Below are 288,358 nucleotides of genomic sequence, written 5' to 3'. Positions count from 1 at the left end.
GAAAAATGGTTTATTGACAGCCGACCAGACTCGGAAGCTTTCTGTCTCAAACCCAAGTCCGAAACAAGAATTCTGAGTTCCTTTTATACAGAGGAAGGGCTAAATTGTTCTTTGTTTCAGTGCTCAATAAGTTTGAATTAGCATATATATCTTCCACATCCTAGGTAAGCTTTTAGCATGGACTTCATACATTCTAGATAAGCTTTTAGCACATTTGGTTTGCATTTTCCCTGAATATTTAAAGTTTATAGAGTTTGCATTGATAAACTGTTTTCCTGGGACTGGAGTCGTTGCCATGGTTACCAAGGGCAGGCCTGCAGCCTCTCACCATCCCACACCCACACGTCGGGACAGACAGCTTAGGTTACCGTTATCTCCAAAGAGACAAAGAGCCTCCAGAGCCCACCTCAAAACCTCCCCTATCTTTCCACACCCAGCCCATCCCTTGTAGTTTCCTAAACCAGTTTTAATAAGTAGCTGGAATTCAGTTAAGGCCAGGAGAAGACCCTCGGGGCACGATAGGCTATGGAAAGATTACAGAAGAATTCAGAAAAAACTTCTTAGTTTCTTTCCTTTATATAGTTTCTTCAGTCAGCTTTTATATGACTTTTTGTCCTGTTTGGCTTTTCTAATTTGGGCTCCAAGAGTATTCTTTTAGCAATATAAGCACTTATTTTTAGCAACTAGAAAAGAGCCCTTTTAAGAATTTTCATTTGTTAATTTAATGTTGCCACCTGAAAGTATGAAAATATACACTGAACAAACAAACACAAAAAGAGTTAAGACACACCAACGGAAACATAAAACTCACTAATTTGACTCATAATTCTCACTCCTTTTTCATGGCTGTGTCTAAGCTCTCCATCATTTCACCTATCTGATTTTTATAGCTTTTAACAAGGCCTCTGGAATCAGCACAAGCTCATTCCTGGAAACACTTTTCTTAGTAATCAGCAGGCAGTTAGGAATACTTGAGCAGTATAAATGCATTTAAGCACTAATTTAGCAGTTCAGACAGACAGACATTTAATACATATATTCTGGATTACTCTTCAGGAGTCCACTTAGACTCTAAGTTCAGGAGTAAGCTATTGATTTAAAACTGAAAGTTCTTTTTAACACCTTGATGAAAATTCTTATAAAAATGAAATACATTGTCAAAATAATATCCCATTAAATGCCCAGTTCACACAGTTTTTCAATATATTTTCCATTCTGACAAATATGAATATACTGATAATGTTAATTTATGTAAATGTGTATACTTTAACAGTTCCCTTTGCCCTTTGAAGCACAGGTTTTTTATCAATTTGGCCTTTAAGAAAAGCTGAGGGATTTTTCTTTAAAGAACCGTATTCCAGCTATTTTCCTCCTTCTTAATCACTAGTTAGTTTATCTTAGGACAAAGTTATCTTCTTCTTCCTTAATAAAGAAAAACATTCTGCATACCTTAAATACTTGAGTTTCCAAACTGATTTTCATAGCTGTCTCTAAGCAAACTTCTTAAAATATACAATTACCATCAAGATTAAACAAATTTATCAGAGTAATGACTCAATTTGGTTATATGCTGTAGCAGTTTGATATTGTTTATGAATTCCAAAAGGAGGTATTGGATTATGTTTGTGAATTGGTCAGTCCCTCTGGGCATATTAGGTTATATTGGATTCAGAGGTCTCACTTTTACTTGATTAAATAATGATTAAGTCTTTGATTGGGCCACTTCAGTAGGACATTGAGTCCCCGCCCCTTGGTGGGTGGGGACTCGCAGAGAAGTCACACTGTGGAGAAGGGAGGTTAGAGTTTTGAGCTGGAGCCTGCCTGGGAAGTAAACACACAGAGGAACAGACACAGCAGAGGCCCTAGGAAGAGAGACGAGCTGTTCACCTGATAGTTTACAGCTGGCCTTGTGGAGTAGCAAAGCAGCTGAACACAGAAAGGCAAGCCCTGGGAAGAAAGTAATCCAGTAACCATCCTGCTCCAACATGTGGCAATAGACTTGGGTGAGGGAGGTGAGAAAGATAACTTGAGGTTTATGCCCATGCTTCTCCGCATTCCTACCTCCCTGCTATAGTGATGTACATCTGCTCTAGCTCACAGAAGGACATTCGTGCATTTGTACTATTAACCACAATTCTCATCCACCTCTGGGTTCACTGTGTTAGCCAGTCCCTAGATTATTCTCTAATTTTCTTTCAGTTGACATTTACATCCCTAGACTACCCTTTTCAGCCACAATCCCATTAATAAACCAGCTGCTACTCACCATAATGTTTTACCATCAACTCTATCCATTTCCACACATTTACAGTCAAGTTAATTAAAATTTCTATATACATTAAGCGCCAGTACTTCTTCACAACCCTCCTTTTATCTCTTAATAGACTATACCCTAGTTTTTTATCTCCATGAATTTATTCTTTGTATTTAGTTCATATTAGTGAGACCATGCCGTATTTGCCCTTTTGTGTCTGGTTTATTTCACTTAGCATAATGTCTTCAAGATTCATCTATGTTATCCTGTGTGTCCCAATTTCATTTCTTCTTACAGCAGAATAGTATTCCATCGTATGTATATACCACATTTTGTTAATCCGTTCATCAGTTGATGGACACTTGGGTTGTTTACATCTTTTGGCAATTGGTGAATAATGCCTCATCAGTGTGCAAATATCTGCTCACATCACAGTTTTCAGTGTGCAAAAGTCTGTTTGCATCACAGTTTTCAGTTCTTCTGGATATATTCCTGGTAGGATCATATTTCTATATTTCTATATATATATTTCTATATAAATATAGTTCTATATTTAGTTTCCCAAAGACCCACCAAACTGTCTGCCATAGAGGCTGCACTGTTTTATAATCCCACCCATAGTGAAGGAGTCTTCCTATTTTTCCATATCCTCTCCAGCACTTATTGTTTTCTGTTTTTTTAATAATGGCCATTCTACGTGGTATGAGATGATATCTCGTTGTTTTGATTTGCATTTCCCTAAACATTAGTGATATTAAACATTTTTTTCATGTGCTTTTTAGCCATTTGCATTTCCTGCTTGGAGAAATGTCTATTTAAGTATTTTGCCCATTTTAAAATTGGATTGCTTGCTCTTTTATTGTTGAATTGTATGATCTCTATATATAGAATGGAAATCAAACTCTTGCTGAATATGTGGTTTCCAGATGTTTTCTCCTATGCATCTTCTTGATGAAGTCTTTTGAATAACAAAAGTGTTTAAGTTTGAGGAGGTCCCATTTATCCATGTTTTCTTTCATTGCTCATGCTTTTGGTGTAAGGTTTAAGAATGCAACACCTACCACCAGGTCTGGAAGATGTTTTCCTACTTTTTCTTTTAGGAGCTTTATGGTGCTAACTTTTTGTATTTAGGTCTTTGGTTAATTTTTGTACAGGATGTGAGATAGGGGTCCTCTTTCTTTCTTTTGGCTATGGATATCCAGGTATCCCAGCACCATTTGTTGAATAGAGTGTTTTTACCCAGCTGGGTGGGTTTGACAGGCTTGTCAAAAATCACTTGACCAGGAAGCGGATGTGGCTCAAGTGATAAGGCCTCTGCCTACCATATGGGAGGACCCAGGTTCGAACCCTGGGGCCACCTGGTGAAAAGAAGAAGAGAAAGCATGCCTGCACCATGAGCCAGTGCCCGCATGGTGAGCCAAGTGCCCACACGGTGAGCCAAGTGCCTACATGGGAAGCTGAATGCCCATGTGGGTGCCTGTGTGGTGAGCTGAGTGCTCATGTGGTGAGCCAAGTGCCCATGTGAGTGCCTGCATGGTGAGCCAGTGCCCACGTGGTAAGCCGAGTGCCTGCACGAGTGCCTGCGTGGTGAGCTGAGTACCTGCATGGAGAGCCGAGTACCCGCGCAAGTGCCTGTATGGTGAGCCAGTGCCTGCATGGTGAGCCAAGTGCCCACACAGCAAGCCAAGTGCCCATGCAGTGAGCCAGTGCCCTCACAAGTGAGTCACACAGAAAGACGATGATGCAACAAAAGAGAGAAGGGGAGAGTCAAGGTGAAGAGCAGCAGAGATCAGGAACTGAGATGACACAATTGACAGGGAACCTCTGTCCACATCAGAGGTCCCCAGTATCAATCCTGGGGAATCCTAGAGGAGAAAGATGAGAAGAGAAGACAAAAAGAGAAATAGATACAGAAGATCACATAACGAATGAACACAGACAGCAAAAACAGCAGGGCAGGGGAGGGAAGAGGAGGAGGGGAAGGGAAAAAAATCACTTGACTCTAGATGTGAGGGTCTGTTTCTGAACCATCAATTCTGTTCTATTGGTCTATGTGTCTATCTTTATGCCAATACCGTGCTGTTTTTACCACTGTAGCTTGGTAATATGATTTAAAGTCAGAGAGTCTTCCAACTTTGATTTTCCTTTTTAAGATATTTCTGGCTATTTGCCTTTGCTATATCCCATAGGTTCTGATATGTTGTGTTCTCATTTCATTTTTCACAAGATATTTATTGATTTCTCTCACAATTTCTTCTTTGACCCACTGATTATTTAAGAGTGTGTTTAATCTCCAAATATTTGTGAATTCTCCCATTTTTGCCTCTTGTTTATTTCCAGCTTTATTCCATTATAAGAGAAAGTACTTTGTATAATTTCAATTTTGTTAAATTTATTGAGATCTGCCTTGTGACCCAACATATGATCAGTCCTGTAGAAAAATCCATGAGCACTTGAAAAGAATGTATATCCTGCTCTTTTGGGGTGCAATGTTGTGTATGTCTGTTAGGTTTAATCCATCTATCATATTATTCAAACTGTCTCTTTATTGATCCTCTGCCCAGATGTTCTATCCAAGATGAGAGTGGTGTATTGAAGTCTCCAACTATTATTGTAGAGATATCTATTATTCCCTTCAGTTTTGTGAATGTTTACCTCATCTATCTTGGGGCATCCCTGTTAGGTGCATATATATTTATGATTGTTATTTCTTCCTGGTTAATTGACCCTTTTATTAGTATATAATGTCCTTCTTGTCTCTAATAACTGTGCTTTTTTTTTTTTTAAAGATTTATTTATTTATTTATTTATTTAATTCCCTCCCCTCCCCCGGTTGTCTGTTCTCTGTGTCTATTTGCTGCGTCTCATTGTCTTGTTTCTTTGTCCACTTCTGTTGTCGTCAGCGGCACGTCAAGTGTGGGCGGCGCCATTCCTGGGCAGGCTGCACTTCCTTTCGCGCTGGGCGGCTTTCCTTACGGGGCGCACTCCTTGCATGTGCGGCTCTGCTACGTGGGGGACACCCCTGTGTGGCACAGCACTCCTTGCTCGCATCAGCACTGCGCATGGGCCAGCTCCACATGGGTCAAGGAGGCCCGGGGTTTGAACTGCGGACCTCCCATGTGGTAGACAGACGCCCTAACCACTGGGCCAAGTCCGTTTCCCATAACTGTGTTTTAAAGTCTATTTCATTCAATATAAATATAGCTACTCTAGCTTTTTTGTTGCTGTTGTTGTTTTTTACTGCATGTGTGGAATATCTTTTTCCAGCCTTTCTCTTTCAATCTATTGGTATTTTTGGATCTAAATTGAGTCTCTTGTAGATAGCATATAGATGGTTCCTATTTTCTTATCCCTTCTGCCAATCTGTGTCTTTTGATTGGGGAGTTTAATCCATTAACATTCAATGTTATTTCTGTAAAGGGAGCTCTTGTTTCCCCTATTTTGACCTTTGAGTTTTATCTGTCATATTTTATTTTCATCACTCTTTTTATACTTTTACATTTATCGACATAATCTTCATTTCTACACACTCTTCCAAGCCTCTCTCTCCTGTCTTTTCTTTTCAGTCAGTAGCACTCCCTTTAGTATTTCCTACAAAGCCGGTCTCTTGATTACAAACTCTCTCAATTTCTGTTTATCTGTGAATATTCTAAACTCACCCTCATTTTTGAAAGACAGTATTTGCCAGATGTAAGATTCTTGGCTGACAATCTTTATTTTGCAGTATCTTAAATATATCACACTCTTGTCTTCTTCCCTCCATGGTTTATTTATTTATTTATTTACTTACTTATTTACTTACTTATTTATTTATTTATTTATTTATTTATTTATTTATTTATTTATTTATTTCTCTCCTCCAATTCCCTCTCTTGTCTGCTCTCTGTGTCTATTTGCTTTGTGTTCTTCTGTGTCTGCTTGTATTCTCATTAGGTAACTCCAGGAACAAATCCTGGGACCTTCTGGAGTGGAAGACAGGTGATTACTCTTTTGCATCACCTCAACTCCCTGTTCTGCTATGTCTTCTTATTTTCTCTCCTCTGTGTCTCTTGTTGTGTTATCTTGCTGTACCAGCTCTCTGTGTTGGCCAGCACTCCTCCACAGGGTAGCTTTCCCATTTTGGGTAGCATTTCCACACAAGGGGGCACTCCTGCATGGGGCAGCATTCCAGCATGGGCCAGCACACTGCATGGGCCAACTTGCCCTCACCAGGAAGCCCTGGGCATTGAACCCTGGACCTCCTATATGGAGATGGGAGTCCAATTGGTTGAGCCACATCCATTTCCCCCTCCATGGTTTCTGATAAGAAATCTGCACTTAATCTTATTGGGTATCCCTTATATGTTATGCATCACTTTTCTCTTTCTGCTCTCAGAATTCTTTTTTTGTCTTTGGCATTTGACATTCTGATTAACATGTATCTCAGGGTTGGTCTATTCAGATTTATTCAGATGGAGCACATTGTGCTTTTTGGACACAGATATCTATACCCTTCAACAGAGTTGGGAAATTTTCTACCATTACTTCTTCAAATATTCCTTCTGTCCATTTTCCCTTCTCTTCTCCTTCTGGGACACCCATGACATGTATGTTTGCACATCTCTTGCTGTTACTAATTTTCCTGAGACCCTGTTCAATTTTTTCCATTCTTTTCTTCCTCTATTCTTCTGTATTTTTGCTTTCAGAGGCCATGTCTTCAAGCAGGCACTCCACTACTTGAACCACATCTGGTCTCCTCTGGTGTATTTTAAGTTTCATTTATCATGCTTTTCATTCTCATAAGATCTGCTATTTTTCTATATATGCTTTCAAATTCTTCTTTGTTCTTATCCAATGTCATCTTAATATCCTTAATCACTTCAGCCATCTCACTAAATTTATTTAGGAGATTTGTTTAAATATCCATGATTAATTGCATCTACTCCTTTATGTCATCTGGAGGCTTATCTGTTCCTTTATTTTTTTTTTTGTTTTTTTTTTTTTAATTATTTATTTATTTTTTTAAATTACATTATGAAAAATATGAGGTCCCATTCAACCCCACCGCCCCCGCCCCCCACTCCCCCCACAGCAACACTCTCTCCCATCATCATGACACATCCATTGCACCTGGTAAGTTCATCTCTGAGCATCACTGCACCCCATAGTCAATGGTCCACATCATAGCCCAGACTCTCTCACGTTCCATCCAGTGGGCCCTGGGGGGATCTATAATGTCCCGTAATTGTCTGTGAAGCACTATCCAGGACAACTCCACGTCCCGAAAACGCCTCCACATCTCATCTCTTCCTCCCGTTCCCCACACCCAGCAGCCACCATGGCTACCGTTCCCACACCCATTCCACATTTTCTCTGTGGACATTGGATTGGTTGTGTCCATTGCACATCTATGTCAAGTGAGGGCTTAGATTCCATATGGGTACTGGATGCACTCCTCCCGCTTCCAGTTGTAGACACTCTAGGCTCCATGTTGTGGTGGTTGACCTTCTTCAACTCCATGTTAGCTGAGTGGAGTAAGTCCAATAAATCAAAGTGTAGGAGCTGAAGTCTGTTGAGGCTCTGGGCCTGGGTGTCATATTATCAGTCCAGAGAGTCAAATCCCCTACATATATCTTAAACCCAGCACCGACTACAATTCCAATAAAGTAGCATGCAAGTCTTGTGAAAAGAGATCCCCTCTGAGTCCAATTCCATCACGCAGAAACACCAGCTCCAAAGAAGGGCTATCTGTCATGGCAGTGAACCCCTTCTGCCATGACCATAGAACCCGTGGGTCTCTTTATCCCTCAAAAGAACCAATTCCTGGGGTTGTATCTACCTTATCTGTCTCTTAGACTCTGTTCAGTTGTACATAGGGGTATTATCTGTTCCTTTAACTGGGCCATACCTTCCTGTTTCTTGGTATGTATTGTAATTTTTTGTTGGTGTTTTGGCATCTTGTTTGCTAGATGTGTTTATTCTGCACACAGTTTCTCTCTTTAGTTTAGGGCCTTCTTGCCCTTTCTTCCTTGGTAGTTGTGTAGTAGGAGCTGAGGATGTAGTTGGTGCTGTAAGCTGTGGAGGCTGAAGATGTCTGCATTGCTCTAGGATCCAGTGAAGTTTCTCCCACCTTTCTCATCTTCCAGGAGTAAGGACAGAATTGCAGCTATATGGAAGAATCCAAGTTGTGAAGGCAAGACCATCTGTAGTTGCCTGGACAGACTGATGAAACCTCACAGCCCTTCCTCCCCACCTGGGGCAGGGATGGAGCTGCAGGTGTGGACAACAATCTATGCTATGTGGGTCTACAATGACCACAGTTGCCCCTGTAGACTGACATAGCACCAGTCCCCCTCCTCCCCTTCCAGGGGAACAGATGGACCCTCTGGTGTGCCCAACAATCTAATCCATGTGGGCTGAATGTGCCTGCAGTTGCCCTGAGAAGCTGAGGGAATACTGTCTCTCCTGCCTTTTAGGGGGTGGGGATGGAACCACAGGCACCCAGTAGTTCAGTCCCTGCTGGCTGAAAGTACCTGCTGTTGCTCAGAGAGGCTGAGAAAACATCAGCCCCCTCCTATCCTTTTAGGGGATGGGGGTTGATCCACAGGTACCCACCAGTCCAGTCTATGCAGGCTGAAGGTGTCTGCCATTGCCCAAAAAAGCTGAGGAAACACAGCTCCTCTTCTATCCTACTTGGGGGCAGGATGGAGCTATGGGTGTCTGACTGTTCAGTCTGTGTGGGCCACAAGCACCACCCCCTTCTTGTCCTGTTGGGGGTGGTGGAGACACGGGCACCCCAACAGTCAAGATTGTGCAGGCCAAAAGCACCTGCAGTTTCCCAGACAGTCCGAGGAAACACAGCTCCTCTCTTATCCTATTGGGCTGTGGGGAGGGAACCCCAAGTGTCTGACTGTTCAGTCTGGACCAGCTGGAAGCACCTGAAGTTATCCTTTCCTTCCTGCTGGATGTGGTGCTGGAGTCTAGACTGGCTGCAGTCTGCTCTTGGTGGAAAGAAGCCGGTCCCCACCAGCACTGTGATTCTCAGTCCGCCCCGCTTCCCCTTATGCCAGGGCTGGAGTTAAAAGGGTGGCTACTGGCCTCTTTCTGATGTGGACAGGTTCAAACTTTAGCTGTTCTGTTACTGGATTCTATTTAGGTTCTTGGCTATGCTGCAGAAATGAGTTTCAAAAGCACGCCAGGTGAGTTAGGCCAGTAATTTATTTAGGTATGGAGGGAAGAGAAATGGGAGAAATAACAGAAAATAACAGCAGGGATCCCAGGCAGAGAGAAAAGGGGTGAAAGGGAGGAAGAGGGCTGCTTTACTAGCTACAGTTCCCCATTAGAGATTATAAGTCCCCAGGGTTACTTGCATGGCCACATGGCAGAGGAAAAATGGTGAAAGTGGCGCAAAGAGGCAGGGAAGAGGTCCAGAGGCAGGAGGGCAGGGTGAAAAGCCCGCACTCCGGTTTGCGCCTGGCTTTTAAACTGTTAATTATTCCACCCTTTGCTAATGGCAGGGGAGGGGGTTCCAGCTGTTTGCTGTTTTGACTGATTACCCCACCATCAATCCCCTAGTGAGGATCCAATAATCAAGTTTCTAGGGAACATTTGGGGCTTTTCCTTGTTCTCAGGAAGGAGTCTTTGTTCTGGGGAGCAGAATCCTGGGGGTGGGGTTCCTCCAGCAGCCATCTTGGGGGTTCCTGTCACGTGGACTCCCTGTCAGGTTCCAGATCCATCTTTTTCCAATTTTACTAGCCTGCTTCAGTTCTTAGGATTGTACTTTAGCCAGAAGAATTTACGAATCAGTAGCTGAAGTCAGTGGCCAACTGTTTCTTCCTCCCTCATTTTTGGGAAATGGAGCTTCCAATTCCAGCCACGAACATCTCCTGAGGCAGCGCCAGCTGCCAGTGGAGGATGGGCACTGGCCTTGGTGGCATGGAGTGCTCTAATCATGAATCTTCTCTGCAGATGGGCAGTCTCCTTCTCTCATTCTTTCAAGGATGTTGCAGGATGCTCTTCTCATCTCCTGGAGCCCCCAAGCAGGTGCTTCAGCAGCTCCAGAGAGCTCTGGGTGTTTGCTAACTGCCCTGGAGCAGGAGCTGGCTCTTGGAACTCCTTACTCTGCCACCATCTTACCCCTTCCCCTGGTATCCCCTATATTTTTGATATAATATTTTTGTAATCTAAAGCTTCCTTGAAAATAAATAAAATTAATTAACTTTAAAAAAAAGAAAAAATTGCACTTGAATATATGTACATTTGTGTACAAAATATTCTTATGCACACTGACTGTGCCTCCATGGAGGCAGAAGGATTGGTGATTGTGGCTGGAACTGGGAGAGGGACTGAAATTTGGGGGTCTGGAGTGAAAGAAATGATATTTTTCAATATATGCCTTTATACTGGTTACATTTTTTTTGGCCATAAGCATATATTATTTTTTGAAGGAAAAAGAAAAATCTTTCATTAACTTTACTGTGACAAATAAAGTAATAAAATATATAAATTGAGATTGCAGAAAATACAAGGAAAAATGGATAGAAATATAATAGTCATGGGAAGGAGACCTTTAAACTTCTTTCAGGTTTTGTCAATTGAGCAGACAAAAAACAAACAAACACAAAAAAAGGCTATGAATAGCAGCTTTCAATCCAGGCTGTACTTGAAGAACAATTGGGAAACTTCTTTAAAAAACCTTTTTTATTATGGAAAATGTCAAACATTTGCAAAAAAAGAGAGACTAGTCTAATGAGCCAGATGACCCTCCATGCAGCTGCCGTAGCTACCAATTAATTCACAGCCACTGGTGCCCCACCCACTTTCTTCCTATCCAGATGATCTTGAAGTAAATCCCAGAAATCATACCATTTAATGCAAAAACTTTCCCTCCAGCGAGTCTGTCTAAAATATGAGTACTCTTTTTCACATAGGCACAATATCATTATCACTCTTTTTTAAAATTAAAATTCATAAACACCCCATCTTTATCACACCTAAAAATAACTCACCGTAACTTCATGAAGGATTCAGTCAATGCTAGAATTTCGAATTGTTTTGAACCACAGCAATTTGAACCCAGTCCCACCTCGGGTTCTGCGACGCTGGGGTCTTAAGGCAGTCCTGTTTTCCTTAACCTAGTGTTAAATAGATTTAGTTGCTTAGGAGAAGAACAAGAGGGCCCAGTTTATTTTTGTTAGAGAAAAATGGTGCTCACTGGGTCACAGAGATGGATAACTGCAGGCATACGGTTTATTGAGAAGCTCTCCCAGCAGAGGGATCTGAAGAGAGACCTCGGCCCACTCTCAGAGGCGGTGGTGAATTCACACGGCACGCCCACGGTGGGACACGCTTAGTCAGTGGGGGGGCTGGGGCTCGGGGGGACCCAAGGGCTACAGGGATGGCTGGGGGCGTGGGCTAGGGGCAGCTAACTCTGGGGGTGTGGGAGGGGTGGTAGTGTCACGTGGCTCCTCTGTCTATTCTTGTGAGGAAATGAGCTGTATCTGGACATGTAGGCTGGGAGTGGGGGCTGTTGTACATCAGGGGAGTGCAGGTCGCTGTTTGTGAACCATTGTAAACCTTGTGATCAGTTAATCATTATAAACCTCGTAAGGGAGAAACCTCTTACAGTTTTGAAGTTTTGAAGTGAGCATGAAGCCTGAAACTAATTGAGTTAAGAATTAACAAATAATTATGATTAAAAAATCATTATATAGTTGCCTTTATATTATTAAAAAATAGCCAAAGGTTTATAACTGAAATTGCTGAAACTGGCTGGATTTAGCCTAGACCTTTCATTGTGACGGTCATTCTAAACAGGTCTCACCCTTGTTTACGGTTACTTCACACTTAGTCTCTCGTATATCCTTACTATTGTGATGGTTATACTGGACTGAACTTCTGTTTATGGTTATTTCAAAACCCAGCCCACCCTTGTGCATACCTGCCGTTGTGATGGTGACCGCTCTACTCTCCCCTGTTTGAATCCATAAAAACTCCTGCTCCCCTTGGCTCAGGGAAGGCAGACTGAGACACTCCCATCTCCTGTCCTCCTGCTGGCCTTAATAAATCTGCTTTCCCTGAGACCATCTTGCTGTGGACTCCAAGTCATCTGCTCTGAGCAAGAACCCAGAAGGACCCCTGTGGGGTTTCCTTCAATGTATCTCATCGAAGCTTCTAGAAAATATGGTTGTTTAGGATCCATCCCCAGAAATTTTTACTTAATTCTTCTCCAGATGATTACAATATGCAATGATATTTAAGAACCATTGCTTAGAGGATAGGAGTAACAGAAATACTAGGATAGTTTAATACATATATCTGTGTGTTAGTTTGTGTTCCTCCCAAAAGTGGACTCTGAGACAAGGTGGTAAAAAGAAATAAAATAGAATTACTATGCTTAAGAGATTTAAAATGGAGTTCCTGCAGGAGGTGATCCCTAAGCAAATCTAAGCCAGACGTCACAAGTGCTGGAGTATGCATAGCCACAAGGAGCAGTGCTCCTCAAAGCCCTGGGGACATCCGGACAGAAGCAAACCACAGGATGAGGAGCTCAGTAAACCAGCTAACCTGCAGGATTTTGGAGTGCCCCAAGTATCCATCAATCACAAACAACTTTTATAATCCCTTTCTTTGAAAACCCTTGCCTGGAAGCACCAAGATGGGACACAATTAAGGTTGTTACCTGAATCTGTGATCCCCAATTTGCAATTCTAAGACCCCCAATATCTCTTTGCCTTACAGCTTAGTTTATGTCTCTTGGTCAACAAAGTCTCGTGCCAATTGTTAATCTTAGGAAGCACAAGAGAAAGAGCAAAGCTGTGAGACAGGAAGTAGGAAAGGGCGCATAAATGGGCAGATTTCCCATGGGGTGACTGAGGATTCACAATCTGTTGCAAGAAATGAGCTTGCTGCCTGATGTGCACAGAAGCCAATGCTGCGACACCAGGACTTTTGAGAAAAGAAAGAGTTTTAGGGTGAGGTCAGCCAGCAAGGAGACAGGAAGTAAGCTCAAATCTGTCATCCCAATTCAAGAACTACGGGATATTTATAGGATGGAAACACAGGGAGGTGGGGACACTAATGGAGTTCAGATTGGCCTCTTCTGATTGGTTGTTTATAGGACTTTCTATATATGGTAGAAATATGCCAGTCTTATATCCCTCTTGAGGGGCCCCTCACATTTGATTTGTTTCCGATGACTCTTCATCGCCTTCATCTTGGTTCTGAGGAAGGTGGTTTTGTTCCTGGTGTCTCAGAGGTCGTTCAGGGCATATGTGTTTCTACGCACACCCCACTCTCACACTATGGCTGAGCTTGGCCAGCCTGCCAAACAAGCACAGAAAGAACTTTAGGAATGGGAGAGGAAGACATCTGGGTAAGCAGGGTCTGTTCTGAATATCAATTTTTAAATTGGGTTGTTGTCTTTTTATTGTTGAGTTGTAATATCTCTTTATATATCAAGGATATTAAACCCGTATCAAATAAGTTATTTCCAAATATTTTCTCCCATGGAGTTAGGTGTCTTTTCATCCTCTTCACAAAGTCCTTTGAGGTGCAAAAGTGTTTAATTTTGAGGCCATCCCATTTATCTATTTTTTTCTTTTGTTGGTCATGCTTTGGATTTAAGGTGCAAGAAACTACCATCTACCACAAGACCTTGAAGATGTTTCACTACATTTTCTTCTAGTAGTTTTATGGTTCTGGCTTTTATATTAGGTCTTTGATCCATTTTTGAGTTGATTCTTGTATAAGGAGTGAGATAGGGGTCCTCTTTCATTCTTTTGGTTATGGATATTCAGTTCTCCCAACACCATTTGTTGAAGAGAGAGTTTTGTCCCATTAACATGGCTTTGGTAGGTTTATCGAAAATGAATTGGCTATATAGGTGAGGGTTTATTTCTGGACTCTCAGTTCTATTCAACTGATTGATGTTTATCTTTATGCCAATACCATGCTGTTTTGACTACTATAGTTTTGTAATATGTTTCAAGTTCAGGCAGTGAAATTCCTCCCATACAACTCTTCTCTTTTAGAATGCTTTTAGCTATTCAGGTGTACTTTCCCTCCCAAATGAATTTGGTAAATACCTTTTCTATTTCTGTAAAGTAGGCTTTTGGAATATTGATCAGTATTGCATTGAATCTACAAATCTGTTTGAGTAGGATTGACATCTTCATGATATTTAGCCTTCCAGTCCATGATTATAGAATATCCATTTGTTTAGGTCTTTCTTGATTTCTTTTAGCATTGTTTTGTAGTTTTCTGCATATAGATCATGTACTTCTTTGGTTAAATTTATTCCTAGGTATTTGAGTCTTTTTGTTACTATTGTAAATAGAAGTTTCCCCTAACTTCCTCGGATTGTTCAAAACTAGTGTACAGAAACATTACTGATTTTTCCTTCTTGATCTTGTATTCTGCCACATTGCTGAATTCATTCATTAGCTCAAGTAGCTATGTCATAGACATTTCAGAATTTTCTAAATATAGGATCATGTCATCTGCAAATTGTGAGAGTTTTACTTCCCTTTTTCCTATTGATGCCCTTTTTTCCCTTGTCTAATTGTTCTAGCTAGAACTTCTAACAAAATGTTGAATAACAATGGTGACAGTGGCATCCTTATCTTGTTCCTGATCTTTGAGGGAAAGCTTTTTTCCCCATTGAGCAATTTGTTGGCTGTGGGTTTTTCATATATACCTTTTATCATATTGAGGAATTTTCCTTCTATTCTTATTTTTTGAAGTTTTTTCTTAATGAAAAGATGCTGGATTTTGTCAAATGCCTTTTCTGCCTTGATTGAGATGATCATGTGAATTTTTTCCTTCAATTCCGATCGCACTTACTTGTATCCCCGGTTCGTTAATATGGTTTATTATGTTAATTGATTTTCTTATGTTGAAACAGCTTTGCATACCAGGACTAAATCCTACTTGGTTGTGATGTATAATTCTTTTGATGTGCTGTTGGATTCTATTTGCAAGTATTTGTTTAAATTTTTTCATTTATGTTCATTAGAGAGACTTGTCTGTAATTTTATTTTCTTGTAATGTCTTTATCTGGCTTTGGTATTAGGATGATGTCGGCTTCATAAAATGTGTTGGGTAATTTTCCCTCCTCTTCAATTTTTTTGGAAGAGTTTAAACAGGATTGGTGTTAATTCTTGAAATGTTTGGTAGAATTCACTTGTGAAGACATCCAGTCCTAGACTTTTCTTTGTTAGGAGATTTTTAATGCCCGATTCAATCTCTTTAAATGTGATTAGTTTGTTAAGTTCTTGTATTTTATTTTTTTAAGATTTATTTTTTATTTATTTCTCTCCCCTGCCCTCCCCTGCCCTCCCCACCCCACCCCCAGTTGTCTGCTCTCTGTGTCCATTCACTGTGTTTTCTTCTGTGACCACGTCTATCCTTATCAGTGGCACCAGGAATCTGTGTTTCTTTTTGTTGTGTCATCTTGTTGTGTCAGCTCTCCGTTTATGCAGTGCCATTCCTGGGCAGGCTGCACTTTCTTTCACGCTGGGCGGCTCTCCTAACAGGGTGCACTCCTTGCGCGTGGGGCTCCCGTATGCGGGGCTACCCCTGCGTGGCAGGGCACTCCTTGTGCGCATCAGCACTGTGCGTGGGCCAGCTCCACAGGGGTCAAGGAGGCCAGGGTTTGAACTGTGGACCTCCCATGTGGTAGGTAGACGCCCTATCCATTGGGCTGAGTCTGCTTCTGTAGTTCTTGTATTTCTTGTAGCATCAGCATAAGTTGTTTGTGCATTTCTAGGAATTTATCCGTTTCATCTAGCTTGTCTAGTTTGTAGACATACAGTTTCTCATAATATTCTTTTATAGTCCTTTCTTATTTCTGTGGGCCCAGTCGTAACTTTACCCCTTTCATGTCTGATTGTATTTATTTGCATCTTCTCTCTTTTTTCCTTTGTTAGTCTAGCTACAGATTTGTCAATTTTATTGATCTTCTCAAAGAACCAGCTTTTGGTTTTGTTGCTTTTCTCTACTGTTTTTATTGTTCTCAATTTCATTTATTTCTGCTCTAATCTTTATTGTTTCTTTCATTCTGCTTCCTTTGGGAGTGGTTTGCTGTTCTTTTTCTAGTTTCTCCAGTTGTTCAATTAGATCTTTAATTTTCGCTCTTTCCTCTTTTTTAATATAGGCATTTAGGGCTATAAATTTCCCTGTCAGGACTGTCTTTGCTGCATACCATAAGTTTTGGTAAGTTGTATTCTCATTTTAATTCATCTTAATATATTTACTAATTTCACTTACAGTTTATTTTTTGACCTAACGATTATTTAGGAGTGTCTTGTGCAGCCTCCACACATTTGTGAATTTACCTCTTTGCTGTCTATTATTAATTTCCAGTTTCATTCCATTATGATCTGAGAAGGTGCTTTGTATAATTTTAATCTTTTTACATTTATTGAGACTTGCATTTTGATCTAACAATGTGGTCTATCCTGGAGAAAGATCTATGAATACTTGTCTACAAGGTTTTGCACATGCCTGTTAGGTCTAACTTGTTTATCATTTTGTTCAAGTTCTCTGTTTCCTTGTTGATCTTCTGACTAGTTGTTCTATCTAGTGATGAGAGTGGTGTGTTGAAGTCTCCAACTATTACTGTAGAGATGTCTATTTCTCATTTCAGTTTTGCCAGAATTTTCCTCATGTATTTTGGGGCACCCTGGTTAGGTGCATAGATATTTACGACTGTTATTTCTCCTGGTGGATTTTTCTTTCTATTAATATATATGGCCTTCTGTATCTCTTATAACTTTCACATTTAAAGTCTATTTTTTTCTGATATTAGTATAGCTACCCTGCTCTTTTTTGGTTACTTTTTAGGTGGAGTAGCTTTTTCCAACCTTTCACTTTCAGCTGGTTTGTATCCCTAGGTCTAAGGTGAGTTTCTTGTCGGTATCATATTGTTGGCTCATGTTTTTTTATCCATCCTGTCAGCCTGTATCTTTTTTTCCCCCCATATCTTTTGATTGGGGAGTTTAATCCATTCACATTCAATGATATTACTGTAAATGCACTATTTACTTCCACCATTTTATTCTTTGGTTTTCATATGTCATATTATTTTCATCTGTCTTTTTACTCTTTTGGTTATCCTTTCTGCTCTTCTCTCTTCTATACTCTCCTCCAAGCCTCTCTCCTATCTTTTTCTTTCAGGCTCTGAGGCTTCTTTTACTATTTCCTGCAAGTATGGATTTTTAAAAAAATATAAACTTCTTCGTTTTTGTTTGTTTGTGAATATTTTAAATCACCTTCATATTTGAAGGACAATTTTGCTGGATAAAGAATTCTCAGCTGGTACTTTTTTTCTTTCGGTATCCTTATTGTATCATACCATTCTCTTCTTGCTTCCATGGTTTCTGATGAGAAATCTGCACTAAGTCTCACTGGGAATCCCTCGTATGTGCTGGCTTGCTTCTTCCCTGCTGCTCTCAGGTTTTTCTCTTTATCTTTGGCATTTGACATGCTGAAGAGTGGTAAGTCTATTTGGATTTCTTCTGATTGGGTTATACTATGCTTCTTGGACATGCAAGTTCATTTCTTTTGTGAGAGTTGGGAAATTTTCAGCTATTATTTCCTCAAATACTCTTTCGGCCCCATTTCCTTTCTCTTGTCCTTGCAACTCCCACGACATGTTTTTTTTGTTGCAACATATGCTGGCAGAACAGGTTGAGTGAGCACAAAGAACTGGAAAACCTGCATAGAAAAGAAACAGAGCTTTAGGAAAGAAAGGCTTTGTGCTTACTCAATATCTTCTTGATGTCCTTTATCTCTTTAGCCATATTGTCTTCCAACTCATTAATTTGATTTTGGAAATTTGTGTATGTTTCATTGGTTACTTGTCTCAAATTCTACTTTTCTGGCACTTTGATATATTCCTTTTCTTGGGTCATTTCTTCTATTTTCTAAGTATGGCTTGTAATTTTTTCCTGATGTTTAGGCACCTGATTAGGACAGTGAGTTACTCAGATGCTCACTTTCTCTTTCTTTTGCAGGGAGTTGGTGGTGGTAGGCTCTGTTACTGCTGTTCTTTGGTTCCTCGTTCAACCTGTTCTGGCTCTTTAGGATTGACCCTGTTAGCTGCTCAAATCTGGGCCCCGGGCCCAGTGTTGGTTTGCAGACCTGCTTCCTAGGCCCTTGGGGAGGAAGATATAAAGGACAGAAAAAGCCTCTCTTACTTCCAGTTTCTTCATGAGCACTTCTTGGTCCGCCAGCTTATGTTGCTGTTTGGCAGCCCTCTCAATCCCATGCCTGGACTAGCGTGTGTTTGCTGCAGCAAGGACTGGATAATGCAGCTGAGGTTCCTGCTTGGGGGCTAAGAGCCTATAAATCAGACTCTTTCTGAGGCTGTTCTCTAACCTTGGCTGGAGGCCCCCTCCCTTTTCCCAGGTAGGAAATAATTCCACTTCCCTCTGTGTTCCCAAGAACCAGTCCTGGTCAGGAGAGAGGGTGTTTGAGGGGTCAGGTCTCTTTATTTCCATGCTGGCTCCAAAGGCAAACAACGGTGTGGCCCCGCCTGGCCTGGAAGGGCTCCTGGGACACAGCAGACCCAATTTATGGGTCAAAAGCGGAGTCGGCCTTACACGTGTTCCTCTCTCCCCTTGCCCGGGAAGGTGGATCCTTGGGGTCCCCTTTGTCTGTAGCCACTGGCCCCAAGTCCTTCGAATTCAGTGTCTGCAGAGTGGAGGAGGGAGCCAGCAGTTGTAGCTGCTACTTTTAACTCAGTTTTGCTGTCATGATTCTTTTCCTTTGTCCCTTTCTCCCTAGTGTTCTAAACCCTAGGGAATTTTACCCAGACCATTTCTTTTTTTTTTTTTTTTTTTAAGATTTATTTTTATTTATTTAGGTTGTCTGTTTTCTGTGTCTTTTCGCTGCGTCTTGTTTCTTTGTCCGCTTCTGTTGTCGTCAGCGGCACGGGAAGTGTGGGCGGCGCCATTCCTCGGCAGGCTGCTCCCTCCTTCGCGCTTGGCGGCTCTCCTTATGGGTGCACTCCTTGCGCGTGGGGCTCCCCTACGCGGGGGACACCCCTGTGTAGCACGGCACTCCTTGCGCGCATCAGCACTGCGCATGGGCCAGCTCCACACGGGTCAAGGAGGCCCGGGGCTTGAACTGCGGACCTCCCATGTGGTAGACGGACGCCCTAACCACTGGGCCAAAGTCCGTTTCCCTACCCAGACCATTTCTACTTTTCCTCTAGTTATTTTTCTGGGAGAGAAGAGAGTCCTGTGTCTTTCTAGTCTGCCATCTCCCCAGAAGTTTGAGGTTAACCACTAGTTCACTGTCCATTGCAGCTTCAAGCAAACACAGAGGTGGGCCAAGGAAATATGGAAGTGGGAATCAACAGTCCTACAATATTAAATCTACAGAGAATATATTTTAAAAATTATTGCAAGCATCAAACAATTAAAAGTTGACACAAAGAAGCTTCTAGAAATTCTCCCAAATAGAAATTTTTACTAAGATTTGTTGAGGGAAGCGGTTGTGGCTCAACTGATAGAGCATCCGCCTACCATATGGAGGGTTCAGGGTTCAAACCCAGGGCCTCCTGACCTGTGTGGAGCTGGCCTAGGCTCAGTGCGGCTGCACACAAGGAGTGCTGTGTCATGTAAGGGTGTCGCCCGCATAGGGGTACCCCACGAGCAAGGAGTGCACCCCGCAAGGAGAGCTGTGAAAAAAAATGCAGCCCACCCAGGAGTGGCGCTGCACATGGAGATCTGATGCAGCAAGATGATACAACAAAAAAAGCAACACAGTTTCCCGGTGCTACCTGATAAGAATGCAAGCAGACACAGAAGAACACACAGCAAATGGTCACAGAGAACAGACAAGGGGGGAAAAGGGAGAGAAATAAATATAATAAATCTTAAAAAAAAAAGATTTGTTGAATGCTTACTCTGTGTTAAAGACTTTTGCATGTATTACCTTAATTTATTTCTCTTAGGGCAACCATATAAGATAATTATTATTATTATCTCAGTTTTGCAAATGAAGAAATTGCACTTTTAGAGAGGTTAATATTCTGCCCAAGGTCATATAGCCAGAAAAAGACAGAGCAAGGATTGATGCTTACCTCCTGACTCAAGAATTCACGCTGCTAATCACTATGGGTTATGTTTTCCCATTGCCTTTAATCACAACGTGGGAAAACTAGAAGTTACTAGTAAGAACGGTGTAGTCAATCAACCACAAATACCCCAACCCTGAAGGGGTTTGAAATTTTTCTCTAAGGAGAAAATGATAAGAAAACGCCTGTGTACAAAAATTTATGGCCTATGGCTAAAGCTGTGAAGAAAGAGAATGTTGTTATAAATAAAGAGTGGCACATGAATTAAAATTCTACTCAAAAGTTAGGAAAAGAACAACAAATTAAGCCTTGGAAAATGGAAGTGAGGAATTAATGACAATAACATCAAGAGGTACTTCTGTTTCAGGCCAAGATGGAATAATAGGAACTGGACTTACTCTCCTACTTGAAACAACCAAAAAACATACAAAATACATGAAACAACGGTTTTCAAGACACTCAACATCAGGCAATAAAGAATGGGAAACACAGGATCCGAGTCCTACACTGAGAGAATTTCCAGGCCTTGGGACAGGAAGGGGTGAGTTGAGGAAATGCAGCTGAGAGTCTGAAGGAGAGTAAGACAACTAGAGTTCTAAGGAAAAACTCCAAAGAAGAGAGAAATGCACACAGAGAGAAACCCAGAGATCTGTAGATGGTCACCTTTGAGTATTCAGCAAAATGCTGAGGAGTGCTTGTGCATGAGGAAACGATCTAAGGTCAGGGAAAGAAGGACCAAAGGGCCAGAGGTCACAGTGTCCAGGGCTCACACGGGGCCAGGAGTATCGCCTGTTCCCACCAGCCTGACTGGGAAACCTCAAGCTCCACAGGACATTGGGTAAAGTACACAGAAGAATCTTGCCTCAGTGTTGGGAAATAATTAGCTCTAACATGACTTCTGTTGATGTCCCACCAACAAATCTTAAAAGCAAGACCTGAAGGGATCAAACTGTTTCCAAGTAACTTGAAGGTGTCCCAGAACAAACTCAAGAATACTATAATATTATAGGGATATGAAAATATCTGCACCCAAAATTTAAAATGTTTGCTGTCCAGTAAAAAAAATTGTCAGGTGTGCAAAGAAGCAGGAAAATACTATCTAAATTGAGGCAATAAATCATTCAGTTTAGACATAACTATTAGAATTAGCCAACAGACATTAAAATTATTAAAACTATATACCTATATTCAAAAAGGTAAGTAGAGACATAGAAAGTATAAGAAAAAAAGATTCAAATTGAACTTTTAGAGAGGAAAACCATGATGTGAGTAAACTAAGATAGCTTCAAGCAGCCCAATATAAGTATAATTGGAGTACCCAAAAGAGGAGAGAGAGAGAGAGAGAGACAAAAACAATAACTGAAGAAATAATGGTGAAAATCTTTCCATCTTTGAAGGAAAATATAAACCTATATAATCAAGGCTCCCCACGAACTCTAAGCACAGGAACAATGAAGATATTAACAGTAAGGCATACATAATCAAATTGCTTAAAATCAGGTATGAAGAGAAAATCTTAAAGCAGCCAGAGGAAAAAAATTTATGCTATATAAAGAAGAACAAGTTACACTATATAAAGATTTCTCACTGGAAGCAATGTAAGTGAGAAGAGAGTGGAGTAACATCTTTAAAGTACTAAAAGAAAAAAAAAAACTGCCAACATAGAATCCTATACTCAGTAAAAAATATCTTTCAAAAACAAAGGCAAACTAAAGGTGTTTTCAGACATACAAAAGCTGGAAGAATTCATCACCAGTAAGCGTGCACCACAAGGAACGGTAAAGGAAGCCCTTCAGACAGAGGGAAAATGATGCCTGATGGAAACCTGGGTCTACAAAAAGGAGTAAAGACCATCAATAATGGGATCCTTTTTAATGGTTCAGTTTGTGTACACTTAGGTGTTTCCAGCAATGCCTCATGATTGCAGCTTTCTCAAGAGGATTATCTTCAGAAAATTGAAGTTGCCTTACCCAGGTATGCCTGGGAATCATACCACCTCCCCTGCCCTGGCAGCCATTGGCAGTGACTCACTGGGATGGGAGTACAAAACCCCTTTCCCTTGCCTCAAGGTGGGACAAATTCTGTAGTACAGTTTATACCCCAGAGGTCCCATGGGATCAGGTTGAAACTAGTTTCACCTGAAATTATGTCCTTGCACTGTTCCTTTCCTTTCCTTATCCTGCGTCCCTCACTCCCGTATCAGTTTCTCCTGGAGTGCTTTAAAAATAAATCACATGTATATGAACCCCTAACTCAGGCTCTACTTTTAAGATAAGCAGAGAGTGTAAAGATATTTGTACTCAGTGTAAATACTCACCCAAAGCATCTGCATTGGTGGAGCCTCACAACAATCAGCTGGACAAGATGACCTCTTAGGCTGGAAGCCAGCATCTCCTTCTAAGCACCCTGATGCTTACTCAGTATGTTGCAGAGGAAGTCCAGTTTCAGCCGAAAAACCCAAGCGTGCCCTCGGAGAGACGGAGGAACTCAGGTTTTATTACGCACACAGACCCAGAGGAGAGTTCCGTCTCCAAATTCTGGGCCCTGAGCTGCAGTTTTCAGGGGCTTATATAGGAAGTGGGAAGCAAGCGGGAGTACAGAAGCAAATTTTGCTGTTAACTGAGATAAATGGACACAGGCTGAGGCCAGGCTGTTCTCTTAGATTAGCCTGCTGACTCTCACAAGCAAGTTCTTACCGGTACATACCCTGCAGCCCTCAGCACACACACATACCCAAGAGCAAGAGCTGCATTATCAGGAAGCAGCTCGTTTCAGCATTGCACAACGGGGAAGAAGGAAGGGAAGAGGGGTTCCCTCCAGAAAGGGGAAGGGGATTCCTTCAACAAGTAGGCTTTTGCATGAAGGGGCCATGACATCAGGAATGCAAGTCAAACGTGAGCTCAGCGACGTGGGCTTTCCCACACCAAGACCAATTTGGTTCCTGCTCCACTGACTTCACAGTGTGCCAAAATCAAGGCCGATGTTGAACCCCTGGTACGGCACCTTCCCCTGGATGGCCAGGCAGCTGCCTGTCTTAGGTCAATTAAGCAGAGTCCTTCCATCATCAAGTGTGCAGCAGTTCGTCCTCAGTAGGTTTTTTGTCTAAATAGGGATTCTTTTCTCTGTCTCCCTTGCTTCTGCCGCACCACTGTTCATGGCTTTACGGCATTCCCGTTCACCATTGAAGTGTCCCACAGAACGTTGCTTCCAACCAAGGAACTCATTTTACCACAAAATAAATGTAGCAACAGATTCAACTGGTTATACCCAGAAGGCAGCGAGCCTGAAGAAAATCACGGCATGTTCTGCCGAAGGCTCAGTTATGGCACCGGCTGGGGAAGAACAGCTTACCAAATTGGGATGTTGTCTACCAGAGTATGTTTTGATCAAACAATATATGTTCCATTTTCTCTCATGGCAAGAGCACACAGGTTGGGAATTAAAGGGTGGAAATGGGAGAGGCTTCTTCTCACAGCTAGTAATCCATTTGCAAGAGTTTGTCCTCCTCTTTCTGTTGGTTCTGCTGGTCTAGAAATCTTAATTCCTGAGAGAGGAATGCTTTTGCCCAGGGATGCTATGATGGTTCCATTGAATTGGAAGCTTTTCTACACAATGGGGACAGAGAAGACTATGTCTGGAATCAGAGAATTCACTGGGCCATCTCTTAAAACTTGTAAGTTCCATAGCAAAGGTCCATAGGTTTGGGTAACAGCAATTAAAAAAGGCAGGATGATTAAGGACTGAAACCCATTAGGCATGAAGGTTTGGGTGACCGCACTAGGTAAAGAATCCCAGTCAGTCCAAGTTCTGGTTGAAGGCAAGGATGCTATGGAATGGTAGTGGAAATATGAATTATGGCCTTGTGAGCAGATACAAATTTGAGGATTGAGGCTGCTATGTTATGTGTATTTTAACCATGATTTTTTTCTCTCCTTTCCCTTTGGTTTTACATAAAAGTTTTGGTGGTGCTTAACTTCATAATTTAATTCAATGGCACCAGGTTATGAGGAAATACAACCAGACCTGGTGAGGTTACATATCCTGTGGAGGTCCTAGACTTGATATGGATAACATGTCAGGTGGGCTTTTGTGTTTCCCCTTGTTGGGGAGAAATGAGAGCATCTTTATTTGTAGACATATAGTCTGTATAATGTTTTAAGTTAGGTAGAATCATGAAGTTGTTTTCTGTGTGTAAAATATCTGTAGAAGGGTGAGAACGGAAGCTGAGCAGTGAAAGGGGTAGACTGTATCTGTGTGTGCCTTGCCCTGCCCTGCTCTAGAGGGCTTGGGGCTTGTCTCCTCCAGACCGCATCCTCCAGGCTCTCATGCCAGCTGGCTTCCAGTTGGGTTCTGCCAGTGGGAGGCACTCACGGGAGACTGGAGGTAAAAGGAAAGAAGAAGCCAGGAAACTTCTCCCTTTTCCTCTCTGCTCAGGCATCTTCTTGGTAGGAGTTGTTTCTCCTATGATAAAAGAAAAACTTTTCATACAGTTTAACATCTCACAAGCTTTATTGAATGGGCAACATTCCATTCAGAAAGTAGAGGGGACCTCCCCAAGTGCATGGAGAGGGGAAGCACACAGGGGGAATGCGAAGCAAGTGAGGACCATTCTGATTGGCTGATGTTAAGTCTCCATTTTACTTAGGGGAGCAGACGTGTATTGATTAGTATGGTGAGTTTGTTCATTCTGATAAGCTTGCTCCTCTGGTCAGAAACTAGTTTTCTTATCAGCAGGTGTTATTTATCAGTGAACTTGTAGTGTGTCTTTTCCTTTTTGGAAAACCTCTGCTGGTTGATTGTTTTGTCCTCTGGAAAATACCTTCTCAGAAAAGGGTATTCTCCCATCAGTGCCAAAAGCCGGAATCCTTCATTCTCTTTTACTTAACACCTCCATAGCTCCAGCTATGGCACGTATAAACTTTTTTGTACGGGAAAGTTTGCATGAGACAAGCCTTTGAAATGTATATTTGGACCACTGTGTTACATGTGCCAAGAAAAAAGTTTGGAAGACACTATTAATGATGAAATCTATTAATGGTGGTTATCTCTAGAGGTAGCTTTATGGATGGTTTGTAATTTCGTTATTTTTAGAAAAGAAAAATACATATGCCCCCTTTCACCTCTGTTAATGCTCTCTGATGAGTAGTACAGAGCTCCATCTGGTATGTATTTTTGTGAACTCCTAATTGCAGCTAATCAAGCTTTTATTTTTAAAATTCAACCTAGAAATTTTAATGACACAGAGTGGGATTTGAAACAGTTGCCAGTCTAGTCATCCAATGGGGAACTTGAAAATTCAGACAGGGATAGGTACTTTGGTTTCTTCTTCAACTCTTCTTGCTGCTGATGCAGTTATACTGTTAATTTGTTCTTGCTTGTCTTAGTTCATTCCATTTTTAAAATGGAGATAAAAGGGATAAACAATATGAAAGAATTTTTACTTGAAAGCTGCTTCTCTGTGGGAGAAAGAGATATATAATCGGTTTCAAAGGCCATCTCTGATTCCTGCAAGGTGCTCCATATTTCCTGGCTTGTTCTTGGAAGTCTAGCCTCTAGACTTCAGAACTCAAAAAACAAAGTTGTAGTAACAGACATCATTTCTCACATGACCATCTCATTAAGAATGAAAGCACATCTGGCCTATACGTACCAGAACGTGTTTTGGTCAGGTATAAAATGGAATAATTTCAAAGTTGGTATATTTACAAGTTGAAAAGTCTTGCGGGTTTTCAAAAGTCCCCTCTCGGGCCTAATTTCTGTAGTGGTCCATGTAAAGAAAACACAGGTGAGAATGGTCCTCCTGGGGTTGCTTTCATCGAACAGCAGGATTTCCTGACAGTGTGTTGTTGGCTAAACGTAATACCGGCAGAGGGTGGGCCTCTGTACTGAACACCCAATGGTCTAAGGGTGAAAGGTCATCACTGGAGAACAGCAAGTATAAATATATCTCTTTCGTCTAAAGACCAAGCATCTGGAGGAGGTTGCAGTGCTAGCTGTCATCTCAACATGAATGCTGGTGGTAATTTAAAGTTTCAGCAAGAAAGAAGCTCTGCTGAACATCATCAGGTGTAGGATTAGCTGAATATACATCCTTGACTCCAGAAAATCCGCTGCTGACTTGGCAATTCTTTTCAATAGCCAGTGCTGCTTCCCAGCCCCACTGTCTGTATCTTGAATCATGAGTGAATTGCCATAGGTACCAATCGGTTTCAATTACCTCTGGACAGAGAATGTAATACTTCTCAGCTTGCCGGACTGCCACAGCCTCTAATGTACCATCAAACTTGAATGACTCAGAACCTAACTTTAATGCAGTTCTGTCATATGACTCATGACATGTACATGCAATTTCTGCTCCAAGCTCTAAATAGGGACCAGCTTTATCTGTTCTGGAACCATCTGCTCCTAGTGCAAACATTCCCCCAGCAAAACAGGCCAAATGCCCCATCTTCTTTTCTAAGTGTCCATTTTTCCATTCTGCAATAAAGATAAGACTTAATGGGACTTCTTAATAAGATATTTTTCTATAGCTTCAATAGCATCATCATACATCTTTCTGGCCTCATGTCTGTTTTATCATAAAAGCTGTTTCCCAGCCCATCAACTGATGTATGATACTGACCCCAGCGCCCTGTTCTTGCGTTCAAATAATTTGGATAAAGACCATTTGGACGATCCATTTTCAGAAGTAGTTTCCAAATGTGCATGACCTTTTTATAGTAAACTGGGTCCCCTGTCAAATAACCGAGGTGTACAAACTCCATATGCAGGGTTCCAAATTCAGCAAGAATACTGCTGCCTGCAGATGCCCAGCCCCAGTTTCACCCTACTACTTTTCAGATTTACCATTGCCCAGTAGATGTATTGAAGGCTAGATGTATTTCTCAGCCAACTGCACTGCTTTGATCTTGAATACCTCCTGTCCTGAAAGACAGTATGCTGCAAGGAGACCTCCAAAAAATCAAATGTTGACTTCAAACACAGACACTTCTGAGTTCACACTGAAATCAAGGCTTTCTTCAATCCATTTTTGCCCATCTTGGAATTCTTCATGAAGTCCCACGATATAAAGGGTATCCACAGCACCTACTATAGTAGCACCCATTTGTGAGCTTTCAAATATGTTAGTGGAGTGCCCTTTCCTTGCAATAGGTCTGTGTTTGTGCCTTTGCAAATTGTAGTCATGGGTACATTTTTAGTCATCCTATCACAGTAGAAACCATAGAAATGCCCATAAGAAAAAGGAAGAGAGGAGTATCATTGCTTGTTACTTCAACATTCCTTTTTTCTCCCAGATGCATAGAGATCAGGAAGAGAAGGCAGCATCTTAAGTAGAATTTATGAAGGAGGGATGTTGTTGGCAAGGAGACCAAACAAAAACACCATGGTGTCTGCATGTAAAGAAACCATATTCAGTATGCCAATTCTTTTTCTTTTTTTAAAGCATAATTTTTTATTTCTCTCCTCTCCCTCCCCACTATTGTCTGCTCTCTGTGTGCGTTCACTGTTTGTTCTTCTGTGTCCGCTCACATTCTTGTCAGTGGCAACGGGAATCTGTGTCTCTTTTTGTTGCGTCATCTTGCTGCATCAGCTCTCCATGTGAGCAGCACCACTCCTGGGCAGGCTGTGCTTTATTCGCGTGGGGCAGCTCTCCTAGCGGGGCGCACTCCTTGATTGTGGGGCTCCCCTACGTGGGAACAGCCTTGTGTGGCACAGCACTCCTTGTGCACATCAGTTCTGCACGTGAGCCAGCTCACCACATGGGCCAGGAGGCCCTGGGTTTGAACCCTGCACCTCCCATGTGGTAGGCAGATGCTCTATCAATTGAGCCAAATCTGCTTCCCAGTATGCCAATTTTATTTACCTGATAAAAGAAAAAACAATTTAGTATCTCACAACTTTATGGAGTAACTGATGAATTACTTTATGGAGTAACTTTCATTCAGAAAGTAGAAGGGAGCTCCACTGAGGGGTGGCAAGGGGGAGCTCATACAGGGTAAATGCAGAAGCAAGTGAGAAATGTTCTCACGGGCTGGTGTTAAGTTTCCATTTTACTTGAAGGGGGGGCTCTTACAAAATGGGGACCAGGTGATTGCTTGGGAATGAGGAAGTTAGCTGGTGATAAGTGATTGGCTATATTTAAATTTGGTTTCCTGGGCAAGCTGGGCATTTACAGGAAATAGAAACTAGTTTAGGGTTTTGGTTTTGTGCTCACGTGGGACTTAGCGTGGGTGCCTCCATTTTGGGCCTACTAGATTTTATTTATCACAACAAATAGAACTCTATCATTTTATGATTATTTAATTTGTGAATTTCAAAGCCAAAAGCCAAAATAAAATATTATTTTATTTTCTAGGTGGGTAAAAATTTTATTTTTATTCTAAAAATAAAGGAGTTTTCTTACGTAGATTAGTCTCACCTCCCTTTGCTGTTCAGAAAATTACTGATTAAACAGACACTAATATGTAGACTTAATTGTAACCTTAGTGATTGTGGTGGTTTGAGGCTTTTATGGACCCCAGAAAGAACTTGTCCTTAGAACTGACCCATTTCTGCGGCTGTGGACCTGTCACAGGTGGGACCTTCCTTTGGATTAGATTACTTCAGTAGGGCATGGCCCGGGATGGATCCTAACCGCTTACTAGAGGCTTTTATAAACAGGATGAATATGGAGAGTGGCCACAGAGACACAGGAGCTCAGAGAGGAAGCCCCAGAAGCACAGAGAAAAAGCCACCGGAGCTGAGAGAAAGCTGGAGCAGCCTGAAGCAGAAAGCAGCAGAGCCCGGAGAAGGCAGAGCCTGGCAGGGAAGTCCAGGAGCTCCTGCAGCTGGTTTTTGGGGAGAGGGTGTCTCCTGATGGTACCTTAGAACTGTAAGCTTGCGACCTACTAAATCCCCATCGTCAAAGGCAGCCCGCTGCTGGTCGACTGCCTTGGCAGCGGTTAGCAAACTACAAGTGATCAAGCGGCGTGCTCTTACTCAACAGGAAATTGAGACCAAATGACTTGGTTAGGTGAGCAAGTGGCAGCCTTCCCTGTTTCCTCTACATTTTAGTGGTTCTTAACCCAATGGTAGGTTTTTTTCAAACCATACCCACCCCCTCAGCAATCCCACCCCTGTGTTTCTCTTATGTTTCCTGCCTACTGAGAATCAGTGTATCAGAATCTTCCATTTCTCGAATCAAAATTTAAAGCCCCAAGTTCACTATGCTGGTGTTCCTAAGTCACAAGATTTCACTATCTGTAATGAATTCATCAGTTTCAAACTCGATTCTTCTTCCACAGGAAAAGAACAGACATGCAAGATCTGGAAATCATGCTAATCCTAAACAGATGAGTTCATACCTATATGATAGAGGCTAACAATATTCAAGAGGCCTGTTCTTAAGAAGATCTGTTTTTGCTTCTACCTCTTCATTCATTCCTTGCCAACACAAAAGTTGCTCATGCGTATTTCATGCCCTAAGCACAGTGATAGGCCCCAGGGATACAGGTCCTTGCCCACTGTATTAGTCAGTCAGAGGGGTGCTGACGCAAAATATCAGAAATTGGTTGGTTTTTATAAAGAGTGTTTATTTGGGGTAGGAGCTTACAGATACCAGACCATACAGCATAAGTTAGTTCCCTCACCAAAGTCTATTTCCATGTGTTGGAGCAAGATGGCTGCTGACAGCTGTGAGGGTTCAGGCTTCCTGGGTTCCTCCCTTCCAGGTTCTCGCTTCTCCCTGGGCTCAGGGTTCCTCTCCTCCCGGGGCTAGCTTCTCTTTCCTCTGTGAGCTTACTTCCTGGTATTCCAGCTTAAGACTTCGCATCAAACTCCAACATCAAAACTCCGACATCAGAAACCCCCAACTCTGTCCTTTGCCATGCCTTTTATCTGTGAGTCCCTACCCACCAAGGGTGGGTACTCAGTGCCCTATTGACATGGCCCGAGCAAAGCCCTAATTATAACTTAATCACACCCAGGTACAGACCAGATTACAAACATAATCCAATATCTATTTTTGGAATTCATAACCATATCAAACTGTTACACCCATAAAGAACTTTCTGCTAATATAGAGGATTTCAAAGTTGAGCATGAGAAAAAAACACACTTGTATTTGCATCACCTTTTTTTAAATTTTCAGTTTTTGCTTTTAACAATATTATATATGGTTAGAGTTAAAGTCAAATAGCTCTGTAAGGCTCGTTGGGAAAACATCAACACCACTTTTTCCATTTCCCCCACCTTTTAGGCTACCACTTCTCCCCCTTTTAGCTGGATTTTTATGATTGTCATGCTTATGTTTCTACTTCTTTTTCAAAATTAGTTATTACCTAGATTTTCTAGTATGAGAGATGAGAATTTAGCTTTCATGTCAACCTCCCTTTAACTTCCTGGTCTTATCCCTCAGCCCTTAATGTAGTTACATTATTATGCTTTTCTTTTTTTATTTTAAACAAATCAATTTTATTGATACATATTAATAAACCACACAATTTATCCAAAGTATACAATCAATGGTATTTGGTATAATCACATAGTTGTGTGTTCATCACTTCAATCATTATTAAAGCATTTTCATTATTTCAATAATAATAATAAACAAAAAACAGACAAACAAACAAGAAAATTCCTCTCTTCTCAATCTCTGTTTCCCTTGTTGTACATAACTGCTATTTCTGGCTTTTCTTACTCAATTGTTTGTTGTTTATTAAGCAGTTTTATTGAGATATAGTCACATAACATATGACCTATCCAAAGTGTATAATCAGTGGCTTTTTTTCGGCTGTTAAAAAGTTCTTTATTGTAAAATTGTAAAAAAAGTAGAAAAATAGATTGAAAGAAATTACAAATTTTAAATGATAGTGCAAGGCTGGGTTAGATTTAATATAATCAATTATAAAAAATAGCATAGCAATGAACATTTATTAATATAAATAATTCAAATATAATAGAAATTAATTATAACATAATTCTAATTTTTGTATTACTGCTCTAACTATTGGACATAATAATCTCTAAGAATAAAATAAATTATTGATTTAGTTATTTAGTTTTCATTTAGGTTATAATTCTTTCTGGATAATCAAGTTCCTATTTGGGAATTCTTCACATCTTATTGGAATGAATTATAGTAGAAAACAATTTGCCAACTCATAATTTTATCTGGCAGAAAAACTCCAAATCTTGTTCAACAGTAGTCATGCTAAATCATTATTGATCCAGATAGATTATTTTAATTAAAGAGTATGAATAAGAAAAGGGTTAAAGAAAAATGAAGTATCCAAAAATTTATCTCTTCTCCAGCACTCCTCAATTAAAACCAAGTGTTTATTTTGTATGAAGAAAATTACAGAATATTGATCACAGAAACAATTTGCCAGTTGCACTGAGTAATTATTGTTCATATACTATACTGTTGTTATTTTGCTTTTATCTGGTCTACTCCATCTCTTTTTTGGTTACTATTTGCATGGAATACCTTTTTCCAACATTTCGCTTTTAACCTGGTTGTATCTTTACGTCTGAAGTGGGTCTCTTATAGACAATATATAGATGGCTCATATTTTTTAATCCATTCTATCAGTCTATGCCTTTTGATTGGGGAGTTCAATCCACTAACATTGTGTTATCACTGTAAAGGCATCATTTACTTGATCCATTTTGTCCTTCAGTTCTCTGTTGTCATATCATTTTATTGTGTCTTCTTATCCTTTAGTTCATCCTTCCTAATAATCTTCATTTCTTAACTCTTCTCCAAACATTTCACCCTTGTTTTGTCTTTCAGGCTGCAGTACTCCCTTTAGTGTCTCTTGCAAATCTGATCTTTTGGTAACATATTCTTATCAGTTTTTGTTTGTCTGTGAAGACTTTGAACTCATCCTCATTTTTGAAGGACAGTTTTTGCCGGATACAGAATTCTTGGCAAGCAGTTTTTCTCTTTCAGTACTTTAAATACATCATACCACTTTCTTCTCTCCTCTATGCTTCTTGTTTTTTCTAGCTGGTTGCATCATTTTCTTTTTGGTGTGTCGCTTCACCATGTGGGGGCCTGCACCTCTCCAAGCTGCGCAGGTCTGGCGCACCTTTTTTCTCTTTTTACTGGAGGTCCCAGGGATCGAACCTGGGTCCTCCATATGGTAAACGGAGCTCAATTGCTTGACCCACAGCCACTTCCTCCATGGTTTCTGATGAGAGGTCAGCACTTAATCTTATCAAGATTCCCTTGTATGTGATGCTCTGCTTTTCTCTTGCTGCTTTCAGGATTGTATTAGTCAGTCAAACAGGTGCTGATGCAAAATACCAGAAACTTGTTGGTTTTTTATAAAGAGTGTTTATTCGAGTAAGAGCTTATAGATACTAGGCCATAAAGCATAAATTACTTCCCTCATCAAAGTCTATCGTCACATGTTGGGGCAAGATGGCTGCTGATGTCTGCCAGGGTTCAGGCTTCCTGGGTTCCTATGTTCCTGGGGCTTGCTTTTCTCTCAGTTCAAGGTTCCTTTCTTCCTGGGGCTGGCTGCTCTTTCCTCTGTGAGGTTACTTCCTGGGGCTCCTGCTTAAGTCTTCAGCATCAAACTCCAACATCAAAACTCCAACATCAGAAACCTGCAACTCTGTCCTTTGCCATGCCTTTTATCTATGAATTCCCCACCCACCAAGGGGTGGAGACTCAATGCCCTAATGACGTGGCCCAATTAAAGCCCTAATCATAACTCAGTCATGCCAGGTACAGATCAGATTACAAACATAATCCAATATTTCTTTTTGGAATTCATCAATAATATCAAACTGATACAAGGATCCTCTCTTTATCTCTGATATTTGTTGTTCTGAATATAGATGTCTTGGGGTAGGTCTATTTGGATTTATTCTGTTTGAGGTGGGGTGTCCTTCTTGGATATTGATATTTATGTCCTTCATAAGGGTTGGGAAGTTTTTGGTCATTATTTCCTTAGATATTCTTTCTACCCTTTTTCCATTCTCTTCTCCTTCTGGGACACCAGTAATGTGAATGTTTGTGAGTTTTGCATTGTCATTCAATTCCTGTGACTCTGTTTGATTTTTTCCAATCTCTTTTTCTGTTCTCCTGTCTTTTAAAGTTCAGATGTTCTGTCTTCAAAGTCACTAATTTTGTCTTCAAGCAATTCAAATCTACTTTTATGTGCCTCTACTATATTTTTAATCCCATCCATCATGTCTTTCATTTCCATAAGATCTGCTACTTTTCTTTGCAGGCTTGAACATTGTTCTTTATGCTCTCCCAGTGTCTTCTTAATATCCTTTATTTCTTTAGACATTTTCTGTAAATTCTTTGAAGTGATTTAGGAGAGTTGTGTGATTATCACTGATAAATTATATTAAATCCTGTATCTCGTCAGGATATTTGGTTTGTTCTTTTAGCAGGACCATCTCTTCTTTTTTCCTTATATGGATTGTAATTTTTTTTCTGATGTCCAGGCATCAGAATATGTTTGAGAATTTATTCTGATGGCCAATTTTTCTCTCTTGCCTATTTTTATTTTCACAGCTATTCTTTGATATTTAGCTCAATTTATCATCAGTCGTCAAAACTGCCCAGCTTAAATTTTCAAAATCAAGCCAGGGACTCACTAGTAGGGTGCAGATTTTCTCCCAGGGGTTGGATACAGTGTGTGCGAACAGTTTTTAGTGCGTCTAGTTTTTATCCATGCAATTTCCAGACTGGCCAGCAGATGGCAACCACCAGCGCACCTTTCCACAAAGACTGCTTTCCTATGTTCCTGTGTTGAATGTCCAGATCGGAGATTAAAAGAGGGCTGGCTGAATTTACTGAAGAAAAGCAGCCCAACCGTTTCCCTTGAAACAGCTGACAGGGGGAAGGTGCCTGTTCCCGTCTCAGTCAGCTGCAGTGAACCAGGGATTTTACCCCAGCTTAAGGTCCTGGGGGTGGGGGAGGGAGCCCTGCCTGGCAGCCACAGGGGCTTGGTAGCTCACATTTGTCATTTCGACTTGTCTCTCCATCTGTCACCCTCCTGGGGGTTGTGTAGCACTGTCTGGTCTACTGACCCCCAAAGCAGGTCCCTCAGACAGCTTTTGGCTCTTTCTTCATTGTTCGGCTCTGCCGGTTAGTCCATCACCATCTCCCACAATCCTCCTATGTTATACTTTTGATTAGACAATATTCAGCCTACATTAATATGATTCTATAAATGCTCTTCTCAGCTGAGTCATGTAGTATGCTATGATTACTTTTCCTTTTCTACTCAACTTTCTATTTTCTCCAGAGTTTATCTTTGTCTTGTTTGTTTATTTGCTTGGGTCCACTGAACACTAATTTAATCCAAACTTTCCACTAATGTCTAAGTCAGCAGTTGTCAAAGTTTTGGTTTTAGAACCTTTTTCTACTCTTCATATTATGGAGAATCCCAATGAGTTTTTGCTTATGTGAGTTATATCTACTCTTTTTTTTTAGGTACTGGGTACTGGGGACTGAAACTGGGACCTCGTATGTGGGAAGTTGGTGCTCAACCGTGGAGCTGCACTGGCTTCCCTGAGCTGGCTTTTTCATTTGTTTGCTTGTTGTCCATTTTTCGTTTGTTCAGGAGGCATCAGGAACCAAACCTAGGACCTCCCGTGTGGGAGGTGGGCGCGCAACTGCTTGAGCCACATCTGTTCCCCTTCTATTTACCCAAGTTTACTACATTAGAAATTAAAACAAACCTTTTTTGTTTTGTTTTTCTTTGAGTTACTGGGGCCGGAGATTGAACCTGAGACCTCATATGTGGGAAGCTGGCACTCAAACACTAAGCCACATCAACTCCCCTGAGTTGGTTTACTGAGAAATTTTTAAAATAGAAAATTTTTAATTCTTTTAACCAACAATAAACCCCATTTCATGTTAACATAACATATATATTTTTAAAGATTTATTTTATTTATTTCTCCCCACCCCCTTGTTGTTTTTCACTTGCTGTGTCTTCATCTTCCTTGTCTCTTTAGGAGGCACTGAGAGCCAAACGCAGGACCTCTGATGTGGAAGGGAGGTGCCTAATCCCCTGAGCCACCTCCGCTCCCTGCTCTGTTGTGTTTCTCATTCTGTTTTTCCTCCCCACATCTCTTGTTACATCATCTTGTTGCATCAGCTTGCTGTGCCTTCCCATCTCATCAACTTGCTGTCTTCTTTAGAAGGTACCGGGAACGTTTGCACCCTGCTTTGTTGTGTTTCTCGTTATGTTTTTCTTCTTGTGTCTCTTGGTGTATCAGCTTGCCATGCCCATCATGCCAGCTTGCTGTCTTCTTTAGGAGGCACCGGGATCTGAACCAGGGACCTCCCATGTGGTAGGTGGGTGTCCAGTTGCCTGAGTCACATCTGCTTCCCAGAATAACATATTTTTAAGAAACATAATTATATTCTCCAAAACAAAACAAATGCAGTGAGAATAGTGGTATTGTTTTACATTTTTTCAAATGTCCTTAATGTTGGTCTTAACAGACGACAGCTGACTGTGCATATCTGCTGATGCATTCAATCTGCTGGGCTATCACATGTCCTGTGGCCTCTGGAAAATGCCCTGTACACTCATGAGACAATGAGAGTGAAAAAGGAAAATTATATCTTGGTATCATCATGGAAATAGTTTTGACCTTGCAATTTCCCTGACAGGACGTTAGGGACCCAGGGGCCCTTGGGCTGTACTTTGAGGATTACTGGCCTGAACATATTAGATGTCCTATCAGTTTTATCTTTTTTTTGAAGAAATTGTTTCTGGGTCCTCTGACTGTCCCAATCTGGACTGGTTTCCCTCTACATCTGGTGCTCAGCTCTCAATCTTGAGATTGCCCTTAACTAGCTTCTCTCTTGTCCTGCATCCTCTGCTTCCCATGTCCCAAGGATTCCTCTTTTATTTGGGGGGGGCGGAGGGGGGAGGTACTCTGCAATAGCTTTCTGTGAAATGGTCTATGATAAATGAATTTTCCAGACACTGCATGTCTGAAAACGGCTATTCTACTTTCATACTTGATTGAGGGTTTGGCTGGATTTATAATAATAACTTGGTAGTAATTTTCTACCATTATTTTGAACATACTTCTCCATTTTCTTTGAGTTTCCTCTATTACTGTTGTAAAATCAAAAGCCATTGGAATTACTGATCCTGTTATTTTTCTCTCAGGGAACTTCTAGTATTTCCTAGTGTTTTGAAATGTCACAGTGATGTAACTCTACCATGCCAGGCATTTCAAACTGGAAACTCCTATCTTTCTGTTTTGGGAAATTTTCTTGAATTTCTACTTTGATGATAGTCTTACATAAATTTTTTTCTCTTCTCTCTTTTTATTCTCTATTTCTGAAATTATTATTCAGATTATTTGGGAATGGTTCTCTGATTTTCTCCTTTTTTTCTATCTCTGACTTATTTTTGCTTGACTTTTATGAAACTTTCTTGATTTTATCTTCTTAGTCTACTGAATTTTAGAAATTTTCTTCTAATGTTATTAAATTCTTCTGGATGCTCCTTTTAAAGGGGCGCCTTTATCTCGTTCTGAAAGATCTTTTCCTGGTACTCTGAGGATACTGATGATACCGTTCTTTCCGTTTTCTTCTCCTTTCAGGCTCTCTGTTTCCTCCGGATTCCAGGTTGCCTCTATGGGCTGGTTTGTTTGTCACCCTCTTTCCTGTTAAAGCTTTCCTGAGGTGCCTGGTGACCCTTGGTTGGCTCCGTAGCTGTGGGGCAGTGTCTAGTTTTCCGGGGCTGCTGCAGCAAATGACCATAAACTGGGCAGTTTGACCATCAGAAGTTTATTCTTCCACAGTTCTGGAGGGGGTGCGTATGAAATTGAAGTGATGGCAGGGCCGCGCTTCCCCCGCTCTCCAGCCCCTGGTGGCCGCGGCAGGTTCTTGGTCCTGGCAGCCCACCCTCGACCCCTGCCCACGTCCTCACGGGGTGTCTCCCCTCTGCGTCTGCCCTTGGTCCCAATTTCCCCTTCTTATAGGGACGCCAGTCGTATTGATTGGGCTCCACTGTAACCCGCTAGGAATTCAGCACAGACCCTTTTTCCACATAAGGCCACATGCTGGGGTTCTGAGTGGACGTGAATGTTTTGGAGGATACCGTCCAATCCAGTCCATCACGGAATTCCTGATTGGGACGTCGGATGTGGGCTCCGCTGCAGGAGGCCCTGCCGGGCCATTGCTGAGGACACCCCAGTGTCAGTGTCGTCAGGTCTCTCCTCTTGGGCTGCCAGATTCCCCAGAAGAGGCTCTTTCAGTTTCCTGCCTGGAGAGACGTTGTCAGGCTACCTGTGTCCTGGGCGCTCAGGGCACGAGGGCTGGAAGCCCTGCCTTCAGCCAGTCGACCCTCAGGCCTCCTAACTCCTGGCCGGTGTTTCTCCCTGCAGGGCCCTCGTCGCCTCTCTTCCGTTGTTCGGCTCTCTTCTGGCTTCTTCGTGCTTTTGCTTCAACAGCTCTGCCTGCCACTCCTTGTGAACTGCCTGTGCCCCTGGAGACCTGTGCCCAGAGCGCAGAGCGGCCACGGTGCCAGGGCAGCTCCGTTTCCCGGGGGTTAGGGCTAGTGGCCGTGTCTGAGAGGCCCGGGTGAGGAAATCCAGCTTCCCTGCCCTTGTCAGGTCAACTCCCAGGGGTACCTCCCACGCCGCAGCGCAGACCAAAGCGGGCCCACCCTTGCCCGGATTTCCCCCTCCCCACGCCCTGCCAACTTCTACCCAGCTGTGCTGGGTAAGTGTTGCTCATGGAGGCAATTTCTTGAGAAATCACCTGCACACATGAATTCTCTTCTCAGGGTCTGCTTCTGGGAAACCTACCCTCAGTTAGTGTCCTTACCCATAACTATTTCTGGTATTCCTCAGTCCAAATCTAAAGTAAACACTGGATTCCCCCTCAGAATAAATTATTTTTCAGTTGTGGGCAAGGGGCACTGTTAGGTTGCAGGGAGTTGAGGAGAGGACTGGGGATTTTTTTTTCTTCTTTGGTAATCAGGTACACTGAATTAAATTAATAACAATTTTTGATTTATGAAATGGTCTCATCGTTGTTTCATACTTGGTTCACTTTTACATAGTAAATTAGTTAGTTAAACTTAATAACATAAAAGCACATAGAGACCCCCAACCAAAACAAAAGGTGGGACCCTGACAAAACCTCCTTCTAACCCTATGCCCCATTTCCTTCTCCTTTCCTCCCCTCACCCAAAGTAACCATCAGTATGAATGCACCCTTTACTCTCCTTTTCATATATTTCATTCCATTTTAATGTATTCCTTAAAAGAATAACTTTTATAAAAACTTTAGCTACTTTTAACTTTAATAAAAGGGTGCAATGTTTATACAATGTTTTGGAATTTTTAAAAACTTAGTAAAAGAGAGAGAAAGCCACAGAAGCCAGGAGCTGAAGCAATGAAACCTGGAAGAGAAGAGAGAGACCAGCGGCCGCTGCATGTGCAGTTCCCAGCAGCAGAGGCCCCTGGGAAGGCCGGCGGCTGGTCTTACGGAAGAGAGCATTGCCTGATGATGCCTCGATTCGGACATTTTCCTCAGCCTCAAACCGAGAGCTTGAAAGCTAATAAATTCCCATTGTTAAAGGCTAACCCATTTTATGGTATTTGCTTTGATCAGCTTGGCAAACTAAAACACCCACCATTGGATTAACAATAATTAATAATAATTTCTTAACATCAGTCCATGTCTAATTTCCTTAATTTTCTCAACTATGTCTTTTTGCATTCAAATTCAGATCCAAATAAAGTCAACATTTTGCATTTATTTTTCATGTCTCTTAAAATCCTTTAATTTTATAACAGTTCTCCTACTCCTTTTTACATGTCATTAATTTGTTTTGAAGATTTAACAATGAATGAGAATGTCATTACTTTGAGTAGAAAATATGGCTGTGAAAAAGCATTTCAAGAATGTGTATTTGAAGATCTTTCCATTTTACATGATTTGGTTACTGAAATTATCCTTGCTACCTCAGCACATCTGGGAAAAGTCAGCAAGCAATCTCTGGGAGAGCTGAGATGTGGGCTGGGAACTGACAGCATCTGCTGTAACTTTGAATTTCATTTTGTGCCTCAGGCACCAAAATTAAAAGGGAAACATGTTGAATATTCCAGATTACTTATGTCAAGATATGGTTAGTGTCAAAATCAAATATCAGTATTTTATTAAAGACTTCAAATTAATAAAAGGTGTCAAAACTATTTTCAGAATAGTGTTTTCAAAAACATGTCTGGAGAGCAGGAGTGGCTCAAGTGACTGAGTGCTTCCCACATGGGAGGTCCCAGGTTTGGTCTCTTGTGCCTCCTGAAAAAACAAACAAAAACAACAAACAAGCAAAATAAACAAAAATCCAGCTCAGGAAAGCCAGTGTGGCTCAGTGGTTGAGTGCCTGCTTCCCACATACGAGGTCCCGGGTTCAATCCCCAGCCTCAAAAAACAACCACAACAAACAAAACAAAAACAAACCCCAAAAACCTGTTGTGTATTATCTTTCTTTTCTTTTCATATTGCAAACATTGCAGCTCATCAGTCTTCACTGTGGAAAGGAAGAACACTGCTGGGTCTTCCCAGAAGACATTTACACGACGGCGTTTTTATGTTGTATTTAAAGACTTAAACCAAAACAAATATTTACTTCTAGTGTTGTTTAGTCTCTTCTGCCCCATCACCCTCAACCATTTTGCGAACTGACCTACCATATAAGACATGTGAGCACAGGGTAGATTGGTTTAAGAATATTGCTAAATAAGCAAACAGCAACTACAACAAGCAGCAAGAATAACCTTAAGGAGAGGGGAGCAGCTGATTTCCCGATTTGCCACAATGTAATATTGTTTTCAACAAATTATGAGACTTGCAAAGAAACAGGGAAGTATGGCTTATACACAGGAAGAAAACAACAACACGAGATTAATAGAAAGAAGAAAGCCCCAAGGAAAGCTCAGGCATTGGAGTTTTAGACAAAGATTTAAAATCTGCTATTTAAAATAAGCTCAATGAGCTAAAGGAAACCATGTACAAAGAACTAAAGTAAACCAAGAAAATGATGTCTTGTCAAATAGAGAATATCAACAAAGAGGAAGCAATTATAAAAAGTAACAAAATAGAAATTCTGGAGCTGAAAATTGCGATAACTAAAAGGAAATTTTCACTAGAAAGGTTCCACAGTAGATTGAAGCAGGTAGGAGAAAGAATCATAAAATTAGATGTCAATAACAGAAAGAAATCTAGAAAATTCACAATTTTGTGGAAATTAAACAATACCTTCTGTATTAGTCAGTCAAAGGGGTGCTGATGCAAAATACCAGAAATTGGTTGATTTTTATAAAGGGGATTTATTTGGGGTAGGAGCTTACAGATACTAGGCCATAAAGCATAAGTTACTTCCCTCACCAAAGTCTATTTGGAGCAAGATGGCTGCTGACGTCTGCCAGGGTTCAGGCTTCCTGGGTTCCTATGTTCCTGGGGCTTGCTTTTCTCTGGGTTCAAGGTTCCTTCCTTCCTGGTACTGGCTTCTCTTTCCTCTGTGAGATTACTTCCCGGGGCTCCTGCTTAAGTCTTCAGCATCAAACTCCAACAGCCAAACTCCAACATCAGAAACTTCAACTCTGTTCTTTGCCAAGTCTTTTATCTGTGAGTCCCCATCCCTTAGGTGGGGACATTCTAATCATAACTCAGTCATGCCCAGTACACATCAGATTACAAACATAATCCAATATCTATTTTTGGAATTCATAACCATATCAAACCGCTACACTCCATCCTCGGAATTCCAAAAAGACATTAAATATTCAAAAAACCTTAAATCAGTAACAATGTAAGTACTAAATCATATCACAATCAATTTAAAGAAATACAGTTTGTCTTGGGGCAAAGTCCTGTCTGCTATAGACCTCTGAAACTTACAAAACAACTCATCTGTTTCCAGTACGCAAATGGACAGACATAGGGCTGGAGAGTCGATACACCTCTGAGGCAGGACAGTGAAGATTTACTGCTGTCCTTGCCAGCTGAACGCAAACTGTGTCCAGTGGTCCTCACTCATAGCAATTGAGAAAAAAGCATTTGCCAAATCAACAGCTGCATACCAGGTACCAGGGGACATGTTGATTTGCTCAGACAATGATACCACATCTGGGACAGCAGCTGCAATTGGAGTCACCACCTGGTTAAGTTTACAATAATCTACTGTCATCCTCCAAGATCCATCTGTTTTCTGTACAGGCCAAACAGAAGAATTGAATGGGATGTGATGGGAATCACCACCCTGCATCCTTCGAATCTTTGATGGTGACACTAATTTCTTCAATCCCTCCAGGAATCTGATACTGCTTTTGGTGTACTATTTTGCTAGGTAGGGGCAGTTCTAGTGGCTTCCACGTGGCCTTTCCAACCATAATGGCCCTCACTTCACAAGTCAGGGGTCCAGTGTGGGGATTCTGCCAGTTACTGAGCATGTCTGTTCTAACTGTGCATTCTGGAACTGGGGCAATAACCACAGAATGGGTCTGGGGACTCACTGGACTAACTGTTAGATGGACCTGAGCTACAACTCCATTCATCACCTGACCTCCATAAGCCTCTACTCTGACTGGTGGACCACAGTGACACTTGGTCTCCTGGAATTAATGTCACTTCTGAGCCAGTGTCTAATAATCCCCAAAATATCTGATCATTTCCTTTTCCCCAGTGCACAGCTACTCTGATAAAAGGCCATAGATCTCCTTGGGGAAAAGTGGGAGGAAGATGAAGAGTACAAGTTTTTGGTAGTTTAACAGGATCCTTCCCCAGGGAGGCCTGGCCTCCTCATTCAAGGGCCTCTGGGTCTGTAAACCATCTCAAGTCTGGTAATTGATTAAAGGGCTATGATTCTCTGCATCAGTAATTTGAGTTAGGGTTTTGTTCACTAGACCCAGAACTCTTCTGTTTATACAGATCCTGAAGAAATTTAGTAGATTGCCAATCTGTTCCACTGCTAGGTACCCCATCGTGTATTAGCCAACAGTAATGAGCGTTCTTTTGAATCTGCCTTTCCTTGTGGTAGCCACACCAGCCTTGACTTTGGCGATTAACTGCTGATACTTGACTTTTACCAGACGACATACAATCATCCCCGTAATGTTAAGGGTTCTAATTCCATCACAGGCCTCCCTACAGTAATATCTGGACTACAGAGAAGAGCAACCACAGAGCTCTTCAGGGAAGATGGAGTTAGTCTTACAAATTTATTCCTCCCAGTCCTGGTTAAAGGTGTGTCCGCTGGACATTGCTGGGGTGGGTGGGCAGCTCTCAAATGGTAAATCCATTCTAACATTCCGATTTCCCTAAGCCTTTGAATTCCCTCTTCTACTGTGTACCAGGGCTAACCAGGCATCTCAACCTCAGACAAGCAAGGCCATCTTTTGGCCCATGTTTCAATCAGCCACCCAAACAAACTGTTAGAGCCCTTTCTCACCCCTCAAGCTACAGCGTTGAACCCAGAATTTCTGCTTAGTGGGCCCATATCAATAAATTCAGCCTGATCCAACTTTATATTTCTTCCAGCATTATTCCACACCCTTGGTATCCATTCCCACACATATTCCCCTGATTTCTGTCTATATAAGTTGGAAAACTCATGCAGTTCTTTCTGAGTATATCTTACTTCCTCATGGGTCACACTTTGTATTTCACCTTTGGGGCTTGTTGTGATTTTAGTCTAGTAATAGGTCTCCAAGACAAGAGAGGTGGTGGGTGTGAGTAAGGAGAAGGGTTAGAAATGCCTTGCAAGCTGCTGACCTCAGGGCATTCCCTTGCATTTTCTTCTGGTGAGAAGGGATTAATCTCTTCAGGCAGGGGTTGGAAGACAGTTTCCTCAGGGCAGCCTGGAGGCTTGGCAGTGCACGCTGGAGTTTGGCTGGTACATGCCTCAGGGCTGGGAGGGGGTCCAGGCTCCCTGGGGCAGGCTGGAGGCTGGGCACGGCAGGCTTCAGTCTGGCTGGTCCCCATCTCAGGGCTGGAGTTGTTTCAGGCTCCCTGGGGCAGGCTGGAGGCTGGATGATACATGGTGACAAGGTGTGGTCTCACAGGGCAGGCTTACCTGGTAAAGTCTCAGCAGAATTCAGGGTTCCAATGACTCCATCAAGATCATCATCATCCCATATGTCTCCATCCCAATTCCACTCTTTTCCAATCAATTCCTTCACTTTAACTGCAGAAACCCTGAGGGGTTGAGATTTTAGTTTCCTTTGTATCTCCACTACTCGAACAATGAGAGTCTCAGTTTGGTTCCCAGATATTTTGAGCCTGGGGTTACAGGAGACAAGGTTTTCTTTCAGAGCACACATGGAAACTTTCACATCATCCATTCAGTGTTTAAGTTTCAAAATCAAAGCCTTTAAATCATCTCTTTCTTTGGTAACAGTATCCAGAGTATCTAGGAGGAGCCAGCCAACATCATTATACTGTTTGACTCCACAAAACTCTGTTAAGGTGCTGAAAACACTCTCACCCAGATCCTTGCTTCTTACAAACATGGAAGCAGGGGGATCCAGTGATGCTATTTTGTGGATCTAAATTGCCAACTCGCACCATGGACTGTTAGCAGCCGCTTTGTTATTGGGAAGGGAGTAATCAATACCCTTGTGTCTAATTAGGGTAGAGAGACAATTGCCAAACTCCCAGAACCACCTCGGACACCCCATGTTTAAGACTCTGTTCCACAAGAACCACTCCTGGTACCAAGCTGTATTAGTCAGGGTTCGCTAGGGAAACAGAATCAACAAGGGGTATCTGTCGAGAGTAAGAGATTTATCAGAGTCTCTCACATAGCCGTGGGGATGTGCAAGTCCAGGTTCCACAGACAGGCTGCAATCAGGGGCTGCAAAGAAAGTCCAGTGCAGGTTCTTGATGAGTTCTGGGAGACATCAGCTGTCCAAAGACGAGCTGGGAAATTCTCTCTCAATGCTGGAATCACTTCCCTTTTTAAGGGATTCAACCGATTGGGTTAAGTGTCACTCACTGCTGATGGCACTCTCCCTGACTGATGTAATTATAACCAGCTATCTGTGATTTACCACTGCAGTAAAGTCCATGGTGACTAAAGTCCATAAATGCCCTTGTATTACATTAGCCCAGTGCTTGCCTGACCAAACAACTGGGCACAATTACCTGCCGAGTTGACACAATAGCCTAACCATCACACCCTCTTAAATAACCAATAGGTCAAAAAAGAAATAACAAAGGAACTTTGAAAATATTTTGAGATGAATGAAAAGAAAATCACAATGTGTCAAAACTTACAGGATGCAGTGAAAGCAGTGCTCAGAGTGAAACTGATAGGTGTAAATGCCTACACTAAAGAGGAAGAAAGATATCAAATTAATAACCTAACCATTCACCTTAAGGAACTAGAAAAAATTGAGCAAACTAAATCTACCTACAGAAGAAAGGAAATAATAATAATTAAAGCAGAGATAAAAAGTAATGAATAGGGAAGCAGATATGGTTCAACAGATAGAGCATCCACCTACCATATAAGAGGTCCAGGGTTTGATACCCAGGGACTCCTGGATATGTGGTGAGCTGGCCCATGCACAGTGCTGCTGCACACAAAGAGTGCTGGCCCACGCAAGGATACCCCCATGTAACGGTGTCCCTCATGTCACACAAGGAGTGGCCCCTGTGCAAGGAGAGCTGCTCCATGCAAAACTGCAGCCCACCTAGGAGTGGTGCCACACACAGAGAGAGCTGATGTAGCAAGATGATGCAACAAAAAGAGACACAGATTGCCACCTGATGAGAATACAAGTGGACACAGAAGAACACACAGTGAATGGACACAGAGAGCAGACAACCAGGGGTGGGGGAGAAATAAATACATAAATCTTAAAAAAAAAAGTAATGAATAGAGAGACTGATTAAAACCAAAGATTGGTTCTTTAAGAAGATCAACAAAATGGATAAAATTTAACCAGACTGACCAAGACAAAAAGATAGAAGACTCAAATTACTAAAATCAGCAATGAAAGTGGAGACATTAATACTGACCTTACAGAAATAAAAAGGATTACAAGAGAATATTAAAAACAATTTTATGTTAGCACATCAGATAACTGAGATGAAACTCATAGAGAGACAAATACCAAGAAAGTCACAAACTACCAAAACAGACTCAAAAAGAAATAGAAATATGAATACACCTTTAACAATTAAGAGATTGAATTAGTAATCAAAAACTTCTCACAAAGAAAATCACAGGGCAACATGTCTTCACTGGTGAATTCTACCAAATGTTTAGAGAATAATCAACACTAACCTGTCTCAACTTTTTCAAACAATTGAAGAAGAGGGAACACCTCACAGTCATCCTATCATTGCCCACATACCAAAACCAAACACAGACATCAGGAGAAAGGAAAATCACAGACCAATGTGCCTTATATAAAGAAGTAAAATACTAAGCACTGTGTCACTGAATCCAGTGACATAGTAACAAAATATACACCTTGCCTAAGTTGGATTTATCCAGGAACGCAATGGCGGTTCAACACAAGAAAATCAATGTTAATAGAATGAAGGAAAAAAATGTGATCATTTCAATAGATAGAAAATGCATTTGATAGAATCCAACACCCTTTCATTATAAAAACACTCAACACACTAGGAATAGAAGAGAATTTTCAACATCACAAAGGGCATCTATGAAAAGCCCACAGATAACATCAACTTAATGTTGAAAAACTGAAAGCTTCATCCTAAAATCTGGAGCAAGACAAGGTTGCTCTCACCGCTTCTATTCAGCAATGGACTGGAAATTGCAGTCAGATCAATTAGGCAGGAAAAAAATGAAAGGCATCCAAATTGGAAAGGGAGAAGTAAAACTATCTTTATTCACAGATATCATGAACCTACATGTAGAAAGTCCTAAAGAATCCACAGAAACTATTAGAGAGAATGCACAAATTCAGCAAGTTATGGGATAAAAGATCAACATACAAAAATGAGATGTATTTCTATACAATAGCAATGAACCATCAAAAATGAAATAAAGGGAAGTGGATTTGGCTCAACTGATAGAGCATCCACCTACCACATAGGAGGTCCAGGGTTCAAACCCAGGGCCTCCTGACCCATGTGGTAAGCTGGCCCACGCGCAGTGCTGATGCATTCCAGGAGTGCCGTGACAGGCAGGGGTGTTCCCCACATAGGGGAGCCCCATGCACAAGGAGCGCACCCCGTAAGGAGAGCTGCTCTGTGTGAAAAAAGTGCAGCCTGCCCAGGAGTGATGCTGCACACACAAGAGCTGATGCAGCAAGATGACGCAACAAATAAAGAGACACAGATTCCTGGTCCTGCTGACAAGAATGCAAGTGGGCACAGAAGAACACACAGTAAATGGACATAGAGAGCAGACAGCTGGCGGGGGGCGGGGGTGGGGAGAAAAAAATAAATCTTAAAAAAACAAATGACATTAAGAAAACAATTACATTTACAATAGCATTAAAAAGAGGATAAAATACTTAGGAATAAATTTAACCAAGGGGGTGCAAGACTTTCCTCTGAGCACTGCAAAACATTGTTGAAAAAAAATTTTTTAAAAACCTAAATAAATGGAAGATATTCCGTGTTCATGGGCTGAGAGACTTAATATTGTTCAGATGTCAATACTCGAAATTGATCTAGAGTCAATGCAATCCCTATGAAAAGTCCAACTGTATTTTTTGTAGAAATGGACAAGCTGATCCTAAAATTCAAATGGAGTTGCAAGAGATCCTGAAAAGCCAAAACAATCTTGAACAAACCAACAAAGCTGGGGTATTCTCACCCCTGTTATGGATTGAATCTAGGTGAGCAGGTCTTTGAAGAGCCCCTTAGTTAACGTGAGCCCAAGCGGCCCCGGGTGAGCTGTGGTCTAACAGGACTGGGTCCCCTCAGGCAGAGAGGAGGACATGGCCGTCGTGGGGGCAGCGGGGAAGATGGCGGAGGCAGCGCTCAAGATGGCAGAGGCAGCACTCGAGGTGTGATTGCTTGAGAACGGGGACTCTACCTACTGCCAAGAAACCAGTCCTAACAAAACCTTCATTTTGAAACTCCAGGCTCCAAAACCACAAGAAAATCAATTAAAATCAGCTCCTGCTGTTGAAGTCAAGTAGTCCATGGTCCTTTATCACAGCAGCCTGGCAAACTAAGACCCTTCCTGATTTCAAAACTTAACTATGAAGCTGTGGTGACAGGTGCATTGTTGACCTGGCATAGACAGACAACAAATTCCTGGATAGTGTATATGTTCACGGTCCCTTTTACCTGTTGCTTTTGCTTGTATCACTCACCTAGATGGTGAAATTCAGCTCTCTTTTTACATTTCAAACATATTCCATTCATGTAAAGCATCAGTGACTAAGGAGAATTTATTGAAGCACTGGTTTTGGTAATGTTATGGGCAAAATAAACTTACAAGTACACAATTTCACAGTTTGTATCTCATTTGGACTTCTTTGTATTCTATTGGTTAAGAATCATTGGGAAGATTTTAAAAACTTACTTAAAAAGTTGCATAGTGAAAGCAATGAGCTATTGGCATAAGGATAGGTTTATAGATTAATAAAATAGAATTGGGAGTCCAATAAAGCCACACACCTATGGTCATTGATTTTTTACAATGGTGCCAAGTTCATTCAATGGGGAAAGAACTGTCTTTTCAACAAATGGTGCTGAGACAACTGGATATCCACATTCAAAAGAATGATTTGGATTCCTACCTCACACCAATGCAAAAACGAATTCAAAGTGGATCAAAGGCCCAAATGTAACTACCAAATCTATAAACTCTTACAAGGAAACATAGGTATAAATCTTTGTGATCTTGGATTAGGCAATGGTTTCTTAAATATGATACCAAAAGCACAAGTAACAAAAGAAAAAATGGGTATATGTACTTCATCAAAGGATAGTATCAAAAGAGTGAAAAGACAAACCACAGAATAGAAGAAAATATTTTCAAATCATATATCTGATAAGAATCTATATTTAGAATATATAAAGAACTCTTACATGTCAACAAAACAAAGACTAACAGCCCAATTTAAAAATAGGCAAATTATTTGAATAAATATTTCTCCAAAGAAGATATACAAATGGGCAGTAAGCACATGAAAGCATACTGCACATATTCAATCATGAGGGAAATGCAAACTGAACCCTGCTAGAATGACTATATTCAGATTGAAATGCTCGTGTATTGCTGATGGGAAGGTGAAATTGATATAGCTGCTATGGAAAACAATTTTGCAGTTCCTCAAAGAGTTAAATGTAAAACTATCATATGATCCTGCAATTCCACAACTGGGTACATATCCAAGGAAAAGGAAAACATGTTCATACAAAAACTTGCACGCAGATGTTTGTAGCAGCATTATTCATAACAATCAAAATGTGGAAACAACCGAAATGCCCTGCAACGATGACTGGATAAGCCAAATGTGGCACATCCACATAGCGGACTATTAGTCAGCCGTGGGAAGGACACGCTACATTATTCCAAGCGGAAGGAGTCAGGCACAAAGGCCACATCCTGTATGCTTCCATTTGTGTGAAATCTCCAGAATGTGCAAACCCACAGGAACAGAAACAGATGGTGGTTGTAAGACGCGGTGGGCTGGGAGCGCGGGGAGGGGCTGCTTATATGTGCAGAGTTTCTTCCTGGGGTAATGAAAATGTTCTAGAATTAGATTGTGGTGATAGTTGCACAACCTTGTAAATGAACCAATAGCCACAGAATTGTACTTTTAAAACTGGTGAATTTAATGTATGCAGATTTTATCTCAATGAAAAATGAGTTCAGCAGGCTGCCAGAACCTTGGTGAAACCGAGGGCGGTTTGGCACAATCATGGTTTTCTATCATTGATTTAATAAATATTTAGAGAGTATTTTCAAAATGCTAGTAAAATTAAATCATGATAGTTGCACCCAAAAACCTTGAGTTTAGTGGGGGAGATGGACTAGTAAATAACTGAATTGCATGCGGTAAGTCCTGTACCTGAACAGAGTAAATGTTTATCCGAGAACACAGAAGAGAGAACAGCCTTGGGGTAGACGAGAACGAATTTCAAGAGGGTACATCTGAGTTTGATTTTGAAGCGCAGTTTTCAGAGTGGAGGAGTGGAAGAAGAGAGGCTGGCACTGTGAAGAACACGTGCCAAGCCGATATGAAAGAACGTCCTATTCCAAGCGTGAACTTCTCCACTCTGTGGCCTTGGAGAGCTGGATCCGGTCCAGAGCAGGTCCCACCACAGACCGCTTTGCCCGAGGGAGGGGCTCTAACCTTGGCAGCCCTCACGGAGCTGCTCCCACCTGTTTAAAACCAGGCCAACCCGCCCAGGCCGTGCTGCAGTTCACTGCCCCTACGTCGGTTTTAACCTCTACAACAGTAAAACAAGATGAGGCTTAATTTCAGTAGATGGCAGTAGCCACAAAGCAGAAATTTGTGTTACTTGCTCTTTCCAGCGTTCCGGCTTCTGGCGCCACGTCGTTAGGATTAGACTCCCAGGCTCTGGAAGCTTCAACGGCCTCACCGGGTCCTGCGTCTCGGGTGACAGCTGGGAGCCGTGCAGCCTCTCCCACGTCCTCTCTCACCTGGCCCTTGCTACGTCAGCTCCTGTTCTTAGTGCTTACTGCAGGAATATCCGTAATTCAAGTTGGGAAGTGAAGGCCATCCCAGCGTGAACATGTTTGCCAACAAACTGTCCATGTCTCTGCTGATCTTCTCCTTCCATGCCAGGTTCTCATTTCTTGCAGGCTTTCTAATAATTACGGAATCAGCCTCCGCCAGCACCTTCATCGTCTTAGTGAAATCCTGCATCTGTTGCAAAATTGGCCATCTCACTTTGCAGCTTGTTGGCATAGTAATTGCAGGACAACTTCTGACCTTCACAGGGAGGTGTTAGATATTGAATTAAAATATTAATACATCAACATGTTTCTTAAAGACATAGGCTGGTATTCATGAAAGATACTTACAGATATGTGACGATGAAGATAGGGGAAGAAAGCCCCATTTCCCCATCATCTGAAGCCTAAGCTCCTTTCTGGATCTTTAGGATGGGAACCTGGAGTAGATGTGGAGGCTCCATTATCCAAGCACTAACTCATTCATTCAACAAACATTTATGAAGTGCCTGCATGTGTGCCACATGATGTTCTAGGCACTTGGGATTATCAGCGAAAGAAACAGACAAAAATCCCTGCCCTTTTGGAGTTAGCAGTCTAGTGGGGAGAGGAAATAAACATTAAACCTAATAAATAAGTAAATTGTAAGAATGTTAGAAGAGTATAAGTGCTATGGAAATAAAAATAAATAAATAAAGCACAGTATGGGGAATCAGAATGTTTTTTGCAGGTCATAATTTTAAATTGGCTAATTAGAAAAGACATCCTGGAGAAGGTGGCAGCTGAGCAAGGCCTTGAAGGAGATGAGAGAGTTAGTCATGTTGGTATCTGGGGAAGAGTGTCCCAGTAGGGGACATGGCCAGTGCCAAGGTCCTGAGGTGAGCACATGCCTGGTTTGTCCTAGGGACAGCCAGGAGGCCTATTGTCTGGGTGAGAGTGGTAGGAAGTGAGGCCAATGATGATACGGAAGAGGGCAGGTCACTCAGGCTTTGTGGCTCACTGTGAGGACTTAGAGTGAAATAGAGTGCCATGGGAAGGCTTTGAGCAGAGCAGTGACATAAGACGACTTAACTTTATTAAAGTGCCACTGGGCTTCTGTATTGGAAATAGATGTAGGAGGCAAAGGTGGAAGCAGAGAGATTAATTGAGAGGCCATTGCAGTAGCCCAGGGATGAATCAATGATCATTTAAACCAAGGAAGAAGTGACGAAAGTGGTAAGAAGTGCTTTTGAAAGTGTAGTCAGCATTTACCCTGATGCATTGGATGTGTGCAGTGAAAGAGAGGAGACAAGGATGGCTCAGTGGAAATGGGGAGGATCAGTGGTTTTGGATATGTTACGTTTACAATTCTACTGGACATCACAGTGGAAATATCAAGTAGCCAGTTGAAAGTATGACTTTAGATACTAGGAGGGAGGTACAGGCTGGTGAGATAAACCAACTGTCAGAAGCGGATAGAGGATATTTAAAGCCATGTTGATGGATGAGGTCGCCAAGGGAGGGAGGAGATCGAGACCAGGCTCAGGCTGGTGGGGGCACAGGGCTCAGGGGTGAAGGCCAAGGAAGAGCTGTCAGAGAGGTGGAGGGAAACCAGGAGAAAGAGGCGCATGTAGGAGGAGAGAGCGACAAAGCTGTTGAATGCCGCCGAATGATTAAGGAGGATGAAGACTGAGAACTGGCCATTGGGTGTCACTGGTGACCCTGGCATGAGAAGTTCTGTAAGAACGGATGGGACTGGGTTTCAGAGAGAACAGGAGGAAAGGAATTCCAGAAGGCAACTTGTTAAAGGAGGTTTGTTGCAAAGGGGAGCAGAGAATTGGGGCAGAAACTGGTGGGGTAAGTGGAGTCAAAAGGAGTTTTCTTTTCTTAATATGAAGGAAATAGTAGCACATTCATAAGGTGATAGAAATATGTGGTAGGCTGCACAATGGTCCCAGAGCTGTCCACGTCCCGTCCTCTGGAACCTCTGGCTATATTACCTGACCTGGCAAAGAGATTTTGCAGATGTGATTTGGTTAAAGATCTTGAAATGGGAAGATGATCCTGGATTGCCTGAGTGGACCCAGCGTCACTGCGAGGGTTTTATAAGAGGGTTTCACTGCCACGCTGTGCCCTGTCCACACTGGATCACCTTCCTATCCGGGGTTAGGACTTGAACATGTCTCTGCAGGGACTTCGTTTAGTCTACCACAAAGTTTTAGGCTATCCCCTAGGCAAACCCTAGACGTCTTAAAGAAGTGGGAACATCTGTCCAAGTCCAGCACTTCACCTTAAATGCAGCACTATCATACTAGGTCCTTTATTCTTAACATCCAGTTACAGGTGTAATTAGGTAGGCATCTGGGGGCTTAGCTGGTTCCTCACTGGGCGAGGGCACTAAGGTCTCTGGTCAGGCAGGAAAGAAGCGAGGCATGCAGGTGCCTGAGGAACTGAGGAGACATGCGGTGGGACATAAACACCTGCCCCCATTGCAGTAGGCTGGCAGAAAGTGATGCATAGAAACAGTTGGGTTTCTCCTTCTTTGAACATGTAGATTTTCCCTTCGCAATCCTCTTTCTTCTGGATTTTCCATGTCCCCCCTGTAATTTTGTGAAATCTTGTTCAGTGGCTAGAAGGTTTTATTGGCCTGGCTTTATGATCAAATGCATGATTTGTTTCTTGTAGCAAAACTAATCACCCTCCCGTTTCGTAAGAACGTATTTGATTGGAAACTAATAATTTTTCAGTGAAAAGGGAGCCTCTAAATATGGCACGCCCTGGCTGAGGAGAGGCGAGACAGTTCTGGTTTGGGCATCTAAGTGGGCTATGAGATTTGTTTTTGGTAGGGCTCCTTTCCACAGATTCCAGTAGCCTGGATCCTGGATTCTGCCATGCCTGGGGTCTGTTGGCCGTAAAATGCCCTTCAGAATCGTTCATTCTCTTCTCATGGGCACCCCAGAGAAGTCCAGGTACAGTCCCAGATTCTTGGTGTGACAATTGTCCCAAAGGATCATAGTCAAGGGTGATTTGAGGTGGAGTGGCAGCTCGGGAGAAGCTAATTTTCCTTCCGTCTTCTCATGGCAGCAGGTTGGGGGGCCCATTCCTGGGCCTGAGGGGGACCAGTGCAGCATTAGCCGCTGCACCCGGGAGCCAGGCTGGAAGCCCGGTGCCTGGCCCTGATTTAGGTCTTGAACTGGCAAGGGTAGTGTGGACAGAGGAGCGGGGCGGTGTGGGGAACCCTCGGCCGGACGCTCGGTTGAAGGCGAGGTAGTGGTCCAGAACAAAAGACAAACTCAGAGCTATCAGTCAAATTTGACCTGTCCTTGAAGTATCGGGAGAAGACCCTGGATGAGACTCAGGTCCAGGGTGGGCTTGTGGTGCTTGACAAGTCGCTTAAGCCGTCTGTGCATTGCGTTCCTGAGCTGTAAGATGCTGACCACGCCATCCTCACGGGGTTGCTGCAAGGTTTAGGTGAGGGCAAAGGTGTGAAAAGCTTTAGCACGATACAGCTATAAGGGTATTTTATTATTTAAAACTGATCAGGTAGAAGGTGAAGGGATTCCTTCTTTGTCTGATACACGAGTCACTCAGAGACACGCATGACAGGAGTGAGATGTCACGGGAAGCTGAGAGTGGAGTGGAGGATCAGCCAGAGGCTGTGGGCTTTTGTAAAGCAGCCCACAGAAGCCAGCAGGTGCAGTCAGTCAAACGGCAGTCCCAGGGGGGAAGAGCGTGCCTTCTGTCTGTGTTCAGAGGCCTAAAAGCACAGAGCTCCCTGTGTGATATCCAGATCTTTACTCTGTAGCTCTGTAGCTCTGTAGCTCGATCATGATGATCAATTCATCAGGCCATCGAGGAAATGCTTCTCTGCTGGACGACGTGTGGGCTGTGTTCCTGCACTAAGTTGGAAATTATTTGCATTCTAACCAGAGACTGAAAATTCAGCTGCTTTATAGGACCCAGCGGGTGATGTAACTGAGTAAGCAAGGCAGAGGCGAGAAAATCAACACCCCAGGCACCATGCAAATGACATGTGACCTCAACTTGTGAGACCATAGGGAGTGGTGAAGACTGAAGCAAACCAAGGGCACATGTCCTGTCCAATTCCAAGTTGCCTTGTGGGAGGAAGGCAGGTGAGAATTGACGGTTCTTCTGTTTTTTTTTTTCTTTTTCCGGAAGAAGTCAGAAAATCAGATTTTTCTATTTCTCAATTTTCAGTAAGTTCTACACTAACGTAAAATATTGCTAAACGTCCTGGGGTTGAACAAACGGGTCTGCAGCGCTCTTTGTGGTCTCTGCAAATCCGTGGTTTTGCGCGGAAAGCTGGGTAAGCTCAGAGGAAGGTCAGGAGGGGACGTCAGGGTGGGAGCGAGCCGGGGCCAGTGCCTGGACGTGAGGATGGGCCCAGCTGCCTCTGGGAGGAAAGAACCGGAAAGCTCGTCTTTCTTCCTCATACTTGGAGCTCAGAGCTGTCCTTGTTTCCCTTAGGAAATGGTGGGGAAAGCGGAAGGAGAGGCTTTCCTTTTTAAATTTTTTTTTTAACAAAAAATGCTCGTGAATGGATGCAAGGCAAAATTTTCTCAGAGTTGGATAACAAAATAAAAACTGAGAGCTCCCCCCCCACCCCTCCCCTCCCGCCTTCCCCTCCCCCTCCCCTCCCACGGTCCCCTCCCCTCCGTTCCGCTTGCGAGGGCTAATCACTGACACCATTTTCTTGTAGATCATTACAGAGACTTCCTGAGCACAGAAAGTCATCTGTGAGCCACCTGCGCACTGGTCTCCTAATCCGTAAATAACGAGGCAGAGGAAGGCTGGCCAGCCCAGCCCTGCGCCTCTGTGCACAGCCTCCTGCTTGAAAGACCCTCTGTCCTGTCAGACGGGAAAAGACCCTGCAGTAGGACTTTCCGGCTCCTTCTTGCTCTGCCATTTACGAGCTCTGACCCTGGCCGGACGGCTCGGCCTCTCCACGCCACACGTTTCTCATCTATGAAATGGAGATGGACAGTAGCGTCAACCTCGAAGGGCTGTTGCGGGGAATGGATGTGTCAACGCGCGGAAAGGGCGTGGCGCGGCGGGGCAACACGCTGGCGGCCTCCACGTCCTCCTTTCTGCAGGAGCGTCCCCCAGGGCCTCCTCCTGCTCAGCCTCTCTCAGGGACGCTCGGGCCAGCCTGCTCTCGCCGCCCATCCCCGTGTGCGCTGCGTTGCTGACCTCTCCCGGGCGGGCACCACCCTGTTCCCTTCTCCCCCTCCGGCTCAGTCCCCTGCTCGGGGAGACTCGGCGGTGAGCCTGGGTCGCCACCCCCTGACCCCCAGCGCCTCCAGGGTGAGGGGCGCTGAGGGCTTCCCTGGGCGGGAGCTGCTCTTCATTATTCCCCAGAAGGTGCTCTACCAAAATTGAGAGCAAACAGAGTGAGAAGCTCTCCCCAGACCAGGGCCCTGGGGGCGGCAATGCCGGGCACTTCCCCTGCTCCCCAGGGAGCCTCTGAGCTCATCGCAGTAAAACTTTAATGCCTGGAAGTCAATTAGAGCAGAGAATTCTCCTGTCATCCAGAGGCGATGCTTTTATTGGAAAGGTGCAAACTGGGGGGAGGGTGGCAGCCGTGTGGGCTCTGTGCAGCCGCGGTGGTGGTGAAGCTATTCTGAGTCAGGCTCTGTCTGCCAGGGGCCAAGGCCAGGTGAGCGGGGCTGGGGTGGGCGGGATGAGCAGACTGGGGTGGCCTTAATTATCCACTCTCGTCCTGTGCTAAAAAGTTCCCAAAGCATGTTCACACTTGACTTTCCTGGAATCTCCCAAAAGTTCCATGAAGTGGGAATTATGCCTGCCACCCATTTTAATAGAAGAGGAACTGAGGCTCAGAGAGGTTAACTCTGCAGCTGGAGTCGACATCGCAGCCTGTTGACTTCTTTTCAGACAGCAGACCTGGCTGGAGTGGGAGTGGGAGTGAGGGGCGTTCCCTGCCTAATGCGTTCCTCAAAAGCGGCACCTTTTCATTGTCTGCTACGGTAACTCTGACAAGCTGCTAGAGAAAGTCATGTGAAGTTCATGACTTGTACATCAATGGACAGATGCACTGGCCTTTATGAGTCAGTTCAAGTTACTACTGCTGCGTAACAAATTACCCCGAAACTTATTGTCCTCAAACAGTGGCGTGACTACCCTCACAGGTTCTCAGGCGTGGCAGAGTGGGCATGGCCTGCCTGCACGCCACGTGCCGAGGACTCCCAGCAAAGGTCTCTGTGGCCCCTCAGCTGACAGGCGGGCTGTTGCCAGAGCACGCCCAGGTGGCCTCTGCCGAGAGGCAGCCCCAGGGCATTGGGTCTTGCGCGGAGTCTTTCCAGGGTGAGAATGGCCTCTTCTGACCTGATGCCACTGCTGTCCTACTCCCCGGCCAGAGAAGCACAAGCCTGCCCAGACTCAAGGGAAGGGGCCCAGATCCGGGCGGAGCGCCGAAGAACACGTTGCCCACGTTTTTAAAAACCGCCATGCTGTCTTGTTCCTTTATGACTCCATTAAATGTGGGAAAGTGTTTCCTCCTCACAAAGACACTTTGTGACGTGGAGCCTAAATTGGAGATGAAAGGTGTAGAGAAGAAGGCAAGGGGAGTTTTAATCGTCTTGAGACTTGGAGAGGGGTCAGCAGGGGCTGGAACCCGGGCTCGGCTCTGCCACTGACCAGTGGGGTCTCATTCATAAAACGGGAGTCGTGATCAATAAACCTCTACAAACCTTCCGCCACTTACAGCCTAAAGCTCTGGACGGGCCTGAAGAAGGCCCCGGAGCAGTCCCGGGCTGCGGCAGGGCTCTTGGGGTGCAGGAACCTGGTGGCAGCGGAGGTGGCCATGGGGAGAGGGCTCAAGGGTGGGACGGAGGTGAGCGGGGGTAAGGGTCCTGCAGACGGGAAGAAACGGGGCGTGAGCTGTGGAGACGCCGCTGCGGTCCAGGCCAGGAGGATGGTTGTGAGACAGGGACGGGACGGGTCTGGAATTTGGTGGCAACCGCAGGGCAGACACCGGGCCAGGGAGGCCGATGGGGAATGTAGGCTCAGGGAGGGAGGGACAGCCCGCGTGGAGGGAGGGATGAGCTTCTTCAGAGCCTGCTGCGGCTGCAGGGGTGCCTTGGGAAGAAGGCGAGGCTGGGCCTCAAGGGAGGGGTGCGCCACCTGCAGAGGCGCCCCTCGGCTTAGCGCCCTGCAGGCACTGTTTTGAATTTTGTACTTTATGAACGAGAGACCCTGCATTTTTGTCCTGCCCAGTCAGTGCCCCAGGAGGGACCAAGGAGCTGCTGGCGCTGGCCTCAGGCTTGATCCTGAGGCTCAGGGGCAGAGACTGTGCCAAATCCCTCAAGGGTGGTGGAATCGAGTCACGTGCCAACCCGGCACGGGGGCCTGGAGGCAGCGGGTGGCTGGGAATGTGGCCCGGGCATGCCAGTGTGGAGAGGGGCAGGAAGGAAGGCGCATGCCCGCGGCGCTGATCTCCCCACGCCTCCTTCCCATGGTACCCGCCTCTCGTTTTTTTTTTTTTTTTTTTAATATTTATTTATTATTATTATTTTTTTTAAATTACATTAAAAAAAATATATGAGGTCCCATTCAACCCCACCGCCCCCGCCCCCCACTCCCCCCACAGCAACACTCTCTCCCATCATCATGATACATCCATTGCACCTGGTAAGTTCATCTCTGAGCATCACTGCACCCCATAGTCAATGGTCCACATCATAGCCCAGACTCTCTCACGTTCCATCCAGTGGGCCCTGGGGGGATCTACAGTGTCCCGTAATTGTCCGTGAAGCACTATCCAGGACAACTCCACGTCCCGAAAACGCCTCCACATCTCATCTCTTCCTCCCGTTCCCCACACCCAGCAGCCCCCATGGCTACCGTTCCCACACCCATTCCACATTTTCTCTGTGGACATTGGATTGGTTGTGTCCATTGCACACCTATGTCAAGTGAGCCGCCTCTCGTTTTAACTGCGCTGTTTTGGGTAGTTTCATGTTAAAATGTGTGTGTCGCCAGAGCCCGGTGTCTCTTGATTAAACCTGCCTCCTTTCTAGTGGCCCTGTTGGATTTGTGCCGGGAGTGGGGGGCTGGGGGAGCACGGGAATGCGGGGCCTGCCCAGCACCTGACCTTGCAAGGGGGGCAGTGGCCACAGCTGGAGTTGCCGTGTGGCTCTGTGCATCCGCCTTCGAGAGTCGGTGCAAATCTTGAGCACGAGGCTGGTTCTGCACGTCCACATGGAAATACCCCTTGGAGCACGCGAGAATTCCATTCAGGTTTCCCCAGGATCGAACGGAATCTGTCGGTAGTTCGGTGTCTCCTCGTGCTGTGCTGGCTCCTCCGACACACTCGAACCCTGGCTCGGTGCCAAGCCCTCGGCCCTCCTGCTGTCCCCACCCCACCCGCGTAACGGCCCGGCTGGTTTCTCCTACACCTGCGCTCGGGCTCCCTCTTTCGCTGCCGCCTCCCTTCCATCACCCCACAGCCCTGGGGGCCCTCAGGAGGCACACGGGCTTTGACACAGAGGGCGGAACCCGCTGTCCAGCCAGTGCCCTGGCGGGGGCCGTCGGCCGCTGGGCTCTCTCCACACCTCCAGCACTGCCCTGCAGCTTTCCCCGCAGCCTCTGCCCCCGCGCCCGGCGCCGACCTGCGCCCCGAGCCTCTCTGCCAGCCTGTCCACGCTCCCGCGGCTCCTGTGCTGTGTGGTGAGCAGCCACCGAGCGGGGGCCCCCACGTCCTGCGTGCACTGGCTGGGCTGACCCGTGCAGCCAGCGGGCAGCGTGGACAGGGCGTGGTCATCCAGGGCACGGTCCTGCCTCGCTGACCAGGGCTGTGCGGACGCCCGAGCGTCTGTGGCGGGCTCAAGCCCCCACGGGCGCAGGCGGCTGCTGCCGGCACGGGAGCCCCTGTCCGCAGACCTCAGCCCCTCCGCAGGGCCGGGCAGCCCCGCAGCGGGCGCAGTCCCCAGAGCCAGAAGCCCCCGGCGCGGCCACGTCCGCACTCCTGATCCACAGAAACGCCGGGTAAGCGGTTATCGCTGCCTTAAGCCTCTGAGTTCCCGCGCCGTTTCCCACGGGCCACAGTGGATAAGCAGGCCGTTCTCTCTGCCGCCGTTTTCACCGTCCCAACAGAAGGCCACTCCGTTTACTCTGTAGCTCGGTCCAAAACCCAGGGGCCAGCCTGAGTCGCCGCTGCCCCTCACAATCCACGTCAGCCCATTTTGGCTGCCCTTCCTTAGATGTTGGCTGCAGGCCGCGCCCCTGGCCGGGCCTGTGGAACGGCTCCCCCCCCTCTGCTGCTGCTCTCCCCCCACAGCCCACTCTAAAGCCATCAGCCGCGAAACGACTTTTGAAGGTCAAAACACATCTCCCCTCCGTTCAAAGCTGCTACCATGTTCTGAAGCCCCCGCGGCCCAGCTCTGTGGCTCGGGACTCTGTCCTCCCGGCTCCCCGCCTCCCGCCTGCCCCAGGCCCACACGTCAGTGAAAACCCAGCACAGCGCCCCTCCGCAGCAGGCCCTTCCTGGACAGCCCAGGCACCCACGCCTCCCTGCCTCCCCCCAGGCCACGGTCTGAGCTGTGCTCCGGGGCGGCAGCAACGGAAACCAGGCCTGTCCTGTTTAAACCAAAATCGCCACGGGGGAGACAGGGGCTCATTCGATTTCACGCAGTGTGGAGGGAGGGAGAGGCAGGCCTGGCCTGACACTTGCCTGCTCCTGGGGACCCCAGCTTGGGGAGACGGCCCCGGGACCTCTGCCACGGCCGGTGGGTGTGGGGTGGCGGCTGGGCCTTGAGGAATGAGCTGGAAACTGTCACTAAACCGAATAAAAAGAGTCAGGCATGCTATCAGCGGGGCTTCATTTCACCCTGCTCTCCTGGGAACAAATCGATGAACTGATCATTATCTTCACCAGAGGCCCATTTAGAAACAGAACGTTTGAAAAAGTACACAGGACTGAAGGATTTGTAATTGGTAAGTTTATCTCTGAGGAATTTCTGTCCTAACTTCCTGGTGAGTGAAACCCAACTCACGCTCACCTAAGCAGGGAGGAAGGCGTTATGTCTCTAGAGATCGATAGTTCCTTCAGCAAACCAGAGGGCTGTCCTGACAGGCCTGGAACCAGACACTTGAGTGTCCTCAGCAGCCCGTGGCATTCTAACCCAGCTTTGGCATGGCCTCCCTTTGAGACAGGGGTTATTATTATTATATATAATTTTTTTTTAAGATTAAAAAATTTTTTAAAATTTCTTTCCCCTTCCCCTCCCTGCCCCCCCCCCAGTTGTCTGCTCTCTGTCCATTCGCTGTGTGTTCTTCTGTGACCCCTTCTATTCTTGTCTGTGGCACTGGAAATCTACATCTCTTTTTATTGTGTCATCTTGCTGCGTCAGCTCTCTGTGTGTGCGGCACCATTCCTGGGCAGGCTGTACTTTCTTTCGCGCTGGGCGGCTCTCCTTATGGGGTGCACTCCTTGTGCGTGGGGCTCCCCTATGCGGGGGACACCCCTGCGTGGCAGGGCACTCCTTGCGCGCATCAGCACTGCGCATGGGCCAGCTCCACACGGGTCAGGAGGCCCGGGGTTTGAACCGCCGACCTCCCCTGTGGTAGGCGGATGGGCGATCCATTGAGCCCAATCCTCTTCCAGGGATTAGGAGGCTTGTGTACGAGGTTAAGCTGCGTGCCTCAGGACCGCATCTTTTCTCGCTTCTTGTTGATCCTGGCACAGTCCTGGGAATCTCAGCATTTCTTTGTTCATTTTTCCATGATTTCCTTTCCCCGTTCAAGTGAGACTCAAGCTCCTGGCCGAGGGGAGGGCAGGCTACAGAGGCCCGGGGCCCCCGAAACGCCACTTCCCAGCACGGGAAGCGCTGCCCCAGCGGGAGTCCTTGACGGAGGCTACCCAAAGGTGCACGTTTGCCCGAGACCCGGCTCTGGAGGAATGGCCTGGCTGCTCTGGGAAGGGTGATGTGGGGCAAAGAACACCAGCTGTCGGCAGCGTGGTGCGACTCTCAGAAACCATCCACTCCAGGAACCACAGACCCACGTGCCTGCAGAAACCACTCAGATTCCATAAACAGACTGAGCAGGGCAGGAGGGGTGGTGAGGTCTGTGGTTAGCTGTCTCCTCTCAAACGCACTGGCCTCTACTCAACTCTGGCATACTCATTCCATGTTGAACTGTAGCCCAACATGTTGGATTTTCTGATTTTTCAAAAGAAGCCAGAAACTTGGAGTTTCCCCCCTACCTCATGAGATTGCTGTTGTGAATAAATGAGGTTACCCATATAAAATGCTTGGGATATGAAGTAAGCTCTCAATACGTGCTGGTGGCTATTAATAACACAAAACCCTCACTTCGCAGATGTGGAAACTGAGTCCACGATTCCACAATGGGCGGTAGATCCACACGACAGCCTGGCTCCTCCTTCCTGGTCTCCCTCTCCTGATCCCACTGCATTCGGGATTAACCTCCCCGCTGTGTAGACGGCACGTTTAGGGAACCATGTTGCTGCTTTGCCCCTTTATCCTTCATGGTGTCTCCACTGACTTCCTCCTGCCAGAGGGTTTTTCCTCTCCTACTGAACGAAATCTCCTCTAAGTGTGTTCCCGTAGAATAATCTGCAGGACTCTCTCCTCTCCCTGTAGGTTCCCGCAGGAGCAGTGGCTTCAGGGCAGCTCCCCCAGCTCATTAGCTCTGTGGGTTATAAAACTTCCAGTGAAGTCAGAGACTCACCTGCTATTTACCAAGGGCCATTAAAGCATTAGGAAAGAGGATCCTTGGTGGACCAGGATGACTTTGCACTTTGCTGGGAGTGAGGCTAATTTCCTCTCGCTTTATGGAAACAAGCACCCTCCACGCCCACTGAAAGCTCCGGGAATGCTGCATCCTGTGCTGGAGCAGGTGCGGCCCCTGGAGCAGCCACCTGGGCACGGAGTCGGCCTCCACACCCCACCTGCCTCTCGCCTTGCCCTCCAGGTTCCTGTGTTGACGCTTTCTCCCTCGCACCCTTGTCTGGTCCATTCTCCTCCCTGGACAGTCTGAGTTGGAATGGGCCACTCCTCGAGCGCTCCCTGTGGATTGCCCCCAGGCCAGCCCTCACACTTCGTCTTGGGTGGTCACGTAAGCATCTTGAGACATTTTGCCTCAAAAACTGGCTGTACATTGGTTGGCTCCCCGCTCCTCAGCTGAGCACAAGGACGTGCCAAAAGCCAAGCTGGAGACCTAGAAACCACCCACCCGCCCTCGGTTCTCAGCGAATACTTTTCCAGTTCTGATAAGCTGTTCCGGTTGGAGCCAACGCTTAGCCATTTTCTGAAATTCTTCTTGGAAATGTAATTAAGGGCACAGGGAGACAGTCCATCAGGAAGTGGTATTCCTGGATAATAAGAATTTCCATAACAGATGGGAAGTTCAACTCCGGAGAAGGCTTGTAAACATGTGGTTGATGAGATTAGGTTTTTACCAAATCAGGAAGATAAGGACGAAATCCGAGAGCTTTGTAAAATAAAGCGTAACTGTGGAAACCAGTGAAGAGCTGATGACAGATGCAGGCGGGAGGCAGGAGGTGTACTGAGCGGGCAGACACCGGGGCCTGGGGAAAGCCAGGTCCAGGGTGTCCTCGGCTGTGGCCAGCTGGGTGAGGGCTGTGTCCAGTGATCCTGTGTCTCTCACCCTGGTTTTTGGACAGACCAATTATCACTGCGGCAGGGATTCCGGGCTCTGTGTGGGTGTTGGTTAAAAAGAAGTGCCAGGGCATAGAAAAGAAAATAAAACAGAAGCGCCTGCGGCAGGGCTGCGCTCCTGGGCTCGGCGTCCACGTGTGGGAGGAAGCCCCCAGTGGGGACTTCGGTCTCCCTGGTGGGCCACACTGGGTGAGGCTTCCTGGGCAGAGGCCTGGCTGCTGGTGAGTGAGGCTCTGGGTCTGCCCAGTGGGCCCCGCCCTGCCCGAAGCACCCCCTGCTGGGACTCATGGCGCCCCGAATCTCCCTGCTGGGCTCAGACACACCTGAAGCCGCCTACAGGTGGCAACGCGCTCTCTCGTGGGTTATCCGACCCGGACCCCGGCCCTCTGATGGTGCTTGGCCTGCAGCCTGCAGGAGTTTAAGTGACCCGCCCAGGGTCCAGCAGGGAGAGGCCCGGTAGGGGCTCAAGGCCGGGCACCGCTGGCCCACGGTTGCCTTCGGCGGGCTGGGGCTTTTGCTGGCTGCTCACCCATGACTTTCCCTGCTGGAAAGAGACTTTAAACTCCGCTTTGCTTCATGCTTCCATTCTGCTCTGCAATTTACCATGTTTTTTCCAGGATCCGTGTAAAGTAAATTGCTCTGATCTCTCAGGGTGAATTTTAATTTCTCAGAGAAAGCCAAGGGGAGGCTTTCATTCACATCCACACAGCTGTGCTCCAAAGGGGGCCTTCCCCCGCCGGGTGTGCCTGGGCTGCTGCACCGCCGAGCATTCCTCGGGCGTGGGGGCTTGGGCCGCATTCCCCCCCTCTCCTCTGCCTGGTCGCCTCCTTCTTCCAGGGCCCAGGCCTGGCCTGGGTTGAATTTCAGGGAGGCCACAGAAAAGCAGGCTGTTTCCTCCCTTGTTGAAAAAGAGGTTTGATGTGATTTTGCAGGGAATTAGGGAGATTTGGCAGTTTTTTTTCAGCTAAGAGACAAGTTTCCCAGATATGGATTTTTGACTGTGTGGAAAGTGGAGGGGTTGAAGCATCTGTTAGAATGGTCCAGGAGCCAGAGGCCAAGACTTTGCGTTAGGTGGGCGGTGGAAACGGGGAAACAAAGTCAGGAGATGTCCTGGAGGCGCACGAGGCAGTCTTGGCAGAGGAGGGCCCGGGTTCTCGGTGTTTTCTGAGGCTGACGTTTAGAAGGTTCGTGAAAGTCCACGTTAAACTTGATTAGTTACGTGTTTATTTTACGCGTCGCTGTCCCTGCCTGTTGGTTCTGTGTTCCTTTCGTGTCTCGTGTGAACGTCGTAGCGCTGGTCTGCAGTTCCCATCCTGGGAAAGGCCGCATCTGGGAAGACAGCCCACCCCAGAAGCTCTGACTCCCAGAGCCGGTGGGCAGCAGGCCAGCTGTGCGCCGTGGCCCAGGAAGCAGCGCCGGCCCAGCCGGAGAAAGCTCGCGGCAGCCCCCGTGCCTCACAATCAAACTGGGAAGAAGCTGAGTGGAGAAGGGGAAGTTACACCCACAAGAAGCTGCAGGACTTCCTACTGTATGTCTCAAAAATCTGGGAAGGATTTCCTTCATTCCGTCATCATTCATTCGTTCAGCACATGCCTTTGTGCTTACAGTGCACATTAGGCACTGTGCCCCACTCTGGAAATTCAATGATGAGCAGAACCAGGGGTGGTCCCGGCCCAGGTGGAATCACATAACCCGGTGGGGGAGACAGAGGCAAATCCCGCAATCACATAAGCAAATGAAAAACGGCCAGCGGCTTGGTGGTGGCACGGGGTGACCCTCGTGGCTCTGAGGCCTGCGCGTGGGAGGATTTGCCCCACCTGGGAGGTCCTGAGCTAATGACTCTCAGGGTGAGAGCGGAACGGCTGCAGGGAGGCAAGCCAGCCAGGCCGCAGGCAGGAGGGCTCTGGACGCCGGCAGGTGCCCGTGGGCGAGGAGGACGGGCGCCAGCTGGCTGAAGTGCTGTGGTGGTGGTGGGGGGCAGAGTGGAAGGGGAGGGGCTGGGGGGCGCCTGGCCTTGCCAGGTCTGGGAGCCACGTGGGAGCTCGCCCTCACTGCCGTTCATTGTTTAAAATCTTATCACACCCTGTCATCGTCACTGAATTATCTTTAGGATTCCTTTTATGATGTGTGTAATTAGTTTCTAATGAATTAGTTTTTAATGAACAGTAGTGTTTTGGATAAGGTGTGGAAAGCAGATGCTGTGAAATGAGTTGGCTTTTATTATGGGAATTTATTAGCTGCCAAGTTTACAGTTCTGAAGCCATGAAAATGTCCAGTCCAGCCATCACCAAGGCGACGCACTCTCCCTGAGCACGGGCTGCCTGCGACCCTGGGCTCCTCGTCACATGGCCCACAGCGCGGCGTCTGCCAGGCTCTCCCTACTCTTCCCCGTTTCCTTGCTTTCAGCTTCCTGTTTCTGTGGCGATCTCTGTCTGAGTTTCTTTCTCTTACAAAGGACTCGGGTAAGAGCGTCAAGGCCGCCCTGCCTGCGCTGGCCACGCCTGCGCTGGCCACGCCTCAGCGAAGCTCTTCCTCACTGCGGCTCACACCCGCCTTGAGAACGTGCTTTCCTGGGGTCTACGTGGCTTCCAACTGCCACACGGAGCGACTCGCAGATTTGTTGGAGGAACATTTAAGATCAAATCCTGATTCGTTTTGAATAGGTTATGTAAGTGTTAGGCAGAACGGACAAGCTTTGCCACCTCACGGGCGCTCGGGGGAGCAGGTCTGGCTCCAAGCCCAGGCTGCTCCACCCCAGTGCAGTGACCTTGGCACTGAGTGTCAGGGGTTTTGTCTGCAAAATGGGGGTAACGCTTGGTTTATATGGGTATATGGGTAATGAAATAATGTTCTTCTAATAGTGGTTGGCCCATCATAGGCACTCAGTGATTGTTTGCTTTTCCTGAGAGGAAAGCAACTTTCTGGAGATACTGAGGATGCCTCAATGGAGAGAGGCTGAGGGTGGTTTGACTATTTAAATATACCTGGAAAGCAAGGCAGACTTGCTAGAGATGGTGGCAAGGAAAGGAGTGTCTGCTGAGGAGGTAGCTCTTGTGCCTTCAAAAATGGCCCATCTGCCTGTTAATCAGTATATATATAGAGAAACCATGCATTCCAAGTGGAAGGGACAGAGAGAGCAGAAGTGCAAAAGTGGGAACAAAGAGGCATGTTTGGGGATGGAGATGGTCCAGTCCGGGCCACAGCGAGTCTAGAAAGGCATTGTGCAGCCAGGGAGAGAATTGTGATCCAAACAAGACACAACAAAACACAGTAAGCAGTAGTCATGGCTCACGTTTGTTCACGTGCCAGGCAGTGTTCAAGGGCCTTCCAAATATTAGCTCTTCAGTTCTCTTATCAACCCCATGCCATGGGTATTATTACCTGCAATTTACAGGTGGGGAAACTGAAGCATGGTGGAGTTATAGTAACTCATCCAGTAGCTACTGGGAAGCCCTCAAAGCCTTTGCATGGCCCTTGTCTCCGACGCGGTGTGCAGGGCTGATGGAGGGGCAGGCGGCGTGGGGGCAGGTCGGCCAAGAAGAACCCGTGCTAACAGTTCAGACCAATTACGAGAGCTGGACCAGGTGGGGGAAAATGAGAGAGGAACCTGCTCTCCTTTCCTTTCCTTTTTTTGGCATGATCATGACCTGCTCATAAAGAATAATTTCTTTTTAAGTTTTTCCTTTTATTTAACAGAGATGCACAGGATGCCAACCCACTGTAGGAGTTCTGATTAAGATGGAGGAATAGGGTATGGATTAGAGTGGATTTACTGATATTCTACAATGGAACTATTGTGAATAGTAATGGAAGAAATTGTAGCACTGATGTGGAGAAAGTGGCCATGGTACCTGCTGAGGGCAGGGAGAGGGAAGAAGAGATGTGATGTGGGGGCATTTTCAGGACTTGGAGTTGTCCTGGGTGGTACTGCAGGGGCAGATGCTGGACAATGTATGTCCTGCCATGGCCCACTGGGTGGACTGGGGGAGAGTGTAAACTACAATGTAAACCACTATCCATGAGGTGCAGCAGTGCTCCAAAATGTGTTCACCAAATGCAATGAATGTGCCACAATGATCAGAGAGGTTGTGGTGTGGGAGGAGTGGGGTAAGGGGGTGGAGAGTATATGGGTCTCATATTTTTTTAATGTAACATTAAAAATAATAATAATAAAGAGAGAGATAGAGAAGAAAAGAAGGACTGAAGAGAGGCTTTCCAGAGGATTGGCTCCTCTTGAGCGATCCATGCTCTGAGCCGTATTAGATATGAGCTATGCTGCCATCCACCGCTAGTTCTACACATAACGATGAAGCACTACCTTCCGAGGAGGACAGCTCTCCATAAAAGGCCAGTCTATTATTCCGAACATCCATATGACTGGTTTCTCCAGAGGGACTGGAGAAAGCAGAATTGGTTGGTATGAAGAATGGGAAGAAATAGAGCTCCTGGGTGTGTGGGAGCAGATAGGCTGTGGAGAGGAGAGGGGAGGGTGAGGCCAGGGTGATGGCGGGGCGCTTGGCGCATTGGGGTAGGGTGGCCAAAGAATCGTTACGACCAGGAGTGTGCAGCATGTGACAGGAAGGATGCAAAGCCCCTGCCACCTCCCAGACCTGCCCTGGCGCCTGCAATTAAAAGTGACGTGTGGAAAGTAGGGCCGCGTGTTTGGAACCTGTGAACCCCGAGAGGCCAACTTCACAAACTTGGCTTAGGACTGTATGTTTCTCTGTTCTTGGACTCAATATTTCTGTTTTCATAAGTCTTTAATTTGCATCAGAAAAAGCACGTAATTGACAGCATTGTTTTAAACTGGGGAGTTCAGTCTTTACTTTTGTAGTGATTACTAATATATTAAGATGTATTTCTACTAAATTATTACGTTTTCTTTTTATATTCAATTTTCTGTTTTCTTAAACAATATCCTTCCTTCACTTCCTTTCTTTATATTTTATAAGCATTTTCCTCTGAACTTGATTGGAAGTTGTACATTCCATGTTTATTACTTTAGCAAGTTATTTTAACATGCTACACAACTCTGAAGTTAATCCATATTTTAATCCTTCTTCTGAATTGAATAAAAGAATCTGAAAATACTTTATTTCTTATTAGCCTTTCCCAATTTATATGCTTTTGTTATACTGTATTTTTATTTCTAGTCTAACTTTTACCCCCCAAATTGGACATTATTACTATTGTTAGTGTTATTAAGATTAATTTTAGAGTCAGTGTTTACTTAACTTTACCCACATATTTACTTATATTTTTAATCACTATCCCTTCACATGTCTTCAGACTTTCTATTTGTGATCATTTCTCTTCAGTTTCAAGTATATTTTTAAGTTTCCTTTATTGAGAATTTTTGGGTGATAAACTTTTCCTAGTTTTTGTATGAAATTGTCCATATATGTCTCTTGTTCCTGAAAGATACTTTTATTGGCATAGCTTTAGATTTACAGTTTTTATAAATCTCAGGACATTGAAGATTTTATTCTGCTGCTTTCTGGATACCTTTATTGCTATTGAGATGTTAGCCATCAATTAAATTGCCATTCATTGATACGCAATCTGTGTGATACATTATTCTCTATGATGCTTTCAGAATCTAGTTGTCTTTGATGCTCTGGAATCTCTCACTGTTACACATGTACTTATCTATTTTTTTAAAATTTATGTTGCTTTGAATTTATTGAGCTTCTAGAATTTGAAGATTGATGTTTTTCTATCTATTCTGGAAATTTCTTCATTATTACCACTTTAAATATCATCTTTCCCCCATTCTCTCTGTTATTTCTTTTTGGAACTTCAACAGACTGACATTAGGCCTTCTTAATCTGTCCTCCATATTTCTTAACCCATATATTTTTTTTCTCTAGAAGAAAAAAATTTTACTGTGATAATATGTATACAACATAACATTTCCCATTTTAACCACTTTCAAGTATACATTTCAATATTATTAATTATATACATAATATTGTGCTACTGGAACCGCCATCAAATACCAAAACTTTTCCATTACCCCAAACAGAGACTCTGTACCTGTAACCCTGTCTGTATGAATTTACATATTCAAGTAACTTCATATAAGAGAAATCATACAATGTCTGTTCTTTTGCGTTTGGACTAATTCAGTCAATGATGTCTTCAAGATTCATCCATGTTGTAGCAAATCTCAGAAATTCATTCATTTTTATGCCTGAATAATATTCCACTGTATGTTTCTGTGACATTTTGTTTATCCATCCATCTGTTGATGGACACTTAGATTGTTTCTTCCTTTTGACTATTGTAAATAATGCTGATATGAACATTGGTGTACAAATATCTGTTCAAGTCCCTGCTTCAAATTCTTTTGGGTAAATACCTAGAAGTGCGATTGCTGGGTTATATGGTAATTCTATGTTTAACTTTTTGAGGAACTGCCAAATTTTTTTCCACAGCGGCAACACCATTTACATTTTGACCAAAAGTGTATGAGGGTTCTTAGTTTTCTACATTCTTGCCAACACTTATTTTGCTTTTTTTTTTTTTAATGATAGCCATTCCAGTGGGCATGAAATGGTATCTTATTGTGCTTCTGATTTGCATTTCTCTAAAGGCTAGTGATGTTGAACATCTTTTCATGTGCTCATTAGCCGTTAGTGTATCTTCCTTGAAGAAATGTCTATTCAAGTTTTTTGCCTGTTGTGTTTGAATAGCATTGTTTGTCTTTTTTGTTGTTGATTTGTGGTTCTTTCTATATATATTCTGACAATATCTTTTGAAGTATAAAAGTTTTAAATTTTGATAAAGTCCAACTTATCTATTTTTTCTTTCTTTGCTCATGATTTTTGTGTAAAGTCTAAGAATCAATTGCATAATGCAAGTTCTCAAAGATATGTCACTATGTTTTCTTTGAAGTTTTACACATGTGTGAAGTAGGAGTCCACTTTCATTCTTTTGCTTGTGCGTGTCAGTTTTCCTAGCACTATTTGTTGAAGAGACTGCTCTTTCTCCATGAAATGGATTTGGCCTGCTTATCAAAAACCTTGCCAGTATCACTGTTTTGATTACTGTAGTATGTAGTGAGGGTTTTTTTTTTTTAGATGGTACCAGGATCTTTATCCCGGAACCTTGTACATGTGAAGCATGCATTCAGCCACTGAGCTACACCCACTCCATTGTGGTAAGTTTTAAAATTGGGAGGTGTGAGTCTTCTAACATTGTTCTACTTTTTCAAGATGGGTTTGGCTATTAAGAGTCCCATGCCCTTCTATATAAATTTGAAGACTGACTTTTCCATTTCTGCAAAGAAGGCTGTTGGTATATTGATTGGGATTTCATTGAACTTGTAAACAATTTGGGTAGTATTAATTCTTCTGATCCATGAACATGGGTATCTCTCCATTTATTTAGGTTTCTTTAATTTCTTCCAACAATGGTTTGTTGTTATTTGTGTACAAGTCCTTTACATTATTGGTTAAATTTACCCTATATATTTCATTATTTTAATTACTATTGCAAATGGAATTGTTTTTTAGATTTCCTATTCAGATTGTTCATTGTTGATATAAAAATACCACTGATTTTTACGTGTTGCTCTTGTACTGTGCCACTTTGCTGAATTCATTAATAAACTCTAATCACTTTCTTGTCGACTCATTAGGATTTCTATATAAAGGATCAGATTATGTATGGATAGGGATAGTTTAATTTCTTCATTTCCAATTTTGATGCCTTTTGTTTCTTTTTCTGGCCTAGCTGTCCTGGCAAGAACTTCCAGCACAATGTAGAATAGTAGAATAGCAGTGATGACAGTGGGTATCCTTGTCTTATCCCTGATCTTTGGGGAAAATTTCACTCTTTCACCACTGAGTATGACACTAACTGGGTTTTTCATGTATGCCCTTAATCTTGTTGAGGAAGTTCCTCTCTCTTCTCAGTTTTCTGTGTGTTTTGAGCAAGAAAGGTGCTGGATTTTGTCAAGTACTTTTCTGCATCAATGAGATGATCGTGTATTTTTTTCCTCCTCCATTCTATTAATGTGGTGTGTTCCACAGATTTGTTTTCTTATGTTGAACCACCCTTAAATTCCTGGGATAAATACCACTTGGTCATGATGGATTGGGTTTACTAGTATTTTGTTGAGGCTTTTACATCTATGTCATAAGGGATATTGACCTGTGACTTACTTTTCTGGGGGTGTCTTTTCTGGTTTTGGGATTAGGGTGGTGCTGACCTAATAGGATGAGCTGGAAGTGATCCCTCCTCTTTAACATTCTGGAAGAATTTGAGAAATGTTGATGTTAATTCTTTTTGAATGTTTGGTAAAATTCACCAGTGAAGCCATTTGGTCCTGGACTTTTTTTTTTCCTCTTCTTTATTTTCTTTTAAATGTTACATTAAAAATATATGAGGTTCCCATATACTCCCCACCCCACCCACACCACCCCTTCCACATCAACAAACTCTTCCATCATCGCAGCACATCCACTGCACCTGGCGAATACATTCTGGAGCACCACTGCAGCACATGGACAGTGGTCCACATTGTCGTCCTCACTCTTCTCCAGTCCACCCAGTGGGCCACGACAGGACACAAAACGTCCAGCATCCATCACTCTAACACCACCTAGGACAACTCCAAATCCTGAAAACGCCCCCATATCTCTTCTTCCCTGTCCTGACCATCAGCAGCCACCGTGCCCACCCTCTCCACATCACTACTACAATTTCTTCCCTTACTAATCACAATAGTCCCCCAGCAGACCACCAGTAAGTCCATTCTCATTTATACTCTATTCCTCCATCTTGTGGACCTGGGATGGCTATGTCCAGTCCCCCTCTACATCTAGAGGGCGTTTAGATTACACATGGATGATGGATACAATTCTCCTGCTTGCAGTTATAGGCACTCTTGGCTCCCTGGTGTGGTGGTTGATCCTCTTCACCTCAGCTGGCCAGGGTAAGTTCAAGAAACCAGAGGGTAGGAGCTGCAAGTCTGCTGAGGCCCAGGGCCTGGCCGTCCCACGAACAGTTCAGAGATTCAGGTCTCCTGAGTACACACCAACCCAAAAGCCAACCACAGGTCCAGGAAAAGTAACAGAAGAGGCATGTGTAGAAAGATTATATCTGAGTCCAACTCCATCACACTCAGGAACACAAACTCCAAAGTAGGGCCAACTGACATGGCCCTGAACTCCAGAGCCATTTGCCTTGACCATAGAACCTGTGGGTCACTGCAGCCCTCAGGAGAACCAGCACCTGGGCTTCCATCTGGTACCTTGCTGAAGCATGCATAAGCATCACCCCCTGATGATCTCCTGACTTTTTTTTGGAGACTCTTAGCCATATAAACTCACTTGTCTTTTCTATTTTCCCCTTTTTATCCAAAGTCAAAAAGCAGTTTTTATGTTACATGTAGGCTGAGATATTCTGCCGGTCTGAGTTGACCTCTTTGTTCATGGTCTTTTTGTAGTTACATCATCAGCTGGTTCTTGGTAGTAATCCCTCTGTGCCAAGGAGGCGCATCCCTGGGAGTCATGTCCCACACTGGGGGGAAGGCAATGCATCTACACGCTGAGTTTGGCTTAGAGAGTGGCCACATTTGAGCAACATGGAGGCTGTCAGGAGGTAACACTTAGGCACCCCACAGCTATAGGCCTAGTTCATATTTCAGGCACACAGGCTCATAATCGGAGCCATCAGTATCAAGGGCTCATCCTTGGACCATCCATCTTTATTGGTCTTTGCCATTGTACTTGGGGGATTGTTGTTGTTCCATTGAGGAATGTGATAGAGCTCCCCTGGTCAGGAATTCAGCACTCTCTCATCTGTTGTTTCTAACTGAAACCACTGTGAAAATATCCAAACCTTTCTATGTAGCCTGTATACATGCCCTGGAGAACTCCCTCCCAACTGTGTATTTTTTTGGGGGAAGGGTTTTGATTACTGATTCAATCATTTTATTTGCCATTGGTCTGTTGAGGACTTATTTTTCTTTTGAGTCAGTTTCCATAATTTTTGTGTTTCTAGAAATGTGTCCATTTCACGTAGGTTTTCTAATTTGTTGACCTACAATTGTTCCTAGCATCCTCTTATAATCTGTTTTATTTCTGTAAGGTCAGTAGCAATGTTCCCCCTTTCATTTCTGATTTTAGTTATTTGCATCCCCTCTCCTCCACCCTGAGGTGGCTCTCTAGTCTGTTTGCTTGTGATTTCCATTGTTTTTGTTCATTGTTTGTGCTTGTTGTCTGTGTGTTGCTTTTGTTTGCTGTATACTTGTTTTTGTTTTTTGTTTTTGCTTGTTTGTTTGTTTTTTCTCTAGGAGGCACTGGGAACTGAAACTGGGACCTCCCATGTGGGAGGCAGGTGCCCAACTGCTTGAGCCACACCTGCTCCCTGCTTGTTTGTTTTTGCTTGTTGTCTGCTATTGTCTTTGGTCAATGTCTGCTCATTGTCTGCTCATTGTTTGTCTTTTTTAGATGGCACCAGGAACCAAACCAGGAACCTCCCATGTGGGAGGCAGGCACTCAACTGCTTGAGCCACATCTTCCCTGCATCCTCTTTTTATTCTTTGTCAATCTAGCTAAAGGTTTGTCAATTTTATCGATCTTTTCAAAGAACCAACTTTTGGTTTTGTTCATCCTCTCTATTGCTTTTCTATTCTCTATTTCATTTACCTCCACTTTTCTTTGTTATTGCCTTCCTTTTGCTTGCTTTGGGTTTAGTTTGCTCTTTTTTTCCTAGACCTTCCTGTTGCGATGTTAGTCTCTGGTTTGAAATCTTTCTTCTTTTGTAATGTGATCATATAGAGCTATAAATTTCCCTCTCAGCTTTGCCTTTGCTGCATCCCATAAATCTTGGTATGTTATGCTTTTATTTCAAGATATTTCCTAATTTCTCTTGTGATTTTTTCTTTGATTCAAAGTTTGTTCGTATGTGTTGTTTGGTTTCCATATGTTTGTGAATTTTCCAGTTCTCCATCTTTTATTGATATCTATTAATAGTTCATTCTACTGTGGTTGGAGAAGATACTCTGTATGATATCAAGCTTTTAATATTTATTAAGGCTGTTTTTTTGGCTTAACATATGGTCTGTCTTAGAGAATGACCCATGTGAACTTGAGAGAATGTGCATTATGTTGTTGTTGGATGAAGTGTTTTATCCATGTCAATTAGGCCTACTTGCTTTATAGTATTGTTCAAGTTCTCTGTTTACTTATTGATCTTCTGTCTAGAAGTTCTATCCATTATTGAGAGTGATGTATTGAAGTTTCCTGCTATGAATGTAGAATTGTCTATTTTTCCCATCCTTTCACTTTCAACCCAGCTTTTTAAACATTGTGCCTATCTCTATCTTTTGACTAGAGGGTTTAATCCATTAACATTTAAAGTAAGTACTGATATGCAGGGCTTACACCTGCTATTTTGCTATTTGGTTTTTGTAAGTCTTGTATTTTTTTTTTTTTTTTTTTTTTTTGGGTGCCTCAGTGCATCCATTACTGCCTGCTTTTGTGTTTAGGTCATCTTTAGTAATGTACCATTTAAAATCCCTTCTCATAATCTTCTATGCATAGTTTTCTGATATTTTCTTTGTGGTTTCCATGGGATGAAAATTTAACATCCTAAATGCATAACAATCTCATTTGATTTGATACCAGCTTAATTTCAATAGCACACATGAACTATATTCTATACTCCTCCATCCCCCATCTTTATGTGTTATTGTCACAAATTACATCTTTATACATTTGTTTGTCCAATACCATAGACACATCATTACTTTTTATGTATTTGTATTTTAATTACTGTAGGAAGTAAAAAGTGGTGTTACAAACGTAAAATACATATTTACCCATTTAGTTATTGAAAACAGTTTGCTAAAAGTAGCTGAAAGCAATAAACCAGAAATGAGTTTGTTTTTACAGTGGGGATTTATTACCTTAAAAGCTTATAGTGCTGAGTCTGTGAAACGTCCAAATCAAGGCATCAAGTGATGCTCTTTCCCTGGACTGGCTGCCGGCGGTCCTGGATTCCTCTGCCTCATGGCTTCTCCCTCTCCTCCGGGTCTCATTGCTTTCGGCTTCCTGGTTTCTGTGGCTTCCTCCCTCAGCTTCCATGGGTTCCTCTCTATCCCTGTGTCTCTCTTTGTATTCATCCTGTTTAGAAATGACTCCAGGAAGAGGATAAAGACCCACTCTGGGTCATGCCTTACTGAAGTGATCTCATCAAAATTTCCCACCTCCAGTAAGTTCACACCCACGAAGGTGGGTTAGCTCTAAGGACATGATTTCTGGGGTCCATCCACCTTCAAACTGCCACAGTTACCTTTGAAAGAGATCTTCATTTCTTCATGTAGCTGCTCTCTACTGCTTCATGCCCTTTCATTTCAATCTGAAAAACTCCCTCTAACATTTCTTGTTGGGTTGGTCTAGTGATGATGTACTCCATTAGCTTTCTTTTTTTTTTTAATTTTTTTTTTTTAAAGATTTATTTATTTATTTAACTTCCCCCCCATCCCCTGGTTGTCTGTTCTTGGTGTCTATTTGCTGCGTCTTGTTTCTTTGTCCGCTTCTGTTGTCATCAGCGGCACGGGAAGTGTGGGGCACCATTCCTGGGCAGGCTGCTCTTTCTTTTCACGCTGGGCGGCTCTCCTCACGGGCGCACTCCTTGCCCGTGGGGCTCCCCCACGCGGGGGACACCCTTGCATGGCATGGCACTCCTTGCGCGCATCAGTGCTGTGCATGGCCAGCTCCACACGGGTCAAGGAGGCCCGGGGTTTGAACCGCGGACCTCCCATATGGTAGACGGACGCCCTAACCACTGGGCCAAAGTCCATTTCCCTCCATTAGCTTTCATTTTCATTTTTTTAGGAGGTACTGGGGATTGAACCCGGGACCTTGTACATGGGAAACAAGTGCTCAATCACTGAGCTACATCTGCTCCCCAAATACCTTCTGTTTATCTAAGAATGACTTGATCTCTGCCTCATTTTTTTTTAAATTTTTTAATTCATTTTTAAAAAAATATTACATTAAAAATATATGAGGTCCCATTCAACCCCACCGCCCCCACCCCACCATTCCCCCAACAGCAACTCCCATCATCATGACACATCCATTACATTTGGTAAGTATATCTCTGGGCATCGCTGCACCTCATGGTCAATGGTCCACACCATAGCCCATACTCTCCCATGCTCCATCCAGTGGGCCCTGGGAGGATCTACAATGTCCAGTAATTGTCCCTGAAGCACCACCCAGGACAACTCCAAGTCCCGAAAACGCCTCCACATCTCATCTCTTCCTCCCATTCCCCGCACCCAGCAGCCACCATGGCCACTTTTCCCACACCAATGCCACATTTTCTCTGTGGACCTTGGATTGGTTGTGTCCGTTGCACCTCTATGTCAAGAGGAGGCTCAGATGCCACATGGATGCTGGATGCAATCCTCCTGCTTTCAGTTGTAGGCACTCTAGGCTCCATGATGTGGTGGTGGACATTCTTCAACTCCGTGTTAGCTGAGTGGGTCTGCCTCATTTTTGTAGAACAGTTTTGCCAGATACAGAATTCTTGGCTGGTGATTTTTCTTTTTTTTTTTTTTTTTTTTTATTGTAAAGTACTCCTTTTTATTAAATTATAAAACTGACTTTTGTCAATACACACACTTTTGGAAATAAAATATATTTCTTGAGTATTTCCTTTTTTGGAACATATGATTTTAAAGAAACAGACAAAAAAGTCTATTCCAATAATGTGGTCTTCAACTTGTTTAATATTTATAGCCAAACTACCAAGTATATCTATTATATGAACAGTCAGAATTTATGGGAAAATATTACAAAGACAAATGCCTTGAAAAGATGATACCATGCAAGGAAAATCATTAGGTATTAAACTGGCATAAAATTTATTCGAAATAATTTTAGTCCATTATGGTTTTGCATAAAGCTTCAGAGGAAGAAAATTTAAGACATTGCTCATGAAAGGCACTTAGAGAATTGTAATAAGATACTTTTTGAATTTAGTTGAGTCTCCCAGTATTTTTCATTCCTTTTTTTCACATTCTGCCTCAACTAACACAGTCCTTGAAAGCAGTTCTTTTTTTTATTTGTTGTTTTTCTTTAGTTCTTGAAGGCAGTTATTAATGAAGAAATAGTTGTCACTTCTTAATATACATATTAAGTTTATGAAAACAGAATTAATACAGATTTTGGTCTACTGAAGCAAGTAAAAGTGTCAGGCTATGGTGTGTCTCTTGATTCTGAGCAAAAAGACAAACTCCCTTAGTCCAGACTCACAAATACAGCCTTTAGTTCTTAATTTTATTGCCTGTTCCCACCGCTGCCCATGAAAAAACACACCCCCTCGGGCCCCATCCACATCTCCACAGTGCATTTTAACTGGAAAAGACCCATCCCCGTGACTTGGCAGGAGTGCTATTCTGACATGGTAGCAGTGGGCCTGCCCTCCCATTGCCTCCTTGCCTCCATGGTCTCTGATGAGAAATTGGCACATTATTGAGGTTCACTGGTACTCATTGTGTTGCTTCTCTCTGGCAGCTTTCAGGATTCTCTCTTTGTCTTTGGCATTTGACAATTTGATAATAATGTATATAGACGTGGATCTCTTTGAGTTTACCTGTTTGGGTTTCTTTGGTATTCTTGGGTGTATATATTCATATGTTTTGTTAAATTTGGGAAGTTTTCAACCATTATTATTTTTTCTACCTTAAGTACTTTGTTTACAACTCAGCAACTGAACACTATAAAACAAAGGTGTACAAATAATAATGTTGCAGTTGTTGGTTAGATTTAGGTCAAAGACATTCACTAATAAGGAGTCTTTGAATTGGATGGGTTGCAAAAAGAAAGCTCAAGCAGTTGAACATGGACACCTCTTAGAAGAATTTTGGGAAAGATGACGAAGGATCCAAATTCTGTCCAAGTAGCAGTGTCATTGGGTCTGGCCCAGCCCTGTGCTCACCTATGCTATGCTCTGGAATGAACCCCGATACTCCTTCTCCAGGGGAGATCTTTTCCTGGAGGGGTTTGGTATCCAGGGAGCTCTCTGATTGTGTGAATGAGGTGAACAGAGACACTGTGTGGGAATTTTAAAGCTTGGTGTCAAAGTATTTTTCTAACGTGGCTAATGATCCATTTCGTTTGTTCTAATTCCTCATCAAGGCATGTGTAGACCTAGACCTCAGAGTGCATTATGTCACCATGATCATGTCCAATGTGCATCCTAACTTATGATTTGTATTCTGTGCCAGAAACACTCTCTGTATTCAACCATAACACCTACATCTAAAAACAGTCCACTGTTATAACTTGTATGGTCACAAAACATTAATAATCTTCTGTAGACCAAGCCAATGTTTTTAGCTATAATTGTTGTATATCAAATTTATGGCCAGAATCCCCAAAATAAAAAAAAATTCACAATACAGATAATAACTTAAAATACATACATAGACTTATATACACATTCTCACACACAAATACTTCTTAAAGAATTTTGTTTGGGGAAATTCCTTTTGTTGAGTGCCAATGAAAGCATATTTTGCTAAAGTGCTATTCCACCTTTTTTGTTTAGAAAATCTATCACAATAATGTACAACTGTTTATTGGATAAGCAGGAAAGAAAAATTTGCTTATAACAACCAGAAAGTTTCAAGGTCTTTCAACTTGTATAAAAATGAACCTGCAGAAATGGTTAAGTATTCTCAGAATGACAAGTTGTAGCTGAAATGTGATCTCAAATCAGTTGCAAGAAATGTACAGCAGGTATCTCGCAAGGTCAAGCCTGGTATTCAGATATGCAAGAAACTTTTGAAAGCTTATTGGTCTTGTACCATATTGTCACGTAATCTGATCATGTGTGATTTCACAAAAGATTCATACTCTTCTGCTAATTTGGTATTGAGGATCTGTTTACACTCTTCCTGAATTTCATCTTATAGTTTTTAAAGAGATACTCACGTATTACTTCAGCTTGATGGAGGGTGAAGATAGCCTGATCCTTCTTTATCCAGGAGGACTCTGTAGAACTAGGTGTAATGAGTGCCGAGGAGTGAACAGGACTGTTGAAGTACAAGCTTCACTCTGATTAAGAATAACATCTGAATGTCTCCACCTCTGGTAGCAGCACAGTCTTCTTTCATGTTCTGAAGAATTTGCTCTGGAGTTGGAGGGTGCTGCTCACTACCGGGTGGTGGGGGCTGCTACAGAGGCAGCGGTGGGCCTGTGTGTGAGCCAGCAGAGCCATGGCCTGGTGCCCAGGGCCCTAGAGCCCGGAGTGGGACGGAGCAGAGGGGCGCAGCTTCAGGGAGCCGGGGCTCAGCAATGCTGCCTCAAAACCCAGGGGCCACTTCAACATCGCCCCACGGGCCAGACCTCCAGCTCCTCAGCCTCAGCCATGATTTCTTTGAATATTCCTTCTGCCCATTTCTCTATTTCTTTTCTTCTGGGAGCCCCGTGATGTGTATATTGATATGTGTGAAGGTGTCCTACGGTCTCTTAGGCTCTGGTCACTTTTCTCCATTTATTTTCCTTCTGCTCCCTGGACTGAAGAATTTCAGTGATCTTGTCTTTGTGTTCACTGATTCTTTCTTCCATCAGCACCCATCTGCTGTTGAGTCCTTCTAGGAAATTTTTTTATATCAGTTATTGTGGCCTTTAATTCCATTATTTCTGTTTTGTTCCTTTTTATAATTTGTATCTCTTTATTGAAATTCTCATTTTGTTCACATATTGTTTTCCTGATATCCTTTTATTTTTCTCTGTGTTTTCATTTAATTTTTCAAATATATTTAAGACCACTTTTTAAAAAAGTTTTTGTGTGGTATATCCAAAGTTTGATCTTCATCGTTGATGATTTCTGGGGCTTAATCTTGCTTCTTTGAATGGGCCCTCATTTCCTGATTCATTTCCATGGACATACTGATATTTTAATGTGTTGACTCTGGAATTTAGTCCCTAAGTTGTCTGTTTCATAAGCTTGCTGCCAGCTGGTGTTTGTCTGATATTTCCTGAATACCAGGGGCTAATAAAAACAAGACAAAGAAACACTTTTTGTAGTTTTTGTAGATTTACTTTGTGCTTGCTGGTGGTCCCTTCAGGGCTTAGCCATCTTAATAATGAGCCTGAAGTACAGCCTGAGGCAAAATCTTAGAGTCCTCTCTGGTCTCTTCTGAGCACGTCTTGTGCTGGACATGTGCTCGTGGACTTAGGACTCCCACTGTTTACATGGATCCGAATGTTCCTTCTTCTACCTAGGAAATAGTTTTTCCTCCTGGTCCTAGGGACTGTATTTTATGTCTTAAAGCTGGTATTCTTTTGCTCCAGACCTCTGTGACTCAACTATTTCTTACACTGGTTTACCTGCCTTCAAGTTGCTTGCGTGCAGGATAAGTTCTGGGACAGCAAGCCAGAGACAAGCATCCTGGTTTGGTCCATCAGGCTGCCACGAGACAAGTTGATACAGACACATATGCCCAGTAGGTGTATATGGGTTACTCTGCTCTCTCTGGAATGGGGACCAGGGACTTGTATTGAAAACATGAACCAATTCTGCATCATGCCAGGAAAGGTGGTAAGGAAAGGCCAGCAGGGCATCACAAGTTGTTGTTGTTGTTTTTCCCTTTTGAAGTTGCCTTTTCTTGATTTGGTGTTCACTGTGATCCTTTACCTGTTTTCCGGAGATCTGAGAAGGACAATTCTGCCAGTTTTTGCTATCTTCTCTTTTTCTAAAAAGTCCTTAAATCATCAGAGCTTTTAAAATATTTTACTTTGTATCATGTAATACTATATTGTATTTTAGTTGTTTCAAGAATTATTCGGTGTATCTAAGTCTCCATACTCATGGAATTGTCACTTCAGGCTCTTCATTTTTTTTTTTTTTTTAAGATTTATTTATTTCTACCCCCTCCCCCCATTGTTTTGTGTGCACTTGTCTGCTCTCTGTGTCCATTCACTGTGCGTTCTTCTTTGCTTGTCTTCTCTTTAGGCAGCATCAGGAACTGATCCTGGGACCTTCTGGAGTGGGAGAGAGATGCTCAATCTCTTGAGCCACCTCAGCTCCCAGGTCTGCTGTGTTTCTCATTGTCTCTCCTCCGTGTCTCTTTTTGTTACATCATCTTGCTGCACCAGCTCTTTGTGCGGGCCAGCACACTGTGCAGGTCAGCACTTCACATGGGTCAGAACTCCTTGTGGGCCAGCACCCTGGCAACACTCCCATATGGTAGATGGGAGCTGAATTGCTTGAGTCACATCCACTAACCAAGGCTTTTCTTTGTGTCACATTTTCTTAATATAAAAACCATGATTCCACGTTCCTTCCTTGTTTAGCATTTCTATTTTGTTGTCTCTGTGCTAATATGTGTGTTCGTACATGTGTATGTGTTTGGCGGTGGGGAATTGTTTCAGTGCTGACTCCTAAGAGCTGCTAATTAACAGGCTTGTGAAACACTTTTTCTGCCCAGATAGCATTTATTTACTCAAAAGCGTCATTCAGAGGGGTAGCCATTAAAAACTTCTTGTGATCAAACTGAAGTCTGAGCCTGGCTCCCAGGCTGGAGAGACGCACCTGTGCCCCGTAGCTGTGCGCGTGAGCCGAGGGGGTGCCGGTGGGAGCAGTGACCCAGCCCCGCCCTCCGGGGATGCTCCCTGGGGCTCGTTTTGGCATCGCAGGTGGGCCCGCAAGTCCTTGGCCACGTGGCGAGAAAGAATCCAGGGAGCGCCACGGTTCCAGCAGGTCTAAGTTAAGCACGAGTTTAACGCAGGGCGGAGGACACAGCTGAGCCGGGTGCGGCCGCTCCAGGGGGCGAGCGGGGGCTTTAAGGTCCCCCCAGGTAAATGAAGACCTGCGAGGGCTCACAAGGAGGGCCGGAAACACTGCGTTCTCACCGGTTCTGAGGGCTGCCCTTTGGAGAGGGGCTGGGTGAGGGGGCGTGGGCTCCTTGGGTCCTTGGCCTTGGGAGGTAGCCCCCTCTTTGGGGCTTTCCACAGCACAGGAGCCGGAGTGCTCAGAACTGCCTGTGTCAGGGGCATGGCCCTAGTTGCCCACGCCCGCCCCTGCCCCGCAGGCCCCTGCTCTAGCCTGCCTCAGTGGAGGCCCCGCCAAACCCCCGGCTCTGCGGGAGCAGGAGAGAAAATTCAGCCCTGGAAGAAGGTGGGTGGAGAGTGTAACTACGTTTGAGAAAGACCCAGTGCACTGCCTGACAAGCGGTCCTACAACACCAGGTACTGTTCGGCCCCTTTGTCTTCACTTGTCCACACTAAGGACGTCACTGTCTTACTAGGGGACAGTGGGTGCAAAGAGCTCAGCAAAGCAGGTGGTAGGCTTAGTCGAGCTCAGGAAAGAATGTGTAAGAAAAGACGATTTCTAAAAAGTGATGAAAACTTATGAATCCAGAGTTGAATTTACAGATATGCAGAAAATGAGTGGTACTGCAGGTGATGTTGTTAACATAAGAGAAGAAACTAAAAGTGACTTTGAATTTAAAGTAAAACACCAAACTTCATCCAAACCCAAAACTTCAGTTATTTCTAAAGCAGATTTTGCTACAAATGATGCAAAATCTAATGATATGCTTGTTGATGAGAAACTGTGAGCTTGACCTGAAGAACGAGAGTGAGAAGGAAAATTGCTGGATGATTGCGATGGAGAAGATGCAACTTCTTCTGAAGAGGAAAAAGATGATCAAAACACAAATGGGAGGAAGTGGATGTGGCTCAAGCAATTGGGCTCCTGTCTACCATATGGGAGGCCCTGGGAAAGCACCACTTTAAAATTCAGTGCAGGGAAGCAGATGTGGCTCAAGTGATAGAGCTTCCGCCTACCGTATGGGAGGACCTGGGTTCGATCCCTGGGGCCTCGTGGTGAAAAAGAAGAAGAGAAAGTGTGCCTGTGCAGTGAGCAAGTGCCTGTGTGGTGAGCCAGTGCCCCACGCAAGTGAGTCACTCAGCAAGAGGATGATGCATCAAAAAAAGAGAGACAAGGGGAGAGTCAAGGTGAAGCACAGCAGAAACCAGGAACTGAGGTGGTGCCACTGATAGGGAACCTCTCTCCCCTTCAGAGGTCTCCAGGATTGAATCCTGGTGAATCCTAAAGGAGAGAAAATGAGAAGACAACACAGACAGCAAAAACAGCAGGGTGGGAGGAAGGGAAGGGGGAAAAGAAATAAATCTTTAAAAAAAAAAGTTAGTGCAAAGAAGCAGCCAAACGTAACGGGCAGAAAAGCCCTGGCCGTGGCTGTTCTGCCCGGGAGCTGCCTGCCATTCGGAGTCTTTGCTGATGCTGTGGATGGAGACGTCCCTCAGTCCTGCGTCTCCACGCAGTGCAAACAGCGCTGTGTTTGCCGTGGTACCTGCAAGAGCATTTGAAGGACAACAAGAAAACCACCACAAGCAACTTGCCCTTAGTAGGAACCCCTGAGGCTTTTCCTGGAGCTGCAATAGAAAGAGAACTTTTACCACCCTCCTTAACCCCTCACCCAGTCTTTGCTCATCTGTGCTACTCACTATTCCAGAACAAAAGAATTTTTGCCAGATGCATCAGAAGAAACTACCAAAGGCGTTTCAAAGTTCAAAGGTACCGGATTGCAACAGAAAAACTAGGCTCTGCCTAGGAAACGGAGTTTACACCCTGAAACCTAGTTTTGCATTTGTTTAGAATATAGTGATGGCCAGGCTAAGGTGTCAACTCACCAGGTATCAGTGCCCAGTTGTTTGGTGAAGCAAGCCCTGGGCTAACTGTAAGTCAAGGACATGTATGGACTTTAGTCATCAGTGAGTCTACTGCATAGATGGCTGATGACAGCTACCATCAACCAGGGAGATTGCCGTCAGCAGTGAGGACGTTTTATCCAATCAGTTGAATGCCTTTAAAGGGGAAGTGATTTCAGCATTCAGAGAGAATTTCCCAGCTCGTCTTTGGACAGCCAACATCTCCCGGAAACTTATCAAGGACCTTCACTGGACTTTCGTCGGAGCTCCTGGTTACAGCCTGCCTGCGGAACCTAGACTCATGCATCCCACAGTCACGTGAGAGAATCTTGTAAAATCTCATACTTTTTGCAGATATCTCCTGTTGATTCAGTTCCCTAGAGAACCCTAACTAATACAAATATATATAGCAAAATATGTTACATGTAGTTTGCAATAAGGGATCATGAATTGATTTAATAACAAATTCTCTCTCCCTTAAAGTGGCATTAAAATTAAAGTAAATGTCTTAATACTTTAAAAGGCAGCTTATTTTGTTAATTCCCAGAATACTGTCAACACCCTTGTCTAAATTTGCCTTATGATGCAGTGGCAGCATTTTGAATTATTTTTCAAAAACATTGTTGTTGTGCATTGTTTTTGTGTTTTAGTACAGGCAGTTTTGTACCAGCTGTGATGTTGTGCACACCATATGGATCATTTTAAAGAAACTTTTAAAATTTCAACCAGAGTCAACAATTATATTTCATTACTTGCTTTAGCATTTTAAAGGCACTTTAAAAAAACCCAACTTATCATGCAAGTTTTGGAGTTAGATGGCTCTTTTAAACTTCTCCCCTTTGAATACCATACTACATCTCTAAGGCAGATAGCTTGCATGTAACTTGTGGGAAAGTTTCTATGGTTGTGGAGGAATGATATTTTGTAAATCTTTTTATTCAAGTAAACATTTTATGAAACTTGGGAAAAAACTGAGGCTGAGAATGGTCTTTAAAACACAGGATTAAAAATTAAATTTGAACATGTGTTTAGAGACAAGGACACTGGCTTCAAACTTACATTGGTGCATTATGTAACTCTCCTCTTCTAGTTCTGTAATCATAAAAAAGCCTTTGGATATTATTTGTAAAACTATCTTGGATATAGACTTGTGGACACCAATTTTTAATGATATCGCTCAAATAATGTAACCATAAATCTCCAAGTCTTGCTAATTACTTGTCATATAAATATTACATGTGAAATCTTGATCTAAAGCTTTATTTGTTATCAGGACTGTTCTGTCTTCCTCTTCTCCCTTTGGCCACAAATTATCAACCATATAACAGAGTCTAGCATATTCTTCATCTCAAATCGAGTGTTAGAAATGTTTTTTCTACGCAGCCCACAATGAATTCGATCAGCTTTTATCTTTCTTCCCGAATGAGTGAAGGCAGAAGCTGTGTTTTACTTGTTCGGTCTCCTTTGACCTCCCATCCCCACTAAGTGCTTTATAACTCAGTAAGAACTCAGTCTGTGTTGAATAGAATAGAAACATTAAGAAAATAGTCAAAATCCGAGTTATTGAGCAGAAATTAAATCTGCCATGAGGCTGCCAGGCCTTCCCGGGCGAGAGGGGTCCAGCGGGGGCAGGTTTGGCACACGGAGCCTGGGGGTCATCCGAGGACCCCCTCCTCCTGTCGGCCCCTCAGCCCATGCCCCGGGTTCTCTCCCCTCCGGGCACCTGCCGCCCACAGCTCCAGCTGCTGGAGAACTGGCCGGCTGGAGGGGGCTCTGCGAGGCCGGAGCCAGCGGAGGCCAATCCTCCCAGCCGTGTTTGGACGCGGCTCTGGGCCTCTAGCCCTGCACGCAGGCTGCAGCTCGGAGGCTCTCCTCAGCAGCACTCTGTTCTCTCCAATTAACTGCAGGACGACAAGGGGGAAACCAAGTGGTTTAAGTAATAATTTATCATATTCAATTCCCCATTAACAGCGTGTACTGTTTCCTACGCCCTTTTGTCTTTGTTCTGACGCTCGGCGCTTCTCCTGTGCACTCCACAGGCTTTTAGTGGCCGCCTCCCTGGAGCTTCAGAGCACCAGTCTTTCTGGAAGCAGCTGAGCCTCTCCCTCCTAGCATCCTTTTCTCCCTTCACACCCTCAGCCGGGTGTTGGTAGATACAAAGAGAGAGAATACGATCTTTGTCGTGGGGCGGTTTTCTATCTAGCGGGTGAGAAGAGGCCTGCCTTTGTTTCTTGGTTACTAAAATACTATGCAGTGGGCCAGCTTAAACAACAGGAATTTATAGGTTTTTGGTTTTGTGGCTAGCAGAAGTCCAAAATCAGGCATCATTATGGTAATGCTTTCTCCTGGAAAACTGGCGTTCTCCTGGACTTTTCTGTCACGTGGCAGCCTCTGTGGCTTCCGTGGTCCCATTGCCCTCCTAGCTTCCTCCGTGGCTCTCTGTCTGTCTGAATTCCATTCTGCTTATGAAGGACTCTGGTAATAGGATTAAGACCCGTCCTGATCCAGCTGGCCCCATCGAAAGGCCACCTTGCAATGGGTTCATAGCCGCAGCGATGGGTTAAGTTTAGAGCATGTCTTTCTGGGGTGCACAGCCCCAGGCCCCCACAAGTCTCACCTGGCATGAGACCCCTGAGGACGACGGAGGGGACTGAGTAGCAGCCAGCGTGGATGACACAGCGGAGATGAGCACAGCGGGCCTGTGCTGTGAGGAAAGCTCCCCAAGGCACCTGCACCGAGTCTGAGCGTGCTGCGGGTTTGGCAGGAAGTGGGTGAGGACGACCCACAGGGTCTGGGTGGGTCGAGGCAGGTGACGCTGGCAGGAGTCGCGGCCTTGCCCCGGCAGTGCCCAGGGAGGCACCGTCCAGCAGCCTCCCGGTGCCCCCCCAGCCTGGCCCTGAGCCGGCCTTTCCTGCAGGAGTTGGAGAGCCTGGTCCTGGAGGAGGGCAGGAGCGGAGCCCTGGGCCCCCATGTCCACCCCTGTGTGTGTGCGAGGGTGTGTGTGAGAACGCACACCGAGCACCCAGACCCTCCCCACTGGACACTTGCGTCTCTGGGTGTGGGGACAGCAGGGGCAGGGGCGGTAGCTCTGAGTCGCTGTGGCTGAGCTCTGGCCCCGCAGCAGCCCCTGCAGCGCTGCCCTGCCTGGGCCTGCCGGGCTGGCGGATGGTGGTGGCAGAGGGCGGTGCAAGCCATGCCCCTGGAGCCAGGTCCAGGGCTGCCGGGCACGCGGATGTCTGTGGCCAGGTGTGCCCGCTGCCCACAGCGCTGCCTCCCTCGAGGAGGGCTCCAGGGAGGGGCCTTGCTGGGCGCAGATGACCTGAGAGAGTGGCCCGAAGAGGGCGAGGCGCAGCCTGCCGTGTGGTCAGCTGCCTGCAGGTCACTTCAGGTGTCTCCTGAATAAAACGTCTTAAACCAAGTCTTGAAATACACATCAACTGAGATTTCTAGTATCCATTTTCGATTTCTAAAATTAAATATAAAATTAACAGCAAAATAATAAAGCAATGCTGCCTTTCACTCTGCTTCATGGACATCCAGTGAGATGGCGAAACATTCCCTGACTAAAACTTCTCTTGGAGAGAGCATGCTATTTGTTTGAAAGAAACGCTCCCATAAATTGCTTGAGATGGAGGTAAGATGCTGAGGGCAGCATGTCAGGTGGAAAGGGGGTGCCTCTTCAGAGCTGTTAAGCCTCAGGCTCAGGAGGGTGGGAAACGGAGGTGAAGGAGAGACCTGAGCCTCCACGGGCTGGGGAGGCCGTGGCCCTTCTCCACGGGCTGGGGAGGCCGCGGGCCCTTCTCCACGGGCTGGGGAGGCCGCGGGCCCTTCTCCATGGGCTGGGGAGGCCGCGGGCCCTTCTCCACGGGCTGGGGAGGCCACGGGTCCTTCTCCACGGGCTGGGGAGGCCGCGGGCCCTTCTCCACGGGCTGGGGAGGCCGCGGCCCTTCTCCACGGGCTGGGGAGGCCGCGGGCCCTTCTCCACGGGCTGGGGAGGCCGCGGCCCTTCTCCACGGGCTGGGGAGGCCACGGGCCCTTCTCCACGGGCTGGGGAGGCCGCGGGCCCTTCTCCACGGGCTGGGGAGGCCGCGGGCCCTTCTCCACGGGCTGGGGAGGCCGCGGGCCCTTCTCCACGGGCTGGGGAGGCCGCGGGCCCTTCTCCACGGGCTGGGGAGGCCGCGGGCCCTTCTCCACGGGCTGGGGAGGCCACGGGCCCTTCTCCACGGCCGCAGGGTGGAACCTCCCTCCGTCTCCCACAAAAGCCCCAGTGGGGGCTCCTTGCTCACTGGCTCTTCAGGGTTTGGGAGATGAGAGGCGGCAGCTGACACCCGGGCTGCGGGCGAAGGAAGTGTTTAAAAGAGTGACCGGTGACCACAAGCCGAGCACGGCTGGAGGCCTGGCTGCCTCCTGTGGACGGAGAAGGGAGAATCGCGGTCACCAGCGTTAGCCTAGAGCTGGGGGCGGCTGAGGGGGACGCTCTCCTGTGCCCCGTGGTACCTGCGCCGCGTACTGGCTGTCTCTCTTCCTAGGCACATTGTGAACTACTGTTTCAGATGCCTTTATTTATGGATTGATTTTTAAAGATTTATTTATGTATTTCTCTTCCCCACCCCCCAACCCCCCGCCGCTGTTGTCTGCTCTCTGTGTCTATTCGCTGTACATTCTTCTGTGTCCACTTGAGTTCTTGTCAGGCAGCACTGGGAATCTGTATCTGTCTGTGTTGCGTCATCTTGCTGGGTCAGCTCTCCGCGTGCCGTGCCACTCCTGGGCGGGCTGCGTTTTACATGCGGGGCGGCTCTCCTTACGGGGTGCATTCCTTGCGCGTGGGGCTCCCCTACGTGGGGAACACCCCTGTACGGCACGGCACTCCTTGCGGGCATCAGCACCGCGCATGGGCCAGCTCCGCATGGATCCAGGAGGCCCTGGGTTTGAACCCTGGACCTCCCATGTGGTGGGCAGACGCTCTATCCGTTAAGCCACATCCGCTTCCCCCCAGATGCCTTTAAATTTGCTCCAGAAACACCATCATCCACTTTCTGTCTAGTTGGGAAAAAGCACAGAAGGAGAGTTGGAAGGACAAGGAATGGGCACGGTGAGGAGCCTGCCTCCCTCTTTGCCTGGACACATTCAGCCTCTAAGGGACAGCGGGGAGGGGAGGGACAGCAGTCAGGCGCTGCCCTTCTTGGCTACAGCCTGACGTCCTTCCTGGTTATGCAGATGGCTGGTGCCGTGGTAGGCCCCTGAGTTTTTACGCAAAGCCTAGACTGACTCCTCTCTTTAAAGCCTGATGGGGCTGCCCCTTTAAGGCTTTTCCTTGCCTTTCCCCCTCCCTTCCTCTCCAACAAGGCCAAGCTGAGAAGAATGAAGCCAGGGTAAATTAAGAAAACATTTGAAGCCTATTAAGAGTTGCTACAAGTTTATTGTGATTCTTAAGTTAATTATATCCGTTTTGACCTCCAGCCAGTCCCTGTACTGGGCCTGTGTAGACTTGGCCACCTAGGCCAGGCTCAGGCTGGCGACCCATTCTCCTCCTCGTGCCTTCCCATCGCCGCCTTCCATCCCGCCCACTGTCCCTGCTCAAACAAGCCAGCCGCCAGCGGCAGCTACTACTGGCTGGAGCCTAATGTGGTAGGGGCTGTGGTTAGGTGGCGGGACAGGGCAGCCTTCAAGCCAGGTCTTTGACTCTCCGTTGTGTGTGGAGGGTGTTGTGTGTGTCCTCTACTGGCTCCTACAAAACAAAGAAGTGGTACCTTTGTATAATACTTAAGCGCATACAAAGGGACACGCATAAATATTGTCTCAGGCAGTCCTTAAACTGCTGTGATGCTGGTGCTGTCCCCACTTGGGGGTTTTTAAGAACTGCTTCTCCCTGCTCTCAGGGTGGCAGTGGGAGCTGCGTGGCTACACTGCTCCCCCCATGATCAGGTCTTTGGCTAGGAACTCTGGATCTGGGAGTAAAAGGGAGCAGCATGTAAACATGGTGGTTGAGGGGCCATTTTCTGACCTGCCAGTTAGGACCAGAGAAAGCCACAGTATGGTGGAACGGGAGAGCGGAGAGACGGTGGGACACAGTGCTGGCAGGAGGCAAGGCGAGACCGGAGTTCCTGCAGAGCTTCACTCCTCAGCTCTGCTCCTCGAGGCTCAGCAGCGGTGGTTCCCTTGGATTCTGTGTGTCATGCCTCTGTGCCCTGCAAGAACTCCCCTATGCTTGTATTAGTTAGGGTTAGGATTCTGTTACTTGCAACCAAAAGTTGCCAATAATTTATATCAGAAGATGGAAGCAGAGTGAAATAATTGCTAAATATGGGTTCAAGGAATACACCGTAGAAGCCAGAAGTTGGATCAATTTCCACATCATGTTGCAGTAGACCTTGGGAGTGGGCAATGAAGTCTTTGCTCAGTCAGCCCTACCTGTCTGTCCAGCCTTTCGGCAAACCCCGTTGAGGAAAAGAATAATAAGGGGACCATCTTTTAGGAAGTTTCTGAGCATCGCAGCTACCCCCTCAGCCTACCTCTGATTTCAGTTGAAGCTTGGAGGGCAGTTCCCCTGAAAAGCCAAGAAGTAGGCGCTTCTCTTGGCTTTTCTGCTTCAGGGCTTCTCCAAAGCCGCGGGGGCTCCCTCGGCCCCTGAGAAGACGTAGCCGAGCTTTGGAGGTCGGAAGACACTTACCCCACCTGAGGTTGGAAGAACTGCCTCCACGACAGCTGGCTCTGGGCGGGAGTCTCACTCCTCCTTACGGAGTCTCCCCGGGGCTGCTTGAGTGTCCTCCCAGCATGGTGGCAAGCTTCCCACACAGGGGCAATCCCACAGATCAAGGCGGAGGCGCGACGCCTTCCTAACCCAGCCTCAGAAAGCGCGCCTCTTCACTTCTGCACCTTGTGGCTGCACAGCCCAGCCCTGCCAGTCAGGGCCGGGACTGCACAGGAACACAGATATCAGGAGATGGGGATCGCTGGGCCGTCTTGGAGGACGGTCACCGAACGCCCCTGCCAGCCGCTCCCGTCCAGTAGGGGCGTCATCCAGAGAACAAAGGTTCCAGTCTCCCAGTTCTCAAGTACGTTCTACATGGTTCCTCAGAGGGTCCCCGGAGAGGCTGAGCCCCAGGTGGCCACATCAGCAGTTCTCTCCAACGCACGCCCTTTAATGGGTTCTCCTTCCGCTCAGCCTTATGCTCCCGACCCCTCATTCGTTTCCTGTGATCACCTCCAACATTAATTTCTGCACTAAAGTACTTGTCCAGGGCTTTTAGGGACCCTAAACCAAGAAGCAAAACTAATATCTAAAATATTTTTGAAACTGTGCGGAACTGATCATGAAGGTGTGAGATGCAAAGCATTATTGGAACGCAGACGATTGATAATGTAGAAGGGGCCCAGAGAGGGGTTGCCTGGTCAAGAAATCCTTCTGGAAGCGAAAGGAATTGAGGAATTGAGGGAAAAAAGGAAAGAGGAGAGAGGCTTTAGCAATATTCAGAGTGGTCTTGGGATCTGGGCAATGCAGGGGACAGAGAAGAGCGAGATGTGGCTGGGGCAGGGTGGCCAGTGTGGACAGACTGACAGGAAGGAGCTGGAGCGGATGTGCGTGTGCAAGGCCGTTGTGAGCGTCCAGGTGAGAGGTGATAAGGGCTGGTACTCAGGAGAGGCTGGCGGGGAATGTAAGGTGGACGTGAGGAGAAAGAACTTACAAAGGGACCGATGGGGCTTCTTCCCCTGGACCACAAAGATGGGCCTGAGAAGCCAGAGCTGGACCTCAGAAAGGACTGCAAGGAAGTCGGCAGTTCTTTTATGTATTCACAAATGCTAGTTACCTATTAAGGGACGTGCGCTCTCTTAAGCATGGGGCTTAGCAATGGGAAAGATCACGGAACTCTTTGGCCTCAAGGAGCACTTTTTCTTAGGGGTGACAGGCCAGCAAATATGTATGTGTATGTGTGTGTGTATGTGTATGTGTGTGTGTGTGTGTGTGTATGTGTATGTGTATGTGTGTGTATGTGTATGTGTGTGTGTATGTGTGTGTGTGTATGTGTATGTGTATGTGTACGTGTACGTGTATGTGTGTGTGTATGTGTGTGTGTGTGTGTGTATGTGTATGTGTATGTGTATGTGTATGTGTATGTGTATGTATGTATAGGAATGTCAGGCTGTACTAAATGCTCTGGAGAAAAGAGCCATGACAAGAGGAGGGAAGGTGTCCCTTAACTATTGGAGGATTGATTTTCAGCATTTTTCTGCTATTTCCCGGGAAGAGAAGGAAGAGGTGGTGCCAGGGGGCATAAGGAAGTTTGTTTCATAAAAGCTGAGCTCCTTTTTCAGTTCTCCAGCTGCCCTCCCTGCAGTCCCACTCCTTGGCAGAAGGCAAATTGCCTCCTGTGACCAGGGATCTACCTTAGAACTCTGAAGGCAAGTGCTTCATGAAAACTGGATTCTGTACATCCTCAGAGCTGTGTCTGCCGAATCAGGTACAGCCAATTCTCCTAGGTTTTGCTCACTCAAAGTTTTCCTGCAAAACACAGTTCGTCTTTGGCTGCTCATCCCTTCTGCTGTGGCGTAGCTCACACCTGCAGCATCAGCCATTACACCTGCTTATTTCCATGGGTGCTGTCTTGTCCGTGAGGTACCAGAGGAGGGGTGCATAGCAGGGAAACAGGACTTGGTGGTGATGCACAGACTAATCAAAGCTTAGGATGTGGCCAGCTGTGCCTGTTGTGACACAACACAACTGAAGTTCAAACTCCTTAGTGTGGCGGGCAAGGCCATGCAAAGCCTTCTTCCAGTTTAGCCTCTTCCTCTGCCCTTCCCGTCATCCGTACAGCGTCCTCCTGGGGGTTCTCTACACACGCCCTGTCCTCCCGGCTGTGCTCCTGCTCCTGCTTTTCCTGGAAAGCCCACCCACCCCCACCTTCTCTGCATGAGTTCTTACTCATCCTCTGAGACTCGGCTCAAGTCCCACCTCTTCTTGAAAGCCTTCCCAGAACGAGCTGCTCCCTGCTCTGTGACATGAAGGCTCTCTTTGTGCCTTGCTTGCAGTGCCATGTTCTTTGTGTGCCTTTCTTTCGCACACAGCTGAGCACATGCCCTTCAGGGGCTCAGGACCTAGCCATGTGCTCTCAAGGTCAGCTGTGCTAAATGGACAGAGGGGAGGCATGTCTACTGCTAAAGCTGAGGTGCCTTAACTGGCCACTGGTTCTGAAGCTGGTCTGAGACTGGCGAGGTCGCGGTACTGTGGGGCTCCAGAGTGGCAATGCGCAGGCCGTTCTGGAAGCTGCTGGACTGCTGTGTTGTGAGCTCAGCCTCCTTGCGCTGTGGACGTGGCGCAGGCCGCCTGCCCCTCTGGCTGTGGATGCAGCACAGGCCGCCTGCTCCAGCAGTCAGTGCCTGCTCCAGTGGTCAGTGCGAGGGCTTCCTGCTCCAGCGGTCAGTGCCTGCTCCAGCGGTCAGTGCCTGCTCCAGCAGTCAGTGCGAGGGCTGCCTGCTCCAGCGGTCAGTGCCTGCTCCAGTGGTCAGTGCCTGCTCCAGCGGTCAGCGCAATGGCCGCCTGCTCCAGTGGTCAGTGCCTGCTTGCCCTTCCCGAGTTTCTCACGGAAGAGAAGACTCTGAGGAAAGTCCTGAATTTCTGGTGCAAAGTAGCTGTGGCCTCTGGTGGCCTGTGTTTATTACTCCTTCTCTCCTGAGTCTTTCCACTGGAATCCTTCACATTTTCCTTGAAGTTGGAGCTAGAAGGATGCTCTGGAACCTCAGAGCAGGAAGTCTGGGTGTGACTTAACATTAGAGAAGAAATGTTTGCAAAGACTTTATATTCAAAAAGGCCAGACCCCTTCAAGGTAATGGATCCAGAAGCTTCCTTCCCTCCTCAAATGCACACGTTGTTATCATGTGAAAAGTGCTCATTAACTCTGTTTCTCCCGTTCTTCGGCCTCTTCTCATCCTGAGTGTCACCTTGAAGTCAGGCAAAGGCTTAGGATTTCTGATCTCTGCCTGACAAGGGCAGACCAGCCCGTCCTGCCAGGCCAGGCTCGGGACAAGTCCGGCGCCCGTGGTTTCGGTTCTGGGTGTTGGGCTGAAAGTGACTCAGCACAGGAGCTCCCGAAAACTAAATGTCAGTGGATGCTCGTACTTGGTATTTACAGAGCACCTCGCAGCGATTCATCACGTTTGCTCCTTTGGAGTAGGGAGGTTTGAAAGAATTTACCCGGTTTTCCAGGGAGAAAACGAAGGCTCAGAAATGGTGACTCACTATGGTCGCGCCTCTTACGAGGGGCAGAGCCAAGACCCCAGCCCAGGTCCTCCGAGTAGTATTCAGTGCCCCTCCGGCAGGACCGAGGGAGAGGGGGTTCGCCCGCGACCGTCCACCCACCCCCGCCTCGTTAGAAACACCCAGGCTGTATCTCTGACCCCCGCCTCGTTAGAAACACCCAGGCTGTATCTCTGACCCCCGCCTCGTTAGAAACACCCAGGCTGTATCTCTGGCCAAGGGGGCTGCCAGCCGTCTCCTGGAGGCAGATGTGCAAATAGCTTGTGACACTCCCCAGGGAGATTTAAACTTTTCCCAGGGGTTGGAAAAACAGAAGCGCACGGAAGTGAGTGGGGGGCTCAGGGCGGGGCAGTCGTAGGGTTGCTTTGGTGGCCGAGGGGTCTCGCTGGAGTCCTCGTGGCCCCACACGAGCACGTTGACGGTGCCGGGGGCAGGGGTGGAAGGCCAGCAGGGTTGCCGGGTGCCGGCGAGCACCCCCAGGCGGGTGTCAGGCGGCCCTGAGGGTGAGACTCAGAGCCCGGGGCAGGCAGCCTCAGGCTGTGCTGAGAGCAGCTGCACAGGAAGCCTCTTCTCTAATCCCTCACCCACTTTGATGAGGCCAAGAAAGAAAACAACCTGTTCCTTTATTAATGATGCTTTCTGCAGAGTTAGATTAAGCACTGATTAAAGGCGGATGATTCCAAAGTATAAATGTAAGTCATTTCTCTGGTTACAGGGTTTCCTATGAGGTTCTTTAAAATCACTTTGGCTCCCTGCCCATTTGCCTTCCTCCCTCTCTCCACCCAGCTTCTGAGCCGCCCCTCCCAGAAGGGCCGACTGCTCTGCCAGAGGCGCTGGAGAGAAGGTAGCATCTCCCGGCTGCAGCCGCCAGCCAGCGCAGGTGAGTGCTCGGGCAGGGGCAGAGGGGCTTGAGCGTCTGCTCTTTCAAGGCTGGGGCTGCAGCTTTGGAACTTGGAAGGTTTTGCACTGGTTTTCCCCTCAGGGTAGAATACCGGCCTTTTGTCATCATTCCTGGCCTCCCTAGCCAGTGGTTTAACAGCTGGCCACTCTTGTTAAGCTCAGCGGGGACTTTGGAATTCCAGATCCATGCAGAGCTGCAAGCTTCTGTGACTTGCCCAGTGGCTTCTCTGCTGGCGGGTGAGGGTCAGGGCTCCCGGCCGGGCTCCTGGAACAGGCTTCCTTCCCTTCCTCGGTGGAGACGTGGAGCCTCGGGTGGGAAGGTGTGCAAGTAAGGAGGAGCTTTCCACTCAGACTGATGTCCAGTGTTACCCCAAGCAGCAGTCTCAAATTTGAAGGAGCATGAGAATCTTCTGACACGCTTGTTAGAAATGCAGATTCCAGGACCCCAGAGGCTGAGGGTCAGTAGATCTGGGGTGGGGGAGCCCAGGAATGTGCATTTCATCAGTCACAAGTGGCTCTGCGTGCAGGTGGTCCAGGAGTCCTGCTTTCAGAAATGCTGAATTGGGTAGGAGTTGCTGACCACTCGGTTTGAATCTGAGGCCTTTTTGATTTGCACCTTTCTGGAAACTGTGTCTGGGTTTCAAAGGTTGCCCTTGGAGCTGGGGGCGGGGGCTAGCTCTGAGCAATCGAGAGCCTGCTCACTGGGCTTTCCTGAGAACCTGTACGTGCCGGGCCCATCCCAGGTCCCCTGGTAGTCTGGTAGAGGGACACAAGTGTCAGCATTGACAGCCCAATAAACCCGAGAAGGGAAGGAGCCACTGACTGTGCCTGAGAGCTTCCCCAAGACGAAGAGGTTGGGGTCAAGATGGAAAGGATGAGCCAAAGTTTGCTAGGCCAGTAAGAGGCTGGGAACTAAGGTATTAAGAGGCTGGGAACTAAGGCCTGGGTGGTGAAGATGGAAGAGGGGGTGGATTCAAGGGGCACTGGGGATGAGCCAAGGTGAGGACTTGCTGGTTCTCTCCTCTCTGGGGATGGATGGATTCTGGTGCCACTGACCAAGAGAGGGAAACTTCTGAGGATTTCTGACAGCTGGGGTGGCTGAATTAGAGTCACCTGATACTGCAAATGGGAGAACATTCAGAGCATCTCTGTCCATGGATATATGCACAGAAAAAGCTGGAAAACTCCCAGAAGGAAGGCAGAATGAGCCAGACCTATCCTTAGGTAAGGAAAGAGATGTCTGAAAAGGCTTACAGTGAGAGACACTGGTCGAGGCAGGTGTAAGGTTAAAAATCCTGCCCCTTAAGAGGAGGCTGCAAATAATTTACCTTAATTCCAGATGAATATTTCCTTTCAGAAGTCCCCAAGGATAATTGTCTCATGGGGTTGTTCTGAGGATTCAATGAGATAATACGTGCACCACATTACCTGGAGTGGGGTAGCCCACATCCACTGACAGCTGTCATTGTACAGGTGCTCATGATGAAACATTAAAAGGTAAGGATAGAAAACTGTATACAAATAACAATGGCAAGGCTGTAAGATATATACACAAAAAGACAACTGACAAGAAATACACCAAAAATGTTAAAAATTGGATGTATTAGGTGGCTTTGGCTTGTGGGAGATCATTTCCTCTTCCTGTTTTCCAAATTTTATTTAATGGATTATTCTATTAGCCAGGCCCCTGGCAGGAAACAGATGGCACATTCAAATAGGGCATTTTGAGGACATAGGATTAAAGGTACTTTTCTTAAACAAATCAATTTTATTGATACATATTAATAAAAATTAATACAGTTCATCTAAAGTTTACAACCAATGGTAGTTGGTGTAATTACATAGTCGAGCATTCATCACCTCTATCATCATTAGCGTATTTTTATTATTACAATAATAATAATAATAAGCAAAAACCAACCAAACAAAAACTTCTTCACCTCTCGCGCTCTCTCTGACCCGTGCTGTACACAGCTGCTTGTTCTGGCTGTTCTTGGACAATCATTTAGGAAGGCATGAGCAGTGTCTGGCGATGGGAACAACGGGTGGCGTGGTCCCCGAGGCTGGTGGGAGTGAGTGCCGTTACACCCCCGGTGCAGGGGAAGGACAGGGCTGCAGGGAGTGGCCTCGGTGCAGGGGAGGGCGGCCCACCCCGTCGTGGTGGAGCGGGAGAAGCCCCTGCCCTCACTCTCCTACCGCCTCAGGGGCTCCCACTGGTCAAACCCAACCAGAAGCCACAGGACAAGAGACCCCGAGGACGGGCGCCACGTGGGCACTCCCTGGGCACAGTGCAGGGTGGGGAGGACGGGGAGTGAACCGAGGACGGCCAGCACGGTGAGGCTGTGCCGCTTTCATGGTCGGGGGAAATTCATAGATAAGGAGCAAAAGCTCACGTGCTGCCCCAGTGCCCCCTCCCGCGAGCGCCCCACTGTCCGAGACACCCTTTCTCTCTCCTCCCAGCTAACTGACCTCCCGCTCTCCGTAACCCAGTGCTCACCCGTCCTGTCGCAGTCACTGGGCCCCACCGTCTGCCTTTTACTGCCCTCACTCTCCACACGATCGTGAGAAGGTTGGGTGCACCCCTGGTGCTTTGTGTCGCTTGGCACTCCCAGTGCCCGCACAGAATAAGCTCCAAGAAATGTCTGAGGAGTAACTGAATGAATCAGTGAATGAACGACTGGGGCTCTGCTCTAAACATCTCTAGAAGCTAATGGACTTGAAGTAAGGCCTGAAGCGTCCCAATCTGAACCGCACGGGCACTTCTGAGGAATTCAGGGTCCCTTCTGAGGGAAGCGAGGCTAGGTGAGTGTCGTCTGTTCTGCGGGAACCGGCCGTGTGTGCCGGCTGAGCCCCTCGGCGGCCTGGGCGGTGAGGCCCACCGTGTCCCCGCGGCCGCTCACCCTCGGGATGGCCAGGCTCCGATTCCCGTCAAGGTGTGATTCATGGTTGTTGGCCTTGGGGTCTAGGACTGAACGTTGAAATTGCTTCTTTTATGTGCAAGGCTGTTTAGAGCCTGTCATTTGTACCTGATATTATGACCCTCTTCTGAATCAGAAGGTATTTTGAACCCCTGAATGAGTTTTACAATCATTTAAAAGTCTTATCGAAGTACCACGTGCACATAATTCGAATAGCTCAGAAGGAAAAAATGTTGGGAAGGATATAAAATGAAAATAAAATGTCTCCACCTTCACCTATACCTCCAGTCCCACTTTCAACTACTTCAGTTTTAATTCATCCAGTCATTAAATCTAAACAATGTACTGACATTTCTGTTTCTTGATTTATCAAGTGTATGGAGAATTATTGAATTGTACCCATGCGGCAATTCCTATGCAAGACGACTAATTCAGTATTCCCTTTCCCCTCCTCTGAGTCCTCCAGCTTTTGTTACTTATATTTTTCATTTGGTTCTGCACATGATTACCAATGTAATTAAAAAAAAATTTTTTTTCTTTTCTTAATTAGAAATTTTAAATATTCCAATATAATTTTAAGGTCTATACTCACATTTGTCTCAACCTTCTACGGAATGTCTTGACTCCCAGTGCTTAAGATGAGGGAACTGGCATCCTCTGAGCTTCCCTTCATCTTTTCTGTCCAACTCCAGTATCTGCTAAATTTTTTAAGTGTTTATTTTCTAGAGGACTTGTAGGTTTACAGAAAAATCCTCCAGGAAGTTCGGAATTCCTATGCCCTTCAGACATAGTTTTCCTAGTATTAACATTTTGCTTTAGTGTAGTACATTTATTATAACAGGTGAACTAATATTATGATAGTTACGTCATAGCTAAAGTCCATAGTTGGCAGTAGGGCTCATCTTTGTGTTGTACCATTCTATGGGTTTAAAAAAAATTGTTATGTAGTAACGTATGTATAATATAAAGTTTCCTATTTTAACCACTTTCAAGTACATGATACAGTGGTGCTGATTACATTCACAGCATTGTGCTGCCACCACCACCGTCCATTACCAAAACGTTTCCATCCCCTAGACAGAAACTGCCGATTGACCTTTTTTTAAGATTATTTATTTGTTTGTTTGTTTGTTCGTTTATTTATTTCTCTCCCCTCCCCCCGCAGTTGTCTGCTCTCTTTGTCCATTTGCTGTGTGTTCTTCTGTGCCCGCTTTTATTCTTGTCATCGGCATGGGAATCTGTGTCTCTTTTTGTTGTTGTTGTTGTGTCATCTTGCTGCATCAGCTCTCTGTGTGTGCGGCGCCACTCCTGGGCAGGCTGGACCTTCTTTTGCGCTGGGCGGCTCTCCTTATGGGGTGCACTCCTTGCTCGTGGTGCTCCCCTAAGCGGGGGACACACTTGCATGGCAGGGCACTCCTTGCGTGCATCAGCACTGCACATGGGCCAGCTCCACACGGGTCAGGAGGCCCGGGGTTTGAACCCTGGACCTCCCATGTGGTAGGCGGACGTTGTATCCATTGAGTCAAGTCCGCTTCCCCGACTGATCATTAACTCCCCATTCCCAACGTCACCCCTGTGCCTGGTAACCTGTATTCTAATTTCTGAACCTATGAATTTGCATATTCTATTTATTTCATATCATTGAGATTATATAACATTTATCCTTTTGTGTCCAGTTTGTTTCACTCAGCATGAGGCCTCCAACGTTCATCAATGTTTTAACATGTGTCAGAGTGTTATTCCCTTTTGTGGGAATAAAATTCCATTGTGTGTGTGTGTATATATATATATATGCGGATAAACAAGATGTGGTATATATATACACCACATCTTGTTTATCCGTTGGGTTGTGTCCACCTTTTGACTATTGTGAACAATGTTGTTAGAAACATTGGAGTGCAGATATCTATTGGAATCTCTGCTTTCAATTCTTTCGGTCATATACCCAGACCTGGGATTGCTGGGTTATATGTTTAACTTTTTGAGGGATCCTCCTTTTACATTCCCACCAGCACTGCATGAGGGCCTCTGTTTTTCCAGCCCTCACTAACACTTTATTTATTTATTTGTTTAGGAGGTACCGGGGATCGAACCCAAGACCTTAAACATGGGAAGCAGGCGCTCAACCACTCCAGCTACATTTGCTCCCTAGTTATTTTAATAATAGCCATTGTAGTGGGTGTGAAGTGATGTCTCATTGTGGTTCTGGTTTACATTTCCCTAACGGCTGGTGGTGTTGGTCATTTTTTCATGTGCTTATTGGCCACTTGTATATCTTCTTTAAAGAGAGGTCTATTGAAGTCCTTTGCCATTTTTTGAACTGGGTTGTTTGACTTTTTGTTGCTGAGTTGTAGGTGTTCTTTATATATTCTGCATATTAAACCCTTATCAGATATGGTTTCCAAATATTTTCACCCATTCTGTAGACTGTATTTTCATGTTCTTGATAATATCCTTTGAGGCACAAAAGTTTTAATTTTGATGAAGTCTAATTTATCCACTTTTTCTTTTGTTGCTGGTGCTTTTGATGTAAAATCTAGGTATCTATTGCCTAATACAATGTCCTTTAGACGTTACCCTATATTTTCTTTGAGGAGTTTGTATATTTTCAGTTCTTATATTTAAGTCTTTGATCCACTTTGAGTTAATTTTTGTATGTGGTGTGAGGTAGGGGTCTACTTTCATTCTTTTGTATATGGATATCCAATTTTCCCAGCACCATTTGTTGAAGAGACTATTTTTTCCCCAATGAATGGACTTGATACTCTTGTGAAAAATCATTTGGGGGTAGTGGATGTGGCTCAAGCACCTGAGTGCCTTGAGCGCCTGCTTCTCACATGGGGGGTCCCAGGTTGGTTCCCAGTGCATCCTAAAAACAAACCAAAAACAAACAACAAGCAAACAAACAAAAAAACCAACTCAGGGGAGTGATGTGGCTCAGTGGCTGAGCGCTGGCTTCCCACATACACAGTCCTGGGTTCAATCCCCGGCCCCAGTACCTCAAAAAAAAAAAAAAAAAAAAAAAAGCAGCTGGCCATAGATGTGAGGGTTAATTTCTGGACTCTCAACTTGATTCCATTGGCCTATAATGTCTGTCCTTGTGCCAGTATCACACTGTTTTGATTACTGTAGCTTTGAAATAAGTTTTCAAATTGGGACATATGAGTCCTGCAACATTGTTCTTTTTCAAGGTCGTTTTGGCTATTCAGGCCCTTTACCTTTCCATACGAATTTGATGATTCAGTTTTCCATTTCTGCAAAAACTCTGTTGGGTTTTTGATTGTGATTGTGTTGAATCTGTAAATTGCTTTGGATAGAATAGACATCTAACAATACTTAGTCTTCCAATCAATGAACACAAATATCCTCTCACTTATTAAGGTCATTAATTTCCTTCAGAAATGTTTTGGAGCTTTCTGTATATAGGTCCTTTAATGCAAAGTCTAGGTATCCATTACATCCTTGGTTAAATTTATTGCTACATACTTCATTCTGTTAGTCACAACTGTAAATGGAATTTACAATTGTTCCTAGTTTTATCTTATACTCCTTTTTATTTCTGTTAATGTCCTCCCTTTCATTTCTCATTTTATTTATTTGCACTCTTTTTTTCTTTGTCAGTCTAGCTACAGGTTTGTCAATTTTATTGATCTTTTCAAAGAACCAATTATTGATTTTGTTGCTTTTCTCTATTGTTTTTCTAATTCCCTATTTCATTTCTCTCCACTCTGATGTTTATTATTTTTTTCCTTCTGCTCATTTTATATTTAGTTTTCTCTTTTTGTAGTATCTCCAGATATAAGTTTAGGTCATTGGTTTGAGATTGCTTTTCTTTTGTTATGTAAGCATTTAGAGCTATAAATTTCCCTATCAGCATTGCTTTTGTTTTATTCATAAGCTATGGTATCTTGTGTTTTCCTATTCATTCATCTTAAGATATATCCTAGTTTCCTTGTGATTTCTTCTTCAGTTCATTAGTTTTTTGTTTGATTTCCACATTCTTATTAATTTCCAGTTCACCATCTGTTGTTGATTTCTGGTTTCATTCCATTGTGGTTAGAGAAGACACATTGTATGATTTCAGTCTTTTAAAATTTGAGACTTGTTTTGTGACCTAACATATGCTCTAGCCTAAAGAATCATCTGTGTGCACTAGAGAAGGATGTGTACTCTCCTCTCGTCGGATGAAGTATTCTGCATGTGTCTGTTAGGTCTACTTGGTTTATAGTATTGTTAAAAGTCTTTTATTCCCCTATTTATCTTCTACCTGGATGTTCTGTCTGTTATTGAAAGTAGTGTATTGAAGATTCCCACTCTTAATGTAGAACTGTCTATTTATCCCTTCAAATCTGCTAATATTTGCTCCATATATTTTGAAGCTTTGTTATTATGTGCATATATATTTATAATTATTATATTTTCTTGTAAACTGACCCTTTTTCAACATATAGTGTTCTTGTTTGTCCCTTTTAACAGTTACAGTTTTTGACTAAAAGTCTACTTATCTGATATTAGTATAGCCACCCTGCTTCTCTTTAGGTTGCCACCTATGTGGAATACTGTTTTCCATCTTTCAGTTTCACCTTATGTCTTTGAATTTGAATCCCTTTTAAACATATAGTTGGGTCATGCATTTTATCTTTTCTGCCAATCTCTGCCTTTTTCCTGGAGAGTTTAATCCATTTACATATAAAATGACTACTGATAACGTAGGACTTTCTGCCATTTCACTATTTGGTGTTTGTAAGTCTTACACTGTTTTTGTCCCTCAATTTACATTACTGCCTACTTTTATATTTAGGTGATCTTTTATGATGAACCCTTTAGAATTGCTTCTGCTGTGACTATGAGATTTCTTTTGCTGTTACCATGGGGCTAAAATGTAACATACCAAATCTATGACAATCATGTTTGCTTTGATACCAACTTTACTTCAATAGCACACACAAACTATGTTCCTATACCCCTCTGTCCTCCTCCTACTTTTATGTTGTTCTTGTCACAAATTACATATTTTTTACATTATATGTCAAAAACTATAGATTTATCATTGCTTCCCATGTATTTGTATTTTAGACCCTGTAAGAAGTAAAAAGTGGAGTTACAAACCAACAATACAATAGTACTGGTGTTTATAATCACCCATGTAGTTACTTTTACCAGAGATCTTTATTTCTTTTTACTACTTTGATACTATCTAGTGTCTTTTCCTTTCAATATGAAGAATTCCCTTTAGCACTGTTTGAAGGGCAGATCTCATGGTGACAAGATCACTCAGCTTTTGTTTATCTGGGGATGTCTTAATGTTTCCCTCATTTTTGAAAGATATTTTTCCCAGATATGAAATTCTCCTTGGTGATTTAGTCAGCCAAAAAGGGTGCTGATGCAAGGTACCAGAAATCTGTTGGCTTTTATAAAGGGTATTTATTTGGGATAGAAGCTTACAGTCACAAGACCCTAAAGAGTCCAATTCAAGTTAGCATAAGTAGCATGACATTTGCCACATGTTGAAGCAAGATGGCAGGTGATGTCTGAGGGTTCCGCCTTCCTCTTCCTCTTAAATCTCTGTGGTCACGGCTTCTTCCAGTCTCAGCTGTGGGCTGGGTAAGCCTGGTCTCGCAGGGCTTCTCAGCTACTCTGGTCTCTTTACAAGGTCAGCTGTAAACTATCAGTCAGATGGCTCATCTTTTTCTGGGGCTCCAGCATCAAAACTAAGTTTTCTCCTCTGCTGTGTCTTATTCTGAGTCCTCCTGTATATCTACTTCTGTCTCCTTGACTGAATGTCCATTTATATAGCCCAATGGGGGGGGGGGCGGGGACTCAACTCTGAGTTGCCCTAAAGATGTGGCCAAATCAAAGCCCTAATCTTGATTTAATAAAGTAAAAGTGAAACCTGTGAATTTTATACAATCAAAGAGGTATCACGTTCAGGGGAACAGACCAGTTTACAAACACAATCAATATCTCTTTTTGGAATTCATAAATAATATCAAACTACCACAGGCAATTTTTTCTTTCAACACTTTAAATATTTCATTCCACTGCCGTTGTGCCTCCATGGTTCCTGATGCGACATTGGCACTAAATCTTATTGAAGTACCCCTGTACATGATGTGTTGTTTCTCTCTTGGGAGGGAGACAGAAACTGGTACCAAGAAAGTGGGCTACTACAACTGCAAATACCAAAAATGTTGGAGTGGTTTTTTTTTTTTTCATGGGTAAGGGATAGATTTTGGAAGAATTGTGAGATGCTTGATAGAAAAGGCCTAGATTGCTTTGAAGAGACTTGGTAACAATATGGACCTGAAGGTACTTCTGATGAGGCCTTAGACAGAAATTATGAATATGTCATTGCAAACTGGAAGGAAGGTGACCCTTGTTTTGAAGTAATGGAGAACTTTTTTTTTTTTATATATATATATATTTTTTATTGACTTTGTAATGATATTACATTAAAAATATATATGTGAGGTCCCATTCAACCCCACCCCCCCACCCCCCCTCTCCCCCCCCAACAACACTCGTTCCCATCATCATGACACATCCATTGGATTTGGTAAGTACATCTTTGGTCACCTCTGCACCTCATAGACAATGGTCCACATCATGGCCCATACTCTCCTCCATTCCATCCAGTGGGCCCTGTGAGGATCCACGATGTCCGGTGATCACCCCCGAGGCGCCATCCAGGGCAGCTCCACGTCCCAAATACGCCCCCACCTCTCATCTCTTCCTGCCCTTCCCCATACCCATCGTCCACCATGTCCACTTTTCCCAATCCAATGCCACCTCTTCTATGTGGACATTGGATTGGTTGTGTCCATTGCACCTCTATGTCAAGAGGAGGCTCAGATTCCACATGGATGCTGACTGCCATCCTCCCATTTTCAGTTGTAATCACTCTAGGCTCCATGGTGTGGTGATTGTCCTTCTTCAACTCCATCTTAGCTGAGTGTGGTAAGTCCAATAAATCAGATTGTAGGTGCTGGAGTCTGTTGAGGCTCAGGACCTGGCTATCACATTATCAGTCTAGAGATTCAAATCCCCTAACTATATCTTAAACCCCAACGTTAACTGCACCTCCAGCAGATTAGTATGAAAGTCTTATGAAGGGAGATCCCATCTGAGTCCAGATTCATCACACATAAACACCATTTCCAGAGAGGGGCCATCTGCCCTGGTAGTAAACCCCATCGGAGTAATGGAGAACTTGGCAAAATTTTGTTTTGATATTAGATAGCAGCAAGAATTTGAAAGTGACAAGCTTGGTTATTTAGCTGAGTAGGTTTCCAAACTAAATCTGGAAAGTTCAGCCTGGTTTCCCCTTGCAGCTTATAGTAAAATGTGAGAGGAAAGGTATAAGCTAAAAACTGAACCCCTGGACACAAAGAAACCAGAAATAAATGTGTACTCGTCAGTCAAAGGGGTGCTGATGCAAAATACCAGAAATTGGTTGGTTTTTATAAGGGGTGTTTATTTGGGGTAGGAGCTTATAGTTACCAGGCCATAAAGCATAAGTTCCTTCCCTCACCAAAGCCTATTTTCATGTGTTGGAAAGTTGGCTGCCAACATCTATGAGGGTTCAGGTTTCCTGGGTTCCTCCCTTCCTGGGGCTGGCTTCTCTTTCCTCTGTGTGCTTACTTCCTGGGGCTACAGCTTAAGGCTTCAGCATCAAACTCCAAAATCAAAACTCCAACATCAAAACCCCCCCAACTCTGTCCTTTGCCATGCCTTTTATCTGTGAGTCCCCACCCACCAAGGGGCAGGGACTCAATGCCCTACTGGCACAAGTGGTTTAATCAAGCAAACCTCTGAATCCAATATAATCTAATATGCCCAGAGGAAAAGACCAATTTACAAACATAATCCAATATTTCTTTTTGGAATTAATCAATAATATCAAATTGCTGCACAATGATTTGGAAAATTCTTGCAGTTATCCAGGAAGGATTTGTGGAAAGCCCTATTGTCTGATGGGAACTCTGTATGCTGCATGAGAAAACTACATGCTTTTTTTGTGAGATCTGTATGAACAGAGTCACTGCCATCCTGGACTAAAAAGGACAGAAAAGGGATAGATTGAAAGAAAAATGATTTCAAAGGCAGAACCATGGAAGCTGAGGTCTGGACTGAAGGCATTTTCTCAGGCCAGGAGAGCTGACCCAGCTATAAGTGTGGAAAGGGTGAGTTTACTCCAGAGGGTGGAGGAAAGAGCCTTCTGTTCCATTGTTCAGGAACAGTGTCACCACCAAGCTTCCGTGAGGGTGGAGCTCTTTCCCTGCGGATTGGGGAGAGTTTGGCTGCCACCACCCTGTCTTAGGGGGTTGAGCCAATACCCCAGAGATTGGGTAGAGTCTGGCCGTCACCCCAGTGTCCTCAGAGGGTGAGGCCTAGAGTTCAGCACCCACCCTGATGCTTGACGAGGATGGAGCTGAGAACAGGGCTGCTGAGCAAGCCCTTGCAAAGTGTGGAGCTGCCACTCCATCAGTTCTTGAGGACAAGAAATCATGGTTCTCCAGATGACTCTCAGACTTTGAAATCTGTGTGCCTTTTAGATGTTTGGAACTGTTTGGGACCTGTGATCCCTGGTTTTCCTCCAATTTTCCCCTATGGGAATGTTTACTCTATAACTGTTCCTCCTTTGTATATTGGAACAGGATAACTTGTTCTCAGTTTCACAGTGCACAGCCTGAGGGGAATTTTGCCCCGGGATAGACAACATGCCTATAATTGACTTTAATGACATTTTCTACTTAGTATTGCTTCTTAAATTATTTAAGGCTTTTTTTTCTGAAATATTGTGATGGAATGAATGTGTTTTGTATAAGGAAAGAACGTGTATTTTTGCACTCCAGAGGGTAGAGTGCAGTAGTTTGAGTCTTTTGTGGATCACAGAGAAGTTTGTTTTTAAGCTAATCCATTCCTGTGGGTTTGAGCCTATTGAAGGTGGGACCTTTGACTAGGTGAGGCTCATTAGGGCCCGTCTGAGTAGATGACTTCAGTAAGGCATAGCCCAGGGTTGATCTTAATCCTCTTACTGCAGTCCTTTGTAAATGGGGTGAATATTCAGAGAAAAAGGCCAAAGGTGCAGAGAGAAATCCCCAAAGCTGAGAGAGAAAGTCCCAGAAGTCAGAAGTTGAAACAACAGAAACCTGGGAGAGAACAAGCCACAGGATCAGAGAGGAAGCAGAAGGCGCACAGGAGCTCAGACAAAAAACCCCAGAGACTGAGAAACAGGGTCCCAGAGGCCAGGGGCTGGAATTGGTGGAGCACAGAGGCACAGGTAGAGGCCCTCAGAAGCTGAAAGAGAAAGCCCTGGAAACCAGAGGCTGAAATCAATGGCACACAGAAGCAGAGAGAAAGCTATGGGGCAGAGAGGCCCCAAGAAGAAGGAAGAGACTGGCAGATGCCACCATATGCCTTGCCATGTGGCAGAGCATCACTTGATGAAAGCTTGATTTGGACATTTTCATGGCCTCGGAACTGTTAGCTTTTAAAAAATATATGATTTTTAATTTATTTTTAAAAGATACTTAGATTACATAAAATGTTACATAAAAAAACATAAGGGGGGCAGTGATCTTGGCCCAGTGGATAGGGCGTCCATTTACCACATGGGAGGTTGGCGGTTCAAACCCCTGGCCTCCTTGACCCGTGTGGAGCTGGCCCATGTGCAGGGCTGATGCGCGCAAGGAGTGCCCTGCCACGCAGGGGTGTCCCCTGTGTAGGGGAGCCCCACGTGCAAGGAGTGCGCCCCATAGGGAGAGCCGCCCAGCGTGAAAGAAAGTGCAGCCTGCCCGGGAATGGTGCTGCACACACGGAGAGCTGACACAACAAGATGACACAACAAAAAGAGACACAGATTCCCATGTCGCTGACAACAACAGAAGCAGACAAAGAAGAAGACGCAGCAAATAGACACAGAGAACAGACAACTGGGGTGTGGGGGGAAGGGGAGATAAATAAATAAATAAATAAATCTTTTGAAAAAACAAACAAAACATAAGGGATTTCCATATGCCCAAGTCCATCCCCAGACCTCCCACTTTCCCCCACATTAACAACTTCTTTCATTAGTGTGGTACATTTGCTGCAATTGATGAACACATTCTGGAACATTGGCACTAAGCATGGATTATAGTACATTGTAAACTACATTGTAGTTTACATTCTCTCCCACTCAAATTTTGTGGATATTAGGTTTTATAAGTTAATAAATCCCCATTGTAAAAGCCAACCCATTTTTGGTATATATTCTTTAGCAAACTAAAACAAGGATTCTTACTTTGTCTTTGGCATTCATCAGTTTGATTACGATGTGTATGGGTGTGAAATTTTCCAGATTTATTTTGTTGTTTTTTTATTTTAATTTTTAAATTAAAAAATTTTTTGTTTTGTTTTTTTTTGGTCCTCTTGGATGTGTATATTCATGTTTTTTGTTAAATTTGGGGAGTTTTCAACCATTATTTCTTCAAATATTCCTTCTGCCCCTTCTTTTATTATTTTCTTTCTGGAACCCCAAAATGTGTACTTCAGTATGCTTGATGGTGTCCCACAAGTCTCTTAAGCACTGCTGAATTTTCTCCATTCTTTTTCCTTTCTGCTCCTTGGACTGAATAATTTCAATGGTCATATTCAAGTTCAGTGCTTCTTTCTTTAACCAGCTCCCATCTGTTGATTCCCTTTATGGAATTTTTTATTTTAGTTATTGTGCTCTTTAAGTCCATTATTCTTTTTTTCTTTTTATAATTTCAATCTCTTTCTTGAACTTCATTTTTTCATTTATTTTCCTGATATCCTTTAGTTCTTTCTCCATGTTTCCTTTAGCACCCTGAACATATGTAAGTTCATTTTAAAGAAGTCTTCATGTGTTATGTCCAAAGCCCAGTATTCTTTATTGATGGTTTCTGATGTTTTATCTTGTTTATTTGGATGTGTCATTGTTTCCTGCTTCTTTGTTTGACTTGGAATTTTTTGCTACATACTGCTCATTTTACTATTTTAATATGTTAACTTTGGATCTTAATCTGTTTCTTTAGTTTATATCCATCTAGTGGTATGATAGAGGTTTCCTTGAATGCCAGGAGCTAATAAAAACAAGCAGGTACAAAAAACACTTTTCACAGTTTTTGCAGAATGTCTCTGTCAGCTGATGCTTTCCTTCAGAGCTTAACCTCCTTAACTACGAACCTGAAGAGTAGAGCAAGGTAAAAATGCAGGGTGCTCTCTGGTCTTTTTTGATCATATGTCTTGTCCTGGGAATTCACTCATGGATTTAGGAATTCCTCCACTTACAGGCACTCATTGCCACCTCTTGAGCCTATGAAATAGTCTTTCTGGTCCTCAGAGCTCAGTTGGCTGTCTTAAAGACTGTAAGCCTTTGTTCCAGGTTGCTGCACTTGATTGTTGGTTATACTGACTTAGGTGTCTGTAAGCTGCTTCTGTATGCAGGGCAAGTTTTGGGATAGCAAACCAGAGAGGAGTGTCCTTCAGTCCTTCAGGCTTCCACCAGATAGATTGACACAGATTGCCCACATTAACTCCTAATATTTTGCATGTTCATTATTAGGAAATATGATTCTTTCCTGTTCAATTGTATTCCGACTCTTAAAGGAATTAAAGAATAGAGTTTTACACTGAGGACACAACACTATAGGGTTTTGCATTTACCCTTTTCATTACCTTTACTGAAGATCTTGACTTCTTCACACTCCTCTAGGCCATTTCCCATTTTCTTCCTTTCAGCCTGAAACACTCCCTTTAGTAATTGTTTTAGGGCAGATCTTTTATTGGTAAACTCTGTTTCTGTTTTTCTCTAAGTATTTAAAACTCTGCCTCATTTTTGAATGAAAGTTTTGCCAGGTAAACAATATTTGGTTGCCAGTTTTGCTCTTTCAGGACTTAAATGTATCATATCACTTCCCTCTTTCCTCCTTGGTTTCTGTTGAAGAATCAATACTTAGTCTTACTGAGGATCCCTTTGTGTGTGAATCACTTTTTTTCTTGCTGCTTTTAGGATTCTCGTTTTATTTTTGGTGTTTGACATTCTGATTAGTGTGTGTCTTGGAGTAAGCCTATTAGGGTTTGGTGTATGCTGTGCTTCTTGGACATTTATATTTTTATATTTCTTATAAAGTTGCGAAGTTTTAGGCTATTTCCTTAAATATTCTTTCTGCCCCTTTTCCCTTCTTTTCTCCTTCCGGGGCTCTCGTGATAAATGTTTGTGTGCTTCATGCTGACACTGAATTCCCTGAAACACACTCAAGTTTTTCTATTCTTTTCTCTATCTGTTCTTCTGACTGTATGATTTTTTTAAAAAGATTTATTTAATTTATTTATTTCTCTCCCCTTCCCCCCCACCCGGTTGTCTGTTCTCTGTGTCTATTTTGCTGCATCTTCTTTGTCTGCTTCTGTTGTTGTCAGCGGCATGGGAATCTGTTTCTTTTTGTTGCATCATCTTGTTGTGTCAGCTCTCCATGTGTGCGGCACCATTCCTGGGCAGGCTGCACTTTCTTTCATGCTGGGCGGCTCTCCTTACGGGGTGCACTCCTTGCACGTGGGGCTCCCCTACACGGGGGACACCCCTGCGTGGCACGGCACTCCTTGTGTGCATCAGCACTGCATGTGGGCGAGCTCTACATGGGTCACGGAGGCCCGGGGTTTGAACTGTGGACCTCCCATGTGGTAAACGGACACCCTAACCACTGGGCCAAGTCCACTGCCTTACTGCTGTTTTTTGATTCTTGGTTTAGCCTATTCTGGGACTTTAAGATTGTCCCTGTTAGTTGCTCAAATGTGGGCCCTGGACCCAGTAGTGGGTTGCAAACCTGCTTCCTAGGGCCTTGGGGAGTGAAGCTCTAAAGTCCAGAAAAAGTCTCTCTTACTTATTTACTTTTTTCCCCCCACCCCATTGTTGTTTTTCACTTGCTGTGTCTATTCATCTTCCTCGTTTCTTTAGAAGGCACCAGGAGCCAAACCCAGGACCTCTGCTATGCGAGGGAGGTCCCTAATTGCTTGAGCCACCTCTGCTCCCTGCTTTGTTGTGTTTCTCATTATGTTTTTCCTCCCCACATCTCTTGTTGTGTCATCTTGTTGCATCAGCTTGCCATGCCTGCCAGTCATATCAGCTTGCTGTCTTTAGGAGGCACCGGGAAACTCTGTTCCCTGTTTTGTTATGTCTCTCATTATGCTTTTTCTTCTCATGTCTCTTGTTTGTCAGCTTGTCATGCTTGCCCATTGTGTCAGCTTGCTGTCTTCTTTAGGAGGCAGCGGGATCTGAACCAGGAACCTCCCATGTGGTAGGCAGGAGCCCAGTCACCTGGGCCACATCCATTTCCTCTTATTTACTTTTTAAAAAAAATTTATTGAAATATATCACTCACATATAAACATACATAAACAATAAGTGTATAATAGCTGTGAACTTACAAAACAAACATATAGAACATCAAACAAACATATATAACATCTCACCCTACCACCAATAACTTGCATTGTTTTTAAAGCTTTTTAACTAATAATTAAAGAGCATTGTCAAAATATTACTACTAAACAAAGTAGTTTTCCCCTAACCAATCTGATTGTTCTTATCTTTATATCATTTATATATGAACATACATAAACAATTAAGTGTATAGTAAAAGTTGTGAACTTACAAAGCAAACACGCATAACATCATACAGGGGTCCCATACATCAACCCTCCACCAACACCTTGCATTGTCATGAGACGTTTGTTACAAACTATGAGAGAACACTGTCAAAATCTTACTGCTAATCATAGTCCTTATCATACATTTGGTGTGTTTTTCCCCCAACCCACCTTATTATTATTTTTTAAATACATTTTTTATGACAGAAGTTGTAAACTTATAAAACAATCATGCACATGTGCAGAATTCTCAAACAACACCCCTCCATCAACACACCACTATGTGGTGTGTCATTTGCTACAGATAAAATTATAGCATCTGAGTATTACCATGTCCATAGAATACATTTAGCTCACATTTTCTATACTGCCTCAGCATCAACACAGTACATCTTTTGCATAAATGCAAGAATATTATATTATTACTACTAGCCACAGTCCATAGGTCACTCCAGCTGTATTTTTCCCCATACTTTTCCACATTCCCAACACCCTGAAGTAGTGCTATTGTTCTAGCTAACATAGGATACTCTTGCATCAGTACCATCAATCACAATTCTCACCCACCTCTTGGTTTACTGTGCTATCCAGTTCCTAGATTATTCTCAAGCATTCTGTCAATTGGCATTTATATAACTAGACTACTATTTTCAGTCACATCCCCATTTATAAACTAGCTGTTACTCACTGTGTGTTACCATCCACTCTATACATTTCCACAATTTTACAGTAAAGCTAATTAAAACTTCTACACCCATTAAACATCAGTAGTCCACTCAGTCCTTCTCTTATCTCCTTTAAGAATCCACCACCTACCACCAGGTCTTGAAGATATTTTCCAATAATTTCTTCTAGAAGTTTTATGGTTCTTGCTGTTATTTTTAGTTTTTTGATCCATTTTGAGTTAATTTTTGGATAAGGTGTGAGAAAGGGGTCCTCTTTCCTTCTTTCAGCTGTGGATGTCCAATTCTTTCAGCACCATTTGTTGAATGGATTGTTCTGCCCGAGCTGTGTGAGTTTTACAGGCTAGTCAAAAATCACTTGACCATACCTGTGAGCGTCTGTTTCTGAACCATCAATTTGTTTCCATTGGTCTATTGTGTCTGTCTTTAGACCAATACCATGTTGTTTTTACCACTATAGGTAGGCATTATGATTTAAAGTCTGGAGATAAGGGTTCACTTTTCCTTTTTATAATGTTTCTGGCTATTCAGGACTCCTTACTCTTCCAAATAAATTTAAAGATCATTTTCAAATTTTTTTAATGCTGGTAGAAAGTTAATCAGGATTGCATTAAATCTGTGTATCAGTTTGAGTAGAATTGACATCTTAATGATATTTAGTCTTCCAATCCATGAGCATGGAATGTTCTTCCAGTTATTCAGTGCTTTTTTGATTTGTTTTAGCACTGAGTTACAGTTTTCTGAATACAAGTTGGTTAATACATCATTAGTTAAGTTTATTCCTGACTATTTGAGTTTTATCTGTCCTATTTTATTTTCACCACGCTTTTTTGACACTTTTGGTTACTTTTATTGATATAATCTTCATTTATAGACTCTCTTCCAGGCCCCTCTCTCCTGTCTTTTCTTTTCAGGCTCTACCACACCTTTTAGTATTTCCTAAAAATCTAGTCTCTTGCTTAGAAATTCTCTCGGTTTCTGTTTATCTGTGAATACTCTAATTTCATCCTCATTTTTGAAAGACAGTCTTACTGGATATAAGATTCTTGGCTGGAAATTTTTCTCTTGTAGTATCTTAAATATATCAGACCACTGTCTTCTTGCCTCTATGGTTTCTGGTGAGAAATCAGCACTTAATCTTATTGGATATCCCTTATATGTTATGCATTGCTTTTCTCTTGCTGCTCTCAGAGTTCTCTCTTTGTCTTTGGCCTTTGACATTCTGATAAGTTTGTATCTTGGAGTTGGTCTATTTGGATTATTTTTTCAGATAGGAGTACGTTGTGCTTCTTGGACAGGGCTATCTATGTCCTTCAATAAGGTTGGGGAAATTTCTAACATAATTTCTTTAAATATTCCTTCTGCCCCTTTTCCCTTCTCTTCTCCTTCTAGGACACCCATGACACATATGTTTGCATGCCTTTTGCTGTCATTTAGTTCCCTGAGACCTTGTTCAATTTTTTCCATTCTTTTCTTCATCTATTCTTTTGTATGTTCACTTTCAGAGGCCATTTTTTCAAGCTCACCAATCCTTTCTTCTGCCTCCTCAAATCTGCTATTATATGATTCTAATGATTTTTAAATTTCATTGATTACTCCTTTCATTCCCATAAGATATGCTATTTTTCAAATTCTTTGTGCTCATCCAATATCGTCTTAATATCCTTAATCTCTTTAGCCATCTCATGAATTTATTAAGGAGATTTGAACATCTATAATTAGTTGTCTCAACTCCTTAATGTCATCTGGAGGCTTATCTTGTTCCTTTAACTGGGCCATAGCTTCCTGTTTCTTGGTGTGGATTGTAATTTTTTGTTGGTGTCTTCACATCTGACTTACTAGAGTATTTATTCTGGGAGCAGTTTTTCTCTTTAGTTTAGGGCTTCCTATCGATTCTCCCTTGCCGATTGTACAGTAGGAGCCAAGGTTGTAATTTGTGCTATAAACTGAGGAGGCTCAAGCTGCCCTCACTGCACCAGGGACCAATGAAGCTTCTTCCAACTTTATCCTTTGCCAGGGGTAGGGACAGAGTCACAGCTGTGTGGAATAATCCACGTGCATGCCTAGACTGTAGTTGCCCAGAGAGACTGATAAAACTTCACATCTCTTTCTCTCCTGCCTGGGGCGGGGATGGAGCTACAGGTGTGGGCAGCAATCTATGCAGTGCAGGCCCAAGATGACCGCAGTTGCCCTGGTAGACTTCTGATTTTCAATCTATGTCAGCCAAGTTACCTGCAGTTACCTACATACACTGGTGCAGGGCTCCTCAGCCTCCTCCCTGCCAGAGGCGGGCTGAAGCCTAGGCAGGCTGCAGGTTAATCTGCGTGAAAGAAACTGGTTATGCTGACATGGAGAGTTTCAGTCAGCCCGGCTGCCCCTCAGGCTGGGGTGGAGTCAAAATGGTGACTACTGGCTTCTTTCTGACTTAGGTTGGTTCACACCGCCTATTCCCAGGGTTATCTCTTAGCCAGGCAAGCCTCCTATTCAGTAGCCAAAATTGGCAGCCAACTGTCTTCTCCTTCTCTGTTTCTGGGAAATGGAGCTTCCAATTCCTGTCACAGAGCAGCTCCTGGGGCAGCTTGTGCCGCCAGAGTAGGATGATCACTGCCCTTCGCGGCTTGGCTGGTAATTTCCTGGAGAGGCTGGCGCAGGTCCCCGCAGCTTCCTCCCTCCTGGAGGTGGGGCTGGGTCTTAGGCTAGACCTGAAATATGATCTGGATGGGAAGAATCCAGTCCCCACCAGCCCTGGGATTTTCGGTCCGCCCTGCTTCCCCTCGTGCCTGGCGCGGAGTTAAGATGGCGGCTCCCAGCCTCTGTCTGACTTGGACAGGCTCAAGCTTAAGCTGTTCTCAGGATTATACTGTAGCCTACTGAGTTTCCTCATCAGTAGCTGAAATTGGTGCCTTACTCCCCCATTTTGGGGAAGTGGAGCTTTTGATTCCACCTGCAGAACAGCTCCCGAGGTGGCTTGTGCCTCCAGTGGAGACTGGGCGCTGGCCTCCGGGGCGTGGAGCCTCTACTTACGAGTCTTCTCTGAAGATGGACAGTCTCCTTCCATTCCCTCAAAGATGTGGCAGGATGCCCGTCTGGCCTCCTGGAGCCCCCACGCAGGTGCTCCAGCAGCTCCAGAGAGCCCTGGGTGTTTGCTGACTGCCCTGGAGCAGGAGCTGAATCTGGGAGTTCCTTACTCCACTGCCATCTTGCTGGTTGTCTCCCCTTACTTAAATTTCCTTGTGTGCACTTCCTTGATTGCCAGCAGATGGTGCTGTTTGGGCAGCTCTCAGTTCAAAGCCTGGGTGGAGTGTGTTTGCTGAAACACGGACCAGATCAATGTGTCGGAGGATCCTGCCTGGAGGTTCAGACCCTCGTAATTTAAACTTTCTCAGAGGCAGTTCTCCAACCTTTGAGGGCAGCCCCCTACCTTTTCCCAGGAAGGAAGTAATTCCTCTCCCCTCTGCATCCTCAACGACTGATCCTGGTCAGTAGAGGCAGAGACTGAGAGGGTCAGATCTCTTTAGTCCATGAGGCTCCCAGGCAAACAACGGTGTGGCCCCACCCGGCCGGGAAGGGCTGCTGGGACACTGCAGACCAAATCTCTGGGTCAAAAGCTAAGTCAGCCTTAGGATGTGTCCCTCTCTCTCCCCTTTCCTGGGCAGGTGGTTCTCTGGGGCCTCCTTTGCCTGAAGCTACCAGCCTGGAGGCCTGAGAATTCAACAGTGTCTAAGTGTGGGCAAGGGTGCTGGCATTTTTGCTTTGAACTCAATTTTGCCATCGCAATTCTTCTCCTTTGACCCTCTCTCCTCTGGGCAGTGTCCAGCCTTCTCCTGGTGTCCTAAATCCTAGAAGATTTTTTCCAGCCCATTTCTGCTTGCCCTCTAGCTATTTTTCTCTGAGAGACGAGAGTCCTATGTCTTTCTAGTCTCCCATCTTCCCGGAAGTCCCTCCGTCTTTATTTCTTCCTTTCACTTCTGTCCACTGTCCAGGGTCCTTTCCCTTCAGTCTGAAGAACTCCCTTTAGCATTGCTTGTAGGACAAGTCTAGTGGTGATGAACTCCCTTAGTTTTTGTTTACTTGGGAATATTTTAATCTCTTCCTCATTTTTGAAAGAAAGTCTTCCTTGTTATAAAATTTGTGGTTGGTAATTGTTTTCTTTAAGAACTTTAAATATTTCAACCCACTCCTTTCTTGTGTCCATGGATTCTGATGAGAAATCTGCACTTTAATCTAATTGAGACTCCCTTGCACATAACATGCTGCTTTTCTATTGCAGCTTTCAGAACTCTCTCCTTATCATTTGCATTCAACAGTTTCATCAGTATGAGATGGGGCCTATTTTTATTCAAGTTTACCCTGTTCTCTGGCCTTCCTAGATCTGCATAGTCATATATTTTCTAAGTTTCAGAATTTTCCTGTCTTTATTTCTTTGAAGATGCCCTCTGCCCCTTTCTCTCTTTCTTCTTCTTCTGCACCCCGCACCCCCCTGTGTTTATATTGTTATGTTTGTTGGTGTCCCACAGGTTCCTCAGGCTCTGCTTACTCTTTAAATTCTTTCTTATTTCTACTCCTCAGAATGAATGGTTTCAATGGTCTTTTCTTTGAGTTCACTGATTCTTTCTTCTGCCAGCTCCATATTGCTCTTAAAGTCCCCAAGGAATTTTTAAAATTTCAGTTATTGTGGTCTTCAACTCTAGTAATTCTGTTTGGTACCTTTTTAAACTTTTTATCTCTTTATTGAGATTCTTGTATTGTTCATTAATAGTTTTCCCGATACCCTGTAGTTCTTTCTCTGTATTTTCCTTCATCTTCTTGAGCATATTGAAGAACTTTTTTAAAATTTTAAAGTGTTGGTCCGACATGTGCACTGTCTGGACTTCTTCACTGACATTTTCTGGATTTTTATCTTGTTCCTTTGGATGGGCCTTCATTTCCTGTTTCATTGGCTGCCTTGGACTCTTTTCTTGTACATTGTTCATTTTAATGTTTTAAAATGCTAACTTTGGGATTTTTTTCCCGTTAGATTTCTGTTTCTTAGGTTTGTAACCAGTTGTTAATATGTCAAAGATTTTCCCGAGTGCCAGCTCTCCTATCAGAAAGGTCGGCCCAAGGTGAATGCAAAGTGCGGCTCCTCCCTGTCTTCTCGGGTCCGTGTCTCGTCCCGGGCTTGGGCTTGCTGGGGGCCTGTGGTTCTCCCCACTTACAGGAGCTCGAAGCCTCCTCTGCTTCCCAGAAGACAGACTTTTCCCTCTCCAGGCTTCCACTTATGGATTTACAGCAGATAAATCTTTGCCCCAGCCGTGCACCTCATTGTTTCTTACACAGCCTTCACTGTCTCAAATGGCTTTTACCTGGAGAGGAAATTCCTGGTGAGAACACACTGGAAAGGAGTTTTCCAGCTGGAACAAGGCCAGGGACCCACAGAGAGAGTGCTGCCACCTCCAAACTGCCCCGTAGAGGGAAGGAGGGAGGGGTCGGGAGCTCCTTCCGCAGCGACTTGGGCCCTGCCCGGCCACGGCAGCCTTCCCCTATCCTCTGCACCATCCTTAAATCTCCTCTGCTTTCCTTGTCTGGGGCACACTGGAACGGTGGCTGCCTTCCAGCCATCCAAGTGGCTAATCCAAAGCCATGATCAGCAATGGGCCTGGCCCGCCCGGGATCTCCGGATGGATGTTTCTGTTCCTTTCTGGCACTGGCGAGCAGCGGGGCTGGACCCCACGGCTGCCTGCTGTGAGTGAGGGGTGGGTGCTGGAAACCACCATGTGGCAAAAGCAATTACCAGCCTCCTCCTTCCACTTTTCCCTGTGTGCTGTGCAGTGCCTCCTGGACTCTGGAGTTTTGAAACAGTTGATTCAGACAGTTCCTGCCTGTCTTTTAAACTAGTTGTTCAGGTGGAGGGACTGATTCCTAGAGCGTCTTCCTCTGTTGTCTACCCACAATCCTCTGCTAAGAGAAGTGTTGGCCATGCATTTTTCATACATGCTATTTTCAGAGCCTCATGCATGTATGTTGTGATTCCCCTGTAATCAGAGTGCTTCCTGGCTACTTCCACTTGCAGGTCCCATGAGTAGCTTCAACTCCACATCTTTTAAATAGAATTTATTTCTACAAAGTTTTTTGTTTCCCTTGTACTCTCTCTCTCCATGAGTGACACCTCCGTTGACCCAGATGATCAAACTAGAAACCCTGGCTCTTTACTGTCCCTCAAATCTCTCTTCCAATTAACCACTTGTCAAGGCTGTTTCTTAAGTAGGTCTGCTCTAGTCCATCCACTCCATTATGACATGCCAGTGGGTTGATTCATTGTAAGTTTCTGATTCTAGAATTCCCTCCTCTTTCACTCCCCGCCTCAAGTCATATCACTTCTCACAAGGCAGAGTGGTCCTAAAAAAAATCAGAGTATTACTCCTCTGCAACAACACAACAACAGTAGCAACAATAAGTATACCGAGTCCTTTAGCAGCTCCCTGTTCCCCTCCGGTGAGAGCCGTGGTCTCCCCCGAGGATTCAAGAGCCCCACGTGCTCTTCTTGCTGGTTGAAGCCTTATGTGTCCATTCCACCCAATTAAAGCGCCACTTCAGGGAAACTGAGTCGGTTGCCGGACCCTATATTTCTCCTCACCTGAGCTGCTCTCCTTACATCACTGCAATTCCCCCTTTTATCTTGTTTAAACTTCTGCTTCTCCTTCAGGGCTCAGCTTAGACCCTGAAGCCCCGGAGGCCATCCTGAGGCCCAAGACTGGTTAGATGTGCCCCCTACGCACAGACCTCTTCCTGCACTAGCATTTGTCCCTCCATAGTATAACTTTCTTTTGCCTCTCTTCCCCACTGTACCAGGGCAGCATAATTACAGGACCAGGAAATAGGAATTTTCACCAATATACTCCTAGGCCCCAAAAGACTGTGGAGCAAGTTACCATAGTAGTATGTTGTGGGAACACAGGTTCAAGACACATCAGAAATTTTCAGTAGATGACCACTTTGTTGTATAGACTCAAGAGTCCAGAAAGGGCAAATCTCCTTGTCTCTTACTAAGTCCAAAGGAGCAGGGGAAGAAGTCCCATCCCAGCTGATCTCCTGGGTGGCTAAAAACTGCTCCGGGTTGCTCTGCACTCCCTAAGAGATGAATCCATACAGTGTTAGAGTGGCGTAGTGAAGTGCCTCTGAGAACTCCTGTTGTGATGAGCATTTAGAGCTGCTTGTTCTGAGTTTAAAGTCTGGAAGGGCCTTTTCACTAGACTTAACGTCTCCCCCGGGTTGTGGAACGGCACCCAAAAGAAAAGGATGTGATTCCTTGGGTTAAGCTGTGGCCCAATTTGGTCCGGATGGGTCTTAATCCTTCCACTGGCTGGAAAACCATGGAGAGAAGCTAGAAGCTGGAAGTCAACAGAACCTAGAAGAGGCAGGAGAGGACATCACTGTGTGACAGAAAAGCTGAGGAAACCCAAGGATCAGCCTTATCGTCTTGCTTGATACTTGAGTATCCATTTTAGAGACTGCGATTCTGCTAGATTGTTCCTGAAATCAACCGCCCACCTCTCCCCCCACCATTCAGGAATTATGCCCTGCTTTTGTCTTCCTATCCACAGTGGTAGCTTCTGATGAGGCCCACAGCCACCGAGCTCCTTTGCCCTTCCACTCGACCTCAGCCCTTGGAGCCACCCATCCTCTGAGAGTGGAATCCCAGGGCAGGCTGCATTATTTCTACCTTCCCAGCTCCTCAGGATCTGCTGTTCACCTCTTTCCCAAGGGTGAAGATGGCTGACAGGTGCTACCAAGTGATCTTCCCAGGTGCACAGAATTTCCGCCCTTTCACTGCTGACTCTCTGGCCGCCATTGAAAAACGTCTTGCCATCCAAAAGGAGAAAAAGAAAAAGAAGTCCAAAGACCAGGCCAAAGACCAGACAGCTGCAGAAACCCCATCTCGACCTCAGCTTGACCTAAAGGTTTCCAGGAGACTGCCCAAGCTCTACGGCGACATTCCCAGCGAGTTCATAGCAAAGCCCCTGGAAGACGTGGACCCGTTCTACAAAAATCACAAGGTATTCCTGTGTGGGAGGCTGGAGGGTCCTGACCTTTTGGTTGTAATTGTAATGTTTTCTAAACATTAATCTTGGGGTTTGCAGGAGGCAGGCCCTACATCTCCTTTGCTACCACACTCTGTTCCCTTCAAATTCTTGAGAATCCCTCCCAGCCCCATTTCTTCTTTGTAGTATATGCCTTGGGGAAGGAGATGGGAACGAGGAGTAATCAAAAGGGTAACAGAAGAAAAGAGAAGCACAAAAGGGTCTCTGGAAAGAGAACTGGACCAGCACTCAGAAAGGTTGGGGCATCGGTCATTTCAAGTGATTGGCCTAGACTTTGGGTAAATCGCTTCCCTAATCCTCACTTGCCCAATCTGTAAAATGGAATGCCTGCTTTCCCTACCATACAGAAGAGGCATGCAAAGAGGCACCTTATAAATTGTAAAGCATTATACTGATACAAAATATTAATATTTGCCCAGGAAAGACCATTTCAGCAACATTTTATCTTGAAAACTCTTGGACAATTGGCCCCCAGGCTGTTAAATAAGATAATCAAGGTCAAGGTCCTAGACTAAAACTTTTGCCACATAATAGGAGCTCAATAAATGAAGTCTAAGAAAATGGTAGCCAAGTGGGCACATGTAGATTATATGTAAATTCCGTGTAAATATGCCCTAAGCTTGCTGTTTTATCTACCTGGATGCGGTTCTTTCAGGGAAATCCTAGGAAAAGTCCCTGTGTGGCCCTTGAAGAGTTAGTTCCCTTAGCAAGGAAATGTGAGCTCTGGGCCCCTCTGGAAGCTGCTCGAAAGCCTGGAGCCGTGAGGACAGTCCTCTACAGCCCATGCCCCTCAGGAAAGGCTGGGAAGAGCTTGCCGTCATCTCCCTGTGAGATCCCTTCAGGGCACGAAGATCCCACCTTGCCAGACTGAGGCTGGGGAGCTTGCAGGAGGCCCTAGAAATTAGAGCATTCCTTGTTGGTACCCACGAAAACTGACCTCAGAGAAAGGCTGTCTGGCTCGGACTCCTTAAAGTGAGCTGGACGTAGGGTCACTGGAACAAACGGGAGCCTGTGTGGAGAGGAAGGTGAGGCGTAAGTGGGAAGGACAAGCGGGCCAAGGGAAGGAGCAGAAGCAGTGGGAAGGACAAGCGGGCCAAGGGAAGGAGCAGAAGCAGTCCAATATTTTCCCTTTTCCTGGTGCCCCAGAATTCCCAGGGCTTCTTGGAGGCACAGTTGTTGGAGGTGGGTTGACAGCCGGATGCTTCTCTCGGCCTCAGGCTGCTTGGGAGGCCGGGGAGCCAGGCAGCAGCGGGGATGCCGTGGACAGACCTGGGAGGGCAGGCTCAGCTCCGGCCTGCAGCTGCTCAGGACCGTCTCTCTCAGCAGGTGTCCCTTCAGGTAGAATCCCAGGGCTCCACGCAGTCACGCTCTCACAGGGTGCTCTCAGCATTCTTGGGGTGTGGGTGGGTCTCATCAGCACTGCACAGACGAGGATGCCGCAGCCCAGACAGACGACACGGCTCAGGCCGGGCCGGGCAGCCAGTGAGGGGCAGCGCGGGGGCTCAAGCCCAAGGACTTTCTACACACTTGCTCTTTTCAGAAGCTGCCATTTCAGAGAGAGCTTCAGGGAAAACAGATGGAGATGTGTCAGCAAAGAGGCAGCAGGAGCTGGTACATATCATTTTACTCACTAAAGCCCTGGCAAATGTCATTAAATACGTCATTAGTTAAAATATTGAAAGCAGTCAGTAGAGGCTTTAGTGAAATATCAAAATCAAAGGGCACAGAAGCAGCACTCTACCATGCCACTTACTTATCTGGGTGACCCACCTCAAAGAAGGGTTTTTTCACTGCCCTAAAGTTGTCTCTCCAAAGGAAGAGCACAGAATTCCCAAAGAAGTCTTGGACTTCTGGGCGCATAGCTTTTAAAGAACCATGTAATCTGTTTCCTTTGTTAAGGGGCAAAGGGAAACAGTTTAGCTCCTGCTGTCCCCAGCCACCTGGCCACGGAGCGGTGAGCGCAGCAAGGCACTAACGGGAGGCTGGTGGTCGGCAGTGGCCGGGCAGTGCTCACTGCTGGGTCATGTGGTCAGGGGCGCTTTCTGCACAGCAAAGGAGGACGGAGCCGGGGAGGGAATGGCCCTCAGTCTGTGCAGATGGCTCTGGAGACATGAGGACACCCTGAGTTAAGTGGGAGGAGAGAGGTCTGGGGTGGACCAGGCAGTGGTGAGCTGTTGACCAGGGGTGCGTCACTCCTGGCCGTCGTGCTGGGAGGGGTGGGCACAGGTTCAGGGGCCCTCAGTGGGACCCAGCTGGGCACTTTGGGTGGGAAACACACCATTTGGCCAAGGCCAGGGGGCCCAAGGCATTGTGAGACCCCAGACCCCCCCGCGCATTTCCAAGTGCCCTCTCGGGTGGGAGCCTGGCAGCCTGGCCCTGCGCTCAGGGGGAGCAGAGCAGGCGCCCAGGAGCGGTGACGTCCTCGAGGTTCGACTTCTCCCTGGAGCTGCAGACAGAGGTAACGCTGTGGGCTCTGTAGGCCCCAGGCTCGTCTAGGAGTCACGACAAAGATTTATTAGTAATCAAAATAACTTAAAAGAATCTGAGTGTGACTGTTCAGCCCTGCTCCTGTCGGCCTCTCTTCTGATCCTTGTCTCCACAGGTATCTGCCACGGAGGATGCAGAACGTTCTGAGGGTTTTGCAGGCCCCCGTTAGTTTACCTTCTGTGTTTGTAGAGCCCGTGCTTTCCATCGCTGAGCATCCCATCTGGCAGAGAGTCGACGGCCCAGCCCTGGTCTGGGGGCCCCGAGGCGCCCCAGGATTCCCGTAACTGGCCACGCCTCACCCCAGCAGCGGTGCCCCCGGCGTTTTAAAGGCCTCCTGTTAAGTACTGCTCTGTCACCGCGTGTAACCCTGCTGGGTGTGGTGTTCTGTGTTGGGTTTTTTTTTGCAGATATTTATGGTGCTGAACCAAAAGAGAGTAATCCACCGCTTCAGTGCCAAGCGCGCCCTGTTCCTCTTCGGGCCTTTCAATCCCATCAGAAGCTTAGCCGTTAGAATCTCCGTCCACTCATATCCTTCCTCTCGTTCTTCCTGAATCCAGGCCCCCTGAGCAGCGCCAGGTGCCCCCAGGGGAGTGAGTCTGCAAATCCGGGGGCGCTGAGAGCAGCAGTGGGGAGAGAGACGCTGGGGTCTGGGCAGGCAGGCTGAGCAGGCACAGGGCCCAGGGGGCTTGTGGGCTGGACTCCTGGAGCTTTCGAGGAGAAAGAGCCAAGAACCACTTAGGTCCGACTCCCTAGAACCGAGCCCGAGGGTGGCTTCCTGTCGAGGCTGACCACAGAGGACGGGTCGGAGGCGGCACTGGCCAGGGCGGGGGCTCGCCCAGGGCGGCGGGCCCTGGAGCTCTGTCCTGCACGGGTGGACGGTGGGTCAGTGGGACTTACGGGAGGGGCTGGTGGCCTCCAGGCCAGGCTCCGCTCGGGGACAGGCCCCGGGAGGCCGCTGCGGGCTGTCCTGCCGGCTGCTTGTGCCTTGACTGCGGCACCTTGTTCAGCATGTCCATCATCTGCACGGTGGTCATCAACTGCGCGCTCATGGCCGCGACTTCCGCCAAGGACAGCCCCAGAGACCTGGGCCCCGCCGAGTGAGTGCGCTGCCTTCCCTCCCTGGTCCCGGCCCAGGGCGGCGCCCTGAGAGAGCCTCGGTTACACGGAAGAGCCGAGAGAGAAAGGGACGGTCGTCCATGGTCCCAATTCCCCAGCACAAATGCTGGCAGTCAGTTTTATTTTTGTATATTTCTTTATAGTTGTACAAATTACTATTTTAAAAATATTGCCATTTAAAAATTACTACAATTATTTCAAAAATTATTACCACTTAAAAATTATGCTGTACTGGCAGCACATATATGATTTTATGTCCAGCTTTTAACAGCTTACATAAACTTTGTAGGAATCTACTTTGATGGCTACATAATATTTTATTGGGTAAACCACAATTTTACTACTACAAATTACATTTCAATAAGCATCTTTTTGCATAAAGCTTAAAAATTATTTTCTTAGAAAGAAGTCTTAGAAATGGGTTTGCTAGGTCAAAAGGTATAAATATTTTAATTTATTTTCAAAAAGTTTGTATCAATTTACTCTTCCATCAACAGTGTATTCTACTAATCAGTCATCTGACATTCTTGCCAGAAATACACTTTTTTCTTACTAACTTATTGAGTTAAAAGTAATTTCTAGTTGAATTGGACATTGACATTTTTCATTTTTGAAACTTGTGTTTATATGTTTACCATTTATTAGCCTTAATGATTTCGTTTCTTTTCTGGTCAGTTTGTGTGAGTTCTTTGAATAATTAAAATGTTAACTGTTGGAGATTTGGACCTGAAGGGTATCAGGAATGAAAGAAAGAAAAAAAGGGAGAAGGAAACAAAGAGCAATAACGAGTGAGAGAAAAAGTACCAGAGAGCTGGGATCCGGGTGTCTGCGAGTAGAGACTCATCAGACAACATTGTTTACGAGGGGCTCTCTATACCCCAGTCTACATGAGAGCAGCAACAGGCAGTTAACTATTAGCACTACTAAGGAACTCTAAGGAACTCAAAAAATCTTATCTCAAGGTACAAAGTCTAAGTGTTCTATTCACTACAAAGGGTATGTGCTCACCTTTTCTGTCAGCCGTTAACAGCTCCATCCCATTTGCCGGGAACTCTTAATTACCGCATTCCTTAGGTTGCAAGCATAGCGGTGGAGACAGCACTAGCTCGGAGACAGCACGTCTCTCCTTGAGAGGCCACTGTGCCTCAGTTTCCAACAGTTAACTTTTTGCCTGTCAATTTCAACTGGCTTTTCATACATACGCGTTAATTTTTTTTAACTTAGAAAGTTTTATATTTTGATATTCTCTTATATGTCGTCCCAGTTTTTCTAGTTTAAGATATTCAGTGCTTTAACCTTTCAGAAATATTCTGAATAAAAAATTGAGTAAACAGTAAGACCGTTTCTTGAGGTTCAAAAACCACCGCAGTCAACATGCAGAACATTTCCGTCATCCCCAAGAGCGGCCTCGTGCCCCTTTGCAGTCAGTCCTGGCCCCATCCCCAGTCCCAGGCAAACACTGCTCTGCCCTCGGTCCCTGTAAGTAGTTTCGTCTTTTCTAGCATTCCACGCAGGTGAGACCACGGAGCGTGCAGGCTTTTGTGTCTGGCGCTTCCACGCGGCATGCTGTTTGCAAGGCGTCCACTGTGTCACGCGGTCTTTTCCTTTTTATTACTGGATGGGGTTCATTGGACAGAGCTATCACAATTTGTTTTCCCATTTGCTCTTGCTTTTTGATGGACATTTGGGCTGTTTCCAGACTTTGGTTCTTTTGAATAATGTTTCAATGGACATTTCTGAGTAAGTCTTTTTGTGGATATAACTTTGCATTTCTCATAGGGCTGAATTGCTAGGTCTTTTGATGAGTGTATGTTTAGTTTTGTAAGAAACTGCTGAACTTTCCCCGAAGTGGTGCCACCAGCAATATATGAAAATGCAAAAAAGTCTTTTTTATTTCCTTTCTTTTACTTATTTTCATTTTAATTTGCTCTTCTAGTCCTAGCCTTCTTAAGGCGGAAGCTTAAATAGCTGGTTTTAATCTTTCTTCTTTTCTTGTATAATTGTATAAACTATAAATTTCTGCATTTGCACTGCTTTAGCTGCATCCCATAGATTTTGATACATTGTATTTTTAGTACCATTCTGTTAAAATATTTCCTACTTTTCCTTGTGATTTCTTCGTTGTCCCATGTGTTATTTAGAAGTGTGTTTTAAAATTTCTAAATATTTCATATTTTCCTCCTTGTCTTGTCTTGATTTCCAGTCTCATTCTATGTGGCTAGAGGAAATTATCTAAGCTTTCAACCTTTTGAAATCTAGAGAAACTTGTATTATGGCTCACTAGCGGGTTCTCTCTTGCGGCATGTTTCGTGTGTACTTGGATGTGGAGTCAACAGTTGTTTAGTGTCATATTCCATCAAAGGGTCAAATAGGTTGAGAGGATTGATAGGCGTTGATGCAGCTTCTTTATAGCCTTGCTGATTCTTTGCTTCATGCTTCTTACTGAAGGAGAGACTTCAAATCTCCAACTATAATCATGGATTTTTCTATTCTTCCCTTCTTTTGGTCAAATTTTGCTTCATGTATTTCAAAGCTCTGTTATCAGGCATGTACACATTGATACACATTTCTTCCTAAAGTATGCTACGTGACTTTTAATACATTATTTTCTGTAGATCTAAGTTATCTTCTGGGTCAATTCCCTTCAGATGGAACAATTTCCTTGAACATTTCCTATAGTTCAGTTCTATTAGTAACAGATTCTTTCAGTTAATATTTATCTGGAAATGTCTTTATTTTCTATTGTCTTTTGAAGGAACAGTTTCACTGCACATGGAATTCTTGGCTAACATGTTTTCTCTGAGCATTTTAGGTATGTCTTCCAATGTCTCCAGGACTAACGTCCAGGATTTCCCCCTTACATTTCCAGCTGCTCTTCCAGCCCTGAACTCTGTCGTCTGCCCCCGCAGAACTTCAGGGCTGCAGCCTTTCCCAGTGTGGGGTGGGCTTCTTAAACCAAAATTTTACAAACTTTTCACAATTTGTATGCATCGTAGTTACCTTACATTGGAAGGAAATTGTTCTCTGTTTTTGTATCCTTTTGGTCACTTTCAAGTGCCTGTGAATAATTATCTTTTTATCGTTTGCCCAGTTTTGATACTTATCTGTGGGAGAATTTGCACAAACCCTTCAAGTTTTCAATTGTTATCAATTGTCTTTTAATTTTGCTTATGGTATTTTTCTCTTTTTATGAGTAAAATTCAGCAAACTTTTCTTTTAAGTCTATGAAGGCTTTCTCCAGTCTTAAGTTATAAAAGCATTTATCAATGCTTTCTTCTAGTGCTTTCTAGTTTCTTTTAATAAAATTTAGACCTTTTATTAATATGAAATTTATCCAAGTCTAGGGTGTGAATAGTCCAGTTCACTTTTCATCCCCACTGGCCGTTCATTTGTCTGAACCACGTACTAGTCACCACTGGTCTGAGCAGTGCCTGTGTGTCTGAGAGCACTCCTGAACCAGCTCGTTTGTCCTGTGGCCCCGTGTCTTCAGATACCAGGACCACACTCTAACACTCAGATTGTCTAATGTTACAGTATCTAGAAATGCCAGGATCCTCTTGCTGCTTCTCCTTCTGAGAATTTTTATGGCTTTTCTTGTGGGTTTATTTTTCCACATGAACTTTATAGTCAGTGTTGTTAGCTTTATTGAAATGGCAATAAAATTTATAAATTAACTTAGAGGGAACCGATACTTAGATGAGGTTGGAACTCACAGAGAACCTGATATACCCTTCATTTGTTAAAATCTTCTTTTGTCTCCTTTAGAATTGCATTAAAGTTTTCTTATGGGTTTTCCAATTTCTTCTTAAATTTCTGTCTGTGGATTTTATTTTTTTTGTTGCTACTATGAATGTGGTCTTTTCTTCCACTGTATTTTCTAACAAATTGTTAGAATTCTAACTAATTTTGTGCTATCTTTGATAAAAATATCAATCTTTGATAAAGATTATGCTTTTTAAGAAAATATTTTTATTTTCAAAAGGTTCCACAGATTTTTAATTTTAAACTTTTTAAAATAAAATTTTATTGAAGTTTATCATCCATACATGGACATACATAAACAATAAATGTGTAGTAAAAGTTGCGAATTCACAAAAAAAACATGCAAGGCTCCCATACATCTCTTCACCACCAACACCTTACATTGTTGTGAAACATTTTTTACAAACTGTGAAATAGCATTGTCAAAATATTACTACTAACTAAGGCCATATCTTGCATTTGGTGTATTTCCCCCCCAACCCACTCAATTATTAACACCCTGTACTGGTATTGAATATTTGTTTAGTTCATGAGAGAACACTCTCATATTTGTACATTAACCACAGTCCATCTTCCATCACTGGATTCCTGTGTCATACAGCCCCATGTTTTCTTCAGTCTATTCAAAGGGTACACTCAGTGGCTCTCATTTTCATCACAGAGTCGTGCTGTCATCACCTCAATTTTAGAATGTTTTCATTACTCCAAAAGGAAAAATCTCATACCCTCTTTTACCCCTCAATAGTTGTTTCTTAGAAATGATAAAATTTCTATTTGGAGTCCCTTACCCTTCCAAATAAATTTGATATTTGGCTTTTCTATTTCTACAAAAAAGCTGTTGGGATTTTTATTGAGATTGTGTTGAATCTGTAAATCAGTGTGGGTAGAAATGACATCTTAACTATATTTAATCTTGAATCCATGAATACAGAATGTCCTTCCATTTATTTAGGTTTTCTTTGGTTTCTTTTAGCAATGATTTATACTTTTTGGAATACAGGTCCTTTATATCCTTGGTTAGGTTTATTCCTAAGTATTTGATTCTTTTAGTTGCTACTATAAATGAAATTTTTTTTTCTGACTTCCTCCTCAGGTTGCTCAACAGTAGTATATAGAAATGATATGGATTTTTGTGTATTAATTTTGTAGGTAGCTACTTTGCTGAACTTGTCTATTAGTTCTAGTAGCTTTGCTGTGGATTTTTTGCATTGTCCTTGATACTGATATTCACTGATGATATAATCCTAGATTTATAAATGTCTCATCAGTGAATAGCAACAGTTTTACTTCTTCATTTCCTATTTGGGTGCCTTTTATTTCTTTATCTAGTCTAATTGCTCTAGTTAGAATGTCTAGCATAATATCAAAAAACAGTGGTGGCAGTGGGCATCCTTGCCGTGTTCCTGATCTCAGTGGGAACGTTTTCAGTCTTACACCACTGAGTGCAATGCTAGAGGTGGGCTTTTCATATATGCACTTTACCATGTTGAGAAAGCTTCCTTCTATTCCTATCTTTTGGAGTGTTTTTAACAAGAAAGGATGCTGTATTTTGTCAAATGCCTTTTCTGTGTCAATATAGAGGATCGTGTGATTTTTTAACTTCAATTTATTAATTTGGTTTATTACACTAATAGATTGTCATGTGTTGAACCACCCTTGCATACCTGGGATAAAACCCACTTGATGTATACATCTTTTAACATGCTTTTGGCTTTGGTTTGCAAGGTTTTTTTTTTGAGGATTTTTGCATCTATATTCATTAGAGAAATTGGTCTGTAATTTTCATTTTCATAGTATTTTTATCTGGTTTTGGTATTAGGGTGATGTTGACTTCATAGAATGAGTTTGGCAGTGTTCCTTCCTGTTCAATTTTTTGGAAGAGCTTGAAAAAGATTTAAACTACATCGTCTTTGAATGATTAATAAAACTCACCTGTGAAGCCATCTGGTCCTGGGCTTTTCCTCTTTGAGAGATTTTTGATGGTTGTTTCATTCTCTTCACTTGTGATTGTTTTTTTGTGTGTGTGGTCTTCTATTTCTTTTTGCGTCCATGTAGGTTGTCCATATCTTTCTAGGAATTTTCCCATTTCATCTACATTGTCAAGTTGTTCATAGTATCCTCTTATGATTTCTCTTATTTCTGCAGGATCAGTGGTAATGTCCCCCTCTCATTTCTGATATTATTTATTTGCATCTTCTCTCTTTTTTTCTTTGTCAGTCTAGCTAAGGATTTGTAAATTTTGTTAATCTTCTTGAAGAACCAAGTTTTGTTTTTTTTGATTCTCTGTGTTGTTTTCTGTTCTCAATTGCACTCATTTCTGCTCTGATCATTATTATTTCTTTCCTTAGGCTAGGTTTGGGATTAGTTTGCAGTTCTTTTCTAGTTCTAGTCTTTGATGTTAACTCTTTCTTCATTTTTAATGTAAGCATTGAGGGCTAAAAATTTCCCTCTCACTGCCTTTGCTCTATCCCATAGGTTTTTTTTAGGTACCCGACCTGGAACTTCATATGTGGGAAGCTGGCGCTCAACCACTGAGCCACATCAGCTCCCCTGAGTTGGTTTCCTTGTTTGTTTGCTTGTTGTTTGCTTTAGTTTTTAGGAGGCACCAGGGACTGAACCTAGGACCTCCCGTGTGGGAAGCAGGTGCTCCACAGCTTGAGCCACATCCACTCCCCTCCCACAGTTTTTCATATGTTGTGTTCTCATTTTCATTCATCTCAAGGTATTTACTGATTTCTCTTGCAATTTATTCTTTGACCCACTGATAATTTGAGAGTGTGTTGTTTAATCTCCATATATTTGTGAGTTTTCCATTTCCATCTGTTATTGATTTCCAGCTTCATTCCATTATGATCAGAAAAAGTGTTTTGTATAAAGTCAATCTTTTTACATTTATTGAGACCTGTCTTGTGACCCAAAATATGGTCTATCCTGAAGAAAGATCCATGAGCACTTGAAAAGAATATATATCCTGCTGTTTTGGGGTATAATGCTTTAGAAAAGTCTGTCAGGTAGGGTTCATTTATCATATTATTGAAGCTCTATGTATCCTTATTTATCCTCTGTCCAGATGTTCTATCCAATGCTGAGAGTGGTGTATTGAAGTTTCCAACTGTTATTGTAGAGTTGTCTATTTCTCCCTTCAGTTTTACCAGTCTGTGCCTCATGTATCTTGAAGCACCCAGATAAGGTGCAAACTTTTTTAGTTATTTCTTCTTGGTGAATTACCCTTTTTATTAATATATAATGACCTTCTTCATTTCTTATAACAGCTTTTCATTTAAGATCTTTTTTGTCTGATATTAGTATTGCTACTCCAGATCTTTTTTGATTACTATATTTTTTTCGAACCTTTCACTTTCAACCTGGTTGTGTCCTTATTTCTGAAGTGAGTCTCTTGTAGACAGCATGTAGATGGCTCATATTTTTGTATCCATTCTATCAGTTTACGCCTTTTGATTGGGGAGTCCAAGCCATTAACACTCAATGTTATTACTGTAAAGGCGTTACTTATTTTGTCCTTTTTGTCCTTTGGCTTTCTGTTGTCACATCATACTATTGTCTGTCTTTTTACCCTTTAAGTTACCCTTACTAATAATCTTCATTTCTACACTTTTCTCCATGTCTGTTGCCCTTGTTTCTTCCTTTCAGGCTGTAGCACTCCCTTTAGTATCTCTTTAGTAAATCTGGTCTTTTGGTTACATACTTTCTCAGTTTTTGTCTATGAAGACTTTAAACTCATCTTCAGTTTTGAAGGAGAGTTTTACTGGATGAAGAATTTTTGACTGGCAGGTTTTCTCTTTAAGTGCTTTAAATACTTCACACTTTCTTCTTGCCTACATGGTTTCTGATGAGAGATCAGCACTTAGTCTTATTTAGGTTCCTTTGTATGTGATGCTTTCCTCTTGCAGCTTTCAGAATCCTCTGTCTCTGGTGTTTGTCATTCTGAATAGTAGGTATCTTGGTGTAGGTCTATTCAAATTTATTCTGTTTGGGGTTTGTTGTTCTTCTTGGATATTAATATTCATGTCTTTCATAAGGGTTGGGAAGTTTTTGGTCATTATTCCCTCAGAAAATCTTTCTACACCTTTTCCATTCTCTTCTCCTTCTGGGACACCAAAAACACATATGTTTGTGCATTTCACATTGTCATTCAATTCCCTTGGAACCTGTTCCATTTTTTCCCATTATTTTCTCATTCTGTTCTCCTATCCTTTCAGAGTTCAGGTGTTGTGTCCTAGATTTCACTAATTCTGTCCTCCATTAATTCAAATCTGCTGTTATATGCTTCTAATGTATTTTTAATCTCATCCATTGTGTCTTTTGTTCCCGTAAACTCTGTTACATTTCTATGTATGCTTTCTAATTGTTCTATTTCTTCACCCAGTATCTTCTTACTACCCTTTATCTACTTAGTCATATTTTCCTTCAATTCCTTAAATTTAGGAGATCTGTGTGATTATCATTGATTAGTTGTCTTAAATCCTGTGTCTCATCAGGATTTTTGGTTTGTTCCTTTGACTGGGCCATCTCTTTCTGTTTCCTAATATGGCTTATAATTTTTTTGCTGATGTCTAGGCATCAGAATATGTTGGTGAGTTTACTATGATGGTCAATTTCTCTCTCATGCCTAGTGGTTTTTTTCCCATGGCTTTTCTTTGATTTTTTGTTCAGCTTATTCTAAGCCTTTAAAATTTCCCAGTTTAAGTTATTGAAATAGGGTCAGGGACTCACTGATGGGGCTTAGATCCACTCCCAGGAGTCTAAACAAGTAACACTTAGAAGGATTTTTTCTTCCTGCAGTTTCCCAGTCAGACAGCAGATGGTGCTCTCAACAAATCTTTCCACAGATGTGTTTCTTTCAACCTCCACTTGCCTGTGATTCTGGTCTGGCCAGAGCCAAGATTCAGTGCTAGCTCTGTGGCCAAATTCGCTGAAGAGAAACCTCTGCCACACCCTCCCTTTTCCCAAGGAGGAAGATGTCTGCTCCCCTCTCAGTTGGCTGCAGTGAGCTGTGGGTTTGATCCAGGATATGCGTCTTGAGGGTGGGGGATAGGTGCTGTTCCTGGCTGCAGCTGCTATTAACTCATGGTTTTCATTTTGGCTTCTTTGCCTCTCTGTTCCTCACCCTCCTGAAGGGTGCACAGCACTCTCCTGGTCTGCAGATCCCCAAAGCAATTCTCTTGGACAGCTTTTTGTCCTTTCTCCATTGTTTCTGTGAGAGAATTGAGCCCCGCCTACCTATTCCAATGTCATCTTCCCTGAAGTCTCTTAATTTCAAACTTTTTATTTTGAAATACTTCCAGACTTAAAGAACAATTACAAAGATAATATGAACCCCATATTATAAAAATTTTTTGCCAACATTTACTTTTTTCTCCCTTCATGAGTTAAATGGTGCTTCATTTCCTATAACAAATTACCACAGACTGAGTGTCTTAAAACATCAAAAAGTTGTTTTCTCACAGTTCTGGGTGGTATAAGTCTTCAGCATCACCAGAGAGGATCCTTTCTAGCCTCTTCCTAACTCCTGGAAGTTATTGGAAACCCATGGTTTTCTTTGACTTGTGGAAACATAACTCCAATCTCTGCTTCAGTCTTCACATGTCTGTCTTCCATTGGCTTATATGTCCAAATTTTCCTCTTTTTATAAGGGCACCTTAATCTAGTATGACCTCATCTTAACTAATTACATGTGCAAATAACGTATTTCCAAATAAGGTCACTTTCTGAGGTTCTTGGTGGATACAAGTTTTTGGAGGCATAGAAAGCTTCTATTTTTTCCATATTTTAGAAGGGTTTCTATAACATGAGAATGATCCATTCCTTGAAAATTAAAGGGGAGAGAGAGAATGAATTATCTCGTAAATCATTTTTTATCTACAAGTCTTCTTTTTAAGGGTGGGATATAAGGAGTTGAACAATTAGTGGTGTAGGAAGGGATTATTTTCTTAATAGCTTTTTTTTTTCTTGGTAATTGATCTTTTTTAATGTCAAAATTCCTCCAAATGTTTTTGCTATATTTTCTTTTTTTATAATTTTAGTCACATTTTCTCTTTTGTGATTAGATTTGCCAGAAGTTTGACAATATTTTTGTTTTTCTAAAACCATCTCTTAAATTCTATATAAAATATAATTTATTTTTCCTTCCAGGTTCTTTTATTTTTTTCATCATACTTTAATTAGGATTTAATGTTTACTAAAATATGAATTTAAACGCCTCATGCATTCATATCCTTCTTTTTATATACAATCAAAGCTTTTTAGGGGTGGTATTTATGAGTACAACTTTGGTTCTCTCCCCTAGGTTTTAATATGTTTCATTTCAATTTTTAATGTTTTCCAAATGTCTTTTATATATTCCTCCCTCCTTCACTAGGTTCCTTCCAGATTAGTTTTAAGGATGTTTGATATAAGTATTCATGATATTGTACTTGGCAAATTCCAAGTATTGTGGCACTTTTTACACAGTTATCCTGCGGACACACACTCCCCTTCAGAGTCTCTAGGAATTAAAAAAAGCCTCTTGTGAATGGAAGGCCTGATCTGATATTTACAATGTGAGTAGGACAATCACTCATTGACTCCATCTCAGGCCTCAGAGCCACACAGGTAAGAAAAAACCTCGCACTGCAGCTGTGGCAGTTAGAGCCCTCTGCACTTCGCGCCTCCAGCGTGCAGTGGGGCTGAGCATTTTCAGATCTTGGAGGCTATGACCGGGAGTGGACCGTGCGACCGGGCTTGGAATGAAGTGCAGTGGAGTGAGGGTGCGTGCTTCAGGGAAGGGTGCACTGATGACCCTTGAAGGCTTCCCCATTGAGTCTGGAAAGTGCTTGTTTTACGTTATGCTTCTTAGAAAATATTTCTATTTTCAAATGGTTCCACAGATTTCTTCCTAATTTTAAACTTTTAATTTTGAAACATTTTCAGACTTTTGGGACAGTTGCACGAATAATATGAGCCCCATACAGAAAACTCCAGCATACTCCCACCATCTTATACCCAGATCCACCAACTTGAACATTTTGCCACATTTGCATCATCGTTCTATCTATACACCAGCCTATCAGTCCAAATATCTATCAGTCCATCTTTTTATTTATCTATGTTTTAGTTTCCTGGCTGCTAAGACAAATACCATGTAATAGGCAGGCTTAAACAACAGAAATTTATTGGCTCATGATTTGAGGCTAAAAGTCCAAAATCAAGGCATAATAAAGGCAGTGCTTTCTCCCAGAAGGCTGTGGCCCTCTGGGGTGGCTGCCGGTGGTTCTTGGTCTTGACTCTTCTGTCATGGCAATGCACATGGCGGCCTCTCCTGGCTTCTCTGGGTTCAGCTGACTTCCTGTCTCTTCCCATGACTTTCTCTCTCTGTGTCTGAATTTCATTCTGCTTATAAAGGACTCCAATAATAGGAGTAAGACCCATCCTGACTTAGTTGGGCCACTGCTTCCCTGAAGTAACCTCATCAAAAAGTCTCATTTACAATGGGTTCCCACCCACAGGAGTGGATCACGTTGAAGAGCCTGGTTTTCTGGGGTGCATAGCTCTAAGCCACCACAATATGTCTGCCTTCCTGTCTGAATATCTATTTAACAACCCATTTTCTGAACACTTGGGTGTAGGTTGTATATATGTGCTCCTTGAACACTTAATACTGCCATGTACATTTCCTAAGAACAAAGATATTCACCTATGTATCCACCTTAAATGCAGTTATCAAGTTCAAGAAATTTAACATTGATATGAAGCTAACAATCTATATTCCGGTTTTTTCATATGTACCAATAATAGCATTTTGAGCCTTCTCCTCCCTTGTTAGATCCTGGTCAGGATCATATATTGCCTTTGATTGTCATTGTCCCTTTAGTTGCTCTGGTTTCACAGATTTTTAAAATGGGATTTTGGGAGATCACTTTCACTTACTCTATCATCTTCCTAGAATTATTTGTAAAATCTCAAACTACATCTCTTCTCCTTCATTTTGCTCCAAACGTATCTGGTGCATGGTTTAGAGGTCAGACATTGGATATTGCTCTCTCTCTGACCACAAGGTCTGAACAGGCCCATTTGCCTCCTTTCCTGGGTGTGGTCATTGAAGGGTCAGTTCTTCTCTGTTGCTGGGTGGGACCTGGAATCTGGCAAAGGCCTGCCTGCTCAGGAGCTATTCCTTGGAGATGGCACAGGACACCTCTGGGAATAGAAGCCAACATGGCAGCCTCAATGGGGAAAATGAGCTCTCCTTCGGAGAGGTGGCTGTTCTGTGTGAGGGGTAATCAAGAGTTCAGGGTTGCGGCTCACTGCTTATAGAAGCATCCCTGGATCCTTGTGGTCAGCTGAGCGGGACCTATGAAGAAGGAAGGTCCAGGAGAGGGCACTGTTCCACAGCAGTGGTTTGCTCTGCCCAGCGTGTCTGGCCCAAGATGCAATGAGTCCTCTCTCCTCATTTAGAGAAGCAGTGGCCCAACTGGAAGCCAATTTACTTTAAGGCCATCTTCATTACTAAAAGATCCATAAGGCAGAGATCAGAAAGAACTCTGAAGGAAGCAGAGAGGCTGGTAGTAAAGGCTGCTCACACCTGCCAGCATTTGGACAGGCAGTGGATGCAGGAATGTGGGTGGGGAGGAGGCTGCTGAAAATGTCCTCATGAAAGAAGGCAGGCCGTTGAGTGGTTGGGCCCATGAGGGTAGTATTTCTTCAGTTTTGTTTGGTTAGAAAGCTTTCAAATGAGGAAATCGATTCCAAGTTAATAGCACTCAGAAGATGAGTGCAAAAGTCCCTTGGAGGAGGTGATGAGGTTCGGGGGAGAGGCTCAGAAGAAGGTGGAAGCAGGCAGGCACTGCTCGTGGCAGCCTCATGGCGGCCACTGGCCTGCTTTGGGGTTTTCAAGCTCCCAAGACTTTGGTTCTTTAACTTTAAGGACTAATGGCTGGATGTTCTACCCAAAAAGATCCACTTCTTTCACTCTGAACAAACAGGTTGTTAGACTGGCTAGATAATTTCTGTCTCAAAAGCAGAACCTGTGTGTGTGTGTGTGTGCGCGCGCAAGGGCCAGCATTTTTGATAGCTTGGGTTTATAACAAGAGAGACAGGGTATTGTGTTTCCATTGTGGTGTTTGTTGTTTGTCTGGGGAAAGGGGACTGAAGGGAAATACAGAAATTAAGTAGAGGACAGAACTTGATATAGGACTAAGGGAAGAAAATGGAAAGACCCAATTTTTAGCCTTGCCATTTACTCTCTTCATTATTCCAGTGCCATCATCCCCTTCTGTACATTGAAGTGATAGCTGTAAAATGGTGGTAACAAGCTACAATCCCTAATGAGCTACAACTCTTAGCACATCCCTTATTGGCTGAAACTGCTCTCTAGTATATGACCATAAAGCTAAGCACTGAAAAGCAGCGTTAGAACTTTATGCATGGGCCTGTTTCTCCAAAATTCTAAATACCAGGACATGAACTCTGGTTTGCCAAAGTCCAGAATGTTAATTGTCACCATGAAATGGAATAAAGTATCTGCAAGGCCAGATAAGACAGATGGGGCTCTTTGCTTTCCACATATTTATGCTCTTTCTTGTTCTGATGATTTGTTTTGTAGGTTTATCTTTACAGGGATTTATATTTCTGAAGCTTTGATAAAAATATTGGCAAGAGGTTTTATTCTGGATGAGTTTTCTTTTCTTCGAGATCCGTGGAACTGGCTGGACTTCATTGTCATTACAACAGCGTAAGAATGTTAAAGCTTTTTATTAAAGAGGTTGGGGTGGGAAAATCCCTTTGCTTCCAGCAGGTCTCTATGTAGACCATGTGAATGGTTGGGTGTGGCCTACTAATGCCTACAGCTCTGAGTGCAGAGTTGGTCTGTCTTGAGCAGGGCATGCAGCCAGTATTGTACCATTCAGTGGCTGCAGGCACAAGTCCACTTTTAGGTCAATACCCGTACTCTCATTCCAGGTGTCCACTTACCAAACATTGGCCTGTGCAAGATAAGGGGTTGTAATCACAAAACAAACAAACCAAAAAAATGTTCTCACCTTCTTAAAACTCACAATCCAGAAGGGAAGACGGGCAAATAATAACCATACAGTGGGGTATGGTGAGTGCTAGCACAGCCATTGTGCATGTATTGGGCTGCAATAGGAAGAATCAAAGAGTTTGAAAACATCTTTAGCCACTGCTAGGTCAGAGAGTTTCTTTCATCTTTTCTTCTAAGGGTTTTATTATTTGGGTTCTTATGATTTAGTCCATGGTTTGCTTTGAATTAGTTATTGTGCATGAAGTGTGGTAAGGGTTGAAGTTCTTCCTGGGGGGAAGGATGTCAGTTGGCATCTGAATGAGGAGACAAAGGCAACAAGATAAAAAGTGAGGAGAGCCTTCCCAAAAGAAGGGGAATAGGTTTAATGGCCTCCTGCCATCATAGCAATAACAAACAACATTATTAGTTGTGTCAGACATTGTGCTAAGCACTGTGCAAATATTTTCTCACTTAATGTTCACATAAGCCTGCTGGGGTAGGTTCTATTAACATCAGAGTCTTCCGTTTGAGGTCTGCGATGGGGTGTCTTGGTTATTGGGAAGCCTTAGTGCAGTGGTTAGGAGTGGGGCTCTGGAAGCAGACTGTCTGGGCTCACCTCGGGGCTCTGCCACGTGAGAGGAACCAGTCAGTAATGTTTGGGCTGGTTTCTGCTATCCATCGATGTAGCCACAACTGCAACAACTATGTCAAGGAGTCCTCATTTATGTGCAAGTGAAAGAATTATGGTTCCTGTGCAATCCATGGTCCATAGCCATGGAGAGTGATATTGCTAGATCCTGAAGAAAAAATATGAGACCATGGATTTCTTCTTGGTGGATGCAGGCCCTGAAACAAATTTCTTGTACCCTTTGTGGAGATGTGCAGTGTAGCCCACAGGACTGAACAAGCCCAGGCTTTCCCTGTGCTTTGTCTCATAGGTGTGTATCATATTTGCCAAATTCCAAAATCAATCTGTTATCCCTGCGTACCTTCCGAGTGTTCAGACCTTTGAAAGCAATTTCAGTAGTTTCAGGTAAGTCACTCTAATTTTCAACACTAGCTCTTAGTTGGAAATAATGACATTTTGTATTTAGATTTTTCAAAATACCATCATGTGACTAAAAAACAAACCCTACTTCACTCATTTATTTGATTATTTAACTCATTTATATTTATTGGTCAGCTAAGATGTTCAGACACTGTGTTAACTTGTACTCTATCAGTGAGAAAAAAGACAAAGATTTCTCTTCTAATTGGGGAGTGGAGAGCCAATCACTAAGCAGTAACTATAATAAATAAATAAATTATGTAGTATATTAGAAAGTTATATGTACTTTGGAAAAGAAAAAGGAAAAGTGGATAATATAAGGGCTATTGGAAACCCCAGGCATTAGGGGAAGCAGGTTGCACTAAGTGGCTTGGTCATGATAGGTGTCACTGAGCAGGTGAGGTGTGAGCAAAGATTTGAAGGTAGTGAGGGAGTAACCTAGGAGACACACGGGGAGGAGTGTCCTAGGGACAGGACACAGCCAGTGCAAAGACCCCGGACTAGCCAGGATGCAGGTGGGACTAGAGCAGAGGGAGCGAGGTGAGAGCACCGTGGCAAAGGGGAGGCCTGTGTGCATGGAAGGGACTTGAGCTTCACTCTGGGAGAAGTGGGAAACGTGAAGGCTTTAAGCAGAGGAATCAGAGGATGGAATATAAGGGAACAAGGGTAGAAGCAGGAAGATAGCTGGAGGTGTGGTGGCTGCCACGGTGTATTAGGGTTCTCCAGTGAAACAGAATAAGCAGGGTGTGTGTGTGTGTGTGAGAGAGAGAGAGAGAAGAGAAGAAAATTATTATTAGAGTTGGTTCACGCAACTGTGGGGACTAGTAAGTCTGCATTCCGTAGGGCAGGCTGCAAGCTGGGAACTCTGATGAGGTCTCTGATGAAGTTTTCTGGAGTAACTGACTGAGGCAGAGGTGGAAACTCTTCCTTCTGACTGCTGAAGTCATGAGTTCTCCCGTTGAGACCGTCAACTGATTGGATGAGACTTTTCTTATTGTTGAAGGCAAACTCCTTAGTTGATTGTAGATGTAATCATCCATAGATGCAATCGACTTACCGATCATTTAGGTCCAAGAAATATCCTCACAGTAGCAATCAGTCAGTGCTTGCTTGACCAAAAAGTGGATACCAAAACGTGGCCAAGTCAACATATGAACTTAACCATCACACACAGACACGTGCCACTCAATCTTTTACTGCCAGGAGCACTGTTGCCTGATGAGCCCAGCTGCCACCCCTCTGGACCATGAGCGTCCACATCCATGACAAGGCCTCTCTCCCTGCATGGCAAGGGCACTGGGACAGACCTCATTTCTGCAGGTGCATCACCCTTCTAATGGAAAACTTGCACTCAGGGGCTCTTCTAAACCTGTCTGAGACTCTCACGGTTGCTCTCTAGTCTCTACTCTTCTTATCCAACCCTGCTTCCTTCCCTCTCTCCTTCCCCGACTGTCAGACCTGCACTGCAGTCTCTCTGGCCTGCTCTTGCTCCACCCCCCTCATCCTTCTCACAAATTTCCCCCCCAAAAATCTCTTGTACATCTAATCTCCTCTGGGTATCTGCTTCTCAGAGAACCCAAACTGGCATGAGAAGCTGCTGCAATAATCCAAGCAAATGATGAAGGTGGTAGAGTTGGTGGAAAGTGGTTGGATTCTGTATATGATGTGATTACATAGCAGTGAGAGAAAGGGAGGAATTGAGCATGGCTCCAAGGTTTTTTGCTTGAGCAACTAGAAAGATGGAGTGTTCATTAACTAAGATGGGAGGCTGTGAGAAGAGCAGGTTTGGGAGCTAAGATTTGGAGTTAGTTTTCGACATCTGGAGTTTGAGATGGCTGTTAGCTATCCAAGTGAAAGTATCAAGCAGGCCATTAGCTAGATGAGTCTCAATTCCTGGGGAGTGGTCTGGCTTGGAGAAACCAATTTGGATTCAAGGGCCTGTAGATGGAGGTGACACTCAAGGAAGTGAGTTTAGATGGAGAATAGAAGAGGACTGAGGACTGAGCCCCAGAGCACTCCAAATATTAAAGGAGAGGGGAGCAGAGGAGAAACCAGCCAAGGGGATGAGCAGGAGCCACCAGCGAAGTAGAGGAAAACCGAAGGTGATCTTCTGGAAGCCAGGTGAGGAAGGTGCTTCAGTCCTGTGAATCAGGGCGAGGCCAGGGTGGACTGTAAATGTGCACTGCAGTTTATAAAAATGACATCATTATGGCATGCCCTCTCCTCTCCTTCACAAGTTCTTCTCTCTTTATTAAAAACATTCCATCTCTGGAATCCACTCCACCCTCCCATCTTTTCCCCTTCCCTTCTAGTCTCTTCTATGTATGGCTTGGCAAACCATGAAAAGCCATGGGACTTAGTTCTACTAATTGTACAGACTTCAGCTATACTATATAGCCCCAATATTGAAGCTTCAAGCAGTTTTGATCCTTTCAAACAGAGGCAGTGGGTTATTTTTTGAAACTCCAGAAAAATAATTGCATAGTAGTAAAGCAACTGGCAGTCAGAGAAGACTTTATATAAAATTTGTCCCTCTTCCTCCATTTTTTCCCTCTTTTGTAAGTAAGGCCTCACTTTCTCAGATGAATTTAGGAACTTCAGTGTGAGCTGAGTCCCTCATACTTTATGTAGGTAAGATACCTGCTCAGTCAGTTACTTAGCACCTAAGGAAGTGAATTCATTCTCCATATTGGCCCATATAACACACTGAGAATGCTGTGTGCTTCTCAGAAGTAAGGGTGAGAACTACAGTCTTTTATGGGACTATATGAAAGTTATTTAGGAATAACTATCATCTAAATGTTCTTGGTTTGGAGAAGACTCAAGCTCTTATTATGGATGAAGATCTTGGATGGGGTTGTCACACCCTGTGGTTTGGCGGCAACTGGACACTTCATGAACGTCTGCACTCAGCTTCAACTCCTCTGCACTTGCCGCCCACATCGTGGAGAGCCTGACTGCCCAGGGCTCATCCTGTCTGGACTTGGCCTCCCTCGGCCTCTCCCAGGTTGTCTTGCCTCCTCTGCCTTCAAGTCCAACATCACGGTCTACACTGGTCGACTGGAATTTTGCCATTTAATGTCACCTCATAGTAGCAATTTACATGAAGGAGTTTCTCTCTCCAGCTTGAGAGCAGAGACCGTGGCTCGGTGCTGTGCTGGAGCTGGCCTGTTCTGGCTCCTGAGCTGAGTGTGGACACCTTTTCCTGACTCTGCATTCAGCAATGTCATGGTGGGAGCTTGAAACAGGCCATGAAGGGAGAGAGGGAAGAGTGGGCTTTCATCACAGACTTTATCCAACAGGAAAACCTGTAAATGCTGGACATCAGGGCACGTTTAACCCTCAGACAGTTGATTATCAAACATTTACCTACACAAGATTGTCTTAATTTTGTGACTTTGGCAGCCTAAGAGCATGACATGGGCATAGTAGGTATATAATAAATACTTCTTAAATAAATGAAAAAAAAAAACCCTATTATAACTAGTAAACTAATTCTTTTCCCCTAGGATATCCTCATTATTTGGGTCTAGACAAAGCTCTTCTTTACTGTCCCCTCCCCTCCAACTTAGCTAAGTCTCATGACATTTCGTGTGTCTTGATGTAGGTGGGAGGTTCTAAAGATTAGGTGGGGGTCTAGGCGGTTTGCCAGTGTGCCCTCACTTGGGCCTTGCTGCTCCACGACCCCAGTGGTGGAGCTGCCCTCCCTTGTCATCACGCCTTCTGTCTGTGCAGCATGTTTCTGCTGTCTCCTCACTTACTCCTCAGAACAGCTGTGTGGCCATCTGGCCAGCCATCTGGCGACATGCAGCTTCCAGGGGGCAGACCTGAAACCAGAACACGGGCCACAGACTCCCAGAGCAGGGCCGTCCGGCAGCGCCCCAGGCCTCGGGTGCGCTCTCCCGCCTTTGCCTGTGTCCTGAGCGTGGGGCAGTGCTCTCCACACGCCTGTCTCTCCTAGGTCTGAAGGTCATCGTGGGGGCCTTGCTGCGCTCTGTGAAGAAGCTGGTCAACGTGATGATCCTGACCGTCTTCTGCCTCAGCATCTTCGCCCTGGTCGGTCAGCAGCTCTTCATGGGCAGCCTGAGCCACAAGTGTGTCAGGAAGAGCTGTGGAGCAGACATTCGTGAGGATAACAAAGGTAAGCACCTCGGCTCTCGGTGAATGGTTGATCTTATTTATCCCACTCATGCACCTGCGCGTCTGCATTAATGAGCCTCCTGGGAGCAAGGGAAGACATCTGTGATTCGGGGCTCTCATACAGGCGAATGCGTTTAATAGAGTCGCCTCATTCTTTGGGTTTCCAGGCGAAGGAGAAGCCCAAAGTCACATACACAAGGGTAGTGTCAGGTCCACCTTCTTTCCCATGTAGATTTCTGCCAACGTCTTTGTCATCTCTTGTGGAAGTATTTAGATTGCCTGGATTTGGCCAAACCAGCTACTTCTCATGCCCCCCCAACCTAGAGTATTTTCTCCAATATCACTTCTTTCTGTGCCAGGCCCTCTCCACGCTGAGGGGCTCTAGTGGCTGCTGTTCTCAATGTCTGTCTGGTTCATAGGCTTCCCATGAACTGAGACTGCCCAGCTGGTCCTCAGGCACAGCCCTGGGGTCAGTTTTGTGAACGGACGAGCAGGGCATGGTGGCACCTCTTTGCTCCCCCTAGTCTCTTCCTCCACTCCATCCCCTCCTCTTCTTTTGCCCCCTCCAGAAAGGACCCCAGCTTCAGTGATCTTAGAAGATCCAGAACCATCTGTGCGAAGGACAGCCTTGCATATTTGCTATTCTCTTTCCTTTCAATGTTTTACAATCTAAATTTATGACTCTTTCCTTTTCAGAACATTGCTTTGAAAAGATGCCTGATTCCAGTGAGTACAAACTGTGTGGTACTTGGATGGGTAGCAGGTAAGAGGTTTATATCCTTCATTTTTCTCCCAACCGTTCATTTCTCAGTCTTTTGAAATGATGTGAGAGTTTTCATCTACTGATCTGTGGACGCAGTGAGGATAGTTCTCAAACAGTACAGATCATTTCATTTGTCTAAGCAAGTTTAAGCATGCATTATTAAATAAAAAGTTATTTCCATGTGTTTAGAGCAGCGTCTCCCCATTCACCCCACCCCACTCCCCAGTTGTGCGTGAATTTGTAGCTTATAAGAAGCCTATGTAAAACTTTAATGTTTCAATTTTAGGGAGAGGCTAGTAAAGACTTCCAAATTTGAGAAGGAGCTTTATGGCTGAAAGGCCCCACAGTTCCTGTTTCCTGTTTCCTGGCATCACCTTTAACAAATTCTCTTTGCGATCTGTTGTCCACCCTCTTCCAGTGACGTCCACAGGTGACCTGCCCTCACGCACACTTACCCCACAGCAGGTCCCTAGGAGATACTCTTAGTCCAGGGCATCTGTGCCCTTCGCAGCAAGATTCAGTCCAGTAAAGTCACTGTGTTTCAGATAAGCTCAAGTGCTAAGCCCTCGGTGAGAGATCACGTGTCTTCCTAACTAAGGACAGGTGTCAGGGCCTGCAGCGCGCAGCTTGTTGGGCCCAAGGAGTGCGCTTAGAACAAGGCAGCAGGGAAGACGGCCACGGAGTAAATATTTGAAAGTGCTTTAAGTGGAAAGTGCAGGGTCCTGAGAGATGCAGTAGGATGCAACCCTGCCTGGAGAATTAGGGGAGGCATCTCTAAGGCCTCCTTTTGTGGTCACAAGTTCAGGATGGTCAAATTCGTAAGATACAGTAGACTTTAATAAAATACAAGGTTTGCTGAGCTTTCCAGAATGACCCTTGACAGAACAGTGCACACAGTGTAGCCTCATCTTAGGGGGAGCCCTGCAGCTGCCATATCCAGTGCTTCTTTAACCCCTCACCCCCCAGGAGACAAAATTCAAGGCATGTCGGGGTCATCTGGACATGCAGAAACAGCAGCCTTAGAGAGCCGTCCCAGTCTCACTAAGTCTGGGCGCCAGTCGCAGCGCTTGCAGTCCTGAAAGAGTCCAAAGTCCAGGGTTTTTAGGATAAACAGCTCTTAGAGCACCACAGCCCGTGCGTATCATAAGAGCCGTGGCCAAGGAAATGGCATTCTGAGAAGCGGTCAGTCCAGGGCCCTGAAGGCCAACTGAGGACTGCACAACTCTGAAGAGTGAGTAGGCGGGGAGGTGAGGAAACAGAACAGCGCGTGAGCAGGGGGCGGCACATGGTGAGAAGCTCGGGCTTGGTGGGGAGAGCACCAAGGGAGGTTCAGCCACAGCGCAGGGAGCTCGTCTATGCCAAGGACTTGGCCTTAATCATAAAGGAAACAGGACGCGTGGAAGATTTTCAGTATGGACAAGTTAGACGTTAGAGAACAGATGGGCAGGCTGGGTGAGGAAGCCGAGGTGAGGCTGCGTCAGCACGGAGAGTGGTATGAGTCTGCGCAGCAGAGGGGCTGGAGACGGACGATGGCTTGAGAGATTTAGGCAGAAAGAGGAAGAGGACTTGTAGGTCGAAGAGGGGTGTTGGTGTGAATATGTGTGTCAAATGCATGTGCAAGAGAATTGCAGGAAGTGCAAAAGGGAGAAAGTTTAGACACATTGCTTTGGTTTCAGGCCTGAGCAACTGGTGATGCCATTTTTTGGAATGAGAACACCAACGGTGAGGCAGGATTCAGAGTTTTAATCTCCAGTGTATGTTGATGGGAAGGAGCATTCAGAGAGGGGGAGATTGTGAAAAAAGAAAAACAAAAAACTACAAAAAAAGCAGGCTTGTAGTTTGGTGGTGACTAGCAAACGAGGGAAGTGAAGTACCGTGGGCTCAGCCGCCACAGGCTCCTGGAAGATAGAGCACGCTGGGATTTCACAGAGTTCACTGAGGTCTGGGGAAGAAGACAGCACAGTGACTGCCCTTCTACAGCAAGGCTGCCACCCTGTCCTCCAACCAGATCCCCAGGGCCCAGCTGGCCAAGACCCCTGGCTGAAGGCTGTGACCAGCCCAGCTCACCAGGCATCTAAATGAGGCCAGGACAGAGAAACAGAAAAAGACCTAGAAAAAAGTGACGAGAACGCAGAGAACCAAAAGAAGCTGAAGAAACTTTAAACAGCATGCTCAGTGAAATTAAAGAGGATGTTGTATATATAAAGCCAAAATAGGATGTGATGAAAACAGCAATAAGAGAATGAGAAAGATCTATTAGAAATTAAATATGGTATCAAAAATCAATAATAGAATTAAAAGATAAAGTTGAGAAAATACCCCATAAAGTATAAACAAAAGACAGAAAATGTGAGAATAAATATCAATTCAGAAGTTCCAAAATTTGACTAATTTGGAATTCCAGAAATGGAGCACAGAAAAAACAAAAAGGAGGAAAACAGCAAAGAAATAGTACAGGAGAATTTCCCTGCCATTAAGGATGCAAATCCTTGGATGGCCCTCAAATGCCCAACACAATAAATGGAAAAGGGCCACTCCAAGTGCATTATCATGGCTTTAGAACCTCGGGTGGGGTGGCCAGAGGGACCAAAGACAAAAGGAAGCTCATCCACAAAAAAGCTACAAAATGGCATCAGAATTCTCAACAAGAGCATAAGAGCCTAGGTAAGAGTTGAGCATTGCCATCATATTTCTAAGGAAAAAATGATTTTCAACTCAGAAGTCTATTTTTTTTACTAATAGATTAAAAAAATTTTTAAATATGCATAGATCATACAAAATGTTACCTTAAAAAATATAAGAGGATCCCATATACCCCTACTCCTCATCCCACCCCCACTCCTCCCACATCACCAAGTTCTTTCATTAGTGTGGTACATTCATTGCATTTGGTGAATACGTTTTGGAGCACTGCCACACAGCATGGATTAGTTTATATTGTAGTTTACACGCTCTCCCAGTCCATTCAGTGGGTTATGGCAGGATATATAATGTCCTGCATCTGTCCCTGCAATATCATTCAGGACAACTCCAAGCCCTGAAAATGCTCCCATATCACATCTCTTCTTCCTTCTCTCTGCCCTCAGCAACTCCTGTGCCACTGTCTCCACATCAATTAAACAGTTTCTTCCATTGCTAGAGTCACAATAATTCTATAGTGGAATACCAGTAAGTCCACTGTAATCCATATTTTATTACTCCATCTTGAGGACCCTGGGATGGTGATGTCCCCTCTGCCTCTAACTTGAGAGGGGGCTTAGATCCTACATGGCTGATGGATGTGATTATCTTGCTTGCAGTTGTAGACTCTCAGTTCCCTGGTGTGGTGGTCAACCATCCCCACCTCCCTTTTAGCTGACATGGGCAAGTCCAATGAACAGAAGAGTAGGTGCTGCAACTCTGCTGAGGCTTGGGGCCCAGCCGGCACACAGTCAGTCCAGAGATTCAAGTCTCCCAAGCATACACCAACCCCAGTGCCAATCACAGGTTCAGTAAAAGAGAGAGAAGAGGCATGTGTAGAGAGGTTGTACCTGAGGTCAACTCCATCATATTCAGGAGCACAAATTCCAAAGTAGGGCACACTGGCAAGGCACTGAGCTCCAGAGCCATCTGTCATGACCATAGGACCTGGGTGTCTCTGTAGCCCTCAGGAGCATCACTACTTGGGGTTGTATCTACTTTGGCTATCTCTGAGATCCTACTGAGATGTGCATAAGTGCAACCCCTCTGATGACCTCTTGACTCACTTTGAAGTCTCTTAGCCATATAAACTCATTTGTCTTTACTGTTTCCCCCTTTTATTCAATGTCTTTTTGTAGTTGCATCACCAGCTGATTCTTGGTAAAAATCCCTTGGTGCCAGGGAGGCTCATCCCTGGGAGTCATGTCCCATGCTGGCGGGAAGGTAATATATTTATATGCTGAATTTGGCTTAGAGAGTGGCCACATTTGAGCAACATGGAGGCTCTCAGGAGGTAACTCTTAGGCACCCTACAGTGCTAGGCCTACTTGAAATTTCAGCACACAGGCTCCTAAGCATAGTCATCAGTATCAAGGGCCCATTATTGGACCATCCTTCTTCACTGATCTTTGCTGTTGCCCTTGGGGGATTTTGCTGCTCCATTAGGGAGTGCAACAGAATTCTCTGGAATGGGAACTCAGCACTTCCTCAGTTGTCAAGTGAAACTCTACCCATTATGTCAATACCCAATGAACATCTGAACATATGTATATACCCTATATGCATGCCCTGGAGAACTCCTTCCCACCCATGCATCCCCCATCAATAACACCTCCCATCAGTGCTCCTCCCCTGCCATAGTTGAACCCCTCTATGATCCAAAACTTCTTAAAAAATGAAGTCTAATGTATTGCCAAATTCAATTGATAGGAAAATGAAATAGTAACGATAGGCTTAAAGATTAGAAATAGCATACATAATAATTTAGAAAAACTAAAATAAAGTAAAAAATAAATTGGGGTATTAAAAAATTGAAAAGTATGATAGGTTTTTTAAAAAATATTTTGTCTTTCATCACTGTAATAAGTGTTGCCTGTATGTATAGTGGCAAGGCAATCTCTTCTATTTCTTCCTTAGTGTCTACATTCTTTTTTTTTTGTCTTCAAAAAAGTTTTTGGTCACAGTAAAGTCACATATAGAATATAGGGGACTACCGTATACCTAACATTAAACCCTTTCCTCTTTCCCCAGTTATGATCTCTTTACATGTGGGTATTACATTTGCTGCAACTGATGTACAGATATTGAAATGTAGCTACCAACCATGGTTCCATTATGGTTTACATTATGGTTTACATTTTAGACTATACACTTTTATAAATTTCTGGTGACATTTAACATGGCCTGTATCCATCATTGCAGGATCATGTAGTATACCTCCATTACATCTATTTTTTGCTAAACTATCAATTAACTATGGAGGTAGAATAAAGATATGCAAAGATGCCCCAGTCTTCTTAAGATACTTGAAGATGTGCTCCAGACAAATGAGGGGGTAAATCAGGAAAGAGTAAAGTGCAAGGGCTAAGAAAACGTGTATCAACCCAGGAGAGTCATAAAACAGGCCACATTTCTCTGTAAAGAGTGATATAACTGCAGTCATACAAATTGTGATATAATGGATAGGAGAGAGACTGTGAGAGAGCTAACCTTCACCTGCTCTAGCAGGAAGTTAATAAGGATTAACATCAATAAATCAAATATCAGTATAAGCACTGTGTTTAGAAATACGGAAGGAAAAGAATTAGAATGTACTGAATATGGGCTTTGTAGATGATGGGTAGAAAGGATGATGCAAGTAACAGTTGGTTTTCATTACAAGCCTTAGATGCTATGTGATGTTTTAACTATGTACATATTTATTAAAAAATTAAGAAAGCACATACATGTAATATGCCCCGTATTTATACTTAATGATGTATTCTTTGGTGATATGAGTGATATGTGATATGAGTTAAGTCTTAGGTGCAAATATATTCATTGCCCAAATGTTTGTAAGAGCAAAAGAATATTAACCATTGAAGCATAAAATCTCATACTGGTAGGCCAGTTAAATAAGTAATAGGACTGTAATAAAAAAAAAGAAATGAGGTGTCTCCCCGTATGCTGACACGGGAAGACCTCCACGCTGAGAAAAGGCAAGTGCAGGGGAGCTTCAAGACCTGCTCCCACTTATGTATTAGCAAAGATACATATTTAAACACATGTGCTTCTATAGTCATAGAAAACTTCTGGAAAGTCACAGTGGTAACTGCTAACTGTCACTGGGAAGAGTGACTGGGAGCTTGGGGAGCAAGGAGACTTAGTATTCGCTGCACTCCTCTTTTAATGTTAATTGTTCATTATGGTCTGCATTTAATTTCTCAAATAAAAACGTGCTAACATGAATGTATTAATTAATTCATTTGGAGAAAAGACACTGGAGAGCCCACGTTCTATTGCGGTCGGGGAGGGCTGGCAGGTGGATGCCTCGTAAGCCTTCCCTTCACCGGGACCCTCGGAAGAACTACTGTTGTGGGAAGAAGTGGGCACTGGCCTGGGGGAGTTCTACTGCTTTCTCTGTTTCCTTGTTTCCAATATCCAGAGCCTGTCGGGAAGATTTCGAATGCAAAAACACCAGCTCTAATCCTGACTACGGTTATACGAATTTTGACAAATTCGGCTGGTCTTTGCTTGCCATGTTCCGGCTTATGACCCAAGATTCCTGGGAGAAGCTTTATCAACAGGTCATCTGATTTTCTTTTCTTATTTTATCTTAACTCTCTCTCGTTTGTTTATCATCTTGGTCAACTGATGCCCCTCCGTGAGAATTGTATTGTTCAATTCTGCACTAGAAATTCTATTTGAAAATTCGAGAAAATTGTAAGTGTGTTATTTGGAGGATAAGTGTAAAAAAAACCCTCTGCTTTCTAGCAGTAGTGCTGTTCTCCAGATTTCCTGATGTCCCACCAGCAGAGATTTAGTTTCCATGAAGCCTTGCTGTCTCTTGTCTTTTCTCTCTCTTTTTTAAAATGCAAATATCCTTGACAAAGTAATAGTAAGGTCACTGAAACTTCTCTGTGAATTAATAGCTGGAATCTCTCCAGAGAGGGCATCGGGCTGTGGACCACACTGTGGTTGTGTATGACATCATTGTGATACTGCTCAGGGCTGCCAGGAGGGAAGTGTATGCGTGTGCGTGTGTGTGTGCGCTGCCTTCCAGCTCTGCTCAGGGCTGCCAGGGGGGAAGTGTGTGTGTGTGTGTGAGTGTGTGCGCTTCCTTCCAGCTCTGCTCAGGGCTGCCAGGGGGGAAGTGTGTGTGTGTGTGTGAGTGTGAGTGTGTGCGCTGCCTTCCAGCTCTGCTCAGGGCTGCCAGGAGAGAAGTGTGTGTGTGTGTGTGTGAGTGTGAGTGTGCGTGCTGCCTTCCAGCTCTGCTCAGGGCTGCCAGGGGGGAAGTGTGTGTGTGTGAGTGTGTGCGCACGTGCGCTGCCTTCCAGCTCTGCTCAGGGCTGCCAGGGGGAAAGTGTGTGTGTGTGTGTGAGTGAGTGTGAGTGTGTGCACTGCCTTCCAGCTCTGCTCAGGGCTGCCAGGAGAGAAGTGTGTGTGTGTGTGTGTGAGTGTAAGTGTGCGTGCTGCCTTCCAGCTCTGCTCAGGGCTGCCAGGGGAGAAGTGTGTGAGTGTGAGTGTGTGCGCTGCCTTCCAGCTCTGCTCAGGGCTGCCAGTAGGGAAGTGTGTGTGTGTGTCTGTGTGCACTGCCTTCCAGCTCTGCTCAGGGCTGCCAGGAGGGAAGTGTGTGTGTGTGTGTGAGTGTGAGTGTGCGCGCTGCCTTCCAGCTCTGCTCAGGACTGCCAGGAGGGAAGTGTATGTGTGTGAGTGAGTGTGTGCGCTGCCTTCCAGCTCTGCTCAGGGCTGCCAGGGGGGAAGTGTGTGTGTGTGAGTGTGTGCGCTGCCTTCCAGCTCTGCTCAGGGCTGCCAGGGGGGAAGTGTGTGTGTGTGTGTGTGTGCTGCCTTCCAGCTCTGCTCAGGGCTGCCAGGAGAGAAGTGTGTGTGTGTGTGTGTGTGAGTGTGAGTGTGCGTGCTGCCTTCCAGCTCTGCTCAGGGCTGCCAGGGGGGAAGTGTGTGTGTGTGAGTGTGTGCGCACGTGCGCTGCCTTCCAGCTCTGCTCAGGGCTGCGAGGGGGAAAGTGTGTGTGTGTGTGTGAGTGAGTGTGAGTGTGTGCACTGCCTTCCAGTTCTGCTCAGGGCTGCCAGGGGGAAAGTGTGTGTGTGAGTGTGAGTGTGTGCGCTGCCTTCCAGCTCTGCTCAGGGCTGCCAGGAGGGAAGTGTGTGTGTGTGTGTGTGAATGTGTGTGCTGCCTTCCAGCTCTGCTCAGGGCTGCCAGGGGGGAAGTGTGTGTGTGAGTGTGAGTGTGTGCGCTGCCTTCCAGCTCTGCTCAGGGCTGCTAGGAGGGAAGTGTGTGTGTGTGTGAGTGTGTGCACTGCCTTCCAGCTCTGCTCAGGGCTGCCAGGGGGCAAGTGTGTGTGTGTGTGTGTGAGTGTGAGTGTGTGCGCTGCCTTCCAGCTCTGCTCAGGGCTGCTAGGAGGGAAGTGTGTGTGTGTGAGTGTGAGTGTGAGTGTGTCTGTGTGCGCTGCCTTCCAGCTCTGCTCAGGGCTGCCAGGGGGGAAGTGTGTGTGTGTGTGAGTGTGAGTGTGAGTGTGAGCCGTGCAGGGGTTGGGTGCAGGATTCCTGCTCGTGCGCAATCTGCTGGAGGTGGCGGCGCCCTGCGAGGAGCGGCCCCAGCCAGGCTTGCTCTGCCCACAGACCCTGCGCACGGCCGGCTGCTACTCCGCCTTCTTCTTCGTGGTTGTCATCTTCCTGGGCTCCTTCTACCTGGTCAACCTGACCTTGGCCGTGGTCACGATGGCCTACGAGGAGCAGAACAGGAACGTCGCTGCGGAGACGGAGGCCAAGGAGAGGGTGTTCCAGGAAGCCCAGCAGCTGCTGAGGGAGGAGAAGGAGGTGGGCCGGGGCCAGCGGGAGGTCTGCTTGGAGGTGCCCCGGGCCCGGCTCGAGCGGTGGCGGGCGCTGCCCGGCGCGGCGCTTGCTCTGCTGGTGCTTTCCCGCGCAGCCCGCCTGTGCCCCGCGTCACTCGAAAACATCGAGGTCTTGGTCGTGAGACATTTTGGCCTCTACGCCAGGTCTCAGACCACTGGCCACAGGGTAGAACTAACGACGCGGGAGCCGGGCTCCTCCAGGCCTTCCTGTGGGAATCAGGGCGTTTGCGTCCGAGCCGTGGAGCCCTCCGAGACCACTGCGCCCCTTGAACTTCCCGGCCTGCTCCCAGGCCGTTGGGATGCTTGTCTGGAGTCGCTCCTCTTTTCCAAGTGGGTTGTGAGGATCCAGGACAGGGGCCGTGTTTCATGCTCCTTTGCATTCCCTGCCGAGACTTGTGGGGGCTGAGCCCCGAGTGAGCACTTCTGCCTGCATCACCAGGCACGACTTGACCGTGTGCCTGGCACGCACTGGCACTGGGCCAAGTGCTGGCGACCTCGGAGGTCAAGGGTCAGCGCTGCCCCCGGGGCTGCCATCTCTATGGAAACGTCCGTCCTCCCAGATCACGGTGGTGACCGTCTACGGGCAGGCGCTCCCAGAAGAGAGGAGCACGTGCCCGCCAGGGCCGTGCTGCGAGAAGCCATCAGGGGTTCATTAATTGTTTGATTCCCTTTCCCAGGCGCTGGTTGCCATGGGAATTGACAGAAGTTCACTTAATTCCCTCGAAACATCATCTTTTTCCCCAAAGAAGAGGACACTATTTGGTGGTAAGAAAAGGAAGTCCTTCCTTTTGAGAGAGTCTGCAAAAGACCAGGCTCCAGGGTCAGCTTCAGATCAAGATTCCCCCAAGAAGGTGAGTCCACGCGGGACTCCTGCCAGCTGCCGCCCGTGGCGCGTGCCTCCGTCCCTCCACGTGCTGTTCACGGCACCTGTTCACTTACACATGTCTTTTGAAGAGCTGTCACAGTGCTTCCCACCTGCTTGGCAGTGGGGACGGTGCTGGGGAAACGTGGAGATGTCTAAGACAGGCACGGCCCTTCCTCAGCGTTGTGGCCAGTGAAGGCACGGTGCCTCTTCCGTGTGCTGACGTGGTTGGCAGGACGAGGGCTGTGGACAGGAGCAGGGGCAGCGGCTTGGCGTGGCTTCCTCAGAGCATACCTGGAGGTGCTTACTGGGGAAGCGACCCAGCAGCACTGGCAGGGGAGGGAGAAGCTATGTGTGGAAGGGAAGGTGACCGCTGAAGACGCGTCATTCAGCCGGTTACCAGGGAGTGAGCGTGCTAGGGCATTTATACACGTGCTTCAGCCCATCCCTGCCCGAGGCTGCTGGGGCCTGGAGGCACGGCTTACCCTGGACCTCTGCTTGCTGTGAGCTAAGCAGATGGGCTCAGGCCACCAGAGACATCCCTCAGGTGGAGCCTGGGGGAATGGACAGGGCAGCTGAAAGCATCTGCTTGGGACACCCAGCCCAGGTTTGGTGTGTGGGCTGGGAGCAGGGCCAGATACAGTGGGTCAGAAGAGGGTGTCCAGAGGAAGCAGTGTCTATACTGAAAGGGTGAATTGTTGTAGGCGTCGAGAGAGAGGTTCAATTATTGCGTACGGAAAGGCCAGGAGTCAGTAATAATTTGGGGAAGGAAAAAAAAAATGAGTTTATTTATGACCAGCTGGGCTTGAGAGCTTCCTTGTCCAAAACTTGAGCCCCACATAGAATTTCTGGGTTCCTTTTATACAGAGGATATAACAGTAGGGAGTCAAACTGTGCTTATAAGCAAAAGGACTTTTTGTTAGTTTCTTTAAGTGTTTTATGTGAGTATTAGATAGGTTATTTTCTTCAGGTAAGCTTGAATTAACACATATCCCCAACATTGCAGGTAAGTTTTTAACATGAATCCCACACATTCCAGGTAAGCTTTTAACACATTTGGTTTGCCTCCTCCCTGAATATTTAAGGTTTATAGAGCCTACATTGCTTGATTGTTTTTCCAGGACTGAAGTCAAAGGGCAGGGCTGCAGGTTCCACCGTTAGATACACACAGCTTAGGTTATCTATGAAGAGATGCACAGCCCCCATCCACAGTCTACATCAGAATGAGCCAGGAGAAAGGGGGATGGAGCACTGGAGCTAGAGAGCACACGCAGAGGCCTGGAAGCAAAGGGGAGCTGGAGGGTGTGATCACAGCGACACTGCACATGCATGGGATGAGGCTGGGGGCGGATGGCAAGAAGCTGTAAGATGGGTGATCAGAAGACCAAGCACCCTGAGGGCGAGGGGAAGGAAGCACTGACAGGTTCTTTGCAAGAGAATGGTCTGACCAGATTTACATTCCTGAAAATTCATCCTGGGTGCACGAGGAAAGGGGACTGGAGAGTGCCAGGCAGGAGGCAGCTGATGAGATGTTTGCAGAAATCCAAGTGAAAGGCGGCGGTGGCTTAAACTAGAGCAGGGGAAGTGGGAATGAGCAGGTTTCTATCGAAGGTAGAATCTGGCAATTGGTTGGGTGCATAGGTGGGGATGATGCCTGCTTCAGGGCTTGGGTGACTTGGTGGAAGGTAACTTATTTGACACAGGAAAGGAACACATTTTTGGGGTGGGGAAGATTGCAAGTTCCGTTGTGAAGTGTGCAAGGGCCATCCCAGCAGGGATGTTGAGCAGGCAGATGGATATGAAGAAATGACGCTGAGGGAAGACGTGCAGCAGAAAAAGCTGTTCATGTTATTAAGGTGGGGATGTTCAGACATTTTTTAACTGTGAAAAGAGAAGTCAAGAGAGGGAAGTGTTGAAGACACAGGCCAGGAGATGATGGCAGAGGGAGGTGAAGATGGAGTGGTGAGTGTGCATGCATGGAATGGGGTGGGAGAGTGGGCACAAGAACATCTGTGGAAGTAGAGACAGAGCCTATCCCCTGTTGGGACTGGCTCACTGATGCGGTGATGAGGGAAGAAGATTTAGGGGCTTCATTGCTGTCAGACCATAGCCAATATTGAAGAGCCTGCCAAGGGAAATATTTTTAATAAGTTTCACCTTGTTCACAAACGATAGACAAAAACTCAGACACCCTATATAAAATGTCTTTTCCCTTTAACTAGAACAGCTAATGGCTGTACAAAGGCTATGGCTGTCTTTAGATTAGCTTGTCACTAAGGACTAGGGAAACAAGTCATGGTAGATAACTACGTTTTATGGATAGGTGAAGGTTTATGCCCTTTAACCTCCAGAGCTTTTAAATCATAGATAAGAATCAATATGCTCTTCAGCCTGCAGAAATGCTTGAGGTTTAGTTTATAGACTTTGTGGTAAGCTTGAATTTAGATACTGACTGTTTTAAGGTTGGTTTGGGCAGATGTTCACTACCTGGCCCCAATCCATCTTTCTAAATTTATCCCTCACTTTTGTTCCTTCCAAGGATCATTTCCAAATTAGACATTTTGCTCCTTTCATACCCTGAAATGTATGTAAAATTTTGTTTTCTCTATGTTGATAATGATTACAGTTCAGAGAAAGTAAAATTTCTGTTAGTAAGGCTCTAGAAATGTGCACACATAAGGGATCTTAATGGTCAAACCATAGTTCTCAAGTCTATAGAAGTTGAAATGAGAACATTAAACATGTGGCACACATTAGAGATGAAGTGAGTTGATGTATATAAAATACCGAGCCTCTGCTTCAGGCAGCATTAAAACAAAGTGGTCTGTGAAGGCTTGCCCTGAGCAGTTCCACCATGTCTTTTCTTACAGCCGCACCTCCTAGAGCAAACCAAACGCCTGTCTCAGAATCTCTCGGTGGACCACTTTGATGAGCATGCGGACGCCTTCCAAAGGCAGAGGGCTCTCAGCGCAGTCAGCATTCTCACCATCACTGTGCAGGGTGAGTCCCACCTCCCAGCCCAGGGAAAGCTGAGAGTCAGCGACGTCCTCCACGAGCCCCCTCCCCAGTCCCTCAGAAGCCAATGCACAGGAGAGGGTTTGGAGTCAACCTGCAAAGAGTGACTTTGGGTGCCTCCTTGGAGCATTTAAGCCCGTTCCTGTGGGTGCACTGTGAGCCACACATGAGCAGTGGTGGGTACTGGCTAGACTGGGGATGACTATTTCCCTAATGGCTAACAATGTTGAGCATCTTTTCATGTGCTTCATGGTCATTTTATATCTTCTTAGAAGAAAGGTCTATTCAAGTCTTTTGTCCATTTTTAAAATCAGGTTGTTTGTTGAGTTGTAGGATTTCTTTATATATTCTGGATATTAAGCCCTTATCAGATTCATGGTTCCCAAGTATTTCCTACCATTCTTCAGGTTTTCTTTTTATTTTCATGATGATGCCTTTTAATGTGCAAAAGTTTTAAATTAGAATGAAGTCCAATTTATCTGTTTTAAATTCTTGTTCTTTTAGTGTAAAGTTTAAGGTCATTACTGGCTAGCACATGGTCTTGAAGATGTGTCCCTCTGTTTTCTTCTGGGAGTTTTAATAGTCCTGGTCTTTGATCCATTTTGAGTTAATTTTTATATATGGTGAGGTAAGGGTTCACTTTTATTCTTTTGTGTCTGGATATCCAGTTTCCCAGCACCATTTGTTGAAGAGACTATTTTTTCCCAATTGAGTGGAAATGGCACCCCTGTCAAAAATCAATTGGCTGTAAATGTGAGGGTTTATTTTTGAGCTCCCAATTTGATTTTCCCGGTCTATATGTCTGTCTTCGTGCTTCTACTATGCTGCTTTGATTGCTTTAGCTTGTAATAAGTTTCCAAGTTGGGAAGTGTGAGTCTTCCAACTTTGTTCTTCTTTTTCAAGATATTTTTGGCTATTCAGGGCCCCTTACACTTCCATATAAATTTGATGATTGGCTTTTCCATTTCTGCAAGGAGGCTGTTGGACTTTTTATTGGGATTGCATTATATCTGTAACTCACTCTGAGTAGAATTGTAATCATAACAATATTTAGTCCTCCAAATCATGAACATGGAACATCCTTCCATTTATTTTTGACTTTTTTATTTCTTTTAGCAAAATTTGTAGTTTTCCATGTGTAAGCACTTTATATCCTTGTTTAAATTTATTCCTAGGTATTTGACTTTTTAAGCTTTTATTGTAAATGGAATTTTAAAATTTCCTCCTCAGATTGCTTATTACTAGTATATAGAAATACCACTGGTATTTGTGTGTTGATCTTGTACCCTGCCACTTTGCTGAATTTGTTTATTAGCTCTAGTAGCTTTGTTGTGGAATTTTCAGGATTTTCTGTATAAGACACATCATCTGCAAATAGGAAAATTTTACTTTTTTATTTCCAATTTGGATGACTTTTATTTATTTCTCTTGTCTAATTGCTCCAGCTAGAATTTCCAGTACAATGTTGAATAGCAGTGGTGAGGGTGGGCGTCCTTGTCTTGTTCCTGACCTTAGAGTGAAAGCTTTCAGTCTTTCCCTGTTAAGTAGGATGTTAGCTGTGGGCTTTTCATATACGTTCTTTATCATGTTGAAAAAGTTTCTTCTATTCCTAGAGTTTACGTGATTTTATAAAAAGGGGGTCTGGAATTTGTCAAAAGCCTATTCTGCATCAATTGAGATGATCATGTGTTTTTTTCCCCTTTTGATCCACTAATGTGGTGTATTATGTTAGTTGATTTTCTTATGTTGAATCACCCTTACATACCAGGGATAAATCCCACTTTATCATGGTGTATAATCCTTTCAATATGCTTTTGGAGTGAGTTTGCTGGAATTTGCTGAGGATTTTTTCATCTATACTCATAAGAGATATTGGTCTGTAATTTTATTTTCTTGTTGTATCTTTTTCTGGCTTTGGTGTGAGGTTGGTGCTGGCTTCCTAGAGTGAGTTAGGAAGTGTTTCCTCCTTTTCAATTTTTGGTAGAGTTTGATCATGATTGTTGTTAATTCTTCTTGAAATATTGGTAAAATTAATCAGTGAAACCATCTGGTCCTGGGCTTTTCTTTGTTGGGAGTTTTTTTTTCTGTTTGTTTGTTTTGTTTTGCATTTAAAAAATAATTTTTTTAATTATAGAAGTTGTGAATTTACAAAGCAATCATACCTAATGTGAAGATTCCCATACAGCACCCCTCCACCAACATGCTACATTGTTGTGGAACATTTGTTACAAATTATGAGATAATATCATCAGACTGTTACCACTAACTATGGTCTAAGCATACATTTGGTATATTTTTTCTACAACCCCTATCATTATTTTAAAATATATACTTTTTATTTATTTTTAAAAGATACATACATCACACAGAATGTTATCTTAAAAAAATACAGGAGATTCCCATATGCCCCACTCCCCACACCCCTAATTTTTCCCACTTCAACAACTCCTTTCATTAGTGTGGTACATTCATTGCATTTGATGAATACGTTTTGGAGCACTGCTACATCGCATGGATTATAGTTTACATTGTAGTTTATACTCTCTCCTGGTCCATTCAGTGAGCTATGGCAGGATATATAATATCCTGAATCTGTCCCTGCAATATCATTCAGGACAACTCCAAGGCCCAAAAATGTCCCTATATTACACCTCTTTTTCCCTCTCCCTGCCTTTAGCAATTCCAGTGGCCACTGTCTCCACATCAATGACATAGTTTCCTCCATCACTGGAGTCACAATAATTCTATAGTAGAATACCAGTGTATTAGTCAGCCAAAGGGGTGCTGATGCAAAATACCAGAAATTGGTTGTTTTTATAAAGGGTATTTATGTGGGGTAGGAGTGTACAAATACTGGCCATAAAGCTTAAGTTACTTCCCTCACCACAGTATATTTGGAGCAAGATGGCCGCCGATGTCTGCGAGGGTTCAGGCCTTCTGGGTTCCTATGTTCCTCAGGCTTCTTTTTTCCTGGGCTCAGGGTTCCTTTCTTCCTGGGGCTGGCTTCTCTTTCCTCTATGAGCTCACTTCCTGGGGCTCCAGCTTAAGGCTTCAGCATCAAACGCCAACATCAAAACTCCAACATTAAAAGCCCCAACTCTGTTCTTTGCCATGCCTTTTATCTGTGAGTCCCCACCCAATAAGGGGCGGGGACTCAATGCCCTAATCATAAGTCAATCATGGCCAGGTACAGATCAGATTACAAGCATAAGCCAATGTTTCTTTTTGAAATTCATCAATTATATCAAACTGCTACAACCAGTAAGTTCAGTCTAGTCCATATTTTATTCCCCAATCCTGAGGACTCTGGGATGGTGATGCCCACTCCACCTCTTACTTGAAAGGGGGTTTCGATCCCATATGGCTGATGGATGGGATTCTCCTGCTTGCAGTTGTAAACTTTCTCGGTTCCTTGGTGTGGTGGTTGACCATCATTTTTAGCTGACCTGGGTAAGTCCAATGAGCTGGAGAGGAGGTGTTGCAACTCTGCTGAGGCTCAGGGCCCAGCTGGCACATCATAACCCCTATTATTAACACAACGCATCTTTGGTATTGCAAGAATATTACAATATTGCTGTTGACTATAGTCCATTTGTTACATTAATTTTATTTTTCTCATGCTTCCCCACATTCTTTTTTTTTTAAAGATTTATTATTTTTAGTTTATTTCTCTCTCCCCCCCATTGTCTGCTCTCTGTGCCTGTCTATTCGCTGTGTGTTCTTGTGTCCACTTGCATTCTTGTCAGTGGTACCTGTAATCTGTGTCTCTTTTGTTGTGTCATCTTGCTGTGTCAACTCTCCACGCATGCAGTGCCATTCCTGGGCAGGCTGCACTTTTTTTGCATAGAGCGGCTCTCCTTGCGGGGGTGCACTCCTTGTGCGTGTGGCTCCCCTATGCAGGGGACACCCCTGCATGGCATGGCACTCCCTGTGTGCATCAGCCCTGCACGTGGTCCAGCTCACCACATGGGTCAGGAGGCCCTGGGTTTGAACCCTGAGCCTCCCATATGGTAGGTGGACACTGTATCAGTTGAATCAAATCCACTTCCCATTCCCTACATTCTTACCACCTTGCAATCATGATGTACATTTGTTCCAGTTCATAGAAGGACATTTTTGTTTTGTACTGTTAACCACAATTCTCATCCACTTCTGGGTTCACTGTGTTATTCAGTCCCTAGATTATTCTCTAGCTTTCTTTCCATTGGCATTTATTCCCTAGACAACCCTATCAGACATAATCCCACCTACATTTGTTCTGCTCACTTTAATGTGTTACCGTCAACTCTATCAATTTCCACACTTTTGCAATCAGGTTAATTAAAACTTCTACATACAGTAAGTGTTAGCACCCCTTCTCAGCACTCCTCTTATCTCCTAATAACCTATACTCAAGGTTTTAACTCCATGTATTTATTCTTTGTGTTTAGTTCATATATTAGTGAGACTATGCAATATTTGTCCTCTCCTGTCTGGCTTATTTCACTTAGCATAATATCTTCAAGTTCCATTCACATGTCCCAATTTTATTTCTTCTTACAGAGCATAGTATTCCATCATATGGATATACTACATTATGTTTATCCATTCATCAGTTGATGGACGCTTGGGTTGTTTCCATCTTTTGGCAATTGTGAATAATGCCACTATGAATATTGGTATGCAAATATCAGTTCATGTCACAGTTTTCAGTTCTTCTGGATATATTCCTAGTAGAGGAATTGCTGGATCATATGTAAGTTGTATATTTAACTTCCCAAGGAACCACCAAACTGTCTTCCACAGAGGCTTCATCATTTTACTTTCCCACAAATAGTGAAGGAGTGTTCCTATTTCTCCACATTCTCTCCAGTACTTATTGTTTTCTGTTTTTAAATAATAGACAATCTATACGGTGTGAGATGATCTCTCATTGTTGTTTTGATTTGCATTTCCCTAATTGCTAGTGATATTGAACATTTTTTTCCATGTGCTTTTTGACCATTTGTATTTTCTCTTTGGCGAAATGTCTATTTAAGTCTTTTGTCTATTTTTATTTATTTATTTATTTTTAAAGATTTATTTATTTATTTAATTCCCCTCCCCCTCCCCCGGTTGTCTGTTCTCTGTGTCTGTTTGCTGCGGCTTGTTTCTTTGTCCGCTTCTGTTGTCGTCAGCGGCACAGGAAGTGTGTGCGGCGCCATTCCTGGGCAGGTTGCACTTTCTTTCGCGCTGGGTGGCTCTCCTTACGGGTGCACTCCTTGCGCGTGGGGCTCCCCTACGCGGGGGACACCCCTGCGTGGCAGGGCACTCCTTGCGCACATCAGCACTGCACAAGGGCCAGCTCCACATGGGTCAAGGAGGCCCGGGGTTTGAACTGCGGACCTCCCATGTGGTAGACGGACGCCCTAACCACTGGGCCAAGTCTGTTTCCCTTTTTGTCTATTTTTAAATTGGATTGCTTCTCTTTGATTGATGAGTTGTATGATCTCTTTATATAGAATAGAAATCAAACCCTTATTGGATATGTGATTTTCAAATATTTTCTCCCATTGACTGGGCTGCCTTTTCCCTTTCTTGACAAAGTCCTTTGAATCACAAAAGTGTTTAAGGTTGAGGAGGTCCCATTTATCCATGTTTCCTTTTGTTGCTCATGCTTTCAGTGTAAGGTTTAAGAATCCACCGTCTACCACCAGGTCTTGAAGATGTTTCCCTACATTTTCTTCTGGGAGTTTTATGGTTCTAGCTTTTATATTTAGGTCTTTGATCCATTTTGGGTTAATTTTCCTGTAAGGTGTGAGTTAGCTGTCCTCTTTCTTTCTTTTGGCTATGGATATCCAGTATCCCAGAACCATTTCTTGAATAGACTGTTCTGCCACAGCTGTGTGGGTTTGACAGCTTTGTTAAAAGTTACTTGCCCAAAGATGTGAGGGACTGTTTCTGAACAATCAAATTGTTTCCATTGGTCTATGTGTTTATCTTTAAGCCAGTACCATGCTGGGTTTTTGTTTTTTTGGTTTTTTTTTTACCACTGTAACTAGGTAATATGACTTAAAGACCAGAAGCAAGAGTCCGCCAACTTCACTCTTTGTTTTTAAGATGTCTCTGGCCATCTGGTGCCCCTTATCCTTCCAAATCAATTTGATAATTGTGTTTTCCATTTCTTTAAAAATGCTGGTAGAATTTTTATTGGGATTGCATTGAATCTGTATATCAGTTTGGGTAGAATTGACATCTTAATGATATTTAGTCTTCTAATGCATGAGCACTGAATGTTCTTCCATTTATTTAGGTCTTTTTTATTTCTTTTAGTTTATAATTTTATATCCTGGGTTAGGTTTATTCCTAAATGTTTGATTCTTTTAGTTGCTATTGTAAATGGAATTATTTCCCTGACTTCCTCCTCACATTGCTCATTACTAGTATATAGATACACTATATACTATATATTAATCTTGTATCCTGCCACTCTGCTGAAATCATTTATTACCTCTAGCAACTTTGTTGTGGATTTTTCAGGACTTTCTACTTATAGAATAATATCATCTATGAATAGTGAAAATTTTTATTCTTCCTTTCTAATTTGCATGCATTTTATTTCTTTTTCTTGCATGATTGCTTCAGCAAGAACTTCTAGCACTATATTGAACAAAAGTGGTGACAGTGGGTATTCTTGTCTTGTTCTTGATCTCAACAGGAAAGCTTTCAGTCTTTCATCATTGAGTACAATGTTAGCTGTGGGTTTTCATATCTGGTCTTGATCATTTTTAGAAAATTTCCTTCAATTCCTGTCCTTTGTAGTATTTTTATCAAGAAAGAATGTGGTATTTTGTCAAATGTCTTTTTTGCATCAGTTGATAAGATCATGCATTTTTCTTCTTTGATTTATTAATGTGGTGTATTATGCTGATTGATTTTCTTATGTTGGACCACCGTTGCATGCCTGCTATAAAACCCACTTGATAATGATGAATAATTCTTTTAATGTGTTATTGGATTCAATTAGCAGGTATTTTGTTGCAGATTTTTAAAACCATATTCATCAGGGAAATGGGTCTGTAATTTTCTTTTCTCATAATATATTTATTTGGCTTGGTATTAGAATGATATTGGCTTCATAGAATGAGTTTGGTTGCATTTCTTCTTGTTTAACTTTTTGGAAAAGTTTGAGCAAGATTGGTATCAAATCTTTGAATGCTTGGTAGAACTCACCAATGAAACCATCTGTTCCTGGGCTTTTCATTTTGGGGAGTTGTTTGTTGACTGTTTCAGTCTCTTTACTTGTGATTGGTTTGTTGAGGCATTCTATTTCTTCTAGGGTCAGTGTAGGTTGTTTGTACATTCCTAAGAATTTTCCCATTTCTTCTCCATTGTCTGGTTATCATACAGTTGTTCATAATATCCTCTTACGATCTCTTTAATTTCTGTAGGGTCAGTAGCAATGTTCCCATTTTAATTTTTCATTTTATTTATTTGCATCTTCTCTCTTTTTTTGTCAGTCTAGCTAAGGGTTTGTTGATGTTGTTAATCTTCTCAAAGAACCAACTTTGGTTTTGTTAATTCTTTCTATTATTTTTTTGTTCTCAATTTCATTTATTTCTGCTTTGCTCTTTGTTATTTCATTCCTTCTGCTTTTTTTGGGAATATATGTTGTTCTTTTTCTAGTTCTTCCACCTATGTAACTCAGTCATTGACTATAGCTCTTTTTTCTTTTTTAATGTACACAATAAGGACTATACATTTATAAATTTCCCTCTCAGCACTGCCTTCACTGCATCCCATATGTTTTTTTCTTTTTTAAGACTTATTTTATTTATTTCTCTCCCCTTCCCCCCCATTGTCTGCTCTCCATGTCCATTTGCTGTGTGTTCTTCTGCATCTGCTTGCAAGGTCAGGCAGCACCGGGAAAATGCATCTCTTTTTTGCTGCATCATCTTGCTGCATCAGCTCTCCATGTGTGTGGCGCCACTCCTGGGCATGCTGCGCTTTTTTCACATGGGGCACCTCTCCTTGCAGGGTGCATTCCTTGCGTGTGGGGCACCCCTATGTGGGGGCACCCCTGCATGGCATGGCACCCTTGTGTGTGGGCCAGCTCACCACATGGGTCAGGAGGCACTGGGTATTGAACCCTGGACTTTCTATATGGTAGGCAGATGGTCTATCAGTTGAGCCATGTCCGCTTCCTATCCCATAGGTTGATATGTTGTGTTCTCATTTTCATTCATCTTGAAATATTCATTGATTTCACTAGCAATTTTTTCTTTGACCCAATGATTATTTAAGAGTGTGTAGTTTGATCTCTATGTATTTGTGAATTCTCCCCTTTTCCACCTGTTGTTGATTTCTAGCTTCATTCCATTATAATCAAAGAAAGTGCCTTGTATAATTTTCATCTTGTTGAATTTATTGAGATATGCTTTGTGACCCAATATATGGTCTATCTTGGAGAAAAATCCATGAGCACTTGAGAAGAATAAATATTCTGCTGTTTTTGGGTGCAGTTTTCTGTATATGTCTATTAGGTTTAGTCTGTTTATCATATCATTCAAGCTCTGTGTTTCTTATTGATCCTCTGCCCAGACATTCTGTTCAATGCTGACAGTGATGTATTGAAGTCTCCAAGTATTATGGTAAAGACATCTATTTCTCCCTGCAATTTTAACATTGTTTGCCTCCTGAATTGGGGGCATCCTGGTTAGGTCCATGTACTTTTGTGATTATTATTTCTTCCTGGTGAATTGCTCCTTTTATTAATATATCACATCCTTCCTTGTCTCTTATATTAGTCAGGGTCCTCTGGGGAAACAGAATCAATAATAGATATCTGTCAATAGTATGAGATTTTATAAGAGTCTATCACATGACCATGGGGATGCACAAGTTCAGGTTCCACAGGCAGGCTGCAAACCAGGGGTCTCCAATGAAAGTCCAATGAAGGTTCTTGATGAGTTCTGGGAAACATTGGCTGTCCAAAGACGAGCTGGGAAATTCTCACTCAATGCTGGAATCATTTCCCTTTTTAAGGCGTTCTGCTGATTGGATTAAGCATCACTCTTGCTGATGACAATTCCCCTGAATGATGTAATTATAACCAGCTATCTATGATTTCCCACTGCAGCGAAGTCAATGCTGACTAAAGTCCATAGATGCCCTTGTATTACAGTTAGCCCAATGCTTGCTTGACCAAACAACTGGGCACTATTACCTGGCTGAGTTGACACATTAGCCTAACCATCACATCTCTAATAACAGTTTCACTTTTAAAGTCTATTTCATCTAAGTATAGCTTTTTTCCCCAGACTTTCACTTTCAATCTTTTGATATCCTTGGATCTAAGGTGAATCTCTGTAGGCAGTATATAGATGGCTCATACTTTCTTAGTCATTCCACCAGTCTGTGTCCTTTGATTGGGGATGTCTAATCCTTTAACATTTAATGTTATTACTGTAAAGGCAGTTCTTCACCTATTTTGACCTTTGGGTTTTATCAGTCATATTTTCTTTTCACCACTCTTTTTACACTTTTAGTTACTTTACAGATATAATCTTCATTTTCAGACTCTCTTCCAAACCTCTCTCTTCTATCTTTTCTTTCAGACTGTAGTGCTCCCATTAGTATTTCCTGATGCACTAGTCTCTTGGTTACAAACTCTCTCAGTTTCTGTTTATCTGTGAATAATCAAAAATCACCCTCATTTTAAAAGACAATCTTGCCAGATGTAAGATTTTTGTCTGGCTGGAAGTTTTTCTCTTGCAGTATCTTAAATATGCCTCCTTGCATCTGTGGTTTCTGATGAGAAATTAGCGCTTAATCTTTTTGGGCATCCCTTGTATGTGATGCATCACTTTTCTCTTGCTGCTCTTAGAATTTTCTCTTTGTCTTTGGCATTTGACATTCTGGTTAATATGTGTCTCAGTGTAGGTGAATTTGGATTTATTCAGATAGGAGTGCATTGTGCTGCTTGGACATGGATATGTATATCCTTCAATAGGGTTGGGAAATTTTCTACCATCAATTCTTCAAATATTCATTCTGCTCCTTTTCCCTTCTCTTCTCCTTCTGGGACACCCATTACACAAATGTTTGCATGTCTCTTGCTGTCATTTAATTCTGCAAGTTTGTTCAATTTTTTCCATTCTTTATCTGTTCTTTTGTCTGTTTGCTTTGGGTGGCCATGTCTTCAGTTCACTAATCCTTTTTTCTGCCTCCTCAAATCTGCTATTATATGCCTCCAGTGTATTTTTAATTTCATTTGTAGTGCCCTTCATTCCCATAAGATCTGCTGTTTTTCTATGTATGCTTTCAAATTCTTTGTGTTCGCCCAGTGTATTCTTAATATCCTTAATCTCTTTAGCTATCTCTTGAATTTATTAAGGAGATTTTTTTGAACATCCATGATTAGTTGTTTCAACTCCTTTGTCATCGACAGGCTTATCTTGTTCCTTTGACTGGGTCGTATCTTCTTATTTCTTGGTACGGATTGTAATTTTCTGTTGGTGTTTTGGCATCTGGCTTACTGATGTATTTAGTCTGGGCACAGTTTCTCTCTTTAGTTTGGGGCTTTCTAGTCCTTTCTCCCTTGCTGGTTATGTAGTAGGAGCCAAGGATATAGAGTTTACTATAAGCTGTAGAGACTGAAGCTTCCCACATTGCCCCAGGAACTAATAAAGCTTCTCCTACCTTTCTACTCTGCCAGGGGCAGGGATGGAGCTGCAGCCATGTGTAGTAATGCAAGTCATGTTGGCCAAGACTGTCTATAGTTGCTTGGAAAGACTGATGAGGCTTCCAGCCCCTTCCCCCCTACCTGCGTGGGGATGGAGCTGCCGATGTGGGCTGCAAACTAAGCTGTGCAGGTCAAAACTGACTCTAGTTGACCAGGTAGACTAACATAGTTCCAGCACCCCTTTTCCCCTGCCAGGGTTGAGAATGGACTCTCCAGAGTGCCTAACAATTTAATCTGTGTGGCTGAAAGTGCCTGCAGTTGCCCAGAGAGCCTGTAGAAATTCCAGCTCCCCTCCTGTCTTGTGGGGGGATTTGGGGATGGAATCGAAGGCATTTGACAAACAGTCTTTGTGGGCCCAAAATACCTGCAGTTGCTCAGAGAGGCTAAGGAAACACAGCTCCCCTCCTATCCTACTGGGAGGCAGGGATGGAGCCCCAGGTGTCTGACTATTCAGCCTGGCCTGTCCAAAAGCAACTCGAATTTCCCAGAGAGGCTGGTGCAGTTTCCCCCAGCTTCCTCCTTGCCAAAAGTGGGGCTGGAGCCTAAGCTAGGGCGTTGGGAGGTTTTTGATGACTTATTTAATCTCTTTACTAGCTATTGGTCTGTTGAGGTCTTCTATTACTTCTTGAGTCACTGTAGGTATTTTGTGTGTTGCTAGGAATTTGTTCCTTCCATCTAAGTCATCTCATTTGTTGGTGTACTGTTGCTCAAAGTATCCTCTCATAATTCTTTTTAATTTCTGTGTGTAATGCTTACTTTCATTACTGATTTTATCTTTTTTATTTGTCAGTTTAACTAAGAGCTTGCCAGTTTTATTAATTTCACCAAAAAGCCAGCTTTTGGTTTTGCTGATTGTCTCTATTGTTTTTTTATTCTCTATTTCATTTACTGCCATTCTAATCTTTGTTATTTCCTTTCTTCTCCTCACTTGGGGTTTACTTTGCTCTTCCTTTTCTAGATCCTCCAGTTGTGAGGTTAGGTGTCTGATTTGAGATCTTTCTTCTTTTTTAAATGTAAGCATTTGGAGCTATAAGATTTGATCTCAGCATTATTTTTGCTGCATCCCATAAGTTTTGTTACATTATGTTATCATTTTCATTCACCTGAACATGTTTCCTAATTTCCTTTGTAATTTCTTCTTTGACCCAGTTGTTGTTTATGATTACATTGTTTAATTTCCACATATTTATGAATTCTAGCTCTTCAATTTCTAACTTCATTCCATTGTGGTCAGAGAAGAAACCCTGTATTATTTCTATATTTTTAAATTTATTGAGAATTGTTTTGAGACCTAACATATGGTCTATCCTGGGAGATGATTCATGTCGAGTAGAAACGAATGTGTCCTATGCTGTTGGGTGAAGTATTCTATATGTGTCTGTTAGGGCTAGTTGTTTTATAGTATTGTACAAGTCTTCTATTATTTGTCTTTGGTCTAGATGTTCTATCCATTATTGCAATACTTGTATTAAAGTTTCCACATTATTTCTCTCTTCAAATCTGTTAATATTTGCTTCATGTATTTTGGGGCTTTGCCATTCAGTGCATATACATTTATAATTTCTGTATCTCCTTGTTGACTTGACCTCGTCATCAATAATTAGTGACCTTCTTTGTTCCTTTTAACTGTTTTTTTTTTTCCCCCGTAAAGTCTGTTTTATCTATTCCAACTCTCTTTTGGTTACTATTTTCATGGCATATTTTCCCATCCTTTCTCTTTCAACCTACTTGTGTCTTTGAATTTAAGGTGTCACTTGTAAACAGCAAATAATTGGATCCTACTTCTTTAAAATCCATTCTGCCAATCTCTACTTTTTTTTTTTTAGGAGGTACTGGGGATTGAACCTGGGACCTTGTATGTGTGAAGCAGGTCCTCAACTACTAAGCTACATTCACTCTGCCAATTTCTACTTTTTGACTGGAAAGTTTGATCCATTTACATCTGATATTTTGCTATTTGGCTTTTGTGAGTCTTACATGTTCTTTTTCCTTCAATTTTTCTGTTATTACTTATTTTATTTTCATATTTATTTGATTTTTTCTATTGTACCATTTTGAGTCCCTACTAATTTCCTTCTATATGTATTTTTCATATATTTTCTTTTATGACTACTATAGGACTTAAATTTAACATCCTAAATCTATAAGAATCACTTTTGACTTGATACCAACTGAACTTCAATAACATACATGTACAGTTTCTATACCTTCTGTCATTCCACCTTTTTTGTTGTATTTCTTACAAATTTCACCTTTGTAACTGTATGTCCAAAACCATAGATTTATCATTACTTCTTACGCATTGCATTTTAGATCCTGTAAGAAGTGAAAAGTTGGGTTACACACACAAAAATAATACAGTAGTACCAGCATTTATACTTATCCATATGTTTACCTTTACCAGAGGTCTTTATTTTCTTATGCTAATAATATTTTGATCCACTGTCCAGAGTCCTTTCATTTCAGTGTGAAGAACTCTCTTTAGCATTGATTGTAGGATAGGTCTAGTGGTGACAAACTCCTGCAGCTTTTGTTTATTTGGGAATGTCTTAAAATCTCCCTTAATTTTGAAAGACAATCTTGCCAGATATAATATTTAATGGCAATTGGTTTCTTTCAGCACCTTAAATATTTTGTCCCATTGCTGTCTTGTCTTCATGGTTTCTGGTAAGAAATCAGCACTTAATCTTATTGGGATTCCCCTGTATATAACACATTGCTTTTTTCTTTCAGCTTTCAGAACTCTCTTCTGGTCCCTGGCATTCAAAAGTTTGACTACTATGTGTCTGGGCATGAGTCTCTTTAAGTTCATCCTGTTTGGGTTACATTTGGACTTCTTGAAATGTGCCTTTTACTGGCTTTCATTAAATTTGGGAAGTTTTCTGCCAATATTTTTTTGAATATTCCTTCTTCCTCTTTCTTTTTCTTTCTCTCTTTCTCTTTGTCTTTCTTTCTTCTCCTTCTGGGACTCCCATAGTGTATATATTGGTACTTATGATCATGTCCTACATGTCTCTAAATCACTGTTCACTTTTATTCATTCTTTTTTCTTTCTGCTTCTAAAAATTTGTCTTTCTTACTGCTTCTCAGCCTGAGTCATTTCAATTGTCTTTTCTTCAAGTTCCCTGGTTCTTTTTTCTGCCAGCTCCAATACTCTGGCAGAAACCCAGTAGAGAATTTTTTATTTTAATTATCATGGTCTTTAACTCCAATATTTCGGTTTGATTCCTTTTTAAAATTTCTACATTTTTTATTGAGATTTTTATATTCATTCATTGTTTTCCTGATATCCTTTAATTCTTTATCTGAATTTCATTTGTCTCCTTGAGCACATTGAGGATCTTTTTAAAAGTCTTTGTTTGGTATGCCCAAAATCTAGTCCTCTTTGTCAGTGGCTTCTTTGTTTTTATCTTGTTCCTTTGAATGTGCCATTATTTCCTATTTCTTTGTCTTGCACTCTTGTTGTTCACTGTTCATTTTAATATTTTAAAGTGTTTAACTCTGGGGTTAAGTCCCTAAGCTGTCTATTCCCTAAGCTTGTGATCCAGATAGTGATATGACAGATTTCCTTGAGTTCAGGAGCTTTCAAAAACAAACAAACTAAAGCAAAGAACACCTTTCATGGTCTTTGCAAATTTGGTTCTGATTTGGCTGGTGTTCTCCTTCAGAGTTTAGCCCTCCTGTTAAGAAGCACAACCTGAGGAAAATGTGAGATGTGGGTTCCCTTAAATATTTTTGAGCCTATGTCTTGTCTTGGGCTTGGGCTTGCATGTGGCTTTAGCATTTCGCTCATTTATAGGCATTCGAATGACCCTTCTACTCCCTCCCCGTACTCTATTTTATGACTTAAAGCAGGTCATCTTTTATTAGGCTATTTTGACTCAATTGTTTCTTACCCGGCTTTGGCTGTCTGCAAGCTACTTTTGCCTACAGGGCAAGTTCTGGGAGAGTGAGTCAGAGATGAGTTTCCTGGTTCAGTCTTCCAGGCTGCCACCTGATAGATTGGTACCAACATAAGGTCACTCCAGTGTGCACAAAGGGGTTTCTCTGTTCTCTCCAGAACAGGGCTAGGAACCCACAATGGGAGCACAGGCTGGCCCCCACTGTGCTGGGGAGGGGTTGGGAGGGGGATCAGCAAGGGTGCCACGAGCTTCTCCTAGTTTTAAAGCTGTGTTTTCTTGATTTGGTAATTACCCAGTTACTGCAATTCTTTAACTGTTTTCTGGAGTTTTGAGGAAGATGTCTCTGCCAATTTTATGCTAGTTTTTCAAAGGTTATGTGGGGGAAATGGCACCCAGGAGTGTCTTATGTCACCTCTTGATTTACTGTAAGCTCCATCACCACAATTCGATTAAATAAAACAACATTCACAGTGATTTCGAGGAGTGCAATGTTCCAGTCTATATTATCTTGTGTGAAAGCAGGAGTCTTGTGGAGGCCCAGGTTATTTCCACATGCAAGAACCTCTTCCTGATTTCACCTCTTTTTCGTGGATCAGTTCCCATGAGTTCATGTTTGGGTGGGTTTTGAGGCTATGAGAAACCCAAAATCCAGGTATCAGCAAGGCGACGCTTTGTCCTCAGAGACTGTGGTTTTCTGGGGCCAGTTACAGAGATCTTTGGGACTCAAGCCTTTTTGTTACATGGCAATGGTCTCTTCTTTCTCTTCCAGGTTCTGTTGACCTCCATCTCCATGTATCTTCCATGACTCTCTCCCTTAGCATTTTTTGAGCCTACTTGCATCATCTAATGGGTCTGCATGAGCCCCTGAAATGGTGCTACCAAAGTCAGAGGAGCAGTGGATTTATGGCCTGAACTTAATTAGCCATTTGAGTGCCTTTTTATTTTTGTTTCAGTGTTTACAGATGCTCCTACCCAAATATCTCTCCTTCCCCTGAGCTCCAGTAGTCCTTGTGCCTCTGTTACCGTCATCACCATAGCCTAGTTGGGGAACACAGTACTTGGGGCTGTATCTGTCCCTCTCACAGGCTCCCAGGAACTCAGCGCTGACCTCCCGCCTGTGTCCCTAACCGCATTCCAGCTCTAGGTGCTCAATAAAAGAGTGAGGGCTTGACTGACTTGATTATGCAATGTGAGAGTTGTTTGCGGGGAAGTGTCTCTTTTTCACTGTTATTGGGGGTAAGTCCTCTCTGACTACACGAGTTAGTGCCCTTCTCGACTGACCATGTTGTACCATGACACCCAGGGGAGGGGAGGGAGGAATGCGCCCTGGCGAACAGCACTGCACTGGTTCAGAAATAACACCTGAACCACTCTTTCACTGTCCTCCAGAACAAGAAAAATCTCAAGAACCTTGCCTCCCATGCGGGGAAAACCTGGCGTCCAGATACCTCGTGTGGGACTGCAGCCCCCAGTGGCTGTGCGTGAAGAAGGCCCTGAGCGCCGTGATGACTGACCCGTTTACCGAGCTGGCCATCACCATCTGCATCATCATCAACACGGTCTTCCTGGCCATGGAGCACCACAACATGGACCCGAACTTTGAGAAAATGTTGAATACAGGGAATTTGGTAACTTTAAATTTTAAAAACATAAAATACATTTCAAAGTTTGAATTAAGAGTCTTTTAGAATGTAAACATTTTGAGGGGCTAACCTAGCCTAGGTCCAGGTGGAGCAGAGGTGTTATTTTCATCCAGTTTGTTTCATTGTTCAGTAATTTTCACGATGGCAGGCCATCTGGACCCTGTGCTGGCCCTCTTTCAGGCGTCTCCTTAGTCATCAAGCAGATATGGGGTACGCCGCAGCAAGCCCACATCCTAAAAGATTAACTGGAATTTCAAGAAGACATTAACCATTTCCAAGGTGCATGGTAATGAGGACCATAGTCCTTGTGATATTTGTGACATTATTTGTCATTAAATAATGTGATGGTCGTTACGTGGTATGATTTCCCCTTGAAAGGTAAATCAGGGCCTGGCAGTTGTGGAAGTCCACGTTCCTGGAGTGGGGGACTGGGCTACAGTGGGGAGAGGGGTCCTAGACTTGAGCCTGCTTAAATATGTGTCTCATCAAATGGATCTAGTCTCAGTTAAAGTGGCAAAACTTAGATAGGGGAGCAGGCTTTTCAAGACTGTTTTTTTTATTAAAAAAAAAATTATTTATTTATTTATTTCTCCTTCCTTCCCCCCACCCACCCCTGTTGTCTGTTCTCTGTCTATTTGCTGCGTCTTTTTCTTTGTCCGCTTCTGTTGTTAGCGGCACAGGAATCTGTGTTTCTTTTTGTTGCGTCATCTTGTTGTGTCAGCGCTCTGTGTGTGCGGCGCCATTCCTGGGCAGGCTGCACTTTCTTTCACGCTGGGTGGCTCTCCTTACGGAGCGCACTCCTTGCGTGTGGGGCTCCCCTACGCGGGGGACACCCCTGAGTGGCAGGGCACTCCTTGCACGCATTAGCCCTGCGCATGGTTCAGCTCCACACAGGTCAAAGAGGCCCGGGGTTTGAACCGCGGACCTCCCATGTGGTAGACGGATGCCCTAACCACTGGGCCAAGTCCGCTTCCCTCAAGACTGTTTTTAATTCATGGTTCCGTGGAAGGCATTTTTCTCAAGAGAAAATTAGTCCCTCAAATTTCAGAAACAATAGATAATTACCATTGTATATTCTACCTAATTAACTAATGGGTCAATGGACTAAAAATCTTACCGGATTGTCTAGACTTTTCTTCTTAAAATTTTATTTTACTTTTCCAAATTAAAAAGAAAGACACGCTATTTTTTATTTTAAAAATAAGGAAAAATAAAACAGAAAGGAAATACAAAGAAAAATTCCTTTCCTCTGGTCCTATCAACAAAGATGGTTTTTAGCATGCCAGGTATTTTCAGGCCATATGTATGTGTGAATTACTGGATTTACTGGTGAATACACACTGTGCTTGTCGAATGAGGGCTCAGTCCACAAAGCGGCTGCTGTGGCCCTTAGGGGGGTGGGCTGCGGACAGGCAGCTGCCACCCTCGCTTCCACACTCCGCCAGGGGAGCAGGGCTGCCGCCAGCTGCACTTGAGCCCTCACGGTCCTCTCTACAGCCGGCTTTGAAGTTCCTTTCCTGATAGTGTGCCAGTGATTGGTCCTAGATTGCACACTGCTCAAACCCGTCACAGCTCAGGACCTCCCACCAGGCCAGGGGCCCCCGGACTCCTGAGCAGTGCGTCTGGCTAGCCCCTCCTGAGTATCCCCAGAAATGGGCTGAGAGTGTCGTTATATTTGGGGCCGGCCTTCAGTCACTCCCTGTGGGTGGGGTGATTGGCTAAGTCCTAGAGAACACCCAAGAGCCCGGAGTCAGAGCCCTAGACAGGGCTTCCCAGCTCCAGAGGGGGTCTCTCCATCCCTTCACCTGCTGGCAAGCTGGAAATGAGAAAAGCCGTCCTTTCAGATCTCCCTCCTGACCAGGTATCCTGGGATGGTCAAGTGAAGCTGTGTTTTGCAGCAGAATTCAGCTGATTACATGACCTTCTTCCCTCTCCTAGAGGGGAAAGCAGCCACAGGGACATTGCTGGCTGAGAACACAGATAGCAGGTACACTACAGCACCTCACAATTAATGCGGGACACACAGGACTGGCTACATAGCCCAGGCTTCCGTCCAGTGTGCCCTCACATACTATGACGGTGGCAGCCCCCATGGTGGAATTCAAAGAAGATATCCAAACCTCTCTCGTCTGATGAGCGAGCCAGGATTGAGTCAGCCTGTGCCATTTCTGTGGGATGGATTAGGAAATGGAATTCCTAGGCTTAGCCATTTTAGCAATTGCTCAAACCAGGGGAGTAGATCGAGTTCGGAAGAAGCCTCAAACAGCTTCTAAAAATCAAATTGGATTAGCGAAACCAAAAGTTCCAAAATATATGGGCATGCCGTAGAACCAGGCAAAAGAGAGAAGACGAAGAGGAGTAAGCCAAAAGGGACAATCCCCTAGCACAAGCAAAGCATGCTTTTAGATGCAGGCTGTGGCCTTGGGTGAGTTTAGACAGCAGCATTTAAAGGGAAAAAAATTGAATTTTCTTTGCCATCCTTGATGTCTTTTTATTTGCAAAACCTGAATTGATCTTTGTCCATCCTTTTATTTTTTAACAAAAAGAGATACTCTATTCCTTTTAATAGGGGTATTTAATCATTTATGGTACTTTTTTCCCCAAAACTGTAGTGAAGAGTCATATCTGACAACATTTTTTAAGGCTGTAAGAGTTTTTATGTTACTTATTATTTTCATACTATTGTTTTTCTTATTTCTATTTATTTGAGTTGTATGATAGAGAATGTTATTTGCTATAAATAAAAGCTTTGTTTTATCTTCTGCAAAGATATGAAAGACAGACTATCTTATTTTAAATGTTGTTACTACTTACTTAATATTTTGCGTGTTTCTTAAGCCTGTATTTATCTAATTATCAAATACAAAGAGAGAACAATGACTTTTTATTTTTGCCCGTGGAAAACACATAATTTAACACTCTTTGTTTCTTGTTCCTCCTTTTTATTCTTTGTTATTTTGTTCTGGAATGACGAACCCTGCATTCTGAGTGAATTTTGAGGATTACATTCTGACTAATTCTCCTTTTAACCATATTCAATCTAGAGTTTATCCTACCTGTTGAGTTGCTCAAAGATTTTTTCTGTACCTGGAAGATTTTAAAATTCTCTACTCTGAGCCCTTTTTTGTTTTATTATTTTATTTTCTCTGGTTAAGATGTTGAGATTGAATGAACAATGACTACTGTTTAGAATGCATGTCCATCACTGTTGTGGCACCTGCATTCTGTTGTTTTACTTAAAACTTTTTTTTCTAGGAGGTACGGGGGATTGAATCCAGGACCTCATACTTGGGAAACAGGTGCTCAACCACTGAGTCACAGCCACTCCCTACTGAAAACTTTTTAAAGACAGATTTATTGAGATATAATTCATTTTTTATACAATGTATCCATTTAGAGTTTACAATTCAGTATAAACTTTTTAGCATATTCACTGATACATGCAGCTACCACTGCAGTCAATCTTAGAACATTTTCATCGCCTTTAGCCATCACCCCTCCCACCATATTCTCCCATCTATCCCTGTCCTAGGCAACCACTAATCTGCCTCCTGTCTCCTTATTTTCCCTATTCTGGACTTTCATATGATGGAATCATTTAATACGTGGACTCTTGTAACTGACTTCTTTCACTTGGCATGTTTTCAAGTTTCCTCCAAGTTGTAGCCTCATCAATCCTTTATTCCCTTTCCTGACTGAGTACATCCGTTGCATGGATGTACACATTTTGTGTGTCCCTTTCTCAGTTGATGGACTTTGGGGTTGTTTCCATCTCTCAACTATTATGATTAATGTGATCCTTTCATGTGTTTATTGGACATTTGTACATCTTCCTTGGAGAATGTTTATTCAAGTCCTTTGCCTGTTTTTAAATTGGATTATTTGTCTTTTTATTATTGAGTTGTAAGAGTTCTTTATATAGTCTAGGTAGTCTTTTATTAGATGTATGACTTGCAGGTATTTTCTTGCATTCTGTGGATTGTTTTCACTTTCGTGACTGTCCTTTGGGGCACAAAATTTTCAGTTTTGATGAAATCCAATTAATCTATTTTTTTGTTTTGTCACTTTTGCTTTTGGTCTAAGAATCCTTTGCCAAATCCAAGATTATAAAGATTTACTTCTGTTTTTTTTCTTCTAAGAGTCTCATTGTTTTAGCTCTTATATTTAGGTCTTTGATCCATTTTGAGTTAATTAATGGTATAAGATAAGGGTCCTACTTCATTCTTTTGTTTGTGGCTACCCAGTTGTCTCACCACCATTTCTTGAAAAGACTATTTGTTAGCCATTGAATGGTCTCAACAAATTGATCACAGATATGTAATTTTATTTCTGGACCCTCAGTTCTATGTCATTGATCTGTATGTCCATTCTTGGCTAGCATCACACTGCATTGATTACTGTTGCTTTATGGTAAATTTTTAAACCAGTCCTCCTACTTTGTTCTTTTTCAGGATTGTTTTGGCTATCCTCAGTCCTTTGAAATTCTGTATGAATTTTACAATCAGTTTGTCAATTTCTGCATAGAGGTGGGATGTAATAGGAATTGTGTTGAATCTTTAGATTGGTTTGGGAAGTATTGCCATCCTAACAATGTGAAGTTTATGATCCATAAACACGGGGTGTGAAGATCCATTAAGATCTTTAATGCCTTTCAAATATGTTTCATCATTTTCTTAGAATAAATGTGTACTTCTTTTGTTAAAATTATTCCCAGGTATTTTATTCTTTTTTGATATTATCATGAATGGAATTTTCTTAATTTCATTTTCAGACAATTCGTTGCAAGTATATAAATAAACAATCACCTTTCGTATATTGATCTTGTGCTCTGCAACCTTGCTGAACGCGTTTATTACTTCTAAAATTTTTCTAGTGAATTTCTTAGGGGCTTTTTATATGTGAGATCATGTCATCTGCAAATAGGAATAGTTTTATTTCTTCCTTTCCACTCTGGATTCTTTCATTTCTTTTTCTTACCTATTTGTCCTAGCTACAACCTCCAATAGAATATTGAATATTATCTTAGGGAAAAAGCTTTCAGTGTTTGCCAGTGAATGTGATGTTTGCTGTGAGTTTTTTGTAAAGGACCCTTTTCAGGTTGAGAAAGTTCTCTTCTAGCTCCTTGACTCTTTTTATCATAAAATAGTGTTCACTGTGAGGTGTAGCTGGTTTGTAGTGTTTAATACTTCTATTTCCTTGTTGACCTTTGGTCTAGCTGTTATATCCATTTTTGAAAGAAGGGTATTGAAGTCTTCATTTATTATTACTGAATTGTATATTTTTCTCTTTATTTCTCTACTAGGTGCATATATGTTGATAACTGTTAAATCTTCTTGAAGAACTGACCCTTTTATCATTGTGAAATATCCCTCTTTATTTCTAGTAAAATATATATTTTTTATTCTGAAGTCTATTTTGTGTGATATTAGTTTACTCAGTCCATCTTTCTTGTGGTTGCTATTTGCATGGTATATCTTTTTCCATCCTTTTGCTTTCAGTTTATTTATATTCTTGGATCTAAAATGTGTCTCTTATAGAGAGCATATAGTTAGACATGATCTGAATATCTCTGCCTTTGGTTGGATCACTTAGTCCATTCAGATTGAATATTACCAGCATAGTGGAATGTATGCTTGCCTTTCTTCCTTTTATTTTCTATATACCTCATTTATTTTTATTTTTTGTTCCTCTCTTTCTCCTTTACGACTTTATTTGTATTAAGGGCTTCTCCTAATTCTCTTATTCCTTGGTTCTCTCCTGCAAACTTGCCGTCTTCAGTCTAGGCTGTGTCTTGGTTAAGTCATGAATTTCCTGCCGCTGTCACCACAGCCTCCACTGTTGTTGATAGTGTTCCTATGTTTGGACTTTTCCCTATTCTGTTACAAATGAAATTGATTTCCCTGGGAAGAGGTTAGGAACAATCTGTTTTGCAGCCTGCTTCTCCCCTCTCACAAAATATCTTGCTGTGGAGCTGGGGGTGGCTACAGTGCAAGCTTGCCTCTGAATGGCACCCCAGTTCTAGGAGCTGAGTGCTCACTGGGGGGAAGCAGCGGCCTGAGGTTCTCCCAGCTTGTCTCTTTTGGTGTAGAATCCCCGTCATGAGGCAGCATCAGGCAATGGGGGCTCCAGGACTCTTGGTGTGCCACGGTAGAACCTCCATTCCGTGGGTAGGCGGCTGGTGGAAGAGGGAGCCGCCACCTCTCCACCGCGCCTGCCTGGGACTTGGCCTCAGCGAGGACAGCGGGGGCGGAAGAGCCGCGCGAGGACCCTCGGTGGCCTCCGCTGGGAGCTGGGCAGCGGGCCGGCTCTTGGCTCTAGTGTCCGAGCGGCCTGGTGGGGGGAGGAGGGCGTGGCCTTGATTCAGATATCAGAGGCGCTCCCCATTCTTGCCAAATTTTCGCAGATTTTCTTGAATACATGTTTCTTCATTTGCTGTTTGCCCTTAAGACCATTTCCCAGTTAAATTTTTTTACTACTTAAAATGTTTTAAAAAAGAATTTTCCCAGGTTCCTTCGGGGAGCAGGTCAGCACTGCTCACACAGCGGTGCCAGAAGACACTCCCCTCCTGGATTCTGGCTTGTTTGTCTTTAGCTTTCAGAGCTGTTGTGCCTTCACTTCTCCCCGCTTTTGAGGGCTTTCATTGGTATTCAAATAGAATTCAGAGGAGGCATTTCCTGATACCTCCTATCACCCTGCCATCTTTCAAGAAGCTAGTTGTATTTATTTGCAACAGAATGAGAAACAGTATTCATTTTCCCTGGCGACTGTGAGCTTAGTAACATTGGGGTGTGCCTCTAGGAGGGAGTGTGGAGAGAGGGAGAAAGGTATGGTTTTCATTTCAGGGACTTGTTAAATAGTTGTCTTTAGGGTATGTTGTGCCAACTGTGACAGTATGTTTTATTTTTTGTAACCTCTGTAATTCCCTCAACAAAGTGTCTCATTCTTTCTTGTTCCACTGTAGGTTTTCACTGGCATTTTTATAGCAGAAATGTGCTTAAAAATCATTGCACTTGATCCTTACCACTATTTTCGCCAAGGCTGGAACATCTTTGACAGCATTGTTGCTCTTCTGAGCTTCGCAGACGTGATGAACACCACATTTTCAGAGAAACAGAAGCACTGGCGGTTCTTCCGTCCGCTGAGGGTGGTAAGGCCTTTTCTTCTCTACTGCTCGGTCTACTTGCCCGCCTGGAAAGAGTCAAGGGAGTTGACTGGCAGCTGTCTCGAACCAAGTTTAACTCTTCTTGCATTCACCCCAGAACCTCCTCCCCACCAATGCCGAGTCTTGGGAAGTCCCGGGGAGTCTTAATTGACTCCCTGCCCCCTAGGATGACTCCTCTGTCAACTCTCCCAAAATCGCTTCCCGTGTCAGGTCTGTGCTCCCTGCTTTGCATACAGCCCCAACCGCACGATTCCCTGGTGGAGCTCTGAGCCAGGCAGCCGTCATCTGGGCACCCAGGGGAGGGACAGGCGCTGCCGCAGAGGCTGTCCCAGTGAGGTCTCCTCCCTGATGCTGGAGCCACATCCGGGTCTGTATGTGTCCTCAGTTCCTCCAGGTTGGAGGCATTCTGCCAACCATTGCAGAGCACTTGATAGCGAGCTAGCACGGGGCAAGGCACAGATGTGAAGAGAGCCCTGTCTCCCAGGAGTTCTCAGTCCAGGGGCCCAGGGTGTGGCTAGACATGACGATGACGCCAAGTAAAGCGTGACAGAGCCCAGGAGCGGTATGGACAGGAAGCTGTGGTGGAATCATATCTGAGAGAGGAAGAAGGAACGCCGAGGCGGCTTTTCACTCTCTTTAAAAAATCTTTAAGAATGTCTTGGGCATGGATGGGATTTCGAGGCCTATAGCATCAGACGCTCGATTCAGTGACCTGAGAGCACGTGCTGTGTCTGGGACGTGCTGTGCAGGTGCCGGCGCAAGGCACCGTGCGGCTGCTCTGCTCAGCTCTGCTGCCTCAGCTGAGCCGCTCCATTGACCTCCCCTGTTCAGTCTCCTTCCAGCCGTGCCCCGAGGCTGGGAGCTTTGCGTCGTTGTCTGCCTGTGAGAACAGAACCACAACTCACCCTCGCAGCCTTTCAGCTCCCCTCTTCATCGACAATGATAGCCCTTTTGGGGGCATAAATCTTATTACTCTGCAACACTTTTGCTGCCGAATTGTTGATATTCCAAGATTCTGCTTTGGAGTGAAACCATCAGTTCATGGTGAAGGTTAATGTAACAATTAACCTGTGCAACTAGTTGCTGAGCTTTCTCTGAGGATATTGTCTCCTCTAGGGCCTGAGATGGTCATGGAGAAAATTTCTCTGTTGAACGACTTCACTTTTCCTTTGTAGCTGGTTGCTCTTTTTCTCCTGGTTTCAAAACACCATAACATTCTCATCTTTCTTGTAGAGTTTAGATTCAGACTTGTGGCAGGGGGTCAGCAAATTTTTTCTATGAAGGGCCAAATATTAAATATTTTCAGTTTTATAAGCCATATGCTCTTGGTTGCAACTACTTGACTCTGCCATTTTAGCACAAAAGGAGCCATAAACATTTGCAAATGAATGGGTGTGGTTATGTTTCAAAAAAGGTCTTTTTACAAATCCTGAAATTTGAATTTTAGGTAATTTTCATGTGCTGTGAAATGCTGTTATTCTTTGGATCCTTTTTCAACCATTAAAACATCTGAAAACCAGTCTTGGCTCTTGGGCTTTTGAGAGCAGGCTGCAGGCTAGACTTAGCCCGCGGGCTAGACTTTGCCACCCCCTGTTGTCTGTACAGGATCCCATGGCATCGTCTTATGTACCAAACGTGGAGGCTCAGGCTGCCATCATGACCCAAAGTCTTTATCATTTTTAAAAACTAGAGAAAATATTTCCATTCTAAAAACAAAAAGCAAGGTATAGGTGAGAACGAGGTTGGAGCGGAGTGTGGCTGTCTTCGGGTGGGCTGGCCTGGAGGAGCGCCGTGGACAGCATGAATGCGACGTTTTGGGAAGGCGCTGTGGCCTCCAGCTGGGCAGAGCGACGTCCTTGCCTGACCTTTCTTCCGCGCGTGTCTGTCTGCTTCCGCAGCTGAGGGTCTTCAAGTTGGCCAAGACCTGGCCGACCCTGAACACGTTGATTAAGATCATCGGCCACTCCGTGGGCGCTCTCGGCAACCTGACCGTGGTCCTGGCCATCGTCATCTTCATCTTCTCCGTGGTTGGCATGCAGCTCTTCGGCTCCAAATTCAATTCCACAAAGAGTTCACGGCTGTGCAGCCACGTTGCTCCGTGCCGACGGCGTTGGCACATGGAGGATTTCTACCACTCCTTCCTGGTGGTGTTCCGCATCCTCTGCGGGGAGTGGATCGAGAACATGTGGGAATGTATGACGGAGACCAACAGCGAGCTGTGCATCGTCATCTTTCTGCTGATCATGGTGATAGGAAAGCTTGTGGTGAGTTTCTTAGAATTAAAAAAAAAAGATTCGTGGAGTAAACAAATGCATTGGCTTCTTTTGCAATACTTCAATAGTGAAAATGCAATGCCCGAATAAATAATAAAATTTTCCATTTGATTTTGGTTTGAGAAAATATGTAAGCATGAAACAAAGCTTCCTTATCACATAGTGATTATATGGTCTAATGCCCCAATATCTTTTTGACTCCAGATGATTATTCTGAGTCAGTCATAGTTTCTTTGCCAGGGGTTGGTTTGTGACTCAGTATGGCAAATGAGACATATAGGGGATGTCCACTGAGGGGAACCTGGGAACAGTTTCTTGTTCTTAAAAGACAGATATGAGAAAGAGACAGTCTTTTTACCTGCTTTTGGCCTTTTTATGACTATGACCCTGGACAAGCTGAGAACAAGATGTAACCATGAGAAGAACCAGTCTAAGGCAAAGGCAGCCTGAGGGAGGAAGGAAGAACAGAGAGATGGAGCAAACCTGTTTTCATGTCTATGCCAATCCCGCTCTAGTTCCAAACTTCTTGTTCTGATATGTTGTGTGATCTGCTTGGCTCTGCTACTTGCACCTGGAAGTACAGGTACTCATGAGGTGAGGTTGTGGAGAGAGAGGAGACACAAGAACTTCAGAGCCATGTTGAGGCTGTAGAGGCCCCTGGCATAGTGTGTGTGATTCCTCAGCATTCATTTTATTTATAATTATCTGCACACAATAGCTTTATCCTCAGTCCTAATAAATGGCACAGATAATAAGTAAGACAGAAGTTAAGAAGAGTAGGGCATCACCAGTCAGAGAGAGAAGGGAGCAGTGATAAAGGGTTGTCGAGCGTATGGGACTTGGACCAATGGAGGAAACAGGGAGGCGCCCCTGAGCAAAAACCCGGAGCTGGGAATTCCAGTGAAGAGCAGTGCCTAGCCCCATCCAAGCCCACAGCTTCTTCTCCCAAAGGCTGTATGATGTTGAGCTGGTGAGAGGCACGAAGGAGTGTTTTGAGGAATTGGAGGGTGTGTAAGTGTAAGCAAAAAGCAAGAGTAGGAAGCTTTGGGATATCTGAATTTAAAGCAATAACTGCTTCAACAGGGGCTTGCAGCTTTGGTCCAAGTGCTCTGGCTCAGCCCCAGCGCCCTCTTGGTGGTTAGGGTAGCATGACCTAAAAAGCGGCAGAGCTGCAGAGTACTGCTGGAGATCAGACCATGTTGCTGTGGACAATTTCAGCAAAGTCCGGGCTCATGATCCTGGCTAATCCCCAGGTAGCGTACGTTCTTTTCACTTTGCCATATGGTGACCTTGCTTTCCCTTGGCCAATGTCTACACATAAATATTACTTTTATATAGATAAGCTAGGGTTGGCTCTGTGGGCACCTTTCATTCAGTTTGTCTTTTGTCTTATCTTGCTGCTCTATTTCTTCCTCAATCTTCTTTCCTTTTATTTATTTTATAGACAAACTGCCCTGGGAGACAGAAGGACATAAAATGATCTTTTGGTTCTGTTTTGGATCTTGGGGAAAAGTTGTTCTGGAAACCTGCTATATCCTTTCCTTTGCTAAATTTTCCATTCTCCTTGTTTTTATCCCAGGTACTCAACCTCTTCATTGCCCTGCTGCTCAATTCCTTCAGCAACGAGGAGAGAGATGGAAACTCGGACGGGGAGGCCAAAAAAACCAAAGTCCAGCTAGCCCTGGACCGGGTCTACCGGGCTTTTTATTTTATGATACACATTCTTGGGCATTTCTGTTGCAAGCTGTGCAGGAGGAAAAACATAGCAAAGCAAAAAGAGGTTGCAGGAGCCCCTGCTGCTGAAAGCAACGTCAGTGTTCCTCTGGCCCCAGGAATGAAAAGGGGCCCAGAGACCTGGGAGGAGTTTTGTGCACAGACCTCTATCCCAGTGGCCTTGGTCACTGGGCATGAGCGGACCTGGCTGGCCCCACTTGCAGAGGAAGAAAATGATGCTGAATACCATGAAGATGATGCTCAGCCTGTCCCACAACCTGAGGCTGGAACCCAGGTACGAGGGTCCTCAAAAGCTGGAGTGACCACGGAGCACATGTTGCCTGCTCTTGCAAGCCCTGCGCAGGGCAGAGGGTGGCTGTGCCCTCCTGTCCACACGCGCATTCCGGGGCTGGTCTAACCACGGTCTTGCGTGTCTGGCGCAGATGGGAGGGGTCAGAGGAGGTCAGAGCGGGCTGCCGGGGAAGCAAGTGCCTTTGGCTGAGCCCCAGAAGATGTGCAGAGTGTGGACAGGCTGAAAGGTGAGGAAAGGGGTGTGGTAAGTGGTGGGGACAAACTCAGGCTCCCCCAGGATCAGTGGGGCTCGTGGGCGAGGAGCGGTTGATGCAAGAGCTACTTTATGAATAACATTCTTGAAACTGGCTTTTTTTTTCTTACTTGGTATGTGGTGGCTTTTAGTACAGTTTGGTGCCACAGCCTCAGTTTGTGCTAAAATGTGAGCAGTTTTCCAGCATTTCTTTTGCACCGGGTATTGGTGTCCCATGGCTACTGTAACAGACTGGGGGGATTAAAACAACAGAAATTTATTCTTTCCCATTTCTGGAGGCCACAAGCCTGACATTGAGATGTCAGCAGGGCCACATGCCCTCTGAAAGCTCTAGGCAAGAATCCTTCCTTGCCTCTTCCAGTTTCCGGTGTCTCTGGGTGTTCCCTGACTTGCAGTAGCAGCACTCCAATCTCCTCCACCTTCGCTTGGCCCTCTCTTCTGTATCGCTGTGTCCCACATCCTCCACTGACCTTCTCTTGTAAGGATGTTGTCATGGGATGTAGGGCCCACCCTAAATCCAGGATGATCTCGTCTTGAGATCTTAACTTAATTATGTCTGCAAAGACCCTTTTCCCAAATAAGCTCACATTCACAGGCTCTGGGGAGGTGGGTTGGGCATTTCTTTTGGGGGACCACTGCTCAGTGTACTACACACCATTAATGCAAATGCTAACATGGGAGAAAAGGGAAATAATTTCTAAGTAGTATTATAAAAATTGTTTTGACCTCATAACCTTCCTGAAAGCCTCAGGAACCATAGTGTTCCATTGCCCAGACTTTAAGAATTACTTCTTTTTGTTTCTTCCCCCATTATTTTCCCTCTGTGTGCTTCCAGTGTGGGTATTTTATATGGACCTGTATTCTACTAGTTCTGTGTTCTGTGTATCGGCAATCATTTCTTAATTTTAAATATTGTACTCTTTAGTTCTACAATGCCCATTTTATTCTTTTCAAGATTTGATTTTCTGTTGAAATAGTTCATCTTTTCATTCATTTTGGCCATATTCCCCCTTTATTTCTTTAGCATATTAATCATAGTTATTTTGAAGTCCTGGTCTAAATATCTCAAATATCTGGATCTTCTTTGGTCTGTTCTTATTGACTATTTTGTCTCTTAAAATAACTGGACTGATAGGAAGGATATGCTAAGCAAGCATGGTTGTGCTAAGTTTAGAAGACAGAGACTGGTAAGGAAGGCAGAGATGGCTAAAATTTATGGGAAAAGTACCAGATATGAGGGAGCTATACAAAAAAAAACACTCCATTTATCTCTTCTAGTAACTTTCTTTTAAAAAATACCTTTTATTATTATGTTGTAATGGTTAAACTAAACATTACAAATCCATTGGTAACTTCTTATAGAGTATCTTAAATTAGTACCATTAACACATTCTGACTAATGCAAGAATTCTACAAAAGCTTAACTCCAGTTATTTCCTTCCATTTTTTTTCTGTGTCATATATTTTCCTTCTACATGTTATTTTAAAAACTGAACTAAATACCTTGTTACTACTAGTGCTTTAAATAATCAGCATCATATATGCGTATATATGATTTTTTATCTCTTTATTGTTGTTGTTGTTTTCCCTTTCTTCTCCATATTCTCTCCTTTCATCTAGTATTATCATTCTTCAGCATGAAGCACTTCCTTTATTATTTAATGTCTTATAGAATATCTTCTCACAAATTATCTTTGCTTTTTTCTGAGAATGTGCTTATTTTGTCCTCCCTTTAAATTTAATTTAAAATTTATTTATTTTGCCCTTGTTTAAAATTTTAAAGAATATTTTCACTGAGTATAGAATTTTAGGTTGGCTGGCTTCTTTTTTCTTTCAGCAGCTTAAAAATGCCATTTTATTATCTTCTGTTTTACATAGTTTCTGTTGAGAAGCCAGCCATCATTCTGATCTTATTTCCTTAAGTTAATGTGTCTTTTTGGTCTCTTTATATTTTGCTTTCAGTATTTAGACTATGATATGCTTAGGTGTGGTTTATATATACATACATACATACACATATATATGTGTATATATATATATATAGTTTTCTGGCTGGGCTTCTTGAGTCAATTTTACATCAGATTTAGAAAATTCTCAGCCAACTATTGCTTCTACCCCAATCTCTTTTTCCCCTCTTTTTAGGGCTATAATATCTACATGTGAAAATTTTATTTTATTTCTATCTTTCACTTCTGTTCTGTTTTGTTTCTTCCCCCATTATTTTTTCCTCTGTGTGCTTCCAGTGTGGGTATTTTATATGGACCTATATTCTACTAGTTCTGTGTTCTGTGTATCGGCAATCATTTCTTAATTTTAGATATTGTACTCTTTAGTTCTACAATACCCATTTTATCCTTTTCAAGATTTGATTTTCTGTTGAAATAGTTCATCTTTTCATTCATTTTGGCCATATTCCCCCTTTATTTCTTTAGCATATTAATCATAGTTATTTTGAAGTCCTGGTCTAAATATCTCAAATATCTGGATCTTCTTTGGTCTGTTCTTACTGACTATTTTATCTCTTAATTAGTGGTCCCTTTTTCCTCCTTCTTCAAACATCTAGCAATTTTTATTGTATCATGTATATTGTGAGGGCTCTGGATTAAGTTATCATCCCTGAAGGAGTACTGAGTTTTATTCTCACAGGCAATTAAGTTGCTGGTGTATCAGCTTGATTGTTGAAGCTTGATTTTAGCCATGTTTTAGGTTGGGTTGATTTTGGTTTTCCTCTTGGACACTATCCAGAAGGCATGGTCCTGGTGATAATCATGATCTCTACTGTGAATGGGCCAGAAGTCTAATATATCCCCAGAAATATGCAATCTTTCAAATATTTGTTCAGTTATCAATGACCTATCAGCTCTTTTTTGCTAGAGTTCTTGGAGACTCACCTTGCACAGCTTGAAGTCAGCAAATGACCCAAGGAGAATGTTAATGCAGGGTTTGAAGACTCCTTTTCTCAAGATATCAGAGACACTTCATCTGAGTACAGTGCCTCCTAAATCCCAGCCACATTAGTAGCTCCAAGCTCTGATCTCTTTTACCTTTGCCCAGGAAAACTGCAATTATCTGCTTGGCTCTATTCTTTCCCTTTACTATAATTAGGAAAATATTTTCTGGGAGAAGACCAAAGTTAATGTGGGTTTTTCTCATCTGTTTCCTTTTTCTCAGGGGTTGTAGCTCTGCCTTGGATGTTATCTCTCCTGCAAACAGTTGCTATATATAATTTGTCTAATTTTATGGTTGTGAGGATAAATTTGATACCAGCTCTTCCACCATGGCTAGAAACAATTCTGGAAAATTATTGGCCATTATCTATTAGAATATTTCTTCAATACTATTTTCTTTACTTTGTTGAAACTGTTCATAGAAATAGTTTGGAAACTTTACAATTTATTTTTCATGTTTTTAAGTTATTCATATTTTTATCTCTTTATATTTTGCATTGTTGCCAATTTCAGCAGCATTATCTTCTTTCTAATTCAGTAATTCTCTCTTTGTATCCAGTATAGAATTTATTCCACTGGTTGATATTTTCCCCCAATAACTATTTTTCAGTTCTAGGATTTCTACTGGTCATTTTTCATAGACACCTGTTTTAGTTTGCTACAGGCTGCCCATGCAATATACTTGAAATGGGTTGGATTTTATAATGGAAATTCGTTAGGTTAAAAACTTACAGTTCTGAGGCTGGGAAAATGTCCAAATCAATGCGTCAGACAAAGCTCTCTCCCTGAAGGTTGGCTGCTGTGATCCTGGACTCCTGCCACTGACAAGGCATGATGTGGGCTCTGCTGGTTCCTGCCTTCTCCAGGCTCGCTTTTCCCCCAAGCTCAGCTGGGATGGTCAGCACGTGGCAGCATCAGCTTGTTTCTCCTAGCTTCTCTCCGTTTCCGCAGCTCTTCTCCTGTGTGCCTGGAGCTTTCTATTTCTCTCTTTATAAAGAACTCAAGTAAGAGCATTAAGGCCCAGCCTGAGTCCTTAACTGAAGAAATTTAATCAAGAGTTTCCCCCACAACAGGTTTACATGCACAGTAGCTCTAAGGACGTGATCTTTTCTGGGATCTACAAAAACCTTCAAATTGCCACAACGCCTTTTTATGTTTCATTCTTGCCTTGTTTTATTTAATAATTTTTGTTCTTTTGTATGTGCAACTCCTTTATATATCTTTAAAAACAGCATTATTGAGATATAATCCACATACCATAGAATTCAATCATTTAAAAGGTACAATTCAGTGGTTTTTATTATATTCACAGAGTTGTGCAACAATCCTCAAAATAATTTTTTGAACGTTTTTATCACCTCAAAACACCCTATACTCAGTAGCAGTCACTCCCCACTTCCCCTTGTCCTGGTTTTCCAGGGCTTCTTTAGTAAAGTACTACAGACCAGTTGATATAAATAACAGAAATTTACCGTTTCACAGTTCTGGAGACAAGAAGGTCGAAGTCAAGGTGTCGGCAGGTCGTGCTTCCTCTGAAGCCTGTGGCTCTGGTGGTGGCTCAGCTAATCCAGGACTCGGTCTCTGCCGTCGGCGCAGGGCCAGCCCTCCCTGTCCCTCTACTCCTCCTCCCTCCCTCCCTCCCTCCCTCTCTCCTCAGTGTGTCCAAATTGCATCTGCTTATAAGGACACCAGGTGTTTGGGTTAGGACCCGCCCTAAACCAGGTGGCCTCATCTTAACTAGTATCATCTCTAAAGAGCCTTTTTGCAACTCTGTTCACTCTCATAGCACCAGGGTTTAGGACCTGAACATGTCTTTCTGGGGACACAATTCAGTCCATAACATCCCAAGTCCCCAGCTCTAGACAATCACCAATACTTCCTGTCTCTATGGATTTTCCCATAATACAAATATGATCCTTCGTGACTGGCTTCTTTCACTTAGCTTATTTTCAAGGTTCATCCATGTTGTAGCATGTGTTAGTACTTCATTCCTTTTTGTTACTGGATAATATTCTATTGTATGGATTTATCACATTTTGTTTATTCATTCACCATTTTATGGACATTCGTTTTTTTCTGTTTTTTTTTTTTGCTACTATAAGCATTCATAGACAACATTTTGTGTGGACATAGGTTTTCATATCTTTTGGGTGTATAGCTAGGAGTGGAATTTCTGGGTCATATGATAACTCTATGTTTACGCTTTTCAAAAACTGTCACACTGCTTTCCAAAGTGGTTGCTAATTGTGGCAGTTTGAGATTATTAAATGAATCCGAAAAAGGTAAAGATTATGTTTGTAAACTAATATATTCTCTGGGTGTGATACACTTCGATTGCATTAACCTCAGCTGAGGTGTCTTTGATTAGATTACCTGTTAAGATTAGGGCTTTTAACTACATCAGTGGGTATGACCTGGGTTGAGTCTCTGGCTCCTTGTGGGTCTGACACAAACAGGCACTAAGAAGACACAGAGGAAGAGCGAGCTCTGTCATTTTTGATCCTGGGGCCCTGGAGAGAGATGGCCATTCACCTGAAGCTTCACAGCTGACCTTTGGGAAGGGAGCCGAGACTGATATAGAGGCCAGAAAGAAACAAGCCCTATGTCAGGAGAGAGAGAGGACTTCACTTAAGCATGAAGCCTCAAGAGGCTGGACCCACAGAGCTCAAGAGGAAGAGGAAGCCTGGAGGGAAGGAGAATCCAGCCAGAGACCGGTGGCCATCTTGCTTCAACCCAGGGCAATTGACTTTGGTGAGAAGCACCTCTTATGGTGTCTGGGTTGGACTTTTCATGGTTGGGACTGTAAGCTTTCATCCCAAATAGATATCCTTTACAAAAGCCAGCAGGGAAGCAGATATGGCTCAACTGATAGAGTGTCCGCCTACCATATAGGAGGTCCAGGGTTCAAACGCAGGGCCTCCTGTCCCATGTGGTAGCTGGCCTATGTGCAGTGCTGCTGCACACAAGTAGTGCCGTGCCATGCAGGGGCACTCCCCATGTAGGGGAGCCCCATGTGCAAGGCTTGCACCCCACAAGGAGAGCCGCCCTGTGCAAAAAAAGTGCAGCCCGCCTAGGAGTGGTGCTGCACACATGGAGAACTGATGCAGCAAGATGACGCAACAGAAAGAGACACAGTCTCCTGGTGCTGCCAAGAATGCAAGCAGACACAGAAAAATACACAGCAAATGGACACGAGAGCAGGCAATGGGGGGTAGGGGGAAGGGGAGAGAAATAAAAAATAAAATTTTAAAAAGCCAACAGATTTCTGGCACTTTGCTTCGGCAGTCCTTTGGCAGACTAAGACCACCATTTTTGCAGTTCATGAAGGCTCCAATTTCTTCACATCCTTGCCAACTCTTGTTATTATCTATATATTTTTAGTACAGTTATCCTGGATGTTGTGAAGTGGTAGTGGTTTGGCTTGCACTTCTCTGATGGATAATGATGTTAAGCATCTTTTCATGTATTTATTATTCTTTTATATATATCCTTTGGTGAAATGTCTATTCAGCTCTTTTGACCATTTTTAAATTGGGTTATATGTCTTTTTATTATTGATTTGTAGGTGTTCTTTATATATTTGAGAAACAAGTCCCTTGTCAGATACATGATTTACAAAATTTTTCTCCTATTTTGTGAATTGTGTTTTCACTTTCTTGATTGTGGCCTTTGAAGCACAAAAGCTTTTAATTTTGATTAAGTCCTATCTCTACTTTTTCTTTTTTACTTATGCTTTTGGTGTTATAGCTAAGAAACCATTGCTTAATCCAAGGTTTTGAAAACTTATGTTTATGTTTTCTTACATGAGTTTTATAGCTTTAGCTCTTACTTTAGGTCTTTGATTCATTTTTAGTTAGTATTTATATATGGTTAGAGGTAGAGATTCTTTTGCATGGGTATATCCAGCACTATTTGTTGAAAATATTATTCTTTTCCCACTGAATTGTCTTTGCACCCGTATTGAAAGTAATTGATATGAGGGTTAATCTCTGGACTCACAGTTCTATTCCAATGATCTATATGTCTGTTCATTTGGCAGGGCTTTTTAAAATATTTATTTTTATTTCTCTCCCCTTCACCCCCCCCCCTCCCCCCCAGTGTCTGCTCTCTTTTATTCACTGTGTGTTCTTCTGTGTCCACTTGCATTCTGGTCAGGCAGCACAGGAATCCATGTCTCCTTTTGTTGCGGCATCTTGCTGCATCAGCTCTCTGTGTGTGCAGCGCCACTCCTGGGCAGGCTGTGCTTTTTGCACAGGGTGGCTCTCCTTGCGGGGCCCACTCCTTGAACTTGGGGCTCCCCTACGTGGGGGACACCCCTACGTGACAGGGCACTCCTTGTGAACATCAGCACTGTGTGTGAGCCAGCTCACCACATGGGCCAGGAGGCCCTGGGTTTGAACCTTGGACCTCCCATGTGGTAGGTGGGTGCTCTATCAGTTGAGCCACATCTGCTTCCCTCTTTCGGCAGTTTTGATTATCTTTGTATTAAGTTTTGAAATTGAAAAGTATGGGTCCTCCAACTTTCTTCTTTTTCAAGATTGTTTAGACTATTCTGGATCCCTTAATTCCATATGAATTTATAGAAATCAGTTTGTCAACTTCTGAAAATAATTTCGCTGGGATTTTGGGAGGAATTATTTTGGGTAATAATCTGTGGATTGCTTTGGGTTGTATTGCTATCTTAACAATATCAAGTCTTCTAACCCATAAATATGGGATATCATTCTGTTTAACTCTTCCTTAATTTCTTTCAATAGTTTTTGTAGTTTTCAGAGTATAAGTTTTACATATATTTTGTTAAATTTATTCCTAAATATTTATTCTTTTTTTTAAACAAGTCAATTTTATTAATACATATTACTAAAGCATAAAAGTGTACAATCAATGGTATTTGGTATAATCACATAGTCATGTATTCATCACTTCAATCATTTTAGAGCATTTTTATCATTTCAATAATAATAAATAAATAAATAAACAAAACTCATCACCTCTCAATCTTTCTATGTTTTCCCTCCCTTACATGGCTGGTATTCTGTTTCCTTCTCTCTAGTATACTCATATTTATATTTTGTAAAAACAGTCTTATATATGCAATGTCATGCATATCCATGTTTTACATGAGGCTTCACTATGTTTTACAGCCCCATGTTACATTTTTTGGCTTTCCTTCTAGTAATATACATAACCTTAGTCTTTCCCTTTTAACAACTGTCATATCCATATAACAGCTCTGCTAGTTACAAACACGGTGACATGTTTTCATCATTTCTATTCATTTCTAACAATATACAAACAGCATTTTTACCAATTCTGCACAGGTTAATCCTCCTCTTTCCATTCTCTACCCTCATTCTATTTTCTGATGACCTATATTCTAATTATTAACTCCATGAATACATAATGTATTTAGTTCATAATAGTGCAACCATACAGCATTTGTCCTTTTTTGTGTGGCTTGCGGTAGCAGTTTGATATAACTGATAAATCCCAAAAAGAAATATTGGATTATGTTTGTAATCTGATCTGTACCTGGGCATGATTGAGTTATGATTAGGCATGGCAATCACAGATTAAAGGCATGGCAAAGAACAAAGTTGAGGGCTTTTAATGTTGGAGTTTTGATTTTGGAGTTTGGTGCTGAAAACTTAAGCTGGAGCCCTGGGAAGTCAGCCACAGAGGAAAGAGAAGCCATGCCCAGGAAGGAAGGAACCTTGAAGCTAGGAACGTAGGAACCCAGGAAGCCTGAACCCTCGCAGACGTCAGCAGCCATCTTGCTCCAAATAGACTTTGGTGAGGAAAGTAACTTATGCTTATGACCTGGTATCTGTAAGCTCCTACCCCAAATAAATACCCTTTATAAAAACCAGCCAATTTCTGTATATTGCATCAGCACCCCTTTGGCTGACTAATACACTTGCTTTATTCAACATAATGTCTTCCAGGTTCATTCATATTTTCATACGTTTCATGATTTCATTTCTTTTTACTGCTGCACAATATTCCAAGATGTGTATACTCCACAATTTATCCACTCATCAGTTGATGGACACCTGGGTTGTTTTCAACTTTTAGCAATTATGAATAATGCCACTATGAACATCGGTATGCAAATGTCTGTTTGTGTCACTGATCTTAATTTTCTGGGTATTTACTTAGTAATAGTATTGTCAGGTCACATGGAAAGTCTATATTCAACTTCCTTAGAAACTGACCAACAATCCTCCACAGTGGCTGTACTATTCTACATTCCCACTAACAGTGTATAAGCAAGCATTCCTATCTCTCCACATCCTCGCCAACATTTTAGTTTTCTGACTTTTCAATAGTGGCCAGGTTAATAAGTGTGAAATGATCTCATTGTTGTTTTGACTTGTATTTCTCTAATTGCTAGTGATGCTTTGAACATTTATTATGAGTTTCTTTGCCATTTGTATTTCATTTTTGGACAATTGTCTTTTTAAGTCTTTATCCTATTTTTTTAATCAAGTAGTTTGTCTTTTTATTGTTGAGTTGTATGATCTCTTTATATATAATGGATATTAAACCCTTATCAGATATGTGACTGACAAATATTTTCTTCCATTGAGTCAGCTGCCTTTTCACCCTTTTGACAAAGTCTTTTGAGGTGCAAAAGTGTTTAATTTTGAGGAAGTCCCAATTACCTGTTTTTCTTTTTGTTGTTCGTGCTTTAGGTGTGAAGTTTAAGAACTACCGTCTATCACATGATCTTGAAGATGTTTTACAACATTTTTCTAGGATTTTTATGGTTTTTACTTTTATATTTAAGTCCTTGATCCATTTAGAGTTAATTTTTGTATAAGGTGAGAAACAGGGGTCTTTTTTCTTTCTTTTGGATATGGCTATACAGTTCTCCCAGCACGATTTGTCAAATAGACTGTTCTGGTAGAGCTGGAAGGGATTGTTAGCCTTGTCAAATATCACTTGACTATAGATGGGAGGGTCTATTTCTGAGTTCTTGATTTGGTTCCATTGGTCAATCTGTCTTTATGCCAGTACCATGCTGTTTTTACCACTGTAGCTAAGTAATGTATCTTAAAGTCAGGAAGTAACAGTCCTCCAACTTCCTTCTTTTTTTAAGACATTTTTGGCTATTTGGGGCACTTACCTTTTTAAACTTGATAATTGGCTTTTCCATTTCTGCTTTTTAAAAAAAGGCTCCCCAAGTGCAACAGCAAAGACCAAAAAAGAATGAAGGTCCAACAATGAGCCCCTGATACTAATGACTATGCTTGTGAGCCTGTGCACCTGAAATAAGAACAAGGCCTAGAGCAGCAGTGTGCCTAAGAGTTACCTCCTGAGAACCTCCATGTTGCTCAAATGTGGCCAGTCTTGAAGCCAAACTCAACATGTAAATTTGTTGCCTTCCCCCCAGCGTGGGACATGACTCCTGGGGATGAGCCTCCCTGGCACCGAGGGATTACTACCAAGTACCAGCTGTTGATGTAACTAGAAAATGACCTTGAATAAAAGGTTCAACTCAGACCAGCAGAATATCTGTCTACGTATAATAACAGGAGTTAAAAATGCTTTTTGACCTAAATCAAGGGGGAAATGGAAAGGACAAATGAGTTTATGTGGCTATGAGTCTCTAAAAAAGAGCTGGGAAGTTATCAGAGGGGTTGCCTTTATGCACACCTGAGCAGAGTTCCAGAGACAGATAAAGTAGATACAACCCCAGGTATTGGTTCTTCTGAGGGCTACAGAGACCCACAGGTTTTATGGTCATGGCAGAGGGAGTTCAGTGCCATGTTAGTTGGCCCTTCTTTGGAGTTGGTGTTTCTGTGTGATGGAGCTGGACTCAGATGTGATCTCTTTTCACAAGACTTTCCTGTTACTTTACCAGAATTGTAGTTGGTGCTGGGGTTTAATATATACTCAGGGGATCTGAATCTCTGGTCTGACCATATGATAGCCAGGCCCTGAGCCTCAACAGACTTCAGCTCCTACACTCTGGTTTATTGGACTTACCCATTCAGCTAACATGGAGTTGAAGAAGGTCAACCACCACACCATGGAGCCAAGAGTGCCTACAACTGAAAGCAGGAGGATTGCATCCATCATCCATGTGGAATCTAAGCCCCCTCTCGACATTAGATGTGGAATGGACACAACCAATCCAAAGTCCACAGGATGGAGGAATAGAATATGGATTAGAGTGGACTTACTGATATTCTATTCATGAACTATTGTGATTAGTAATCAAAGAAAATGTGGCATTGGTGTGGAGAAAGTGGCCATGGTGGCTGCTGGGTGTGGGGAATGGGAGGAAGAGAAAAGATGTGGAGGCATTTTCGGGACTTGGAGTTGTCCTGGGTGGTGCTGCGGGGACAATTACCAGACATTGTAGGTCCTCCCATGGCCCACTGGATGGAATGTGTGAGAGTGTGGGCTATGATGTGGACCATTGACCATGAGGTGCAGCGATGCTCAGAGATGTATTCACCAAATGCAATGAATATCTCATGATGATGGAGGAGAATGTTGCTATGGGGGGAGTAGTGGGGTGAGGGGTTGGGGGGTATATGGGGACCTCATATTTTTTTAATGTAATATTAAAAAAATGAATAAAGACAAAAATATATATATATAAATAAAAAAAGGCTGTTGGGGTTTTTATTGGAATTTCATTGAATCTATAAATTGATTTGGATAGAAGTGATATCTTAATGATATTTAGTCTTTCAATCCATGAACATGGAATGTCCTTACATTTATTAAATCTTCTTCAGTTCCTTTTTTTTTTTTTTAAGATTTTTATTTTATTTATTTATTTATCTCCCCACACCCCCCTGCCTTGGTTGTCTGTTCTCTGTGTCTTTGCTGCGTCTTCTTTGTTCGCTTCTGTTGTCAGCGGCACAGGAATCTGTGTTTCTTTTTTTGTTGTGTCCTCTTGCTGTGTCATCTCTCCGTGTGGGCAGCGCCATTCTTAAGCAGGCTGCACTTTCTTTTGTGTTGGGCGGCTCTCCTTATGGGGTGCACTCCTTGCGTGTGGGGCTCCTCTATGCGGGGGACACCCCTGCGTGGCACGGCACTCCTTGCGCACATAAGCGCTGCGCATGGGCCAGTTCCATATGGGTCAAGGAGGCCCGGGGTTTGAACCGCAGACCTCCCATGTGGTAGACGGACACCCTAACCGCTGGGCCAAGTCCACTTCCCCTTCTTCAGTTTCTTTTAACAAAGTTTTGTAGTTTTCTGAGTACAGGTCCTTTATATCCTTGGTTAAATTTATTCCTAAATATTTGAATCTTTTAGTCACTATTATAAATGGATTTTTTTTTTCTGATTTCCTCATCAGATTGCACATCAGTAGTGTATATACTCTTGATTTTTGTGTATTAATCTTGTATCTTGCCACTTTGCTGAACTTGTCTAAGTTCTAGTAGCTTTGTTGTGGACTTTTCAGGATTTTCTAGATATAGAATTATATCACCAATGAATAGTACAAGTTTTACTTCTTTTCCTGTTTGGGTGCTTTTTGTTTCTTTATCTAGCCTAATTGTTCTAGCAAGAACTTCAGGCACGATATTGAATAACAGGGTAACAGTGGGCATCCTTGTCTTGTTTATGATCTCAGCGGTAAAACTTTCAGTCTTTCACCATTGAGTACAATGCTAGTTGCAGGTTTTTCAGACATGCACTTTACCATATTGAGAAGGTTTCCTTCTATTCCTATCTTTTGCTGTGTTTTTATCAAGAAAGGGTGCTATATTTTGTCAAATGCCTTTTCTGCATAAATTGAAAGGATCATGCAATTTTTCTTCTTCAATTTATCAACGTGGTTTATTATACTAATTGATTTTCTTGTGCTGAACCACCCTTGCATACCTGGGATAAAACTCACTTGATTGTGGTGTATCATTCTTTTAATGTACTCTTGGATTAGGTTTGCAAATATTTTGGTAGGATTTTTACAAGCATATTCACTAGAGACATTGGAGTGTAATTTTCTTTTTTCTTAGTATCTTTGTCTGGTTTTGCTATTAGGGTGATGTGGGCTTCAGAGAATGAGTTTGGTAGTGTTCTTTCCTGTTCAATATTTGGAAGAGCTTGAGCAAGATTGGTATTAGATTATTTTTGAATGATTGATAGAATTTACCTTTGAAACCATCCAGTACTGGGCTTTTCATCTTTGGGAGGTTTTTGATGACTATTTCAATCTCTTCACTTGCGATTGGTTTGTTAAAGTCTTCTATTTCTTCTAGAGTCAGTGTAGGTGGTTTGCGTGTTTCTAGGGATTTGTTCATCTAATCTAAATTGTCTAATTTTGGGGCATACCATTGTTCATAGTATCCTCTTATGATCTCTTTTATTCCTACAGGGTCAATGGTAATGTCCCCCCTCTCATTTCTGATTTTATTTATTGTATCTTTTCTCTTTTATTCTTTGTCAGGCTAGCTAAGGGTTTGTCAGTTTTGGTGATCTTCTCAAAGAACCAACTTCTGGTTTTGTTGATTCTTTTTTTCTTGTTTTTGTATTGTTTTGTTTTTGTTCTCAATTTCATTTATTTCTGCTCTGATCTTTACTATTTCTTTCCTGGGGCTTGGTTTGGGATTAGTTTGCTGTTCTTTTTTCTAGTTCCCTCAGGTGTGCAGTTAGATCTTCAATTTTAACTCTTCTTTTTCTTCTTTATTTATTCTTTCTTCTTTTTTAATGTAAGCACAGGGGCTATAAATTTACCTCTCAGCACTGCCTTTGCAGTGTTCCAAAGATTTTGATATGTTGTGTTCTCATTTTCATTCATCTCAAGATATTTGCTGAATTCTCTTGAAATTTCTTCTTTGACCCACTGATTAAGACTGTGTTATTTAATCTTCATATATTTATGAATTTTCCCTTTTTCCATCCATTATTTATTTCCAACTTCATTCTGTTATGAGCAGAGAGTTTTTCTATAAGTTCAATCTTTTTATTTTTTATTTTATTTTTTAAATTTCTCTCCCCTCCCACCTCCCCCAGTTTTTTTGTTCTCTGTGTCTTTATGCTGCGTGTTCTTCTTTGTCCGCTTCTGTTGTTGTCAGCCGCACAGGAATCTGTGTTTCTTTTTGTTGCATCATCTTGTTGTGTCAGCTCTCCGTGAGTGTGGCACCATTCCTGGGCAGGCTGAACTTTCTTTCGCGCTGGGCAGCTCTCCTTATGGGGCACACTTCTTGCGCGTGGGGCTCCCCTATGCAGGGACACCCATGCGTGGCAGGGCACTCCTTGCACGCATCAGCACTGTGCGTGGGCCAGCTCCACATGGGTCAAGGAAGCCCGGGGTTTGAACTGTGGACCTCCCATGTGGTAGACGGACGCCCTAACCACTGAGCCAATTCCACTTCCTAAGTTCAATCTTTTTAAATTTATTGACTCTTGTCTTTTGACCCAACATATGGTCTATCTTGAAGAAGGATCCATAAACACTTAAAAAGAATGTATTTTGTGCTGTTTTAGGACACAATGCTCTATAGATGTCTGTTAGGTCTAGTTTAATTATCATGTTATTCAAGCTCTCTGTTTCTTTATCTTCTGTCCAGATGTTCTTTCCAATGCTGAAAATGGTTTATTGAAGTCTCCAACTATTATTATTATTATTTTTTTAAGATTTATTTATTTTTATTTATTTCTCTCTCTCCCCTCCCCGCCCCGGTTGTCTGTTCTCTGTGTCTATTTGCTGCATCTTCTTCTTTGTCCACTTCTGTTATTGTCAGTGGCACGGGAATCTGTGTTTCTTTTTGTTGCGTCATCTTGTTGTGTCAGCTCTCTGTGTGTGCAGCACCATTCTTGGGCAGGCTGAACTTTCTTTCACGCTGGGCGGCTCTCCTTATGTGGTGCACTCCTTGCGCGTGGGGCTCCCCTATGCGAGGGACACGCCTGCGTGGCAGGGCACTCCTTGCGTGCATCAGCACTGCACATGGGCCAGCTCCACACGGGTCAAGGAGGCCCAGGGTTTGAACTGTGGACCTCCCATGTGGTAGATGGACACCCTAACCACTGGGCCAAGTCCGCTTCCCTCCAACTATTATTGTAGAGACATCTATTTCTCCCTTCAGTTTTGCCAGTATGTGCCTCATATATCTTGAGGCATGCAGGTTAGGTGCACAAATATTCAGTATAGTTATTTCTTCTTGGTGGATTGTCTCACTTATTAATATATAATGACCCTTTTTTATCCTTATAACAGTTTTGTATTTAAAATCTATTTTATCCAATATTTGTAATGCTACTCCAGGTCTTTTTTGTTGTTGTTGTTACTATTTACATGGAATATCTTTTTCCAACCTTTCACTTTTAATCTGGTTGTATCCTTACATCTGAGGTGAGTCTCTTGTAGACAGTATATAGATGAATCCTATTTTTTATCCATTCTATCAGTCTATGTCTTTTCATTAGGCTGTTCAAAGCCATTAACATTCAATGATATTACTGTAAAGGTGTTACTTTGTCTATTTTGTCCTTTGGGTTTCTTTTGTCATATCATACTATTGTCTTGTTTTTACCCTTTAATTTACCCTTCTTAATAATTGTCATTTCTACACTCTTCTCCAAGAGAGTACTTTACTTTGCAGTAAATTTCAGTATTTTTTTTCCTATAGTAGTTTTTCCCAGAATAATTTCATGTTGAGTTTATCTTGGAGCAGTTTTAAAAAATAAAACAGAAAAAAGGATGATAATATCCCAGACTATTTTTGTGACAAACAGAAAAGCAAATAGAATTTAGACTTGTTTTATCACAATGAGATGCCTAAGAGGAATATTCGTTCTACTTTGGGCTTCTCTGCCAGGCCTGTCAATTTCATCAGGAGTCTAAGAAGTCCACCAGTCCTGGAGTTCAAAATGTGGAAATAGATGCATTCCCTGCAGATGATGCTTGTCTGGTGTTACCCAATCCCCGAAAGGTAATCTTCCCATGGTATTTTCAGAAGGAACATGTAGCTCATCCAAAACACCTTCTCCAGGATAGCCATTATGGAAAAATAACAGGACTAATGCTGAGAAAACTGCCATATTTGGGTCTTAAGCATAGGGTACACCAGAGTTTCTCAACCTTGGCACAATAACATTTGGGGCAGGTGATTCTTTTTTGTAAGAGACTGTCTTGTGCATTGTAGGAAGTTTAGCAGCATCCCCAGCCTCTACCCACTGCATGCCAGTGGCACACCCTCAGTTTTGATGATAAAAATGTTTCCAGACATTGCCAAAATGTCTCCTAGTGAGCAAAATCATCCTTAGTTGAGAACTGCTTGTCTAGGCAAATTATGACATGGGCTGGGATAACTGAAAATCATTGCCCCAGTAAATAACTTTCTTCTCAAAATGCCTTCCCAAATTGAGGTTAAGCAGCCTATTAGGAGAATGGTTTATAAGAATGAAAAGGTGGAGGTGCTGTTTTTTCATAAGCCTTGACTTTCCTCAGCCAGGGCTTGTCAGAGTGTTTAGAAAAAGACCCGACAGGAGGGACTCTTTCCTGGCGCCCTCGTCCCTAGAAGCCTTTGCCTAGCTAGTCTCATTTACAACAGTCAGACAATGAGAAACTAGGCACTGCCATGATACGAGAACGACTTGGAACATGTCCTTTGTTCTGATGTGCAGATGTCTGACACGACCAGCGTGCTGTCGGAATGTAGTACCATTGACCTGAGGAATCCCTTTGTCCAGGTAACTGAAAAGGTTCCCAAAAAGGAACCGGAGAGATGTTTGCCCAGAGGTGAGTGGCAATGTTCTTGCATCCAGTTCACAGACCTTTTGGGTGGGATGTCTGTTCTTCAGGGAAGCTCTGTGGTTTGGTAGACGACTTCATTCTAGCTCTACTGGGGAGAAAAGGGAAGGAAGGAACCCATAGAGCCATAGGTCCATTATCTATGAGTTATGGAGGGTGGATTTCAGAAAATTCTTGCTTGGGGAGGTTCAACTTACAAAGCCCAATGACTGAAGTAGAACTTTAGAAAACTTTTATAGAAAGCCCACTGGGCCAGAGATCCCTGCCATTTTGTGTAGTCCCAATACATCCTTTGTCAGGACATGCTTGAGATCATAGAGCAGGAGAAGACCTTAGACAAGTCCAGGGTAGAGAGGAGCCCCTCCAGGCCATCAGCTCATCCCTCTCGATTCACCTCTAGAGGCAGGCTGGCACTGTCATCAAGAGCCTTGGCTCTGGAACCACCTGCCTGTGCTCAAATTCTGGCCTCTCTACTTAGTAACTATGTGACTTTTTCAATTTACTTAATTTCTCTGTGCCTTATTTATAAAATTGGGGTAATAATAGTGCCTACTGCAAAGGGTTGTTATGGGTGTTTTATAAATGAATATAAATCACTGGTGAATAATAAACAATGAATAAATGCAGCCTTTCCTGATTCCCTGAGTGAATGTAATGGTGCCTTCCTAAATGTCTTCATTATTTCCTGTATTCATTGAAAGGAATTTATTTGCATCTGTCTCCCCCGTGGAGTCTTTAAAAACAAAGGGAGTGACTTGTTCATTATATTTCTTGTGTGAAAATAGGAACTGGTCCAGATTATGGTCTCAACAAATGTTGATAAATAAACAAAAGACCTATATGAATTAACTAAAAAATTAAAGGTTTCTCCATAACTTTGTACTAGACCAGACCCAGAAAGAACATGAATAATGGCTTTCAAACTCATTCTCCTGGTTGTTTGATGGCCCCAAAGCTGCCCACCGTAGGAAGAGGCCAAAGTAGGGATTTCCAGTAGACGTTGACTCACCTCACTTATTGAAGTATGCATAAAATGTCAGCAGTGGAGATGGCAAAGCTAGGTGCAATTTCTAGGAGAAGGGAAGAGAGGAATAACAGACAGAAAAGCAGTGTTTTAGGAAGATTAGCTTATAGATGCTCTGAAACATGGAGGGAGGAGAGAGACAGAGTGAGAGTACCTCCCAGTGGGTTAGGGAAATGGTGAGAGAAGGAATGGGATGTTGTGATCCCCATGAGGAAAGGAGCAGTAGAATGTGGGTAAAGGGAGGAGAACAAGGTTGAAAGGGGGATGTGATTTGTGCTGCATAAATATCTTGACTAACTATGCATAAATATCTTGACAATTGATCAAATTCTTCCATCTTTGATTTGGGCAATTCAAGAAGCCTGTGCCTATTCTTACCTCATTTCCTGCAGTCCTCTGGACACTTTCTGTTTACTACTACCAAAATATTGCAGCATAATAAACTGTCACAAAACCTCAGTAGCATACAAAACAAACATTTCTCACAAGTCTGTATGATTTGGCTAATCTAAGCTGAGTTTCTTTGCTGATCTTGGCTGGCTTCTTTTGTGTGAGTGACATTGACTGGGGGTTGGCTGATCTAGCCTGGGCTCTACTGGGGCAACTTGGCTCTGGTCCACATCCTGCTGGATCAAGTGGGCTAGCCTGGGTGTGCTCTCCTCATGGAGATGCTGCAACAGAACAAGTGGAAAAGTACAAGTCCTCCCCAGCATGAAGGGGATGGGAGGAAGAGATGAGATGTGGGGGCATTCTTGGGACTTGGAGTTGTCCTGGGTGGTGTTGCAGGGACAGTTACCAGACATTGTATGTCCTCCCATGGCCCACTGGGTGGAACGTGTGAGAGTGTGGGCTATGGTGTGGACCATTGACCATGAGGTGCAGTGGTGCTCAGAGATGTATTCACCAAATGCAATGAATGTCTCATGATGATGGAGGAGATTATTGTTATGGGGGGAGGAGTGAGGGTGGGGGGTATATGGGGACCTCATATTTTTTTAATGTAATATTAATAAAATAAAGACAAAAAAAAAAAAAAAAGTAAGTCTCATGGCTAAGCCCAGATTTAAGGGTGGGAAAAAGATTCTACCTCCATAGTGGGAGAAACTGCAAAGTCGTGTGCCAAAGGGCACGCATACAGGGAGGGTGAGGACTTAGAGCTCTAATGCAACTGACCACAGACAGTAACAGCTCCTGCCACTTCCTCCCAGGTCTGCGCTGTTGCTTTCCATGCTGCAGAGTGAACAAGAGCAAATCTCCCTGGGTCATTTGGTGGAATCTGCGGAAAACATGCTACCAAATAGTGAAGCACAGCTGGTTTGAGAGCTTTATTATTTTTGTGATTCTGCTGAGCAGCGGGACACTGGTAAATGAGCACAGTCTTGTGGGACATTGGGGATCAAGGCAGCTGGGGAGCTGCATTCCAGCCTGGCCCTTCATGGGCTGGAATGTGGGGAGACCAGGCAGAAGTGGATCTTTGCTGCTGACTGCCCTTAAGGCACAGGGATTTGTAAGACTTCAGGAACCATGCCCCCACTGGGAAATTCCAAGCCAAAGATATTGTACTTTTGGGGAAGAGTCACCCAAACCAGTGCTTTAAACAGACTCCTGGAGTCTGGCTCTTGAGTCCAGACCTGCCCATCAACCCATCACTCTTGGAGGATGCCTATACATTTTATGTTTCCTCTTCTAGACAGTGGTCCCCTTTCCCTTTTTCCTCCCAACCATATAATTGTAAAATATTAGGGGGAGAGGACTACAGGGATATAATAAGCCACCTTGGTGTTTTCTTTGCTCAGGGTCCCTTGAGCTTTCCAGATGAAGTATGGCTGGGGGTCCTGGTGAAGTTCCAGAATAACTCTGAATTTGTCAGATTCCACAGCCATATACTCTCAGACTCCTTTCTGCTCTCCCTCCTCACCTCATGGTCCTCCCTGGAATTCCCCTTCCCTTGAGGGACTGTGTCTTCCCTCTTTTAACCTATATTTTCTCTCTCCCTCCCTCCCCATCTATCTTCTGTCTCCTTTTAAAAGGACAGTAATATAGAATTAAACTTTCTTACTATTTGTTATGTCAGGTAAATGGAGTTACAGATTCTCCCTCACTCATTTAGAGTGAAAGATCATTTCACAACAAATAGCTAGTAAATGAAAGGGACAAGGGGACATCTTGCTCCCACATCCCCTGCCTTCCTAGCTGGTGCTGCCTATCTGTGAATTCTCAAGGTAAAGAAGATGAGCCTGTACTGGGGCTCACCTGGGCCCATGGTCAACAATATCAATCCCTATTTGTCTGTTTACCAGAACATAAATTATTTCTCAAACATAAAGCAAATCTCTCTTATACATTTCCAGGGAACTCCCCTGATTAGTTTTTATTGCTAGCCCTTGGGCTAAGCTTACCTGTACTCTCCCAGTGATTACCTTTTCAGGGGCTGTCTACTCTTATCAAAGTAGTAGGGTTTCTCTCATTTATTCCACAAATGGTAGTTGTGCCCTGTGCTAGTCGTGGAAAAACAGTGGTGTTGTCAAAGGGCCATAGACGTATTCTCTATGGCACCATGGAGTGAAAATGCCTAATTAGAGAGGCAGCAGAAGGCACACAATCCTTAGTTCTCACCTGCTGTCACAGAGGCAGAGGGAATGCACACGCAATGCAGAGGGTTCCAGGAGAGGGAGTCAGCCCTGTTCACTATACACATTTGCAGAGAAATAGCAACAAGAAACAAATAACTAGTTCCTGGCCACTGTGTGTGGTCCGTGGACCAGCAGCATCTGGACGCTCGTTAGAGCTGCAGACTCTTTGGTCCCACCCAGACCTGCTGAATCAGAACCTGCATTGTAACCAGGTCCATAGATGGTTCAAGGCTCACCTAGTTAGAACCTGGGTGCCTCCAAAGTCAGTTGCTGTTTTCCACTGAGGAACCAAGACCCACTGAGGCAGCTTATTGCTAAGCCTCCATAATGAAGAAGGAGATCAGCCTCCAATGCATTCTGATTTCTCTCTTCTCAAAAGGCAGACAGACAAGTCCCTGACCAGGAGCTTAGAGTCTGGTAGGGAAGGCAGAGTAAGTCCATGCAATTATAGGCCAGGGTTGTAAACAATACTTTAAGAGAAGCAGTGGGTGCCATGGAGGGTGTAAGATGGGCACCTAACCCAATTTTGGTGGAACAAGGACAGTTTCCTATAGAAAATACCAGTGAGGCTGAGATCTACGGCTGATGAGGAGCTGGCAGAGCAGAGGAGGAGGTGGAGGACTTCCTCAGTCACACGTTCACTGGGGAATTGGAAATGAGGCTGCTGTACTCTTTCGCATTCTTTTTCTCAGGGCCATGGGTCCTTGGTCCCCGACAGCGGGGCTGATTGCCTTCTCATCTTCAGTGCTTGCACAGATGTCTCAGGCAAGTTTAGTGCCAAGCCTTCCCTTCTTTCATTCCCAGTAACTCTGTAAAATCCCAGAGAACAGCTTATATCTGTCTTGCAGAGTCACACAAACACTTTGGGTGAGAGAACTGTTTGGTATAGCATGGAAAAGGGTCTCCTGTAAAGCCAGGATGTCTTGTTTCCATGATCACATTTAATAAATGTTTAATATTAAAAATAATTTACCCTGGGAACACAAGACCAGTTCTTCCCCAAAGTTGTACGTTAAGATGCACATACAAATTGATAATATTTTGTAGGGATCACTGGGGTGAATGGATCAGGCCGTTTGTGGTAGATGATGATGGGCTAAGGAGTTGGAGTTGATATTATAGTCAATAGAAAGCCACTGAATAGAGCCACTGAAGTAAGTAGGAAGATGAAAGAGATGATGTACGCCGCTGGGTAGTTCTGGGAAAATGATACAGTTGGTAAGAGTTGAAAGGATTGGGAGTCCAGCAGATAGTGTGGTGAGACTGGGGGCAGGGTGATCCTTTAGGAACTTGAGAACCTGGGAAACTATAGTAGAAGAAGTTTAGAAATAGGGCTTTCCTTCTTCCATTTTCACTCAATCAAGGACTTGATTCCATCAGAAAAGTTCAGACTTACCACTTTTTGAGAAAAATCTTATTGCCAAAAGGTATTCTAGTTTATTCACATAAGAAAGAAATATTAAAAGTAAAGCCAACAAGGAGTTCTATGCAAATATTCCATCTGACCTAAGACTATCTTTTATCATTTCAGGTATTTGAAGATGCTTATCTTAAGGAAAAACCCAACATCCAAACATTACTTAACTGTACTGACAATATTTTCACATTTATTTTTATCCTGGAAATGTCTCTGAAATGGGTGGCCTTTGGATTCGGGAAGTATTTCACCAGCGTCTGGTGCTGGCTTGATTTCGTCATCGTGATTGTAAGTTTACCATCGTTGTGTTGGCTGCAGGCTGCAGGGAAGGGGAAGTGGAGGAGGAGATCACGTGGGAGCGGCTTTCCCTGTGTGCCTCATCTGGGTACCTCTTCAAAACATTTTCTTGTTATTACTCCCCCTTCACATGCTCAGTACTTGTCTTTCATCCAACAGCAGTCGAACCTTTACTGAGTCCCATCTCTCTTAAGTTGCACTTCGTATGCTCACCGTCCCTGCCTTCCATGGATGATGTTTATCCACATCATTCCATCTGCACTGTTGTTATCTGGCACATACCTAGGGTAATTAAGTACCTTCAATTTCCCCCTCTTCATCCAACTTTCCATTTCTTTTCAAGACTTCTCAAAGTAGGTCAGAGGTCAATAGGCTAAACTGATCTGCATCTTGATTGTCAAGCGGTGTAATAGGATTGTCCACACACATTCATTTAATCCACACAAGATTTGGGATATAAACAGTGTTATACAATACCTATCACATTACAGATGAGGAATCCTGAAGCTCAGAAGATCAGCAACTTGTTTTAGGTCATAGAGCTCATACATGGTAAATTTGGGATTTGCACCTCAGTTTGTAGAACACAAAGGCTAATAATAGTAATCATGGACTACATTCACCAAGTGTCTTTCCTGTGCCAGACACTCTGCCAAATTGCTAACCCCACTCTCTGTCCTCCCCCACCACCAGCAATCCAGAATCCTCCAGGATCCCATATTGCATTTAGTTTTCATGACTCTTTGGTTTCCTTTAATTCACAAGAGTTTCTTGGTCTTTTTCTGTCTTTCATTAAACAAATAATTTAAATGCAATTGCTCTCACCTTTATGAATTATAGCTGTATTAGTCAGTTAAAGAGGTGCTGATGCAAAATTCCAGAAATCTGTTGGCTTTTATAAAGGATATTTATTTGGGGTAGAAACTTACAGTCACAAGGCCATAAAGTGTAAGTTACTTCCCTCCCCAAAGTCTGTTGCCATGTGTTGGAGCAAGATAGCTACCTCTGTGAGGATTCAGCCTTCCTCTTCCTCCTAAGACTCCGTGGTCCCAGATCCTTCCTATCTCAGCTACAGGCTGGCATAAGGCTTTGACTCTGTCCCCAGGGTTCAATTCATTCCAGACTCAGCTGCTGTGGTCTCTCCACAAGGACAGCTTTAGACTATCAGGCTTATCTCTCTTCCCAGGACCTCTGCCATATTGTTTTCTCTGTGAGTCCTTGCCTACCAAGGGGGCAGAGACTCAATGTCCTACTGATGTGGCTGAATCAAAGCTCTAATTTTAATTTTTTAGTCAAGTAAAAGTGAAACCTCTTGAACTTAATACAGTCAAAAGGGAACACACCCAGTGGAATAGAATATAATCCAATGTCTATTTTTGGAATTTATAAACAATGCCAAACTGCTATGGTAGCTTTAACAGAAAAAGGTAACAATGGACTCTCCATCCGCCTGCCCCTCTCCCAGCAAGTTCTGACTGGTTAAAGTGTCTGGGTGCTCTGCTTCCTTGGAATGAGGACTCAACTCCCCACGGCTTCCTTGGGCAGGAGCATCAGGTCCTACCTGTGGCTTTCCTCCCCCACAGGTCTCTGTGAACAGTCTCATCAACCTAAGCTACTTGAAATCCTTCCGAACTCTGCGAGGGCTGAGGCCTCTGCGCGCACTCTCCAAGTTTGAAGGAATGAAGGTACATTCTTCAGGTGGATGGGAGGAAGCTTTGGCAGCAGGGGAAAGGCATGTCTTCCTGGGCCAGGGTTTCCTTAGATTGCCAAGTTTTTCCCGGGCTCATTTCCATCCAATGCAGGGCTTAGAATTTGAGAGATGGAGAGGAGTCTAGGCTATAGTCTGTGCCCTACAAGAGCTTCTATTATAGCCACAATGGGCTTTGGCTTCCCCCTGGAATCCTAGGGCAGATGTCTCTAGGTCTCCAATACCAGCCTCAAAAGGCACTTACTTCTCAAGTCATTCTCAGGAGTACGGAAAGGGCACTATAAGAGCATACTACTCATGGAGCTGAGGGCAGGGCTCGTCATGAGGTACAGTGGTATGGAGAGCAAAGACTTTGCTCAAAGGGTGCCAACCCCATGCAGTAGCCCAGCCTGGGGATCCCAAGAGCCTGGGGACCCCTTCCTGCCTGCCATGTTCTCCTTCTGTTTCTTTCACTCCAGGTGGTGGTCAATGCTCTCATGGGTGCCATACCTGCCATTGTGAATGTTTTGCTTGTCTGTCTTATTTTCTGGCTCATATTTTGTATCGTGGGAATAAACTTATTTTCTGGAAAGTTTGGAAGATGTGTTAATAAAACAGAAGGAAAAATCTCAGTTTTAAATTACACCATCATTGCAAACCGAAGCCAATGTGAAAGTGAAAATTTCTACTGGGACATCCTGGAAGTCAACTTCGACAATGTGGGAATGGCTTATCTTGCTCTGCTGCAAGTGGTAAGTATTGTCAGTAGGTTTTCACTCTAAGGAGACAAAGTTTAAAGGAATTATAAATCATCTTTCCACTCATAAAATACAGCAACTCTACTGAGACAAAATCAAATCCTAATTCCTCATGTGAGAGCAATGCCCTCTGGAATTGTCCCCTTCTGAGCTTCTCCATCTGAACCTCTGCACTCAAGTGCTTCCCCTTAAAAGGTCTTATTCACCTGGTCCTATACAGTAGGTACAGCACCTTGTTCCTCAGAGCTGGAGCCAGAGAGGGCTGGAGTCTGAGATGCTAGGTCATGCTGTGAAGAGAAGTTCTCTCTTATAAGTCAGCCCCAGGTCCTTCCACAGTAGGCAGATTTTGAACATGGACACACAGCATAAAGAGATGTGCTTCCAGGGAAGAGGAGGCAAGCTTTAATCAGAGGAATGAGCCAGTGGGTCCACAGCTTCTCTAGAATTTTGTAAGGCAGAAATTTGTTTTTAAACTTTTTATCTTGTGTAAATGAAGAAGAAAAAAATTCCACAACACCCATCCTTGAGTTCCTTTCTACTGTTCTTTTATTTGGACACTGTCTGGAAGGGTGGGACTTCATCTTATAGACATCTACCCACTGGGCCTTGCTTGCTTCTGTGTGGCATGTCTACTGATGGGATGTCACCAATTGGATTTATGTTTCTCTACTTTTATTGCAGGCAACATTTAAAGGCTGGATGGATATTATGTATGCAGCTGTCGATTCTAGAGGGGTGAGTCTTTGTTCCATAATGCTGTAGAGTGCTAGGGTCAATCAGGGCTATCATGTCTACATGGATAGTCCAGAACTTCCTGTATCATAGTTCCAGTGGCCAGGGGTTCTCTGCCTTGTTTCTTCAGGACAAAACACTATGAAATATCACTGCCCCATACAAAAGCTCTTTTGCCTCCCTCTGTGAATACCTGACATGCCGGCATGCTCCAGAGGTCAATCCTCTGTCTTCATGGTGACCAAGGAGAACCCATTCATGTAGGAGATGAAGTCAGAAGCAACAGAATCATAGGAAGTCCTGATTTCCTCTCTTGCCTTTCTTCAAATATATTGACAGGCAGAGCCAAATTTCAAAGGGTCCTTGCCCTTGACTGTGGGAACACCTCAAGACTGAACTAAGTGTAAGAGACCTTGGCATGGCTCCAGACTTCCCAGCATCTAGAGGGGCTTCTGGTGATTGTCAGTTGATGGATTCTAGTTAGATGGAAACATGATTGTGCATTCCCAGAGTTGGAAGTGTGCTCAGAAATCCTGTGCATTTCCATTTCCCAGTCGGGAAAATTGAGGGCTAGAAAGGGAGTTCCCCAAAGCCATCAAATGAGCAAATAGTTGAGTAAAGAATGGAGTCAGCATTGTGTGTGCCTTGTTCTGTTTGAAAGTCTGTAGAGTTGACACCTGGCACATAGTAAGCATTCAATATTGTGAGCTGGTAGTGGCAGTGAAGGTGGTCTAGGTAGTAGAGGTAATTTTTACAAAGGAAATATTTTAAAATTGTTAATGTACTTAATTCTTTTGCATTCTTTAGTACATGCTCTTCACCCTAGTTTGCCTTAGGTATCCATCTGCCTTGACTTAAATGTGGAGGGTGTATTAGTCAGCCAAAGGGGTGCTGATGTAAAGTACCAGAAATCTGTTGGGTTTTATAAAGGGTATTTATTTGGGGTAGAAGCTTATAGTCACAAGGCCCTAAAGAGTCCAACTCAAGGTACTTTCTTAACTAAAGTCATTGGTGGGCAAGATGTTGAGCAAGATAGCAGGCGACGTCTGTGGGGGCTCAGGCTTCCTCTCCCTGCTAAGGCTCCATGGTCCCAGCTCCTTCCATTCTCAGGTGTAGGCTAAGATAAGTCTTCTCTCTCCCAGGGCTCATTTCTTCCCAGTCTCAGCTGCAGCTGTAGGCTGTCAAGCTCCTCTCTCTTCCTAGGGCCTCTGCAATCTAATGAGCTGTCTCTCTTCTTCTGAGCTCTTCTCTGTGTGTTTTCTTCCCAGGGTTCTAGAATCAATACTCAGACTCTCTCCTCTGCCATGTTGTTTTCTCTGTGAGTCCTCACCCACCAAGGGGACAGGGAGTCAACATCCTACTTACGTGGCCAAATTAAAACCCCAATCTTAATTTAATCAAGTTGAAGGGAAACCACTGAATCTAATACAATCTAATATGCCGCAGAGGAACAGACTAGTTTACAAACACAATCCAATATCTATTTTTGCAATTCCTAAACTGCTTAGAACTGCTATAGGGTATAAGGAGGCCATCTTATCCAGATACATGGGAGAAATGTGTGTCTTACACATATTCCCAGTGTGAGTGAAAAATGGGGGGAAGTTTGTGGAGGAGTCCTTGCCTTGACACTGGTGCTGGATATACCAGCTGGTGTATGCTGGCTTCTTCTGTGCTCCCCTTTTCTGTGCAGTCCAGAGCAGTCTGCTGGTCTCAAATCCTGAAGCTGCACCTGGTGAAATCAGGGGCCATTCTCCACCCCCCCCCAACTCTTCCAGGCCTCAAATACTGACACTGCCACAACCTCCACGTGGTCTCCTGTCTCAGAAGTCCACTCCCATCCCTTGCTACATGGATAGATGGAAAGCCCGTGCTGATAACTCCATGTCCCAGCCACAGGGGAACGGAGAAAGGAGGGTCCCAAGACCTCTCTCTGTCTAACTTGGCTACTCCAGTCTCCTAAGTCAGCCAGGACTTCCCAGCACAGCAGTTTCCTCCCAGAAAAACAGAAGTGGAGGAAGCATACACTCTTTGCCCTCCATGTTCCCCTCAATTTACTCAGTTTTCTCCAGACTCCCTCTCCAGACCCCAAGAGGGAAAATCAGGTCACTAGGCTCCTCTGTCCCTGTTTCTTTTCCCACAATTTCCAGGGACAAATGAGGCAGCATCTGTCCTTCTTCCTATTGAGCCTCCCAGATGTCAAAATCTTCTACTAGGGCTGCTGTAACAAAGTGCTCAAACTTGGTGGTTTAATGAAAAGAAACTTATAGTCTCATGTTCTGGAGGCTAGAAGTTCAAAATCAAGGTTTTCAGCAGAAATATTTCAGGGGGTCCGTGAGCTTCAATTGAAAAAAATCAACTTATCTTTATTTTCTCTGAACTCTAACTGTAATCTTGCGTTTCCTTCATTTGTAAATGTATGCAATAAATAAACTACCACAGTATTCATTTCATCTAACCAGCAAAGGGGTCCATGGAACAAAAAAATTACGAACCCGTGCCCCAGGGATCGGCCCTGTCCCTTCCAGCTTTGGTGGCTCCCGGAGAGCCTCGGCCTTCTTTGGTTTGGGGCCCAGCACCCCAGTCTCACCTCTTCTCCACATGGCCTGCTTCTCTGTGTCTTCTCTGGATCTCTCTATCTAAATTTCCCCTTCCTTTCCCATATAAACACATCAATCATGGGATTTATGACCCAACTTATGACCTCATCTTAATTTGATGACATCTGCAAAGACCCTATTTTCAAATAGGAACTGGAGGTTAGGACTTGAATGTATCTTTTGGAGGAGACACAATTCATCCCACTACATTCTCCAAGTCCTTGAAATGCTGAAGAGAGACATGGAGGATTTTCAGTATTCCTGTATCTCATGGTAGTAAGTTAGCTTGCAAGACTATCAGCCCACTGCATAATCTACATGCTAAATATTAATTTCTTCTTTCCATTGTTTCTGTAATAAAGACAATTCAAACAAATGGATGCCTCAAGCTAACTGGGACTAAGATCAGAAACTCTTCTAGGCAAAAGACAAAAAGAATATTTTCAAATGCTTACCTACATTTCGCTAGTCTCTATGCAAGGTATTGAACTATCAAAAACACATTCAGGGAAGCAGCTGTGGTTCAAGAAACTGAGCTCCCGTTTACCATATGGAGGACCCGGTTGGATCCCTGGGAACTTCTGGTAAAAAACAAAAATATAAAAAGGCACCTGAGACCCGCACACTGAGGCACAGGCTCCATGCAGCAAAGTGATGTATCAAAAAAAAAAAAAAAAAAAAAAAGACCATGATGCAACCAGATTAAAAAAAAAGATAAAAAATAAACCACATTGAGGAGATGACTAAACAGTCAACATGCTGTATCTTTCAATGTAATTGAGGAAAATAAAGGGAAATCCTTCCATCACCTTCCCCAAGGTGCATGAAACAGATGACATTGTGAAGAATCGGACAAAAGGGATCTCAGATGCTTTTGGCCATGTCTTAAGCTGGGGGAGCGTGGTTGAACTTTGTAAAGATTTATTCATTCATTCCATATGCATTGAGAATCTGCATGTCAGAAGGTGTACTGGGTACTAGGAATTCAAGCGTGAAGAACACAAAACTTCAGATTAAATATAACCATAAGCTTCGTGTGGAGGATGCGGTAGTTCAACGATGGTTGGCAGTTGAGTCATCTCAGCCCAGGATGAACTTGCTGCTGTCCTGGGGGCCTCATCTCCAGCCTGATGACCTCCAGTTACTCACTTGTACAGACATCTTAGAGACCCAGAGACACTCATAAAGGATAAGTGTGCCTGTGACATGCCCCTCTTACAACCCTTCAACTGCTCTCCGTTGCTTAGAAGAAAAAGCCCAACCCTCCTGCCTGCACCCCGCCATGGTACCACCCCAGCTGAGCCAGGTGTCCTCTGATGGGGGACTCAGCAACACTTTAGCGCTCTTGATAAGGCAGTTAAGATGGCTTATGTTTTTATCCACTAATTGTTTCTTTTTCTTCACTTAAAAACACTCTGACAGAAAGAAGAACAGCCCATCTTTGAGGCGAGCCCCCACATGTACATTTACTTCATAGTTTTTATCGTCTTTGGGTCATTCTTCACTCTGAATCTCTTTATTGGTGTTATTATTGACAACTTCAACCAACAGCAGAAAAAGATAAGTATGCTCATTGTCCTGATTTGATAATTTCATCTCTGTTCCCTGGAGGGCTAGAACGGAACATCATTTTGGTCTAGATTATTGTGCAAATGAGCCTTTATCATATTCTATGATCTCAGCCTGGAGAATATTATTGAAGATGAGTTTGGAAGGGGCCTGAAATATCTAGGTTTTATTAAATTATTTTTACTCACTTTCTCCATCTTACCTTTTTTTAAAAAAAAAATTTGTTTATTTATTTTTCTCCCCCCCCCCCCCAATTGTCTGCTCTCTGTGTCCATTTGCTGTGTGGTCTTCTGTGTGTTCTTCTGTGTTCACCTGCATTCTTGTCAGGCGGCACCGGGTATCTGTGTCTCTTTTTTGTTGCATCATCTTGCTGCATCAGCTCTCTGTGTGTGTGGCACCAGTCCTGGGCAGGCTGCACTTTTCTCATGGGGCGGCTCTCCTTGCAGGGCGCACTCTTTGCACATTGGGCATCCCTATGCGGGGGACACCCCTGCGTGGCATAGCATTCCTTGCACACAGCAGCTCTGATGTTTATTTTTCTGAAATCCATAGACCTTTGTAACAAATTTGGAAAATAAAGGAAGAAAATAAGAAAACTTAAATTACCCATAAGGCAGCCACCAGACCATTTAGACAATGCTGATCATCTCAGTATAATCCTTTCTAGTCAATTTCTACACAAATATGTATTCCTTTTATATGTTACACTATATTTTTAATTTTGTAGCTTTCTCCCCCATCAGTTAGGAGCCCATGTCATGAAATCATCTTTTTCTAAAAATATGAAGTAGTTAGTTATGTTCACAATGTGTGCTACCATCACTACCATCCATTACTGAAACTTGTCCATCGCCCTAATTAGACACTCTGTACAATTTAGGCATTAACTCCTCATTCCCTACCTCTGGCCCCTAATAACCTATGTCCTAGTTTCTGACTCTAAGAATTCGCTTATTCTAATTTTCCTTATCAGTAAGATCTTACAACATTTGTCCTTGTGTCTGGCTTACGTCAGTCAACATGATATCTTCAAGTTTCATCCATGCTGTTGCATGTATCAGAACTCCATTCTTATTTATGGCTGAATAATGTTCTATTGCAGGTATATACCACATTTTGATTATCCACTCATCAGTTGATAGACACTCGGGTTGTTTCCATCTTTTACAATTGTGAATAATGCTGCTATGAACATTGGTGTACAAGTATCTGTTTGAGTCCCTGCTTTCAATACTTTTGGGTACATAAAAGTGTTGCCTGGTAATATTGTAATTCTATACTTAACTTTCTGAAGAACTACAAAACTTTTCCACAGTGGATGCCCCATTTTACATTCCCAACAAACAAGGAACAAGTGTTCCTATTTTTCCACACCTCTCCAATACTTGTAAATTTAGGTTTTTTAAATAGTAGCCGTTCTAGTGGGTATGAAATGGTAACTGATTGTGGTTTTGATTTGCATTTCTCTAATGGCTAATGATATTGAGCATCTTTTCATGTGCTTTCTTGATCTTTTGTATATTTTCTTTGGAGAAATATCCATTCAAGAATTTTGCCCATTTTTTAAAGTGGGTTTATCTTTTTGTTGTTGAATTGAAAGATAGCTTTCTATATTCTGGATATTAAAACTTATCAGATATTTTCTCCTACTGTGTAGGTTGTCTTTTTTACTTTCATGATAAAGTCCCTTGATGCACAGAAATTTTTGATTTTCATGAGGTCCCATTTATCTGATTTTTCTTTTGTTGCTTGTGCTTTGGATAGAAAGTCTAAGAAACTATTGCCTAACACAGTGTCCTAAAGATGCTGTTTAATGATTTCTTCCATGAGTTTTAAAATTCTGGTTCTTATGTTTAGGTCTTTGGACCTAAAAATGGCTTGAGTCGATTTTTGTATGTGGTATTGATATAGGGGTCCTCCTTTGAATATGGACAATATATTAGTCAGCTAAAAGGGGTACTGATGCAAAGTACCAGAACTCTGTTGGCTTTTATAAAGGGTATTTATTTGGGACAGAAGCTTACAGTTACCAGGCCCTAAAGAGTCCAACTTGAGGTACCATCAGATGTACTTTCTCACCTACAGTCTGTTGCCACGTGTTGAGCAAGATGGTGGGTGAATTCTGCAAGTGTTGGGTCTTCCTCCTTCCTTTTAAGGCTCCATGGTCCCAACTTCCTCTGATCTCAGCTGTAGGCTGGCATAAGGCTCATCACTCTCCCCGGGGCTCATTTCTTTCCAGGCTCAGCTGCTCTGTCTCTCCACAAGGTCAACTGTAAACTATCAGGCTCATCTCTATTCCCGGGGCATGTCTATGGAATATCCTCTCTTCCTTGGTATCCCCTTCTGTGTTCTCCTTCTCCATGTATTTACTCCCCTCTCTTTGACTGAATATCTGTTTACACAGCCCACAGCTGTAGGCTAGCTGTAGGCAGGAACTCAAACCAAGTTGCCCCAATGATGTGTAAAGATAAAAGCCCTAATCTTGATTTATTAAGGTAAAAGTAAAACCTCTGAGTCTAATACAATCTCATACAACCAGATGAACAGGCCAGTTTACAAACACAGTCCAATATATATTTTCGGAATTCATAAACAATACCAAACTGCCACAGACAGCCTTCCCAGCACTGTTTGTTGAAGAAACTATTCTCTCCTAATTGAGTGGACTTGGCAGCCTTGTCAAAAATCAATTGGCAACCCACAAGTTCTTTTATATAGAAAATAATAAAAGAATTTAAAAATCAATTGGCCATAGATGTGAGGGTTTATTTCTGAACTATTAATTCTGTTCCGTTGGACTATATGTCTCTCCTATGCCAATACCATGCTGTTTTGATTTTTGTGGATTTGTGATAAATTAAAGATAGATGTATTAGTCAGCCAAAGGGGTGCTGATGCAAAATACCAGAAATTGGTTGTTTTTTATAAAGGGTATTTATTTGGGGTAGGAGCTTACAGATACCAGGCCATAATCATAAGTTACTTCCCTCAGCAAAGTCTGTTTCCACATGTTGGAGTAAGATGGCTGCTGATGTCTGTGAGGGTTCAGGCTTCCTGGGTTCCTCTCTTTCAGGGTCTTGTTTCTCTCTGGGTTCAGGGTTTTTCTCTTCCTAGGGCTTGCTTCTTCCTGGGCTCAGGGTTCTTTTCCTCCTGGGGCTTGCTTCTATTTCCTCTATGAGCTTACTTCCCAGGACTCCAGCTTAAGGCTTCAGCATCAAACTCCAACATCAAAAACCCTCCAACTCAGTCCTTTGCCATGCCTTTTATCTGTGAGTCCCCACCCCTTGGTGGTAGGTGGGGACTGAATGCCCAAATGGCATGGCCCAATCAAAGTCATAATCATACCTTAATCATGCCCAGGTAGAGACCAGATTGCAAACATAATCCAATATCTATTTTTTAAATTCATTACCATATCAAACTGCTACAATTGGGAAGCATGAGTCCTCCAACTTTGTTCTTCTTTTTCAAGATGGCTTTGGCTATTCAGGGTCGCTTACTGTTCCATATAAATTTCATTTTTGGCTTTTCCATATCTGCAAGGAGGCTGTTAGAATTTGGGGTTGTATTGAATCTGTAGATCACTTTGGATGAATTGACATCAACAATATTTAGTCTTCTGATCCATGAACATAGAATGTCCTTCCATTTATTTAGGTCTTTCAAAAATTTCTTTTGACAATGTTTTGTGGTTTCCTGTGTACAAGTCCTTTCCATCCTTTGTTATTCCCAGATATTTGACTTTTTAAGTTGTTAATTGGAAATGGAAATATTTTTCTAGCTTTCCTCTTCAGATTGTTTGCTGCTAGTGTATAGAAACACTACTGAGTCTTGCATGTTGATCTTGCACTCCACCACTTTGATGAATTTATTAGTTGTAGTAGGTTTGTTGTAGATTTTTCAGGGATTTTATGTTTATAGGATCATGTCATCTGCAAATAGGGAAAGTGTTACCTCTTCCTTTCCAATTTGGATGTCTTTTATTTCATTTTCTTGCCTAATTGCTCTGGCTAGAGCATCCAGTACAATGTTGAATAACAGTGGTGATAGTGGGCATCCTTGTCTTGTTTCTGATTTTAGAGGGAAATCATTCAGTCTTTTACCACTGAGTATGTTGTTAGTGGTCGGTTTTTCATATATGTCCTGCCTTAGTTGGCCAAAGTACTAGAACTGGGTTGGCTTTTGCAATGAGAATTTTATTAGGGGAAAATCTTTTAGTTCCAGGGCCATGAAATGTCCAGATCAAGGCACCCTCAGAGATGGTTTCTCACCAAGTCAACTCCTTGTGATCCTGGCATCCTGCCATATGGCATTGCAAGGTGGCAGCTGGTCTCTGCCTTCCCCTCAAGGCTCACTATCTCTCAGAGCTCAACTGGGGGCTATCAGGCATATAGCTCATCTCTTCAGCCTTGAACTGCTCCTTGGACCCAGCTTCTTTGGGCCTTCAAGCTTCAGCTTCTGCTGCTAGTGATCCTCGAGTCCTCTCTCACATGTCATGGTAAAAAATGGTGGCTTCCTTTTTCTGTGTGTCATGGGTGGAGACCCAACCTGAGCCATGCCTCACTGACATAGTTCAATCAAAAGTGATCTACTCAAGTGATCTACTCAAGATCCCTTAACCAAATATAATGCAGTCAAAGGGTCTCACACCCACAGGAATGGATTAGTTAAAAAACAAAATCTTTTGGGGGGATTCAACAAATTCAAACTGTCACCTGCCCCTTATCATGTTAAGTAAGTTTCCTTCTATTCTGAGTTTTCTAAGTGATTTTATCAGGAAAGTGTACTGGATTTTATCAAATGCCTTTTCTTCATCAATTGAGACAATCATGTGGTTCTGTACCTTCATGTTTTTAAATGTGGTGTATTACATTAATTGATTTTCTTAGGTTGAACCACCCCTGCTTACCTGGATAGATCCCATTTGATCATGATGTATAATTATTTTCATGTACTGTTGCATTCAGTTTTTTGGCATTTTGTTGAGGATTTTGCATCTATAATCATAAGGGATATTGGTCTATAATTTTCCTTCTGGTGGAATCTTTATCTATCTTTGGTATGGGGGGGATATTGGCCTTATAGAATGAGCTGGGAAGAATTCCCTCTTCTTCAATTTTTTTGGAAAGAGTTTGAGTAGGATTGGTGTTAATTCTTCTTGGTATTTTTGCTAAAATTCACCTGTGAATCCATCTTTTCCTGGGTTTTTCTTTGTGGAAAGTTTTTGATTACTGATTCGATATCTTTAGTAGTTATTGGTCTGTTGAGATCTTCTATATCTTCTATCTATTTATTTTATTTTTTATTTGAGAAGTTGTGTGTTTACAAAACAATCATGCATACGCTACTTCTTTTTGATTCACTGTAGGTAGTTAGTGTGTTTCTAGGAACTTGTTCATTTCATCTAAGTTATCTAATGTGTTGGCATCCAGTTATTCATAGTATCCCCTTATAATCCTTTTTTTAAATTTCTGTGGGTTCAGTAGTAATGTCCCCCATTTCATTTCTGATTTTATTTATTTGCATCATGCTCCTTCATTTTCTCTTTGTCAGTCTAGCTAAAAGTTAGTTGATTTTATTGGTATTTGCAAAGAATCAACTTTTGGTTTTGTTGATTCTACTGTTGTTGTTTTTTTTAAGTTTCTATTTAATTTATCTCTGCTATAATCTTTTTTTCCAACTTTCTGCTCATTTTTTCTAGATCCTCCAGTTGTGAAGTTAGTTCTCTGTTTTGAAATATTTCTTTTTTAATGTAAGCATTTAGAACTATATATTTCCCTCTCCATACTGCATTTGCTGAGTTCTGTAAGATTTGGTATGTTACGTTTTTATTTTTTTTATTTTTTTTATTTTTTATTTTATTTATTTTTTATTGACTTTGTAATAATATATTTTTTTAAAGGAATAGTTTTTTGTTGTTTTTTTCAAAAAGATTTATTTATTTATTTCTCTCCCTTCCCCCACCCCCCCCCCCCACACACACATCCCGGTTGTCTGCTCTCTGTGTCTATTTGCTGCCTCTTCTTTGTCCGCTTCTGTTGTTGTCAGTGGCACAGGAATCTGTGTTTCTTTTTTTCTGTTGCGTCATCTTGTTGTGTCAGCTCTCTGTATGTGCGGCACCATTCCTGGACAGGCTGCACTTTCTTTCATGCTGGCGGCTCTCCTTACGGGTTATACTCCTTGTGCACGAGGCTCCCCTATGTGGCAACACCCCTGTGTGGCGCGGCACTCCTTGCACGTATCAGCACTGTGCATGGGCCAGCTCCACACAGGTCAAGGAGGCCCGGGGTTTGAACCGCAGACCTCCCATGTGGCAGACGGATGCCCTAACCACTGGGCCAAGTCCGCCGCCTTCATTTTTATTTTACTGAAGATATTTCCTAATTTCCCATGTGATTTCCTCTTTTATCCACTGGTTGTTTAAGAGTACGTTATTTAATTTGCACATTTTAAAGGATTTTCTAGTTCTCCCTCTGTTATTGATTTCTAGCTCATTCCACTGTGGTCAGAGAAGAAACATTGTATGATTTCAATATTTTTAAATTTATTGAGACTTGTTTTGTGATCTAACATAGGATCTATCCCAGAGAATGATTGTTCTACACTAGAAAAGAATGTGTATTCTGCTGGTGTTGGGTAAAATATTCTATGTATGTCAGTTCGGTCTAGCTGGTTTAGAGTATTGTTCAAGTCTTCTATTTCCTTATTGATCTGTCTGGATGTTCTATCCATTACTGAAGTCTCCTATTATTAATCTAGAACTACTTGCCCTGTCAATATTTGCGTCATGTATTTTGGGACTCTGTCACTAGATGCATATACATTTATAATTATTATGTTTTCCTGTTGAATTGACTTTATCAGTATATAATGACCTTCTTTGTCCCTCCTAACAGTTTTTGACTTAAAGTCTATTTTATCTGGTATTAATATAGCTACTCCACCTATCTTTTGGTTACTATTTTCATGGTATATTTTTTCCTATCCTTTCACATACAACCTCCTTGTATCATTGATTTTAACACCAGTCTCTTATAGACAGTTTATAGTAGGGTGATGCTTTTTTATCCATTCTTTTGACTCAAGAGTTTAATTCATTTACATTTAAAATCACTACTGCTAATGCAGGACTTTTTTCTGCCATTTTACTATTTGGTTTTCGTAAGTCTTATATCTTTTTAACCCCCAATTATTCCAATATTGCCTACTTTCATATTTATTTGATATTTCATGCTGTACCATTTTGAGTCCCTTCTGTGTCTTTCTGAATATTTTTTGTTTACTCTGGGCTAAAATTTAACATCCTAAATCGATAGCAATCACTTTTGTTTTATACCAACTTAACTTCAATATATAAACATACACTGTTTCTATACCCCTCTGTCCTCCTATCTTTTTGTTGTACTTGTCAAAAATTGTTTCTTTATATATTGTATGGCCATACACTTATTATTGCTTTTCTTGCCTTTGCCTTTTAGAATATGTATGAAGTAAAAAGTGGAGTTATTATGTACCAATAAATATAAGATAATAGGACCGGCATTTTAAATTACTGATATGATTCCTTACTGACACTTCAGTCCACTCTCTAGTGTCCTTTCTTTTCAATCTTAGGAATTACCTTTAGCATTGCTTGAAGGACAGATCTAATGGTGACAAATTCCGTCAGCTTTCATTTATCTGAAATATCTTAATTGCTCCCTCAAATCAATTTTATTGATACAATTTATACAAAGTATACAATCAATGGTGTTTGGTATAATCACATAGTTGTGCGTTCATCACCTCAATCATTATTAAAGCATTTTCATGATTTCAATAATAATAATAATAAACCGGCAGACAAACAAAACTCCTCACCTCTCAGTCTCTCATTTCTCTTGCTGTAGATGGCTGCTATCTACTGGCTATCACTGGCTATTCTTGCACAATTATTTATTGTTTATTAAGCAGTTTTATTGATATATATTCACATACCATATGATCTATCCAAAGTGTATAATCAGGGGCTTTTTTTAGCTGTTAAAAAGTCCTTTATTATAAAATTGTAAAATAAGTAGAAAAATAGGTTGAAAGAAATTACAAATTTTAAACAATAGTGCAAGGCCGGATTAGATTTAATATACATAAATTATAAAAACTAGATAGCATAGCAACATTTATAAATATAAATAATAATTCAAATATAAGAGAAAGTAATTATTACATAATTCTAATTTTTATATTACATCTCTAACTATTGGACATAATAATTTCCAAGAATGAAATAAATTGTTGGTTTAGTTATTTAATTTCCATTTAGGCTATCTTTCTAAATAATCAAATTCCTGTTTGGGAATTCTTCACATCTTATTGGAATGAATTACAAAAGAAAGCAATTTGCCAATTCATAATTTTATCAGGCAGAAAAACTCAAAATCTTGAACAACAGTAGTCATGCTAAATCATTATTGATCCAGCTGGATTATTTTAATTAAAGAATATGAATAAGAAAGGATTAAAGAAAAATGAAGTATCCAAAATATATCTCTTCTCCAGTGCTCCTCAATTAAAAGCAAGTGTTTATTTTGTATGAAGAAACTTAGCAGACTGCTGATCACAGGAACAGTTTGCCAGTTGCACTGAGTAACTATTATTCATATACTATAATGTTATTTAACATTTATCTGGTCTACTCCAGCTATTTTTAGTTGCTCTTTGCCTGGAATACCTTTTTCCAACCTGTCACTTTTAACCTGGTTGTGTCCTTATGTCTGAGGTACATCTCTTGTAGACAACATATAGACAGCTGATACTTCTTTATTCATTCTATCAGTCTATGTCTTTCAGATGGAACGTTTCAACCCATTAACATTCAGTGCTATTACTGTAAAGACATAACTTCATCCATTTTGTCCTTCAGTTCTCTGTTGCCATATCATTCTGTTGTCTGTCTTCTTATCCTTTAGTGTACCTTTTCTAATAATCTTCCTTTCTAAACTCTTCTCCAAATCTTTCAACCTTGTTTTTTTCTTTCAGGCTGCAGCACCCCTTTAGTATCTCTTGCAAATCTGGTCTTATGGTAACATATTCTATCAGTTTTTGCTTGTCTGTAAAGACTTTGAACTGACCTTCATTTTTGAAGGACAGCTTTGCCAGATACAGAATTCTTGGCTGGCAGTTTTTCTCTTCCAGTAACTTAAATACATCTTACCAATTTCTTCTCTCCTCTTTGGCTACTGATGAATGCTTGGCACTTAATCTTATTGAGGTTCCTTGTATGTGATGCTTTGCTTTTCTCTTGCTTCTTTCAAAATCTTCTATTTATGTCTGATTTTTGTCATTCTGAATAGTAGGTGTCTTGGGGTAGGTCTCTTCAGATTCTGTTTGGGGTGTGTTGTCCTTATATATTGATATTTATGTTCTTCATAAGGGTTGGGAGGTTTTCGGTCATTATTTCCTCAAATATTCTTTCTGCTCCTTTTCCATTCTCTTCTCCTTCTGGGACACCAATAATGAGAATGTTTGTGTGTTTTGTGTTGCCGTTCAATTCCCTGACTCTGCTCCATGTTTTCCGTTCTCTTATCTTTCTGTTCTCCTGTCTTTTCCAACTTAGGTGGTCTATCTTCCAAGTTAATAATTCTGTCTTCAAGCAACTCAAATCTCCTCCTATGTGCCTCTAACGTATTTTTATAATAATCTCATCCATTGTGTCTTTCATTCCCATAAGGTCTGTTACTTTTCTTTTATTATTCTTTATGCACTCCCAGTGTCTTCTTAAGATCCTTTATTTCTTTAGTCGTATTTTCTTTAAATTTTTTCAAGTGATTTAGGAGAGTTGTGTGATTATCACTGACTAATTGTATTAAACCTGTATCTCTTCAGGATATCTGGTTTATTCTTTTGGCTGGGCCATCTCTTCCTGTTTCCTAGTTTGGCTTGTAATTTTTTGCTGATGTTTAGGCATCTGAATATGTTGGCAAATTTACTCTGATGGCTAATTTCTCTCACTTGCCTATTGTGGTTGTTTTTCACAGTTCTTCTTTGATATTTGTTTTAACTTATTCTGTCTTTAAAATTGCCCAGCTTAAAGTTTCAAAATAGGACCAGGGATTCACTAGAGGGGTAAAGATTTTCTCCCAGGGGTTGGATACAGAGAGCGCAGTTTTTGTCCATGCAATTTCCAGATTCACCAGCAGATGGCCCTAGGAGCACACCTTTTCACAGAGGTGTTTCAATCTAGGCTTTCTTGTGTTCCTGTGTTGAATCTCCAGACCAGAGATTCAAAGTGGGCTCTGCTGGCAGAATCCACTGAAAAAAAGCACCTGACCTTCCCTCCTTTTTCCCTTGAAACAGTGACAGGGAGAAAGATGTCTGCTCCCCTCTTAGCTGGCTGCAATGAGCCAGGTGTTTTACCCCAGCTTCATATCTTGGGGGTTGGGGAGGGAAGCCCTTCCCAGCTGCAAGGGGGGCTTGTAACTCACATTTGTCATTTCAGCTTCTTCATCTCTCTGTCCCTCACCCTCCTGGGGGTTGTGCAGCACTGTCCTGGTCTGCTGACCCCCAAAGGCAGGTCCTTTGGACAGCTTTTGGCTCTTTCTCTGTTGTTTTTGTGAGAACATTCAGCTCTGCCTGTAAGTCCACCACCATCTTCCCCAAGCCTCCTTGCCTCCTCATTTTTGAAAGACAGTCTCATTGGATAGCAAAGATTCTGTGGGAGGATGGCATCCTGGAATGTCTTTTGCTACCATCTTGGTTGACCACACTTCATGAAATTATCTTTGATGCAAGGCTGAATTACATTCCGTGTTATGGATAAACCATAATTTATCCTAATCATACCCCTATTTTGGACATTTAAGTCTTTTCCAAATTTCTTGCTCTTCTAAAACAATCATGAACATTCTTGAAACTCTCTGTATATCTCTGATTATTTTCTTAGGATAAGTTCCTAAAATTAGAATATTTAAGGCATTTAAGATGCTTTGTTAAATTACCTTGCAGATATGCTGTGCTGGGTACCCTCCTTCTGCAAGTTATGAGAATGCTTGTTTTCTCTGTTCTCATCATTCTGAGTACTGTAATCTTTATCTTTTCTAGTTTTATGTTTAAAAATATTACCTCCTGATTTATTTTCATTTATTTGACCATTAGTGAGGTTATATACTTTTTCACAGGTTGATGGCCTTAAGTAGTTCTTCCTTAAGAATTATCTGTTTATATTCTTTACTATTTTTAAAATTGAGATTGTCATTTTTTCTTATGTGTCTTACATAGTATGTCCAACTTGTGACTTGCTTCTTACATTTTTGTAGTAAAGTTTTGACTTACAGACATTCAGAAATTTTATGGAATCAAATTCCAAATTTTGTCCTTTTTTGGATTCTTCTCTTACATTTATAACCTGAAGACATTTCTCTCAATCTCAATGTCATATAACTAAACATTCACCTTACAGCTTTCATTTTCCTAATTGTTGATGGCACTTTTTATTTTCCTGTTGAACTCTTATAGCCTTTTCACAATGCACCTTGACACGAGGCTTCTTTGTTTCTGCTGTGAGAGCCATTCACTGTGTAATGCAATTATATTGCTGCTATGCCTTGAGTGTGCTATGTAGAGTCACCTCTGTAATATGCAGCTTGATTGCAGTCAATACTTGCCATCTGAGCTGGCATTTGAAATCACTGTTTTGATCAGCACCTTTTTGTTTTGTTTTACTTTTTATTATGGGAAATTTCAATTTCAATTGTATGGTACTGCACAAGAGTACCATACAATGAACCTGAAATGCCCATCACCCAGCACAGCTTTTATTTTATTTTATTTTATTTTTAAAGATTTATTTATTTATTTTTTATTTATTTAATTTCCCCCCCCTCCCCTGGTTGTCTGTTTTCTGTGTCTATTTGCTGCGTCTTGTTTCTTTGTCCGCTTCTGTTGTCGTCAGCGACACGGGAAGTGTGGGCGGCGCCGTTCCTCGGCAGGCTGCTCCCTCCTTCGCGCTGGGCGGCTCTCCTTATGGGTGCACTCCTTGCGCGTGGGGCTCCCCTACGCGGGGGACACCCCTGTTGGTACAGCACTCCTTGCGCGCATCAGCACTGCGCATGGCCAGCTCCACACGGGTCAAGGGGGCCTGGGGCTTGAACCGCGGACCTCCCATGTGGTAGACGGACGCCCTAACCACTGGGCCAAGTCCGTTTCCCCAGCACAGCTTTTATTGACTTGAGACTGTCCTTGTGCCATCTCTGCCCTTAACCCAACCCTGCCCCTGGATATTTTTTATAGAGCAAATTCTAGACAGCACATCATTCCATACATAAATATTTCAGAACATACCTCTTTTTTTTTTAAAGATTTATTTATTTCTCTCCCTTCCCCCCCACCCCCACCCCAGTTGTCTGTTCTCTGTGTCTATTTACTGCGTCTTCTTTGTCAGCTTCTGTTGTTGTCAGCGGCACGGAAATCTGTGTTTCCTTTGTTGTGTCATCTTGCTGCGTCAGCTCTCCATGTGGGTGGCACCATTCCTGGGCAGGCTGCACTTTCTTTCGCGCTGGGCGGCTCTCCTTATGGGGCCCACTTCTTGCGCATGAGGCTCCCCTACGCGGGGGACACCCTTGCGCGCGTCAGCACTGCGCATGGGCCAGCTCCACACGGGTCAAGGAGGCCCGGGGTTTGAACCGCAGACCTCCCATGTGGTAGACGGACGCCCTAACCACTGGGCCAAGTCCACTGCCAGAACATACCTCTTTTTAAAACATATTCACAATTCCATTATCACATCTAAAACAATTTAACACTGTCTTTAATGCTATCAAATCATTTCAAGTCAGTTGAAATTTCCCTAAGTCTTTTATTTTTAAAGCATATTTATATTTTACTCATTCATCTATTTATTTCTATTAAAGTTTTTTGTTTTTTTTTAAAATCAGGATTCAGATGAGGTCCACCCATTTGATAACTTCCTTGTTCTCTAGAATCACAAGATGGTCCAGATTTAGGTCACACTTTTCCTGCCCCAGATCTGGAATCAGCTATTTCTCTAAAGAGTGCTGGTGTCCTTAGCAAGAAATCCAAGACCACAATATGGAATGCTTATTAGTAATTGTTTCTAGGTCTTTTCAGTGGACAGAGCTACTTCAAATTCAGGACTGCAAAGTTTCTTCTTAACCTCATTGCTAGAACATCTGTATGTCCTCTTTCTATACTGAGGAGCCTGGTTTTCAAAGGCCCTGGAAATGATTTCCACAATTACTCATTTTCTTTACCCACAATACAGTCTTAATATTTTCATGGCAAATATGATTACTGAAAAACTTGTTTCTTCTGGGTGCCCTGAAACAACCTGTTTCACTTCTAGATTAATGTCTTGGGCTGTATATTCTGGGCTCATACTAGAGGTGAAACACAAACTCCAGAACCCCATCAAGGCCTAGAGTCATGAACTACCAGGGAAGGCTTGGTTTTCACTCATAGCCCAGGTCGAGGCAAACCCGCTTCCTGCTGACTTCGATTGCGCTGTTCCCTTCCCCACCCTTCCCTGGAGGAGGCCTCAGAGCCCCAGGCCCCTCCAGGGGCGTCTGCTCCAGCCCTCCCTTCTCACTAGGCCACTGCTTTTATCCTGACCCTTGTGGTTGCTAAACACGGGGTGCTGTTTACAGAGATTCGCAACGCCCTTAGGCCCGCCTCGGCTGCCGCTAACTGACCATCCTGGGTTTTGATCCCTCCTGATTCTCAGACCCTGGAGACTTTTCTTACTTTGTGCAAGTTCAGCTAGACATTTAAAAAGAATTCTGTTATATCTTGTCCAACATTTCTAGATGTTTTGCTCCCCGAATTTCCAGAAATGAAAATCCTAATTCATTTTTCCATTCTTGTTGCTCAGTAGTGAAAATATTTAAAGCTCTCTCTCTTTTCTTTTCCTAAGAATGGCTTTGGACAGGTTTTGTAAAGTTTTATTAGTACTGTTACATGTATTCATTATTTAAGAGAATTAAAGTGGGCATTTTATAGGATTTTTGAACTATTATTACTTGTTATTAATTTCTATTTTTATGCACTGTGGTTTGGTTTATGTACTAAAATAGATTCATTTTTGTAAAGATTATTCAGAGACTTGCAAAGAATTTGTAATCTTCATATTATAAAAGTGAATTATAACATAAAAATAAGCTTATTTTTCCCTTATTCCTCAATTTAACCCATTTTCTTTGTATCGTCTTATAGAGCCCAGCCTCATTTGCCTCTAATTAGAATTCCAGGAATTGTTGATAGACATGTAATATAACTTTAAAACTATTAAAACATTCAGAATTTATTTCCAAAAAAAACTTTAAAAAGTAATTAATTCTCATCTTCTCCATATACTTAGGGGGCCAGGACATTTTTATGACAGATGAACAGAAGAAATACTATAATGCAATGAAAAAATTAGGATCCAGAAAACCTCAAAAGCCCATTCCAAGGCCTCAGGTAAGAGCAATTGAATAATTGTAAGTGTTTAAATGAGTGCAAATGGTTATGAGGATTTCAGATTTCGGCAATGCCATCTCCTTTATTTTATTATCTAATTTTCTATTCTCTAAGAACTCAATAAAAACCCAAATGTGCTGATATGCCTCAAGTCCTTAAGAAAATTAGACATCCATACTCAACAGTAGGAGTCCAGGCAGTAACTTTAATTTGCTTTTTAATAAGCACACCGTTAAGTGCTTGGTATATACTCATTGCAATATGAACTTAGCAGTCTGTTTTCACTTCATCTTGTCAAAAATTTAAAATGTATTTGAAATGTCTTTTGCCAGCTTTTTCTGGTATGTTTGAGGTCATGCGTACTGACTCACACTCACAAGTACTTATGATTAATTTTCTATATGAACATTTTCTGTAAAGGGCCAGACAGACAATATTTCAAGCTTGGCAGATCATACAAGCTCTGTTGCAACTACTCAACTCTGCCACTGGGGTGTAAACGCAACCCATGATCCCACAAACAGATGGGACAGTGTACCAGTACAACTTTATGTAAGAGAATTGAAGTTTGGATTTAATGTAATTTTCATATGTCACAAGATAATATTCTTCTTTTGATTTCCCCCCAACCATTAAAAAATATAGAAACCATTCTTAGCCCATGGGCTGTACAAAAACAGGCAGGGGACCACTTTGGGTCTGTGAAGTGTAGTTTGATGACCCCTGTTCTCAGTAATAAGGCTGAATTAGTCTGCCAGAGGTCTGCTGATGCAAAGTACCAGAAACTGTTGGCTTTACAAAGGGTATTTATTTAAGGTAACATCTTATAGTTACAGGCCATAGAAGGTCCAGCTCACGGTTGCTTTCTCACCAAGCCAGCTGCCACGTGTTGAAGCAAGATGGCGGCGAGCCCCGCTGGCTCGGCCTCCCCGGCTTCCGCTCCCTCCTAAGGCTGGACTGCTTGGCTTCTTCCCCATTCCGGCTGCAGCGGGCACAGGGCTCCCTAGAGCAGGCCCGCTGCCCTCTGCAGTCTCAGCTGTAAGCTGTCAGGCACAATACCTCATTTCTCCACCGGGCTACAGCTGGTTGAGCCTTCTTCTTTTGTCACATGGCTGGATCAAGAGTAACTGTGCTCCCTCTTCCTCTGTGTCCACTTCTGTCAGACCCAGCAAGAGGCAGGCACTCAACCGAACCACGCCCTCTAATGTGGTCAAATCAGAAGCCCTAACCTTAACAGGTAACCTAATCAAAGACATCTCAGCTGAATTTAATGCAATTGAAGGGTCTCATACCCAGAGGAAGAGATTAGTTTACACACATAGCCTTTCTCTTTTTGGGGATTTATAAATATTCTCAAACTGTCACAAAGAGGTAAGACAGAAGCAGCATCCCATGCTGCTCTGGGCTTGCAGTCTAAATGAAGAACTGAAATGCATAGATTATAAAGTAGCAGCACATCAGGCACAGTTGGTTGCCCTGACCACTTACTTTGAAAAACTTCAAAGCCAGAGGGCGAATGGGGCCTGGAATTTTGGGAAAAGCAGCATGGTAGAAGGACTTGAGAGCTGTTGCATGTAAAGTAGTTGGAACTTTTCATTCTGAACACAAGACTCAAAATGATCAGATATATTTAATTTATCACTGTATTCCCAGAACTTGGATTAAAGCCCGGCGCTTTGTGTGTTCTCAGTAATTATTTGTAGAATGAAAGACTATTCTTTAGGATATAGATAAGAGTCCATTCCATTAGGATTAAATATTTGTATTGTACTAAAAATGTCTGTGAATGTCAGGGCAAAGCGTTAAGAATTTATTTTTTATACAGTGTAGGCTTTTTGACCAGGAGGTTAAAGATAAGATTATAGTTGGGGAAGTTTAATCTGTCAACTGTATGTGGGACTTCACTTTACATCAGTCAAATCTAGCTTTTAAGTACCAATTACCAATCTCCCTGTCCAGTACTAATTTCATTTTCAAGTTCTTATTTGAATTTTAGCTAATAAAAAAGACGAAGGGAATTCTAGTTTACATGTTTGTGCTGTTCAGTCTTGTACTAAATGCTAGTTGGTCCTACGTTTGGAATTGTCTAGAGGATCCACAAGGCACAATCCCCCCACCCCGTCTTTACCACTTACTCCACAAAGGATGTGGAGCAAACAGTGCGGCACACAGCCACACAGAAGCCACAACATGAAAGAGTCAGCTTTTGAGCCCTTCCGTCACAGGACACGCTCAGCTGCAAGAACTGAGCTTGAAGTGGGCCTGGGCTGCTTTACTTCGGGGAAGCTACCACCTCCATTTCTTACCTAATCTTTTTTTTTTAAGATTTATTTTATTTATTTATCCCCACCACCTCGTTGTTTGCACTTCCTGTGGCTTCTTTGTTTCTTTAGGAGGCAATGGAACTAAACCCAGGACCTCCAACGCGGGAGGGAGGTGCCGAACCGCTTAAGCCACTTCCGTTCCCCACTTTGTTGTGTCTCTCATTATGTTTTCCTTTATGTGTCTCTTGTATCATCTTGCCACATCAGCTCGCCACACCTGCCTGTTGCTCCAGCTTGCTATCCTGTTCATCCTCTTTAGGCAGCACCTAGAACCTCTGCTCCCTGCTTTGTTGTGTCTCTCATTATGTTTTTCTTCTTGTGTCTTTTGTTGCATCATCCTGTTGCGTCAGCTTGCCGTGCCTGCTGTCACACCAGCTTGCTATCTTCTTTAGGAGGTACCAGGAGCCAAACCACAGACCTCCCATGTGGTAGGTGGGAGCCCAATCGCCTGAGCCACATCCACTTCCCCTTACCTAATCTTTCATAGCATATTTGCAAGTTGCCGCTACAACTCACCCATTGAGGTTTCATTGTGAAGAATTCAAGGAACCAAGTACAATCTCACCAGTTAACTTTGTACATTTTTCTTAACTTTCTACATTCCAGAGGGAAGTGTTACATGAGATAATTCCAGTGTCATATCCTCAGGCCCTGAGTCTGGGCTAAAACTTCAAATCAACTATCAACCCTTTACCTACAACTTTACCTCCCCAGAGATTTATTTTTTAAACTTTTTATTTTGAAATAATTTCAAATATACAAGACAGTTTCAGAAATAATACAAAACATGTACAGAGAAGTTCAACATACCTCCTCCATCCCAACACCTAGACCCACTAAATTTTAATATTTTGCCACACCTGCCTTAACATTCTATCGTCTGCCCATCCATCCACCCACCCATCCACCCATCCATCCATCCACCCATCCATCCATCCATCCTTCCATCTGTTTGTCTATTCCCCAGAGATTTTTTTAAAAACCTCTAAATCTAAATATCTTTTGACCTTTGAAACAATTGAATAGCAACTGCATAGAGGGAAAAATCCAACTGTTTTAATCTGAACAATGTTGCTTTTAATTTCCAACAACAGAGCAAGGGATTTGGAATAAGTTCTGATTCTTCCTGAAGTATCCCCAGAGGATGGCTTCATTACTTGGTTTAAAACTCGTACTGAGATGCAGGAGTCACTGTGCATTCCATGGCATTGGCATCCTTTTTGATCATCCACCACATTATGTAATTGATGCTCAACCTCCTCCATTTGTCCAAGTATTAGAGTTGAGCTATAAGGCCTACACTACTCTCCTCACCTTTATTTTTGTCCCCCTCATTCTGCTCCCCTGAAGAGAACCCTTAAAAGTATCTTTCTCCAGGTCGTTTCAGACTTTCCAGATATATTGCAACATAACAGATGCATTTGACTTTCAAATGTCTTCTCCAAGCTCTTCGGTAAAAGTTTAAGGTTCCTAGTTCATGGCTCGAAAGGCACTGACTTAAACGCAGCGTGCCTCCAGTGCTGAAAGGCTGCCTCCTCTCCTCTTCGCAGCTGTACTGACGATGCCGAACATATCTGTAGGTCAGTCTCTGTGCCTGAGCTCCAAACCCATGCTCCACATGCCCCATGGTCCTTGGACCCTGGCACCCCCTGTTCACCAGGCTCGGAACACATCTCATCGCCGCCCTCCAAGATGCCGCACCCTCATGTTCTCTGACTGGCTGAAGGGCTCCGCGAATGAGAAGGAAAGACTTAACCCTCCCAGGTCCCCTACAGTCAAACACTCTCTAACTCCTTTTTTGTTTTTTAAAGATTTATTTCTTTCTTTTCTCCTCTTCCCCTCCCTCACCCTGCTGTTTTTGCTGTCTGTGTCCATTTGCTGTGTGATCATCTGCATCTATTTCTTTTTTGGTCTTCTCATTTTTTCTCCTCTAGGATTCACTGGGAATCGGTCCTGGGGACCTCTGATGTGGAGAGAGGGTCCCTGTTACCTGTGCCACTTCAGTTCCTAGTTTCTGCTGCGCTTTACCTTGACTCACCCCTTCACCTCTCTTTTTGTTGTGTCATCATCTTGCTGCGTGATTCACTTGCACAGGCACTGGTTTGCTGCGTGGGCACTGGCTTGCCGCACAGGCATGCTTTCTCTTCTTTTTTTTTTCACCAGGAGGCCCCAGGGATTGAACTTGGGTCTTCCCATACGGTAGGTGGAAACCCTATCACTTGAGCCACATCTGCTTCCCTCTCTAACTTAGGGGTCCATGGGATGAGTTCTCTAAATAGAATCACGAATGCATACTTTGATTAGATGAGAATATAAACTAATCTAATATATACATATTTTTAAAAATAATCAGGGTATAGTAAAACTGCCACTAGAACTGCCATACAATTTCAGTGGCTGAGTTGGTCTTTTTTTTTGTTGTTGTTGTTGTTGTTTGGTTCTTTTGTTTTTTTTAAGATTTATCTTATTTATTTCTCTCCCCTTCCCCCCCCCGCCCCAGTTGTCTATTCTCTGTGTCCATTTGCTGCGTGTTCTTCTTTGTCTGCTTCTGTTGTTGTCAGTGGCATGGGAATCTGTCTCTTTTGTTGCGTCATCTTGCTGATGTCAGCTCTCCGTGTGTGTGGCACCATTCCTGGGCAGGCTGAACTTTCTTTTGCACTGGGTGGCTCTCCTTATGAGGTGCACTCCTTGTGCGTGGGGCTCCCCTACACGGGGGGCACCCCTGAGTGGCAGGGCACTCCTTGCACGCATCAGCACTGCGCGTGGGCCAGCTCCACATGGGTCAAGGAGGCCCGGGGTTTGAACCACAGTCCTCCCATGTGGTAGATGGATGCCCTAACCACTGGGCCAAGTCCGTTTTCCTGAGTTGGTCTTAAGAACTGTTTTCTACCAAGTAAAGACAAAGTAGTGCTTCATAGCACTTAGACTAAAGGAAATAGTGTAATAGTCATTTTGCTGCTCGTGGGTGATTAGGCAAGCAAACCTGGCTTAGGACCAGCGTGTACTCACTCTGCGAGCAGTACGACCATATATGTTCATATATGTTCAAACAAGTCTATGTTCATCATCAGCAATTGTTTGAAGTAATCAGCTTTTCTGTTCCATTTTTAATAATTGATGCATCAGAAACCCATTTTTCTATCCTTATTTCAAGTAAAGAAGAATTAGAAAATTGGCTTTCAAGAATTGGTTGAATATAGAGTTTTGGTTAGATATATAAGATCTGATTATTCTGAACTGACAAATGGAGCCTTGGAGATGTTAATTTCATTTTGTCCAAAAACATACTTATGTGAGCAAGTATTCTCTGCATTAATATCACTGAAGTCAAAAGACAGAAACTGATGAAATACAGAGATCTAGATTCATCCTTATTATTATTATTAAATCCAGTGTGAACTATTTTATATTAGCAAATGTCATCTATCACATGAAAAGTATGTTAATAAGAATTTTAAATGTACATTTTAATTTATATATATGTAAATGGTTTTAAAACTATAAGCCTAAGCAGCTTATAACCAGTTACCTAACTAAGTTTTAATGAAAATAAGTAAGGCAGCACTAGGAATCTACAAGAATTTCTTTGCCTTTGAAAGTGTCAGTGCATTTGTAAGAGAGAACAAAAATTCTGTTGTATTCCTGGCCATTTTTATGTGTGTAATTTCATCCTTACAACGCAAAATGACCTACGATTTCTCTTCTTCCTCAGAACAAATGCCAAGGTCTTGTGTTTGACCTCGTCACAAACCAGGTCTTTGACGTCCTCGTCACGAGCCTCATTGCCCTAAACATGGTTTGCATGATGGCCGAGTCCCGGGATCAGTCTCCGTCCAGGCAGAACATCCTTGAGCAACTCAACCTGACTTTTGTCGTCATCTTTACAGTAGAGTGCCTCATCAAAATCTTTGCTTTGAGGCAATACTACTTCACCAATGGCTGGAATTTATTTGATTGTGTGGTCGTGGTTCTTTCCATTGTTAGTAAGTAAAATTTGCAGCAGAGGGGCTTTAAACTGAGAGCCAGAAGTAAATTTGTCAGTCTTTCTGTCATTTTGGATAAGTCCAAACTATCCATGAAGTAGCAAATTAGCCTTAAGATGGTCTCTGAAAACAGACAGATCTACTAATGCCATTCTCCGTCGGAAGGTTGTCCCGTTATGGGGCTTAATGTCCATTCCCTTGACTGTGTGCTCAATTGAAATAGAGAACTAAGTAATGATAAGGATTACTTACTCAATGGAGGCAGGAAAAGCAAGACCTGGAAGTTGTTTGGGGCACTGCTTTATCCGGGCAGCCTAGCTGAAGTGCCACACTTCCGGTCAGCTATAAGCTCTGATGAGCATTATATAAAGTTTTTAGTTTCTCATGTTTTTCCTTTGTTCAAAGCTCAAAGTGGATTCCAGACCACAATTACTGTCACCCCTGTGTCAATACTGTCTTTGCTCACCTCCTACCCAGGGTCCCCAGGACCCATTTAGAGTGGGCTTCCAAGGTGTGACGTGAGGACAGGCAGTACTTTCTCTTTGCCCTGCATCTCATGTTAACTTAAACCACAGTGTGAACTAGGCTTCTCTCACCGACTCTGAACTAGTCATCAACCTCACTCTTTAATCAGTATATAGATGGGGGTGACCATAAGGTTTATGAAAGGAGAATGGGGAAGAAAGAGTTATTTCAAGGTACCTTTTAATAACACACACACATACATACATTTGGCAACTGTGAACATGAAATTTTTCTTTGCTAAACCATAAGAGTTTGTTCTGGGTTTTAGAAGTCTAGATTTAACTAAACCATTAATTTGACTTTTAAAATAGTATAAATCTGCCCAGGATCCCTTTATATAGTTCAAAAGGCAATAAAGACAATGAAAACTGACTTGACAAGTAGAAGCTTTTGTGTGCTCTCAGAAAGATAAGATGCATCAAACAGATAAGTTGCATCAAAATATTTGACTTCCTATTGCTACAATAGCAATGCAAGTCTTTCAGAGAACAAGAAATGAAGGATACATTTAATAGTCTTCTTCTGACTATGAACTTTATGTAGATAAAGTCTAGTAATTGATCATTCAGCATGCTTATAGTTCAATAGGTCTTTAATCTTTATTAGTCAATTCCAATCACAAGCCCTGGTGAAACTGACAGCGGCAGTGAAAGTTATGAAATGGTGGTAGGATGAGTCTGGGGCAGCTCTACAGAGACTTTAAGGAGCACTCCCCCCAATAGCCAGGGAGCAGCTCATTCTTGCCACTATTTTTTGAGCTCCTTCCAGGCAGTGTTAGGTATTGTGAAATTTGTTCAAATATCTGTGACTTCTGTCCTCTGAAGACTTGTAGTTACACATGCTGTATAGCATTGTACTCCCCTGGATAACAAACTTCACAAATTGGGCCAGGTTCTACTCACCAGTGTGGGCAACTTTTTCTGTGCCTGTGTCAGTGCCATGCACACTTAGCCTCTATGCTTCCTCACACTCTGGTCAAGCCCTTAGAGAAATACAAAAATGAGCATAAGTTGAAGGGAACCTTTCTCTGGGAGTTTCCACTCCAGTTCTGTTATTAAGACTTACCTCAAAGAGTCAAAGAAAGATAGGGAAATTAACTGAACACCAAAATTACGTGGTTCACAGAAGTGAGTTCAGAGAAAGGACAGATCCCTGTGGCTGGATTAGTCAAAGAAATATTCCTCTAGGAGGCGAGCCTTAAATGTGGACCTCCTCCAGCTGTTGCTGAAGTGTCACTTAGTAAATTCAACGTCTTGCCAGTGTTGACTGCCCAGTGAGTGCATGGATTGCCTTTGGCACAACTGGTCAGTCAGTGAATCATATCAGCTAGATCTCCTTAGTTAGGTGACAGCAGATGCATTTTGGTTTCCCATACCAGAATGACTCCTAATGGCCTTTAGAGGGCTCCAAGGGTGAAAGCAAAGCCTTGCTTGTGCTAGGCATTTTCCAGCTGCTCTGTGATAGTTGGGCCAAAAGGTGAGTTAAGTCCTTGTATCACTTGCCTGCAGAGCAGGCAATGAGAGAACAGGGTGATATTTTAGCCCAAACATTCAGTTGTTTGTAGAAACCTCTGCTTGAGATGCCATTTCTGGGATGTCCACAATAACGGAGAAAGTGTCTCCCAGTTGATCTGTCAGGAATCCTTTGAATGAGGACATTTACAAATGCAAGTGATCCAAGACAGCTTTAGCCTATGGATAAGCTTCCCAAAACCATCATCACACCATGTTCTTTTGGCAGATGAGCTGTCCTTACCAGTGCCAGGCAGGGCTGTGTGCAGATTCCCCATGTGATTAACAACCTGATGGTTCTGAAAGACCTTTGGAGGTAGGGGCTCCACGATTTCCACTGGCAGCCCAGGCTCAAGCCAAGCTTTGGCAGCTCAAATTTCTCCATGCTCTCTAAGCTAAAAGACTCAAACTGTGGTCAATATTTAACAAATTTGGAAAACTAATGGTTACCCATGAGAGAATTTAAATACCCAGCATGGTTAGTATACCTCAAGTGCACAGGAAAAGTAAAAAATAACCTTTTGTAAACTACTGAAGCCTCCTTCCTGGGTTCTCTTTTCTTTCCTTGTCTTCCTTCAATATTTTAGACATTCTCTGAGCTCCTGCCCGCTCTTACATGACTTTCCACATTCTGAAAACAGGTGTGTTTCTGAGAAACACACAGGCACAGATAAAACAGCATGACTTCATTTGGAAGTGAAACTTCTTATTTTAACCACAATCACTTTCACAGTCTAAAGTTGTATGGCCCCTGGAAACTATTTATCTGTTAAGGCACAGACAGATGTTTTCCCTGAGTTGTTAAAGAAAATTCTTAATTTTGGGCACAAATTACGATGTGTTGACTAAAAGTTGGCTTCACTGGGATTTTGAGTGTGGGTCTGAATGCAATGTACTGACTGGAAATTCCCTGGGTCTTCTCCTTCTAAGGTGTGTTGATTTCTGCCCTGGAAAAGCAGAAGCACATTCCTTTCCCTCCAACGCTCTTCAGAATTGTCCGCCTGGCTCGGATTGGCCGGATCCTGAGACTCGTTCGCGCGGCACGGGGCATTCGCACCCTCCTCTTTGCTCTGATGATGTCCCTGCCCTCTCTATTCAACATCGGTCTTCTGCTCTTTCTGGTTATGTTTATTTATGCCATTTTTGGTATGAATTGTTTTTCTGAAGTGGAGCCTGCGTTTGGAATTGATGACATATTCAACTTTAAAAATTTTGTTGGCAGCATGCTCTGTCTCTTCCAGATCACCACATCTGCGGGCTGGGACAGCCTCCTCAGGCCCATGTTGCAATCAAAAGACTCATGTGACTCCAAAGCGGGGAAGTGTTACTTGCGCGTCATAGCTATAACCTACTTTGTCAGTTACATCATCATCTCCTTCCTCATTGTCGTCAACATGTATATTGCTGTGATTTTAGAGAACTTCAATATAGCCACAGAAGAAAGTGAAGACCCTTTGGGTGAAGATGATTTTGAAATATTCTATGAAGTTTGGGAAAAGTTCGATCCAGAAGCAACACAGTTTATCAACTATTCTGCCCTGTCTGACTTTGCCGATGCTCTGCCTGAGCCTTTGCGGGTGGCAAAGCCAAACAGATTCCAGTTTCTAGTAATGGACCTGCCCATGGTGAGCGGGGATCGCCTGCACTGCATGGACATCCTCTTTGCCTTCACCACTCGGGTCCTTGGTGACTCCGATGGCCTGGATAGCGTGAAGGCAATGATGGAGGAGAAATTCATGGATGCCAACCCCTTCAAGAAGTTATACGAACCCATCATCACTACCACCAAGAGGAAGGAAGAGGAGAGGTGTGCTGCTGTGATTCAGAAGGCCTTTCGAAGGCACATGTTGAGGATGACGAATGGGGCGCTGGAAGACAGGCCTCACTCACCACTCCAGATGCTCTGCAACGGAGACTTGCCCAGCGGCGGGCTGGCCGAGGGCAAGGCCCACTATGACTGAGCCCCTCGCCCTCACCCCTGCCTCACAGCCTTATAGCCTTCCCCCCAGCCTTGAAGCTCCAGGGGTTCACAGCTCAGCCTATGAGCAAGTGTGGACTCGCTGAACCAGCCATTCTGCTTTTCCTGGCTATAGTAGAGAAGTAATATTTCCATGTCATTTTAATTGAGTCTTACAGAGATATAATATAAGGCTGCCTGGCAACCATTGGTACTATTTTAGTAAGGAAGAAGATATGATAAAGGGCTACAGAGGACATACTAATGTTAGGATTGGAAAAAAAAACTTCAAGTTATGTAAATAGAATAAAAAGAAACAAAAGTACATTAAAAGTTTTAAATTATGTGTTTCCATATATTTCTAGGTGCATTATCTAATACCTTGGTATGATGTTTTTCCCGAGACAAGAATGTGGCTTATCACATATAGATCATTTGCATGTTAAGTGAAAATTCAAAACCTGCCAGTAAATGAATAGCTTATTAAAGATATTTTTTACCAAGGTTAAATATTTTGGGTTTGTTTCAAAGCTAGAGGCATGATCTTAGAATATCAGTTACTGCTCTATATCTCCCACCAGCTAAAATCTCTTATAAACATTTGAAAAAATAAAAAATGAGACTTTCAGTTTGTATTTCTTTCAGATAGCACATAAATAATTCCCTCTCATTGTTCAGTGGTTTAAATGTGATGCTTTTCTTGGAATTAAAGATTGGAGTCAGAGGTGTGAGGTAATTATTTAATTGGTTCTCCAAGAAAAAAAAATCCCTGAGTTTTAGCATTTACTGATTTCCATAAATACTCCCATCAAGATTGACTTCAAGCTACCAACAGGATGCCACTGAACATGGAGTTACAAGAAGATGCTCACAATTGGTTCTTGTGAGCTGCAGGGGTCACGAAGAAAGTCCCACTTGACCTTGGTCAAAATAAATGGTGTCTTAGTTGCCAGAACTGCTAATGACAAACGCACACACTGGTTGACTTACACAGCAGGGATTTGTCATCTCACAGTTTGGAAGCCAGAAGTTCAAGATCAAGGTACTGACAGGCCATGCTTTGTCCGAGATGGCTGGCAATCTCTGTCTCTGTCCCAGAGTCACCTGCCTCCTTCCACCTCCTACGGGGCTTCTGCTCCTTATGCTCAGTCATCTGTGTCTCTGACTAGATATCCTTTCCTTATAAGAACTCCAGCCATTGGATTAAGGCCCATCCTAATTCAAGTTGGCCTCATCTAAGTAGGATCTTTAAAGATCCTATTACACATGAGTTCAGATCATAAGACTGGGGTAGGACTTGAGCCTGTCACCTTGGAAGATGAGGGAAACCTTTTAGCAGCACACAGGATGGGGCCAGTGATTCTGGCCATTTGATGAGTCCTACCCTCAGTTCTGGCTGAATATCTTCCTGGAATGGAGCTCAGAAAACAACCCAGGCCTGTCGAGGGGCCTGGCCCCAGGGTGGTCTGAGACCACCTTAAAAGCTGGGGATACCCAGAAGCCAAACAAGGCCGGCAGCTGCCAGTCCCAGCCAGACTGTGATAACTGGGGTGTAGAGAGTAAGAATAGCTCTGCACACTCCACTCAGACATGGGTGGAAGCAGTCACTGTCTTCTGGCAGCATGGAGTCTGAGGTCCGAGCTTCTGACCTGCCCCTATTGTCTGGTGCAAGGAAGGACAGCATGGGATCCTGTGGTTGAAGAGGTGCCTGTTTTCAATGGGTACAAGATCCAGCAGTGACTTGATGTATTCATGTACAGGGCTTGCATTTTGTAGACAGCCAATTCTCTGAAGAGTTAGCAAAATAAAAATGCCATTAGATAATATTTATTTAGTGGTTGCTGTGCATCAGGCATTGGCTAAGCAATTGTCATGAATAGCTTCATTTGCAATCACAATGCTCCAGTGAGGAAGGTGCATCCCTTTTTATTATTAGGAGGTACCTGGGATTGAACTCAGGACCTTGTATGTGGGAAGCAGGGGCTCAACTGCTAAGCTACATCTGTTCCCACTGAGAGTTGGGTTCCTTGTTTGTTTTTGTTTTTAGGAGGAACTGGGGATCAAACCCAGGACCTCGTATGTGGGAAGCAGGAACTCAACCACTGAGCTACATCTGCTTCCCCATCTCATTTTTTTTGTCTTTATTTTTTTAATATTACATTAAAAAAATATGAGGTTGGCGGTGGACTTGGCCCAGTGGTTAGGGTGTCTGTCTACCACATGGGAGGTCTGTGGTTCAAACCCCGGGCCTCCTTGACCCGTGTGGAGCTGGCCCATGCGCAGTGCTGATGCGTGCAAGGAGTGCCGGACCACACAGGGGTGTCCCCCGCGTAGGGGAGCCCCATGCACAAGGAGTGTGCCCTGTAAGGAGAGCCACCCAGCGCGAAAGAAAGTGCAGCCAGCTCAGGAATGGCGCCGCACACACACGGAGAGCTGATGCAGCAAGATGATGCAACAAAAAGAAACACAGATTCCTGTGCCGCTGACAACAATAGAAGCGGACAAAGAGGATGCAGCAAATAGACACAGAGAACAGACAACTGGGGTGGGGGGAGAGGGAAGAGAAATAAATAAATAAATAAATAAATCTTTAAAAAAAAAAAAAAGAGGTACCCATATACCCCCCACCCCCCTCACCCCACTCCTCCCCCCATAACAACAATCTCCTCCATCATCATGAGACATTCATTGCACTTGGTGAATACATCTCTGAGCACCACTGCACCTCATGGTCAATGGTCTACATCATAGCCCACACTTTCACACGTTCCACCCAGTGGGCCATGGGAGGACATACAATGTCCAGTAACTGTCCCTGCTGCATCACCCAGGACAACTCCAAGCCCCAAAAACGCCTCCATATCTCATCTCGTCCTCCCATTCCCTACCCCCAGCAGCCACCATGGCCACTTTCTCCACACCAATGCCACATTTTCTTGGATTACTAATCACAATAGTTCATGAATAGATTATCAGTAAATCCACTCTAATCCATACTCTATTCCTTTGTTCTGTGGACCTTGGAATGGTTGTGTCCACTCCACATCTATATCAAGAGGGGACTTAGATTCCACATGGATGCTGGATGCAATCCTCCTGCTTTCAGTTGTAGGCACTCTTGGCTCTATGGTGTGGTGGTTGACCTTCTTCAACTCCCATCCCATTTTAAAATGGTAAGACAGAGGCTCTAACTTGCATATGGCCACTCAGCCGGCGAAGACTGGGCTTTTGTGCTATGCTGGGGAAGGGGCAGTGGATGGTCCCAGGATGAGGACAACCTTGAGACAGACCATAGGGCTCTTGTGCAGACCCCAAGGGTCTTGTGGGATTCATCAGTTCTGGAGTCCCAGTCTAGTTCTGCTTGAGGTACTGGGGTCTTCTACTCTCCCCTAAGAGATGCCTCTGATGATGAACTCTTGGAGTTTTATGGATTCCCACCAAGTTTCCTGAAAAAGATGGCTGGCCATTATTCCAGTAGGGGTCCCTCCAAGCTGGAGGCAGGGAAGGTCCAGAAAGATATGGTCTTGTCCATTCCAGCTGTCATCAAGAGGCTTAGATGTGCTCTTCTGAGCAGAAGCTTTGGCCCTTCTCACATACCCCTGTCCATCCCCAGATGGTCCCGTTTGGCCAGGGCTGGATTCCTGGAGCCACCCGCTGGGAGAGCACAGGATCTGCTTGGTTTTAGCAAGAGGCTGAGCTAGGCTTCCTTCACTAGGTGGCAGCAAATGCCCAGCGTGTTCTTTTTCAAGCACCGTATAGTGTCTGTGTGTGAGCCTGGCATCAAAGAGCCAGAGAGGGCGGTGGGGAGGAGAACCCAGGCAGAACGTGGTGGATTACCCAAACTCTGCTTGGGTGCCAGAGAGCTCATATTCCCCGGAGGTAACTTTCAGTGTGAGAGGACCCAGGATGCCCCAAGAAGCAGAGGTGTTGGTCTGAGCTGAATGTTCCTGGCAAGACCTCCAGGCACCTGAAGGCAACCCCTTGTCCTCTGAGTCTTCCCTTCTCCAGGAAAACTGGCCCTGCTCAAGTCAACCAACAGATGTGCTCCTGAGGACAAATGCAGTACACCTGGTGTAAACCCATCCTAACAAAAGGCATGGTCCTTACTCTCAAGCGCATATTCGCGAATTGGGAGGTGAGTTAGGCAGGTGTGACCATGACACAATACAAAATAGCAAGTGCCAGAAACCAAAGGCAGACCAGCACTCTGAGGGTGAAAATGAGGGAAGTTTATGAGTAGATATTCATGGAAGAGGGGCGTCTGAGAGGAGCGTGATGGATATGCAGAACTCTGACAGGTGAAGATGGCTCAGGAGGGTGTTTGAAGCGGAGGACACTGCACAGGCAGAACCATGGAGGCTAGAAAGCATGAGAATGTGCAAACCGCCCAACTGACCAGGCATGGAGTATAGGATGGAGCTGGAGGAACCAAATCATGGAAACATCCAGCTTTTCAAAGAGTCCCCCAAAACATGGCATTAAACATGTTTCAGAAGAGGGGTGCAGTGAAGCTGTTTGAGCAGAAGGGGAAAATGAGCCAGGCGAAGTTGGCAGAGTAGAACGGAAGACAAGACTGCGTTGCTGGTCCTGGCAGGGAAGGAGGACCGAGCGAGGAGGCATGGTGAGGCTCCAGGAGCCATGTGCCAACCGCTGGCCACGGGAAGGAGTCTCAGGGACCCATAGAAGGTTTGGTCTGAGAAATGTGAATGATGGCGGTCATCAAGTTAATGAGTACAAAAGGGACAAGGTTTTAGTTTATGCTCATTTGCTTTGATGAGTATGGAGGCTAAAAATGAATTCTACTTTGAAGATTTAGGATGCTGGTTGGCCCATGTGAGGATGTCCTGTGGACATGCCTGTTTTCAGAGAATAGAGATGAGGGGGCGTGAGCTGTGGGGAGGGAGGGGAGAGCAAACACTGCAACAGGAAGTAGGAGCTCAGAGCAGGCTTACTGGCGAAACCACCATGAGGCATGCAGGAGCAGGCCCCTGGGTTTGTGTTCCAGGAAAATACCCTGGCCCCTGCCTTCGCACCTTTTCACAGGGCAAGGGTGATAACTTGCTCTTAAACAATCCGGGTTCAGATGCCAGCTCTTCTGGGGAGTTGTATTGGAACGTCAGCTACTAGTACCCTGTGCCCTTGGGGAAGTTGAAATCTCGTACATCTCCTCCTGCTCAGAGGGGGAGCCAATGGTCCCAGATAGCTCGTTGCCTGGCAACCCAGATATAGCCTCCAGGGTCATTCAATGGGCAATCCTGTGCTTCACTTCACAAGGAATAATCAAAGAGGCAGTGAGCAAAGAAGAGCTAACATTTATCGAGTAGCTATTGTGGGCCAGGTAGCCACTTTACCAGCTTTAACTCATTTATTCTTCGTAATGGTTTCATTAGGTAGAAACATTTTTTAAAAATTAGAGATGTTGTAGGTACACAGAAAAAACATATAGAAAATACAGCGTTCCTATATTCCTCCCTCTTATTAACACCTTGCATTAGTGTGATACATTTATTACAACTGATGAAAGAATATTATTTTAATTGTACTATTAACTATAGTCTATGGTTTACATTAGGGTTTCCTGTTTGTGTTGTACAGTCCTATGTTGTTTTTAAAATTTTTATTCTAGTAACATATACACGACTTAGTTTCCTCGTATATCCACATTCAAACATATATTACAGTGCTATTAATTATATTCATAATGTTGTGCCACCATACCACCATCTATCACCAAAACTTTTCCATCACCTAAAATAGAAACTCTGTACAATTTAAGAATTCACTTCCCATCCCTATCCCCACCCAAGCCCCTGGTAACCTATATTCTAGTTTCTGACTCTATGAATTTGCTTACTCTAATTATTTCACATCAGCAAGACATATAATATTTGTCCTTTCATGTCTGGCTTATTTCACTCAACCTGATGTCTTCAGGATTCACCTATGTTGTCTCACATATCAGAACTTCATTCTTTTTTATAGCTGAATAATTTTCCATTGTATGTATAAACCACATTTTACTTATCCAGTCATCAGTTGATGGATACCTGGGTTGCATCCATATTTTGTAATTCATTACTGAAAGTGGTATAGTGAAGTCTCCTATTATTAATGTACAATTTTTATTTCTTCCTTCAAATATATAAAATTTGCTTCATATATTCTGCACCTCTGCCATTAGATACATATGTATTTATAGTTGTTATGTCTTCTTGTTGATTTGACCCTTTTATCACTACATAATGTCCTGCTTTGTCCCTCATAACATTTTTTGACTTAAAGTCTTTTATCCGATATTAGTATAGCTACCCTAACTTTCTTTTGCTTATTATTTGCATGGTAACTTTTTCCATCCTTTTACTTTCAACCTACTTGTATCTTTGAATTTAAAGCGAGTCTCTCATAAATAGCACATAGTTAGTTCATTCTTTTTAATCCATTCTGCCAATTTCTGTCTTTCCCTGGAAAGTTTAATCCATTAAAGTAACTACTGAACATTCAGGAATTTCTTCTGCTATTTTGCTATTTGGTCTTTTTAAGTCTTTTTTTTAAGACTCAATTTTTCCATAATACCTATTTTCATATTTATTTGATTTTTGTACTGTACCACTTCGAGTCCCTTCTCATTTCTTTCTGTATATAGTTTTCATATCTTTTTTCTATGGTTACTATGGGGCTTAAATATAACATCCTAAATTTTAAAACCATATTTGATTTGATACCAACAGAATTTCAAAAACATGCACATACACTGTTCCTATACTTCCCCATTTTCCCACCATTTTCTTGTACTTGTTACAAATTATATTTTCATACATTAGATGTCCAAAACCAAAGATTCATCATGACTTTTTATGTCTTTTCATTTTAGAAAATGTAAAACGTAAAAGCAGAGTTAGGTACAAAAAAATACTATACAATGTGCTGGCATTAAATGCCCATGTGGTTACCTTTATCAAAGGTCTTTATTTCTTATGCCACCTTGACCCACTGTCTAGAGTCCTTTCCTTTCCATCTGAAGAACTCCATTGAGCGTTACTTAAGGAGAGGTCTAATGATGACAAACTCACTCAGCTTTTTTTTTTAATCTGTGAATGTCTTCATCTCTTCCTCATTTTTGAAAGGTTCTTGTTGAATATAAAGTTTGTGGTTGGCAATTTTTTTCTTTCAGCACTTTAACTATATCATCCCACTACTTTCTTCTTTCCATGGTTTCTGATGAGAAATCAGTGCTTAATCTTTTTTTTTTTTAATTATATATTTATTTTTAAAAATTACATTAAAAAATATGAGGTCCCAATCAACCCCACCTCCCCCACCCCCCACTCCCCCCACAGCAACACTCTCTCCCATCATCGTGACACATCCATTGCACCCGGTAAGTACATCTCTGAACATCACTGCACCCCGTAGTCAATGGTCCACATCATAGCCCACACTCTCCCACGTTCCATCCAGTGGGCCCTGGGGGGATCTACAATGTCCCGTAATTGTCCGTGAAGCACCACCCAGGACAACTCCACGTCCCGAAAACGCCTCCACATCTCATCTCTTCCTCCCAGTCCCCAAACCCAGCAGTCACCATGGCTACCCTTCCCACACCCATTCCACATTTTCTCTGTGGACATTGGATTGGTTGTGTCCATTGCACATCTATGTCAAGTGGGGGCTTAGATTCCACATGGATACTGGATGCACTCCTCCTGCTTTCAGTTGTAGACACTCTAGGCTCCATGGTGTGGTGGTTGACCTTCTTCAACTCCATGTTAGCTGAGTGGGGTAAGTCCAATAAATCAAAGTGTAGAGCTGAAGTCTGTTGAGGCTCTGGGCCTGGGTGTCTTATTATCAGTCCAGAGATTCAAATCCCCTAAATATATCTTAAACCCCAGCACCAACTACAATTCCAATAAAGTAGCATGCAAGTCTTGTGAGAAGAGATCCCCTCTGAGTCCAATTCCATCATGCAGAAACACCAGCTCCAAAGAAGGGCCATCTGCCATGACCATAGAACCTGTGGGTCTCTTTATCCCTCAAAAGAACCAATACCTGGGGTTGTATCTACTTTATCTGTCTCTTAGATTCTGCTCAGTTGTGCATAGGGGCATTCCTTCTGACAACCTCCAGACTCTTTTTTAGAGACTCATAGCCTTATAATCTCATTTCTCCTTTCCATTTCCCCCTTATATTAGGTCAAACAGCATTTTGAAGTCATGTTATTATATGTAGACAGGGATATTCTGCTGATCCGTATTGAACCTTTAATTCAAGGTCATTTTCTAGTTGCATCTTCAGCTGGTATGTGGTAGTGATCCCTCGGTGCCAGGGAGGCTCATCCCCGGGTGTCATGTCCTACGCTGGGGGGAATGCACTGCATCTACATGCTGAGTTTGGCTGTGAGAGTGGCCACATTTGAGTAACATGAAGGCTGTCAGGAGGAAACTCCCAGGCACAGTGCTACTCTAGGCCTTGTTCTTATTGCAGGTGTATAGGCTCAAAAGCATAGCCATTAGTATCAGGAGCCCACTGTTGGGCCCTCCTTCCTTCCTGGTTCTTGCCGTTGCACCTGGGGGACTGCCGCTGCTCCCCCAGGGTCCATGACAGTGACCCCCCGGCCAGGGGCCCAGTACCCCCCCAGCTGTTGTTTTTAATTGTTTCCACTATGAGTCTATCTAGACATTACTATATACCCTGGGCATATGCCCTGTATAACTCCCTGTCAGCCATATATATCCTGTCAATAACATCCTATATCAGTATTCCTCCGCTGCCATTGTTGAACCACTCTGTGATCCAAAACTTCCTGTAAAGTGAGTCCCAACATAATGTCAGCTTCACAAGAGTCTTAGATCACCGAAATTCATATATACAATATACAGTACTTCCCCAGATCCACCATAAAACCTTTTCCCTTCCACAGCGATAATCTTTTAGCTTATTCATATCATATTTCCTGAAACTGATGTACAGATTCCAAGACAATAGCTTCCAAACAAGGTGACATCTGTGCTTACTATGTGGTCCATACTTTAGATGGTACAATTTTCTAAATTTTTTAGTTATCCTATGTTTTGCCTTATGGTTTACATTATTAGTCTGTCGTCCCCTATATGTTTTTGGTGTAATATTACATGTTTTATATTCATCCTCGTGTACTCTCACACAACTCCTCTCTTGCCCCCATATTTACCTTGGTTCCATCCATTCCACATCCATTTTCCCCTCCCCTTGGGGCCCACAACGCCAGCCAATCTCCATTTCCCAAGAAGCCATGTTCAGAGATACTTGCAGCAGTATTCAGGACCTGACTTTCTCAACTGCCCTAATGCCCTGGGAGCCATCCTTTCTCATGAGAGATACAGTTCTCTCTATTTGACGGCATTAGTCCTCCCCAGGATGTGGGTCCACCCCAACTCTCACTTCTTGGGTCTCTTCCCAATGGTACAACCCACCTTGGCAAAATGAGCCTTCAGCTATTCCCCCGAAGTCTGTCCCGCATCAGACCATACCCCCTGAGCATCCTAAACAGGTAACCCTCCTACTTATACTTTGATACGATTTTCTCAACATTTTGTTCTCAACGAACACCTGACACTCTCCCATGTTCGTATGTTGCTCCTCCCTCCCCCCAATTTTTGGACAATATTACCCCTCTTCCCATCCCCAGCCCCCCTCAAACCCACAAAGCCCCACCTGAAGGCAACCCCTTGCCCCCATTTTGTCCCTTCTTTGTGCTCATACTTACCCCCAGCTCATCACAGATTCCACCCCTGCAGACGTTAACTCACATCCTTCCTCCACCCCCCGATTTCCTGTAAGCCTCTTTTCCAGACTCTAGCTCTCTGAGGCAGTTTGCTTATTTCATATCATTGAGGTCATGTAGTATTTGTCCTTCAATGCCTGGGTTGCTTCACTCAACATAAGATTCTTAAGGTTCATCCATGTTATCACGTGTGATTGTAGTGTATTTGTTCTTACAGCCGAGTAGTATTCCATTGTGTGTATATACCACACTTTATTGATCCACTCGTCTGTTGATGAGCATTTGGATTGATTCCAACTTTTGGCGATAGTGAACAATGCTGCTATGAACATTGGTGTACATATATCGGTTTGTGTCCTTGTTTTCAGTTCTGATGGGTATATACCCAGCAGTGGTATTGCTGGGTCATATGGCAAATCTATGGTTAGTTTTTTGAGAAACTGCCAAACTGTCCTCCAGAATGGTTGGATCCTTCTGCATTCCCACCAGCAGTGGATGAGTGTTCCCCTTTCTTCACATCCTCTCCAGCATTTGTATTCTTCTGTTTTTTTCATAGCTGCCAATCTTATGGGAGTAAGATGGTATCTCATTGTAGTTTTGATTTGCATTTCCCTGATAGTGCTTAATCTTTTTGGGACTCCCTTGTATATAACACACTGCATTCCTCTTTCAGCTCTCAGAACTCTCTCCTTGGCCTTGACATTCAACAGTTTGACTACTATATACCTGGACATGGTTCTTTTCAAGTTTATCCTGTTCACAGTTAGGCTTTTTGATTGTGCATGTTCATGTCTCTCATTAAATTTGAGAAATTTTCCAGCATTATTTATTTGAATATTTTTCTTCCATTTTCTCTCTTTCTTCTCCTTCTGGCACTCTCATAATATGTATATTGGTTCAATTGATGGTGCTCACAAGTCTCTAAGGCTGTTTTCCCATTTTTAAATAATTTTTTCTTTCTGCTCCTCAGCCTGAATAAATTGTCTTCAATTTCACTGATTCTTTCTTCTTCCAGTGCCAATCTATGGCAGAAACCATCTAGGTTATTTTTCATTTTAGTCATTGTGGTCTTCAACTCCAGCATTTCTATTTGATTCCTTTTTAAAACTTCTCTTTATTGAGAGTCTCATATTGTTTATTAATTGTTTTCCTCATATCTTTTAGGCCATATCTGTGTTTTCCTTTATCACCTTAAGCATATTGAGGATCATTTTTTAAAGTCTTTGTCCTGTATATCCAAGTCTGGTCTTTGTCATTAAAAGTTTCTGGACTTTTATCTTTGTTCCTTTGGATGGGTCATCATTTACTATTTCTTTGTCCCATAATCTTTTGTTGCATACTGTATATTTTAATATTTTAAAGTGTTTAGCCCTGGGATTTAGTCCCTGACCTGTCTGTTCCTTACATTTTTATCCAGCTAGTGATATGACAGAAATTTCTTTGAGTTCCAGGAGCTACAAAAACAAATAAACCAGAGCAAAATGTACTGTTCACAGTCTTTGCAAACTGGCTCTGCTTTGGCTGGTGGTTTCTTTCAGAGCTTAGCCTTCCTAACAAGATCAGCCCATGGCAAAAGTGATGTACAAAGTCCTTTCTGTCTTATCTGAGCTTTCATGGAGCCACAGCGGTTGCTGCTTTTCTTGTGTTTGTGCTTGCTGGTGGCCTTAGGAATTCCTCATTTATAGCTTACGAGAGTTTGAGTGCTCCCTCTTCTCCCTCTGAAGTAGACTTTCACCCTGCCTGGGTGCTCTTTCGTATGACTTGATACACATAGTCCTTTGCCACAGGCTGCTTTGACTGCCACAGATTATTTTTATATGTGTGTGTAATAATAAACTTTGATTTTAGAGAAGGTTTAGATTTACATTTATAGAAAAATTACACTGAAAACACAGGGAATTCCGATATGACTGCCCCATGCCCACACACAAAGTTTCCCTTATTATTGACCTCTTAGATTAGTGTGGTTCATTTGTTACAATTGATGAACCAATATCGAAGTGTTGCTACTATGGTTTACATTATGGTTTACACTTTGTGCTGTACAGTTCCATACCCCTCACAAGTGCATAATGTCATGTGCCTGTCATGGCAATATCACACAGTCTCTCACCACCCATTGCCCTGTCCCACCCATTCATCTCCCCCATCCCTTCTGAAGCCCTGGCAACCACTACCATTATAGCAATGTTACAAGTTCTTCTGTTTGGGAATATATGACAATCTATTTCCCTATGTAACATAGTTATGATCATTCATACTTCCCCTACTCATGATTGTTCTACTCCTTTTATTTAAACCTATAATTCTGAATTTACCCATTAACTATATCTCCCAGAAACTTAAACCTTCAGGTCATTACTTGCTTCTTGTTATGGTTTGGCTGTCTGTGAGGCGCTTCTCTGTCTTCAGGAGGGATTCTGGGAGGGCGAGCTTAAGATAAGTTTCCTTTCCAGCCTCTCAGGCTTGCACTGGTAGTCTGGCACTGACGCATGCACATAAAGGTCGCTCTGCCCCTGTGCAGCAGGGCCAGGGATCCTCAGTGCGACTGCAGGCTGGCTCTGCCCTGCTGAGAGGGGGATTGTCGGTGGGACCAGAAGGCACCAGGAGCTTCTGCTTTTCAGGCTGTGTTTTCTTGAGCCGGCACTTGCCCAGCGCTGCAGCCCTTTAACTCTTCTCTAGCATTCTGAGGAAGATGGCTCTGCCAGTTTGGGCTAATTGTCCAAAGATTCTGTTGGGAATGACTCCCCAGAGCATCTTTCTCTACTATCTTGGTTGATCGGAAGTCTAGGGAGAAGTTATTTTAACCTTCTTTATGCAGGTGAGGAAACTGAGGCACACAGCAGAAATAAGAGGCTTGCCCAAGGCCATGTAGCCCGTAAGTCCTGGACTCAAGCCCGGGCCTTCTGGCTGCAGAGCTCAAGCTAACGACGGTGTGTGGCTCAGACAAAAAGGGCGAGTGGGCGGAAGTCGAAGGGAGGGCACAGGGTTTCCCCTGTTGTTTTGGCCAAACTTTCACCGTCCACTTCCGCTCCTCTGGAGATAATGCATGTTTCCAAAGTTCTTCTCAAACATGGAAACCTGAATTGGGGAGTTGCTGTGCTCACTCTCCAAATATAATGTCCTCAGGTCTGTCGATGCACTCTGTTCTCTAATATTTTGACATGGTTTCCATCCTCTTGCCATTCTATCCCTTCGCCAGGAAACCCCAGCTGGTCCTTCTCTTCTAATACCATGTGCTCAGGGGACAGCAGCCTTATCCCCGCCCTTTGGACAACATAATTCTATTAATGTAGACCGTGAGTGTGCTATTCAGACAGCGGTGGTACCGAGAGGTGTCCTCGGGGTGCTCAATTAGTCCCCCTAACCCCCGCCAGTCCCCCAACTCAAGTTACCTCAACAAGCATACAGTCTAAGTAAAAACACCATGCCAGTTTTGCCAATGCAGCTTCCAGTCCCCTTATTCCTTTCCAGACTCTAAGCTCTTCCTATATTTTAAAATCACTTCTGAAGCCAAATACACTGATGGGTCATAGACTACTGATCCATGAGCCCTAGTCAGACTTTCAGATGTTTTGCTTGTAAATTAATGCTTTAAAGTGCAACACGTAAATTTTTTGAATCTAAGTAAGATTCTGGGTCACTCATTGAAACACTAATGCTTGAAAGGAGAAGTTTCTGCTGTTCTAGGGGAAGGTATAAGAGCTCTGGAGATGGACAAGGCAGCCAGGGAGACTTCTCAGGAGATGCCTGCCTGGGGTGGGAAAGTGCCTGGGTTGGGTGAGAATATAGAAGGGTAAGGAAGACTTGAACAGCCAGCATCTCTAAGTGATGTTTATAGAACTCAACAATAGCAACATAGACGTTATTTTCAAGTACACGGAACATTTGCCAAGATAGGGCCATAAAATGACTCAATATTGTAAAATATTGAAATCAAAAAGTCTGTATTCAGACCACAATGGAACTGAATTTGAAATCAATAACAGAAAGATATCTGGAAAATCACTAAATAAATTGTTAAACAATAAAAAACAGACTCCTAAATAACTCATGGGTAAAAGAAGAAATTAAAAGGGACGTTAGAAAATATTATGAACTAAATGAAAATAGAAGTACAATGTGGGAAGCAAATGTGGCTCAAGCGATTGAGCTTCCATCTACTATATGGGAGGTCCAGGGTTCAATTCTCGGTACCGCCTGGTGAAGGTGAGCTGGCCCATGCAGTGAGCTGGCCTGAGAGGAGAGCTGGTGCAGCAAGATGATGCAACAAAAAGAGACACAGAGGAGAGATAATAAGAGATGCAGCAGACCAGGGAGCTGAGGTGGCGCAAGAGATTGAGCACCTCTCTCCCACTCCAGAAGGTCCCAGGATTGGTTCTTGGTGCCCCCTGAAGAGAAGACAAGCAGAACAGAAGAACACTCAGCAAATGGACACGGAGAGCAGACAACAGGGAAAGGGAGGAATAAATAAATAAATCTTTTAAAAAATACAATGCCTCAAATCTGTGAGACGCAGGTAAAGTAGTATTTAGAGAAAAATGTAATAGCACTAGAAAAAAAGAAAGGTCTCAAATCTATGACCTCAGCTTTCACCTTAAAAAACTAGAAAAATAAACCCCAAGTAAGCAGAAGAAAGGAAAATACAAAGATAAGACAGAAATTAGTGAGATAGAAGGCTGAAAAGACAGAGAAAATCAATGAAATCAAAAGCTAGTTCTTTGAGAAGATGAACGAAATTAATAAAGCTCCAGTCAGAGTGACTAAGAAAAAAGAAAAAGACATCAAGGACCAATATTAGGAAGGAGAGAGGAGATATTTCTACATACTCCTCAGATATTAACAGGATAATAAGGGATTATCTCAAAAAACTGTATACTAATAAACTCAACAACTTAGATGAAAAGGACAAATTCCTTATAAGATCCAAACCACAAATCTCACTTAAAAAGAAATAGGAAAAAAAAAAAGTGGAGCAGTTGTAGCTCAATGGTTGAGCACCTGCTTTACATGTACAAGGCCCCATACTCAAGCCCCAAGAACTCCTAAAAAATAAAAATGTAAAAAATAGGTAATCTGAACAGTGCTATATCTATAAAAGCAATTGAATTTGTAGTTAAAAACTTTTCCACAAAAAGAAGTTCCAGTCCCAGATGGCTTAAGATGGTGATTTCTATCAAATATTTAAGAAAAAAAATATAAATTCTCCACAAACTCCTCCAGAAAATTGAAGAGAAGAGAATATTTCCAATTCATTCTATGAAGCCAGCATTACCCTGATAAAAACAGAAAGAGACATTTCAAAGGAAGAAAACTACTAATAGCCCTCATGAGCATAATTTAATAAAAAATCCTTAACAAAATTTAGCAAATCAAATCCAGAAATACATAAAAAGAATAATAAATCATGACCAAGTGGTAGTTATCCCAGAAATACATAGTTGGTTGAACATTTAAAATCAATCAGTATAATGCACAATACTGATGAAACAAAAAGAAAAAATATGTGATCATTTTTAAAGATGCAGACATATTTAAAATAGATACTTAAAAATTTAAAAATGGACATTTGTCAAAATCTAATATCCTCTTCTGATTTTAAAAACAACAAATATCAGCAAATTGGGTGTAAAGGGGAACTTCCTTAGCCTGTAAAAGGGCATCCACAATATAAAAGGAGCTAACTGCATAATTAATGATGTACTTTCTCTCTAAGATCACGAACAAGGCAAGCAAGTGTCCACTCCTACCACTCCTACTCAGCACTGTACAGGAGATTTTACACAGGGCAATAAGGCAGGAAAAAGAAGTAAAAGGCTTCGAAAAAATAAGATTGAAAGAGAAGTAAGACTATCTTTGTTTGCAGATGACATGATTGGCTATGAAGAAAATTCTATGGAATCTTCAATAAAGTGAATTTACCTAGGTGGCAGGAATATAAGATCATTATTTTAAAATCAACTGCATTTCTTTATACTAGCACAGAGCAATTGGAAGTTAAAATAAAAGCTACCATTTACAACAGCATTAAAATATGTAATACTTAGAGAGAAATTTGACAAAAGCTTAGGACCTATTTACTAAAAATTACAAAAGTTGAAAAAAAATTAGAGAAGATCTGAATTATTATAGAAATAGCACCCGCGGTCATGAATAGCAGCCAGTATTGTTAGGATATGAATTCTCTCCAAATACAGCCCAGTCCAAATCTCTACAGGCTTTATGACAGAAATTGGGAAGCTGATTATAAAGTTTATATGGAAACGCAAAGGACCTAGAAGGGTCAAAACAATTTTGAGGAGGACAAATTTGGAGGAACCAGCAGCACTTGATTTCAAGAAGTAACATAAAGCTACCCTAGGTTATTGACATACACATAGACAATGGAAAAGAATAGAGACCAAAACTGACTTTCGAAAAAGGTGTTCATGCAATTCAATGGAGAAAGGAAGGATAGCAAATTGCAAAAAAGAAAAAAGAAAAGAGCCTTGACCTTTGCCTCACACCATATATAAAAATGAACTCAGAAAGGATCATAGGCCTAAATGTGAGCTAAATTTTAAAAGTTCTATGAGAAAGCATAGGAGAAAATCCCAATGACCTTGAGGTGGCAAAGATTTCTTTAAAACAACAAATGCATAAAGCATGAATTTTAAAAAAACAACAATAAGAAGTTGGACTTCATCAGAATTAAAGACATTTGATTTAAAAAGACACTGTTAAAAAATTGAAAAGACTAACCAGAGACTGAAGAAAATACTTGCAAAATAATTATCTGACAATGGCCTTTTATTTAGAATATACAAAGGGCTCTTACAGCTCAATAAGTACAAGAAAAATAGCCCAGTGAAACTATGGACAAAAGATTAGAACAGATGGTGAGAGAGCACGTGAAAAGAGATTCAGTATCATTAGTTTTTAGGGAAATGAAAATCAAAATCTTAATGAGATTCCAATACACAATTACACAAAATCAAATGGCTTAAAATAAAAGACTAATTATCCCAGTTTGGGTGAAGCTGTAGAGCAGGTGGAGCTGTCCAACGTTGCTGGCATGAGTGTAAAATGGTGCAGACGCTGTGGAACACAGTTTGGCCATTTGCGTGGAAGTTAAACATGCGCTATGATGGTCTGAAGCTGTGTGGACCCAGGAATGCATGTTCTTAAAGGTCGTCCATCCCTGTGGTGTGAGCCGTTATGAGGAGAGGAGCTCTCAGCTTAAGATGTGACCCACCTCATGCAGGGAGGTCTTAATCCTCCCACTGGAGTCCTTCATGAGAGGATGAAATTCAGTCAGTGAGAGAGAGAGAACACCACGGAAGCAGGAAGCTGAAAGCAACGAAACCCAGAAGAGAAGGGAGAGACTCGTAGACACCGCCACGTGCCTCGCCGTGGCAGAGGAGCCCAGGGTTCTAGGATCCAGTCTTCAGGGAGAATGCATCCCCTTGATTTGGACATTTTTCTCAGCCTGAAAACTGTAAGCTTGCAAACTAATAAATTCCCATTGTTAAAAGCCAACCCATTTTTTTTTGCAGCTTTAGCAAACTAGAACATATGCTTACCACACAACCCAACCATTCCACTCCTGGACATTTACCTGTTAGATATGAAAGCACATGCTCATGCAAAGAATTGCACGTGAACATTCCTAACAAGTCTTTTTGTAGTCACAAACTGCAAACAATCCAATTGTCCACCGAAGAGTGAATGGATGAATGAAGAGTCATGTAGCTACACGTGCCATGTTGCCCAGCAAAAAAGGAAGCGATCCTGTTACATGCAAGGACATGAATGATTCCCATGCTAAGTGAAAGAAACTGGATTTTAAAAATTATATAAAGTTCTAGAAAATGCAAACTAAGCTATAAGAACAAAATAATTAAGAGGTAACCTAGGATGGGGGCAGGCTGGAGAGCAGGAGAATGCTTTTGGGATGATGCACATATCCACTAGCTTGATTGTGGTGATGGCTTCACAGGTAAATGACGTATGTCGAAATTCGTCAAATTGTACATTTTAAATATGGGCAGTTTATGGTATGTTTTTTTTTTTTTTTTTTAATTTTTTTATTTTTTATTGACTTTGTAATAATATTACATTAAAAATATATATGTGAGGTCCCATTCAACCCCACCCCCCCACCCCCCCTCTCCCCCCCCCCAACAACACTCGTTCCCATCATCATGACACATCCATTGGATTTGGTAAGTACATCTTTGGGCACCTCTGCACCTCATATACATTGGTTCACATCATGGCCCATACTCTCCTCTATTCCATCATGTAGGCCCTGTGAGGATTTACAATGTCCGGTGATTACCTCTGAAGCACCATCCAGGGCAGCTCCATGTCCCGAAGATGCCTCCACCTCTCATCTCTTCCTGCCTTTCCCCATACCCTTTGTCCATTATGTCCACTTTTCCCAATCCAATGCCACCTCTTCTATGTGGACACTGGATTGGTTGTGTCCATTGCACCTTTATGTCAAGAGGAGGCTCAGATTCCACCTGGATGCTGGATGCAATCCTCCCATTTTCAGTTGTAATCACTCTAGGCTCCATGGTGTGGTGGTTGTCCTTCTTCACCTCCATCTTAGCTGAGTGTGGTAAGTCCAATAAATCAGATTGTAGGTGCTGGAGTCTGTTGAGGCTCAGGATCTGGCTATCACATTGTCAGTCCAGAGATTCAAATCCCCTAAATATATCTTAAACCCCAACATTAACTGCACCTCCAGCACATTAGCATGAAAGTCTTATGAAGGGAGATCCCATCTGAGTCCAGATTCATCACACATAAACACCATTTCCAAAGAGGGGCCATCTGCCCTGGTAGTTAACCCCATCGGCCATGACCATAACTCCCATGGGTCTCTTTAGCCCTCAAAGGAACCAATATCTGGGGGTTGTATCTGCTTTATCTGTCTCTCTGACTCTGCTCAGTTGTGCATGAGGGCAATCCTTCTGCCAGCCTCCAGACTCTTTTTTAGAAACTCGTAGCCATATAAACTCATTTCTCCTTTCCATTTCCCCCTTACTTTAGGTCAAACAGCATTTTAAAGTCATGGTATTTTATGTAGACATGGATATTCTGCTGACCCGCATTGAACCTTCCGTATAAGGTCATTTTCCAGTTGCATCATCAGTTGGTAGTTGATAGTGGTCCCTCGTTGCCAGGGAGGCTCATCCCCGGGTGTCATGTCCCACGCTGGGGGGAAGGCATTGCATTTACATGCTGAGTTTGGCTTCGAGACTGGCCACATTTGAGTAACATGAAGGCTGACAGAAGGAAATTCCCAGGCACAAAGTTGCTCTAGGCCTTGTTATTATTTTGGGTTTATCAGCTCACAAGCATAGTCATTAGTATCAGGGGCTCACTGTTGAACCCTCACTCCCTCCCGGTCCCCACCACTGTACCTGGGAGACTGTCGCTGCTCCCCTAGGGACCACGACAGAGCAAGTTTATGGTATGTTAATCAGACCTCAAAACGCCTTTTAAAAACTCTAGCCCTTGAGTTTTGGGGTCTAAATGGAAGTCTCTATTTTAGCACCACAGTCTGAAGGAGGGAGGGCTGCTATGCCAGGGTGGCCATGGAGCCGTTTGATCAGGGAGACTTCTCAGACAAAGGTGACATCCTGCCTGGGAGGGAGGGGCTGCTCCGGGTTTGGAAAGAAGCCATTTGGACAAGACATCATCTTGTTTACCCCCTCATTATCTAGAAAAGAAAACTGCTGTCCAGAGATTAGTGGTGATGCACACACAGGTCCACGGTTGACGGAGGGCGGACTAAGGGGCAACCTGGTGCGTGAGCCTGTTTTGGGGAGGGGGGTGGAGGGGGACTCCCCACAAGCCGGGAATGGAACCTGTTCTGCACTGGCCGCTCAGTGACCTGGTGGGACTGCTCGAGGCTGGTGTGGGTGGTCTCAGCGCCCAACCCTGCCCCACCGGGCGGTGAGGACCAGCTGGCCTCGAAGGCTCGGGATCCTGCCTGCACCCTTTCCCTCTCTCCAGGGACCTCCACCCTTCTGCAGTTAGGAGGGCGGCTTTCTAAACCCCAGACGCTGTCCCGGGAGGCAGGAAATGCCAGGCACTCTCCCTCTCCCTGCAGACCATGAGAGCTCATTCTGGTAAAAGTTTAATGCCCGAAAGTCAATTACACTTAAGAATGCTCTGATGAGCCCAACAGCAGCGTTTTCTCAGCGCCACTGGGGCCGCCACTGCTTTCCCGCTCCCTCTGCACGATGCTGAGAAAACCTGCCCCTCCTCACCGCGCAGCAGGGCCTGGGCTCCACCTTGCTACCAGCTTGCTGTGTGGCCCTGAGCAAGCCCCAGCCCCTCTCTGAGCCTGATTTTGACATTGAAAACAAAGGACTGACTCGGAGGCCCTTGGTGCCCGCGGCCCCACACCTCTGAGTGAGCACCTAGGGGCGCTGCCGGGGAGAGGAGGCTCAGGGGCATGTCCCAGCTGGAGTCCGCGGGGGAATGACCAGGACAGAAACGCCGAACACACAGCGACGGCAGACACAAAGGAGGTGCAGGAAAAGCGGAAGCAATTCCTGGTGGGTTTCTGTGCGTTTGGAAAGTGAACACATTGCAATCAACATGCAGTCGTGCAGAAGCCCAGTCCAGCTCACAGCGCCCTGGCCGCGTCCCCAGGGGCACATCCAGCTCCGTCTGCTGTGTAGACCTCCCGTCGGCTGCCCCGGAGGGCCACAGCTGGCCTCGGCACGGGCTCCACGGGCAGGCCAGGGAGAGACAGAACGAGGGCCTCTGGGTCTGCCGGCGCAGGCCGTGCTGGGCCACTCACTGCCCACCCACCCTGGGCCTTCCCCTCCGGCCGACGTTCAAGCCCTGCAGCCCCCAGCGTTTTCCCCGCAGAGCCCGGCTCTCCCGCCCCACGCCCTCCTCACACCGTCCCTCCGTTGGAATGCCCTCCCCTCCTGCCCCCTGGCCGGACAGGCCCGGCTCAGCCTCCGGAAGCTTCTCTGATAGCGCGCCTCTGGGCTGGACTGGATAACGCCGGCCTCCCTCTGCTCTGCAGGGACCAGCCTGGACGACGTGCCGAGGTGCTCCCTAAAGGGAGCACGGGCTTGTCCAGCCTGCCGCGGGCGCCCTGCGCCAGAGCCCACCCGCAGGCCCGGCAAGAGCGGGCAGCATTCCCGTCCAGAACGAGCCTTTCTCCTCAGACCTAACGGCCACTTCCACCCCCCACCTCCCCCTTTCTAGCCCGGAGGCCCCTCGGCTCTTTTTAGGCTGCGGTCCCTGCGCCCATTCCAGTAACGTCCTCTGCTCTCTCTTCTGCCCAGAGGTGATGGTCAAACTTTTCAGCCTCTGGTAAGGCTTGGGCACGGAGCAAACAGGATGGGCGTCCCTGAGGGCTGGAGAGGGTCCTTCCAGCAGGCGCTAGGCCAAGGGGACAGCTGGGCTGCTGGGCCGGCCGGGCACATCCCAGGGACAGGTCCCTCTCGGAGACCCTCAGCTGGCCTCCCCTGCCACCCCAGCAGGAGGCTGGAGGGGACGATGCTTCGTGCCCGCCTCCTGCCTTGTCTAAGGACATTCCAGGCCCCCTGAGCCCCTCGCCCTTCTGCCCCTCGGGCCTGTGGGGGGTCGCTGCTTCCGCCGCTGCCTCAACACCTTCCCTCTGCGGCAGCCCCCCCCAGGAGGGTGTCCAGTGCCCTTTGCCTCCTGGGGCTCATTCTCCTCTTTGTCCCCTGCCCCCTCTATGAGGTCTCTCTGTGGCCAGCGGCACACGGGAGGAGTGATGGCACGTGAACAAGGCCTGCAGCTCCTGCCCGGGCGCCCCCTGGTTTGCTCTCCACCGGGTCCGTAACTTCCCCCGGTTGTGAGAGGCCCATGTGGAGGGGAACTGAAGTCTAACCAACAGCTGGAAGAAGCTGAGGTTGCCAGCAGCCCTCGGAACGAGCTCGGGAGTGGACCCTGCGGCCCAGGCAAGCCTTGTGCTGACAGCAGCCTCACGAGGGCACCGGGGCTGGAATCCTGCAGCCAAGCCACTCCTGGTGCTGGCTGCGTTGCGCTGAAAGCTGTGAGGCAGCTTGTTACACGGTGGTCGATAACTGATACAGCTCTGTTAGTACCTGCAGGCAGTCGCTCCCGGGAGGACCCTGAACCAGCCGAGGTGGCTGTATTTTCTGACTAAGAGGCCCAAAGCAGCAGCTCCACAGCACCCAGCGTGGACCAAGTTCCGTGTCTTAACGAGGCTCCGTCTGAACATTTTCTGATCCATCATTAAGATCTGGGGAGCCTGGCTGGAGCCCCTTCCCAGCAGAGCCTCGGCAGGGCAGAAGCCAGGGACCGAGGCAGAAAGTGAGGGGAGGTGGGTGGGGAGCTGGACGGCAGGAAAAGGAAAGCTAAGGTTCAGGCCTGTGCAGGTCCCCGAGAAGCCAGAGAGCACCTCCAGCTCTCCCCCTGCTCTGCGCTGGCTCCACCTGCAGAGCTACCGGGGTCAAGGTGAGAGCCAGAAGGTCGAGTGCAGGTAAGAGTCCCCGGGCTGGCAGCTCTGTGCAGTTAATTTAGCATTATTTTTAGGTGTTTTCCTTTCGGTTCTGAATTCCAACCATGTCGGTTTTGGCCTCACAGCGTTGCTGTCTCTCAGCCAGCAGGCCAGCTGTTCCTCCAGCCCCACAGAGCAGCCCCTGTCCAGAAGGCAGAGCCGCCCCCTCCCGTGAAAGGGGCACTCCCTCCCGCGACTGACCAGCACCCCCCCACCCCCACTATTGCGCAGGGGGCCTTTTGCATAGCCTAGCAACCTCGGGGTGCCCTCAGTGAGTCATATCCTGTTATTCTCTTGAAAGGAGTCCTGCCAGTCTACAAAGCAAGATTTGACATTTCTACAGGACCAACTTGTGGGGCTTTTTGGTCAAGAAAAGGAAGGAGGGACCCTTTCTTTTATATTTACAAAGCCATTAATTGGCTTCTTTATAAAATTAGACTCCATTATAAGCTCAATTGGAGTGGGAGCATAGCTTTATTTAGTCCAAAACATCCAACAGTTTTAAAAGTTTTTTTTTTTAACAACCAAGGTTTCAGGGCACAGAGACTGGCAAGGCAGACTCCGTCCTGCTTCTGAAAGCAGAGGCTTGGCTCGCGGCGTGCTCACTGAGGCCCCTGCGGTGGGCCCGGCAGGCGCAGCCCACAGCCACCCAGGGCCCCTTGCAGTCTCTCTCCGCTCCAGAGGAGACGTGTCGGCTGCAGAACCCCGAACGCTGGTCCCTGCTGCAGCCCTGGCCCAGGCAGACACAGCAGCAGTGGAGGGCTCCCCAGCCTCGCTGCTCCCCGTTCTTGGGGTCTCCCCACTGAGCTGTCAAGGGGAGTTTATCTCCATCAACCAACCAGGGAGCCGCGGGGACCAGTGGTCTCCTGTCATCCTTCTCGTAGTCTGGAACCTTGGGACCAGTTGCCTCAGCTACTTTGATTTCTCTTATTTCAGGGCACAGAGAGCTTGGAGGGTAGGGTTTCTCAGCTTTCCTTGTGCAGATGACACACACGGGGATCTTGCTAAAGTGCAGATCCTGCATTTCTAACAGTTCCCAGTGGCGCTGCTGGTCAAGGCCACACTTCATGGACGAGGGTCTGGCGCCTCCTCTTCCAGGTGGGAACACTGAGCACGCATGAGAAGAGGGGCTTTCCCAGGACACTCAGGCTGGAAGAAAGTCCCAGGAGAGCGCCTGCCTCCTCTCCCCTCCTCACTTGTGATAGGGCCACGGCCCCTCGTGCTTCTCAAACCCCTCATGTGCACAGGAACCACCAGAATCTTCTAAAATGGAGATTCTGTTTTAGTGGTCTGGGGTGGGCCTGAGAATCTTCATTTCCATAAACTCCCAGGTGATGCCAATGTTGCCAACCTTTGGGCCCCATTTGAGCAGGAGGGTCCTGGACAAGCAGTAACAATACTGGCCTTGTTGATGTTGGCAATGTCAGCAAGAAGCATCGTTTAGGAGGGGCTGCCAGGAGCATTGGCTGCCCTGGGGTTCACGGCAGCCACAGGACATAGCTAAGCGTGATGGTCTGGAGCTCTGTACCCCAGAAAAACATGTTCTTAAACGTAACCCATTCCTGGGGTGTGAACTCTGTAAACAGGACCTTTGGACGAGGTTACTTGGTTAAGGGGTGGCCCAGCAGAGTCAGAGATCTCAACCCTATTAGTGAAGGTCTTACAGGGAGAGTCTCACAGAGAGAAAAAGCTGCAGAAAGCAGCCAGGACCCAGAAGAGAAGCCAGGAGAGGCCGCCATATGCATTGCCACGGGACAGAAAAGCCAAGCACCAAGCATGGCCGTCAGCCAGTCCCAGAGAGCCACAGTCTTCTGGGGGACAGTCGCCTCGCTGGCGCCTTGGTTTTGGCCCTCTCCTGGCCTTAAAACCATGAAGCAACAAATTCCCATTGTTTAAGCCAGCCCATTGCATGCCATTTGCTTTTAGCAGCAAAGGAAACTGAAACAATTTTGTACCAGGAGAGTGCAAATACCAAAAAAACTGTGGAAATAGCTATGAAATTGGGGAATGGGTAGAGGCTGGAAGAATTGTGAGTTGTTGGTAGAAAAGCCCAGATTGCTTTGAAGAGACTGTTATGGACATTAAGGTTATTTCCACTGAGGCCTTAGAAGAAAGAATGCCCATCTCCACTTCAGTCAGGCGGCTTCTCCACAAGCATTCCCTGAAACCTTCATGGGAGTTCCCACCTTGCCGCCTGCCCCACAAAATTCAGACTCGCCCATCCCCACAGTTGTGTGAGCCAATTACTACAGTAAGTCTCATAATATTTATATAATATATATATCCTGTAGGTTCTGTTTCCCTGGAGAACCTTGACTAATATACATTCTCTTAGTTTTCAGATGCATTCCTACCTGAAGCCAGGCCAGAGTGGGCCATGCTGTCAAAGCTGCTGTCGGAAAGCGTTTAGAACAAGGCCTGACTCACCTCAAGTTTTCTGATTGTGGAAGCCACTTACAGCTTGGTGTCTATGAAAACTGGTCCTCAGGACTCTCCTTGTTACAGTGACCTAAGCCTGGCCAAGGCAAAGCAAGCTGTGGCAGAGATGGCAAGGGGCTTACTCAAAAATCTACTCCTCTCCCACCCCACTCTGTAGGGAAAGAAATCTGGTTTCGTGAAGGTATTCAAGCTCCCATCCTCTTGAAGTTAGGAGTAGTTTTGCAGTAAGTTCCAGCCAATGACTTACAAGTGGACATCGTTTGATGAGGCTCCCAGACAAGCTTTAAAAGAGAAGGCTGAATCACTTGCTATATAACTCTTTATTCTTCACCACCTTCTCTTTCTTCCTGCCTGGAAAACAGATGCGATGATGGGGTTTCAGAACCCCTCTTGTGACTATGAACACCCAGAAGAAGCCACACCCCAAGGATGGCAGAACGGAAAGATAGAAAGTGTGTGGAACCTGATGGAATAATGGATCTGCTGCACTGGTTCTGGACCACCTACTTGTGAACATCAAATTAAGAAAAAAGATGACCCAGGTATTCTTAAGCCACTATTTTGTGAGGCTCTCTTTCTAGTGGTGTAGGGAATTTCTAACTGATACAATTGTTCTGTCATCAACCTTGAATAATGATGCAACATTTCCTTATGTAGTCCATTCCCAGAGTGAAATAATGGAATTGAAATTGCATTTTAAATGATCAGAAATGGACAAGTTTGGGTGGGGTGAACTAGAGGGGGTGCCACTGGATCTGTGAGGGGTGTGTGCATTCTGCTCCCAGCCCTAACCATCCCCACTGCAAGGACTCTTTGCAGCTCTCTGAGCTGAGACCAGGGCAGACCAAGGAAGCTCTTGGGCCTCACATCCACTCTACCAGATCACAGCTGGGTGGCCTAGGATCCACTCCTCACTCTCTCTGAGGTGCTAACCATCTTTTAAAATGGAGCTAACAGTGCAATGCCTACATCGGGGTAGCTGTGATCCCTTAAATTAGATATGGCCCAATTAACATTGACTATTACATTTTAAAATGATTTATTGTATGCATGTTTGTTGGATTTGGAAGGGCAAGGGTGGGGGTCAAAAGATGATTCCTTCAAGGAACTCCCAAGGAACAATTCATTCAACAAGTTGTTTCATTTCTTTCTTTCTTTTTTTTAGGAAATCATTCAGATGCTGCCAAAGAACCTCATGGGTGAGGCTATATCCTGGGACCTAGTATCTACCAGCGTGTGGGTGGACATTCTACTGGGAGTCAGTGTCCAAGGGTTGCTAGAGGGCTCTGAAGGACCAGAGTCTAAACGAGTTTCTCCAGTGCACTCAGCAGCACAGAGGTCTTCAAGAACTGGTCACCTCATGTCTCATCTGGCCTTTCTTGTTGCAACTCAGAAAAGTCTGTACCTAACTCAGTTTTCGCTGATTAAAATGAGAAGATAAAAGTACTTGTCTTCCAGGTTGCTATGAGAGCTAAATGAGGGTTTGTGCTTGAGAGGATTGGACCTGCTGCCTGCCCTACCTGGGTATTTGTCTCTCTTCGTTGAGTCTACTTGTTGGTTCTGGTCACACTCCTATCTCCTCTTTACACCTCTGGCACAGGGGTCCACCTGCCAGCCCTACCTGCTGGGGCTTGGTCTTGGAGAACTGGAGGAGACAGAGGAGGGGGAGCCCCATGAATAACTACTGCAAACTGATAATTAACAAAATGAGTGAGTCTTGTCCTCTGCACAGCAGTGAGGGCAGTGGCTGCCCCAAGGTCTGACTACCTGTGGCCTGTCTATGCTGACCCCAGACAAACGGCTACACCAAGTGAGCCTTTCTCCCCCTGTCTGTTCCCTTTGCCCCGACTCCTGATGGCTGCCTCCCCAGGCACTGCTCCAGAGCTGTTGGGGTGCATGTGGTTTGGGGGCCAGAATCTGACAGGAAGGGAGTTTCTGAGCACAGCCTCTTTCCTCGTCCTCCTTCAATTCTCGCTTTGGAGCTGTGGACAGCAGAACACAAACAGACTTGCTCTTTACCAGCCAGGGTGGCTCCCAGCTGATGGTGGAAGGCTTCCCTGGTGCACTTAGAATAGTGTTTCCCGTAACCTGGGAGATGGCCTTGCTTCTCCCTCCCTTTTGTGCTCCACCTTGTCCATCGGTGACCCCTGTCAATTCCAGCCCCTCAAATATTACATATAGAACCCCTTCTTGCAGCTCCAGTCCCCTTCCCATCCTTGGATTGTCCTTCACTGGGCATCCTGCTGGAAACTGTGTCCTCTCCTGACTCTGTGATCGCTGCCTGAACTGCACCTAGAACCTAGAGCAAGGGTCTTCACCTTCTCCATCCTGTGCTCCTCTTTGGCAATCTACAGACCCTTTCTCAGAAAAATGTTTTTTCAAATTCATATAATAAAATAATAGGAGTCAAAGGTAACTAATTATGTTTAAATACAGTTCTCAAAATAGCACACAAATTTGTGATTGTATAATACATGTGCTTTGTTATTAGCATATTAAATAGCAAGACCCCACAGAGGGTAATACCATAATGTGTACATAGAGGTGAGGACCAGGAGTACTCAGACGCCTGCCATGATGGTAATGTGATAGGGAAATACTGTGAATTCTGTGGGTGAAAATCCATGGCACTGCTGGTTGCACTATGCTCTGTTGCCCACATTGATATTTGAGTGCTGCATGTCAGTTAGAGATTGGTGAAAATTAAGACATATTCTTTCCCCACCCAAGTCCATAGACCCCTTAGTTCTATCCTGGGACCCCTGCCCATGCACAACATATTAAGACCTCTTAGTTACATGGAAAAGTAAGAGAGAATCCGTCTACTGTCTTTGCATATAACAAGCCCCCTGACTATCAGCTGTTACTGTTGTTGGCACAGTGTCACCTGCCTGGCTCTCCCCCTTCCTCTGCACTGCAGGTCAGCTTTGACTCAGGAACCCAGTATCACTCCCAGATCCTCCCTGCCTCCACTGCAGGGTGCCTAGTGCCAGGATGCATAGCTGTCATGTCTCGAAGAAACACACCCAAATGCCTTCCCACTTTCTTACTGGCTCATGGACTCCTGGCTAAGCATAGCAGGTTTAGCTCTGCTGACCGGCCCTGCTCTACCCACTCTGTAGTCAGGCAGCATTTTCTTTGAGGACACACATTCCCATTCCAAGTTCAGTGGTAAGGGCTGGATGAAGTGGGCAGTACTCTTCACATGTGGAGGAGTTCCATAGTCCCCTTCTCAGGAAAATGCTTTTAAAGGCCTAAAATAAAATAAGAGCAGTCAACAGTCTTCAGGAAGAGAGGACACTTGGGCAGCAAGGTGTGAAAGCGCCTTCCCCCAGCTGCATGCCAGATGTCTGAGCTGGGTGTTTTTCTCCATGTCCTGGAAAACATGCGCCAACAGGTAATAGTGCTTGCCTTGGAGAGGTGGCATTGCTTGCCTTGGAGAGGTGGCATTGCATGTAAGGTCTGTGTATATGTGTGCTTCTCTCTGGCTCTTAGATGGTCTAAAAATGTTCTGATGAAGTTTTTGGTAATCTCTTATAAGCAAAGCCAAGAAAACTGCACAATTCAATTGAGCAGAGGCATCAGGTCCTTACTGATGAGAATGAAAAGAGCAGGACCAGGTGGAAGCCGGGGATCTTGGGGACCTTCTCCGCCCCCCACCCCCAGCGCTGACTCACTGTATAACTTGGGCAAATCCCTCCCCCTCCCTGGGACTCTGTTTTACTTTCTCACCTGCTGAAGCAAACACCACCCAATGGCTACTTAAACAATGGGATTTATTGGTTCATGGTTTTGAGGGCAGGGGAAGTCCAAAATTGAGGTGTTAGCAAGGTAATGCTTTCTCTTAGAAGACTGGCATTCTGGGTGTAGCTGCCAGAGATTCCTCATCCTTGACTTTTCTGTCACATGGCAATGCACATGGTAACATCTTCTCCTTTCTCTTCCAGGTTCCATTGACTTCCAGCTTCTAGCTGCCCCCTATGGTTTGCTCTCTCTCTGACTCACTCTGCTTACAAAGGACTCCAGCAATTTCTATTAAAGTCCTACCTGACTCAGTGGGCCACACCTGAACTGAAGCAACATCTTGAAGAGATCCTATTTACAAGGGATCCACACCCACCAGAATGAGCACCAAGACCAAGAACTTGGCCAAGGTGGCGCACACAGGTCAGTCCACCACAGTCTCTGATGCCTCACTTGTGAAAGGAGGAGGCTGATAGGTGAGCTGTAAGCACTGACATTCTGCCATCTCCTCACCCATGTGGGAACACTACGGATCTCTTGGTCCCATTGTTTTTCAGACAGTTAAGAAATATGCCTACTGGCTCTTTCCTGCCTTCCAGAGCTGGGCAAGGCTGCATGTTGTAGCCCAAGTCCCAGAGACCCGAGCCCTGCACAGGATGGGATGGGGTAAATCATTGCGCTCTGCAGGCAATGGTTCTCAAACCTCAGCAGGTACCACATCACCTACTTTCAGCCTGTTCTTCCCCCCAAAAGAGGGATGGCATCATCCCATCCAGGGCCTACTGAGCACAAATCATGTGGCACCCTCCCCAAGGAGGGCATGGAGGGGTGAAGGATGGACTATCTGAGCCAAAAAATGAAAAGGACTTTCCTTGAAATTAGGAAGGGGATTTTTCTAGAGTGCCAGGGATGTCAGTACTTGTGCATTCTCTTAAATTTGGCTTGGGAGGAATTTTGAGATGAGTCACAGGGGTGTCCAAGGGAGGAGACAGAACCAGAGTGAAATGAAAAGGTGAGGCTGGATTCTGGGCACTGTGTGTCCAGGGTGTACACGGATCTGTCACAACCACAGTAGGTCCTCAACACACTGCCCACCCATCTGTGGCTGTCCTTTGACTCTCCTCCCACAACTTTCTCTTTATTGTCTGCAGACACAGGCAGCTTGTTTTAGGGTTGTAAGTGCCAAGAACATGAGCCGTCACAGCCTAACAGTGTCCTCCCCTGGACAGCCAGCTCCGTACAGAGCTTGCAGTACGGAGAGGCTCTGTCTCAGCTCATACATTGCCCCAGCCCTACGGCCGAACCGCTGCCCCCATCTTTTGCCCTGTGATTAGTCCATCAGTCAGGATGGCACTATCTCTGCCCGAAGAAGGCAGGTATCTCACGGCCTCCCTCAGGAAACACTCTTAAGAGACCAGACTCCTAACCAGTCTCCCCGACCCAGCATGTGCCTTGTTCTAATTATCAAAGTAAATGGGGTTCACCGTGGAAAACCTAGAAAGCACAGGAAATTAACTGCATTATTAAAATGATGTTTTCTAAATCCTCCTTTGCCGATTTCAACTGCATTCATTCATCCAAACATTCGTTCAGCAAATATTTGAGCTTATAGTTCTCTCCCAAAATAAGCTTTACAAAGGGAGCAAAGAAAGGTCACAGAGCATTTCTCACTCTGCATGGAATTGCTAGCATCATTTTTGATTTAAGCTATGTAGCTCATTTCAATTAAATATATATTATATTGAAATGCTCCTTGAACTCATATTTCATCTTGAATTGAAATATCCATTAACATCCATTCCGTATTTCCTTTGTCCATTTAGATTAAGTTGTCTTCCAAGCTCCGGATTCTCCTGGGCATGGCCTAGCTCTTAGAGCACACCCTGCTTCTTTCAGCCCATCTGTGAGTTGTTCCTCCAGCAGAGGTCTGAGGTTTGTGATCACATGCTTTCTTTCCTTATAAAAACCTCTTCATCCAGCTTGCACTGAATCCCCATCAGGCAAGTCATTTTCCTTTGAACAACCTTTTGTAAATTGAAATGCTATTGTCTAAGAAAGGCAAAGAAACCTTTGGATTTCACTGTTATTGCTGATTTAGGAATCTTTTCTTCTACCTAGTTTTTCTCTTACTTTGAAATTATGAAAACAGACATCAATTATGCCTCTAAAACAATTGTCATTGAAACAAAAGTGCATCTTTCCTGCCGGCACCAGCCCCCTCCAGTCTTATTGTAGCGTATGAAACAAAATCACACATCTTAATATTCAAATTAATATAGCTCCTCCAACTCTGTTCTATACATGTGAGGGAGTCTTTCCCAGTCCAGCCTGTTCGTGTGAAGTTCGAGAATCCTAGTGGTGAGTTTAGTCCTACTGTAACGTGGAGGAGAAAAAACCAGAACGCCTGCTCAGTATGCTCGGTTCATCCATGGTCTGATCATTTGGAACCCCAAGGAGGGAAAGTCATGGAATAAGCTCGTTTTCTCCCAGATGACTCCTCGACCTATCTGTTCATCCAGCAGCCTTCCTGTCTCAGGCGCTTGGGGGGTTCAATGAATCTCATGTCTACAGAGCCCCAGTCCTCCTAAACAAGTATCCTGTTATACCATCCAACAGAACAATGGAGCCCTGTGTGGATTATGTCTATTCATAAAACCAAAAAGGCCACTCAGGGCTCCTTCCACAGCAGGAGGGGGCCGCACGGCTACTCCGACAGAAAGCTGCTGACAGCTTCAACGAGGCAGCTTCACGGGCTATCTTGGCATCTGGTTTCCCTACCACCTACCACCCAAAGCACTCTCCCCCCACCCAACCTCTCTCATCTGGGCTGTTTCACAACAAAGAGTGTTCTCTCCAGTTCTTCCCTCCATGCCAGCATCCACACTTCCAGGGTAATCATGGAGGAATTTTGGAGTCTTCTCCCACTAAACCTACAGGATCAAGTGGGTACCCCTTACCATGGCACTGAAAGCCCTTAAGAGTCTAACGTGCATTTCTCCAGCTAAGCCTGAGGATTTGCTCTTGGTTCCAGCATGTTTTAGCTGTGTAAGCTATGGGGTAACCTCTCTGGCTTCAAGTTTATTATCTGCAAAGTTGGCATAAAACAATATACCCAGTGGTAGTCACTCTCGGTCATGGATCCTGGAGTAAGAGGTCAGTAGAGACCATCTTTAGGGAGAGAGGCCCTGTTGGGGAAGCCAGTCTCGGAGCCTCAGAAAGCTGGGATGCCAGTGCAGGAGGGGCCGGTGGAGGACACCCTCACACAGGTGCTCCTTGCAGGTCAGCACCTGCAGCACCTGCTGCCCCTGCAGGCTTGTATGGCATGGAACAGCTCAGGCCCTGCCCCAGGCCTCCCGAGTCAGGATCGCTGGGGTGGGACCGGGAATCTATTTTAACATGCTCTCCAGGTGGTTCTGATGCAAACTGAGGTTTCAGAACCACTGACCCAAACCGCTCCCTCTCATCCCACACCCATTTTGCCCCTGAGCCTTGAGACCCAGACGGGAGAGCCAGGCTCCTGAACCCCAGCCGAGTGTTACTTAGCGTTGCCTTTAGAGCCCTGCCAAGACTTGCTGTAAGCTTCACCAAGTTCACAAACTGCGCTTTCCCCAGCTCCACATCCGGCTCTCCAGCCGGACATTCCTCCAGCTCCGCACGGCTTCCTGCTCCTTCCTGCTCTAGCCCACGGGACTCCTCCTTTTGTCCTGACCAGACCCTCTCTCAGTTCCCTCTGTGCAAACGGACCAACCTAGATTTGAGCCCTGCCCCACAGGAGCTGTGTGAGCAGCCAAGGCATTTCGTGCATTTGGGACTCAGTTTTCTCCTCTGGAAATGGGGCGGCAGCACCTGCCTCCCAGGACTGTTGTGAAGATCAGATGAGGCCCAGCTGCACGCCCAGTGCATCCTGGTTGTTCCGCAAGTGGTGGTGGTTATTTTGTCCAGGAATTAGTGGTCAGGAGGTGAATGGGTAGAAAAAGAGCTCACATCAGAGAGTGGTAATTAAAAGAAGAGAAGGGATGCAGATGCTGCCAGAAGATTACCCTGAGGTCCTCAGCGTTCAGTTCCTTCATCCCACCCCACCTTCACTGAAGGATTTCTGCTGGAGACCAGGCATGCATTGCCGGGGCAACGGCTTTTATTTTCTGTGTTACCCTCCACCCCTGAGCCCTAAGGACTGCCCTGGGCACTAGTCATGGGCCCTTAAGGGCGGTGGGATCGTTGGGGCATGGGGCTCCTGGCAGTTTGAGATGCCTCATTTCCTGACCCACACAGTGGGTCACGTTTTCATCACCCGAGTCCCCCTGCAACCCTGAGCCACTTCTGCAGCCTACCCTGGAATACTTCCGGAGCTGCAGTGAGAAGGCAGGCCTTCTGCCGGAGGTGAGATGCTTGGCTTCTGATCCCAGCTCTGCCGTATACCTGCTGTGCATCTAGGCAGATTACTTCACTTCTCAGACTCCAGCATCCTCACCTTTGAAATGGGATAAAAATTGTACCTGTCTCAGAGATGGAAATGAGATTGCACAAGTAAAATGCCAAGTCCACACGCTTGCAGTTAGTACTCAATACATGGTAGTCGTTCTGCTGTTTCTTACTCTCCCTGATTTTAGAGGCACACACGACTAAAACCAAGCCTCAGGGGACTTTCCAGGTCACTTAGAGCAGACCCAGATGTCCTCCAGCTGGAAGAACGCCCAGGTCCTGTTGGTAGATGCGCTGCTCACAGATCCCCCATCAACCTCCCACAGGATCGCCTCAGCTGCAGGCGCTGCCCTGACCAAGGCACGCCTTTCTAGGGGCAAAAGACTCCCACCTCAGCATCAGGGTGGCCCTCGGGCATCTTAGCTCCAGAGCCACCCGCAGGGTTAGCAGAGCCCTGGTCGGCCTGCCTTCTGTCAACTTCTCCCTCTCCCCAGTGCTGCCCTTCCCCCTCTCTCCCATAGGTGCTGATCTCAGAGGCACACCCTAACAAACATCATTTGGGTTATCCAGCTCTGCGTGTCTTTCCGGGAACCTGAGAAGAGGTGGGTAAGGCAACCCCTCAGCTAATGGCCAGATCCCCAGGCTCCTGCCATTTCCACCAAATGTAACAAATGGGCAGAACCAAAGCACACATCCACACCCTCAGCAAGGGTGGCCCTTGACTATGAGAGACATTAGTCACCAGCCTTGGCAGCCTTTCCAGGACTTCTACAGCCACCTCTCTGTCCTCCCTGTCTCCAACCTCCTCCTCCTTAAGGTGGTCTTCTCACAACACCCCAAAAAACCATGTATCCAGAAAATCATGTCCTTACCCTACCCCTGTTCCTGTGGGTATGAAACCTCTCATAAGTAGGACCTTTTGATGAGGCTACTTCATATAGGGCATGGCTCAGGGTGGGTCTCAATCTCTTACTGGAGTCCCTTGATAAATGGGATGAATAGAGAAGAGAGAAACCAGGGATGCAAGAAGCTGAAACACCTAAACCTGGAAGAGAAGGGAGAGACCAGCAGGTGCCGCCACGTGCCCTGTATGCGACCGAGGAGTCCAGGATCACTGGCAGCGGTCTTCAGGAAGAAATCATCATCTTGGTGATGGCTTGATTTGGACATTTTCACAGCTTCAAAACTGTAAGTTAATACATTCCCATTGTTAAAGCCAACCCATTTTACAGTATCTGCTTTTGGCAGCTTAGCAAACTAGAACAAATTTTGGTGCCAGGAAAGTGGGGTGCTGCTATTAAAAATAACAAAAATGGTTTTTAAAAGGTTTTGTAATTTGTTAATGATCAGAGGTGGGAAGAACTGCAAAGTGATGATAGAAAAGGCCTAGATTGCTTTGAAGAGACTGTTGGTAGAAATGTGGACTCTAAGGCTACTTCTGATGAGGTCGCAGACAGAAATTATGAATGTGTCACTGCAAACTGGAAGAACAGGTGTTTTGGTCTGCCAAAGGGGTGCTGATGCAAAGGACTAGAAATCTTTGGCTTTTATAAAGGGCATTTATTCAGGGTGATAGTTTATAGTTATAAGGCCAAAAAGAGTCCATTGAAGGTTGCTTTTTCACCAAAATTAGCCACCACATGCTGAAGCAGATGGCGGGCCATCTGGGCTGGATGTCAGCCTTCCCCTGGGCTCCTCTTCCTCTTGAGGCTCGTGGGCCCAGCTCCTTCCAGAGCTCAGCTAAGAGCTGGCCTAGGGCTGTCCCTCAGGGCTTCCTGTATCAGTTTCGACTCTCTTCCCAAGGTCAGCTGTAAACTATCAGGCAAATAGCTCTTCTCTCCCTGGGGCCCCGGAATAGAAAATGACAGAGCTCTCTCTCCTCCCTTGTGTCTTCTTGAGTGAGTGTTCCATTTATTTCAGCCCACCAAAGGGGTGGGGACTAAACCTGAGTTGCACCTTACTGACAGAGCCCAATCAAAGGCCCTACATTGATTTTATCAAGTAAACGTAATCAGAGTCCCCTCACTGAATTTAATACAATCAAAGGGCATCATACCCAGAGGAACAGATTAGTTTACAAGCATCATCTTTTCTCCTTTGGGGACTCATAAAATAATCTCAAAATGCCACAAAAGGTAGCATTGTTTTAAAGTGGCAGAGAATTGTCAAAATTGCATCTGATGTCAGGTGGAAGGTAGACTTTGAAAGTGACAAGCTTGGATATTTAGCTGAGGAGATTCCCAAATGAAATGTGGAAAGTGCTGCCTGATTTCTTCTTGCAACTTATAGTAAAATGTGAAAGGAAAAGGGTAAGCTGAGAACAGAGCTCCTGGGCACGAAGAAACCAGAAATTGATGGTTTGGAAAATCTGGAGCTTCTGGAAAGCAAGTTCCCAGAGACCAGTGCTTCCTTTGAGGGTTTAACTGCATGCCAGCCATTTCAGAGCAAGTCAGGATTGGAGGCGCAGCCATCCAGGAAGGACCTGTGGACAGTCCTCCTGTCTGATGGTTTGGACCCCTGTGTACCCCATGTGAAACTGGCAAGTCTCTTGTGAGATCTCGGTCCAAGAGAGTGGACCCCCCATGCATGTGGAAAGGGTATGTCCTGGAGCTTGGAGATATACTTCCACCCTACTGTTCAGGAAGAGTGTTGCCACCCCAGGTTTCTCGGGTGCCTGGGGGATTGTGGAGAGGCCGACTGCCGCCACAATGTTGACAGGGGTGGAGGCTTCACCCAGCGTTTGGGGAGAGCTTGGCTGCTGAGCAAGCTCTCGTTGAAGGGGCCTTGAAATATAATGGTGTATGCCTGCAGGGTTTCTCAGTTGTTTGGGACCTGTGATGACCAGTTTTCCTTCCCGTTTCTCCCTATGGGAAAGGAAATCTTTACATCTCTGTAGTGGAATTATGGGTCATTCTAATTTCATTTTTCTTCTTCTTTTTTCTTTACTTCTCACGGTATTATATCTTTCTACAGCAAACATGATATTTTAAGACAACATTTAAGGAGCATGGTTTTAGCTTCATCTCCCAGCATCTCTGTTCTCTGAGTCTTGGTCTGGTGAGTCAAAGGGAGGGAACGCTAGAAGGGCTAACTGGAAGGGACTCCCTGAATTCAACGGGGTATTCTCTGAGCGGGGTGTGCGCACAGCCCTGTGCTCCCCGCTCAGGTGAGCCTGCCTCTAGCGATCGCCCTTGCGGCTTGCCCTCCCTCCCCCCAGCCTGGAAGCAGGCGTCAGACTCTCTGAGGCAGTGTTGTCCGGGGAAACAGCCCTGCAGCGGCTGTTAGGGAGAACTCTCCATGCCTCCTGCAAGCCTGTGCCTTGGGGAAGCCATCAGGTCCTCTGGGCCTCGTTCTCTCCCCCTGTAAAATGAACGAGGTGGGTAAGGAGACCATTTAGCGACCTTCTGACTACAATTCTGTTTGAACTTAGAAACGTCATAAACTCATTAGCCATCTCTTGCCTTGCAGACGCCCAGAAGCCTCACCACACTATGTGTATGTTGTAATCTTTCCCCTCCTCCAACTAATGACCCTATGCAGGGTCCATCTCAATACAGCTGCAGGTCGAATCTTCAGGACAGGCTGCCCCTTTTCTGCATGGCTGTTTCTGCAGTGGCTCCGTTTAGCTGGAAACACCTTTGCCATTCTGAGTGCAAGAACCGTGCAAAAGCTTTCACCATCTGAGGCGGGGCGGAGGCTGAGGGCAGACCGGGTGGGAAAGCAACTCTGGGATGCCCCCCTCCCGTGCTTGGAACGTCTGTGGTGCAGGCTGGGAAGTGCAAAGGGTCACTCCAGGGAGCTTTACACATCTCGGGGAAGGAGACTCTCCCAGATTCTCAGTGAAAATCATGCACTGGGAAAAAAGGAATCCAGTGCTGAGGCATGCGACACCATGGAAGCCCTGAAAGCATTATGCCAGTGAAGGGAGCTGGACGCAAGAGCACATGTTATGATTCCATTTGAATTAAATGCCCGGAGTAGACAAATTAACAGACACAGAAAGTAGATCAGTGGTTGACAAGGTTGGGTCATAGGGGCAGGAATGGAGAGAGCCAGTGGATATGGGGTTTCTCTTTGGGGTGACAAAGACATTCTAGAACAGGCAGTGGTGACAGTTGCACATTTTGTGAATATACCAAAAACCAATGAACTGTACACTTTAAAAGGGTGAATTTTTGGAATCTAAGCCCCCACTTGACATGGATGTGCAATGGACACAACCAATCCAATGTCCACAGAGAAAATGTGGAATGGGTGTGGGAAGGGTAGCCATGGTGGCTGCTGGGTTTGGGGAATGGGAGGAAGAGATGAGATGTGGAGGCATTTTCGGGACGAGGAGATGTCCTGGGTGGTGCTTCACGGACAATTACGGGACATTGTAGATCTCCCCAGGGCCCACTGGATGGAACATGGGAGAGTGTGCTATGATGTGGACCATTGACTAGGGGTGCAGTGATGCTCAGAGATGTACTTACCAGGTGCAATGGATGTGTCACGATGATGGGAGAGAGTGTTGCTGTGGGGGGAGTGGGGGGGTGGGGGTGGGGGGGTTGAATGGGACCTCATTTTTTTTAATGTAATTTTAAAAAAATAAATAAATAATTAAAAAAAAATAAAAGGGTGAATTTTATGGTATGTGAATTATATCTCAATTTTTAAAAATCATGTGTTAAAATTGCATAGAACACTATGCTGAAGTCAAGTGCATGTGAAAAGCGGTGGAATTCAAGTCAGGCTTTTACATGAGTTACTAGTGTTGTACCGATGTCGGCTTCCCGGTCTTGACGTCATTCTACGGTTGTAAGATATTATCACTGGGGGACGCTGGGGGAAGGGTACATGGAAAATGTAATGGTTTTGCAACCTCCTGGGAGTCTTAAAGTATTTCAAAATAAAAGTTATATACACTTTTACATGCCAGGGCAGACCTAACCTCAGGTGAAATTGCATGGCATGGAGGAAGAGCCGGTGAGTTCTGGGTTTGTAACCACAAGGGCCATGCTTGCCTTTAGTGCCCGTCGCTCCTGGTGCTGCAGGTGGAACCAGGCTCTGCAGCGTCTGCAGGGGCTCCCGCTGCTCTGGGGCTGGGGCGTGCTGTGGCCCCGCATCCCCTCCCCTCCCTCTGAGTCCCAGGGCCAGGTGGGCAGCTCATTTCCTCTCACTCTTTTCTTTTATAGAATCTGAGGTTTGAGCTGCTTTGCAATTTCATTTTAAACTCTCATTTTGTGAGACCTGGCCCACTTACTGAGTATACATGAAGAAGATGAAAATTATTCAAAGTTTTTTTTCAATTACAATTTTCCAAAACAGAACAATAATTGTGTAGGTTTTGGTGGGCGAGGGGAGCAAATACATTTCAAGAAACACAAGGTTTCCTCCTGCGAGGAGGGCCCAGAGGGCAGGAAGGCACTGGACGAACGAGTGCTGCTGGGCTCCCGGGTCTGTGCCGTCCAGCAGCCTTGCTCCGGGCTGGGAGCCTGTCGTGGACGCAGGAGCCGTGCTCGTTTAAGTGCAGGCTTTTTGCATCCTCAGGTTTCAGCATGCCCACGAGACCATTTAAAATCACATTTGTTACTCTGCCATCTAATCACACACATCCTCTCCCCACGCTTTCCCCGCCCTGCCTCCTTCCAAGGAATGTGCTTCCTGGACACAGGCAGCCAGGGTGAACGCGCGGCCGGAGGAGGATGGCCCCCGAGAAAGGATGGGTCCCTGCAGACCTGTGAGCAGGCGCGTGGCTCCTACCAGGCAGCTGAGTCCCCTCCACCCAGGACCACAGGCGTGAGTCGTGCAGACCCAGGGGTCTCGGGCCTGCATCCCCTGCAGAACAGCTCTCAGAGCTTCTTCCATTGTCACACTTGAATGTTCAGCTGAACTTACGTTCCAGGATCCCACGGCATCCAGTGGAGGCGATCTGAGATAGAAGAGAGGATCTCGTGCCTGGAAGACCGAGCGGCAAAGGTTTGGCTGTGGGACTGGGGAACTGGCCTATGGCTAATGCTTGGGTATTATGAGGAGAATTAGAGATTTCATCCACAAACCCAAAATGAAGCACCTCTTGTAGCCTGTTTGAACATGTGGCCCTCTCAAAACACTCTCAGTCTCTAGGAAAGGAAATGGCTCCTATGAATCCACTTGTGAAGAAGACTCCCACCACTTCCCTTCCACTGAAGGACAGGGAAAACCTTATCGCTAAATTGGAAAACCATGAGTTTCTACCTGCCATAGCAATGTCAAGTTTATGCTCTTAAACAAGTCACATTGATATAGAGTTGTTTTATTTGCAGGTGTGACTTCAGAAATTTTATCAAAACTGTGGTATTAGAGGCCAAACAGCCTTGGATTATTGACAAAAATGTTAAGATTAAATGAAAGTGGACACAGAGCAGAGAATCCATGTTGTTTGGATGAGTGGTCGTACAGTCCAAAAGAGCTAAGTTTTGTCTCAAACCTGGCAAGTCCTCTTGTTAGAGAAGAAAAGACAAGGTTCAAAACTGCAGTTTCCTGTCCTGGTCACACATTAGAATAAAGTGGGAACCTTTTTAGAAACACAGATTCCCAGAGCCCACTTTAGACCTACTGTATCTAAATGCCGAGGGGTGATAATCAAGAATCTGTGTTTTCTCTAAAGTCTCCAGGAAATTCTGATGGGTGGCAAAATAGAGGAACCCATGTGTTAGGATATTGTGTTGAAAAAAGACAAACCCAGGTGGCCAAGAGTGGTTTCCAACCAGCAGTGGACCATTTATACTTGCTCTGAAGGTAATAAAAGATGGTCCAAAGCCACCTCTGCCTTGTTTTCAGCCCCAGATCTGCAATCCAGAAGAATGACTCATTCAGAAATGTCTGTGCCTCTGGCTTTGTTTAACTATTTTTTCCCCCATCAAGTGCACTCAGTGTAAATTTGATTCTTAATCATGATTTTGCTCTTTGGATTACCTGCTTGGATTTGTGCCAGGAAAAGAGAAAAGTCCACATGATTTTAAAATTTAGCTTGAGAGGTTTATTGGGTGTGCAAAAGGAAGTGGGCAGAAGAAACATGTATTTTGGGTAACAGAAGTCACAGGTTGGGCTTTCTAGCCATAGAGTGTGGGAGGCAGGTGGAAATGACACAGGAAAATGAATTGCTTTTAGTCTGATGGGAGAATTTGTTTTGAAATGCCATAAAGGTGGTTTGAAATGCTAGGAAGATTTTAGACTTGACTTAAAAAATAATTTCCTAGCTCCCTGTCTACTCACTTAACAGTCAAATAATGATGGTGGTAATAATAATAAAAATAAACAAGCCTGTAAATTAAAACATCAGCCAGTGTTTTGCCTCAGGCATGTGAAAGAGCATGTTTCTGCAAGGATGATTTTGAGAAAATCATCATCGGAAAGAAATAGAAAAGAAATCTGAGAATGGTCTATGATGGTAAATGCTGGATAAAATCTTTCACAAGTAAATTTGCCAAGGAAATGCGGTTCCAAGAGGAGAAAAGTCAGTGATCACTATCCCTAGCATGTGCAGTCATGAATTCTCTCGCATCAGAGCCCAGTGGAGTCCTGAAGGTTCCTGAGACCTCTGCTTGGGGACCTGAACCCCAAGCTGCCCGCAGCTCCCCTCCCCCAGGACACCCACTGGCTGAGGGTCCTCAGAATGGTGGAATGCCATGAGCTTAGAGTCCAGAACCTTGCCCCTCCCATGGTGTCCTCCCCTTTCTTCTCCATTTCTCATCCATGGAACTCACTCTTCCTGCCCATATCTTCTCTGTCCCTCAAGTCCTGGCAGACCTCGTTCCTTCACGAGGCACAGCACCTGTTCCTGCCCCCTGTCTTCCTTGGTGCTGATTTGTGTGGTGCTCGTATCTGTCTCTCTGTGCACCACAGTGTGTCACATTTGGCAATGTCTTAAGGCAATGTCTTGGTCTCCTTTATTTTATACCCCCATCAGCCCTTTGCACAAAATTTTGCACACATTAGCAGCTCAGTCATGGCTTGGGGAATATAAACCATGGTTTGCTGTCCTCCATCATATGGGAATAAAATTCAAAATGGCAGCCCCTTGGGGAATATAAACCATGGTTTGCTGTCCTCCATCATATGGGAATAAAATTCAAAATGGCAGCCCCTTGCAAGCAAAAGTGCTCTTTCCCTTGCCTGCCAGCATCAGTTCTGAGAGGCTTAGAGCTGTGTCCTGTGGAGAACCTCTCTCTGCTCCATCCCTGGTTCACCTGGTCCCTCTTCTCACCTTGCCATTCCCTGCTGTGCTTGGCTCTCTCCAAAGATAACTAGGGCCACATCTCGTGGATGTGATTCATGACCTGTCCGTGGCAGCAGGAAGGGGCCAGAGCAAATGTGGCACAGGCATCTTCCCACCCTGCCAGACCTTGCTGGACTCCGGCTTTGCTGCTACCTGGCACCTCTCGAAAATCACCCTAACCCTTGAGCCTTGGATCCTCAACTAAGAAATGGCCGTAATACCTAGTTCACAAAAGCAATTGCTAGGGTGAAACAGGGGACATAGATAAAAGGATTAGCCTGCCTATTAACTATTATTCCCATTATTATTTGGTCTGATGACTTCATTTTACAGATAAAGAACGTCAGTGACTTTTTCAAGGTCACGCAATTGGTGACTGGCACAAGGAGCAGGAGCCCAGGTCTCCTGCCCCCAGGTCAAGACACTTCCCCGTCATCATGTGACACTCACGGGCTCAAAGGTGCCAGGAGGGAGCTCCATCGGGGATGTCTTGTTCACACGTTGTTCATGGGTCAAAGCATCCAAGTCCAGCCTAAATGCACCTGCAGATGTGAGCCTGACCCTGCATTAGACATAAGGGACAAGAAAGCAGGGTGAGCCCTGATATTTTATTATTATTTATAATTATCAAGGTGCTCCCAGAGCTTGCCAAAAGGACACATCAGAGGGTGCTTCAGGGAAAGGGGAACTGAGGGGACTTTGAGTAGTGGGTGGGCTTTAGGGAGATGAGAAAAAGAGGAAGTAGCTGTGCCCAGGGTGCAGGAAACAGGCAAGGGCTCAGTCACCTGGGAAGAGCTGGCTGAGTGTAGAAGCCAGAGTGTCAGCACCTCCAGGGTGGGACAGGGGCAGGGTGGCCTTCTGGGGTTCAGGAAATAGTCTATCTTGACCTGTGGTCATTACAGGTGCTGTAAAAGCATCAACTGTAAACTCAAGATCCATCCACATTGTCCCTTTGAGTGTTCCTCATTCCTCCCTTTAGACAAGGCATCGGCAATACTTCCCAAGAACAGCCAGTGCTAATAGTTTTATTCAATATAAGATGGAGATAAGGATGGCTGAGATCTCGAGAGCCTATGACCTTGCATAAGTCCACTTTGACCTTGGTTAAGTCAGTCTCAAGGCTTTCGTGCCTTATCTGTAAAATGGGTTAATGCTCGTGTCTATTTCACGTGATCGGGTGAGGATCCTGACATAACATACATAAAATACTTAGCACTATGCCCAGCACATGGAAAGCAAGCCAGAAGCTGTATTAATTAGCAAGGCAGTCATCTTTCTCTGTTCAATTTTATAGAAAGTTGTCCTGGCTCAGTGGCTCTCAGGCTAAGCGAAGGTCAGTGGCTCTCAGCTCGTGGGTGGGCAAGCTGGACTGGGGATCAGGAAGCAGCAGCTGGGTTCTTGGCTCAGGGCCCTGCTGCAAGCCATCCTGCTGACCACTGGCCCTGCGGCCGAGCAACTGCTCATCAGCCTGCACCAGGTGTTGTGGGAAACCAGCAGGAGCAGAAGGGGAATCCTGGGGAACCTGACTGCATGCGTGCTGGAGTGCACAAAGGCTGGTGGTTGTCCCAGCCGTGTTCTGACTGCAGGCCCTGGGCAAGGTCTGCTCTTCACTGTGTTTCTAGCCCATCATCTGCCGCCTGGAGACAGCCGGATTTCGGGAGGCTGCCAGGCTTGCTGTGGAGTCAGACAGGCAGTTGGCGCCTATGGGTCAGCTGCCTAATGATTATGTTTTTGGGGGAATAATAACATTAGCAGCAGAATTAATGCAGTGCTTCCTGTGCTCTTGTCTGTGTTCCGAGCGCCCTGGACGTGCTCGCATGGTGTGCGCTCACGTAATCCTCACAGTACATTGGTAAGCCTGCTCTACATTCGGGAAAACTGAGGCATAGAGAGGTTGCCTCTGTCTTGGCTTCCTGGTGCCACTAACATAACAAATCATCACAAACTGTGGCCTTGAAGCATGAAGGTTGATGCTCCCACAGTTCTGGAGACCAGACGTGAGTCGAGGTGGCGGCGGGCAGCTCCCCGGAGGCTCCTGGACACTCCTGCGTCCTCCGTGGCCTTCTGCCCTCGTCTGCTCATCGGATTTAGGGCCCACACCGTGGGATGCTCTCACGTAGGTCCCGAACCATTCACGTCTGCAAAGACCCTATTTCCTAAGGGTCTGGCTGCACCTGAATTTGAAGGTCACTGTCCAGCCACTACCTTTTTCCATAGTCCCCAACTAGTGAGTTGCAGAGTGAGGGTTTAAACTCCAGGAGCTGGGCTCCCCGCCACGCCGCCTTGCTAAACTTGGTTTCTTAACCAGTGAAAAGGGGAGAGATGTGATAAACCTAAACATGTAAAAAATAAAAGCATTTCACGGGACTCAGATGTTAGATGCAATCGTACGACGCATTTAGAGAAACCTGAAACACTAAGCAAGCACCATAAAGTATAAACGTGACTATTGCAGTGAGACACCATTTCTACCTAATGACAATATTTTGTGCCCCTTTAGCAGACACTTGTGGAGCAGCTGCTACATGCCGTGCATTTATGGCACTATTGGACTCACAGAGCAGTGGACAAAATAAATTTTGCTGTTGCCCTTGCAGAACTTATAGTCCCGTGGGGCAACAGATACTAAACACACACTATAACATAAACTGATAAGTGCCAGGAAAGAAAAGAATATGGTGCTCTGAAAGCTGATCTCAGGGGCACCTCATTTTGATGGACAGGCTCAGGGAGGAAGCAACCAGCTCCGCTAAGGTCTAAAAGCAGATAAACTGTTTCTGCAAGATGTTGCCATTTGGAAGGACCAAGTCAGAATGTGATTTGTGGATGAAAGGCAAATTCGTCCGTGCCAGGAGCTGGCCACAGCCTGGGTTTCCTGATGCCCTTTGCCTCCCTGGGATAAACAGACGGGCAGCCTTTCATTGGTTGGCATTTACATAATGTTCACACCGTTCTTGCCTTAGAACCCTGTCCAAAACCTACTTCTACCTGTCAATTTTTATCCAAATTTGCATATTTTTTCTTTAGAAACTTAACAAAGAAAAAAGGATTATTGTTCACAAGAAACATATTTGGCTCTAAAGTAATTAATGTTTAAGGAGAACAACAACCACAGAACAGGCCTGACCTGGGTGCCCCTGCCCTGTAGGCGGAGCTGTGCCGAGGCTCAGGCACAGCGAGTGAGTGCCCCAAGGGGGCACAGCCTGGGAGTGCTCCCACCAGTTATCGAGAGTCCCAGAGCCCAGAGCGCCCCTGTGCCTCTCCTGTTAGAGGGAGGGGCTTCTGTGTTATGACACATGCAGCCATGGAAAGGGGCTTCCATGTTATGACATGTACAGCCATGAACAGTGATTTCCATGTTAGGACACATGCGGTCATGAAAAGGGACTTCCGTGTTAGGACACATACAGCCATGTAAACTCTGCACACAGTGTCCCCTTCCTTTGGGCAGCTTCTCCATCACTGATCCCTCCCTTCCTCCGTGTCGTGAGGACCATATCCTTATTACGTAATGTTCCATGGTCAGAGCCACAGAGCTTAGCCCTTATTTACTTTTCTAATTATTCCCTGGTCATTAGGATTTCTTCTGTCTTAGGGTAGATTCCAAAGCCTCCAAAAATAAGAAGCATGACTTTCTATCAAGATGAAAGACTCAGTATGCAGCTAGACCACCCCCTCATTGTTCAGTTGGGAAAATTGGGACCCAGAAGCACAGTTGCCCAAAGGCTAGAGATGGCTCGTTACAGACCTGCGCTGGGGACCCTAGTCTTCTAGGCCCAAGGCCAGTGCTGCTTCTGCTACACCGCACCATCTTTCAAAGCATCTAGCAGTGCTAAATGCTTGGTAGGCTTCCAGATACTGTTTATTGACTGATAATGAAAGCATTTGTGAATATCCAACAGAATGAGGAAGCTTAGTCTTACTGACTTGCTCTGTGACCTCCACAGCTCAGTTGGTTCTTCCAAGGTATGGCCTCCGAAAGAGAGGTCCCTGCATCTTAGAAGCTTAAAGCCATGTCAACAATTGACTGTAGCTTAGAGCACACAAGTCTGGTTGCTTCTCATTTCCAGAGAGTTGAGAATCAAAGTATATATGAAGGGCCGTTCTCTTATTTCTCTGGGGGTTGTATTCAGAAGACAACTGATCAGACCAATCATGTTAGGGAGAAAACACCTCTGCCAGGGGCATGACCAAATCCAGTCTGAAGTTTGCTGTTGCAAAGCCAATCTGTCTCCATGGAAGCCCTTAATGAGATGCAACCTTAATTTCCTCACAAGATCAGAATCAGAATGAGTCAAAGTCATAGGATTATGTCCAGATTCATAACACCAGAGCTGGGAGGGTTCACCTCAGAGCAATTCCTCATCTCCCTGTGCAGTTACTAAATAGTAAAACAAGACAAAACAAAATATTTCCAACATCAGAAAGCAAGTGAGCAGAAGGTCTAGGGCTAAACTTGGGTCTCCTTATACTCAAATCATACTTCTTTCTGTTGCATCCCATTGACTCTTTCTTGCTAAAATGCTATGAATTCTTCCTCGGGCACCTTTTCCCCTTCTCAGGTTCTGGCTTCCATGTACAGCTCCAGGCTACAATCTCTACTCCACAGATACCCAGTCAATCTCCACATCTTGGGGAAGAAGCAGATAGTATCTTTCCACTCTAAGGTCAAATAAGGCACTGACAACAGAAATACAAGACCAAACATTCATGAGTTACCTTCATGAATGAAGTTACCTTCTTCTCTTTAAAGACCACCCATCATTTCCTCATTTGTTCTTTCACTCAACAAATATTTATCAAACACTTCCATATTCTGCATTGTCCTACGTGTTGAGGATAAAGTGGGAGGAAAGACGGATATGGTCCCTGGCACCAGAGAATACTTTTTAGCATAGAACAGACACTGAACAGATAATTACCAAAATAAATGGCAACCAGGAAAGTGCAGGATGCCATGCAAATGAATAACAAAGAAACTAGTCTAGTTCAGAGGGCCAGGAAAGGCTGCAGTGAAGATGTGACATTTAAACTAAACTGAAGGAAAAATAAAAGTCAGCCAGGGGAAAAGATGGAAAGAGCTTTACAGAGAGAGAGAACCATGTGCAAATGTGCCAAAGCATAAAGGAACATGGTGAATTTTAGTAAATGATACAAAACCAGTCTAACTATTGGTGGAAGTTGCAAGGGTAAGAGTGACCTAGAAGAAGGCAAGGTACCAGACCATGCTAGAGTTTATGTATCATGTGAATTAATTTAGACCTTGTCTGAAGGGCTGGGGAAGCCTTTGAAAGGCATAATCAGAGAAGTGGTATGATCTAATTTTCATTTTTAAAAGGTCATATTGGCTTCTATGGATGTAGACAAAAAGAGAATACAGAGAGACCAGTTAAGAATCATAGAAGGCCAGATAAGAGGTGCGTGTGGGCTGATGGTGGAAGAGCATATGGAGAGTGTAGGAGTCAGTGGGTATAGGTGAGCCACTGGCTACTTGATGGTGCCATTTAATGAAATAGGGGATAGAGAAGGGGAAGCCAACTTGGGTGGGGAGACATCCAAAAGAACAGGCAGGTAGGCAGATCTGGCACAAAAGAGGTCTGAGTAGAAAGAAGTAAATTTTGGAGTAAATAATTAAAGTCATGGGAGAAGACTAGATTTCCGTCAGAGGGGATATACAGTTGGGCTAGGACTTCAATATTTAATGGTCAGGTAGAAAAGAAGCCTTCAATGAAGCCTCAGGTGGAATAGCCAAGCAAAGATTGCAGGAGAGAACAGGCAACTCTGTCAAATTCTGCTGAGAGGTCAAGTAAGTAGAAGTCTAAACATTGTCTTTATTTGGTGCCCTGGAGGTAACTGACAACTTAGTAAAAACAGTTTGATGTCACATGCTGGGAAATACATATGACACTGTGTTAAGGAGTAATAATCAATATTAAAACATATTTATCATGTATATTCTTTGTAATATTAGGTCCCCTGATTAAACCTGTGACCCAGCACCCCTAGAGAATGTTAAGTCATGAAATTCACTGTACAAATTATCCACCAGGACTTTACAAATAGCAAAGAATTGTCTATATTGGCAATTTTGGTATTCTCATTGAATCAAGCCTGAATCATGTTTGAATCATCCTTACAAAATCTTTGGCTTACTTAATATATCTGTGCATGTTAATCTACAGTTTTAAAAATTGTAAGAACTCACAGTGTCTCCCAAGCCTCCTCCCACAAGAATTCTGTGGTTCTTGACAGTGAACTATTCTGATAGGATCCTGTTGAACAGGGCAGGACTTCTGTTGAGGAGGGGAGAGTCAGAAATAGGAAAAAGGAAGTGCATTCTGTATAATGCTTTAAATAAACCCCTTATCCACAGCACGAATCCCCTTTTGACTTTTTGGGTCAATTGTAATTTAAATTACCTCATTAAATGAGCACTTTTATTTTGGGCACCTGAACCATATTCAAAAGAACTCACACACTAAAGATGGAGGATGGAGAAATAAAGTGGAACATTGTGAATTCTTTAAATTGGGCTTAATTGCAAATGATCTTACATGTTTATTCAGTTTATATGCTGAGAGCTAGTGGTGTGGAATTGAAATAGGCTAAATGGCTATTGGCTTTTAAATCACATGTGTAATGGGAATATTCAAGTCTGTATTGTGCATTTGTACACCACTTAGCTTACAAAGTGCTTTCGCACACATTATTTGAGTCTCTCAACAACAGTGTCAGATGAACGGGGCAGGGGTTATCAGCTCCAGTTTACAAACTTTAGAAATGAGGGTCAGAGAATTCAACAGACCTAGGCAGTGTCGGAACTCAAGCTTCCTGTCTCCAAGTCCAGTGCTATTTCAATAAAACCGCACTGCTTTGCTGAGTTTTCTGATTCATTATAATTCAAAGCCTCTAGACCTGACTCAAGCCACCACACTGAGTGTCTGGGTCCAAATCACTCCCAAATCATGTGATGAGAACTTGTTTTCTTCCTTGGTGGCAAAACTCTTTTCCCTCCTGCTGATCCCATTTTCAGTGAGTTGGGAGAGATGGAGGGAAACTAAGACCTTTGAAGATCTTCCTCCTCTTCAACTTAATGTGACTTTGTGTTCCATTGGGCAGAGCAGTATTGATTAAATACCTTATTAGGTACTTTCTCCCCCAGACTCCCAGCTTTCTTTCATCCTTGAATTACTCCTTTCTTTCCTTTGAGCCCCCACAGAAATTTAGTGTACTCTCAGCACATCAGCTTGGCACACTCATTCGAGTGTGAATGAGTAATGGGAATATTCACTCCCTCTACTGTCCCCTCAGCACTCATTTAGCTCCACTTTTACTCAGTGCCACGGACAATGCAAACCCCAACTAGACCTGACTCATTTCAGAACCATGGACAGCGCATGCACTTTTCTTCTGGGCTCCACACTCCAGATTAGCCAGATACTATATCTTTATCATTCAGAGGTAACTCATGCTCAGTCTGAATCCCCAGCCCTATTCCTTTGGCACCAGGGACAACTCAAGACCATTCAATTCTGAATATGGTTCTGTCATATTCTTCTGGGCCGCAGATAACTGGGGCTCCGACTCTGAACACGCAGCAGAAGCATGGTTCGTGTGGTTTCACTTTCATCACCACAGTTTCTTGCAGCTTCCCAGTGGCATAGGCGCTTCTCTCAAGTTCTGTCTCTTCCCTGGACAGCTTGTTTACTTGTCTAGTGCTCTGTCACTCCAATCAGGTATTTAACAATTAAAATTTTCAGGGCAATTGACAACTCAACTAGACACATCTCAGCTGAGCTGTCTAACAAGGCTGACATCCTAGGAACAACCTTTTGTAAGTCTGGCCACATCCACTAAACCAGGATTTTTAATCCCACCTTCCTGTTACCATGGAAAGCCAAGCAATGTCGGCAGTGCTAAAGCTGTCTCAATTACTTGTTCCATGAACTAGAGAGCTTAATTACACTCTCGGAACGCACCACGAACAACACCATTTCACTCAGGCACACCAACAGTTTCGTTACTATTTTACAGCACCAGTTCAGTTACACTCACTCAGCCCTGGAGATAGCTCCCATAACCTTAGTGCCATTAAAGGTCCATCCACATCCTCAGTTCTAGTGACAGCTTTACAACATGTTTTCTGTTCCACCAGGCAGCCAAGCTCATTATCATGGTCCTGCTCTTTTACTATCTCCAATAATTAGCTTGTTCATTATTGCAGTTTCAAAATCTCCAAGCCACCCTCTTTCAGCAGCTTGAATAATCTAGCCATGTCCCCTCCATCCCATGGTACTTATTCACATACACCCTAGCTCCCCCTGAATAAAACTTTTCTTAAGACTAGAACAAGGCTCAGAAGTTCTTAAAACTTATCTTCCTGTTGTTTCCATGACACTGACATATCCTTGTTTTTCTCCTTCCTTTTTGACTCTGGCATCTCTGTAAAGCCTCTCCGCCCCCACAGCCCTCCAGGTTCCAGCCCTCATTGTTATCCTCCCACCTTGAAGAACAACTTTTATCCAAAGCAGGGTGGATTTTAGGAACCCTCGGCCTTAAGTTGCTTTTGAATGAAAGACCCTTGTTTTTTTAGTAACACCAGATATGGTCAGTTTCTACCTATAGGAACCACTGTTCAGTTACTTTTACCTTGTCTTCCTTGTTTTCCCCAAACCAAATCCAGATTGTAGATGTAAAACTCTAGCAATGCTCCATAATGCCTGATGTATACCCATTCATCATCTGTTGAATTTATTCATTCATTTATTCAACTAATGTTTGTTGATCACCTATGTGTCAAGCACTGCTCTCAATTTTGGGGATTCAATAGTGAACCAAACAGACACAATTCATACTTCCTGGAAGCAGACATTCTAGTTGAAGGAGATAGGTTATAAATAAAGAGATGCTAAATATTAGGTGGTGGAAAGTGCTATAAAGAAAACAAGGAGCATTAACTAGATAGAGTGTGGTCAGGGACTGTTGTTTGGGCAGGGTCATCAGGGGAGGCTTCTCTAACAAGGCAGTATTTGAATGAGCCATGCAGTTACATGTGAGAAGAAAATTCTGGGCAGAAAGAACAGCAAGTTCAAAACCATCAGACAATAGTGTGCTTGGCATGTCCGAGAAATAGCAAGGTGGTATGTGGGGCTGGGTAACAGTAAGAGAAAGTGATATACGGTGAACTTAGGGACAAGTGTTCTGAGAACACCCTACAGGGTTTGGGGCATAGAAGGAGCATGCTCTAACCTATGTTTTTAAATGACCACTCTGGGTGCTTTAGAAAGTATAGGCTGAGAGGTTGGAAGAATGCTACCACCAAGACAAACTGAGAGAATAAAACAGCAATCCAAGCAAGAGAAGAGGATGGGTTGGGCCAGGTCGGTAGCCGTGGAGATGGGGTAGTGGTTTGGATCATGGTGATAGTAGTAGACATTTATCCTTCAGAAGTAGGTCACTGGAATTTTCTGAGGGATCAAATGAGAGAATTGAGAGGGAGAACTCTCTCCCAAGTTTAAAGTCTTGGCAACTGAGTTGCTGGAGTGATGAAGTTTCCATTTATTGAAATGGGAAGGCTATGGTAGGAACAGTTTTGGGTGAAGAAATCGATAAT

General features: G+C 43.9%; 1 protein-coding gene across 1 annotated transcript; it reads left to right on the top strand.

The window, feature by feature from the left end:
* Positions 1-119,466: 119,466 nt before the first annotated feature.
* On the top strand, positions 119,467-238,140 carry SCN11A (sodium voltage-gated channel alpha subunit 11). The gene is made up of 27 exons (XM_071212271.1): positions 119,467-119,751; positions 122,691-122,809; positions 123,282-123,380; positions 136,760-136,888; positions 138,115-138,209; positions 142,186-142,365; positions 143,061-143,127; positions 149,231-149,372; positions 151,425-151,622; positions 152,335-152,508; positions 155,390-155,519; positions 171,528-171,766; positions 178,743-178,865; positions 180,782-181,207; positions 182,796-182,915; positions 183,154-183,224; positions 183,373-183,391; positions 200,036-200,150; positions 202,395-202,549; positions 205,351-205,541; positions 207,131-207,218; positions 207,700-207,972; positions 208,660-208,713; positions 212,733-212,870; positions 227,226-227,330; positions 233,367-233,637; positions 236,604-238,140. The coding sequence occupies exons 1-27, from the start codon at positions 119,467-119,469 to the stop codon at positions 237,632-237,634; spliced, it is 5,037 nt and encodes a 1,678-aa protein (XP_071068372.1). The 3' UTR covers positions 237,635-238,140.
* Positions 238,141-288,358: the final 50,218 nt, after the last annotated feature.

This window comes from Dasypus novemcinctus, chromosome 26 (assembly GCF_030445035.2).
Source record: "Dasypus novemcinctus isolate mDasNov1 chromosome 26, mDasNov1.1.hap2, whole genome shotgun sequence".
Taxonomy (NCBI): Eukaryota; Metazoa; Chordata; class Mammalia; order Cingulata; family Dasypodidae; genus Dasypus; species Dasypus novemcinctus.
The sequence above is the reverse complement of the archived record's forward strand: the minus strand, read 5'-3'. Positions and strand labels throughout refer to the sequence as shown.

Excerpts from the sequence above, each read along its gene's own strand:
- SCN11A (XM_071212271.1), top strand. The coding sequence starts at position 119,467 with ATGGCTGACAGGTGCTACCAAGTGATCTTCCCAGGTGCACAGAATTTC. Across the intron at positions 142,366-143,060 it reads CATTCGTGAGGATAACAAAG|AACATTGCTTTGAAAAGATG; the intron begins GTAAGCACCTCG and ends TTTCCTTTTCAG. Across the intron at positions 182,916-183,153 it reads CCCTGGACCGGGTCTACCGG|AGGAAGAAAATGATGCTGAA; the intron begins GCTTTTTATTTT and ends CCCCACTTGCAG.